General features: G+C 41.2%; 3 protein-coding genes and 2 long non-coding RNA genes across 12 annotated transcripts; 1 reads left to right on the top strand and 4 right to left on the bottom strand.

Annotated features, from left to right (window-relative positions):
• Positions 1-16,777: 16,777 nt before the first annotated feature.
• ccn6 (cellular communication network factor 6) lies at positions 16,778-67,188 on the bottom strand. The gene is made up of 5 exons (XM_057858634.1): positions 67,097-67,188; positions 55,931-56,213; positions 42,795-43,031; positions 17,754-17,947; positions 16,778-17,664 (listed from the first exon to the last, which is right to left on the bottom strand). Exons 1-5 carry the CDS (start codon positions 67,142-67,144, stop codon positions 17,383-17,385), a joined length of 1,044 nt encoding a protein of 347 aa, XP_057714617.1. The 5' UTR covers positions 67,145-67,188; the 3' UTR covers positions 16,778-17,382.
• A 7,035-nt stretch (positions 67,189-74,223) lies between these two features.
• On the bottom strand, positions 74,224-75,878 carry LOC130931198 (uncharacterized). Of its 3 annotated transcripts, none has more exons than XR_009067175.1 (3): positions 74,713-75,878; positions 74,448-74,516; positions 74,224-74,333 (listed from the first exon to the last, which is right to left on the bottom strand). It is a non-coding gene; the product is annotated as an uncharacterized LOC130931198 (long non-coding RNA). The 3 variants fall into 3 exon arrangements; XR_009067173.1 differs by having other exon boundaries at positions 74,717-75,878; XR_009067174.1 differs by having other exon boundaries at positions 74,225-74,327; positions 74,717-75,878.
• Positions 75,879-91,275: 15,397 nt separating this feature from the next.
• Positions 91,276-279,937, top strand: setd3 (SET domain containing 3, actin histidine methyltransferase). Of its 4 annotated transcripts, XM_057859667.1 has the most exons (15): positions 91,276-91,447; positions 117,979-118,105; positions 141,241-141,333; positions 151,367-151,515; positions 171,058-171,130; positions 181,610-181,866; positions 188,622-188,680; positions 204,098-204,212; positions 222,890-222,964; positions 252,033-252,199; positions 257,995-258,141; positions 259,248-259,325; positions 268,000-268,085; positions 270,253-270,410; positions 279,238-279,937. In XM_057859667.1, exons 1-15 carry the CDS (start codon positions 91,361-91,363, stop codon positions 279,454-279,456), a joined length of 1,890 nt encoding a protein of 629 aa, XP_057715650.1. In that variant the 5' UTR covers positions 91,276-91,360; the 3' UTR covers positions 279,457-279,937. The 4 variants fall into 4 exon arrangements, with proteins under 4 accessions (XP_057715650.1, XP_057715651.1, XP_057715653.1 ...); XM_057859668.1 differs by lacking the exon at positions 257,995-258,141 and having other exon boundaries at positions 279,238-279,936; XM_057859670.1 differs by lacking the exons at positions 257,995-258,141; positions 259,248-259,325 and having other exon boundaries at positions 270,256-270,410; positions 279,238-279,936.
• LOC130931140 (serine/threonine-protein kinase rio2-like) lies at positions 235,902-241,920 on the bottom strand. Of its 3 annotated transcripts, none has more exons than XM_057859671.1 (8): positions 241,826-241,920; positions 241,665-241,717; positions 239,516-241,555; positions 239,069-239,362; positions 238,160-238,204; positions 237,821-237,871; positions 237,650-237,685; positions 235,902-236,222 (listed from the first exon to the last, which is right to left on the bottom strand). In XM_057859671.1, exons 3-8 carry the CDS (start codon positions 240,081-240,083, stop codon positions 236,008-236,010), a joined length of 1,209 nt encoding a protein of 402 aa, XP_057715654.1. In that variant the 5' UTR covers positions 240,084-241,555; positions 241,665-241,717; positions 241,826-241,920; the 3' UTR covers positions 235,902-236,007. The 3 variants fall into 3 exon arrangements, with proteins under 3 accessions (XP_057715654.1, XP_057715655.1, XP_057715658.1); XM_057859675.1 differs by having other exon boundaries at positions 235,978-236,222; positions 237,650-237,680; XM_057859672.1 differs by lacking the exons at positions 241,665-241,717; positions 241,826-241,920 and having other exon boundaries at positions 239,516-241,639.
• LOC130931141 (uncharacterized) lies at positions 245,398-247,409 on the bottom strand. The gene is made up of 3 exons (XR_009067164.1): positions 247,361-247,409; positions 246,397-246,516; positions 245,398-245,544 (listed from the first exon to the last, which is right to left on the bottom strand). It is a non-coding gene; the product is annotated as an uncharacterized LOC130931141 (long non-coding RNA).
• Positions 279,938-288,358: the final 8,421 nt, after the last annotated feature.

Genomic DNA, 288,358 nt, shown 5'->3' with positions numbered 1-288,358 from the left:
TTTGAGGCAGATGGGCTACAGCAGCAGAAGACCATGACAGGTGCCACTCCTTTCAGCTAAGAACAGGAAAAACGCTACAATTTGCACAAGCTCATCGAAATTGGACAATTGAAGATTGGAAAAACGTTGCCTGGTCCGATGAGTCTCGATTTCTGCTGAGACATTCGGATGGTAGGGTCAGAATTTGGCGTCAACAACATGAAAGCATGGATCCATCCTGCCTCGTATCAAAGGTTCAGGCTGGTGGTGGTGGTGTAATGGTGTGGGGAATATTTTCTTGGCACTCTTTGGGCCCCTTGGTACCAATTGAGCATCGCTGGAGCGCCACAGCCTACCTGAGTATTGTTGCTGACCATGTCCATCCCTTTATGACCACAACGTATCCAACTTCTGATGGCTACTTTCAGTAGGATAATGCGCCATGTCATAAAGCTGGAATCATCTCAGAATGGTTTCTTGAACATGACAATGAGTTCACTGTACTCAAATGGCCTCCACAGTCACCAGATCTCAATCCTATAGAGCATCTTTGGGATGTGGTGGAAGGGGAGATTCGCATCATGGATGTGCAGCCGACAAATCTGCACCAACTTTGTGATGCCATCATGTCAATATGGACCAAACTCTCTGAGGAATGCTTCCAGCACCTTGTTGAATCTATGCCACAAAGAATTGAGGCAGTTCTGAAGGCAAAAGGGGGGTCCAACCCGTTACTAGCATGATGTACCTAATAAAGTGGCCGGTGAGTATATATATATGTATATATATATATATATATATATATATATATATATATATATATATATATATATATATATATATATATATATATATATATATATATATATATATATATACATACAGTATATGCACAAATGCACATATGCGCATGTATATTTTACGTGTGTCCCCCCAAATAAAATCGGGAAACAAAAATCTGTTGTTTGTGCTGCCCAGGAGCCAACCAGCGTGTGCGGGAGGAAAAGGAAGCATTGAAAAGGCATGAGCGCGTGCGCGCCCAAGCGCGGGTACGTGAGTAGAGAGATGAAGAAGTGCGAGCACGGGCGCACACAAGCGCATGATATCAATCCATAAATGGAATACTACGTCCGGGAAGAGGGACCGCTGCCCTTTACTCAGTTGGTTCAAGTGTCCCCAAGCCAAACCGGTGAAATCGGGGTTTTATAATTTTTCGTGTCACGGGCACTTATTTTGGGACGAAAGCGTCCTTTACTCAGTTGTTTCAAGTCCCCCCCAGCTAAACCGGTGAAATCGGGTTTTTTTTTTGGTTTTTTTTCGTGTCACGGCCACTTATTTTGGGACGAACCAGCTGTTTTTGGAAATAGGTGCATAACAGGACTGTCCTGGGATTATGGCTACGCCCACTAAATCTGGGATTTGGCAAATAACCAGAAACGGGTTAAATTTAAGGAAAGGAATTGGGGTGCGCATCGCGTGTGTGCGGGTAGGGATAGGAAGAAGTGCGAGGGGGGAACAAGCGCGAGCGCGCGAGTGAAGGACCCCTTAGGAGCAACTCACAACCTCAACTGTTAGTCCCTCGCAATTTAATAAAGTTCCAAGGACACCGCTTCCTAATCTAAACTTGTCCTTTTATCATTATTTTCTTTTTTTTTTTTTCTTTTTTTTTTTTAAACCTGTCCTGTTCAGCTGTTTGACACAGAGAATGGAAGTCTAAGTGCCCGGATTCTGAACAGTTTTAATGTTTCACATTGAGAGTCTGACATACTCCCATTGTGATGATTCAAAATACCTTTTTATTATGACAAAGCAGCGAACAGGAAGGGATTATGGGGGGACAGAAGAAAAGAAATACAAGAGAAGAAAGAAAAGAAACACATACACAAACAACAACAAGAAATACATTGAACATCTAAACTAGTTACTAATATGCTGGTGCTATCGTCAGCGAGATGTATTTCCGGTTTACACCATGTGGGGGCCTATTGGCCAGTGAAAGAGGAGAATGGGGGTGGGGGTGTCTATAAGACTATAAGTGATTGAAAGGGGTAGAGTGTACACAAATCAGTTCTGTGATCTAGAACCCAGTAATCGTGTGAATCTCTTATGAGTGAAAGCCCGTTGGCGACCAACCCTACGCCGCCGCATCGCCAATCCCGGCACCGGAACCCCCAACCCGAGCACGCCCTACCACATCCAGCAGCACGCAAGCCCCACCGGGCGCGCGACAGCCACGCAGACGGGCGGAGAGACCGCGCGGGCACCAACCCAGGGCCACGGCCCACACCCAGCCAGCCCGGGGAGGGAGGGCGGGCGGGGGGGCGGGGGGATCCACGCGCAGCCCATCCCTCCTCCAACCGCCCAGCAAAGGAGCCACCGTCACCCCCCCCCGGGACCCAGGGTGGTCCCCGGGCCACCCGCGCGCCCATCAACCGGCCTTCAGGGATGGCAGGAGGGGACGCATCACCAACCCCAAGCCTACACCCACCCCCGCCCGCCCACCCGGACCACGAGCCACAGCCACAGCCCCCCAACCGGCACGGCACGCCACGGGACCCCCAGCGGCCCACCAAGCCCCAGGCAAGGCAGGGTCCCCCGCCGGTGCAGGCGACACCCAGCTGATACACCGGCGCCCAGCCAGCGACCCGCGACGGAGCGCAGGGCGGACGCCCAGCCAGAGAAGAGAGGGGAAGGCGGAGGCAGGAGAACGCCCAGGGACTGCCATGGGGCGACGCAAGATCGGAGACCCGACCCCCCAACCCACTCCCGCGGCCGGCAGCCGAGGCAGAGGGGAGGCCACACCCCGGGAGCCACGCCATATAGAAAAAGTGTGGGACCCACCTACCACCCTATTACTGTGGCTGCCAGGTTCCCGACTGGCAGCCATCACCCAGCACCGTGATGGGGGTGTGAGGGGAGGGTAGTGCAATGTATGCATTAAAATAGGAGAGCTTGGCTTGGGGCAGTGGGACCGCAGCATGGAGTTTCTGTCCAGCCGCCCGTCCCACCGCCCTTTGCCAGAGCTCTCCTGTGGAGTATGATGTGTGTGGTGCATTTAAAAAAAGGTGCAGGGATGGCGGGGCCTGTGGTGAGGAGGCAGCCGTGAGGCCCCCCCCCCCCAGCAGGTCCCAACCATCCCACAACCTTGGTGTGTGGTGCATTAAAAACAGGGGGGAGTCGGGCTGGGACTGTAAAGCCCCGTCCCAACTCTCCCCGGAGAAATGTATGAGCATGTAAGTGCCAGGGTGAAAAATATTTACAGTGCCGAAGTGAGAAGTGCGTGAGTTAAGAGGCAGGCTCCCGCGGGCGTGGCCCCGTCCACCAGAACCACCGGCCCCAGGGCGGAAGAAGCGTCAGGGCCCCGATCAATCCCCGCCCCAGAACACCCACGGCGCCTCCGCGACCGCCCACCCCCCTCCCACCCACCGAGCACCCACCCCGCACCCCGAGCAGGCGCCACACCAAGCGCCGGCGACCAGGGGGCGTCCACCCCACCGGCAAGGGACAACAAGCCTCACCCTAGGCCCCGCGGGCCCCAAGAGGCCCCGCTAACGACCCCGCCGGCCGGGGGGCAGCCGCGGCCGCCGCGGCCCAGGGAGGCGGACAGGGCCGGAAACAGACCAAGGGGAGAGAAGCGCACCCCCCACAACCCACCCCCGGGCCAAGAGGGGCGCGCGGTATGGCACCAGAGGGCACCTCCCCGGCACCCGGTACAGGGAGACGCGGCTCCGGCCGGGCGGACCTGGGAGGGAACCATGGCTGCCGCATACACCCCCCGGCCCCCACCCCAACCCCAACCCCACCCCGGCCGGCCGGGGAAGGGCCGCGGCCCCGGACCGGCACCCGCACTATCATTATTTTCTTTACCTATTCCCTTCAGCTGATACACATTTTTGGGCCAGTGACGCTATTTGATAATATTAATAATTTAAAAAAGTTTCTCGGCCATGGCACGCAGCCTATTCGTTGCTCCAATTTTTGTTCGTACAATGAAATATCTCAGATCTCCGCTCACCCCGCACTCCGGACAATGAGACGGAAATGAAAGAGAGGGAGGTGCAGAGACGTGGCTGAAAAGCCTACAGGTTGATGCAACAAAATTTGGAAGATTAAGTTTAATTAAGTAATTAATATTTAATTAAGTTTATTCACACAAAACCCTGTACAGCCTCAACTTCTCCCCCGGCACCAACTCCTCTTGCGACTCCCGATCTGGTTTTTTGAGTTTGGACAGCGGGCTCGCGTTAACAGAGGCAACGCTGGCAACCTGAGCACCCATGAGTCCCCCCTTTCTCACCTCCCTACTCTTTCCACATTGCCCTTTTCGCTAAGCAAAGGCGAGAAGCCCGAAGATATACAGTATATATATATATTTTTTAAAGCCTGAATAGTCATTGAATATCACGCCATTTAATACAATGTACCTCATAGTTTTTTTTTTTTTTTTTAACTTTATCTTATAAATATGGAGTATAAGACATGTTTTTGGCCAGTTATTTTTAGTTTTAGGGGGTATTTTAGGGTACTAAAAAGGGAAAATCTCAACCAATCCTTGATGTCTGCGATTTCTGCAACGCGACCCTTGTTACCCATAAAATCCGGCTGTGGCCATTCACAGCTGTGTCTTGACACTCGGTGATACATGTTACATTGAGTTTTTGGATCGAAAAGAGGTAAGTACGCCATAATATGTCGTTAAAATCATGGTGTCTTTAATTATGCTCTTGCATGCTCTCACCTCCAGTTTGGGTTTTGCTGTTTATTTATTTATTTATTTATTTATTTATTTATTTGTTTGTTTTTTAAAATGTCCTCCTGTTAAAAAAAATTCTTCCCCCAGAAAATTGAGATTTTAAGCTTTCCAATGATGTATCAAACATGCATATTGGACAATTTTGAAATTTGGCCAAATTGGAGGTCTCAGAGCAGAACTTCAAGTCACCTGAGTGTTTTCTGCTAGATACAAACATACATACAAAGATATGAATCAATATTCAAAGAAAAATCAGAAAATTCATCAACTGTTCAGTTTTATTAAAGACTGCAAAATGGAAAAAAATCAAGCAATAAAATTGACTGCACTGTAAACAGAAGCATAACAAGCTCAAGAACTCAGAAACCTCACTTCATGGCGGACTGCAATCAACTATTAGGTGCATACCACCACCTACTGTATAAGAATGTGATGGTTTTTTATTGGTCAATATTTTGTTCACCTGTCTAATCTTGCTTATACTCGTGTTGCTGCCTCTAGTGCTCAATTACGGCATAGTTGCACGGGGCTTATCGACTGCGCCAGAGGCACGAAAACAGACAAATTTAACGAGTAACAAATTCGACATTTAGAAAAGTAGTTGAGTAAAAAGTACAGATACGTGCTGTAAAATGCAGTGAAGTAAAAGTAAAAAGTACCACTTCATATTTGTACTCAAGTAAATGCAGATACACAAAACAGATAAACTGTAATTAAGAACAGTAATGAACCACTGCATCCCAAAGCATCAACAAATCAGATTGAGAAGAGGAAATGTATCTTATTATTGGTCAAGTTCAACAGCCATTACAGCAAGAGTTTACACTGTTAAATAAAATACTGGTGACCAAGGGCGTAGGTTTGCATAGGGACGGTAGGGACATTACACGACCAAGTTTTTAGGACGCTCAAATTGTCCCCACCAACTTTTAAGCAACCTTATTTGCATTGTGTAATGAATTCATTTATATACTGTATGTTGGTCATTTAGATTGCCTTCCCATTTGTAAGGATAGAATTGACCCTACCATTATTAAGTGAATTAGTCTTTTCATTATGTTCAAACTTACGTTTTCCCATTTTCACTTGCTGAATGTGCCGGTCCATTTTTTTCCCCTCAAACAGACGTTTGAGTGGCTGATGACTTGACACCACACACACAGCCACGACAGATTCATATCGACAACATGCCGCTTCCTGCACCCCTTTCGCAGGGGAGGGATATTAGAAAACATTTTTTGGCCTGCACCAGCACTAGCAGCAGCAGCAGCCACTTTAAGTCATGTAAAAAGACGTCAATGTTGTGGAGGTGGGAAACACCACCATTTTTGCGACTGAAAGTCTGACCTGCATCAGAGTTAGTATAAAATTAAACTGTGTGAGCTTGCTAACCTGCAAAACTACTGCGGTCAGGCCAGCCTCCACAAGGAAAAATAAAGCCAAGGTCCATTTGGATCATTGTTTGCATTATAAGCATTATAGTAATGCAACGCGGTGGCTTCAGAGTATAATTCCCTTTATTAAAAAAAAAAAAAGAAAAACAGGGAACTAGCTAAGAATGGGTCTACTTCAGGGGGACACTGACACTAACAGGAACTGACATGAGAAAAAAAATCTGTGAAATGAAATCACCCTTCAGAATTTAATGAGAGTACTTTAGTTTGAGTCTTGGGGTACTCGAGTACAGTGTTTTTCAAACGCTGTGCCGCGACAGTCAGGTGTACCACGAGAAATTATCCAATATTGTTTTTATTTTTAAAAATTTTTTTTTAAATAATGTAATCAGGTGAACTGCACCATAATAAATAGTAAAAGCTGCCTGCACACAAAACAGCGCTAAGAATCGCGCTAATCCCATGAGAACTGGCAGTGTTCGTAGTTTTTGAAAACCAAGGTTTGAATTGAACGGTGTATCACGTGAACCACTACACATGAAAGTTAATACAGATTTATTTTGCATTGATCATTTAGCCCATCAATTTATTCGGTTCATATTCGTGAGAAATAAAGCCCTGACCCCCATTCAATAATCTGTTTGGTTTTATTAATGTCCTGTCCCCAGCAAAAAGTGTACATGCAGGCAGGGGTGAAAGTGGTTAAAATTTCCTGCCACACCGATAGGCCTGTATGAGTACAACAGACTTCTTCAAGGCCTGTGCAACAGCCCTGCATCCTTTATGCAGATGATGATCAGCATCTTTAGTGACTTGAACTTCTCCAGCCTCGTCTGTTACCTAGATGATTTACTCATCTTTGCTCCATCTGAAGAGGAAGCCCTGAAGCGCCTTGAAACTGTCTTCTTGCATCTCAGACCCAGTAACCTGAAGTTGGCGCAGAAGAAGTGCTATTTGTTGCGCAAGTCTGTCAGGTTTCTTGGTCATGTGGTGGACAGTAGTGGTGTCTCAGTCGATCAGGAAAAGGTGAAGGTCATCTCAGCTTTCAGGAAGGAAGATCTCATGAAAGACGACGGCTGCACCCCATCCCAGCAGAAGGTCAAGTCTGTCGTAGGAATGGTCTTCATTCCTGGCTGTTCGTCCATCACAAAGCCACTATACAACTTGACTGCCCGGCAGAGGAGGAATGCCAAGGGTTCTTTTGTGCGAAGAAGAGCTGGCACTTTCAGGGAGTTGACCCCTCAGGATTGGACTCCTGCCTGTGAGAAATCATTCGAGGGTCTTAAACACACCCTCCTCAATAGTGTGGCGCTGGCACACCCGGACTTCAATAGACCTTTAATGCTCTGCACAGATGCGTCTCTTGATGGTCTAGGTGCAGTTCTATCCCAAATACCTGCTGGCGAGGATAAAGAAAGACCGATTGTTATCGCAAGTAAAACTTTCAGTCGAAGTCAAGCCAACTATCCTGCCTACATACTGGAATGTTTAGCTCTGAAATGGGCAGTTTGTGAAAAATTCAGCCACTGGCTCATGGATCACCAGTTTACTGTCTGGCCGGACAACAACCCGCTTTCTCACACCTTGACCAATCCCCAACTTGATGCCTGCGAGCAGTGGTGGGTCTCCAAGTTGACTCCACATTCTTTTGACATCAAACATGCCATTTGATTGAGTTGATGGCCCTAGACAACATGTTGAGATCTTTGCCTCTTCCTTCCAAACAGAATTGGCCTCAAATGATCCAGACGTTTGTATACATTCGCACTGTACATGAAACCACTGGGTTTGCACCCTTTTATTTGAAGTTTGGGAGAACCCCTAGGCTGCTGGTTGAGCTCTTCTTTAGGTGTGTGCTACGTGATGTTGCAATTTGTGACCATGATGCCAATGTAAAGTCCCTACTACAGGACCTGCAATCTGCCATCGCACTGACTTAGAAGAACTGCTCGGCTGAGCAGAAGCATCAGCGCTCCCAGTACAACAACAAGGTCAAAGGTTAGCCTCTCTCGCTTGGTGACCAGGTGCTGCAGGCAAACAAAGGTCTCAAAGGGAAATGGAAGCTTCCTGACAAGTGGCTGCCTGTAGTATACACCGTAGTCGCTTCAAAACCTGTTCTTCACATCTACAGGATCAGGGATTCGGAAGGGAGTAAGCGCGTTGTTCACCGTAACCTCCTGCTCCAAGTCAACTTCCTGGCGATCGTGGATGTTTTGGAGGAAGAAAATGTCACGCCTGCGTCCAATAGGAGCCAAGCCCCTCCTTCATCTATCAGCTGTGAATCTCAGTCTTGTGAGCTGGATACGGCTGCTGCAACAGTTGGGCCATCCCCTTGCTGACTGGGATGATGACTGCATCACCTCCTGGGTCCGAGAGCAGTCTTCTGCTGATGAAACTCTTGGTCCTCATACCTTGATACCTGCTATTGTAGTTTCCTCTTTGAACAATAGCCCTGCAGTCACCGTAAATCCTCCTGTAGTTGTCCCAGGTCCTATACCACTCATTGAGTGGTGACATATTTCACGTTTTAGTAGAGTCATTAGACCAATTTGCCGTTTCATTGAGTCGATGGCTCAAGTTGAAGTTAGACCAAGTTCTCATGCAGTTATTGTCATTTGAAACATACAGTTTTTGCCAATGTGCCTGACCATATGCTTTCTGTTCCTACTCCCCTCTTAATTTATGTGCTGTTGCTGGGTTCGATTTATTTCATCGTCCCAGTTGTTTGGCCTATTAATGTAAAGTGTACAAGACACCTTGACTTGTGTATGGAGTGTTGAGGTTCTTTGTTAGGCGCCAAGCAAGTCTCTCATCCTGTTATCCTTTAGTTAGGACACTTTTTATTTTATTTCCCTTTTTGTTTATATGCTGTTTGTTTCCCCTATGTCAGTTAATAACGCGACACCTTCTCCTTTAAGTTGGGTGTACTTTATTAGTTCTCCCCTTTTCTGTTTGGATGTCGACGGGGAGGCAAGTGCCATTTGGCTGCGGAGAGTTTTGTTTTAAAATGTAATTTCCAGGCCTGTATTCATGTATAAAAATCTTACTGCATCTCTTTTTCAATTTTATTTTGAATCAGGGCACATTTTTAATGCCATGTTTAATGGGAGGATTGTCTTTTTGGGACTTTTATCAGAAATAAAAGCACATCCCACCGCAGTTTTGACTTTCATCGTCATTTCAAACCATATAATGCAGTCGAAAACCACCTGTCACTCATGGAAGTGGGCCCAAATGCAGGGAAAAATGGGGAGGCAAGGCAGGGTGTCGGTGAACTCTAAATTGTTTTAAATGATCGGAACAAAAACACAAAGTTTGAACAAAAAGTGTAGGGATAAAAAAAAAAACGACCAGGAATCACAACTTATTCAGGGAAGATGAAACAGCCAGGGCAAAGGACACAGACCATGACAAGAACAGAATGACACAACATGAACAGACAGCACATGGGGATCCTGAATACAGACATAGGGTAACAAGACAATGAGGCACAGGTGGGTGACACGAGGCCGCGGATTGGTGAAGACACAAGTAAAAGGCCACAACAAGTGAAATCAATTGGTAATCACATGGACAAGACAAACTAGCCTTATAAAAAAGGGTGCCTCCAAGCTTTCCTCAGTAGGATTGGGGTTGCCAGAGACGAACAGCTCTTCCCAACGAAGACTCGATGCAGTTTCTTGTAGTACATTGCAACAAAGCCGGACTAGTTCGGAATAAAGTTCTGGGTCGCATGTAACCTGGTAATTTGTTTTGTAACATCATTCCCTATTTTGGGAAAAACCCCAGTCGTCCCTCGGGGGCGAGACTGGCAGAGGATGTTGTGATGAAGCTGATGGAGCCAATTCTGGATAAAGGGAGAACAGTTAACGACATAATTTCTTCACATCCCTGGCACTCGCCTAACTCCTCCTCCTACGGTAAACCACCCTCCTTGGCACAATAACTAGAATTCGCTGGGATCTCTCCGAATCGGACAAGCAGACTTTGAACCATCAGCAACGTCAGCTAAGGTGTTTTCTACCTACCTGCAACACAAACAGCCCATGCCCCAAAGCGTAGGAAAGTTGCATACATCCTCAGTAGCATGCATGGCATTGTGGAGACTGACAAGATTGTCAAGCAGCCAGATACGGCGCTTGACTACAACAAAATGAAATGCGGAGTTGATGTGATCGAAGGTTATACTGTGTGCACATGAACATGGTGCTTGCCTGTCGCTGTGTTTTCCAACATGCCGGTGATTGCAGCGCTGAATGCCCACATTGTTAGGTTTTGTGTTGGGTTTCTTCTAGTGTGACTTGTCCCTGTGATTGCCCATTGATTTCACCTGTTGTTCCTGCTCCTAGTGTATCCTCCAATCTGAATCCTCCTGTGCTCACCTGTTCCTTGTTGTGTCGTTACCCCTTGTCTGTGTGTGTATATAAAAGCCCCCGGTTTCTTTTCACTCCTTGTTGCGTCATTGTCAACGTCCATGTGCATATCCAAGTCTCTTCTCCTCAAGTTTTCTCCAAGTCCTTGTGCTCCCCTCAGTAAGTTTTTGATAGTAACCTGTGTTTTGTTCTTCTGTGTTTTTTTTTTTTTTTTGGGGATCTCCACAGTATTTGTTGATACTTTGTTTTTTTGTTTGCAGTAACTAAATCATTTTTGGACTGCCGATCTACGTCACCTCTTTTCCTGCAATTGGGTCCACACCACATGACTGCCCGCATACCCTGAGACACATCTTCCACCAGGCATGCACTGGCGTGAATGAGAGACAGGTTGACTTCCTGGTGGAGCGTGCAGCTGGGTTTGCACACTCCTATGTGGGAGCCTAGTGTGGAGAAGACCCTCTCTCGGCAACAACACCAGAACCTGGGAAGCGTGTGAAGTGCCAGGTGAAAAGCCATTGCAACAACAATAATGCCACTATGCGCTGTGCTGACTGTCTCCGATACACTTTGTGGCATGTGCAGGAAGGAGTTGGTTTGCAGGTGCAATGACTGTGCAATATAAAAGACAGAGGGTGTATTTAAAGTTACATTTGTGTGTGTTTTCTATAGTATTTCATAGTTTTGATAGTTTTAATTTGCTGTGATAACTCTTGTTTGAATCTTGTGCATCAATAAATACCAGGAAGAAAAGTTTTACATTTGATACTGATAGTGTTCTATTTTCTGCAGGCATCACAAACATATTGTTATAACAAATATTGCTAGCATATACTGCCCCACAAATGCACTGTCAGAAATATTTTTTTCCAGTAAAACAACATACACTAATAAAATGTGCAAAACCACATAAATGTTGCTTGATTTGAACTGACACAAACTATCACTTGAATAGTTCAAACATGGTGTGTTCCCTTAAGTTTGGGCCGCAAACCAACACCAACACAACGTATGTCTAGTGGTTGCATTTCCATATGAACGGCTCTCATCTGTCAGACAACGACTTGCCAATTCAAAAGCACTTGGGTCATTTTGGCCACCTCTGGGTTTGAGTGGGGGAGAGGCCGTATCGGCCTTGATTGTGACTATTAGAAGTACCAAAATTCTTTGGGATTTCCAGCGTTAAACAAGGCTTCAACTAGCTGGACATGCTCCTCCCAGGAATAGACGACCTTGTCATCTAAATACACGGTACACCCTTGCAACTCAGAGACCACATGGTTCATCAGGCTCTGGAAGGTGGTAGCATTCCTGAGTCCAAAAGGCATTACTCTATAAGAAAAGAAACCAAAGGGTGTTATGAAGGCAGCAATCTCACATGCTTTTTTAGTGAGAGAAATTTGGCAATACCCCTTTAAAAGATCAAATTTACTCCCGTACTTGGTCAACCCCACCTGATCAATAAAGTCCTCCATCCGCGGAAGGGGATAAAGGTCTGCCTTGGTCACACTATTAATTTTGTGATAATCGGTGCCGGGGCGAAAAGTAGAATCTGCCTTTCTTACCAAAAGACAAGGTGATGCCCGATCAGAAATAATTGGTTTGGCAATACCATGGTTGACCATGTACTGCACCTCGACCTCCAACTGCTCATTCTTCTCCTCAGAAACCCTGTAAAATTTCTGTATAATAGGCTTAGCATCTCCAATGTCTATGTCACGTTCAATTAAGCGGGTTCGCGTAGGTATCAGAAAAGAGAACAGAATATTTCCTAATTAAATTCACTAACTGGACACGTTCTTCCACACATAAGTGGTCCACTAAGGTACCCAGATTTTCTTAAGTCTGCAAATTCTTCAGACGACCCCACAAAATCTTGTCTTAAGCCACAAGTGGCAGTTCTCTGTCCCCCTCAAATTGAGGACCACCAGCAGCAGCAACAGGCACAGCACCCAACGTGGATCTAACCGCCTGACCGTCCACCCTGCAAAAATCACGAGAACGACAGGCCTTTAGTAGGTTGACATGAAACAATTTTGAAGACTCCCTACAACCAGGTGTTTAAGTCAGGTAGTTTAAATCAGAGACTTTGCGTAGGACCACAAAAGGACAAGAATACTTTTCCTGTAACTGAGAACTAACCAGTGGCAACAGAGCCAGCACCTGGTCGCCAGGACTAAATTCGCAGGCATCCGATCATACATTTGTTTCATCTTGCTCTGAGAAGACGCCAATTTATGTCTAGCAATCTCACCCAGCCTGTACAGCTTGAACCTGCACCCATTCACAAAATGAATAAGTTTCTGGGGTGGCTGCTCACCCAAAGTCCTCTCCTGTAAAACAGCCAATGGCCCCCTAACCGTATGCTCAACATCAATTCAATTGGGCTAAAACCCATACTCTCACACACAACTTCCCAAGCAGACAATAAAAGGTAACTCCTCCTCCCAATCAGCGAACAATTCAGTACAGTATGCCCTTGCCCAGTGCCTGTGACAGCATTAAAAAGATCTTCAGTACCATTATTATGTCAATTAGAATCATATTTTGAGACGATTCAACTACATACAACAATTTGGCAAAGCGCAGATGACGGGATATTAGTCTTTTAACCTGCCGTTTAGAACCGCCTGTCATTGTAGCACTCTAGCGGCCCGAGCTGGATGATGATGTCAGCAGGGTCACGATTTCATCTGATTTAAAAATCATCCCATTGTGGGGGAAGATTCAGAACGAGGAAAATACGACAGAGAGCAGCAAAATGTCATATTGTTTCAATCACTCTACTCCAATATTTTTACAGGATATTCTTTCTGAGTATTTATCGCCAAATGCGAAATAAATGGCATGGTCATGACAAATTACAGTCTTGTGCTAAATGGAATATGAAATATTAAAAATGCATTTACTCAGTACGACAGGGCAAAATTACTGCATAATGGTCAAAACTGCCGACTTCTTCCTCTCTTAAACGGAATTTTATGCCAATGGAGTTAGTCCGGCTTTTATCATTTCCCTGCCCCGGCTTCGGAGACGGAGGAAAGAGTGTAAACAAACAGGAGGCGTGACAACTAGCCGACATGCTAACCCGAACTGAGCAGCTTCTCCAAGTCTTATACTCACCTTTCGAAAACGAGCAAGTTACGGCTCGTCATTCTGCTGCGGCCACGGCAGGATGGCAGTGCTCGTTGTTGGGAATGAACGCCGAACATAGCCCATTCTCGGTGGACAAACCCGCCTACGTCAGAGCGGGGGGGCTGCTCGTGGCCAAGCCAAAGAAAGCACATTCTCGGCGGGCACGCAAATAGGACCGAGCGGGTGGAAGTGACCATGGTGGGTGACAAGCCGCCGGTCGTCGGCCGAGTGGCCTTCTTGGTGGATAAGGAGCATTGTCAACCACGAAATGCAAGCCACCTCATTAAAACGTGTCCCATGATCCCAGTATTTGACATAATACAAAACACGTAGCTTACTCGCTTCCTCGTCGGTTCAATGGTCCCACAGTTGTCGGACTTGTTTTTGCCATTATCCGCTGTGAACAGGAACTTTTTGAAACCCAAAAAGGGTCACACGCCTCCCCCGGTGTAGCAACAAAAGCCTGCAGTACATTGGGCTGGCGTGATGCGAAACATATACGAAATAATCCGTAAGATTAGCTGAATCCACAGTCGTTATGCATACTGTGTATTGGCTGTATTAGTTGGGCTGGATTAGCCCGTTTACGTCACATTCACATTCTTCGTCAATCCAGGAAGTCACTGATTTTCATGGCACGATTCAAAAAATTGAAATATATAGCGATCGCTTCCACACACATCCAAGCGGTCCATTTCATTCAGGAGCATAAAATACCACATGAAATATGAAACAAACATGCTTTTTGCTGTCGAAGACACTTTCACCTTTAACTGTTTTAACACCTGAGCAAAAATTTTGGAAGTGAAATTGGAACCCTGATCAGACTGAATGACTTTGGGAGTACCGAAGGTAGAAATAAACTGAGTCAATGCAGTAATTGTATGCAAGGGGAACGCACTAGGATACCTTGTCGCCTTACACATAACTGTAAGCAAGTAACTATGACCTGACTTAGAACGTGGCAAAGGCCCAACGCAATCAATGAGCAAATGCTCACACGGTTGACCCATTGCTGGTATTGCATACAGGGTACAAGGATCTGGCTTTACCACCTGATTTGCCTCACTGGTAAGCTGGCATGTGTGACAGGTTTTCACAAAATTTGATACATCTAGTCTTAGACATGGCCAAAAAAAATGATGCAAGATTCTATCGTAGGTCTTACGAATACCTGAATGACCCGCCACCTCGCCATGTGATGTTTCAAGAACCTTAGGCCATGTCCACACCTAGCAGTTTTTTTTTTTTTTTAAACCGAGGATCCTGTCGGTAAAAAAATAATTGCGTCCACACCTGCACGTTTGTAAAAAAAAAAAAACGCGTCCACAGCCAACCAACCGCCTTTATTTGTTTTAAGTACATTCATAACAATGTCAGGCCTCAAGGTGGCAGCAGTTCCCCAAATCCCATCCATTCAGAGTAAGCTTCCCTTCTAGCGACGTCACTTCTTCAAATTGGAAAACATGGCGCAAGTGTCATACTTGTGGACCGACAAATAATTGTCAGTAATCTCGTCCACCGCTTGTGTTCCTCAATATGGAGCAATTCAAGAGTTTGTAAATAAATGGATGCCAACACCACCTGTCAAATATTTAGATCTAAACACACAGCGATGGTATCCATGTTGACTCCAAATATAAACATCGGTCTCAGCCAGTGACGTTTCCACAGTTAAATCTTCGGTTATCAGTGTCCACATGATGGAGCCACAAACGCAGAATTCGCACTTATTCCCTTTCCTCGTCGTTCTTAAGAACTCCGGTTTAGGGGTGCGTGTGGATGATCGCTCAAACCGTAGAAAAATTTCTTCTTTTTGCCATACCCCGCTACGTGTGAACATGGCCTTAGTCCGCAGGTATGTTGGCACAACAGTTTGAAAAGCTACATGACTACCGGAACCCAATTTCTAACCTAAACGTCATTAAGAAAAAAGTAACACTGAGCACTATCCCTCAGTACCACCTTATCAAAAAGTCCTGCCGAAGACTCGTCACCCTTCTGTTCAGCTATTAGTGCCTCCCTAGAATCTGTCAAATGCTCTAACTCAGGGGTGGGCAATTAATTCCACAAAGGGCCGCAGTGGGTGCAGGTTTTTGTTCATACCCATCATGAGGACAGCGTTTCACCAATCTGGCTTCTTACAAGTGCAATCAGTTGATTGCAGTCAGGTGCTCCTTGTTTCCACTGAAACCTCATTGGTTATACTGTGTGTGCTGAATCAGTTGGAACAAAGACCAGGACCCACTTCGGCCCTCAAGGACCGGTTTGCCCACCCCTGCTCTAACTTATGGCCAGTTGGCAATTCAGGATTTTCAGGCTGGCACTCTTTAAGCCGAGATGCTGCGCGAGTAACCACACAATTCGGAATGCATTTTGGAGATACCGCACCCTCTGGGACTGAGTGTTCTGGACTTTTAAAGTGTGGCTTCTCCGCTCACCAGTGACATCGTTACCTAAAATTAGGTGACTCCCCTCCACTGGCAATCTCGGCCTAATGCCAACCTCAAAATCACCCTCCAGCAAACCGCATTTCAGCCGAATTTTATGTAAAGGGAATGAAAATGGTACCAAACCCATACCACGCACTAAAACACATTTACCCGTATCCAACCGTCCCGAAAATAGCAACGCAGACTAAAAAAAAAAAAGAATCTAGAGCCCTTGTATCCTTCAAGAACTTAATGGAAGACTTTTGCCCCCATCTATTAGGGATACCAACCTAACTTAGATGAAGGCTGAAAAATTACCCTCAGTACATTAGTGAAATTCATCAAATTCGACAGACACTGTAACGAGGGCAGTGACAATACAAATTAGAGAACATATACACAAATTACAATTTAAAAACATGTTTAAAATGTTTTTATTATATTATTATATTATTTCAAATTTCCTTTTCATTATATCTGGGGACAGGCATGATAACATAGAATATATTCTGGACCTCCCCATCACATCAGAGCAAATAATATAAGCCTCTTTCCTTCCTCCTGAAGAGCTGATTAATTTTCCGATGCCGCACCTCTTTTTTAATTGCATTAATTCAACAAGCGTCTTCTTTTTTCTTTTTGCTGTCCCAGAAACGTGCATTTGAGCCCATCAGAGCTAACTATCCATGCTGATCAAATGTCAGTATGTCAGCGAACTGAACGTACAACTGGAGTCCAGGAAGGGTGGTTCGCTGCGCACATTGACGCGACTCGTCAGACTGAAAGAGCTCCGTGGAGCAAATAATGAATATTGTTGGAAACGGATTATGCTAAACAACCACTTCATTAGGCATGTTGTTAAACTTGTGTATGTAAATCTGACATAAGTAGATTGTTTTCTTCTTAGAGATGCGTGCGTGGCAGCCTGGCAGTTTTTTTTTTTTTCAAGATGGAGATTTGATAGTTTCCGTCATTTTTTCGAGATCAAATCACCGTTCCGCCCCCAAATTTTAGTCCACTTTCACTCCTACATTCAGGTTGTTCTGTTATCTTGTCCCTACCAATGTAGAGACCAAACCTACGCCCTTGCTGGTGAAAGTGCTTTACATCATTTGAATATATTGACGCATAACATGTGCTTGTCTCATTGTAAAGCAGCAACACTTTTAAAAGATGTATTCACACTTTTGGATCTTTTAATACTGACTGGTACACATCCGACATGATACAGGCCCATCAATCTTAACTGTAAATCTGCCTGGGTTATGTTAAAAAAAAAACAGATAAGTAAAAATCTGACCTGAAGGTTGTCTTGATTAGATTAAATGCAAGTCTGAAAACATGTCCGCTGAATCATTGCATTCCTTCTGACAAACACAAGATATGATCCACTGCATCTTCCATTTTATTTTCGAGCCTCCTGGACAGTTGAAGTTGACAGTGATCATAACGGACTTTTTAGGGGAACAGCAGCGCTTGTCGGCACAGATGCCACAGTATGTGGGTTTCAAACTCTTGGTACTTGTACAGCCTGACAGCCCAAGTTTTTCACCCCTTCTTGCCTGAAATTGTACTTGGCATGTCTTTCTTTTCGGCACCTATGGGTGACAATTCAAGGTCAAAGTATTGATCATCATTTAAATGACATGAACATTTTCTATCCTTTTAAAATATTTGTGTAACCTACCTGAATGTTGTTGATTACATTCTTCTTACATGGGCGGAGGAGACATAGACGTGTGTCCTTCCTCATCTCACATTTGTGGTTGTCATTGTTGACACGCTCAGAGATGCCCAGGCCACAAGACTTGGAACAGGGGCTCCACAATGTCGTTTGGATCAAACAGTTTTTTTTCCAGGCCAAAGGACGATCCCTGTAAGCTTCAGTAATAGTTAAGTTTACCTCAATTGTTTAACACATTTTTTGAAAACATGCCTTCATTCTCAGAATCTTAAACACAGATCAAAACACGCATTTGGCAAAAACTCACACTTCTACAAAATAAAACGTAAAACAAGGTCATATCTTCTAGAAAAGGAATTTTGTTTTCTAATAACACAATACAGATACACACAAGCTGTCAGACAAAAAAAAATAAAAAAATCATAAAAATAAAAAAATAGACCAAAAAAAACAGTTTAACACTGACAATAGGATGAATGGAATAACATCTGTTCATCAGAATGTCTTTTGCTTTGTGTCCCCCCCCCACCCCCACCCCAAGACAATAATGTTCTAAAATATTTTAGAATAATGTTACACTTGTTACACACATTTCACTGGGGCACATGCCCCAGTATTAATTTCACAGGTTTGAAGTTTTAAGTCTTCATAGCAGAATCTACAAGTTGCACCTAATTAATGTGGTCATATTACTCAATTCACTCCATAAACACAATCTGCACATGACTCCTTAATATGGTAATTTATGCACATAACTTTGGATGTGATAGGCATGAGTTGATACTTTCGCAAAGTACCTTCGGGAGATATGCTGCTTTCATCTGAGTTCCAAAGTTGGAAAATCGTTCTGATGTGTTGTAATGTCGTAATGTGGGATAAAAACATGGTTGTTACAAATAAAAGTGGGCTATTTTAATGCTGCAACGATACATCACAATTTGAGCGACTGTTTGGCGCTTTTTATAGACACCATGTAAAAGACAATTATCGTTTGAATTACTTCAACAAGACATGAAGGCAGCATCAATTTGACGGAGCATGTGCTAATCATACAGTCGACAGTGCAAATGACATCTTCCCACCTGCTTTACAGGTTAGTGCCAAACAAACTGCCCATCCTTGTTGTTTGTTTTTACCTCTGTCTTGATGTTCGTTTGGTAGCCTATTGTGAGTTTAAATGGTTCAACTTTCCTCTCTGCGTATCAGGCAAGTAAACTGCGGTAAAATTCTCTGGATCACTCAGTAAACGCACTTCCTGCGAGTCCTCAGGAAGAACAAGCTGGACAGGAAGCTGCTGCTGGCCTTCTACCACTCATCCATTGAGATCCTGCTAACATACTGCATTTCCACCTGGTACGGGTGCTGCATTGCCGCAGACAGGGAGAGGGTTTAGAGGACAGTCAAGGCAGTGCAAAGGATCATTGGCTGTTGGCTGTCCCAGATGGACCCAGGGAACCAGTGCCTCTGCAGAGCTGCAAACATCCTCAAGGATAGCTCACATCCTGGTTTCCAGCTGAATTGCTCCCCTCTGGAAGATGCTTTAAGTGTTTATAAGCAAGAACAAACAGACTGAGGAACAGTTTTTTTGCTAAAGCCATCCCCAACCTGAACTGCCATATGTAATACCTTATCAACCAATGTCCAATATTCACTTACATGCAATATTCTATGCGCAATACTACTTACGTGCAATATTAACGTACAATATTCAATGAGGATTGATCAACTGCTGCTACTTCACTTCCATTCAAATATATTATATGTGCAATACTATTTGTGTGCAATATTAACGTGCAATATTCCAATGCCTTCACTGTCAACTGCTGCTACTTCACTTCGATTATTTGCGCTGCCTGAAAATAGGACAACCTCTTACACATTTTATATTTAGATTTTATACTCTTATACTTGCAAGTCACGTTTGAGTTTTTTTTACTGGTCCTGCACTGTAAAGGGAGATGCTCCAGAATTTCATTACAACTGTATAATGACAATAAAGTGCTATTCTATTCTGTTCTATTCTATTCTATTCTATTCTATTCTATTCTATTCTATTCTATTCTATTCTATTCTATTCTATTCTATTCTATTCTAAACACCATTGCATATTCTCCCATGCAAGATTTAAAAAAAACCCCCAAAAAACATCACAATATTTACAAAACAGGCAAGCCTAAAGCTTCATGTATCAGCTTGCCTTCAGGCTGCTGCAGAGTCATTCCGGGGTCCTACTGCCAGTCAAACTAATGCCTGATCAAAATCCTTTTTTATCCTTTCCTTTTTTTTGTCCTACCCATAATATGGCCCAAACACAAAAAGGATTGCTTCAAACCTTTTTGTGTTTAACCTTTTCAGTTAAAAATTAAGTGTTCAAATGCAAATTTTTCAATCTCAAATATTTTTTCCCATTCAAAAATTTTTTCTATGACTGAAATTTTTATGTTTTTTATTGAGGTGATTTTTCTTTTTGAAAAGATATTTTTTAAGCAACTTATTTTTTGATTGAATAATAAAGACAAAAACGTCCAAGCCAAAATGTGGCCCAAACACAAATCAATATTATTTCAATCAAAAAAGTTGCTTCGATCAACAAAAAAAAAAAAAAAACTTGACACCAATCCCCCCCAAAAATTCAAAGAAAAATAACTTTCACATGCATTTTTTCGAGTTTCAAAATGTTTTTGCATCCAAACACATTTTTTTTTTTTTTTTTTTTTTTTTTTTTTTTTATTAAAGCGACTTTATTGATTGAAAATATATATTTTGATTCAAGAAACTTTTTTATTTATTTATTGAAGCAACATTTTTGAGATTTAATAATAAAGACACAAATCTATCTCCATATGGCTCCGCCTAGGGGATACAATTTTTGACTGGGTTAACTACATTGGCACGACACCTGCGGGCGTACCATATTCAATGGATGACGATCTTGGCGAAAAATATTGCCTAAGCAGCCTGATTAAGAATTTCCCTCAAGAATGATGGGAAACAAAAAACGCTCATTGTCAACTTATTATTATGAATATTCTTGTAAGTTAATTTTATTGCTGACACTGCGTTTCGGGGTCATCAACATGCTGTGCCCCCCCTCCCCCAAAAATCGAACTCCGCCTATGAACGGGAGGGAGGGTGAGAGGTTGTGGCGCTGTTGAACATGAAGCATAAAAACAAATATTTTTCATTAAAAACCCAATCCAACTGATTCTGATTGTCCCATCTTAGCATGCCAATAAAAACGACAACATATGCACGCATTAGAATCAAGTTTTCAGGATGTTTTTAAAACTTTAAATTGCATGTCAAGAATTATATAATGAACAGCAACATTTATAATCCAGCAGCTCTGCAGGGAACAAGCTGCAGAGTGAAGGTGTTTTTATGTTGTAGCCAGCAACAAGTAACCACAGTTTATGACTGATTTGAAAAGAAACGGTTTACCATCAAAATTAAGAATTGTTTCATTGTTTTCATTTCAGGGCAACAAATTTGACAACTAGCAATATACACGTTAGTTTTGACAATAGTTACCAAAAAATAATAGTGATGAGAATAAAAACAAAAATACAACGCATCGTGAGGGAAATAAGATGTGTTGCTCGTTCCATATTTAGAAATTCAAGTTTCTGTGTCCTTTTATTTGAGTTTTGCCGCAGCAAGCGTGTCATGTAGGCTGGTAGTAGCATATGTGCTCAAGGTCATGGAAAATGTTGAACTGTGTCCTACATCAAAATGCAAGCACGAGCCATGACTTTGATCCAATAGAAATATGACTGATGCCAAAACTGGGCCAGGCAGGCGCCCATGTCCTAGTATCGTCCACTTTCACCATTACCAAACTAAAATGTTGGTGACAAGAGAAGCGCAGAAACTTGGGACTGTGGAGTACCGGGGTCACAAGCTTCGTTTTTACGAGGATTACAGTGCAGACGTGCCGAAAAAGCGGGTTGAGTACCGGGATTTCATGACTCAACTCTACGAGAAGGGAGATCGTCTATCTCTACTTTTCCCGGCTAGACTGCTCATCATATTTCCAAGCAGTGTGAAGCGGTGGCTCTCCTTGGTCTCTGAGGCTAATGACTTAGTTCAGTCCTGCAAAGGAAGGCGGCGACGTGAAGATGGCGTTGGACTGTTTTGAAGTCATGCTTATTTTTCATTGATATAACAGGGCGAAGAAGCTGCTTGTTATTGGCTGTTTAATGTTGAGTTTGTTGTTATTATTTTTACTGTTATTATTTTTTTCTTTTTCTGAAAGTTTCCTGGGCAAATTTGATGTGTGAAGCTACAGGTTTGACTGGAGTTTACACTCACACAGTGCGGGAACAAGCCTTAGCTAGGAAGTTACATTTTTTAACGACTTATGGCACTTAAGTGTTTGTTTTTTATTGCAACCTGCTTTATATTTACATGTTTATGGGTGTGTATTTGTTTTGTTTTTTTCAGAAAGCTGTGCTGATGATGGTATGTTTGTTTTTTTGTTTTTGTTTTTTTTGTCCCTTCCTTCCTCTATGGCTACTCATGAATAAAAGTATTTATTTTAGTGTACGGTACTTGATATTGGTGGATGAACAGAACTTTTTCTTCCTACAAGAAATTCATCTGAAAAATCAGGATCATTGGCAGTTGAGGAAATGTTGGTCGGGGCAGTGTTTTCACTCCAATTTTGGGGCAAAAGCCAGAGGAGTGCCTTTTTTAATTCATCGAAATATAACTTTTATCCCCTCACATAATAATGGTCGATTGATTTTAGTATCATGCAAACTTGGTGATAGGTTGGTGTCATTGACTAATTTATATGCACTGAATTCTGAACTTTTTTCAGAAGTTATCTCCCAGCATCCAGACCTGAATTCCAATTTGGGAGTAGATTTTATTGTTTCATGGATGCATCCTGGACTTTTCCTCTTCTAAAGCAGCCTCCCCAAACAAATCTGCTACTTACAGTATATTAAATCACTTCTGCAAAATTTTATTATGACAGGTACAAGGCGATTTTTGTACTCGAATGCCAGGGCCTATTCTTTTTTTCTCTCAGGTACACCATACTTACACCCGTAAACCCGGATTGACTATTACTTTATTGACAACCTTTTACTCCCAAATCTCAAATCCTGCAGTTAGGAGAGTATTACAATTTCGGATCATTCACCTCATGTTCTTGAAATGGCTGTATTGGAGTGTCATTATGAGGGAAAGCACAGGGAAATTGACTCACTATTGCTTGCTGATGAGAAATTTGTTGAAAATTCCTCCAAAATAAAAACTTTTTTGAACAAGAATTGTACCCTGGGCATGTGCTCATAAAACAATTTGGGAGGTCATGAAGGCCTTCTTGTGGTGAAATAATTTCATTGGCAGCATTTAAGAGAAAATCGGCAATGCAGAAACAAAAAGAACTTTCTGATCATATATTGGCCATAGATAGACAATATGCACCGTCAATATCTCCCTCGTTATATCAGGAATGTTTAAGACTGCAGACTGAATTCAATACACCCTTCACCCGTTAGGTTCAGGCAGTTTAAGTAGGAACAAGACTGAATTTTATGAGCATAGTTAGAGAGTGGGCAAAATCTTGTCCAATCAATTACACAAAATTAGAGCTAAGCAATTTATACCAGGTGTTAAAACTGAAACTAGGGACATTTCATCGGACCCTAAAATAATTAATGATCACTTTGAATTTTTTAAAATTAAGTTTATACACGCCGTAATCTACTGCATCACCAAATTATATAGATTTTTTTCCATTTGTGATCATGATTTCGACTTGAGGGAAATTTTGGAATCGCCAATTTCCCAGGTAGAAATTAAGGCAGCTATGCAGTGAGGGAAAATCGCCGGGGCCGGATGGCTTTCGGTCGGGTTTGCATTCAGTTTTTGTTGATTCTTTGGGTCTGACATTTTTCCTTCTGTTAAAAAAGGACAGGGATCAGACTAACTCGTCTCCTACAGACCTACATTATTTCAATATATGTCAATCTTTATGTCAATCTTTTCGGCATGAAATTAATAGACCTACATTATATCACCATATGTAAATATTTTCGGCATGAAATTAATAAACAGACATTTGGGAATAGAATGTTATTGTCTGTACTGTAGATAGGGAAATATCTTAAATCACTTTTAGCACTATAAGTAATAAAGCACCAGATACTACAACTAAAATACTTGTGTCTGTCCAAATGTACTGTATTATACTGGTACATGCACATCCTAGAGCAGAACCGGGCTTCTTCTGAAATAGCCCAAACCATCGACTTAACACACTAGCGACCTAGGGGTTATATAAAAAGTGGCGAGCTATTCAGAAAGTCTTGGTAAAGTATAATACATTTTGGGTTATCCAGTCTCAATAATAAACATGCAAACATGGAGTTTTTGGAGTCCTTCGGTGTCAAAATACCTAATGCAGGTTAGTGGTGCTCCTAATTAAGATGTTAATGAAGTACAGGATTTTCTTCTGCAGTTTGGTGCTATTGAATGGACTCTTCCAATAGAATCACCAAATCTGAATATCACAACTGGTTGATCATAGACTTTAAAACTGGGTCACCTTTTGAATTACTGGGTCCTGTTTTGACATACGTATTAAGTCCTGAGGTAATGAATATTGTGTTCAAAGCCTGTCCTAAATCGATGAGGCTAATATTGTTAGCTTAAAGACTAAGGCTTACATAGCTGACTTAAAACAAGTAGCACAACGGTCCAGTAAAAATTTGCAGAAGTTCTGCAAAGAACAGATGACTCAAACAGACCTGGTAAAACTGAGAAGGAAGGAAAATCCACTTCACTGATCGACAAAATTGCCATAATTCCCACTCCAGCACCGAGCAAAATATCTACTGCTTCTCCTGCTCCACTACGTTACAATATGGCTGCTTCTTCTACCCCAGCTACAACACATCCTCTCATTGGTAATCAGATGTCAATTCAGTGAACATGTCTGCTGCAGATTTCAATCCGCCTAAAGTGCAGAGGTACTGTATGTTGTGGAACATATTGTGATAAGTGATGACATTAATATGCCTTCATCTCACAGACTATGCATATTTCTGGGAGATTTCCTCACGAAGTGGATTATGACACAGGGCGCTCTGGTGTGGACCTCATCCTAAAGGACCCTGCTATTTCTGAACTACAAAGATCCAGACACATCCTTGATAGCCTTCTTCTACTTGCAGCTGGCATCATCAAGCACCTCATCTCACCTTTTGAAACATACATCCAGCACTTAAATGACCGTACAAGAGGGAGAGGATCTTTATAAGTTCATGGATATACTGCATGATGCTGGTGAGAAGCATTCTGCCTATTTACAGCGTCTGCAAGTAGCCCTGAGTTGGCTGTCAACCGGGGTGGGTTGAAGTCCAGTGAAGTGACTAGACACCTGCGTAATCACTTCTGCAGGGGATGCTGGGACAACAAGCTTATATCTGAGCTCCAGCTATCGCAAAGAAAAACAAATCCCACCTTCATTTGCTAACTGCTGCTTCTTTTAAGAACTGAGATAGATTGTGAGGCAGAAAAACTGTTGATGAGTCAAAATCTTGGAACTTCAAAACAGAGTTGCTGCCCATGCCCAGTTTGCAGTAAAATAGGATAAAGGTGTCAGTGGTACTCTTGTCACGCTTACAAAGCAGTTGACTGAAATGCAGAAGCAGTTACAGTACCTGCCCTAACTTCCTACCAGTCAGCCCATGCTCCAGCCCCACAGCTACCTCGAAATCAGGAACAACTCCACCTTTCAAGTCAAAACCTGGTTTATTTTAAAACGGACACATCACACCACAGTGCATTAATGATCTAACATAGGCGGAAACAGTTCAGTGAAACAGTTCACTGAAAAGAAGCCAAAGTGGCAGGAACGCAGCTAAGCTTTGAATGAAAATTTGATTTGGATTCAGTTCCTGTAAGGGGACATACAGGAACTGCACACTGTCCCGCAAGAAGAAAATAGTTCACTGTGCAGACCAACAGCCCCGTCCGAGGCCACCCATAGCAAAGCAAAATTGACAGTGAGATCTCGTTCATGTCTCATTTACATCTCCGAGAATTGAATCAGTATCATTCGAGCAACGATTGAGACCAGAGTGGTTTTCTGAGTTTTCTCAAATTTGTCTCGTGAGAAATAAGTCTCACAGTGAGCATTGCGTGAGAAGGTTTTGAGAGATAATTCCAGTGGCACGATTTCTCAATAATTTCTTACAGCTGTCTCCTTTCAAGATCTCACCAAGAGACAACCATGAGATCTTGTGTTGATCTCAAACGCATCTCAATTTGATCTCCCTTACTTGTACTCAGTATCTCAGTCATCTCTCAGTGAAAGATATGAATGAGCAAAGTATTATATTTCTTAAACTTGTCTCAAAGCTGCCACATTTCCTGATCATAACAAGCAGCCCTTAATAGACATATGCCAGTTACAAATATTCCTCAGTTTGAACTCCTTCCAGTCTGTAAATGCTGATTTCAAGTTCTTGAGATTCTTTCATTGTAGAAGCTTAGTATCTGCTCTAACATGTGCAATCACACCTGAATTCATCTCGTGCAAAATTCTGAGAAAATAATATCCCATAGCAAAGCAAAATTGAAGATGAGATCTTGTTCATGTCTCATTTACATCTCTGGGAAATGAATCAGCAATAATCGAGACAGAGTGGTTTTCTCAGTTTTCCAACTTTGTCTCATGAGAAATAAGTCTCATAGTGAGCATTATATGAGAGGGTCTTGAGAATAGTTCTACTGGCACGATTTTTCAATGAAGTCTCACAGTTGTCTCCTTTCAAGATCTCACCAAGAGACAACTATGAGTAGCTGTGTTGATCTCAAATGCGTCTCAATTTTATCCCTTACTTGGAGTCACGATCTCAGTAATGTCTCAGTAAAAGATACGAATGAGCAAAGTATTATATTTCTTCAACTTAGCTCAAAGCTGCCTCTTTTACTGATCTCGCGGATCAACCTTATATTGTGCCAGTCACAAATATTTCTTAATTTGATCTTTTAGTCTGCAATTGCTCATTTTGGGTTTTCAAGATTCTTTCATTGTAAGAAACAGTAGTGCTTGCTCTGACATGTCCAATCACATCTTAATTCATCTCATGCCAAAATCTGAGAAAATATTATAATTGGTCAAATAATTAAATAACATCTGGTTCATTTGGTTCATCTTGTTCAATGTAAAAATTAGAGATGTGACCAAAAATTCAGCGCCGAAAATTATCAGCCGCTACAAATGCATTATCGGTTTTTGATTTCCAAGACTGAAAGTTTACCACAAAATAGTGTGAAGAACCTTATCCTCTTTTTGATGACATCATCAAAACAGGCAACACGCTGGCTGACAAAGTCTCGCTAAAACTACTGGTTCACAGGCAACATGTCTGCGATTTGGAAGGGTTTTTTTGGAATATGAAAGAAATATAAACTATTAAATGAACAAAAATATAATACATTTTCTTCATCGCTGCTTCACGCTGTTTCTAAAGTTGCTTTGCATTTATGTGCCACGTCACATCGAGCACAGTGCATCTGAGCCCGTGTGTGGCTCAGTGGTAGAGAAGTCGTTCCCCAACCCAGAGGTTTTGAGTTCAACTCTCTGTCCTGATGAATTCATCTAAGTATCCTTGAGCAAGACACTGAACCCCACGTTGTTGCATCACCAGCAGGTAGATGAGGATTATAGTGTCAAAGTGCTTTGAGTGCCCGAACGGTGCTGTACAAGTCTGACTCCATTTTTACTTAAGAGAATTTCTCTTCTCAAATATTGCTCAAACCTGGCTTTCTCAAATCAACCTCCTTTGTCTCAATGATGTCTTTGCTCAATTTGACTCATCACTTGCTCCCATGGGTACCCTTAGGAGCACAAACTCAGAAACAAATAAGCAGAGAATGAGATTAATTTGAGATGATCAAATTCGTCTCACGAGACGAGATTAAGCAACAGATGAGTAGCAAATTTTTGCTATGGGCAACCACTAAATTGCCTCGTGGGCTTAAAGGTTCAAGATGCACAGTTGCAGTAGATATTGCCGGTCATACTCACCAGTGTCTCTCAACAGGATCACAAGTATTCCTGTGTCATTCTGCAATAGACATCTTCATGAACAACAGATTTAGCCACTTCATGATTTATTGCAAGCTGAAGGTGCTGCTGGTCAAACTGTCTCCTATCTTCGCGACGTGGAACAATATGTCAAATTTCCCAGATAATTTGTTGGTGAAGATTATGAAATATCTAAACCTGCTTTAGTTGTTCCAGATGCACACTTTGATGTTCCAGCCACCATATGAGCAGTATTTGGAAGAATATCATAACATTCCAGCCCAATGCCCATGGGTACAAAGCTATGTTGAAAACTTGGGACTATGCGACAAGGGAGTTGTGAGGCTTTTAAGCAAGGCTCCACTGCGTTTTCTGGCAGGTCACACAATAGTCATTTAGGGCTCTGCTAACGTTGCCTCTCCATCATATGGCCAGTGTCTTCCACCAACATAATGACTCCACCTGTTGGCCTGTGTGTCAGCAGTTGTCTCATCACCCTGTCGGCTAAGTCTCCTGTACATGCGGTCATTACCAACAAGTCTGGGCAAGACACCATCATACCACCCCATAAGGTCATTGTAGATCTTGAGACTTACTATTGCATCTTGGCTGAAAACCATGCGACTCGTCTTCCAGCTGTAAAACCTCTGTCAGCTTGAACTTTGACTTCGATGAGTCTTAACTGTCTCCTGAGTGGATGAAGAGAATCACAGAAAAGTTCAACAAAATCTCTTGAGGTGTTTTCGGAACACAATATGGATTTCAGATGCACATCGGCTATTAAACACCACATCCCATTCTACGAGAGCACGCCGTTCAAGCAACGTAGCTCGGCCAATCCATCCTCAGGACTATGAAGAAGTCTGCCCTCACTTGCGGGAGCTTCAGGAAGCCGACGTCATAAGAGAATCATTATCACCCTTTGCATGTCTTCTGGTGGTGGTCTGGAAGAAGAACGGTGAAGTTTGATTGTGCATCCATTACTGCAAATTTAACCTCCAACCAATAAAAGGTGCATTCCCGTTGCCCAATTTGGAGGAGTCATTCTCAGCCCCCGCCCCCCAGGTCCTAAATGGTTCTCGGTGCTCCACCTGAAGTCTGGGTATTATCAGTTTCGATGTGCTAAGAATAGGGATGGGAATCGAGAACCGGTTCCCATAGCGAACCGGTTCCGTGTGTTTCGCTTCCATGGAATAGTTTGGCAGTTTATCTTACGATTCTCTTATTGATCCCAACCAGCACGAACTACATCACGTAATTTAAGCATGTTACACACAGCCAAATCAGCAATATGATTATATGATTACTCAAAGAGTGACCACTCACCAAGTATACTCTGAAAAGTCGTCGCCGAGTGATTTTGTATTGATTTACACAGGCCAGCTCATTATTCATGAGACTACTTAAAGAAATTGTGATTTTTTTTCAAAAAAGTCTATTAATGGGTCTGTCGTATCCGTAGTCAAATACTCTATAAGAAAAACATAACATATATGCATCTAAAATAATCCTAAACGATTTTATTAGCAATTTCAATACTCCTGTTAGCAAGGTTCCTTGGGTATGTGTTCGTTCCCATAGCAACCAGTCAGTTAGATCGTGTTATTTTCCTACGTCATACGCGCTGTGTATTCTGGTACCGAGGATAGGCGTAAGGTGCGCATTTCAAGCAGAGTGCAGCGACCTGTTAATCTGTGTGCGACCATGAACGAATGTAAGTATTTCCTCTTTCCAAAAAACAGTGCATACCATGCACTGTTTTTTGGGCTGTGGCAGAATCTAGAGAAAACCCACGCAGGAACGGGAAGAACATGCAAACTTAACTCCACGATCCCAGAACTCTGAGACGGACGTGCTAACCACTGTCCCACTGTGTTGCCTTTATAATGTTATTTTTAAACAAGAATAACTGAAAAAATGCTTTATTAAATGCTTCATTGAGTGAGTCCACTCAAATTCACTCATGCTTTGATGCTCATGCTGCCCAGAACAGCCTCTCACTTACACAATGAATGAGTACCCAAACTGTTCAGATTGAGCTGCCGCTAGTGTGTAAAAGGTTTAACGATGATTAAGACATTTTTGCCTTTGATCGTAGAGCTACCGAGTCTTCTTTGGCCAGATCAAAGCTACAAACCTTCCAATTAATGTTAGCTTTAAGTACCGAACACCAGCTGTACTGGTGACCAAGAAAAATAGTTTGGTCGCACTGCTTAGCATGAGAGAGAGTGAGAGGCTGTGCAAGCCCCCGCCCGACGCGGCACACCCCCACAGCCCACAAGGCCTGGGGCAGGGGAGGACCCCCACATGGAGGAGGTGACACCAAATCAATGATCCGCGTAGGGACCCAAGGAGAACACCCAAGTAGAAAGATGAGAGGAAGGCAGAAGCGAGAGAACGATGAGAGGCCGCCGTGGGGCGGAGCAGGACCAGAGCCCCAGCCAATAGCTCACGAAACTGCTAAAATATATACACTTGCTTGCCGCATACCACCAATCCATTAGCAGAGCCTTCTTACGAGCAAACTCAACAAAAGTCTGGTTATGCATTTTCCTAAACTCCCCAAACCCTTTTAAATGTTGTTTTTACAGTATCATGGTCCAAGCTGTCCTCTTTAGAGAGACAAGCATTTACTTCCTGTGCCTTACCGACTAATTTGCACTGAAGCAAAATGCGAGATTTAAGGCGATAGGCTTAAAAGTTAAAATACGGAGCCATCTCACTGACAAAACGAAGGAACGAGGGCAATGTTCTCGCTTGCATCAAACTGGTCGAGCGGCTGCAGTTCAGGGTTTTGTGTAGGTGGAGGTAACTGGCGCCTCTCCATTTTTCTTATAGACTCCATAGCCCTGGTTTTCATTTGGAGCTCCACCTAACGAACGCATATTTAGCAGTGTTGGTTTTCACCGCTGAACCGGTGCCACTAATACAGTGGGGCAAATAAATATTTAGTCAACCACTAATTGTGCAAGTTCTCCCACTTGAAAATATTAGAGAGGCCCGTAATTGTCAACATGGGTAAACCTCAACCATGAGAGACAGAATGTGGAAAGAAAAAAAAAACAGAAAATCACATTGTTTGATTTTTAAAGAATTTATTTGCAAATCATGATGGAAAATAAGTATTTGGTCAATAACAAAAGTTCATCTAAATACTTTGTTATGTACCCGTTGTTGGCAATAACAGACGCCAAACGTTTTCATTAACTCTTCACAAGCTTTTCACACACTGTTGCTGGTATTTTGGACCATTCCTTCATGCACATCTCTAGAGCAGTGATGTTTTGGGGCTGTCGTTGGGCAACACGGACTTTCAACTCCCTCCACAGATTTTCTGTGGGGTTGAGATCTGGAGACTGGCTAGGCCACTCCAGGACGTTGAAATGCTTCTTACGAAGCCACTCCTTTGTTGCCCTGCCTGTGTGTTTGGGATCATTGTCATGCTGAAAGACCCAGCCACGTCTCATCTTCAATGCCCTTGCTGATGGATAACATTTTCACTCACAATCTCTCGATACATGGCCCCATTCATTCTTTCCTTTACACAGATCAGTCGTCCTGGTCCCTTTGCAGAAAAACAGCCCCAAAGCATAATGTTTCTACCCCCATGCTTCACAGTGGGTATGGTGTTCTTCGGATGCAATTGAGTATTCTTTCTCCTCCAAACACGAGAACCTGTGTTTCTCCCAAAAAGTTCTAATTTGATTTCATCTGACCATAACACATTCTGCCAGTCCTCTTCTGGATCATCCAAATGCTCTCTAGCGAACCGCAGACGGGCCTGGACGTGTACTGGCTTCAGCAGCGGGACACGTCTGGCGGCGCATTGTGTTACTGATAGTAGCCTTTGTTACTGTGGTCCCAGCTCTCTGTAGGTCATACCCTAGGTGTCCCCGTGTGGTTCTGGGATTTTTGCTCACCTTCTCATTTTGACGCCAGATGAGGGGTGAGATCTCGCATGGAGCCCCAGATCGAGGGAGATTATCAGTGGTCTTGTATGTCTTCCATTTTCTAATAATTGTTCCCACAGTTGATTTCTTTACACCAAGCGTTTTACCTATTGCAGATTCAGTCTTTCCAGCCTGGTGCAGGTCTACAATTTTGTCTCTGGTGTCCTTCGACAGCTCTTTGGTCTTGGCCATAGTGGAGTTTGGAGTGTGACTGACTGAGGTTGTGGACAGGTGTCTTTTATACCAATAATGAGTTAAAACAGGTGCCATTGTTACAGGTAACGAGTGGAGCCTCGTTGGACCTCGTTAGAAGAAGTTAGACCTTTTTGACAGCCAGAAATCTTGCTTGTTTGTAGGTGACCAAATACTTATTTTCCACTCTAATTTGGAAATAAATTCTTTAAAAATCAAACAATGTGATTTTCAGGGTTTTTTTCCCCCACATTCTGTCTCTCATGGTTGAGGTTTACCCATGTTGACAATTACAGGCCTCTCTAATCTTTGCAAGTAGGAGAACTTGCACAATTGGTGGTAGACTAAATACTAGGCCTGTCAACAATAACGCGTTAACGACCATGATTAATGTGGAAATATTAACGCATTAAAAATAAATAACGCAATTTACCACTCACACTAAGTATGGCCACAACTGCCTCCCGTAGTCCCACACGCTGATGTTTACATTCTCCGCGCAGCAATGCAGGACAAAATGCAGCCACCCACGATGAGTGAGGATGATGACCCAGGACTGCTTCATGGCAAATTCCGTTTTAAAAAGCTGCCTAATGGAAATCTGGATAAAACCAAAGTTGTGTGCACATACTGCTGTAATGAACTGTCCTTCGATCGAAGCTCAACAGTGACGTGCGGTCAGGGGAGGCAGGTGAGGCAGAGCCTCACCTGTCATCATGACAAAAAAATAATTATAGCATCAAATTTATATTAATATTTGTCCATTGCTCTTTATGTATGACTCATTTCAAACATTTTTATAGTTAAAATCGCTGAATTTGCCTATTTCCTGTTCAAATAAAGAAATGAAACGAGAGGTGCGGCAGCAACGAGTAAAGCCTCACCTCTGATTACGCAATCCATAACAAACTGGGTTGATACATGGAATTGGAGCGTGCTGGTTGCTGTACATCTGCATGTCGCCATTATAATGTTTCCAGATACGTTTATTTGACCTGATTTTCCACAGTCTGGCTAATGTCTTTATCCCTTAAAGTTTAATGTTTGTTAGCGACATATTTAGTTTTGCTGATGGGAAATAAAACCGCATTGAAAAGGTTGCGGCAGATAGTACTCTGGCGCACTGCAAGGGGGCGTACGTGAAACTAGACTTTCCGTTAAAAGGACACGGTTAACACAACACCGGAGCTAAAAGGTTTGCTTCAAACCACGGGACAGAAGATAACTCGCGCTTTTCAAGCGGACTGGTACACCGGAAAAGACTGGCTATGTGGCTGTCCTTCGAAAAATCGCCTTTGCTGCTTTCCCTGCCTTTTCTTCTCAACTTGTGCCAATGTCTGGACTAACACGAGATATTGTGACATTAAAAAACTACCACAAAGCCTCAGCAAACATGAGAGCTCGACCACTCACATTCAAAGCCTGATTGCTTTAAAAACTTTTGGAAGCTCAAGGATCGATTTGGCTTTGAAGAACAGCAGAAGCTCAATGGTAGCATCCTCAAGCTAAGGTAAAAGAAAACCGAAAGAGTTTGAAAGACCTCATTAATGCAACCTGCATCCTAGCTAAACAGGAGTTAACATTTCGTCGTAACGATGAGCGTGTAAGCTCTTCTAAACGTGGCATATATGTAGAACGATTACATGGTTTTGCTGAGAAAGATGAAAGGTTAGCTAGACATTTGGACACGTCCACTGTGTTTTCTGGCTTGTCAAATAGAACACAGAACAATCTAATTGAAGCAATCCTCTCCATTGAGGCGGAGAGATTTTTTTTTAAAGTAAAGGAAAATAAGGAGGACTTTTACAAAAAGGGCGTAGGTTTGCATAGGGACGGTAGGGACATAACACTACTAACTTTTCAGGATGCTAAAATTGTCCCCACCAACTTTTAATTAACCTTACCTTTTTTGCATGATATAATGTTCAGTTATAGTGCCTTGCAAAAGTATTCGGCCCCCTTGAATCTTGCAACCTTTCGCCACATTTCAGGCTTCAAACATAAAGATATGAAATTTAATTTTTTTGTCAAGAATCAACAACAAGTGGGACCCAATCGTGAAGTGGAACAACATTTATTGGATAATTTAAACTTTTTTAACAAATAAAAAACTGAAAAGTGGGGCGTGCAATATTATTCGGCCCCTTTACTTTCAGTGCAGCAAACTCACTCCAGAAGTTCAGTGAGGATCTCTGAATGATCCAATGTTGTCCTAAATGACCGATGATGATAAATAGAATCCACCTGTGTGTAATCAAGTCTCCGTATAAATGCACCTGCTCTGTGATAGTCTCAGGGTTCTGTTTAAAGTGCATAGAGCATTATGAAAACCAAGGAAGACACCAGGTAGGTCCGAGATACTGTTGTGGAGAAGTTTAAAGCCGGATTTGGATACAAAAAGATTTCCCAAGCTTTAAACATCTCAAGGAGCACTGTGCAAGCCATCATATTGAAATGGAAGGAGCATCAGACCACTGCAAATCTACCAAGACCTGGCTGTCCTTCCAAACTTTCTTCTCAAACAAGGAGAAAACTGATCAGAGATGCAGCCAAGAGGCCCATGATCACTCTGGATGAACTGCAGAGATCTACAGCTGAGGTGGGAGAGTCTGTCCATAGGACAACAATCAGTCGTACACTCCACAAATCTGGCCTTTATGGAAGAGTGGCAAGAAGAAAACCATTTCTCAAAGATATCCATAAAAAGTCTCGTTCAAAGTTTTCCACAAGCCACCTGGGAGACACACCAAACATGTGGAAGAAGGTGCTCTGGTCAGATGAAACCAAAATCGAACTTTTTGGCCACAATGCAAAACGATATGTTTGGCGTAAAAGCAACACAGCTCATCACCCTGAACACACCATCCCCACTGTCAAACATGGTGGTGGCAGCATCATGGTTTGGGCCTGCTTTTCTTCAGCAGGGACAGGGAAGATGGTTAAAATTGACGGGAAGATGGATGCAGCCAAATACAGGAACATTCTGGAAGAAAACCTGTTGGTATCTGCACAAGACCTGAGACTGGGACGGAGATTTATCTTCCAACAGGACAATGATCCAAAACATAAAGCCAAATCTACAATGGAATGGTTAAAAAATAAACGTATCCAGGTGTTAGAATGGCCAAGTCAAAGTCCAGACCTGAATCCAATCGAGAATCTGTGAAAGAGCTGAAGACTGCTGTTCACAAACACTCTCCATCCAACCTCACTGAGCTCGAGCTGTTTTGCAAGGAAGAATGGCAAGAATGTCAGTCTCTCGATGTGCAAAACTGATAGAAACATACCCCAAGCGACTTGCAGCTGTAATTGGAGCAAAAGGCGGCGCTACAAAGTATTAACGCAAGGGGGCCGAATACTTTTGCAAGGCACTGTATATAGAGAATTTAGATCTTTCAATAGTTCCATATGTTGTAAGGATAGAATTGACCCTACCATTATTAAGTGAATCATTTTCATTAAGTTTATGTTTGCTAATAAAAACCAAAAATTTATTCAGGAAGTTTTCAAAATGTTTCTTTAGTATTTTTTGAAAACAAAGGTTTGAATCAAACAGTGTATCATCTGAACCAATGCACGTAAAAGTTATTATCAGAAGAAAAGGATTTATTTTGCATTGATCATTTTGCCTATTAATTAATTAGGTTCATATACATGAGAAATGTGGCCCTTTGCCCCCTTCGTCCAATCTGTTTGGTCTAATTAATGTCCCGTCCCCAGCAAAAAGTGTACCTACATGCAGGTTATGCTGTTATATCGTCCCTACGAATGTTGAGACCAAACCTATGCCCTCCAAAGTAACGCCGGTTTTTGTGGTGAAGGACAGGCGCAAGACCACAAATAGTTTTCATTTCAATCGTATTTAAAAAAAAAAAAAAAAAAAAAAAGCTTAGACCAAGAAAAATACAACGGAATATTTAAAAACTAAATTTTGGCCTTACATAAAATATTCTTTGTTTTTTTTCCCCACACTTTTTGTTTAGCAATCAGTAATAAATTGATTAAAGTATCAGAATTCAAAGTTTTAAAAACAACTGAATATTTCACGGCGGCACGGTGGCTGAGTGGTTAGCACGTCCGCCTCACAGTTCTGAGATCAAGGGTTCAATCCCGGGCTTTGGCCTTCCTGTGTGGAGTTTGCATGTTCTCCCCGTGCCTCCCACATCCCAAAACATGCATGGTAGGCTGATTGAACACTCTAAATTGTCCGTAGGTGTGAGTGTGTGCGTGGATGGTTGTGTGTCTCCTTGTGCCCTGCGATTGGCTGGCAACCAATTCAGGGTGTCCCCTGCCTACTGCCCGAAGTTAGCTGGGATAGGCTCCAGCACCTCCGCAACCCTCGTGAGGAATAAGCGGCATGGAGAATGAATGAATGAATATTTCACTAAAGGTCAGAATTGAATTCTGTGGTTTTGTACACCACTCTTTACTCTCATTTATGTTGCATGAATTATAGAATTGCGACGACCAACACATTGAGGGTGTAGAGCAAATGCATGTTATTTTTTTACTTTTACGTATCGATAATACGTACCGTGTGTGCGTGTTTTGTGAAGAATGCTGATGAGATATGAAATAACCAGTAGCCAATTGAATAAGCTACTGTTTTTGCTTTATATATTTGGAAATCGGACACTAAAGGAGTCAGTGCCTCACCAACCATGAACCTCACCACACGTCACTGAAGCTCAACCAGCCTAAAGTACCACCTTCGGGCAAAGCATATCTTCGCTAGTGTTAGCAATGACGCTAACACTGCGGGAACAAGCCGCAGTCATCAAGCTACACTGGCAACGTGCGGACTCGGACTTGTCAACAAAAAGACAACAAGTTGGTTGATTACTGCTATCGCTACTTGGGTAGCCAGAGACTGTAGAGTGTAGACCCATTATCATAGTCAAAGACAAGGGCCTTGAAAATCAAATGACAACAAACAACAACAACAACCAATATAAAAACACTAGACAGGTACAAGGCAGTGCCAGCATCGACTTATGTCCACTACAGTGGTGATCTGCGCACAGTGGTGCCCACAGTAAGCTGGCCCACCTTGCAAAAAAAGTATCTGGTCACACCTGCCACAACCGTTCCTTGCGAGAGAGTGTTTTCTTTGACAGGGCACATTGTTCAAAAGAAAAGGTCTGCTCTGTTATCTGAAAATGTCAACAAGCTAGTTTGCCTGAGCAGTTGGTTAGAAAATATAGAGTATGACTGACTAACTTAAGCAGTGTTTCTAAACACCTTGACACAGTTTAGTGTAATATTTTCCAGTCAAGTGTGTGAAAATTTACAGTTTATTTTTTTATATCTCACACAGCTTTCAGGCCATTTAGTGTATAACTGCAAATGCTGCATTTATTTGTGTGAAATGTTCAATTGAACCGACAAGTTGTTTACGCATTTTTTGAAACACTAGCTATTGTTACTGTATTGTGTTTGTCTGCTCTTTAAATTGTTAGTTAATTTTGGGTAATATGCCAAACGGTACTTGAGCCACATTGTGAGGCACTTTAATCTGTTAAAGCTCTTTGCTGTATAATACAGACAATTTATTTTATATTTTATTTTATATAAGCTGAGTTGTTAAATAAAATTTTAAAACTCTATTTGGTCAATTATTAATTCATTCACACATCATACATTTTGTCTTAAAACAAATTTTAAGTCAATTACAGTATTTTCCTAAAAAGCTTTTTCCTGAAGAGCAACTTTATTCATCCCGAGGGAAATGTGATTAATCATGATTAATCACACAGTTGACATATGATTAACTAGATTAAATTTTTTTAATCGTTTGACAGCACTACTAAATACTTATTTGCCCCACTGTAACTGCTGTTTTTCTGGTTGAATTCCCCAAGATTTGGATCTTATTTCCCTCAGTATTGTTACGTAGCCATTGAGGTATGTTTTTGTAAGCAAATATGTCTCAACTGATTTATTTCATAGCATTATTGTACGCTCTTTCATGATTGTATCTTCTGATTGTGTGTTCATAGATTGACAGTGAAAAATAAATAAATGTTATTTGTAAGAAGAACCATGGTGTGATTGATGTTAAGGGAGGGAAGAAATATATCAATCTAGGTTATTTTCTACTTTAATTCATTAATATAACATATAATACATGTTTTTGAATAGTTATTTCGATATGAAGGGTACTCAAAGGGTTAATTCCGACTTGTGCGGAAATTTAGGTTACGTCGCCAGCGTAGCTTTCGTAAACTCAAATAATCAGGATCCTTATCAGGCTCCTGCAGAGCTTGCTGATGAGCTGATAATTTGATTCAGGTGTGTTAAAGGAAAGAGACGTGGAAAACAAGCTAGATAGGGGCTCTTGAGGACCGGAGTTGGATACCCCTGGTTTAAAGACAAGGATCCATTTTCCAGTGAAGGGCAAAACTGTAAAGTTTCCACCTATGGCTCAACAAAACACATTCAAATGAAATCACTAATGGCCATAAGTCATCACAGAGTCACAAGCAAGCAGAGCAATTCTAAAATAGGGTTCTGGATTTAAGCTTGCTAGTTGGCACAAGAAGATATGTACTCCTCCATAACGTCAGTGTTCAGAACAGATTATTATACTGCAAAATACAACAGACCAACGCCTCTGCTGTGAGTGTATTCACAGGATGGTCAGCGTGAGCGCACAGTAAAGCACGCACAGCCCCCAGTAAACATCCAATCAATATTAGTATGTAAATGAGCCTAGACGTCACCTGTGGTTTCAGCGCGGCCACAGAGTGGGAAGACTTTGAAGAAGCAGTTGCGTTTTGTCAGTCACTACAAGCACTGAAGTCCACATCCACTTCACGTGACGGACTGAAGACAAATGACCGGTGTTTGACAGACCCCTATGTAAAGCCTCACCCCAAACTGTAGTTCTACACTGCTGTGTTTCGTTAAATCACAATGGTTTTTACAAAACCATCTTATTTTTCACTCCAGCTTTCTGCAGCTCACAAAGAGAAGTGCAATGCTGTGCAATGCATTTGTTTTTCAGAGCTTTTAAAAAGTGTAGTGCTGCTAATACCTTTGCTAACAGTAGTGGCAATTATGCTTCTGTTAGTACATCAGAGACAGCAGATAACATAACATTTTTTATTTAGCGCTGCTAATACCTGTGCTAACAGTAGTGGCAATTATGCTTCTGATAGTTCATCAGAGACAGCAGATAACATGATTTTTTAAAAATTATTATTCAAAAGACTTATTTTCTAATGTTACAATTTATTTGAGAATTAGGTCGTCCAGTTAAGCTATGTTATGTTCTTTATAAAATCTGGATGAAGGATATTTTATTTATTTTATTGTTCAGTTTCCCCCCTTGAAGGATTTCCACCTAATTAGGTCAGGGGGTTTGCGTGCCTCAGTGACCTTAAGAGCTATACCAGGTCTAAAGGTAGAATTCTGACTAAGTGAAATCCACTTCTCTAGGTCGGGGTTGGACACAGCTAACAACCCAATTCAATTAAGAAAACGCTGTTACGCTAAGCATTGGGGGGTTCTGGAGCATGATGTGTATATATGATGCCCCATATATACTGTATTTCTGACTGCCCCCTTATACATGCCTGCCTACAACCGGCCCTGCAACAGACCCTTCACAGACCACCCTGAACTGCTTGACCTGCAAAGAGCAAATGGGGTTAAACATTGACATTGACTCCAATGTGACTTGTGCAGATATTGTGCAGTTCATTTTAAAAGAAATGAAACCTGCCCTAATCAAAAGCATGAGGTCTGTAAGATCAGTTTACTATTGGCACTTCTCACTGACGAAGACAGTGCCATAAGTAAAGAGTCATGCCTGATGGTACACTTACTCCGGAAACCCACTCGGACCGTGCACGTTAGTCATTTTAAAATATATTATATTGTTTGGAGATACACAAGCACTGTACCTCTGTGACGGCCCTGGCCATTTAATTGTTATTTTTTTAAGACTTTCAGTCAGCTGATCTCGCCTCTGCCAGCTGGCTGCTTCCCCTCCCACTGTGACGCAAGATGATTGGCGCCCGACGGACAGATGACATCGCCGCCGCTGATTGGCCACGAAGAAAGGGCGCCAAGCTTCAAAAACCTGCCTCTGTCAACACTCTGGGAGGTCGCCTTTGACACCATTCGTACCACGGTCCTCCTCGCTAGCTGTTTGCTCGCCATTCACTCTCATGTGCGTTTGATCGCTAGTTTGATACACTCCCACTTTTTCGGTGAGGTCTGTTGTGTTTTGCCATTATTGGATCGTTTTTGTTCACCACTGTAAATAAGAGCACTGAAGCAGTAGGGGTAAGTCACCATTTCTGTTCAACCCGTTTTCTCCTGTTTTGTTTAGTGTAAGAAGTTAGGTTAGTGGCTGTCTTTTACTTGTTCTTTTTCACGATCAGGGTTTAGTCAGCGGGTGGGGTTTAAGTGTATTTCCTTTTGTTTGTTTTTTTGGCCTGGGCTTACCCTGAAGCCACGCTTCTTCCGCATTCTATATATATTCATTGCGAGTTTGATTATTTTGTAAATAAATTTGTGTCCATTTGTAAACTTGTGTGGCTTGTTTTATGTTACGCCCTTCACGAGCCATCTTTGGGACGTAACAACCTCCCATGCAAATGGCCTTTATACATTTTGTTTTGTGTAAACTTCAATAAGATATAGTTAAAATTAAATGCATAATATTTATAAACATTATTTACTTTGAAAGACCGGATAATGCTGCCGTTCTATTTCCTGTTTGGTGCGTGCTAAACAGCAGGGCTTGATCCGGCTGCAGGTTGACAGTCCAGAAAATAGACTTTGTCCGTATTATAATTTTGACGGACCGGAGAGGCCGGACTTTGGCCGATCCGGATCAAAGCTGGGTGGATCACGTGAACCACTTCGTATTGACTACAATACAAACCAATTTATTGCATTGTTCGGAACGTAGCGCGGTGGACCCTGTGGGATTTGGGTGTTAAGGTGTTTTCACATCAGACCAAGAGGACCGGCGTCCGTTTGGAAAGCTACCTCGCAACACCACTTGCAAATGACTTGTTGAAAAGTTTCAGCATTCACATGCACCAACTACACATTCCGAGTAGCATCACATGGACGAAAGACACGCTCATTGATTGGTCGAATAGAAGAGGAAGTACCTCCCTCCTGGGAGGGGAGGGAGTGTGGAGCGTCACAGTGTGGTGCTGTCATTCTGCACGTAATGTCGCATAAATTAAGTCGACGCTCGGCTAGCTGCGGGGTCGCTCCCACCCAAATTGCTGCCGAGCTGTTCTCAATTTGGAACCCACCACATTCTGCTTAGAAGACTGCTTTTCCTTAGGCCCCTTGTAACCTTGTTTTTTCTGTCTGCGGTGTTAATGATGGCTTTATTTTATAATGTATGTAAATCCTAACCCTTTCCACTCACCGAAAGAATATTGCAAGGCGCTCCCCAGCAGAGATGGCAAGCCTGTAGTTGCCGTCTTGCCGGGATATATGGTGACCAACACGAGACAATAGGTCGTCATATTGGGCCACGGTTAGTCTGGTGTACCGCTGAAAGCGGCTTTCATCCAGGTACAATTCATTGAAGAGCCGGTGGTATTCACCGAGCTGGCGGTGCTGTCGAATTGTGCTGTGAACCTATATCCTGCACCGGCGTTGCCTTCTCCTTCGGCGAAGTTTTAACAGCCAATAGAGAACAGCAAGTCTCACGATAATCAACATCTCTATGCTTTTTCACCTATGCGTCTGAATGGTTTCACCGGACACACAACAAGGGCTGAACCGGAAGTTGTTCAGTTTCGCGCGCTTTGACTTCTCGCGACGTCGGTGTTAACACAAAACTGCTTTTGGCGGCGGCATCGTGCGTGTCACGCGTTGTCGCACGATATTTTGCGGCCTATGTGAACGTAGCTTAACAATAACTCTGAAGTAAAGTCACTTGAACAACACTAGTTATGACACACAGGGCCCTATTTTCTTACGCTGACTAAGAGGCCGTTTACAAGGTGACGCTCCGAGAACACGACAGATTTCATGTTTGCATTTATATGGTTCCGTCTCATTCGAAAGATGTCTCAATTCCGCGTGAAAACGATTTAGTATTCATGCCAGGCCCAAGGGGGTGGTGCAGATTTATAAGGCGACAGCCAGTTATGCACTTCCTTGACACTATCAACCTCCTCAGCCCAGAAGACAACATACCCGCCCACTCCAAGCAATGCCATTTTTCTTTTTCTCCAAAAGGCACAAAAATCCAAACATTAAACATTTTATATTTTTAATTTAAATAACAGGAAATTAAAGCCGACATTCCGCCATGTTTGCTGTTTTTAATGTTTAGTTGCAGCGCTCACACACGCAAAGTGACGTGTGCGAGTGCTGAATTCATCGGGCGTGAGAGCTTTCCATTTATATGGTTGCGGGGCAAGCCCCGCAATCGCAACCTTCGACTTTGGAGCCCGAAATCAAAGGTTTGCGTCTTCGCCTTCCGTTTTCGCTGTCACCCTGTAAAGGCGAGGCCATTCCGGAACACAATTGTTGCGTCTTGGTGTCGCAGCATCTTTATTCTATTTCTCTCAATTGCTAGCCCTCTATGTGATAGGATAAACTAGTTTGCTCAGTGGAAGGTTGACTCGCACGGGGTATGAAGTACAACAGACCTATGGCCAACGTGGACTCAGGTTTTAACATGTTTAAAAACATGCTTTGAAAAGGTGAAGAATTTTTAACATGGATTACCATAGGTCATGTATTAGCTTGCTAGCTTAGATATAGCAGTTTTGAATTTGAAAAAGTGTTTGGTGAATGCACATGATAAATCCTTGCTTTAGAAAAGTTATGAACCACTGCGTCACAGGATTTCCCAATACACACCTGACATGTAAGTCGAATCTTGTGTATGTTTCTTTGGAATCTTGCTGCTACGAAGAGTTGCTGGCAGCTTTCCTATCAATGGGGTCGAACCCAGAAGACCTGCAGGCTTCTGCAGGAATGTTGGAGTACAGCCAATGGCGCCTGCAATGCATGTGCATTTGTAAAGGGGGCTTGGTTGGAAAGCTTCGCCGTTCTCGTAGTGGGCTCCATTAAGGTCACATCCAACTGCCATTAAGTCTAAAAACACAAACATACAAAAAAAAAAACATTTTAAGGCTGGAGTACTGACTGATTGCTTCGTTAGCTATGACTGGTTGTCCTGAACACTTTCATTGGTTGCCATCAAAATACTACTCTAAATTACTCATACGCTCTATGCATTCATTAAATTACATCACAAACACTTCTATTGGGCATGTGTGTTATTATGTCCTTAACAGAATATGATTTTTGTGTTGTCATAGAAACCAAAATTACATATTTTTCCCCCATGGAATAAATCAGTCTGTCTTTCTACAGAGGTAGGTCCACAATGCCCAATTTGTTAAGGCTTTTGTTTGTTGCTGTCATTTCACTTAATAGTGAAATTAGTGGCCAATGATCTGTAATAATTCTAAAATTTCTTCCATATAAATACTTGTGGAACTTCTTTATTCCAAAAATAACTCCCAGGCCTTCCTTATCCTCCTACGAGTAATTCTGCTGTGTTTAATAGAGCAATATGTCTATATTCTGCCATAGCAGTTTCACGGCGCATTAAGCCCCCGATTTGTCCGTTTTACCCTGGAAACCCATTCACAGACATCGCGCAACCGCTTTTGTTTCAACCAGCCATTAAAAAAAAAGGGAAAATTATATTTATTATTTGAAATGTCTGTCATTTTTAGCTTAGAATCATTAATTGATGTCTAATATTTTGTTTAAAAAAAAAAAAAAAAAAACTTCAAAAAATTATTCACTCGCATATTTTAGTAGGAATGCTAGCGTAGTTAGCCCCCCAGCAAGCCCCATGCAACCGGGGGAGATTAAGGATGGATTTGTGACTGTACGGGGGAAGCGTAGTGGTAAACTCACAACCTTAGTGCACCAGTAGCTTCACGTCAGCAATAGGTTCGATCCCCTTAGCGACACACCGGCTGAACAAGACACTCTCGTAATTGGAAGCTCCATAGTTAGAGACTTGAAGCACCCGCCGCTGTCTGTCAGGTGTTACCCAGGGGCCAGAGTCGGTGAAATTGAAGGAAACCTTAGGCTCTTAAAGCAGAGTAGGAAGTGGTTCCGCCGTATTGTGATTCAAGAGGGCGGTAACGACGCCCGGCGGAGACAATCTGAGGTGCTTAAATTAAACGTAGCATCGGTATGTAAGCTTGCTAAGTCGATGGCTGACACCGTAGCATTCTCTGGGCCCCTGCCTAATTTGGTCAATGATGAGATGTACTCTAGGTTCTCATCATTTGACCGCTGGTTGTTTAGATGGTGCCCAGAAAACGACATAGTCTTTATTGATAATTGGCGTGCATTCTGGGGGAAGCCTGGGCTCATACGCAGAGACGGCATTCATCCAACTTGGGAAGGTGCTGCTCTCTTAACTCGAAATGTGGCCGTTAAACTTAGTCTCCCAAAGTGACACTTCAGAGTGGGGGCCCGGGCGCAAAGTTGTTGTGTAAAACACTTATCTGTTATTAATGATCATTCGCCTCTTTCCGAGCTGTCACAAATCCAACATTCAGGAGAGAAGATAGAGACTGTGTCCCTGCCTCGTTTAGTGAAGTGTAGAAAACATAATAATATAGGAATGAGACCAAAGAATTTAATACATATAGCTCCTGATAGGAGTAAAAATGAGAGAACTCCTAATAAACATATAAAATGCGGGTTATTAAAAATTAGGTCAATCTAGCCCAAATCACTGTTAGTAAATGATTTAATTGAGGATTATGATATTCATATTTTGGCCCTGACTGAAACTTGGCTTCAACAGGATGACTTTGTAAGATTTAATGAATCCACACCCCCAAGTCTATCACTATCACACAACTAGAAGCACGGGCCGCGGAGGTGGAGTGGCAGTAATATCACACTCTTGTTTATGTATGAGCCCAAAAAGTAAAGCAAATTACATTTATAACTTCTTTGAAAGTCTAATACTATTAATTATTGATGCCAACTGGAAGAACCAAAAACCAGTTCTTTTCATAGTGTTCTATCGCCTCCCTTGCCCCTACTCACAGTTTTTGTTAGAATTCTCTGACTTTTAACTAGTGTTTTGCTTAGCTGGGATAGAATTATAATTGTAGGGGATTTTAATATACATGTTGATGATGACGGTGACTCTCTTGGTAAGGCTTTTAATGACCTACTAGATGGGACTGGCTTCATTCAAAATGTAAATAAACAAACTCACAGTCACAAGCACACCCTGGACCTGATCTTAACCTACGGTACTGAGATCAGTGACCTTATAGTCCATCCCCACAATCGCGTGCTGTCAGATCATTCTTTACATTTCAGTTTGTACTTCAAGATAATCCAACACTAGTGAATAAAACCCAGATGAAATGAACATTATGTGATCGCCCTGTTTCAGAGTATAAACATATAATTCAGCCAATATTCGCCTTCATGTCGTCAGATTATGAAGGAAAAATGTCTGGCCCTGCTGTTAATGACGAGTTTGTTGAAAGTGTCATGCTCATACTTCGAACTGCTCTTGATGTAGTTGCTCCCCCCAAATTAAAGTCTGTCAAGCCGAGACGAGCTTCTCCTTGGTATAGTGCTGAAACACGTTCTCTTAAACAATTAGCACGTAAATTAGAAAGACTTTGGCGCCGCTCCAGCACAGAGCACACGCTCTTTGCCTGGAAAAACAGTTTAGTGACCTATAAACAGGCCTTGCGTTCGACTAAAACCAGATATTACTCATCCATAATAGAAGAAAATAAGAATAATCCCAGGTTTCTGTTCAGCACTGTAACAAGGCTGACAAACAGTCACAGCTCAGTAGAACCCTCTATTCCTCCGACTCTCAGCTGTGATGACTTCCTAAAATTCTTTAAAGGGTATGACAGCACCTGGGGAAATGCTAATATTCCATCATTTATCCATAAACGCATGCCTTTTGGATTCATATCATGGCACTTCGTGTAATTACACACATCGCAACACCAAGAAATTGATAGAAATTTGGATCGATTGTCAAGCTATAAGGACCCGCCCCTGAGATCCCAGAAATCTAGCATATTGTGTGCGTGACGTCACGACAAGGAAACAACCGGCTCAGTGCTTAATACTGAATGGCGGCGATGATGGCGGACAATTTTGTTTCTAGTTGCAGCGACGAATCCGACGTAACGAACAGTCTTCTAATGGTGACAAGGAAAATTATCAACCTTTCTTTGGTGTTTTGGGTTCTCAATTTGAGCCCAAACGAAAGCCATTGCAGCCTAATGAAAGGATCATTGAGGGGAGCAATCACACTGATGAAACACCGGCAACATATCTTGTGGGAAACACTGAATGGTTTGTTTTGCATTTCTTTTTGTGAAACTGATACACCGTGACCGCAAAATAATGTAATGTTTAGAATAATTATCATTTATTGTGCTATCACAGGTTTTCGCTCTGCCAACAGACACAAATATGAATGGGAATAGAGGATTTGTTCTATATATTTTACGAGCGATAATTTATACATGTGTCCAGTTCTATATCCAATGCGTGATATGTTTTTATTATAAAAGAGTACTCACTCTGGCCATTTCGAGCTTGGCTGTTCCGCTCCTTTGATTAGCCTGGTGTGGTCTCATCAGAACCAGTCATCGTCCTCTTTCTTGATATCTCGGGACATTTAGGTGACTGTGCGTGTATGGTGGGCACCGCATCTGCTTTCATCAGCAATTTCTTAGCAAAACCTGATTTCATTTGTCCATAGTTCGAATAGCTTTCAGGTGTAAAATGCGCTCCACACAAAACCGTACCGGAGGCCGGGTCTGCAAAATTAACCCTCAGCACGGACGAACTTTATTCATTGTCTGCGTAGTCCAGCTCTTTTTCTCGCGTTCGGGAACTCATGGGTACTACATTGCGACAAATGGCAATTTGTAGCCCACATAGCATGACAGGTTTGAACCATTTTAGCGATTTTTTGATAAAACACGAACGCAACTCTCTCATCGATAAACAACGATGGCACCGGCCTCGACCTTTTGTTTCCTTGTTATGACGTCTCCGCCCCATTCGGCTGTTTCCGGAATACTTTCGGAAATGTTCGTAATTTTCGATCTATTTTCTTTAATTGCTCATGAATGTGATTTATTTTTTTGTTAACTTTATTAATATTTGTTATCTTGCCACATAACGGTTCTATTGATATCTCACAGCCCCTTAGTGTTTTAATACCCTTTAACAATAAAATCTCAACTATTAGAAACAAAATAAATGAATTACTTCCAACTATTAGGCCTGATAAAGCACAGACTGAAAATTCAGAATCTTCTATAAACCCCTCTATAATATTACATCACTTCACCACTGTAGACCAAATCGATGTACTGTATCTTCAATCATTATGTCCTCCAAATTATCAACGTGCCTCCTAGACCCAATCCCAACCAAACTTTTCAAAGAGACCCTGCCTCTTACTATTGATATTATCCTAAATATAATAAATACCTCATTAGTTACTGGTCACGTGCCCCAGTCCTTTAATAATGCAGTTATTAAACCGCTTGAAAAAACCTACTCTTGATCCTGATATTTTGGCCAATTACTGTATAGACCTATCTCTAATCTACCCTTCCTCTCCAAAGTCCTTGAAAGAGTGGTAGTTAAGCAACTCCGTCAGCACCTACAGGACAATAGTTTATTTGAACATTTCCAGTCTTGCTTTCGAGCTCATCATAGCACCGAAACTGCATTAGTCAAAGTAACTAACGACTTGTTACTAGCCGCTGACGATGGGTTAGTCTTGGACCTGATTGCAGCCTTTGACACAATCGACCATAATATCTTATTGCAGAGACTAGAATGGGACGTAGGCATTCGAGGAGCAGCCCTCTGCTGGTTTAAATCCTATCTATCTAATAAGTACCAGTTTGTCAATGTAAACCAGCAATCATCACCGTATTCCAGAGTCAGTTATGGTGTGCCACAAGGGTCGGTCCTCGGGCCCATCTTGTTTACACTGTATATGCTTCATTTAGGCAATATCATCAGAAAACATATCGTTAACTTTAATTGTTATGCTGACGACACACAACTGTATTTATCAATTAAACCTGAGCAGATCAGGCAAGTGGATAAACTAAGCACCTGCGTCCGAGATATAAATACCTGGATGAGCACTAATTATCTTCTACTTAACCCTGAAAAGACAGAAGTCCTTATAATAGGCCCAAAAAGTGTGAGAGACTCATTAACTGCCCAGATAGTCACTCTGGACAATGTAAGTGTAGCCTCCAGCACCACAGTTAAAAACCTAGGAGTTGTATTTGACCCAGACTTATCATTTAAAGCTCATATTAAACAAACCTGCAGAACAGCCTTTTTTCACCTGCGCAGCATAGCCAAAATTAGAAATATTTTGTCTAAAAACGATGCAGAAAAATTCACGCGTTCGTTACATCTCGATTGGATAACTGTAACTCCCTACTTGCAGCTTGTCCTAAAAGTTGTCTAAAATGTCTTCAGCTAGTCAAGAACCCAGCAGCAAGACTTTTAACAGGAACTAATAGAGAGCACATCACCCCTGTGCTCCAGGCCCTTCACTGGCTTCCAGTTGAGTTTAGAATTAAATTTAAAATCCTCCTCCTTACATTTTAAGACCATTACTGGTTTATCTCACTGATGCTCTGGTTGCATACCGCTCCAACAGAACATTCCGTTCTCAGAATGTCTACTGGTCTACTGTTAGTTCCCAGGGTTTCTAAAAGTACAGTCGGCGCTAGAGCCTTCAGCTACCAAGCTCCTGTCTTATGGAATCAGCTTCCAGCTAGTATTAAAGAAACCGAGACAGTCTGTGCATTTAAGATTAGACTAAAAACGTTCCTATTCGACAAAGCTTATGGTCAGGCCAGTTGAAATCAGACTAGACTCACAGTTCAGTCTAAGCTGCACTAGAAGCTATAATGCTGGGGGAAGTACAGCCACTGAGTCCTGTCTCCTTTTTCTCTTTTCCCATTTTAATATCTAATTACTAGTTTCTTCATCACTAGTCACCCGGTGTCCCCTTTCCCCCCTCCCCTCAGGGGAGAGGCTATTTTTCAGCCGCAGCCTCCTGACTATCTGGACCCCTGGCTGGATGGACGTCCTCGGTACCCCCCCCCCCCCCCACACACACACACACACAATTTTGAAATTTGGCCAAATTGGGAGTCACAGAGCAGAAATTCAAGTCACCTGTGTGTATTCCGCCATATGCTTTCAACTCACTGATGTTTAGTGGATTTCCAGCTTTGGCGAGGGCTTCCACCTTTTCTCTTAGTGGCTGTAACCCCTATGCTGTGATTCTATGGTCTAAGAAATTTGCTTCTTTTCAGTCTTAATCCACTCCAGGGTTTCCCCTGCATATTACATATTGTGGCGCATCGCCACACCAAAAATAAAAGCTGCCACGCCGTGCAAAAGAGATGTTTTATTTTTATTTTATTATTTTTTTAAGACCGTTTCAAATTAGCACCAGCCAAGTGTAAAGTGTTCAGTGGCAACCTATTCATTGTGTATTGTAATGTCCATAACTATGCGAGGCCACGTTAAGAGACGATCCGACGGGGAGCTGTGACGTAGAAGGAAGCGAGAAGGAGATAGTGGTCACATGTTGCGGTTATTTTGTTATTCTTTTTCTTTATTATTGTTGCCACAATAAAGTGGCTAAGCCAATACAGAATCCTCTCCTTCTTCCCCCCATCCGGGGCATTACTGTATTTTGGATCGGACTTTTCCGGCGAAAGTGAGCGGTGGACGGCCGTCTTGGACGGAAAGGCAAGTTTGAATGAATTTGCACGGAGCGGTGGGTCAGAATGCCGCCGCGCTAATGTGTCAACAAGGCATTCAATAGCAGAGGGGCAGGGCTGTTACAGCGGATGGATATACGCAAACACAGCTGAAGAAACCTTGATGAATGCGCTTTTTTAAATCCAAATTTCGCAAGCTCTGGGACTTCTCCTTGCTGAGCTAATTGGTACCTCGATGTGCATTTGTGTGGAAATGTAGTTCACGAACAACAACAAAAAAACTATTCACCTTCCCACCGAAACTAGTAAAACTCTTTACACGGCAATTAGATTTTCCCCCTGCAGCTTGAAATGGGTCCATTACAAGGGTCTCGATATTGGTGGGGATGATATAACAGCATAACCTGCATGTACAACTTTTGCTGGGGACAGGACATTAATAAAACCAAACTGATTAGGTGAACGGGGGTCAGGGCTACATTTCTCACCAATATGTACCTAGTTAATTGATAGGCTAAATGATCAATGTAAAAATAAATCTATTGACATGTACTAACTTTCACACTGCAAATTTATAATGTTTTAATGTGGTGATTTTTCTTAAATCGATTCGAATAATTTTTTCCATCTTGTTTTGAGTGTTAAAGACTAACAGATTAATGGGTCAGATTATTCAATTTACTTTAGGTAAATATTACCATTTGAATTTATTAAGCCCATACATCTAAAGGTTGGTCATTTTTCACCAAAATCAAGGGGGAAAATGATTTCAAATAATGTTTTGAACAATATCACTTCTTGAATTCAGAACATTTTTGACGAAAAAAACTTTTTTTTTAAAAATAAGATTAAATATACTGACTTTTTGAGTGTTAAGACTATTTTCAGATAGCCATTTTTCTTATTTCAAGAAGTCTGAGTAAAATTTACTTGGAGCACTGGCAGAAAATTTCACTTAATTCTATTAGATTTACACTGAAAACAAGGGAATTTAACTAGTTATCAGCCAACCAAACATGTGTTTGAGGGGGAAAAATTGTGTCATTGTAAATCTGAACATAATGAAAGTAATTCACTTCATAATGGTAGGGTCAATTCTATCCTTACAAATATGTGTAGACAATCTAAATGACCTCTATAATAGAACTCATTATATAATGCAAACAAGGTTGCCTAAAAGTTGGTGGGGACAATTTGAGCATCCTGAAAAGTTCTTAGTGTTATGGCCCTAACATCCCTAAGCAAACCTACGCCATTGGTCCATTAACAGAAGGACTAGTATTGTTGTGTTAATGTAGTACATATTAGGGCCAAATAAAAGGAAAAAGGACTACGAGATGTAAGTAGTACTAAGGCTACAAGAAAAAACAAAAGTCGTATTATTACATAGGGTAATGTAGCTGCAATCAGCTACGGATTTTACGCACTTGTACTGTAGCTGAGAGCTACGACATTAGCCTGGCTGATGTAATATGTCAAATAGATCTTTGTTATGGTTCTTCTTAGGAAACAAAATGTGAAAAAAAAACATTAATTTGTCATGACCAGATGAAAAAGATGAGAATTTCATGCATGGACTGTACGAGCTGGCTGAAACTTGTGAGTTTGGGGCAAGAAAAAGTGAACATACAAGAGACAGACTGGTGGTGGGATCGTGTGATAAGGGTTTATCAAAAACACTTCAACTGACAAAAGATTTGAAGCTGGATACAGCAGTTCAAATCAGAAAAGCTGAAGAAGTGGAGCAGCAAATTCACCAGCAAGGGGAGCAATCGCACAGCCTTCAAGAGGTCACCCGCAGCAGGAGTGTATTGCAAAGGAGTGTTACAAGTCAAAGAAAACAGACAAAACCTGAAAAAGTAATGTCGTCCTCAAACTAAGAGGAGGACGCAAGACTGAGTCGAATGAGTCAAGATGCACAGAATGTGGTAAAAATGAACACGTAGGAATGTCTGCGTGCCCAGCTCATGATTCTATATGCAGAAGATGCAATAGAAAGGGACACTGGGAGCGCATGTGCAGATAAAAAGCTGTAAATGAGGTCAGAGAAGAGCAACATGGAGAAGACTCATTTTACCTCGGGTCATTTGAAACAGAGTGACAGTGACATATGGACTGTCATGTTAGAGATTGGCCAAATTACTGCCAAATTTAAAATTGACATTGGCGCAGACACCACAGTGATAAATCACTCCACATTTACAGCTCTAAAACAACCACAAATATTAAACGAACTAGATGTCCATCTCCTTAGCCCGGGTGGACATTTAAAGTGTTTGGGTTTATATGAAACTAAATTTAACTACAAGGGCAAGCACTGTGAAACAAAGGTGGATGTAGTGAAGGGCCAGACTGTCAAGAACTCATTGGGGAGGATGGCAGCAGTCGCACTTGGCATGGTGAAGGTGGTAGAGGAAGTGAGTGGGGCATTTGGCGAGCATGGCACACTGAAGCCAGTGAAGATCCATCTGAAAGAGAATGCCGAGCCACATGCACTGAGTACAGCTTGCAGAGTGCCACTTCCTCTGCTACCCAAAGTTAAAGAGGAACTTCAAAGAATGGAGGCTTTGGGAGTTATTGAAAAGGTCACAAGGCTGGCTGACTGGTGCAGCCCAATGGTGCCTGTTGTGAATGCAAAGGAGAAACTGCGCATTTGTGTCGACATGAAGAGAGTCAACGGAGAGAGCTTTTCAACATTCTTCCCACAACAGAAAAGCTCTTAACAAGGCTGTCAGGGTCGAAAGTCTTCTCTAGCCTCGACACATCACTGGGTTTCTGGCAGATTCCTTTGCACAGCGAAAGCAGCCTGATGACGATGCTCATCACACTCTTTGGCAGGTACTGTTTGAAACGCATGCCATTTGGATCAGCATAACACCAGAAATCTCCCAGAGAAAAATGCATGAACTATTGTCAGGTCTAGAGGGCGTCGATGTGTATATGGACGACGTAATAGTCCATTGCTCCAGCATGCAGCAACATGAAGAGCGGTTAAAGAAGGCACTTCAAAAGATAGAAAAGGCAGGATTAAAGCTGAATAAAGACAAATGTAATCTCAGGCAAAAACACCTGAATTTCCTGGGACAAGCAGTAAGTGAAAAAGGCGTGCAACCGGACCCAGGGAAGGTCAAATCAACGCTGACCTACCAGATCCAACCAATCTAAAAGACCCAAAAGAGTCCTAGACATGATAAATTATGTAGAGAGATACATACCACATTTGTCAACCATTGCAGTGCCACTCAATGATCTGCTCAAGGCCGACAGGGCATTGACATGGGATGAGCCACAAAAACGGGCCTTGTTGACAGTGAAACAAGCGCTGATGAGTACTCCGGTGCTAGCCTTTTATGACCCAAACAGGAAAAAAGCGGTGTCTGTAGATGCTAGCAGCTTTGGGCTTGGCGGAGTGCTACTGCAGTGTCATGAAGAAGGGTCGAAGCCTATTGCCTACTGCTCAAGATCCCAAGCAAGTGCTGAGACTCGATATGAACAGAGAGAAAAGGAGTGCTGAGCAGGAGTGTGGGTGTGCAAGCGGTTTCGGCAATTTCTGAGTGGCATGGAACAATTCAAACTAATAACTGACCATAAACCACTTGTGCCCTTAATCAACACGAAAGACTTGAACAGGAAGTTCTAATCAGGTCCTAAAGACTGCTCCTCAGGCTGATGAGGTACAATGTCAAAGCCGAATATGCCCCTGGGAAAACACTGGTGGAAGATACACTGTCAAAGGGTCCACCAAACAGCAGCAAAAGGAGCGACACTGAGGTAGATGTCGGCTGCTACGTGAACACCATTATCAGCACCTTGCCAGTTTCTGGAGTAAATCTAGGAGAGATAAAGAGAGCCACATTAGCTGATGACGAGCGTCAAGCAGTAAGAAGGTTCATAAAAACTGGCTGGCCAAGACTCCAAAAGCAAATTCAACCTTCTGTGGCAGAATACTTCATGCACAGAGGAAATCTTTCAGTAAGTGAAGGTCTGGTCATTAAGGGGAGCCGAATCGTCATTCCTCGAGCGATGAGAAATGAGGTTTTGAACAAACTTCATGAAGGGCATCAAGGAACAAGCACAAGCCTCGGTGTGGTGGACTGGATTGTCAGAGGACTTAAAGACTGGAAAAATGTAAGTTCTGCTGTGGAAACAGAAGAGCACTGAGGAAAGAACAGCTAAACCCAACTCTACGTTACAGGCCTTGGCAGTGAGTTGAAATGGATCTCTGTTCTCACATAGGCAAGACTTATCTGATTGTTTTTGATTACTTTTCCCGGTACCTTGAAATACTACATCTGTCTGTAACAACAGCTGACCATGTGGTAGCAAAGCTGAAAGCTACCTTTCATTAGGTTTGGGATATCTGATGTTGTTTGTACAGATAATGGGCCTCAATTTGAATGTGGGACCTTTAAGAGGTTCAGTCTAGAGGATGACTTTGAACATGTTATGTCCAGTCCGCACCATCCTTCTGGTAATGGACATGCTGAAAGAGCAGTGCAGACAGCAAAAAGGATTTTGCAGCAAAAAGACCCCTTGTTGGCCCTCAGGAGTTACAAAGCCACCCCATCGTCATCTACGGGGGTAAGTCCGGCAGAGCTCGATGGGCCGAAAAATTCGTACAACATTACCTCCCCCTGATGACAACTTGAAACCAAGATGGCCAGACCTCGGACTGATGCTGAGAAGAGGAAGCAAGCATTCTACTTCAACCAAAGACACGGAGCGTTTGGGTGAAACTGGACTCTGATAATCAATGGACTGATCCTGCAGTGCTGCAACAAAAGTGTGAGTCGGAACGTTCTTATCTTTTTCACACTCCAGGCCGTGATGAAAAACGGGGAAATCGGCGTCACCTACGGGCCGTCCCTACGCACAGCGTTGCTGGCGAATTGGCGGTACAAGATGCTCAGCCTATTCCAGAAATGGCTGGTGATCAAAAGGGGGGACTACCTCAAAACAGGTACCAACTGTTGTATTGCCTTAACAGCAACACAGCCATCACCAAGAATTATTTTTATTATTAGAATAAAAAGGAGGGGAATGTTGGGATAATTATTAGGGTCCTTATACATTTGCTCAAGTTAATCGCCGCTGCAGTTCCTATATAGTTTGGTTGCTGAATTAATGATGCTTTAGGTCACAATGATCAACTTCTCTATAAAACTGGTACCAACTGGTTTTATCCTGTTTGCTCAAGAAGAAAGAAGAAGCTGCAGATGTTTGATAAATGACTTGCATGAATGTGTTGCTAAGATGAGTGATCTGTTTATACACACATGTACACACATGTACTACTGTATTGGCCCGACTGGGCTTTAATTTTGAGATCTGTCAGGAAAACATCATATGATTCGCCAGGTTGTTACAAGCGGGAACGAAATATGTATCTCTCATACGTTTCATTCTTCTTTGACACGCAGTGCTCATCAAACTTTTTTATGACATCAAACTTATCTTTGTCCTCGGGTTTGTTATATACAAACAAAAGTTAATCAGACCACACGTGGTACACATGATTACCAACCATGGGACAGCACAGACACAAGATTTTGCGCATTTGAGGATTCAATTACCTAAAAACATAGGTGAAAATGGATGATTTTCTACGGCAGCCTTTGAAAAACACTGCTTTAAATAATGTTACCATGTTGTTTAGTGCATTGTGGAATCCAGGGAATGTGCATATTAAAGGCATAGTGACAGTGACAGTACCAACCAGGCAGCGGCACCAACAGCGCCCTAAGGTTTATATAGTGATAGGGCGGAACAGAAAGCAGAACATGACGACACTTGATTCAATTTTAGATTCACCTAAAAATACTAGCAAAAATCCAGACATCAACAAGTTTCTGGCTATAAATCAGAGATTCAACACTTAATTGTTCTCATCTTGTGCCCATGTTTTCAGCACTTCAAATAATAATTAGCAATTAAGAAAATGACTGGACAGTCTCTTTAAGGTCACCATATTATGGCACATTAAATTTCTCTTACTCTCCATTTTAAAATGTTTTGGAAGATAGAGCAAGTATGCAGCATTTTTTTCCTTTTGGTTGGTCCTAATTGTCATCAGTACAGCCTGTTCTGTTTGAGCCTAAAATCTTCTTTCTAACACCACGCATGTCTTCCCGAACCATATCCTCATCTTCAAGTGTACTACACATTCGTCAAGAAAATAATACTCACAGGCACATACTCCAATTTGAAATCTCGGTCGGTCGGCTGAGAAGTCACAATACATGCCCTTGTGCAGATCACAGATGTCTCTCTCGTTGCACGGATCTCCAATTTGCTGAGCACAACTCTTGCAGCAACCACAGCCATCCAGCACAGAACTCACTCCTGGTGTACACTGAGGCCGTGGCCCACATTTACAGGGCCACTGACAGAACTGCTGCCTCGTTGCAATGTGCTCAATTCCGTGGTGATGAACAAGACGCTCGCCATTGACAATAACCCTGGGACAACACTAAAAGACAAAAAAATGATACCATTACATTTCTGGATGCCATTATATTTAGTTATTTACGTCTATAAAGGCTGTAAAATGTTAATGGATATATCAACTGTAGTGTGAGTTTCACGTTGTACTTTCTGCCTTGCTATTGCGTCACTCATCGAGTCTTGAATTTGATTTCTCCTTTAGGGGTCGTTAAAATGTTGACTCTCCAAGAATACGAAAAATTGGAAATTTGCATTTATATGGTTCCGTCTCCATTCGAACAATGTGAAAACGATGTGGTATTCATTCCAGGCCCTAGGGGGCAGCCCAGAGGAAAAGAAAATCTGAAAAGAGATCTCCAAAATATCTCATTTATTTCTCCTAGACGACTGTGAGATCTGTGTGATGCCAAACTGAGACTAAGGTTTATTTCTCCTGTGTCTCAGTTTTTTCTCTGGAGCAATAAAATGCACTAAATCTCAATTTAGTCTCCTTTTAAGTTTCAGAAGAGATCTCAACGAGCTCTCATATAATTCTCAGAGTTTCTAAACTTTTGTGTCTATTTGTGATCTCAGGCAGAGAAATCAGAGAGATCTCTCGATGAACTCAGTCTACTCTTATCACAGCTTCCGTTCATGCATCTCATACTGAACTCAGACAGAGCAAATGAAGAGCTCTCCACAAGCACTCGTTGAATTCTCAGGCAATGCAAATTTATTTGTATAGCATAATTTAACACAAAGCAATTCAAAGTGCTTTACATCACATGAATAACCACGATCAGAGATAAAATGATTTTTAAACAATTAAAAACATGAGTTCAAAAGAAAGTTATAAAAAAGACAATGAAAAGTCAATGATAAAAAAACTGTTGAATATTCTATTAGCAGCCTCTAAGAAATCTATTTCTAGGAAAATCACCAACTGTTGAGGAATGGATAGATATTGTACATGAAATTTACATCATGCAGAAGCTGTCATTTTAACTTAAATTAGAGATTGATACATTTTATTTGATATGGTCCAAATGGACAAACGTGAAACCAATTAGAACGGATTTCAATAGATGCTCAACAGAGAAAGTACCTCCTTACTTTTTGGGGGTAAGAAAACAATATCAGATGGGCTCCCAAATGTTTTAAGTTGCTGTATGTTGTTTATTTATGTACTTATTTATTTATTTATTATTTGTTTAATTTCTTTTTTGTTGTTGTTTCTCTTAAAAAAGTAATGTATCGAGAAATGGACTATTGTCATTCACTGTTGTAAGTACAATGTACAGTATATTATTGGTGAGAATCTAAATGAAATTAAAAAAGAAAAAAAGAATTAAAACAGGCAATAAAATTATACTTAAAATGAATAAAAAGCAAATTGCTTGAAGGTTAAAATATATAGACCGTTATGGATATGCTGTGATAAACAAAAGTGTTTTTAGTCCTGATTTAAAAGGAGCTAACAGTTTGAGCACACTTCAGACCTTCAGGTAACTTGTTTCAGAGGTGAGGAGCATAATACTAAATGCTACCTCACCCTGCTTGGTTCTTGTTCTTGGAACATACAACAGATCGGTTCCAGATGACCTTAGGGGTCTCTATGATTCTTTTGGTCCAAGGCCATGAAAGTGTTTTATAGACGAGCAGTATCAATTTCTAGCCTATCCTTTGACTCACTGGAAGCCAGTGTAATGATTTCCAAAACTGGTGTAATGTGGTCCAGTTTCCTTGTACTGTATTTGTAAGGACTCTGGCAGCAGCATTCTGTACTAGCTGCGGCATCCTGACTGATTAAAATTTTTTAAAAATCAAGACCTGTAAATATACTGCTGCAATAGTCCAATCTTCTGAAAATGAACCGCACAATCAAACTTATCTGTATCCTCTATAGAGGAGCAATATTCATGCTTTACTGGTGTCAGAAATGGAGCTGCAGGGTCAATGAAGTTGGGGATGACGGGATAAAAAGGCATTGATAGTTCATAAATATGATTTTACATATAGAAGTGCACAAAATATGGTATGCAATTTATTCAGAATGAAAAGGGTTATAGTAATTGAATAATTATAAAGTATATTATATATGAAGAGATAGTTATTATATATAAAGAGAAATTGATTAACATATAGTTAGAAAAAAATCAATAATCATAATGAAAACGATCACGGTGGTACATTTACAAACCGGTAGGTACAAAATGCACAAAGGAAAACTCTTACTGACGTGTAATAATGTTACCCTTCTAAAATTGCTATTATGATGGTATTATAAGGTAATTAAATTTCATAAAAACGAAATAATATGATATTGAATTAATGAAGATGTAAACATTTCAGTTAGCTTAAATTAAAATGAAAACAAGGCTTTAAAAACTCCAAGAACTGAAAATGTATTTTACATTAATAAAGCCAAATAAACTCAACTTATAAAGTTTTTTAAAAATTTTATTAGCCTAATGTAGTCATGCGTATATAAAAAACATTTTTGTAAATTCATTCTTACTTAAAATGCAGCTGAAACCACTCAGCGTTGACCGGCGCTGCAGCGCTGTTTTCTTCGTGCACTGTCAAGCTGTATTTGGCGCGAATTTACACTGTGAACTTTCAACCCTGAAGATAATGCAGACCTAACGTCTACATTGGAAGAAAGCGCCATCAGTCACAAATGCTGCTTCGTCATTGGTTAACTCATAGGGGGGAGGCTGACCTAACGACGTCAAGTCGTACTTAACTTATGAAGTTGGTGTCAGGAGGAATGGAGGAAGAAACCGTTTCAGGACAAAAAAGAGGGTAAGTAACATCTTTGTCGAATGGAATTTGGGTATAATTTATATGGCTTGTGTTTATGCTAGTTCTGATAGTTTTTTTGGGGGGAAAACTGGTCGGCAATAAGTGGCAAATAGTGAAGCTAGCTAGCTAGCTTGGGAGGCCATGAATTTACTGAAGTAAACATATTCATGTAAAAATATTAACTTTGGAATTATTTCTACAAACAGTGGCCCTAGACAGTCTTGGAGTTACATAATTTGTATACAATTCTCATTGCAGTGAGACCCATTTTCTCTAGCTTCATGCAACGAGTTTACATTGGGGTGACCAAAGGTGGGTGGAGTAGGAAAAATGTCACTCATGTAAGAGTAGCATTACTTCAAAATAATATATATATATATATATATATATATGTATATATAAAATGATCCTGTAAAATAACCCATTGCATAACCACATTAAGCCAAAGGGGGAAAAAAATTGAATTCCAATGAGAAAAAAAAAATCTATAAATGAGGCATTATTCGTCTAAAGAGCATGAGTGCCCTCTGGTGGAGAAAATAGTTCCTAGTTTTAATAGTGAAGAGTTCCTTCATAATTACTCATTTGAAATTAAAAGGATCATATCTCCGGTTTTTCATGGTCAATTATCTGCTCAATGCCCCCTCCTGCTCTCCCTCAATCTCTCGACCCCTGCGCTCGCTGGTTTGTTTTCTCTGAGCTCTATGTTTGACACACACGTTACAGTTGTGCCATGAAGCCAGACAGCTGGCGGAAGTACACCGATCGGCTGAATTGGACGGGAGAAGGATGACTTCTTTGGAAACAGCCAAGGGAGATTATTTTTGGCAAAATAAATGTTGCATGTTGAAAAACTTCTGGGAAGCCCATCTGAATTTGTGTCTCTGGATATGGAGGTTATTTTGTTGTATCACGGAATATTCTACCCATACAGAGAAGGCATACTTTAAAACTGTAGTTATAAGGCATCTTTGAGTAAATTCTGCGTATCATTTAAGTACCCCGAGGCAGAGCAGCATGTCCTATTTTTTGGGAAATCAAAATATGGCCACCCTATTAACATTATAAACTTGAGACATAGGGAATTGAGAAGGTGCATCTTTTCACGATATACAGTATTAGCAATAAAAAGGGTTTTTTTTTTAGGAGCAGTGTACAGGAAAGAAGAGCCCTTGTCCAAGAAAAGTGCAATTCTTACAGAAATCTTAACATCATGGATCATCATGGATTTTTACTTTAATGTCTCTTTGTTTTACGATGACTGGTATGGGGGATTTTAAATAATATTTTTCAGTCCTTCGGTGGTCTAATATGGTTAAATGAACACAATCTGTGTATCTAAAGATATTAAAAAGTTGCTGTACCAAATTATGAGATGTGATGACAGTGTAAAACCAAAAAAGACATTGAACCACTTTTTAAAATTATTAAAAATGTATTATACAGTATTTCACAGATTGAATGGCCAAGCAGGAAATAATAAAAAAGAGATGCCCAAAAGAGCGCGATACCCACCGAAGAAGATGAGCTTTTATGACCCAGACCCTGACTCACCCAGAGATGACCAAGGTGGTAACTGAGTAATCTTACTACACGGCTTATCTAATTTTTAAAGTGATTGTTATTTTTAACTTGCATTGGACACTATTATAACCATTTTGTTTATTAGTGTCTGATCACTGGGATTATTATCAATATTGGCAGTTTAGGGCACAAATATTGATTTACAGGATTTTTTAAAAAGAAATGTCTAGAAAAGGGAGTGTAACATCACTTGAAACTGTATATTTTGGTGACAGAATTTTGCAACTCCATTCGTACAATTATCTCTACATTGTGGGGCGGGGGTGGGGTGATTGATTTAAAGATGTTCTTTTAAAATCAAAATTATCTCATGGAGGATAAGCGACTCAGAAAATGAAAAAAAAAAAAAAAAAATCCATTTTAGGCATCAATTTTCAAAAAGCTTTTTAATTGTTGCGACCTGCAGAAACTCTACTACTACTTGATTGCAATTTTAGAATTTATTCTTTAAAATGTTTTGACAATTTTCTGAACTGTTTTAGCTGCCCATTATTTGAAATGAGAAAAAGTAAAAAATACAATGAAATGCATTTGATATATATTTGATTTGCAAATGAATTTTTCAACCGGCCTCGAAAAATTTTCCGTTCACATGTGAACGCTGATTTTTCACAAAAAAAAAAAAAAAGTCATCATTGGGGCATCAAAAATTCTGGGATGATGAGTGGCATAAAAGTTATATACAGAATTTGTGGGGAAAAAAATTACGGTTCCTCGGAAATTTGCCAAAAACTTTCCATTCATTTTTAATGGGATGCCACGTCCTAATCTCTTAATTCACTTGTAATTAGGGCTGTCAAACAATAAAAATTTTTAATCGAGTTAATTACAGCTTAAAAATTAATTAATTGTAATTAATTGCAATTCAAACCATCTATAAAATATGCCATATTTTTCTGTAGATTATATATACTGTAAAAGAAATTGTTGGAATGGAAAGATAAGACACAAGATGGATATATACTAGGGCTGTCAAACGATTAAAATTTTTAATCGAGTTAATTACAGCTTAAAAATTAGTTAATCGTAATTAATCGCAATTCAAACCATCTATAAAATATGCCATATTTTTCTGTAAATTATATATATATTCTGTAAAATAAATTGTTGGAATGGAAAGATAAGACACAAGATGGATATATACATTAAACATATGGTACATAAGGACTGTAGTGGGCCTTTCACTCTACTGTCATTTAAATCTGTCTATGCTGTCCTCACTCCGAAGCGTCTACTTTTTCCAAAGCTAGACCGCTAGTGAACGACGCCCTAATAATCAGACTTCTTCCTTTTTCATCTGATTTATTAATAAAATAGCCTTAAACCATTGTCCTCTTTAGATCGTCGTAAAACTACAAAAAAAAAAAAAGTACACAAGCATTGCATTAGCAATAACGTTAGCTTAGCACGCTATACAGGTTCACTAAACATAAACAAAAAGCAGAACCCTAAGGCAGAATACTGTCTGAGCGGGACACGTGCGTTAATTGCGTCAAATATTTTAACATGATTAATGAAAAAAATTAATTACCGCGCGTTAACGCGATAATTTTGACAGCCCTAGTTGTAATGTAATTTACATCGCATTGATCCCGTTGACGGCCATGTATGTCGAATCTATTGATTCCAATGTACCTGGATTCCACTGACGGCCATGGGCGTTCAAATTTCCCATTCATTTCCATTGTCATTCACATTGCATTGACACACAAGTACACAATTGCCAATGAGGGCTATGTATGTCCATGCCATTGACAGCCATGTATGTAGATTCTATTGACGTCAATGTACTTGGACTTCATTGACGCATATGTAAGTCGAAGCCATTGACAGTCATGGACGTCCAAATTTCCCATTCATTTCCAACCCCGAAATGTCCCCAAACCAAATCTGGGCAGGGCTAAGATCTGTATCTCCACACAGCAAAGCCCCATAGTAATTTCTCCAGAAATTACAGTTTCTGGTTCAATTTGTAATTTGTGCTTTCTTTTATACTGGCAGCTTACACCATGCGCTGCAGTACGCTGGATGATTGGACACCAGTCGAAAAAAGCCTTGATCAACAAATGTCGCATGAGGGGTACAACATAAATTCTAGATGTACTTAAAGACATTTGTTGCAGTGTTCAAAGCCCTAATACTGCTGGGCTTAGAGACTTAATTTTTGTTTGCTGTCTAAAAACTGTTAAATTTGTTGTTAATATTATGTCTGTTGACGTTATTATAGCTATTTGAAATGTTGTAAATTGTTTGCACTTTGTTTTTTGTTGGTGTTAATTTAAAAAATGTTTGCCCGCCTGTCTGCCTTTGCTCCATTTGCCTACATTTGGGTCCGCGCCACTTGCCCGCCCACATTCTTTGACGAAAATTCTCAGCAGTACTCAATTTTCAAGTACAATGACTGTGTTGGATTTCACTAAAGCAGTACTTCTCAAATAGTGGGGCGCGCCCCCCTGGGGGGGCGCAGAGCGATGCCATGGGGGGCGCATGTGTCCTCGGGGAACATGCTTTTTTCTTTTTTTTTTTTTTTGCCGGACTGGAATAAAGTGTACTTGCACATCCACTCAGTGGGTGGCAGTGGCGCTCTCATTTTCAGAGTGCGTGCAGTATTTTTGAACTAAGGAAGAGCACTCAGCACACAGAAAACAGACATGAAGAGCAGTGCGCCGCCGCCGTTTTCGAAAGCCGTTTTCGACCGGACTCACTCACACAGCGACCCACTGTCTTGTCCGGTTCTCACGTCGCCGCCCGAGAAGTGCCATTTTCGGCTTGGGATCGTCACGACGACCGCCCTCACCTACGGTTCTACCTCGGCCGCCGAGAATGCGCTTTTTTCGGGCCGTTTGCCTTTTAGCTTTGACTTTTAATACAGTGGGGTGATGAGGAAAGACTACTGTTTACTGTGTCTGAAAATAATTATAGCGGACTGCCAGAAGCCAAATCAATTAAGACGCCACTTAAAGACATTCGACCCCAATCTCATAGATAAGCCGCTTGATTGTTTTTCAGCGAAAACGTGCTGAATATTGCCAACAATAGTCCTGCTTTGTCAGTGTTATATCAGTAAACCAGTGAGCATTGTTAGCATGCTCATTGCATAATGACTCCACACCATTGCAAAGGAGGTAATACTGAGTGTGAGCAGCAAAAATAAAAACTATCCTTCTGTCCAAGGACACTCTTTTTTTCCTTTATTCATTTTTGTTTTTTCGGTCAAATTTTTTGGCATATTGTCCTCATGAGTAAATGTTTCTAATCAATTTGAATTTGTTATTATTTACGGATTTTATTACATTTTATTTTTCTGTATCAAATGGTCAAAAATACCTTGAGTGTATTTTTACAGTTTGAGACTTTTTTTTTTTTAATTCAGGCAAATTGATGCACGTCAAGTCTTCTCTGTTACAAACAAAACAATGTTAATAAAGTTATACTTTATTATAAGTTGATCTGTTACTTTTTTTCTTTATTAGAAAAAAAGGACACAATGTTAGGCAGATGCGTATTTATAATAGTAATTTTATAGACGAATAATACTATTTACAGTGGTGGCGGAGAGTTTGGGGGGGCGCGAAACATTTATGTCTTGCTTGGGGGGGGCGTAACAGAAAATAATTGAGAAGCACTGCACTAAAGCCATTTGTTCTAGAATGATAAAGCCTGATGCCTTTGGGTGTATCTTCTGTATCCCTCTGTCCTGCAGTGACGAGAGAGTAGTGTCCACCATTGTTTCTTTGGTCCATCAAGATGTTATGAAGTGGATGATCTGTGTTTAGAATGGTGAATCCAGTCAGGTGGGAGGAGAGGGTCACATGATTTAAGTGTCTCGTGACCCCAAAAACCTCCTCAGAGCAGAAGACAACATACCCACCCCCTCCAAGCAATGGCATTTTACTTTTGCTCCTAAAGGCACAAAAATGGAAACATTATATATTTAAATAAAAAATATTATAAAAACAGCAAATTAAAGCCGATGTTCCGCCATATTTGCCGTTTTTAATGTTTAGTAGCACCAATGCGCACGCCCAATGTGACGTGTGTGAGTGCTGACGTAATCGCCGAGGGAGCTTTCCATTGATATGGATGCGGAACAAGCCCCACCAGGCTCCCGCAATCGAATCCTTCCACTTTGGAGCCCGGATTAAAAATGGTTTGCGTCTTCGCATTCCGTCTTCGTCACCATACGAGGGCAAGGCCATTCCGCAACCTGCCCCTTAATCTAGATTTTTTTTTTTTTTAATGAAGATTTTTAAATCATTTTTGAGTTTTTCAAAGTGATTTTTATACTTTTATACTCAAAACTTTTAGCCTAAACTGTATATGTGTGTGTGTAGGGGGGTATGTATGCTATTCATAATCATCTTCTTGACTTTATCCACTCTCTAATCATTACTCTCCTACTCACCTTTTAAGTAGAGGTCTTTCACCTGTCTCCTTCCTTGCTCCTCTGGTCTGACTGCTACAGGTCAATAAAGGGGGTGGAGTGATTATTACTATTAGTGTTTTATTATGACTATCTACTGATAATAATCAAACGTGAATGAGCTCAGCTCCTGTACTCATCTGCGAAAAGTGAGAAACACAGCTGATGCTCCAGAAGTAAGTCACCCCGTAGCAGCGTTATTTTAGGGCTGGGATGTAACTTTTGACTGCAAAACAACAAAGGTGAAAGATGTGCGCAGAGACTGCTTGTGGAAAAAATAAAAAGGTAGGCTGCTGGCTAGGTTACAGGGAAAATGCAGACTGGATTTTCAGAGATGTGGGCGTTCGCTATAAGAAAAAATGGAATGGATTGGATGGCGACGCACTGAAGGGGCTCTTTACCTATGAAGTGAGGCGAAACTGACAGATTTATCACCATATTTAAGTTAATAATGAAAGGTTACATGATTATTGATCTAAACTAATGTTCTGGCAGAATATGTCAGCATTTTTTTTTAAACAACACTAAATTATTTAGGGCGGCTTACGAATATTTTAGGGGGGCTGAAGCCCCCCTAAAACACCGACACACGACACGATGCCACTGCTGAGCGGCATACGGGTATGCTGATCCAACAAAACACCGGTCCGAGAAAAAAAGGCGCTTACCACACCAGTCCGTGGTGCATAAAAGGTTGGGGACCACTGGGCTAAAGTACAGTATAATAACAACAGTTCATATGGATGAAGTTGTGCTGAGAAAAAAAAAAAACCATTATTAAAAAAAAAAAATCAAACATTTTAATAAGCAGTTAAGTAATGAGTAACATTAACTTGTACTTGAGTTCATTTTTGGATGACTAAAAATTTACTTGTGTAATATTATTTAGAAGTAACACTACCCTTGAGTAACATTTTTACCTACTCTACCAACCTATGGTAAGTAGCTAGAACTTTTTTTGAGATGTGTGGATTTTCATTAACTCGTGAAGTCAGTATGCATCTCGCCTAAAGCAACATTCCGATATGCTTGCTAAAAGTAAACAAACATGACCATGAATGGAGTTGTTCTTCACAGAAACTGTTGATAGTTAGTTTCGCATCAGATAATCATGAACTTTTATGACCACGGAATATCCCAGACACAGCCTGTCTAGTTTCTATATGTGCCAATGAATAACTGCCCGCGCAGCAAGGTTCATGACCTGTTTTGCAAGAATTGCTAGAGAAGAGCTAACCACCAAATTTTCCACACACACCTCCAAACCTGTATATAAGGAAGACTGACTCCTCTGTCACTAAATGCACCCACAGATTTCTGAAATTAAAGCTGCGTAGTATTGATCTCTTGTCTCCAGTCTTCATTTAATAGTTTAGTCTAGCCGTCTTACCTGAATTGAAAACGAACACGCAGAGGACCTGAAAGACTGCGTCCAACACTCGCTATAACGGGAATGTCTGCTCACACGTTATTGTTACTTGCTGACCATTGCAATACATACTCCAGCTGAGGTAGCTCGAGCATCTGGTTCGGACGCCTCCCTGGAGAGGTTTCCGGGCATGTCCCACCGGCGAGAGGACCCGGCGACGACTCAAGACACACCGTCTCTCGGGTGGCTTGGGAAAGCCTTGGGATCCTGCTAGAGGAGCTGGTTGAAGTGGCTGGGCAGAGGGAAGTCTGGGCTTCCCTGCTAAAGCTGCTGCCTCCGATGGATGGATGGTTGGATGGATGGATACAATGCGCTTTCAAAAGTATTGCTGGACTTTGCTCCCGTTTTGCTTATGTTTTTTTTTTCCTTTGTTGTGGCTGACATTGCATTACATTGGGACTAAAGATTGCTGAGCACATCTTATATTTGATGTTCCAGAACATTGGTCAAAAAATATTGCCATGTCCTTTTATAAACAAAGCAATAGCTACAATGTAAAAAGATAAAAACATGTCAAATGCAGTACATTGATACACAAATGCAACATATATTAAAGGTGTGCCTTATGTTTGAAACTAAACAGATTCATTGATTGTGTGCCAAATAATCCTATGCGCCTTACAGACACACACAAAAAATAAACAGGAACATTTTTTACATTGTTAATAGAACTAAATAAATGTCTTACTTGTTGCATAAGGATGAGCAGTAGCACCCAGCCGTGAAGAGACAGCATTGCTTTGGTTCAAGTTTATTCAGGAGTGAACTGAAGGAAACAACTTAACCCAGAATGAAGCTGTAAAGAAGCAGGACGAAGCATTTGTGGGTCGAGTCAGGAACGGTGTGCAAACATTTGAGGTGGGAAGAAGTGGGACAAAGCCTCCCTCTGTATACATTCGGAGCACATTTTTCTGCCTTCTCTGACATGAGGGGAAATATTCATGTTTGAAAATGCTGGAATGTTCAGCGCCCTGCCTACTTGTTTACTCTACAAATCTCACTTGAGCAGGTACCATGGCTCCGTTGTTTTGTTTCAGAAAGTAAATTCAGAGACATCCAATCGCAGCTAGTCAATACCACTGCCCAATAAAAAAAGTTTGTCTTTAAAGGTACGTGTGGTACGTGCTACGACTATAGCAAAAAGTCAGATGGTATCCCCAAACCCAAAAAAGTTTTATGGCGAGCGACTTCGGGAATATTGACAAGAGATTAGCTTTGAGTGAACACTTGCTGCTCTTCAATTCAATTCAATTCAATTTTATTTGTATAGCCCTCAATCACAACAGAAGTCTCAAAGGGCTTTACAGAGGCAATATGATACACAATTAGAAATGAAGCAACAAAGATGAATAGATGCAGTTCAAGTCCTGGGTATCCCCTATCCTTAAGACCCTCCATGCCGGCAAGGAAAAACTCCAGAGTCAATTGGGAGAAAAATGAGAAACCTTGGGGAGTACCACAGTCAGGAGAGATCCACTCCCAGGACGGATAGACAGGAACCCCAGAACGGCTAATGGGAATTAGCAAGCGAAATTATAGTCCGTAAAAATACAGTGGAGTGAAGGTGCAAGAAGAAGTCCCTCTAGTCAGATGAGACGGGGGTAGCAGCGAGGACGTCTATCCAGCCAGGGGTCCGGACAGTCAGGAGGCTGCAGCTGAAAAATAGCCCCTCCCCAGAGGGGAGGGCGGAAAGGGGACACCGGGTGACTAGTGATGAAGAGACTAGACAACTAGATATTAACATTGGAAAATAGAAATAAAGTAAGACAAGTGGTAGGTAGAGTAATAAAAGGAGATAGAACTCAGCGGCTGTACTGCCCCCAGCATTATAGCTTCTAGTGCAGCTTAGACTAAACTGTGAGTCTACTCCGACTTCAACTAGCCTAACCATAAGCTTTGTCGAATAGGAACGTTTTTAATCTAATCTTAAATGTGCAGACTGTCTCGGCTTCTTTAATACTAGCTGGAAGCTGATTCCATAAAACAGGGGCTTGGTGGCTAAAGGCTCTAGCTCCGACAGTACTTTTATGAACCCTGGGAACTACCAGTAGACCTGCATTCTGAGATCGGAGTGTTCTGTTGGGGCGGTATGGAACCAGAGCATCGGTAAGATAAGGTGGCCCCAACCCATTAATGGTCTTAAATGTAAGAAGAAGTATTTTAAATTTAATTCTAAACTCGACTGGAAGCCAGTGAAGTGCCTGGAGCACAGGGGTGATGTGCTCTCTTCTATTGGTTCCTGTTAAAAGTCTTGCTGCTGCGTTTTGGACTAGCTGAAGACCTTTTAGAGAGCTTTTAGGACAAGCTGCAAGTAGGGAGTTACAGTAATCCAATCTCGATGTAACGAACGCGTGAATTAATTTTTCTGCATCGCTTTTAGATAAAATATTTCTAATTTTGGCGATGTTGCGCAGGTGAAAGAAAGCCGTTCTACAGGTTTGTTTAATGTGTGCTTTAAACGATAAGTCAGGGTCAAATAAAACTCCTAGGTTTTTAACTGTGGTGCTGGAGGCTACACTTACATTGTCCAGAGTGACTATCTGGGCAGCTAAAGAGTCTCTAACACTTTTCGGGCCTATTATAAGGACTTCTGTCTTTTCAGCTCTTGTGCCCTCTTAGCCATAGCATACTAACTTAACTACATTAAGAATAAGCAATTACAAAACTGATAATATATGTATCTCTATACATATATAACCCAGAAGACAGCAAGAAACAATTAGTTGACACAAAAAGGAAACAAACCTACAGGAATATGTGCAGAGCAGGACAAACACAATAATTCAGCATTAACAGCTCATAACACCACTAATTCTCCCCTCACTAGCAGGAATTATATTGATGCAGGCAGGCACTGCCCCCTAGTGGCCGGTGGCACTCTCTTCATCCACCCCCAGCCCGGAAACCTAGCACAACACCTAGGTAAATGGGCTCAGGCCTACATCCACCGGCCAGACTTAGGTTCATACCCCCCTGGGAGGCCTCCTCACACGTTCAGGGAAGGAAGGCGGGGGAGCAGCAAGCAGTGGCTGCAACGCAGGAGGAGATGAGTCCAGGGAGGGGCCTGAGGGAGCAGGGTCAAGGTGAGCCACAGGCCCAGAGGGCACCGCATCAACAACCACCGGCGGGGCGGGGTACGACGAAGTGCCGTACGGACCTGCCGCCGACCACTGGACACTCCCGAACGGCAGCACCGGATCCACGGGAACAGGCAGGGGCCATGGGAGATGGCAAAAACAAAGAGGGGCACACCTCGCGGAAGGGGGCGGCAGGTGTGTATCCGCGGAGGAAGCGCCAGTTGCGTAGAGTCAAGCGACCCAATCCGTCAACCCTGATCAAGGCCGAGCGATTCCACCACCACCCCAGAACTGTCTCACTTGTGGGGGCTCGGGCCCAGCTGGTTCTGGATGAACACTCTCTCGTCAATTGCCAGTGGGCGGAGGGGCCTCGAGTGGGACCACAAAAACTCAGTTGTACGGGATAGCCGGTTGGGAAGGAGATCCTCCTTAGCGGCCTACGTCTGGCACCAAAGAAGCCGGACGTGCTGGTTGGAGAACTTTTCAAGTCTGTTGACGATGGATACGAGTCACGAAGAGGATGGCTGAAGATAACCTGTGCAGGTGAGAGGTTGCAGTAGGGGTCAGGAATGGATCGAACCGCAGAACGGTGATAGATCCGCCAGGGCAGGGTCATCCACCACACCCCCATGCTCGATAAGGCGCAGAAGGCGACCCATGCAAACATGAACCAGTTTCCTGCGCGAGAAGGCACCAGGAGATAGCTTCAAGCTCCTGTGTGTCATCACGGATGGACGACATGAGGGCCGAGTCCACGGCGTCAGGGAGGGACACTTGGCATGCCTAGCCAGAGGCAACACACTTAGCCTGAAGGGCTGCGGTACCTCGAAGCAGCATTGCCCTTGCCAGACAGGTGAACAATCTCAAAGCGCTACAGCAGGGTCCGTTGCTTAAGCCTGAAAAGGCGCAAATTCAAAATCTCATCTAGTGTCCGATCACCGAAAAGTTTTACAAGGAGCTTATGAGGGGTCGCAGCCCATCTGTAAGACAAGGCCCCAAAACCTTATATAAAGGAATGTTGTTTTTAACCTCATCAACTGACATCAAGCTGCAAGGTAATTGTTTTCAACCTTACCAAGCTGACTCCCAAAACATCGGCAACCTTCCCAAAACATCGGCAACCTTATCAAGCTGACTCCCAAAACATCGGAATATGAACATAACATGTTTTTCTCGTCAACCGTGTGAAACATCTAACCGCACTCGAGCCGTGTGAAACATCTAATACGGGAGGGGAAGTTACGGGGCGCGGTACTTGCTATAAAGAAGCGACGGAGACAAGTACAATCAGAGTCAGCTGCGGGTCTTCGCGCCGACGCCCAGCCTTGGTGTTTCTTTGCTCGCTTTACCGAGGACGCCCGGCTCTCCGTCCTTCCAGCACACGGTAATGAGATTTATGTTATTGCATGTAATCTATGAGCTGAAATACAATTGTTGCTTGTTTGCTTGTACACTTTATACTGTGGGTTAAATAAAATGTGCCGCTTGTTTAACGCAGTGAAGTGTTATTGTTTGCTGTCCATGTAAGTCGCCGACGATCCGCGATCCTGAAGTTAATAATAAGTCATAGCAATTGATTATGAGTTGTGACTATTATATTATTTGATACTGTAATTGATTATAAGCAGTGTCTACTCGAAGAATACTTGTCTGATTGGATATAACAGACAAATTAACCCATTGTAGCCTGGTGATTGGGTATCAGCCTCGCTACTATTCATTTTCATTGATACTGTGATTGATCATAAGCAGTATCAGAATTGTTTCAAAACACCATCCCTGCTCCAGCAGCCCAGCAAAGGAGCAATCGTTACCCCCCAGGGATCCAGGGTGGTCCCCCAGGTCAGCCGTGCTCCAATCAATTATTCATAATGAGGAAAATGTGACAAAGAGAGCAGCAAAATGACATTCTTTCAATCTCTCTACTCCAATATTTTTACAGGATATTCTTTTACTCCATAATGGTCAAAACTGTCGACTTCACCCTTACTGTCGCACCTCCTTAACGATATTCAATGCCACTGGAATTAGTCAGGCTTTTGTTATTTCCCTGCCCCAGCTTAAACAAACCGATTGTCTTCACTGATCGGCAACCCGCCCGGAGGCGAGCAAGTTACAGTTCGTCCCCTGCTGCAGGCAGGAGAGCATGTTTGCAAGGGAAGCAGCTGGAGAGTTACCCTCGGACAAACCAGCCGACTTCGGAGGACCACGTAGCTGCCACATGGTTAGCACGAATATGGCCTAAATTAATGCTTAACTACACGGCGAAGACAAAGAGAGCAGCGTGAAGTTTTGTGCAACCAACATGGCAGGATGTGTCTTGAGGAAATCTATTCTACATGTCCGTCCATGATCAAACGTAAGTAAATAGTCCTTTTTTTTAAAGAAAGTTTGTAGTGTTTACTTTGTAACCGCTGTATGCGCGGCCAATTTTAACACAAAGTTAAACTCACATTTAAAACACATTTGACAGAACACCGGGCACACGAAGAGGGTAATAAGCCGAGTATAGCCCTCTCCCAGCGGGGGAATGTGCGACAAGCTGCCGGTTGTCGGCCGAGTGGCATTTTCAATGGACAATCAGCCACAAAATGCAAGCCACCTCCATATTAAAACGTGTGCCATGGTCCCAGTATTTGACATAATACAAAACACGATGTTTACTCACTTCCTCGTAAGTCCAACGGTCCCACACTTGTCGCACACTTGTTTTGGCCAATCTCAGGGTGAAAGGGAACTTTCTGAAACTCAGAAAGGCTCACACGCCTCTGCCTGGTGCAGCTCAAAGCCTGCAGCCGTTTGGCTGGCGTGATGCCAAAAATAAACGAATTAATCTGCAAAATCAGCTAAATCCGCAGTCTATCTGAATGCTATTGTGGCGAGTTAGGAAGAGAGTCGGAGGCGGAGTATCGAACCACGGAGCTAATCCGCGTTGTTTATTTGACATGTGTGCTGCAACAACTCGTAGCAGTATATATCTCACATGCAAGCCGCGGGAGATAACTAACTTCCGGCTGATCCCTTAACAAAATAATTCCCCCTGGGAACTACGCAACGTGCCAACATAAGTTCCGCCGGTGAATTCTGTTAACACTCGCTACATACGCCGCCCCCCCCCCCCCCCCAAGAATTCACCCAAAGACAAAATCCAACCGACGGGGAGGAACAATAATCCGACCCCTACGTGTACAGGAAAAAGGGGCGGAGGAAGGTAAGGAACCCGAGTCTGAACAGTCCTTAAAAACGTCAAAAGAGGCCAAGAGAGTCTGGCTGCAGCCCGCCTCTCTCAGTACCCTGCGCCGCTCGTCTCAGTACCCATCCCGCAGACAGGAAGTGACGCAATATCGCAGCTCTCAGACCGGAAATGACAACATGAAGCAGCGCTCGAGCTCCGAGCTTCCGGTTTTATCGTAATAGTTAGCGTCCATTCGAACGTAAATACTAGTTTACTTTTCTTTTCGCACGTCTTTTATTTTCGGTTTCAGCATCACTCATTATTATTTAAATAATAATTTATTTCCATGCTCCTTAAATTGATTTGGTGAAATTGAGAGATTAACTCTTTAAGCGCGGTCAGTTTGTTAAAGCCTGCTGATTTTACCAAAAAGAAAAACACGGTTACAGTACATCAAAATTAAAATACACACTACTGCAATAAAGGTTTAATTAGTGACTGAAGGATCGCCTGTGACCTATCACACTGTGTACTTTAGTTTGTCAATTGTAAAATATACACCAATTGAGAATTATTAGAAATTGCTGTCATCCTTACATTTTTATGAACGGACACATTAATACAGCTTCATTACAATTTAATGTATCAAAAACGTAATATTCTCTCAATGTTGCAACCAAAACAATTTTGTCTTTCATTTTGCTACTTAAATTCATTCATGTGGGTGAAAATCGTAATTAACTAATTCAGAAACTATATTAAACTTTCTGCTCCAGGAAAGGCACCTTTATTTCAAACAGAAATGACAAAATAGTTGTGATGTGTTAGTTGTTTTTTTCTTTTATCCCAGACAATAGTTGTAGGTTGTTTTAATTACCTGACATTTTTCGGCAAGCACTCCCGCCTTCATCACAGGTAATTAAAACGACCTACAACTAACATCTGGGATAAAAGAAAAAAAAACAACTAATTTATAAATGTAGGAAAATAAACTCAATACAACCAGTTCTAATGTGGTAAAACTTTATTTTTTTACTTTTATTATTTTTTATTATTATTGAGAGAATACCAGATATTTTCTTTAGTCAACAATCTCCTCAAAAAAGGTAAATCCATCTTCCAGATGGTTGAAACAGAACTTGAATGGCTCCAAGACATTGTAGTTCGTGCTCATCCTCTTCCATCTGCAGGATGCTTGGGAACTCCTACTGCATTGATCCCCCCCTCCCCCCTGTTCGAGGCTTTTGTGCTGTCTTGCACAATCCTTTTACCAAAACTGTTCATTGGAAAAGAGAAAGAAAAGAGCTATTTGAATATTACATAAGTAAAATAAAAATGATGCTTTGTTAATTTTATACTTGATTTTTCTTTTCAGGCATTGCATTAAACTAGGTATATAAACAATCTTACCATTTTTTCCCGCCATATCTTTTTGGAGTGGAACAACCACTAACTTGAAGGAGCTGTGGTTGCACCTCTTCCTAAAAATAAATCAGTGAATAAAGGGGGGCATGTTCAAAAGTGCGTCAGAGTAATGGACACTAAAAAGTCTTTAAAAGCTGACCTCAGCAATTATATTCAACTTTCACTTCTGTAACTGATAGACTGGTGGCACTTCACCCTGCAGTAATGCTTTTGCCTCATCTGTCCAATGGGCAAACTTTTTCCTGTGGCTCACATAAGTTGAAAAAATACAAAAATAAGTATTCCACATTTTCCAACAAAGAATTAAGGTGCTGTGCACCTACTTTCTTATGAATGCCATATCAACAGTTTCAAAGACTTACCATGCACCCAAGTTTGAAATTGTCCGCTAGCAATATACACCACCACTTCCTCAGAGTTGGCATATCAGTCTAACAAAAATTAAAAACAAGTGTAAATGAATAATAACGACAAGGATATTTTGTAGCCCAATTTGAATGATTCTGTGAACTTCATTTTACAATGGTTAAACTCAAAGAGAGCATCCAGAACAGTGCAAAGAGCATACTACAAATGGATAAATGAATACAAATATCACAGCGGACAAAATTGGACAGTTAAACTCACCTACCATCAACATGAAGATGCCACAGTCCTTCCCCTATGGCTGTCCCGGAAAACCCTAACGTAAGAATTTAACCGAGTCACTTCCTTCAAGTTTTGAATCAATGAATATACACACTTTTACAAATACCTCTATTTCACTTCCAATCCTCTCTTTCCATGTCCCCCTGTTGATTGACTGTCAACGTTTTCTGCAATTGAAAATATAGGTTTATATTAAATACAGTAGTTAAACAATTACAAACGTGTTTCCATGCATAAGAACACCAACCAGTCAGGTTTAAATGATTCATGCAAACAAAACAAGGGCGTAGGTTTGCATAGGGACGGTAGGGACATAACACGACCAACTTTTCAGGATGCTAAAGTTGTCCCCACCAACTTTTGAGCAACCTTATTTGCATTATATTCGTCCCTACCAATGTTGAGACCGGGCCAACGCCCTTGAAACAAAACATTCGCAATTTTAGAGTGGCATTTTAGAATTTTGCTTCAAATGATTGGATGAATCATCTGGAGTGCAATTCTGCTTTAATTGAAGGGGCAACATAAAAGGATCGACTGGAACATACCTTCAAAACCAAACAAGGCTATTCTGGATCATCATGGAAACGCCATGTGTGACGGCCCCTGGCCGTTTAATGGTTAATTTTCTGAGATTCTTCCAGTCAGCTGATCGTCGCCTCCACCAGCTGGCTGCTTCCCCTCCCACTGTGACGGAAGCTGATCGACGCAGGACGGACTGACGACGTCGCCGCTGCTGATTGGCCAAGAAAAAGGCGCCAAGCTTCATAAACCTGCCGCTGTCAACGTTCTATGAGGTCGCAATTTGGCAGTATTCTGTCGCGTTCCTCCTCGCTAGCTGTTTGCTCGCCATTCACGCTCGTTTGCACTTTGATCGCTAGTTTGATACACTCCCGCTTTTTCGGTGAGATCTTTTGTGTTTATTCGTTATTGGATCGTTTTTGTTCACCACTGTAAATAAGAGCACTGAAGCAAGTAAGGGTAAGTCGCCATTTCTGTTCAACCCGTTTTCTCCTGTTTTGTATAGAGTAGGAAGTTAGGTTAGACGCTGTCTTTTCTTTGTTCCTTTTACATGATCAGGGTTTAGTTAGCGGGTGGGGTTTAAGTGTAGTTCCTTCTGTTTGTTGTTTTGGCCTGGGCTTACCCTGAAGTCACGCTTTCTCGGCATTTTGTACATATTAATTGCGAGTTTGATTATTGTGTAAATAAATTTGTGTCCACTTGTACAGTTGTGTGGATTGTTTTATGTTACGCCTTTTGCGAGCCATCTTTGGCACGTAACACCATGCCAATATGAATGGATACTGAATTTCATTTGAGATAACAATAGTTCTCTGATCTCATGATTGGATCTGTTTTTCTTCCCACAAATAATTGGAATTTGGATCATTTAATTTGTTATGATTTGACTGTTCTTTGAAAATGAAGCAATGCTCCAAGTTGTAGTTGTTACTAATCAGCCTTACAGGCAAATGCATGTGTGGGTCACATCCTGTAGGCTTCCACCATGTTGCAACACAAATATGGTCCTTCCCTAAAAAATACATAATCTATACACACGGACATATGTTATATAAATACAAACGTACGCAGACACCTACATGAGGCCATACAAGCATTCTGTAGGCTACATAGTTAAAATACCTTACACATGCCAAAAAATACTTTTTTATACCTTTGAATGAGCTACTTGTTAGACAAGTTATAAATATGCATTTCATATCTGCAAAAAAACAAACACAAAAAGTTACATTTTACTTAATTGTACAAGTGACATTATGTTCTTTAGAGAAACTAAATCCTCAAAATTCACAGTTGATTCCATTTCATTGTTCAGGCCAACGTTCCAAAAGTCAGCACGTGTCAATCAAACTTTCTTTTTTTAGACAATCAACACAATTTCTGGCCTCTTTATATTCAAGATTTGCATAAGCTAATGAGAATGTTGATTGGTTAAATAAACAAAGAGTAAATAATCAATTATGTCCAATTGTTAACTAATATAAGGAATAATAAGCCTATCCAGATTTCCACTGAGCACAACATTTGTCTCAGACATAAAAAACATACCAGCCGTTCCTGGGCAGGATGAGTTTGAACCGTCCATGAAGCTCGGCATGGTCTTATATTGTCACCATTGGTCCTGTCTGCACAGTGAGTTTTACAGTGTTCGATGTCTATTAAAAAAAAAAAGTGTTCAGCACAGTCCAAAATCTAAAGTACATTACTACTTATGCTACTTACTTCCATTTGGATCTCTGTGACATCCCTGTATCTGCATGGGAAGACTACCATTTGGGGGTCGTGATTTAGTTTCTTCCCAATGGGGTGGTGATCTTGGAGCTAGTAAAAAAAAAACAAAATAATGAAAAAATATATAGCTAAGCAGAGTAACAATATCAAGAAAAAATTACAACCTTGTCCTATTTGGATCATGTGACAACATTCAAACTACAAAGGACCAGACAAAACAAATGAAGGCAAAACAACAATACCATACAACAACAAAAACAGCGAGCTGCGAATTGCAGGCATGTACATAATGAAAAATAAGAGTGCAATATAATGAAAACTACACAAAGAAGACTGTTCATTGAGGGGAAAAAAATGTAAAAAGCATTAGCAGCATTAGCCAATTCGCGGCTGAATTCATCAGTACGTACGTATTAAACAATGTAAGTAGAGCAAAGTCACATGCAGTTAGTAAAGAAAGACATTATTTAAATTACATTAAAAATACTAGATATAAGTACGGTCTTTTCAACTCAGAATAAACACTTCATATTTTCACCGCAAGTGTTGTTTAACTATTTAACATTTTTAAACATGCATACGCTTTTAAAAACTTTTTTTCAGTGCGGCCACTTACCGTGTTTTCTTCGCGAGAGGTGAAATAACGTAACTTGTTTTCGTCGCAAGGGTTGACGACATTTCCGGTCTGAGGGGACTGAGAGCTGCGGTATTGCGTCATTTCCTGTCTGCGGGATGGGTACTGAGAAGAGCGGCGCAGGGTACTGAGAGAGGCGGGCTGCAGCCAGACTCCTCTCAAAGAGGCCTCAGCAGGGTGGGACCTTGGGTGACGGCCACGGCGAGGGGCCCGGTCCAACTCCACCGGACCGTCCACGTCTATGTGCGCAGGCTTAACTCTGGCCACGGACACAGACTCCGGTCTGCCGCCCATGTCCACGACCAACATCTTGTCATCATATTGTAGCACCCGAAACGGCCCGTCGTAAGGAGGGCGCAAGGGTCCACCGATGGGCGTCATGGCTAACGAACACGAACTTTGCCGAGCGCAGATTGGAAGGCACGTGAGAAACAGGAAAACCGTGCTAGGACGTGGGAATGGGGGCCAACAACCTTGCAGCGTCCTGCAACAAAGACCGCAGCCTGGCAGGTGACCTTAGGCATTAGGCTCCGGGATGAACTCCCCGGCACCTTTAGCACCTGACCGTGGACGAGCTCAGCAGAAGAGCATTGCAGATCCTCCTTGGGTGCCGTCCTAAGTCCCAGCATGACCCAGGGAAGCTTGTCGACCCAATTACAGTCAGTCAAAGCCATGCGCAAAGCGGCCTTCATCGAGCGACGAAACCTCCCGCAGAACCTGTTAGCTTGTGGGTGGTACACCGTTGTGCGGTGTAGTTTGACCCCAAGGCCAGTGGCAACAGAGCTCCGGGGTGAACTGCGTACCCCTGTCAGATGAGAGGTCTGCTGGGAGCCCAAAACGAGCAACCCACGAGCTAATGAACGCCCAGGCCACCTCGGACGATGACGTGGAAACCAGGGGGACTGCTTCAGGCCAGCGAGTCGTTCTATCCACCATCGTCAGGAGATAGCTGAAGCCCTGCGACGGGGGAAGAGGACCCACCAGGTTGATGTTCACCTGGTCGAATTTCCTCTGCGGGACGATGAAAGGCGCCAAAGGGGACTTGGTGTGGTGGTGCACCTTAGCGCGTTGACAGGCCACACAAAAGTCGACCCAAACACGCACGTCCTTCTTCAACCCCCTCCACATGAACGTCTGAGCCACCAATGGCACAGAAGCCTTCCTGCCGGGGTGTGAGAGGCCTTGGACAGCATCAAAAACGACCCAGCGCCAGCCAACAGGGACCAAAGGTCTCGGCCAGGCCATAGAGGTGTCACACCACAGTCGGGCACCAGAGTCGCCGACCGCAACCTCCTCCAGATGCAGGCCGTTGTCAGAGCCTCTGAGGAGGTGAGTGTCACGGTCGGAGGCCTGATCCGTACCCATGCAAGCGGAACACAGTCCCAGCTGCACAGTGTTAATGGAAGCCCTGGAGAGACAGTCAGCAACCACGTTTGATTGACCTGCGATGTGGCGAATGTCCGTAGTGAACTCTGAGATGAATGACAGCTGGCGTTGCTGGCAGGCGGACCAGGGTTCGGGGACCTTAGACAAGGAGAACGTGAGCGGCTTGTGGTCGACGAAAACTGTGAAGGCAACCTCTTCCAGGAGGAACCGAAAGTGGCGGACAGCCAACCAAACATCCAACAGCTCCCTGTCGAACGTGCTGTACTTGCCTTCCCTGGGGATGAGCTGCCGGCTGAAAAAGGCGAGAGGTTCCACTCACCGCCGAACTGCTGCTCCAAAACGGCGCCAATGGCAAAGTCGGATGCGTCGGTAGTGAGAGCGACTGGAGCACCAGGGAATGGATGAACCTGCATGGCCGCCTGGCACAGAGCTGCCTTTGTGTCCTCAAAGGCTGCGATTCTCTCAGACGACCAGTCGACCGTGTGGTCGGGGGCCACATTTTTGAGTGACGCATACAAAGGGTGCATCATATGGGCAGCGCGGTGGATGAATCTGTGGTAGAAGGTCACCATCCCGAGGAACTCTCTGAGACCCCGGGTGGTGCGAGGTCGAGGGAATGCGGAAACAGCCTCCACCTTCGACAAAATGGGGGCGGCGCTGTCCTTGGTGATGAGGTGACCAAGGAACTGGATTGAAGGCACACCAAAACACATTTAGCCGGGTTAATGATCAGGCCGCGATGGCTGAGGCGCGTGAAGAGCTCGCGCAGGTGCAACAGGTGCGCCGCCTCCGAGAAGCTGGCGACGAGGACGTCGTCCAAATACACAAAGACGAAAGCCAAGTTTCTCAGCACCGAGTCCATCAGCCGTTGGAACGAGTGGGCAGCATTTTTCAGGTCGAACGGCATCCTGAGGAACTCGAACAGTCCGAAAGGAGTTATCACGGCAGTCTTAGGAACATCCGCAGGTAGCACAGGGACTTGATGTTAGCCCCGTACTAGGTCCACTTTAGAAAAAAACACTTTTCCAGCCAAGTGAGCGGGAAAGTCCTGAATGTGTGGGACTGTGTAGCGGTCAGGCGTGGTTGGATCATTGAGGCGCCTATAGTCCCCGCACGGACGCCTTCCACCGTCAGGTTTCGGGACCATGTGGAGTGGCGAGCCCAAGGGCTGTCCGAACGGCGAATGATGCCGGGACTTTGCATGTTATCAAATTCAGATTTGGCGGCTGCCAATCTATCTGGGTTGAGATGTCGGGTTCTCGCGTGGATGGGGGGCCCCTTAGTCTCGATGTGGTGCTTGACACCGTGCTTGGTCGTGGAGGCCGAAAAGGTGGGTTTCGTCAGGCCGGGGAACTCACGGAGGAGCTGCAGATAAACGTCCTCAGAAAAGCGAGCTGCTGAGGCCCTTATATGTCCCCACGGAACACATGCGAATGAGGAGAAATTCAAAGCGTCCACCAGGCGGCCATTTTTAACGTTGACAAGTAATCCATGAGCACACAGGAAATCAGCACCGAGAAGGGGAAAGGAGATGTTAGCAGTCACAAAGTCCCACGAGAATCGCTGACCCCCAAAACATAACTCCACAGACTGTACGTCCGGATGGGGGCGCCGGCAGATGACAAGAGTGGGCCGTACACCCTGCCGGCGGCGTCGACTACAGAGGCTGGCAAAACACTCCTCTGGGCGCCGCTGTCACAAAGGAATTTGCGTCCCGAGAGGGTGTCTTGGATGGACAGCAGCCTACTCCTCGCGCCTGCACTTCAGGGCCCCAACTGAGCACAGGCACTGGGGTTTTCCGACGCGTAAGTGCAAGGGGAGTGGCACTTTTTAGCTTTACGACCAAAACGTGCCTTGACCGGCCGTCAGCGGCAGCACGCACACTATTAGATGGAGGTAAGGTGAAAGAGCGAAATGGTGGGTGGCCAGGAAGAACCGGTCAGCTTCCTCCGCCAGGGCCCGAGGCTCAGTAATAGTTGTATTAGCGAGCGCTGTTTGGACGTGCGGCGGCATGTGACAATAACAGTTCAACGAAAAGGAAGTTTGGTTCTTCTGAACCAAGCAGGTTTAAAATCCTTTCCATGAGTTCGGACGTCCCCAAGGCCCGGAATAGCGAGGAGGCGCCGTGCTCATTCGGACCGTGACAGTTACAAAATCTTGAGCAGGTATGTCTTAGGCCAGCATATTTATCCAGTTCTGGCGGGGAAGTGATAAAACGCACAGCTCTGGCAGCAGTAGAACTACCAAGTGCAGACACAACGTGGTAATAACGCGTGGCGTCGTCAGTAATTCCGCGGAGGGTGAACTGAGCCTCTGCTCGAGCGAACCACGTGGCTTTGGCCGACTCCCAAAACTCCGGTAGCTTCAGAACGGAAGCGTTCGCCATGTCGTTTAAGTCAAAGAAATGTTCAGCCTCGGAAAGTTCGGCAAGACGATCTCCGGGGTCACCACGGTGGCGAGTTAGGAAAGGAGTCGGTGGCAGAGTATCGAACCATGGAGCTAATCCGCGTTGTTTATTTCACATGTGTGCTGCAACAACTCATAGCAGTATAGTATAGTATAAGCACGGCAACAGTAACTCCCTCTCTCCCTCCTCCTCCCACTCCATTCAATCAAGCCATCAACTACCATCACAAAGGTAAATAAAACGACTTTATTATACAGTACAGTTTATATCTTTAAATACAATACAATAGCACATTTATTATACATAAAATAAGGTATATTTTTGTGTAGTTTTAAGGCTTATTTAGTAGAAAATTATGTTCTATGTGGACCTGGGAACGGATTATTCTCATTTTAATGGTTTCTTATGTGAAATAAATGTTCGGAAGACGAACTTTTCGCCTTACACACACTTTCTGGGAACCAATTATGTTCGTGAGCTGAGGTATCACTGTAGCTCGTTTTCATGGCGCGGGATTCAAAAATTGAATATATAAAACGATTGCTTCCACCCACATCCAAGCGGTCCATTTCATTCAAGAGCATAAAACACCACATGAAATACACATGCTTTTTGGTGTCATAGGCACTTTAAGGTGACAATTCTTATCGTGGTAACATCGCCAAAGAAATCGCCAACGTCCGATTTCTAATAATTTATTCCATCAACTCGCCTAGTGTCCGCTGCTGTTGACGCCAGGATCGAAACAGAAAGTAAAATAGCGCTCTCTTGCTCACCGTCACGCCAGCCCCGCGGTGCGTTCAGGTACAGCAAAAACAGTCCGCCACATTAGAACCTGATTTGTTACAATATTACAGGTAATATTATTATTATTTTTACTGATATTATTATGTTACTGTTCTTCTGATTTTTATTCATATTTTGTTTTGCTCTTTGTAATTGCTATTGGCAATAGTAACTGCAGTATTAAGGATTTAGTGTAGGCTTTTGGGCTGTGGAACAAATTAATAGTACTGTAATGTATTCTTTAGAGAAATCCTGCTCGACATACGACCATTTCGACTTATAAACAAGGTCCTGGAACGAATTAACTTCGTATGTAGATGTAGCACTGTACTCTGATTTTAACTCACATATTCTATCTAGCGGCCATAATGTGAAACTACCGCCTAATGATATCAATCTATCTGATCTCATTATTATCAAAATGCAAAGTCGAATGAACATTCCTCAAACTTTAAAGCTCATAAAACTGGAAATGTATATGCTATATTTAGTATATTTCAATAAAACGTACGTCACATGTCTCTGGTTTTTGCATTGTTATATGATTAAAATAATATTATGTTTGTTGCTTGTAACTCTTCCGACTGTACAATCCGGTTCTGAAATAAAAGTGTAGAAAGAAACGGCCTATAATAGGTATAAACCGTTCCCATGATAAAATTTGCCACTTCTGGTCCGCCATGTTTGTTGGAAGAACGCTCGCTGTCATTACCCGATCGTGACACTCGCTACTACGGGCATTAACAACTGCAACGAAACTTAGGACTTATAAATTACTTACTTCAGGAATGGCAACGTGACCTGATGCACGTACCTGATGCACATGACCTAAACACAAACGCGTTTAGGCTCAAGGCGTCCTCCTCTTAACCCTTGTGTGCTGATTTGTTTTTGCGACACATAGGAAAAAAACATCCCATTTTGGGACGTTGCTTTGAAGTGTAATATCAAAGTCATTTCTGAATATTATTTTGCTTGCGACCACTCAAAATTTTCAGTGGCATCAGACCTTTCCATACATATATAGTTTTTATTTATTTTATTTATTGTTGATGCCCTCTATGGACAATAAAAGCAATATTGTGCTAAGAGCAAAATTGACTGTAATCTGCACATTATATATATATATATACATATAAAAAAACATTTAAATTGGAATATTCAATATGGACAAGTTAGAGTCTTCAATATGTCATTAAATCATAACATAAAATTTACATAAGACATAAATCATGACGTTTCTTTCAAATACTTTCACTACTGACCACCATATGTGACCAAGATATTATAATTTCAAAACCGTTTTTGGCAGCCCACATCTGATGTTATTGTTTACATTTTTTGTTTACATTTGTTGTTACCTCTCAACCAGGAGGCTGTATGTTATTGATTAGGATTTGATTTGAATAACTGAAGAGGTCTGTTAATAATCAGATAATTAGTGTGCATGTAAATGAACTCATTTCACCAGTTATTTGCATTTGTGATTTCATTTGCAGAAAACTGTAATGTGCAAAAAGTATATTCTGTAATTAATATTTAATGTACATTCATTGCATTTTCATCAGCATTATCAACAGCAAAGATTCCAGCTCTGCCCGTAATGTCATGTTCTCTGATAAAAGTCTCTGGACTTCACTGTCTACTTGGACTTGAGTCACTTGGACGATGGAGCTGGTGGATGCTTCAGCGCCATCAGTATCGGCTAGACCTTCAGGAGACGCTGGTTGTACAATGTCCACGGGGGTGTGCTGGCAGCTGTCCTGGAGGTGAAGAAGAGCACTGGCTGCATCGTTCCTCATCTTTGTTTCCTGCCTTTTTGCTGTTTTCTATGAAATATGTTTAGACACAAAACTACATAGGCTGTTCATGTTAATGACACCAATGTTAAACATCAAATCTTCATAGCTGAGGAAAAACAAGTGACATTAATACTGTTAGATGAAAACTGACAGTGATGTGTCTATTCTTGTCCTTGATAATGACAATTATTAGTACTAGAGGGCCCAAGGAGCCATTATATATGGAACCATTATGTTGCCATGCAAGATTACTGACAAAAAACTTGAACATCATTGGCAGAAAGTCATGTGGGCTTTACAGGCTACAGTCAGACACCGAAAAAATTAATGATCTGGGGGTTTGAGAATTACACATACCTGTTTTGCTTTCTCTCAAGCTCAGCATGCTTTTTCAGAGATTCGGTAGGAGTCATCTCCTCGAGTTTCAATGTTGGCGCCCAGTCAGGATTTGTTTGGTCGTACATGTTAGCAGAGCGACCTGAACATCGTTTAGAGAGACACGAATAACATCAGCTTAGTATTTCACTTATCCCCAACATCACTAATTAAGAGAAGGTTGCTGTGTGATAACGGCTTTAAAAACCAGCGACACACGGGGAGAGAATCGGCAGGAGCAAAACTTTTTGTCAAGGAATGTGCTCGTGGGGTCTCTAAGATAATTGTAAATATCAGCGTAGCAGATGTCAGGCAGACAGGGCGAAGACAGTGGGTCGAAAAACATAGATTTGGACATCAAATATGGATCTGGCGACTGTATAGAACGAAGCTTTTCCACATAACGCCTTTTATGCAACACATCCAGTGAGTTTACGGCATCAGAAAGCACCGGGTCTTCCATGAAATGCATTTTAAATTCCTCGATCAATTGAAAACAATGCTAATACAGAGACAAAATGACGGACAAGTGGGCGGAACCACACAGCGAGCACGTGGTTTTGTGACGTCGGTGGGTAGGGTATATAGTTTGCTCCTTGTTGCCAACAACAATGGCGGCGACTTCCGGGTAAGATGGCCGCCTGAGCACTCTCATTTTGCCTAAGCCTGCGTGGGAAAATTCCTCAAAGTTACGTTTTCATTTAAGTTACCCCTGCTATAAAGTGTAATGTGGGCTCGGAATATGACAGGCGACAAAAAGAAACAAAGTGTGGTCCAGAAGGAGATCGTCAAAAGTAAAGAAAAGCTGCCGTTACAGGGGCACGAAGATATGGAGTGCGACAAGTCGACAAATGGCGGTGATGGGAAACGCTCCTTTGACGAGCGTGGATCTCAACCTGCTACTCCCACGAAGGTTCAGCCTAAAAAACAGTCCAAGACGGAACCGTTGTCGATGGAGATTTTGGATGCTGTTCAAGCGCTTCATGGAAGATTTGATAATCAAGAGGAACGTATGAAAAAGATTGCTGAGAAGATGGCGGTGTTTGACGAGAAACTGAATGCTACTTCGGCGCTGTTGGCTAATCTCACTGCTTCGATTGAGTTCAACGCGGCAGGGGTGAAGGAGAACAGTGAAAAACTTATGACCATGGAATCGGAGCTGTCTACTCTGAAGAAAGAAGTACAGGAATTTAACGAAAGAGCAAAGGAACAAGATCGATACAAACGACGCTGGAATTTACGGATAAAGGCCTTGAAAGAGGCTAAAGAGGAGGACATTCGACAAGTGGTAATTCGGCTGCTGGAGAAAGTAGCTCCGGAGTGGGCTGAGAAGATGGACGACTACGTGGACACGGTGCATCGACTGGGACGTTGGACGCGAACAAGACTCGGCAAGTGATTGTGCAGTTCGTCAAGCGTCAGCATAGAGATGGCATTTGGAGGATGACGAAGAATTCGCCGGTCTGTGAGGCTGCGGGGATCCGCTTCGCCGAAGATTTGACGAAGGAGGACAGAATGGAGAGAGGGAAGCTCTGGCCACAGATACAACATGCGAGGAAGATGGGAGATACTGCCTTTTTCCGTGGCCCGTTTGGGTTTGTTAACGGTCGCCGAATTTTTGTTAAGGAATGACATTATAGGTATGTGGTATGGACAATTAATTCGGTGTGAATAGCAGGGGTATGTTAATAAGTTAAGAGGGAATTCCCATGTTATACTGTTTAAAGTAGTAAGTTTCAAAACCAGTTGTTGTTGCTGTGTGTGTGGATGTGAGAGTGTGTGTTTGTGTGTGGATATGACAATGAGTAAAAGTAAACTTTCGTTTGGATCCTTGAATGTTAGGGGCTTAAAAGACATTGTTAAGAGAAAAGCACTGTTTTTGTTTTGTAAGGGGAAAAGATTTGACTGTGTTTTTTTACAAGAGACTCATTCATCCAGTACTGACAATTTGTTTTGGTCTAATCAATGGGGAGACAAAATTTTCTTTAGTCATGGCTCTAATCGGTCTGGGGGGGTGGCGATATGCTTTAATAATTTTCCTGGTGAAATAGTAATGCACAGATGTGATGAGGAAGGACATTGGTTATCTGTAGTGGCAAATGTTGATAGATTATTTATAATCTTAATTAATGTATACGGTTACAATAATGAGAGTCGAAACAAAAGTCCGTTGGAAAGTGTGGCCAAGGAAATTTCGGATCTCAAGATTTTATATCCAACAAAATTTATTTTGGTTGGTGGAGATTGGAATGCAACGTTGGATGAGTGGGAGGACAGACTACCCCAGAGATGTGGGAAAATGAGATGTAATGCAATGATGAGTGATTTCTTGAATGACAACAAACTTGTTGATATATGGAGGTGTTTGAACATGGGAATAAATGATGGTTCAAACCTAACGGAGACAGCAGGTCAAGAATTGATTATTGGCTGGGCAGTGAGGATATTTTGAGATGCACGTCGAAAGCTGTGATTTCAGCAGCACCACTGACTGATCACTGTTGTGTTGAAGTAATATTAGAACCTTTGAAAAAGGAATTCAATTTAAAGGGGTACTGGAAATTTAATAGCAATTTATTGCTTAATGAGGACTATTGTGATAGAATACGGGAAATTATTAGAATGTATGCTAATAATACGACATTTGAAAGTGTGGTGAATAGGTGGGAATTTTTGAATTTTAAAATTAGAGAATTTACTATATCATTTGCTAAGAAAATCAATAGAGAAAAAAGGGACTTTGAAAGAAAATTGTTTCAAGATATCTATCAATGTTGCAGTAAGGTTGATCCATCCGCACAGGATAAAAATGAATTAATGAGATTACAGACCAAATTAGATAATCATTATCTTGATCGGGCACAGGGTGCTTTTATAAGGTCGCATGCCAAATGGATAGAAGAGGTGGAAAAGAATTCTTTATATTTTTATGGTCTAGAGAAAGAAAGACAGAAAAGGAATGCTATCACAAGTCTTCTATTAAACAATATGGAAATTGATGATGCTCAGGTTATTAAGTAAGAGGTCTTTTGCATCGCCCTGTGGCAGTCCCTGGGCGTTCTCCTGCCTCCGCCTTCCCCTCTCTTCTCTGGCTGGGCATCCGCCCTGCGCTCCGTCGCGGGTCGCTGGCTGGGCGCCGGTGTATCAGCGGGGTGTCGCCTGCACCGGCGGGGGACCCTGCCTTGCCTGGGGCTTGGTGGGCCGCTGGGGGTCCCGTGGCGTGCCGTGCCGGTTGGGGGGCTGTGGCTGTGGCTCGTGGCCCGGGTGGGCGGGCGGGGGTGGGTGTAGGCGTGGGGTTGGTGATGCGTCCCCTCCTGCCATCCCTGAAGGCCGGTTGATGGGCGCGCGGGTGGCCCGGGGGACCACCCTGGGTCCCGGGGGGGGGACGGTGGCTCATTTGCTGGGCGGCGGGAGGAGGGATGGGCTGCGCATGGCCCCCCCACCCCCCCAAACCGCCCTCCCTCCCCGGGCTGGCTGGGTGGGGGCCGTGGCCCTGGGTTGGCGCCCGCGCGGTCTCTCCGCCCGTCTGCGTGGCTGTCGCGCGCCCGGTGGGGCTTGCGTGCTGCTGGATGTGGTAGGGCATGCTCGGGTTGGGGGTTCCGGTGCCGGGATTGGCGATGCGGCGGCGTAGGGTTGGTCGCCAACGGGCTTACACTCATAAGAGATTCACACGATTACTGGGTTCTAGATCACAGAACTGATTTGTGTACACTCTACCCCTTTCAATCACTTAGCTTATAGTCTTATAGACACCCCCACCCCCATTCTCGTCTTTCACTGGCCAATTGGCCCCCACATGGTGTAAACTGGAAATACATCTCGCTGACGATAGCATCAGCATATTAGTAACTAGTTTAGATGTTCAATGTATTTCTTGTTGTTGTTTGTGTATGTGTTTCTTTTCTTTCTTCTCTTGTATTTCTTTTCTTCTGTCCACCCCATAATCCCTTCCTGTTCGCTGCTTTGTCATAATAAAAAGGTATTTTGAATGATCACAATGGGAGTATGTCAGACTCTCCATGTGAAACATTAAAACTGTTCAGAATCCGGGCACTTAGACTTCCATTCTCTGTGTCAAACAGCTGAACAGGACAGGTTTAAAAAAAAAAAAAAAAAAAAAAAAGAAAGAGGTCTTTTCTTTCTATTCCACTTTATATTCCTCCAGCTTCTCTTCAACAGATGCTGACAGGTTGTTTGTGAAAATTAAAGATAAGATTCCTTGCATTGCTGAATCCTTCAAAGGGGATTGTGAGGAAGATTTGAAAATTGAGGAAATGGATGAAATTTGTGGTAAAATGGCGCTAAATAAAGCCCCGGGAACTGATGGGCTGACGAGTAATTTCTACCGCTTTTTTTGGGGTGACCTGAGAGAGCTTCTTTTTGAGGCATTGAAGGAATGTATAACAAATAAGGAATTGATGCAGACAATGAAGCAGGGATTGATCACTTTGATCCCTAAAGTGGGTAAAGACAAGAGAATTCTTGAAAACCTGAGACCGATAACGTTACTTAACACAGATTATAAGATACTTTCAGGAAACATTGCTGCGAGATTGAAGAGAGGACTGGGAAATATTATAAGTGAGACTCAATCTGGCTTTTTGAAAGGGCGTTCTATTCACAATAATATTAGACTTGTAATGGATGTGATAGATTATAGTCGTTTATTTGACAAGAAGGGATTGATTTTATTTCTAGACTTTCATAAGGCATTCGATTCTGTTGAGCACCCCTTTATTTTGAGGACATTAAGACACTTTGGTTTTGGAGAGAAATTTATTGACCTTATTGGGATGCTATACAAGGATAATAATAGTTCTGTTTCGCTGGGTAAAGGCACCTCAGCTAGATTTGAAGTCAAAAGAGGGATACGACAAGGTTGCAGTTGCTCACCTCTTTTATTTATAATGGCAGCTGAGATGTTGGCTATATTAATCAAATCTAGTCTGATTAAAGGATTGGAAGTCGGGGATAAACAAATAGTGATCAGTCAGTTGGCGGATGATACAACATTGTTTTTGAACAATGAAAGCCAAATTCCATTAGCGTTGCAGATTATTAAATTGTTCTCGATGGCGTCAGGGTTACAATTGAATATGAACAAATGTGAACTACTGACTTTACATGATTGCCCTTTGCTAAAGATTAATGACATTGCCGTCAAAACTGAGGTTAAATATTTGGGTCTTGTTGTCACGAAGGATAAAAAGATAATGGAAAGCCAAAATATTGTTAAAAACGTTGATAAATGCAAACTTATGTTTAATAGATGGCTTCAGAGAGACGTTTCGATTTTTGGGCGTGTGCTTTTGTCAAAAACCGAAGGGCTGTCTAGGCTGATATATCCGGCTTTTTCCTTGTCCATTTCACCCAAATTGATTAAGCAAATTAATAGTGTTAATTTCAAATTCATATGGCGCAATAGGTGCCAGTATATTCGGAAAGCGGACATGGTGAAAACTGTTGAGGAAGGTGGAGTGAATGCAATTGATTTTGAGATAATGAATGGGGTGTTGAAATTGAAATGGTTAATCAATTTTGTCAAATATGGACATTCTTTTTGGTATATGATTCCTAATGCGATTTTTCAGAAGTTGGGAGGAATAGAATTTTTGTTGCGCGGCGACTTTAATGACCGCTCTTTGCCAATAGAATTGTCAGATTTTCATCAACAAGTGCTCCTCTATTGGAAGATGATTTTCAAACATAATTTTTCTCCTCATAACACACCTATTTGGAATAACCGATATATTCAGTGGAAGAGGAAATCAATTTATTTAGAAGAGTGGAAATCAAAAGGTGTGTGGGCAATTGCTCATTTTATGGACAAAGATGGGAGTATACTACAGTATGAGGAGTTTTGCACAAAATTTATGATTGAATGTTCGATTAGTCAATTTAATAGGATGATAAAAGCCATTCCTGCACCTGTGATTTCAATGGTCAGAGAAAGTATTTTGCACTCTAATGTCTCCCCTCGGTTAAGACAGCTCCGCATACAAGGTGCTGATTTAAGTGATATTAAATGTAATAAATTTATAAGGTTGTTTTTGAGTCAGGAATTGTTTCCTGGTTCGACAAAGAGACAATATTTTCTGAGGGACTTTAACAAGGCGGAAATTAAGGACTTCAGGACAAAATACCTTTCACTTCCGATTCCGCCCAAATGTAAGGAAGTACAATTTAAGGTTCTAAATGCAATTTATCCCACTAACGAATTTTTGAGACTAAAATTTAATTTTCAGACTAATTGTTGTGTGTTTTGTGAAAAGGACATTGAGGATATTGACCATCTGTTTTTTCATTGTGACCTAGTTCAATTGTTTTGGAAGGATATGCGGAGCTGGCTTCAGTCCAAACAAATTGATCTATCAACGTGGACAGTGGAGTCTATTAAATTTGGTCTGTCTGGCAAAAATAAAGATTTGGTATCTGTTATTAATGTGATTGTAGTTCTTGGTAATTTTTTTATTCACAAATGCAGGTACTTTAAAACAAAACCTTGTTTTAAACATTGGATGAATGAGTTTCTTTTATGGTATAGATCTCTTAAGTTGATCAATCAGCAAAAAGCTGTCAATTTAATATCTTTGTTTGAGGAAGTTAATATTTTTTTTGTAAAGCCCTGAGATTAAATGTGTGTGTGTGTGTGGTGTGCGTGTGTGTGTGTGTGTGTATGAATACAGACATGGTTTAGGAAGTGGTGTATCATTATGGAGAGTGTTGTTTATGGTTCTTTGTTGGAATGTTGCACATATGTGAGCCCGTTTTTGTTTGTAAATTTGTATAATTGTGTTAATGAAAAAAAAAAAAAAAAAATGGCGGCGCAGGGGCGGATATGACGTCAAACGGGAACGGTGTATAGCGAATGGCTCTGACGCAAAATGGCCGACAAGACAACCGCCCTCCTCACTGTTTACATCAAGGAGCACCGAACATCTAGCTATACATATACTGTAGACGAAGAAGAAATAGAAGAAGACGATGAAGAAGTCATCGAAGAAGAAGACGACGACGGCGAAGAAGTCATCGAAGAAGAAGTGGACAATAATAGTTACTGTCACGTCAAAGGTATGTTCTAAAAATTATGAATTACCCACATCGAAATTGGTGTTGCCGCGACTCCTCTTAAAACTCATGATTGGGGGGTAGCTAATGTGTCTTTTGAGCTTATCTACCAAAATGAAATTTCTCAATAAAATTATACGCCAACAGTCTCTCTTACCTTTAACGGACTCCTCCTTACTGTAGTTATAGTTCCCATAAGCCATAAACGACTTGAACCGTAGTTTGCCATTATTCTTATAGATAGGCGCATGGACAAAAATTTGAAGTCATTTCCCCCCCCAAATTTTTGCTTGAATTCTACATGGCTCTCAGACACAATGATGTGCCTTGTGTTTAATTCAAATATTACAAATAGAAAGACAATTGTTGGGGGGATGTGCACTAATAATTGGCCCATTGACACAATGATAAAGCCCGTTACTTTTTCTTATCTGTCAACCCGAAGCTGTTGGCAATCTTACAAATAGTGACGTGTGCCCTTACAAAATGGTGACTAATTTTACAACGTTTTAAATAGCATGCAATATGAAACAAAAATAAAACTCAATTATTAAAATAATATGATCATTTTATGGGTAATATTGTCACATATAACCATATTTTCTGCAGAAAAAATTAAAAACTATTCAGAGAAATCCAAGAAACTATATCTATGCGATTTTCATACGCTTTCATAAGCTTGAGTAAAATTACAGTACATAAAAATAATTTGGTAAAGGAAATTAAAAAGGTCAATTGATAAAATTAACTTACCGATACAGTATTTGTGTCAAGGAACATTTCTTCTGCAAATTCTGAGAGGTGATCAGCAATAGTTGTAGGCAAATCGTGTTCGGCAACAAATTAGCAGGGTAAAATCTCCGCTTTCGTCACAGCAATCAATAAGTCCTTGGTTTTGTTTTGCGGTAAAAATTGTTCATTGATAAGGTTGTAGCTTTTCATTCTGCAGACTGCATCTTTATGACCTTTTGTCTCAAAGTGCTTTTTGAGATCCTAGAATCCTGATGCCGAAACTTTAATGTTCAATCCACACGGCACACAAAATGAATACTGTGGTCTAGGGCTGCAGCTATCGAATATTTTAATAATTGAGTAATCGACTGAAAATTTTATCGATTAATCGATTATTCGGATAAAACATATATTTTTTTTAGGTAAAGAGCAATTATACATATACATGAGAAAACAAGACATTTCGTCTAGTATTGAACCATTTTAAGTCGATCACTGTCTTGATTTTAGATGTACATTGTTGAAAAACAGCCAACAATTGCATCTCAGATGTGACTAGAAAAGAATTAAAAAAAAAAAAACATTAATTCACTGCTTTCACTCAAAAAACTTTTAGATCGTATAAAAACATATATATATTTCTTACCTAAAAATGCCATTACGCCTGATAACACACATCACTTAAAAGTTAGGTGTTTTTGCCCACGTGTTTCAATTGAATTTCCATTTGTGTCAAGCTATTTTTAAGTTCTAGTTAAGTTTTAAGTTAATCTAAACTGTCAGTCCTGATGGGATTTTGAGTTTTTGCAGTGTTCAAAATAAATGTATTGTAACATATCAGGTTATGGCGGGGATATTTGCATGCATTCCCGAATGCACCGTGCGACGTGAGGAGGTGAGGGAAGTTCGGGAGCGCGAGAAACATGCCTTCCTGTTGTTGTCGTCGCTCTGGCTGATGAGCGTGCGTTGGCTGAGGTAGACAGCAGTCATGTGTTGGTTGTTCCACTAGTTCCCAAAAAATAAATAATTGCAACCTAACGAAGCGGGTGACTATTTGTCAACGTTACAGTATGATACATGCTGTATTGGAGCACATTAGGGACCAGTGCTACTTGGTGTTGACTACCGAGCTAAAATTGACAGTTAGCATTATTAAGTTTTTATTTTACACCCTCATCACTCTACAGCGCTATGTTTTCACAGATTAAATAAAGCCTGTACGTAAGACACGTTAGCCACGCATCGACAGTGGTCAAAATTAATAGAAACCTAGCCCTCCGCAGGGCTAACGTTACGTGAGCGAGTGACAGTCATGTTAATCATATTAATTAGCACTGAGAGGTCTACTGCTTTAAGATGGTGGCTGTTTACTAACGCCGATGACTGTCATTTTGTATCTAGTTCAAAATACACGTGGAATCTATGAGACGATTCAGACGCTACCTGCTACCACCATAGCATGCTCTACGTGGCATCATGCGGGCTATTTTTTAGCAACTTCGGCGTAGTTTATAGCGGCTGTCGGCTGCAGTAGGATATTTTTTTTTATTGCTTCTTCCTCTACGCACGTGACATCAGCGCGTTGACCTGCATTAAAAAGTAGTCCGGGCAAAACGTGATGCTTAGAGCAAAATTAAATGATTCCTCGAGGTGAATAAAATTACTCGGATTAGTTTTCAAACTGAGTATTCGTTTAGCTCTACTAGAGATGTCCCAATCCGATATTTGGATCGGATCGAACGCCGATATGGGCAAAAAAAAAATACGCATCGGTATCGGATCGGCCGACACGGAAAAATTCAGATCCAAACTTCTGATCCATTTTTTAAAAAAATCCGGTCTGGGTTTTCCAGCGCACCGATTTACGTAATCAATTCCAGTTTTTGGTTCGTTTCCCTAAAATCCGGTCCGCATTTTACGGCACACCTTCAACACACTACATTACCGTCTCCCAATTTACCGAGAGACTTTATCGGTTAAAATGTCAGCTGTGTGGGATCATTTCACCTTAAAGCTGTAATGTGAAGTAAGGTTGGCCAACCATGTTTTTGAATAACATCAATGGCTAAACAGTTATAAGCATATTTTCATTATTTTTTTTAACGCAACCCTTCCAGATTCTTTGTTTAACCCATAGCAACGCCCTTGACAACGAAAATGCTTTTCTTCCGCAATCTTCGGAAATTACGTCACACAGGGAAGTGCGAGGGAAGTCCGCCATACAACAGTATTGTTTGTTGCATTGCTTCTCGGTAAGATGCCACGGCGGTGTGTGGCGATGTTTTGTTCTCACTCAAATGAAAAGTTGTATGAGTGGCCAAAGGATAGCAGTGCACGTAAATGGACATCTTTCGTTCGCACGAAGCGAATGAATTTCACGCCATCATCGATTAGTGTTCTCTGCTGCAAACACTTCGAAGATGCCTGCTTCCTCAACCGGTCTGGTTATGATCAAGGATTTGCCAAAAACTAAGTGGGATTTTTGGATAGATGACTGATGACTTTGTCAAAGCAGAGCTGCCAACTGTTGTGGAATGAACAGTATAAGCTAGCGACGTTAGCTGAAAGTTAACTCCTGGCAATCCCCGATCATAGTTGTTGTTGAGTTCGCTAGGTTAAGCGTGTTTAAATTGTGCGTCATCTACGATCTTGTCCGAAAGGGTTAATCCACTGTCAATCGGGAAAGGGGTGTGGATGTGCACATAAGCGGGTTGGCGTCGCGGTAATTCACGGTCACGTTGCAGTAGGAGACACACACCGCCGGTGAGTTTGTGCACATATATTTGTATTATGTATTTCCACTTTCATGCTTCAAGCATTGCATTGCATTTGTACGGTTTGGCGTTTCTTTCACGGTGATCGCTTGATAGCCTTCTAGTTTGTTTCGCGAGAGCCGCTGACAGGTGACAATTTAGCGTGTTGGCATTGAGTCAATCTCGCAGCGAATCAGCGAGCGCGCAGGTCACGCAGTGAATTATGGGAAATGTAGTCTCGGGACAACACTGAAGTGGTGCTTTGTAATCTGTTCGCTGGTATGAAAAAACTACATTTCCTCATTAGACGCCACTTCCTGCCGAGCTGTGTTCTTACTTTTCCATAAGAACTGCTCCATGTGTTAATAAAGAGACAAGGTTGTCAGCACGTCGTGTGTTCGATACATTTGTAAACAAAAAGCTCATAACAAGACACTATGCATGATCCGTTTAAGAGACGCTGGGACTGGAGAGCTGTGAGTAGTAGGAGGCGAGGGGGAAATTGTCGTGTTCTGCTGCTTATCAGAATTTGTTTTTGTTGCAGAGCCGGCTGTGGGGGCGTGCCAACATCGCACCTGCAGCTAATTCCTGCTCGTCAGCTATAGTATATAAACGCAGGCTATCCGGGAGAAGAACGCCGAGATATTTCTCTTGCTGGTCGCCATTAACACGTACTGCTTTCGAGTCGCGTTGTATTTGCCTTCTAGTTCGTCGGACGTCTTAGTTTTGTGATCCTCTACCTTGTGGAGGTATTGAGTGTGTTTTTGTTTGTCTTTTTGGCTCTCTGCCCTCCGCTCGGTTTTCGCGTGTTTGATCCCCGTCGACCTATTTGTCACGGACCCCTTTTGTTATTCCCTTTTTACCGCGTTCGCGTGTTTTGTTTTATTTGTGATTAATAAATCCCCGAACGCTTCCCTCTGTTGTCTGTTTTTGGGTTCAATCTTGTTCTCCGCATCTGCGGATCACAACAGAAATGAGCGAGAAGCAAAACTTCGTGGTCGAATGTGGTGGCAGTCCGCTATTATTTTGTTTTCTTATTGTAAAATAAAGTGAAGAAAGCCATCAACTACTCATCTCCTTCTTTCCCCCCAACGTTTTTATATAATTATTTTATATGCACGAGAGCTGCCGGATCTGCCAAAATGAACATGAAGTCTGATTATAATTTTTTTAACAATGTCATCAGATAGACAAAAATATAAAATTGTGTGCAAATGCCTGCATCTTCAAATCATGAAAATAATAACAGCCTATATCTTACCAATGTTGTAATCTCGATGGGTCTTGTATCCATTCCATGTCAGGTAGTCTAGGCACATTGTTTGCATCCTGATTAGCGTCTGGCTAATACATGTTAGGTCCAACATAAATTCCAAGCTCCTCTTCTTCCTCCAACTCTTCAAAAACTTGGATCTCCTCCCTTGCGCTCGATCTATCGCTTATATCACTGTTTGAATCATTGGTTGAAGGGCTTTGTATGGCGGCCGTTTGTATGGAGCTGCCATTGCGGTTCCCGGTGTGACGTATCACTTCCGGGTTCGTCCCCTTTCAGGCTCGAACTTCGGAAACGCGATTATTTTGTCAAATATACAACATATAAATTATTTTTTCATGCTATATTTGTTGAACAGTGTTTAATTACTTTACTTGTGACCCTATTTGGCATGTGAAGAAATTACTTCACATTACTGCTTTAATGCAGTACAAAGACGAAGAGGCAGAGTGCAACATATGCCACAATAAAGTCAAGCGTGGTGGTAAAGCTGTAAGAAGTTTTAATACAACTAACCTAATAAAGCATTTAGCGAAATACCACCACAAAGCATATGAGGAGTATGTTAAGAAAACCGAAGACAAAAAGGAAGGTCCTACGCAACTAACACTGGCAGAAACTTTTGCTATGCGTGACAAACTGGCACTCGACAGTCCCAATGCCCAGGGAATAACAAGAGTCATTGCCGAAGAATTCATTCTGGATGACGAGCCATTATTTCTCGTGAGTAAAGACGCACCATCCAACAATTAGAACCACGGTACAACATGCCCAGCCGTCATTAGATCCTTGAGCGATTCGGCCTTGGAATATTCGAGAACGATTCACAAACCTCCAAATTCCGATTATTGAAATATGTCAAGTAAAGCGGAACTAATGGTAAATGGTGTTATACTTATATAGCGCTTTTCCACCTTTCAAGGCGCTCAAAGCGCTTTACACTATCTCACTATTCACCTACTGGTGACGCAGCACCAGGAGCAACATGGGGTTCAGTATCTTGCTCAAGGATACTTAGGCAAGTTCATCAGGGCGAAGAATCGAACCCACAACCTCTGGGTTGGGGGACAACTACTCTACCACTGAGCCACGCCACCCCCAACTAATACACAGTGCGGTCTTCGGGAGCGCAATGAGAAACGGACCGCATTGCGTCCCGAGAGTAAACATCATGCTTGTCATAGACCCGGTTAATGCCAATGCTCAACTCACGGCTTTAGCTCAACTCATGCCGCTAGATAAAAAACACAACAATACCTGACTGCTGCTGACAGCCGCTACAAACTACGTCAACATCGTTTTACTGTAGATAATAGATATCATATGTATATAGAACTAGATGCAAGATGACAGACTCGACGGCGTTAGCAACATTGAAGTATTGAAAACTAGATGCGTTAGTAAACAGCCACCGTTTTAAAGCAGCAGACTTCCCTAGTAGGCTGTCGTAGTGAACCTTCCAAGCGAACCTAATTAACTTTTTATCCAAAATACTCCTAAATTGGCAAAATCTTGACTTGAATCTATCTTCAAAACAGTTTTAAAACTTTCACATGTCGAAAGTAGACAGAAGGGAAATTAAGGAATAACGGGAGTAATTTTAACAGCTTTAACAGTTGATTTGCAAAATTAAATTAATTGAATGTAGTCTAAAGCTGCTGATACAAAATGGGGACTTGAGTATTTTATTTACTGTTTTAAAATGTCAACTTCATACTGAAAGAGTCGTTTATTTAAACCTGAGAGGCTTTTTATACATTTTTGTAACTAATGCACAAAACATTAAAAGCATCTAATAGCATGGGGGGTTTGTGGGATTTTCCACTGAGGTTGTTTGTGTGTTTTGTTTTTTTAAGACCGTTTACAATATTATTTGCACGTTTTACTGACTGATTATGCCATTTCTGTTTGTTATTTATGATGTTTTGTGTTTGTCACTGAATAAACAGGTGAGTTTCTTGTTACCAACAGTTGTGTGTTATTCAAACTCACCTAATTCAGCTGGCTAGTTGTTATCAAGAGTACTAAAACCCTTTTCAACATGAGTGTGACAACTAAGTAAGGAAGCTAAATAACTTTAAACTTTAATACATGCTCAGATAGGCCGGTATCAGTATCAGCCCGTATCGGTATCGGATCGGAAGTGCAAAACAATATCGGTATCGGATCGGAAGTGCAAAAACCTGGCTCGGGACATCCCTAAGCTCTACTGTGGTCCTTTCGAAGACGCTTTTACCCATCCAGCGTATTCATTCGTTAGTGTCTCCCATTCTGGTAGATGGCATCTGTAGGCAACAGTTTTTCTTTTCTTACGAGCTGGCTCATCTATATTTTTATCACGTTTGTATCAACTTTGTCAACTGCGAGTCACGAAATGGTGGCGCACATGCAAGTGCAGTCACGTGATCGGAAGAAGCAGACGCTAAGCTCATTGCGCAATTGTCGCGAGCAAACGGCTACAGACTAATTTGGTGCATTGTCTCGTTGCCGAAACAATGACAAAATCAGAACAGAGAAAAATAACGTAATGCACGAAAAACGTGCAGATTTTGAATGTATGCCGTACACATTTAAAAATCAGTGCTCACTTGTACACATTATGCTGAAACTGTACAACTTGACAGGTATGCTTCTTGTGATCCAAATATGTATGATTTTTAGTGGATACTGAATGTTTTAAGTCAAGATACACGATAATATCAGTTACCGATAATTATCGGCCGATAATGGCAATTATGACGTCACACAGATAATCCGGATTAAAAGAAAAAAAAAAAATCAGTCCATATTTCAATCCAATAATTATATACTTGATTTAGCCTCTAAATGTACGCATTCCACACAGTTTTGTCCAATTCTGCACCGTCGCCTCAACCCCTCCTCGCTCTTAAGCCCCTGTCGCATGAGTACTTTTTGAAAACGATGAGGCTGCAACGAAAGAAACCCAATGAGCACGCCATAATGGTGGCTATGAGTGGCAGGGACATTCCTGTTTTCTGCTTAATAATACCCATATTTTAAGTTAAAACAAATCTAAATAACATTTAAATATAGGAGATACATATGGTAAGACCATTTCAGTGCATTTTATACTGTCTAAATGAACTATAGCAGTCAGGAAAACAGAATGTATTTCAGAAGCCGATCTACAGGTTAGCCTGGCGCAATATGCAATAAGTCAATTTATCGCACGGTAGGTAAAAATGACGGGCGGTAATTTTTCCAGTTGCGATATATCGCTGAATGTGTGTAGACATTGTGCGTGCATGTGCTGTGTGTATTCGGCATGCGTGCATGTTGATTGCATATGAGACTCCAGTTCCTTTCACAGATGTTAGTTGGTCATCAACATGCCGTAGAATTAAAGTTCAGACATACAAAATAAGGAAAAACAATCTATGTTAAACATTGTAAAATGTTAGCATTGCTAAATTGAGGCTAATAGAAAAAAGACAATGTACTAACTAGAGCTGTCCCGACTAGTCGACGTAAATGCGTCGACGGGCAAAACATGCCGTCGACGGGTAATGACAGGTTAAAAAAAAATTACATGCGGATAAAGTTTAGAATGGCGGGCGCTTGCGATGCAAGCGGTTGTTAGTAACACCCCCAAGGGGGCCGCTGTTATTTCAATGTGACCGACATTGTCAGATTGAGCAAAGAGGAAGAAAGTGGGTGAGCGAGAGGGAGCGAGAGAGAGAGAGTGAGATCGGTGAGTTGGGAAAGTGCGCGGGTAGCGCGGAGTTCAGTGGCTGCAGCCCCTACGTTTTTGTTTTGGTCAATAAAAGTATCCATAAAGAGCCATCCGACGCCTCTCGGTGTTTTTATGCACGCCGCCGCCTTCCTGAGGAGGAAGTGGGCCGAACCGAGGACAACGAGCCAAGTTAATCGCCGGTTCACTCCTCACTATGGCGAGGAGTTGAAAACACCGCCAATTACAAAAAAGGGCAGATTTGGTGACACATAAAAGTGGCATAAAGCCAAAAAAGCGGACCAGAATAGCCAGAGCCTGGAATAATTTCAAGGAAAATATGGAGGGTGCCACTGTGTGTACTCTTTGCTAAGATGAGCTCGCATACCACGGTAGCACATCGGCTATAAACGAACACTTGAAGCGCCGTCACCCAAGTATAATTTTCGAAGACAACAAGAAACAACAAGCTAGCGGATTGTAAGTCCATACAACTTTCTAACGATTTTGAAAATGGAAGTTGCCTTTATGTGCGTCGTATCAACCCGCATTTTTATTTAATAAAATAATTAATATGTATATACTATAATTCTATAATATTTAAAAAAAATTATTATAGAGCTGTCCCGACTAGTCGACGTTGTCGACGTCATCGATGACGTCGACGTTGTCGACGTCATCGATGACGTAAATGCGTCAATGGGCAAAACATACCGTCGACGGGTAATGACGGGTTAAGAAAAAAAATACATGCGGATAAAGTTTAGAATGGCGGGCGCTCGCGATACAAGCGGTTGTTACTGGCATCCCCAAGGGGGCCGCTGGTATTTCAATGTGACCGGAGTTGTCAGATTGAGCAAAGAGGAAGAAAGTGGGCGAGCGAGCGAGAGAGAGGGAGCGATATCGGCGAGTTGGAAAAGTGCGCGGGTAGTGCCGAGTTGGGTGGCTTCATCCCCCGCGTTTTTGTTTTGGTCAATAAAAGTATCCTTAAAGAGCCATCTGACACATCTTGGTGTTTTTATGCACGCCGCCACATTCCCGAGGAGGAAATCGGACGAACCCAGACGAACTGACGACAACGAGCCAAGTGAATCGCCGGTGAGGAGTTGAAAACACCGCCAATTTCCAAAAAGGGCAGAGATGGTAACACGTGAAAGCGGCATAAAGCCGAAAAAGCGGACCAGAATAGCCAGAGCCCGGAATTATTTCAAGGAAAATTGGGAGGGTGCCACTGTGTGTACTCTTTGCTAAGCTGAGCTCGCATACCACGGTAGCACATCGGCTATAAACGAACACTTGAAGCGCCGTCACCCAAGTATAATTTTCGAAGACAACAAGAAACAACAAGCTAACGGATTGTAAGTCCATACAACTGTCTAACGATTTTTTAAATGGAAGTTGCCTTTATGTGCGTCGTATCAACTCGCATTTTTATTTAATAAAATAATTAATATAATTATATATATATATTTTTAAAATTATTGTTAAATTTATTCGGATCATGGAAGCTCCCACTTAGGGAAAATTATATACATATATCCTGTATATACATAATATAATAGAAAATATATACGGAAACACCACTGGTCTGCTTACTGTAATCCATGACTGCACTAATGTTAGTTATTTAATATTATAAAGTTTTACATATAGTAGTATACTATCAAATTAATACTATATACTTAATTTTTGTTACTGTGGGTATGTGTGCCTTTCATGCAAAATAATTGTGGTAATATTTCAGTGTGCCCTCTGTGTTATCTTCAGGTTAAAACAAACAAAAGTTGAACAGTTTTTCCCCTCCCCAAAAAATGCGGAATGCACATCGGAAAGAGCATCTGAACTCACACAAAGTATTGTGAAAATGATTGTCCGGGACATTGCAATTCATTTTAACATTTAGAACAATATAGACAATGACATATCGCAAAAAGAGTAAGAATTGTTTTGACTTCTGTTAAAAAGGTGAAGTCACAGTGTTTCCGTTTACATTTTTTTGCACCAGTTAATGCCAACAGCATTTGACCTCATTGTTTGTGATTTATTATTGATATTTATATTATTTATTTACACGTTAATAAAGAATTCAGGTGTTCCAAAATGTTTTTTGTGAATTAATAATCTTTAACAAAAATTTCATTATCAAGTTTGTAAAAAAAAATATATATATATATATTAGATTAGTCGACTAATCGTAAAAATAGTCGGCTGATTAATCAGGAGGAAATTAGTCCTTTGGGACAGCCCTAAATTATTATAAAATTTATTAGGATCATGGAAGCTCCCACTTGGGGAAAATATATACATGCATCCTGTATATACATAATGTAATAAAAATATATATGGAAACAGCACTGGCCTGCTTACTGTAATCCATGACTGCACTAATGTTAGTTACTTTATATTATACAGTATCATTGTGTATATACATATAGTAGTAGGGTTGTTCCGATCATGTTTTTTTGCTCCTGATCCGATCCCGATCGTTTTAGTTTGAGTATCTGCCGATCCCGATATTTCCCGATCCGATCGCTTTTATTATTTGCTCCCGATTCAATTCCAATCATTCCCGATAATTTTTCCCGATCATATACATTTTGGCAATGCATTCAGAAAAAATGAATAAAACTTGGACGAATATATACATTCAACATACAGTACATAAGTACTGTATTTGTTTATTATGACAATAAATCCTCAAGATGGCATTTACATTATTAACATTCTTTCTGTGAGAGGGATCCACGGATAGAAAGACTTGTAATTCTTAAAGGATAAATGTGACTTTGTATATTGTGACTAAATATTGCCATCTAGTGTATTTGTTGAGCTTTCAGTAAATGATACTGCAGCCATTTAACTTCTGGCCAAATGCATGATGGGAAGTGCAACCATTACTGTGCGTAGGGACACCAATTGATATATCTTCTCTGCGTTGGGAAAGAACATAGTGTGTTAAGATAATGATCAACCACTACCTTTCTTCCCCACATTGCATCCCACGTTATTTTTAATTGCTGAGAGAGGTTTTGTAAGGCTTTAGCCACATAAAAAATGGCTCCAAAGGCTGTCAAAATTCTCTCTACTCATTATACGCTCCCTTTTAGCGCTATTTATAGGTAAAACGGCGTCTTTATAGATTGAACGCGACAATGCGTGAGTGGGTCGTGCAGCGCATGCGTTAATTATTTAATGTGATTAATTTAAAAAAAAAAAATGAATTACCGCCGTTAAAGCAATAAATTTGATAGCCCTACTTTAAGCCAAAACATTAAATACAATTAGAAAACGATTTAAATTAAAAAAAATTAAAAAAGGCATGTCCGATATTTTTTTGCCGATTCCGATACTTTGAAAATGACGTGACCGATGCCGATCGATCGGGACATCTTTATATAGTAGTATACTATAAAATTAATACTATATATTTAATTTTTGTTTCTGTGAGTATGTGTGCCTCTCATTCAAAATAGTTGTGTTAATATTTCAGTATGCCCTCTACTTTATCTATTTTCAGGTTAAAACAAATAAAAGTTGAACAGTTTTTCCCCTCCCCCAAAAATGCGGAATGCACACCAGAAAAAGCATCTGAACTCACACAAAGTATTCTGAAAATGGTTGTCCGGGACATTGCAATTCATTTTAACATTTAGAACAAGGTGACGTCTCAGTGTTTCTGTTTACATTTTTTTTGCACTAGTTAATGCCAGCATCATTTGACCTCTTTGTTTGTGATTTGTTATTGATTTATTATTATTTTTATTATTATTTATATTGATTTATGTTATTTATTTATATGTTAATAAAGAATTTAAGTGTTCCAAAATGTTTTTTTGTGAATTAATAGGCTTCAACAAAAGTTTCATATTAAAGTAGTAAAAAAAAAAATATATATTAGATTAGTCGACTAATCGTAAAAATAGTCGGCTGACTAATCGGGAGGAAATTACTCGTTTGGGACAGCCCTTGTACTAACCACTTTAGCCTGCTATAAAACATTGGCAGTCTTCTCCAAAATGCAAAATAGAGGTTAAAAGGTGACACTTCAAGCAAAAAAATCTCTGGCTTACAGCACATGCAGTTGATAAGAAAAAAATCTATTACTGACACCACATGCATGACGAAAAAAGAAATGCAATTTTTTTTTTTTTTTTTTTTTTTTTTACGGGGTGCAAACCTTACAGGTCGCGAATGTACTCCCGGTGAAAATGTCAAACTAAAAGCATGCCATGTTCAACATTTAAACTAAGATTTCTGGAGTTACTCATATACTTAAGTTTCTACTCTAAGAATAGCTTTAAAATGACAATGATTATGAAAAATCTGATTGGCAATGAATAATTTGGCTTCAGATTTGCTAGCGTGCACTTTGCAGGACAAGATGACAGTCATTTTTATCAAATAAACACTTTTGATGGGATCTAAGGCTACGTTCATACTACAGGTCTTAATGCATGAATCCGATTTTTTCGTGTTTTTCCGACTCGAGTGAGGCATTAACTTGACGGTCTGAACGTGACAAGTCGCATAGAACTGGACCATTTCAAATCCGATCTGGGTCACTTTCGTATGTGGTTCAAATCCGATCTGGGCCATATTTTTCCAGACTGTTGTGGCGGTCTGTACTGTCCACTCTCCCAAATCGGATTTCATGCAGCAATCAAATAGCGAGAGAGACGCTTACCGTAGCGGTGCCGCTGTGCGTTATTAGCGCCTAGCTTGCAGTGAAGACTGCTTTTGGGGAAGGGCTGGGCTTGACAACAGTCATAAAAAATAAAAATGGGTTGAGGATAAACCTGAGAATGCTCAGTTTTCTCTTTGCTCCAAGTGAGCAATATTTCAACATTGCCTACACGGCCGAGAGTCGGGGCAAACTGCGTATATGTGTGTGTGACATGCAGGGACAGTGCGTGCATGCTATCGATCCATATAAACTTTTAATATAAGCCTAAACGGGGATTATTTATGTCTGTTATTTGTGTCCTCCTTTTGAAAAGCAAAATATGATATCCCTGGAATGACAGATGACGTGTGTCATTTGTTTTGATGCTTCTGCGCATGTGGGTCTTCATGCTCAGCGCGTGTCAGACTCCGAATTAGTGCGCATGCGTAATACTTGAACGGTCTCAATGCACAAAGTCAGTCTGAACGGGCACGCCAAAAAACCGGATATGACAAAAAATCGGATTCGTGCATTAAGACCTGTAGTATGAACGTAGCCTAATTAGCAGAGAACGAAAATGGCATTGGGTTTCTCACCTATTTCATGATTTGCACTTGGCTAGTTTTCAAATGACTCGTTATACTTGGGGTGTGTGTGTGTTTTTTTGTTGTTGTAATATTTATTGTTTTTAATTTAGTTTGTGTTAAGAATAACAATTTATTGCATTTCAGTGGGTGAATTATTAGGATGTATTGTCACTACATTAGTTGCGCCTACTAAAATTTGTCATCGTGACAAGCCTGTTTACAGGCATATGCCTAGCCAAGATGGCTAGGAGTTGCACTATATGGCAACATCATAGTAACTTCATATTTCATATACAGTGGTACTTCTACATATTATCGCTTCGATTCGACATCCGGCGTAAAATTTGACTCGCCGTTTGTTTCTACATCCGACGACAGGGGAGGATTGATGGTCGTCACATATGGTTAAAATGGAAAGGACACTTTTGTGTATATTGACTCTATACGAGTCTAATCAAATGATGTGCAGTAGACGTGCTGTGGTCCACATCAACGCGGACAGCAAGGTTGCTGAAGGCTACAAAATCCGAGCAGTTATTGAACGCGACACGAGCAATACTAAACTCACCTGGACACGACTGCAACTTTTTATCTAATCCTTTCTTACTACTGCAACTCGGCCCGTCGAATTAAAAAAAAACAAAAACAATATTGGATAATTTCTTGCGGCACACCTGACGATCTCTCACGGCACACTAGTGTGCTGTGGCACATTGGTTGAAAAACACTGGTATATGTCATTCATCACTGTAGCACAAAAAAGTTAGCCTAAACTCTGACAAAATTTACTGTATTGTCTGATAAATATACGTGTGGTTTAACTAGAGTACCATTCTATACTAGGCCGTTGTGTACTGATCTTTTCATAAATATGAATGGAATTTTGTGCGTTCTTGTGTGTGTGTTCATTCTCTATGAACTCTGAAACGGCTGGGTGGATTTTGATAGAATTTTACATAGCTGTACAGGTAGTCCCCGGGTTATGAATGAGTTCCGTTCCTATGCTGGTGACTTAACCTGAATTTTTGCAAAAGTCTGAATTAACGCTTTAAAAAAATAACTATCCAAAAAGTCCAAAAGTATTTTGTTGAATGATGAAGGATACACTGCCCTCTGGTGGCAGCGTTGGGTGTGGCTTGACTGTCACCTTGGCTTCTATGACTGAGTAGGAGACTCGTGTGACATTGATATAGGACAGTTGCCCTCTCATTTGGCCAACATAAGGCTGTAAGTTTTTTCAGCTAATATATGTTTGGGTTAGAGCTGGGCGATATGGCCTTAAGTACGTATCACGATAAATTGAGCAGATTTACCTCGATAACGATAAATTCGCCAAAGCGGACTGTTATATAGTTTGAAAATTTGAATCAATGCATGGAATACAAATTAACAGTTTCTCGTTAAATTTATTTAACCAGGTTTCAATTTAACAATTGCACATGCAGTCTAAACATTAAGTATTTAAACAAATCTGGTAAACAACAAGAATTCTAGTGTGAACATTTATAACAGCTTATATGACGACTGTGCAAACATGTGATTCTAACACAAATGACTTGCAGCTTTAACAGTACACTCCAGACAACTTATTGGTAGTGGCTGCTGTGACATAATTATTCAACACAAGTGTTTACGTCAAGGTTTTAGGTTTTTTTTTTTCCCGAAACAGTTTTTAATACATGCACCCCCCACACAGACACAACCAGATTAAAGCTGTATTGCTCTGATGCCAATGAAACATTTAAGGTTTTATGATGGCAGAATAAAGCAAACACATACAGAAAAATAGCTGTGGCCATTAAACTGTCATATTATATATAGGCTTCACTGTTGGATTATACTTTATGCTGAGTGCTTTACCATCATGAAAGCTTTCAGAGAAATCACACAGAGATGCCAAATAACGCAACATAATGATTGCTACATGAAGTCCGTGCACAGTCCACTCATTAATTTCAGCCGTTTCGACAAGGTTAGAGCCGCTATCCGACTCCATCACGTTCATTTGTAGCCGCTGTTAGCCGCTAGCGTTAGCCTGTGGTTTGGCTACCAGAAGAAAGCATCCTCTCCTGAAATCGTGAGAACCAGGGAGGACAGCGGGTGAAAGCCCGTCTGGAACCTGCCAAGAGTTTACTTAATATCGGGTGAAAGTTTGGCGAAGCTAACTTAAGCCCGACTCCATCCCGTTTACTTGTAGTGTTAGCCGCTAGCGTTAGCCTACCGGGCTTCTGTTTGTTTGGCTTCCTGAAAACCAGGTGACTCCATACGTAAGCACACTGTCTGCTTTCTTAAAGGGGAATGAACATAGCTGAACAACACAGAGTCAAAGCGGGATGAAAAGGCTATACTTTCTTGTTTTATTAAATTACCAAATTTACCGACATGGTCAAAATTACGTCGGTCATCGTGAAGAATTTTGGTGACGGTAAATTTTCGGTTTACCGCCCTGCTCTAGTTTGTGGAGTTATGTGTGAGCACTTTGCTATGAAAATTGTAAATACTTAAGCATTCATAGCATTTAAGCTAGCAAACTTTTGCTAGGCGAATTAGGCTAATTAATTCTACAGAATATACATATTGATCAGACGTGATGGACATTTGAACATCAATTGTTTTGTGCCAGGTATTTTATTGTTAAAATGTGTGTCGTTTTGAACATAAGTGTACATATGTGTGCTACAGCTTTACAGATTGCCAAAAGTGAAGGAAGTAAAAGGCTTAAAAAACCACAATTGCCTCGGTTGCTGTCTGTCAAGCTGAACAGCTTCACGTTTAGTGAAGTTAATAAAGTTAGAAATAAGGTACTTTGTGATTCAATAAGGTAATGTTTACGCAGTTTTAAAAAAAAACAACAAAAAAACGACGAGAGACTATGGCGGACTTGACGCTGGTGTTGTAAAGTTGAAATCGCGTAAGTCGAGTCTGCGGTAACCTGGGGACTATCGGGACTTTGTTTCTGGGAGTTTTCTTAGATGGTTTTGATCTCTGTAAGCCTCCATTTAGTGCCGAAAATCAATTTAAAACTCCAAAAATTAGCAAAGAAAACCCATTATTGTGGAGGCAACAGCGCCGTCTTTTGAGTAAAAGACGCGTCTCTTGCAATGTTGCATTTGGCTAACCCTGGGCGATATAACGATAACTATAGTCATATAATTTATTTTAACATATAATTGTCAACATAAATAATAAAAACATTCAATAAAAGTCCAGAGATTTAAACTGTGATTTCACCACCTAAACACCTGGGGAGCTGATGCGCCATGAACGCTAGCTCTGAGAGGGTATTGAGTCCTGGCCTGTAACCTTTAAAGCAATGGCTGTCTTGCTTGTGTATTTGTAACATTTTTGAAACTTTTTTCTAATCAAATTACTTGAGTTAATGGATTAATCGGTGCAGCACTAAATACAACAGTTTATTGTCATTCTGTCATAAAACATATTAAATAGGCTATCATAAAAAATTGTTTCACCACAATAGAGCTGCAGCTATCTCAGTATTTTAGTAATCGAGTATTCGGAAAATTACATCGATTAATCGAGTAATCGTATAAAACATTTTTTTTAAGGTAAGGAGAAATTATAAATATACCAGAGAAAACAAGACATTTCACCTAAAATTGCACCATTTTAGACAATCAGTGTCTTTATTTTAAATGTTAATTCTCGAAAACAGCCAACAATTGCATCTCTGATGTGACTAGAAAAATAAAACAACAAATTCACTGCTTTCACTCCCAAAACTTCAGATCTATTAAAAAAAAAAAAAAAAAAAAATCTTTTGTTTCTCCCACGTTTCAATTGAATTGACAAGCTATTTTTAGGTTCTAGTTAGGTTTAAAGTTTAAATTGTAAGTCCCGATAGGATTTTGAGTTTTTGCAATGTTCAAAATAAATTTATGATACCTGCTGTATTGGAGAACATTCGGCACCGGCGCTACTTGGTGTTTTATCCATCAATGCGAGCTAAAATTGACAGTTGGCTTTATTATGTTATTATTTTACACCCTTATCACTCTACAGCGCTGTGTTTTTACAGATTAAATAAAGCCTGTATGAAAGACACGTTAGCCACGCATCGACAGTCGTCATAATTAGTAGAAACCTAGCCCTCCGCAGGGCCAACTTACGTTAGCAAGTAAGCCTGAACGATATATCGTTTAAACTAGTGATGCACGATAATGCATTTTTCAGCCGATACCGATAACCGATAATTTCCTCCTCGTTCCAACCGATAACCGATAATGTCAAGCCGATAATTCTATTAAAAGATTTATGTAAAATATTAAAGTATACACAAAAGAAAATATTACTGTGCAAAAAATATAATTTATTGCTCTTTTTTTCAACATAAAATATGAACAAGTATTCAATTCTAACATCTAAATAATGACAGATTGTCTGACATTGTGTAATGGTAAACTTTTGGCAACAATTACTTACAGAGTAAATACCTAAATTGCACAAAAATTCCTTTAAAAGTAAGCCATTCCTTACATATATAGCATTAATACACTGCAAAACACACCTCCTTAAAACTAGTCAGTTTTAAGTGTAAATCTATTGGAAATAAGTGAAATTATCTGCCAGCGCTTCAAGTGTATTTCTCTCAGATTTCTTAGAAGAAAAATAGCTAGCTGAAAATAATCTTAACAGCCTTATTTTAAGCAATACATTATTATACTTAATCCTAAAAAAAAAAAAAAAAAAAAAAAAACTTGGAAGAAGCAAAGATTTTGAGTAATATTTGTGGCTACAGAATATTATTGTTATTTCATTACAACAGGAATGTGCATATTTAAATTGATAAGTGTTAATAAGTGCCAATAAGTTTTGATTATCTACTGTGACTGTAATTGAGCAGACAAATAAGTTAAATTAATTTGGAAAGTGATTGCCAATGTTATATGCTTTGTTGCACACTGTGAAAATGATTAACTCAAAAGAGCGAGATGTCATGTACCCATTCTGCAGCGCTTTGTTTACTTTTGCGGCACTCACGACATTTGCTTTACAGCAGCTAAACTGATACACGGCAGTACGATTTGGATGGAGTTGGAGCTCGCATCTCCGTGCGCGTTGTTTTGTGCCTGAGTTTTGTTAAGCCGAAAATAAAGGTAGCGTTACAAAGTCATCTGACCGCTCGTCATTTTACATACTGAATGCATTATTGACTGGCTGACTTCGTTTTCTCCATGTTTAAATTATCATTTAACCACTGCCGTCATGATAAGCTTGCTTCTTGGACATCACTTTTCCAATTGTCTGTGGTGAAAATGTGTTTGGCATGTTGGCATGAATGGTGGTCGTATAAACGGCATTATTTTTTTATCCAGGGCTTTGGCTCTCGGGTCATTTCGGTAAAAAAAAAAAAAATCGTGTCTCGTCTGGGCGGCGGCTACGTTCGTACCAGATAATCCGCCCGCACTGGCCAGTTCGCCGCGGCATATTCGGGGCCTGGCTCTGCTCGCACGCCGTGGGGAACGCTCGAGAAACCGGGGTGTTCGCCGGAGGTCCTGAAGCCGGGGAACCGGGCTCTGCCCGCCGCGCCTTTGGAGCTCCGTCGGAAGACGGCTACTTGCAGACTATCGGTCTCCAGTCGTGCCGGTGTTTAGCCTTAGATTTGAGTTTACCACCCGCCTTGGGCTGCTTTCCCAAAAAACCCGACTCTGTAATATCACGAGCCCCGTAGTTTAGCTTCTGTTTACAATAGCTTTAGCATTCCCGCTAGCAACAGCCTCGTATTCGTTCCAAAAATCTTTGTGATGCAGTTTTAAATGAATGCTGGGTTAGTAGTTTTGAATGAGGACGCTTTCTTTCGGCTTCTTGTAACTTCTGCGGTACATGTTTCGCAGATGGCGAGAGCGTCGTTTTTTTTAGTAACAGCCGCCATAATATTCAACTATTTCTTGTCGTGTAACTCCGCCTTCTCAACCCCTCCTCCCTCAGGGGCTTCAGAGAGGGGAGGGGTTGAGGAGGCGGCGTGCTGAATTCTTCGGTTGTGCCCATTTGGAGGCTAAATCAAGTGTATAATAATTGGATTGCATTATCGGTTGAATTTTTTTATTATCTGGATTATCTGTGTGACGTCATAATTGCCATTATCGGCCGATAATTATCGGAGACGGATATTATCGTGTATCTTTAGTTTAAACATCGCCATCGCGATGTGCGCATGCGCGATAGTGCCATCGCAAGGACGCGCGATAGTTGTTGTTTTTTTTTTTCCCCAATCCGCAAACCTTTGATCTGCTTCATTCACTCGCAAAGCCTCTCTCACCCCCTTTCCCAGCGCTCAGTCACTGCGGCACTTGCTTATTAAAGTTAACGATGGCTTTGATCTGGTCAAAGAAGCCGGGCAGCAATCTGTCAATCATCGTTTAACTTGTTAAACAGTTTCTGCAAAGAAGCGCGGGCTGAAATGAATGTGTGTCTTTGTGGGGGAAAATTGGGGAGACGTTCGAGACATATAAAATAAACGCCAGAAGTGATTATGAGGAGTTTGTAATTTCTACATGTCACTCCAAAAGTCACAGCCATGTTAGGTAAACAGAAGCATTTAATAAAGCCAAGCATTTTTCGACTACAGTACTTTATTCTTGTTTAAAAATGATTCAGTGGGACAGTTATGTTTAAAACTGATCATAATTATTACATTTGAAGTGCTTAAAAAGCGTTTATTAATATATATATATATATTTATATATATATTATTAGGGGTGTAACTGTACACAAAAATCTCGGTTCGGTACGTACCTCGGTTTTGAGGTCACGGTTTGGTTCATTTTCGGTACAGTAAGAAAACAGAATGCAAAATATAAATGTGCTAGTTGTTTATTACACACATTTGTGCTTTCAACAATAGGAACATTAGCCTATACCAGTGCTTCTCAATTATTTTCTGTCACGCCCCCCCAAGGAAGACGTAAATGTTTCGCGCCCCCCCAAACTCTCTGCCGCCACTGTAAATAGTATCATTTGTCTATAAAATTACTATTATAAATACGCATCTGCCTAACATTGTGTCCTTTTTTTCTAATAAAGAAAAAAAGTAACATAGATCAACTTATAATAAAGTATAACTTTATTATAAACATTGTTTTGTTTGTAACAGAGAAGACTTGATGTGCATCAATTTGCCTGCATAAAAAAAAAAAAATTCACATCCAAACTAAAAAATACACTCAAGGTACATTTTTGACCATTTGATACAGAAAAAAAAAATGTAATAAAATCAGTAAATAATACCAAATTAAAATTGATGAGAAACATTCACTCATGAGGACAATGTGCCAAAAATTTTGACCGAAAAAACAAATCTGAATAAAAGGGGGGGGGGGAGTGTCCTTGGACAGGACAGTTTTTATTTTTGCTGCTCACAGTATTTACCTCCTTTGCAATGATGTGGAGTTATTTTTCAATTAGCATGCTAACAATGCTCACTGGCTTACTGATATAACACTGACAAAGCAGGACGATTGTTGGCAATATACGGCACGTTTTTACTGAAAAAATCAAGCGGCTTAACAATGATTGATTTGGCTTCTTGCTGTCTGCTATAATAATTTTTAGACACAGTAAACAGTGGTCTTTCATCATCACCCACTTTATTAAAAGTCAAAGCTAAAAGGCAAACGGCACGAAAAAAGCGCATTCACGGCGGCCGAGGTAGAACCGTAGGTGAGGGCAGTCGTCGTGACGATCCCAAGCCGAAAATGGCACTTCTCGGGCGGCAACGTGAGAACCGGACAAGACAGTGGGTCGCTGCGTGAGTGAGTCCGGTCGGAAAACGGCTTTCGAAAACGGCGGTGGCACACTGCTCTTCATATCTGTTGTCTGTGTGTGCTGAGTGCTCTTCCTTAGTTCAAAAATACTGCGCGCACTCTGAAAATGAGAGCGCCACTGCCACCTACTGAGTGGATGTGCAAGTACACTTTATTCCAGTACGGCAAAAAAAAAAAAAAAAAAACACCCACATAAAACATGTTCCCCGAGGTCACATGCGCCCCCCCTGGCATTGCTCTGCGCCCCCCCAGGGGGGCGCGCCCCACTATTTGAGAAGTACTGGCCTATACAAAGCTAGAATTCTGCTCAAAAAATAGAAAATACAATATTCTAAAATGTAGATCGTTTTAAAAACAAAATAAAAATAACTTTGGCTAAGACTTTTTCTTGAAAATAAATATCTGATGTGCAAAATTGAACAGTTGCAACACTGAAGTGAAGAGTTGTTCCATGTATATTCTTTTTTAATTTGAATTCCCCACCCAGAGGGCCAACCATCTTCCATGTTAACATTTAACCGTTACCCATGCTGCTCACTGCACTTCTCAGTGGTGCTATGGCCCTGGCCGTTTAATTGTTATCTTTTTTGAGACTGTCAGTCATCTGATCGCCGCGTCCGCCAGCTGGCTGCCTCCCCTCCCAACGTGGCATACTCTGATTGATGCCGGACGGGCTGACGACGTCACCGCCGCTGACGGACCACCCGAACTAGCCGCTGTCTGACATGTATCCATTATGCAGCGCTTTGTTTACATTTGCGGCAATAACAACACTTGCTTTACGGCAGCTACTCCGATACTCGGTAATACGGCTCTGGGTAATACTATTAGGCCGTTGTTTGAGCTTGCATACCCGCATGTGTGTTGTATTGTGCCTGAGTCTTGTTAACCAAATAAAGGCAGCGTTAACAAAAGTCATCTGACCGCTCGTCATTTTACAGTCAACACTCAGAGTTCGCAACTTCGCATTTGACAGCATATTTGCCGCGTACCTCCTTGCCAGCTGTTTGCTCGCTATTCATTCACCTGTGCATTTGATCGCTATTTTGTTAGACTCCCGCTTTTTCGGTGAGGTATTTTGTGTTCATTCGTTATTGGATCGTTTTTGTTCACCACTGTAAATAAGAGCACCCCAGCAGTAGAGGTAAACTGCCGTTTTCGTTCAACCCCTTTTGTTCAGTGTAGAAGCCAGGTTAGTGGCTGTATTGTTTTTTCTTTTTTACGATCAGGGTTTACTTCGCAGGTGGGGTTCAAGTGTAGTTTCATTTTGTTTGTTGTTTTGGACTGGGCTTACGCTGAAGCCAGCTTCTTCCGCATTTTGTATATTTTGTTCATTGCGAGTTCGAATTGTGTGAATAAATTTGTGTCCACTTGCAACTTGTGGGCGTGTCTCGTTTTATGTTACGCCCTTAGCGGCTGTCCGTGGGACGTAACAGTGGGATTATGGGAAGCATGAGCGGGCATTCCGCGCTTGCGTTAAATGCATCAAATATTTTAACGTGATTAATTCAAAAAAATTAATTACCGCCAGTTAACGCGCTAAATTCTACAGCACTTTACATTTCGTCAGAAACTCGTTCGGTACGTCCCCGTACCGAACCGAGGACCCCGAACCGAAACGGTTCAATACAAATACATGTACTGTTACACCCTTAATATATATATATATATATATATGAATATACACACACACTCACCGGCCACTTTATTAGGTACACCTGTCCAACTGCTCGTTAACACTTAATTTCTAATCAGCCAATCACATGGCGGCAACTCAGTGCATTTAGGCATGTAGACATGGTTTAAGACAATCTCCTGCAGTTCAAACCGAGCATCAGTATGGGGAAGAAGGGTGATTTGAGTGACTTTGAATGTGGCATGGTTGTTGTTGCCAGAAGGGCTGGTCTGAGTATTTCAGAAACTGCTGATCTACTGGGATTTTCACGCACAACCATCTCTAGGGTTTACAGAGAATGGCCCGAAAAAGAAAAAATATCCAGTGAGCGGCAGTTCTGTGGGCGGAAATGCCTTGTTGATGCCAGAGGAGAATGGCCAGACTGGTTCGAGCTGATAGAAAGGCAACAGTGACTTAAATAACCACCCGTTACAACCAAGGTAGGCAGAACAGCATCTCTGAACGCACAGTACGTCGAACTATGAGGCAGATGGGCTACAGCAGCGGAAGACCACGCCGGGTGCCACTCCTTTCAGCTAAGAACAGGAAACTGAGGCTACAATTTGCTCAAGCTCATCGAAATTGGACAATAGAAGATTGGAAAAACGTTGCCTGGTCTGATGAGTCTCGATTTCTGCTGCGACATTCAAATGATAGGGTCAGAATTTGGGGTCAACAACATGAAAACATGGATCCATCCTGCCTCGTACCAACGGTTCAGACTGGTGGTGGTTGTGTAATGGTGTGGGGAATATTTTCTTGGCACTCTTTGGGCCTCTTATTACCAATTGAGCATCGTTGGAACGCCACAGCCTACCTGAGTATTGTTGCTGACCATGTCCATCCCTTTATGACCACAATGTACCCAACTTCTGATGGCTACTTTCAGCAGGATAATGCGCCATGTCATAAAGCTGGAATCATCTCGGACTGGTTTCCTGAACATGACAATGAGTTCACTGTACTCAAATGGCCTCCACAGTCACCAGATCTCAATCCAATAGAGCATCTTTGGGATGTGGTGGAACGGGAGAGTCGCATCATGGATGTGCAGCCGACAAATCTGCACCAACTGTGTGATGCCATCATGTCAATATGAACCACTCTCTGAGGAATGCTTCCAGTACCTTGTTGAATCTATGCCACAAAGAATTGAGGCAGTTCTGAAGGCAAAGGGGGTCCAACCCGTTACTAGCATGGTGTACCTAATAAAGTGGCCGGTGAGTGTATATATATATATATATATATATATGTAAATATATACAGATTTTTAAAAATCATACTTGTCGTACATGTCTTATATGTCATACATGTCTTATATGTATCTCTTTCCAGTGTTAGATCTGAATAAATACATTGAGCACACACCCACACACACACACAAAATGGGGGGGGCGCTACTTCGTGTTTTTTCACTTATCGCGGTGGGTTCTGGTCCCTATTAACCGCGGAAAACGATGGAATACTGTACACAGTGGTCATGAGGAGTCATCCAAAGTCTTTCCGAACAGCTATTCAAGTCATCTAGTAAAAATTTCTTTAAAAAAAAATATATATACATGGGTATATATATATATATATATATATATATATATATATATATATGATGAATATATACAGTGGGGAGAACAAGTATTTGATACACTGCCAATGGAAAAACCCATTGACAGCATATCAAATACTTGTTCTCCCCACTGTATATATAAATTTTAATATCGCAGTATAATATCGCAATATATCGCAAACCCCCCAAAAAATCGCAACAATATTTTTTTCCAATATCGTTCAGGCCTATTAGCAAGGTACATTAACGTTAATCTTATTTATTAGCGCTACGTTAACTTAATTTTACCTTGTCCTGAGTATCAATCCTCTGCTCTCGGAGTAAACGCCGTTGGTGGAATGCTGGCTAGGCGGGCGGGTGGCGCCGGCCTGGGTTTCAGGGGCAGTCATCGGTCGCGGGGTCCAGCCGAGGGTGCCGAAGCTTCGGCGGGGCCATGTGTAGCCGGGGCCGGGTGGGGAAAGTGTTATGCGCTGTATGAGGGCCGAGTTATCAGACCTGCGCCGTCAAGGAAGACCCGAATTACGACCCTCCGCCATAGCCTCTCTGGCTCCTCCTTTTTTTTTCAGACTTTGCGTCGCGTCAACACGTGTGACGTGGTGGAAATGGACTATGATAGGTCCGCTCCGACTGTTGTTTCCGGTTTAGCGCGAAATCACCGCCATTGACAAACATTATTTTTCTACACGCAAAAATGGACCAAGCCGACGAGAGTATCAACGAAGAGCAAGTACGACAACTTCTACAATGTCTCGTCAAGACATTATGAAGATTGCCAAATGGCAAGCTATTCGTGGGAGGAGATTGCTGAAAATACGGGGCTGGAGATCAGCCAGCAATTGAATTTTAAAAAAAAAAAGGAAGAACCACCGAGACAAGTACAGTATGTGTGTGTTGGGAATCGAATGGCCACACGAAGCGGTGAACCACTCGGCCAAAAACTGCCAGCTTTTTATCTATTTGTCATATTTTTGGTTGGTGCACTTCATTTATTGTGTACATATGTTTGCTGTGAGTCTGTGACTTATTTACGTGTCACACTTCAAGTATATGAAGAAAAAAGCGCAGGTTTGGTGTCAAAAGAGTTGTTGTTTAATTTTCAACAACGGACAGTTCACACTCGATTCATCATCACTGATTGAGAGTGCAATCAAATATATCCGCCGCTGCTGTTTTCTTCCGGTACGTACGTGACGTCAGCGCGTTGTGGCGCATTAAAAGTAGTCCAGGCAAAATGTGATGCATAGAGCTGGCAAAATTAAAAGATTCCTCGAGGCGAATAAAATTCCTTGATCAATTTTTTAACTCGAGTTATACGAGTTATTCGAGTACTCGTTTCAGGTCTACACCACACCATGTCTGTAAATTACTGATTGCCCTCTGTGTGTGAGGGTGTGCGGGCACGCGTGTGTCTTAGGAGTACAAACGATAGTATTTTTTTAAATTCTTGAATGCTAAATGACCGTGATGCATATTATTTTACTTTATTGTTTAGTACTTGAAGGCTACATTGATTAACAATGTAAACATTTTTCAACAATGTCATCTTGCTAATATACCATGTTGTTTAACTTAATGGTTTTCATTTCAATGTTTGAAATGATTCAGCAAGAAATTGGTCAAAAACTTCAAAATTGCTTTGTATTTTTTCTTGATTTTAGACCACCACTGTAACTTGATTCTATTAAATGTGTACATATCAAATTGATCGAAGGCCCTTGAACTGACAACGAAACAACATAAAAATGCGATCGCGGTTCTGGTGAGCATGGTAAATCATCAGATATCAACACTGACATTCAGACTTTTTTTTTTAAGTGCTGCTGTCCATCCAACCCTATGGGGAAAAAAAGCCGCTCGAAGACTCAGAAGTCAGGGGGGCCAGGAATGAGTGCAACGGCTTCCTCCAAAGAGATGGCGAACCTAATCGCTGAACTGCTGCAAAGTAGGTTTATGTATGCCTCTTTCCATCATTTGCAGAACTAGCTTTGCATGTCTCTCTATATAGCGGGAAAGCTCGCAAGCACTCGTGGCTAAACATGGTCTACGCTGCTCTTCCTAAAGTCACCAGTTGTGAGGAATGTGGTTTTCACAAAAAAAGCTTGAGGAGTAGAAGTACAGTGATCCCTCGCTACTTCGGGCTTCAAACTTCGCGCCTGCAGTCCATCGCAGATTAAAAAGAAAAAAAAAAAATCATAATAATAAAAAAATACAGATAAGCTGTCCCGAGCCGATCGCTTAGTCGAGTTATCGCTCCCTCATTCTCACTGCTCTTTTTTTCCCCAGGCTGGCAATGCATGTGCACTGAAGTTACTTATTAAAGTTAAAGATGTTCATTGATCATTGAGAGTCACGGGCTTCTAAAGCACCGTGTGAGTCAATCATCGTTTAACTTCTTAAACAGTTGCTATGGCAACTCATTGTGTGTAAGTGAGAGGATTTCAATACAGGACTGCCTTGGAACAGACAGGCTTTGTGTCGGCATTGCGCGGGTGGGTGGATAAGGAAGTGTGTGCTGGAATGAATATGTGTGTGGCGACGTTCGAGGCAGACGTGTTGTGTTGGCGGCAATAAATGGTAAGGTAGGAGGTAACACAAGCATTTAATAATGCTAAGCATTTTTCTACTACAGTACAGTACCTTATTCTTGTTTAAAAATAATTCGGTGGGATAGAACATGTTTAGAACTATCATTATTATTACATTTGAAGTGCTTAAAAACCATTTATTAATATATACAGTGGGGAGAACAAGTATTTGATACACAGTCAATGGGAAAACCCATTGGCAATGTATCAAATACTTGTTCACCCCACTGTATGTATCATATGTTAATATACACTCACCGGCCACTTTATTAGGTATACCATGTTAGTCACGGGTTGGACCCCCTTTTGCCTTCAGAAATGCCTCAATTCTTCGTGGCATAGATTCAACAAGGTGCTGGAAGCGTTCCTCAGAGAGTTTGGTCCATATTGACATGATGGCATCACACAGTTGGTGCAGATTTGTCGGCTGCACATCCATGATGCGATCCCCCGTTCCACCACATCCCAAAGATGCTCTATTGGATTGAGATCTGGTGACTGTGGAGGCCATTTGAGTACAGTGAATTCATTGTCATGTTCAAGAAACCAGTCTGAGATGATTCCAGCTGTATGACATGGCGCATTATCCTGCTGAAAGTAGCCATCAGAAGTTGGGTACTTTGTGGTCATAAAGGGATGGACATGTTCAGCAACAATACTTAGGTAGGCTGTGGCGTTCCAACGATCCTCAATTGGTACCAAGGGGCCCAAAGAGTGCCAAGAAAATATTCCCCACACCATTACACCACCACCACCAGCCTGAACCATTAATACAAGGCAGGATGGATCCATGGTTTCATGTTGTTGACGCCAAATTCTGACCCTACCATCCGAATGTCGCAGCAGAAATCGAGACTCATCAGACCAGGCAACGTTTTCCCAATCTTCTATTGTCCAATTTCGATGAGCTTGTGCAAATTGTAACCTCAGTTTCCTGTTCTTAGCTGAAAGGAGTGGCACCCGGCGTGGTCTTCTGCTGCTGTAGCCCATCTGCCTCAAAGTTCGACGTACTGCGCGTTCAGAGATGCTGTTCTGCCTACCTTGGTTGTCACGGTTGGTTATTTGAGTCACTGTTGCCTTTCTATCAGCTTGAACCAGTCTTGCCATTCTCCTCTGGCATCAACAAGGCATTTCCGCCCACAGAATTGCCGCTCACTGGATATTTTTTCTTTCTCGGACCATTCTCTGTAAACCGTAGAGATGGTTGTGCGTGAAAATCCCAGTAGATCAGCAGTTTCTGAAATACTCAGACCAGCCCCTCTGGCACCAACAACCATGCCACGTTCAAAGCCACTCAAATCACCTTTCTTCCCCATACTGATGCTCGGTTTGAACTGCAGGAGATTGTCTTAAACCATGTCTACATGCCTTAAAGCACTGAGTTGCCGCCATGTGATTGGCTGATTAGAAATTAAGTGTTAAAGGAGCAGTTTGACAGGTGTACCTAATAAAGTGGCCGGTGAGTGTATATGTACACTACCGTTCAAAAGATTGGGGTCACCCAGATCATTTTATGTTTTCCTTCAAAATTCACACTTTACTTTTGCAAATGAGTTGCAAAATGAATAGAAAATATTGTCAAGACATTGACAAGTTTAGAAATAAGGATTTTTATTTGAAATAATATTTTTTTCCTTCAAACTTTGCTTTTATAAAAGAATGCTCCCTTTGCAACAATTACAGCTTTCCAGACCAATGACACACTAGCTGTTAATTTGTTGAAGTAATCGGGAGAAACTTCACTCCACGCTTCCAGAAGCACCTCCTACAAGTTGGATTGGCTTGATGGGCACTTCTTGCCTACCATACTTGACCGTATCCCACAACAGCTTAGTGGCCACACCATTACATATAGAATACCAGCTACCTGCTTCTTTCCTAAACACCGTAATTTCCCGAATGTAACACACTTTTTTTCCCCCAAATCAACTTGTAAAATCATGTTGCGCATTATACGCGGGTACATGGATGGAGACAGAAATATGTATACTGTATATTACATATATATAAAAAACGATTTTTTTTTGTATTGACACGGCCATGTTTTGTTGAAGAAACGTATGCGGCGAGCCGTTGCCGACCATTACGGTACGTGACGTCACCATTTTGTTTCGGTAATACTTCACTCTGATCGGCCGAATGATTTCGTCTTTGTTAAATTCTGCTTTTTTCACTCTTCACAAAGCACAGAATTTAGTTTCTTGAACTAATTTTAGTCAACGTTTATTGCAGCTCGGCAACTCAGACCATAACAAACGTAACAACACAGATTTCCTGTGTCCGTCAACTATATCTGTCCCTTGGGAAACTCAAACCCAAATAACAATAGTTCCTATTGTTACTGTCGTGTCGACAGCGATGAGCTCTCTCAGATTTACGTTCTCACTTTCATTATACTGTATCAATCCATGGAGGAAACGTTTATTCATTATGATGAACCGAGCAAGTTATACAGCAGCCTTTAAAAGAAAAGTCACATCTGTTTTGTTTTCTCCTGGATTCTGGTAAGTTCAAAAAGTTATCAGATCATATTATTACCGTACATATGGTCAGTTTACTGTAATGTTTTGAACTACCAATGTGCTATGCTTGTGCTGTGTTTCACCAGTCAGTAAAATGACATTTTTGTATCTGTACACGAGCTCTGTTTTCTTGTATTCTTCTATTTAGTGGTGCTAAAATTAGGGTGCGCGTTATACACGGGTACAATAATTTCCCCTAGATTTTACAGGTAAATTTGGGGTGCCCGTTATACACGGGTGCGCCTTATATTCGGAAAATTACGGTAGTTCTTGCATAATTTGAAGGTATTCTTTGGGTCATTGTCATGTTGTAGAATGAAATTGGCTCCAATCAAGCGTTGTCCACAGTGTATGGAATGGCGTTGCAAAATGGAGTGAGTCCTTATTTAACTCATTTGCTCCCAAAAACTTATACATACAGTACGTTCTAATTTTAATTGTTTCAATGTCCCAAAGACGTATTTAGTAGCAGTGCAACGGTTTGCGGTTCAAAGCCAAACCGTACGGTTCGCCCTGCGCCCTATACGGTTCAATACACCTTTATGAACCGCGCCTTTTCGGTTTTGCAATTAATGTATTCCGAATGCTTGTGGAACGAATTGATCGAGCTCTGTGTGCCTGTGTGTGACGTGAAGCACCGCTGTGGAGAAATTCCCGCCCCGCAAGTAAATGTCCGATCGCTGTCAAGCACCTGTGTAATAGAAGCCGAGTAATGCCCTCTCTCGCTTACGAGAGAAGTGAAAGTGGAACAAGAAAGAAAACAAATAGCTATGGCGAGCGGAGGAGTGGAGAGACCGAATTTTGAGGAAGCGCCGGCTTCTTTCAAGTCTGCGGTGTGGCAACATTTCGGTTTCCCCGTGGACTACAATGAATGAATGAATGAATGAAATTTTATCGTCATTGTCATCATCATCGGTATCATTGACAGTTACAGAATGTGGGATAGTTTGGCCAGGAAAAATCATTGACAGTCACAGAATATGGAATAATTTGCCCGAAAAGACGATGACAGACAAAGGAGGCCGGGAAAAAGCATATGCTTATCAATACCCGTCCCCCAGCAGCCCGGGACGCACAGACGAGCATGTTAGTGTTGCATAATCCATTTTTTTACTTATATATCTTCCCAAAAGTCATTGATTGCCATGGCATTACGCAATATTGTCAATTTGAGTAGGTTCATTGGATAGCTTGATTTTCAAGTTGGTGTAGGGAGGGATGGCCGGGTGTGTCATGGAGGCCCACGTCTGCTGTATCCGCTCCGGAAGATTAGTCATCATCCGCCCTTGCATGGTTCCCGCGAGCGAGCCTTTCATGATCCCGGATCTCCGTGATGATTTTCGTGACCATTTGAGCGGTGGCATCACTTAACGCTGCTTGGTCCTTCCTCACCTAGGACAATTCGTCACCGTTGTTATGAGCAATCTCCACTGCCTCGTTGAGTTGACACTTCATTCTCATCGAGAATCGGTGTACCCAGAGGGCACCAAGAAGCAGCGGGCGGGCGAGCGCCATCAGTGAGCCGAAGATAAAGAGGTCCTCGACGTCTTCAAGCTGGAGAGACGTTAAATATGGGCCTCCATTTTCCCCAGGCATCCTCCGCATATCCAGACGTTAAGGTGTTGGCCGGACATGGCCGTTGGATGAGAGATAAGACAAAAGACAGACATAAACATTCAACATACTGTACATAAGTACTGTATTTGTTTATTATAACAATAAATACACAAGATGGCATTAACATTATTAACATTCTTTCTGTTAAAGGGATCCACGGATAGAAAGACTTGTAGTTCTTAAAAGATACATTTGAGTACAAGTTATAGTAATTTTATATTAAAACCCCTCTTGATGTTTTCATTTTAATAAAGTTGGTATAATTTGTGAATGTAAACTAATAGCTCGCCATGGTTTCCGTCGCCGAGCGGGACGTCACATGGGCTCCCTGCCGTTTTCCAAATTAAAAAACAATTGCAAATCACATAACAAAAAACAAATCAAAAAACAAAACGCCAAATCACATAACAAAATAGCAAATTGAAAAACACAACGCCAAATTAAAAAAAAAAACCTGCAAATCACATAACAACAAAAACGAATTAAAAAACAACTGCAAATCACAAAACAAAACAACAAATTAAAAAATACAACGACAAATCACATAACAAAATAAAAAATACAACGACAAATCCAAAATGAAATTACATTAAGGCAACCAGAAAAGGTAGGTACCGCTCAAAATGTCAACTCATCGCTGATTGGACGAATCCACCGGAAAGCGTGTGTACTTATGAACAAGGAAGTTTGTCCGCTTCTGGCGTGGAATTTCAAATTGAGTCTTACCAAAGATGTGAACATGGCTGGCGCCATAAAAGAATATTTTTATTCGGAGAATACGTATGATGTCATATTGGACATGCTCGCAGAAGGTTTGCAGTGTTTCCCACTGGATTTTAGGAGACTGTGGTAGGAGGGTCTCTGACCCTCGGGGTAGGGTGTGTGTGTGTGTACATTTTCAAGCCTAGTGTATCTCTTTAGGGCATTTTGAGACCACTGAATGTAATATAAATTGCTGTATGCGGTGTCGCCGGATCGCGCCAAATGCAGCAGAATGCAGCAGACAGTAGTCCCGTAGCCTGGTACACCAGACTCAGCGGCAATATGTTCCAATCCGCGGTAAATTCGGTTTTACATGACCAAAAACACATCGAGTCGCTAAAACCAAGTCTGTCTCGCGCTAGCCATGTTGAATATGTTGAAATGTCTCTCGCTAGTTTCTTGTCGCTTTACCGACGTCGCGTCAGCCCGTCGCTGATTGGTCCGCTCCGCTGTCTATTTGCTGTGGCTGGCTCCGCCCTGGAAATTTTTTTCTGCTGAATGGTGGCCAAACTCATACTCTCATAGCCAGGCATGAAAATGGGTCAGGGGTTAAAAAGGTGAGAAGGGTGTGGAGGAAATATGTTCCAGTACACTGTACACCCCAACAAAATATTGAGCTCTGTCGACCCACACTGTGTTTCAGCAGGGCCGTGCAGAGACCGGTGGAGGGGCGGGTGCTCGTAGATCAAAAGGGTTTCATGAATAAGTATTTAATACACCTTAAAACAACAAAACATCAATTTTAACCAGTTTTAGATAATAATTGGCTGTGACTCTGACATACTTTAATTGGGAGGGGGCAACAGTGAATAGAAATCAAAACTGTCATCAACACTTTCTGGCTGTGACTCAGTCAGTCTGCCTCTTTTCTTCCTTCAACCTCTGCATCAAAACTTATTTCCTCAATTTGTTCATCTGAGAACAAACCACATCTGATGGTCACTGAGCCACCAACAGCACAGTTTTCTCAAAACTATTATTTCATTATTATCCATACTTAACAACTCTAGCACCTAATGATTAATAAAGCAATGACATAAAATCTTATATAAAAATAACATTGTAATTGTGTTTATAATTGTCAGCTATTCACCCAGCTGATGAGGTATCCACTGCCTTTAGCAGCCTCATCCAACTCCTTTTTTTATCCCTCAATCTCCTTTCCCTACGAGGCATGTCTATGTAATGAAATATATAAATATTAAAAAAAAAAAGAAAAAAAAAAGAAAAAAAAAAAAATACAGACTCCCCGGTGGCTTTTAGTTTTAAAGCTTTCTTAATTTCTTTCTCAATAACGATGGAGATAGATTTGTGTTTTTATTATTCAATCAAAAAACAAAGTTACTTCCATCAAAAACAAAGTTGCTTCAATCAAAATACAGTATATACTTTTAATCCCCAAAAAGTCACTTCAATAAAAAAAATTGTTTTTGATTGCAAAAATAAATTTGAGACAAAAAAAGCATTTGAAAACTATTTTTCTTGATTGAAACAAATGTTTCCATTGAAGTAATGTTGTTTTGCCTTTGGGCTACATTTTGGCTAGGACATTTGTGTCTTTGTTATTCAATCAAATAAGTTGCTTCAAACAAAAAAATATATATAAAAAGAAAAACTTTGCAAATGTGTCAATCACCGTTTAACAAAGCCTGAGAGGGTTTGAGTAGACTCACTATGAAGCATTTAATAAAGCCAAGCATTTTCTTACTACTTTATTCTTGTTTAAAAATAATTCGGTGGGGCAGTAACATGTTTAAAACTTATCATAATTCTTACATTTTGAAGTGCTAGAAAACCATTTATAAATGATACTTTGGTGAAAAAAGGGAAAAAACATGTCTTATATATACAGTGCCTTGCAAAAGTATTCGGCCCCCTTGAACCTTGCAACCTTTCGCCACATTTCAGGCTTCAAACATAAAGATAAAATTTTAATTTTTTGTCAAGAATCAACAAGTGGGATGCAATCGTGAAGTGGAACAAAATTTATTGGATAATTTAAACTTTTTTTAACAAATAAAAAACTGAAAAGTGGGGCGTGCAATATTATTCGGCCCCCTTGCGTTAATACTTTGTAGCGCCACCTTTTGCTCCAATTACAGCTGCAAGTCGCTTGGGGTATGTTACTATCAGTTTTGCACATCGAGAGACTGACATTCTTGCCCATTCTTCCTTGCAAAACAGCTCGAGCTCATTGAGGTTGGATGGAGAGTGTTTGTGAACAGCAGTCTTCAGCTCTTTCCACAGATTCTCGATTGGATTCAGGTCTGGACTTTGACTTGGCCATTCTAACACCTGGATACGTTTATTTTTTAACCATTCCATTGTAGATTTGGCTTTATGTTTTGGATCATTGTCCTGTTGGAAGATAAATCTCTGTCCCAGTCTCAGGTCTTGTGCAGATACCAACAGGTTTTCTTCCAGAATGTTCCTGTATTTGGCTGCATCCATCTTCCTGTCAATTTTAACCATCTTCCCTGTCCCTGCTGAAGAAAAGCAGGCCCAAACCATGATGCTGCCACCATGTTTGACAGTGGGGATGGTGTGTTCAGGGTGATGAGCTGTGTTGCTTTTACGCCAAACATATCGTTTTGCATTGTGGCCAAAAAGTTCAATTTTGGTTTCATCTGACCAGAGCACCTTCTTCCACATGTTTGGTGTGTCTCCCAGGTGGCTCGTGGCAAACTTTAAACGAGACTTTTTATGGATATCTTTGAGAAATGGCTTTGTTCTCGCCACTGTTCCATAAAGGCCAGATTTGATGCAGTGTACGACTGATTGTTGTCCTATGGACAGACTCTCCCACCTCAGCTGTAGATCTCTGCAGTTCATCCAGAGTGATCATGGGCCTCTTGGCTGCATCTCTGATCAGTTTTCTCCTTGTTTGAGAAGAAAGTTTAGAAGGACGGCCGGGTCTTGGTAGATTTGCAGTGGTCTGATGCTCCTTCCATTTCAATATGATGGCTTGCACAGTGCTCCTTGAGATGTTTAAAGCTTGGGAAATCTTTTTGTATCCAAATCCGGTTTTAAACTTCTCCACAACAGTATCTCGGACCTGCCTGGTGTGTTCCTTGGTTTTCATAATGCTCTCTGCACTTTAAACAGAACCCTGAGACTATCACAGAGCAGGTGCATTTATACGGAGACTTGATTACACACAGGTGGATTCTATTTATCATCATCGGTCATTTAGGACAGCATTGGATCATTCAGAGATCCTCACTGAACTTCTGGAGTGAGTTTGCTGCACTGAAAGTAAAGGGGCCGAATAATATTGCACTCCCCACTTTTCAGTTTTTTATTTGTTAAAAAAGTTTAAATTATCCAATAAATGTTGTTCCACTTCACGATTGTGTCCCACTTGTTGTTGATTCTTGACAAAAAAAAAAAAAAATTCATATCTTTATGTTTGAAGCCTGAAATGTGGCGAAAGGTTGCAAGATTCAAGGGGGCCGAATACTTTTGCAAGGCACTGTATGTATCTTTTTTCCAATGTAAAATCTGAATAAATACATTGAACACGCACAAAAAAATGGGGAGGGGGGGCTACTTCGCGGTTTTCACTTATTGCGGCGGGTTCTGGTCCCCATTAACCGCGAAAAACGAGGGATCCCTGTATTTCTGAAACGCTTTAAGAAGCAAGAGTCATTCCCACCAGTCGTCGGGCCGGTGTTGTGCCGACACTGGCTGTCAGCTCAAGTCCCAGCCGAAAATAACGCGTCTCAGGCGGACGACGGGAGCGATACGAGGCGCCCCCCTCCATCCGAGAGCATGCCGCTTAATTTGACTCAACAGTGTGTTTCTTCGTTTATATTACCGCAAAATACACAAGCTTGACGCCAATTTAACGGGAGCTATTTTTTTTCATGGGAGATTTGTCTAGCTCTGGCAGTGTTCAACGCAAGCTGCAACGAATGGCAGTAACTTTTTTATATCGCAAAATGTGAAAACGATTGAAACCATTACTCACCAAGTTCAATCTGCTGGCAAATACAGGCAAGTGTGTATGCTGCGCTCTGGTCTGCCCCGGTGTGGATAAGGCCTGATTTTTGTTTTCGCAGCTTTGCAATGCAACCAAAGGCTCTCCGAGCACTCCATGTACACCGTAAGGAGTGCGCGCGTTTGGAATAATGGAACGCAGCCTGGGCCGATGATTGGTTCTCGTCAGCGAAGCATCTAGAAGGATTTGCTGACTGTCCAAGAGTCACTTTTTTAAAGAACCAATTTCATAAGTGCTCAGTTTACGTACTAAGTTAATCACATGATGATGATAATAATAATAATAATTAAATAAAACCTCCCCTCCTCCCAAAAAGAATTTCTCCTCGGATCTACGCAATTCACGTAGGTCGCCCTTTTTGACTTCAAAACGGCGAATTTTGCCGAAAGGTGAGAGATTTTCATGCCTGCATAGCACAGCTATGAGTCTGGTGTACCAGGCTAGTAGTCCCGTCTATGAGCGCGACCTGTTGGCGAGAGTGTCTGTGTGTGCACGCACGCGCGCGCTCTCGCTCGCGCGGGTGGTAGAGTGGAGTGGGCTACAGCTGTGTAATCGGCTGACTGACGCATCTGATTATCTTTTTTTTTTTTCGGCGGGGGGGTGCAAACGAGACTATGGCGGGCCGACACAGTCTCGTTCATTGGTGGGAAACACTGGTTTGTGAGACGCACGTAACACTACATGGGGCCAAATTACATCTGGCACGTGGATGGCTACGATAAACTTAAACCCTTTGGCCTGGCTCTCGATGTATGGATTCTGGAGAAGAATAATGTGGTATAATGTGGCTGGCTTGTGGAGCAACAAACAACAATCAGTCTGTAATCGCGTACAACTCTATTAATTGCGTCACGGGTCTTTGTGCCATCCCAATGAGACTGCGAACAGACCTCGGCATGGAAAATGGGACAATGGCAGCAATACAGTGTGCCCTCCGTCAACGCCATAGACTTATGCAGGCTCATCCAGCCACCGTTATGGATCATCAATCGGCAATCAGCGGATTGAATCCTGGTGGTAGTTGTTCAGAAGAAGGTGAGTGTGTATATGAGAAGAACACAGCATTTTAAACAAAATTGAATACCAAAAGCGAGTCATTCAAATTATTATTTTTTAAATTCACCTCATATAAGGGTTAATTATTGCCACATAAAATCTTATGTATCCCAAGGTTTCAGTTTTGGATAGACTTGTTTGGAGACCTGGGAGGCTATGGAAGTTTCAGTGGAATCCACGAACTGCCTGCTAGGATTTTGCTTCAGTGGTGCTGTACAAAAGGACCTGGATGAATGCAAGGACCACTGGAACAAGCACAGGATTCGTCCAAGCGGTCTTGCATCTTGTCCTGGAGAGATATCATATGAACCATCTCTTGCCCCATAGGTAATTGTTTCATGTTGAATTGTATCACATTTTACATCATAAAATATACACATTATTAGTCTTATCAAAATGTGTGGATTGTATACATGGTTAAAGCAACTTAAGATTAAGTGCTCCCTATCAGTTTACTATTCCATCACCTGATAAGCAATTATTTGGGACTCTGAAATATATCAAAGTACAGTTAAATGATTCCATCAGAACTGTTTTTCCAAACAAAATGGGGGAAATGCTGTCAATTTAAACTCATTTAGTAGTGATGTCTGAGATCGACGTCTAATTTGATCTGTGTAATAAATCCTTAATTGTATTTTCTCATTTTGCATATTTGGTTCCAGAGACTGGATTTCCTGTTGTGGAGAGAAGAGAACTGGATGTGTTTCCTGAGGCAAGGCAAACTGCAGACTTGTGCAACGATCCAAATATTGAATAATACCTACAGCACACTGATCAGCAACATGGACTACAGCAACCACAGGACTGGAAGTCACCCACAGAATTGTATTTTACTCTGAAGGAAATAGCTGGGTTGTAGTGTTTTTGAAACACGCTCATAGTATGTGACTTTTCTTCCCTCACAATAAACGTGCTATGGTAACATTTTACCTGGTACTTATTATGAAACCCAAAAAGTTAAGCACAAAGAATTCAAAATTTTTGGCCACTTCCGTGTAAATGTATTCACCTTGGTCTTTAAATTATTGTCCTCATGGCACTGTATTGTGGTCAGTGCATTTCGTAGTCAATTTCTGTATGTATTGGCTGACTTGAAAACGTACAGTTAATGAATACCATTTCCAGTACATGCATAGCAACATGGAAGGTTTAAAAACATATATACTATAAAAATGAGTTAAAAATTAAGTCTGGCACTTTCAATGAAAACTTTATTAAAGATTTAACATTTACCTGAAAAACTATGAGAAAATAAAGCTAGGTGCTTCTCAGAACTTCTGCCAAAATTTCCTACATCGGCAAAACGTTCTATATGAGTCGAATTTGACACCCAAAGTACTACCTTGCGCTCTCAACTTTTGTTTGGATGCAAACAGGCTGAAGGTACTAAAAAAATGCCTTAAGAAAACTTAAATGTAGTAATAAGGACAGTTTAAATACGCTACATGACTAATGTGGTCAACTGCTTCAAAGCTAACACAGAAAAACACAGTGCAAGGTACTAAAAAACTGAATAAAAACAAAAATAGTACTCACTACTTCTAACCGATGTGCGCATGCGTGCCAGAGCTTGCGCAAGCGCGCTGAGCATTGTGGAGGACGTTTCGCCGCATAGTAAGGAATGGCCAAACCCGGTGTTCGGCCATCAGCACGCATGCGCACATCGGTTAGAAGCGGCGAGTACTCACTATTTTTGTTTTTATTTATTTATTTAGAACCTTTTCACTGCCTCAAAGATACTTTTTGCATGTATTACCCTCTCATACTTTTAACCATTGTGTTTTTTTGTGTTAGCTTTGAAGCAGTTGACCACATTAGTCACGTAGTGTATTTTAACCGTCCTTATTTGATATAACTACATTTAAGTATTTTCTGCAGGCATTTTTTTAGTACGTTATTCCTGTATGCATCTAAACAAAAGTTTAGCGCACACGTTAGTACTTTGGGTGTCAATTTCGACTAATGTAAACGTTTCGCCGATGTAGCAGATTTTGGCAGAACACCGGTCAACAGTACCTGGTGAGAACTGGCTTATTAATAAATACAATATCAAACATGAAACAGAGAAGGCCACATTTGAGTCCACAACCTCAGAACTCTTAAGGTGCATGGAGTTACTACTTGGCTAACATGCAGTAGTGCAAAAAGACTAAGACAAATCCTAAACTCTGAGTGCCATTGACAATGACAGACGTATAACCACGTGGCTCTTTTCATACCTCTGCTGTGAATTTAGATCTATCACCTGTAGACATTTAATCCATTTAAAATAGGTGTCGTGACAGAATGAACCTTCATTCCTTTGCTAACCCTCCCATTTCAATGGATTTGACATCCAGCGTCGTCAATGGCAGTGAGTTAATTGTTACTTTAAAAATTTCATAGAATGTTTCTCAAAACGTTATACAAAAACATTGTAAATACAGTACATTTAAAAACACCCAAATCCGGGTGAATTCTGGATTCCAAAGTCGATGTTTTGCTTAAAAAGGCCATATGTGTCAAAAATAAAGCTTACAATGTATTGGCACAAGTGTAGTCGAGTGGGAACGGTGAGTGTCATGGACTCGATGCGTGGAAGGGGCTGGTGGAAATGCTGCTAACCCTGTAGTGAAAATCAAAACTTCTTCCAGGGAAACGGCTGCAACTTTCTCTGAAATAGGAATAGCAACATTGCAGTAGATCATTTGATTGGCATGCATTACGCAATGCCTTTATTCCCAAAAGGAAAGCGCATAATTAGGACATGTCAAGGAAATCTTTTTAAGGCCTGGTAACCGAATGAATAATGTTAGCTTTCTCCGGTAAACGTATGTATCGTTTTACAGAGGTAAAGAAAGTCATACTGCACTGTTTTACTTACTCGAAGGACATTTTGCGTCATCGACATTAGAAACTTTTCGAAACCTCTTGCCACAGCCGCTGCAAAAATTAGGTGAAGATTTCCACAGGTCTGACAATGCATTATACTTCAAGAATTCAGTTGTGTTTTGCGTATTTTTGGCCAACTGTTGAACTTAACCAAAAGCGCGCAGTAACAATCTCTGCTGGTAGGCGCCTTCTTGCAATCGAGTCTTCCTTCTTGTCCAGTCAACGATGAGAGTACTGTTTCACGTGGATTCGTCCAATCAGCGATGAGTTAACATTTTGAGCGGTACCTACATTTTCCGGTTGCCTTAATGTAATTTCATTTTGGATTTGTCGTTTTGTTATTTTGTTATGTGATTTGGCGTTTTTTTTTTTTTTTAATTTGTTGTGATTTGCAATTGTGTTTTTTAATTTGACGTGTTTTTAATTACTTTTTTTGTTATGTGATTTGCAGTTGTGTTTTTTTATTTGGGGTTGTGTTTTTTAATTTGTTTTTTTGTTATGTGATTTGCAATTGTGTTTTTTAATTTGGCGTTGTGTTTTTTAATTTGTTTTTTTGTTATGTGATTTGCAGTTGTGTTTTATAATTTGGTTTTTAATTTGCCGTTGTGTTTTGCACAGCAGGGCCACCGTACTTCTGTGGCGTTTGCTAACTTTTTTAATGCGCGCACACACTAGATATCATGACATAGCAAACTGATGTGCTACGTCCCATGCCATTGGCTACGTGAGCCCAGAGTGATTATGGGACACGAAGTCCATATACTACATCGATGAATTATAAACCACCATGACTGAATGGGAGTTAAGCAGGCCAAATCAATCCATACCAGTGACTATAGATAATGCTGCAAATATTGTTAATTCCAGTGTTTCCCACCAATGAACGAGACTGTGGCGGCCCTCTCGTTTGGGCCCTCCACAGTCTCATTTGCCCCCCCCGCCGAAAAAAAAAGATAATAATCAGATGCGTCAGTCAGCCGATTACACAGCTGTAGCCCACTCCACTCTCGCTCGCGCGCGCGTGCATGCGTGCACATACACAGACACACGCGCCAACAGGTCGCGCTCATAGACGGGACTACTAGCCTGGTACACCAGACTCATAGCTGTGCTATGCAGGCATGAAAATCTCTCACCTTTCGGCGAAATTTGCCGTTTTGAAGTAAAAAAGGGCGACCTGCGTGAATTGCGTAGATCCGAGGACAATTCTTTTTGGGCGGAGGGGGGGGGGTCAGGAGGTTTTATTTAATTATTATTATTATTATCATCATGTGATTAACTTAGTACGTAAACTGAGCGCTTAAGAAATCGGTTCTTTAAAAAAGTGACACTTGGACAGTCAGCAAATCCTTCTAGATGCTTCGCTGACGAGAACCAATCATCGGCCCAAGCTGCGTTCCATTATTCCAAACACGCGCACTCCTTACGTGTACATGGAGTGCTCGGAGAGCCTTTGGTTGTATTGCAAAGCTGTGAAAACAAAAACCAGGCCTTATCCACACCGGGGCAGACCAGAGCGCAGCATACACACTTGCCTGTATTTGCCAGCAGATTGAATCTGGTGAGTAATGGTTTCAATCGTTTTCACATTTTGCGATATAAAAAAGTTACTGCCATTCTTTGCAGCTTGCGTTGAACACTACCAGAGCTAGCCAAATCTCCCATAAAAAAAAAAAAAAAGCTCCCGTTAAATTGGCGTCAAGCTTGTGTATCTAGCGGTAATATAAACGAAGAAACACACTGTTGAGTCAAATTAAGCGGCATGCTCTCGGATGGAGGGGGCGCCTCGCATCGCTCCCGTCGTCCGCCTGAGACGCTTTATTTTCGGCTGGGACTTGAGCTGACGGCCGGTGTCGGCACAACACCGGCCCGATGAGTGGTGGGAATGACTCCTGCTTCTTAAAGCTTTTCAGAAATACAGGGATCGCTCGTTTTCGCGGTTAATGGGGACCAGAACCCGCCGCAATAAGTGAAAACCGCGAAGTAGCGCCCCCCCGCCCCATTTTTTGTCCGTGTTCAATGCATTTATTCAGATTTTACATTGGAAAAAAGATACATATATACAAGACATGTTTTTTCACTTTTTTCACCAAAGTATCATTTATAAATGGTTTTCAAGCACTTCAAAATGTAAGAATTATGATAAGTTTTAAACATGTTACTGCCCCACCGAATTATTTTTAAACAAGAATAAAGTAGTAAGAAAATGCTTGGCTTTATTAAATGCTTCATAGTGAGTCTACTCAAACCCTCTCAGGCTTTGGTAAACTGTGATTGACACATGTGCAAAGTTTTTCTTTTTATATATATTTTTTTGTTTGAAGCAACTTATTTGATTGAATAATAAAGACAAAAATGTCCTAGCCAAAATGTAGCCCAAAGGCAAAACAACATTACTTCAATTGAAACATTTGTTTCAATCAAGAAAAATAGTTTTCAAATGCTTTTTTTTGTCTCAAATGTATTTCTGCAATCAAAAACAATTTTTTTAATTGAAGTGACTTTTTGGGGATTAAAAGTATATACTGTATTTTGATTGAAGCAACTTTGTTTTTGATTTAAGTAACTGTTTTTTGAATGAATAATAAAAACACAAATCGACCTCCATCGTTATTGAGAGAGAAAGAAATTAAGAAAGCTTTAAAACTAAAAGCCACCGAGGGAGTCTGTTTTTTTTGTTTTTTTTTAATATTTATATTTCATTACATAGACATGCCTCGTAGGCAAGGGAGATTGAGGGATATAAAAAGGAGTTAGATGAGGCTGCTAAAGGCAGTGGATACCTCATCAGCTTGGTGAATAGCAGACCTGGTAAGAACAAGTTTGCAAGGATAGTCGGGTATTAAATACAATTATAAACACAATTACAATGTTATTTTTCTATAAGATTCTATGTCATTGCTTTATTAATCATTAGGTGCTAGAGTTGTTAAGTATGGATAATAATGAAATAATAGTTTTAAGAAAACTCTGCTGTTGGTGACTCAGTGACCATCTGATGTGGTTTGTTCTCAGATGAACAAGTTGAGGAAGGAAGTTTTGATGCAGAGGTTGAAGGAAGAAAAGAGGCAGACTGACTGAGTCACAGCCAGAAAGTGTTGATGACAGTTTTGATTTCTATTCACTGCGCCCCCTCCCAATTAAAGTATGTCACAGTCGCAGCCAATTATTATCTAAAGCTGGTTAAAATTGAAGTTATGTTGTTTTAAGGTGTATTAAATACTTGTTCATGAAACCCTTTTGATCTACGAGCACCCGCCCCTCCACCGGTCTCTGCACGGCCCTGCTGAAACACAGTGTGGGTCGACAGAGCTCAATATTTTGTTGGGTTGTACAGTGTACTGGAACATATTTCCTTCTCACCCTTCTCACCTTTTTAACCCCTGACCCATTTTCATGCCTGGCTATGAGAGTATGAGTCTGGCCACCATTCAGCAGAAAAAAATTTCCAGGGAGGAGCCAGCCACAGCAAATAGACAGCGGAGCAGACCAATCAGCGACGGGCTGACGCGACGTCGGTAAAGCGACAAGAAACTAGCGAGAGACATTTCAACATATTCAACATTGCTAGCGCGAGACTGTTGGTTTCAGCGACTCGATGTGTTTTTGGTCATGTTAAACCGAATTTACGGCGGAGTCTGGTGTACCAGGCTACGGGACTACTGTCTGCTGCATTCTGCTGCATTTGGCACGATCCGGCAACACCGCATACAGCAATTTATATTACATTCAGTAGTCTCAAAATGCCCTAAAGAGATACACCAGGCTTGAAAATGTACACACACACCCTACCCCGAGGGTCAGAGACCCTCCCACCACAGTCTCCTAAAATCCTGTGGGAAACACTGTAATTCAGTACGTGACACTGATGGATTTGGACCACAAATAGGATGTTTTGCTCATGTAGTAACCTAGCTGCTAAGAGAGCTGTAGCAATCAACAGTGTGCCCCGCCTCACTTTACAAACAGTAAAGATTGTTCTCAGCCCTTTTATACAAAATTTCAGTAAGAAGTAAGCACATAAATATTATGCACAAAAATGCATGTTTATATGATGGCAATTTAATTTTTGCTCGTTTTTTGCCATTGTTTACATAGGCAGTAATACAAAATCTTATTCAGCAGTGAGGGTCACTTTGTTCAAGATAGGTCTGGAGGGTTCTCACTTTCCCTTCATTTTAAGGCATTTACAGGCCACTTACTGTTGAGTTTGAGTCAGTGCCTATACATTCCAGGGTCACTTCCTCTTCTGTAACCCCAAATCAACAGGAAGGGACCCATAGAATAACCCAAAATCAACAGGTAATTATCTCAAATCTCCCAAGATGACCTTTTTGCCTGGCATTGGCTGCCACTGACGTCCATGGAAGTGGGAGGGGCCTATTTGAATGGGAAGGGGTTCATTCGCTGCTACCCTCCCAGTTCAAAATGATTGGACGTCTACTAGTGATAAACTTACAGCAGAAAGATGAAAATAGCTAGGTTTTCCGTTTTTTAGTTGTTTTGTACAATATCTTGGTCAGGAATGATTTCCTGACCAATGTAGCGGCAATCGTGCCATCGCCATATTGTGAGATCATCGTTATCGTAAGCTTTTTATTGCAAATCGTATCATGAGGTACCAAAAGGTTTCCACCCCTAATAAATACCACAAGAATGTCAACAGATACATGTCTGTGGCCGCGTGGAATGACAGGACATTAAGGGTTAAATAGCATTTGGAAAATGGCAGCGGCAACTGTCTTTGATGTTGAATCCGAAAGTAATGAACACCTCTGGCCTCTTATACAACACGTAGCATAGCCAGGACCTTACGAAAGAGTAGCTTCATAATGCGATTTCTTATGTGTTACCCATATAAGCCGAAATCGTGACAGACTTGAATTTGTTAAAGTGATCCTCTAACATAAATACATGTAGGCTCTAATAAACCACAATTGTTCTCTTGTACTAAAATATGTTGTTAGAAACACATAAAATGTTAAATCAATGGCAATATTTAGTCCATATTTTGATCGATAGTTGGCGCCATGGTTTGCGGGCTCGCAGTGATGACGTAATTGGTATCTTTCCAAAAGTGTAGCGTGTTCAACAATTGCTCATTGCTGACTAAACTCGCGAAGTAAAATGCCACGATGTGCTGCTTTTGGATGCAATTTCCAGTCAAATGGAAACAAGGGGAGTGGAGTGAGTGGTCAAGGTGGAATTATTATTTTTAGTGAATAAATGTGCATAAGTGGAAGTTTCTCCCCCTTTTTGGTCCCTGTATGCACGTATCCTACCCACCACGCGTTACAACTGGCGCCCAAACATTTTTTCTGGATCCACAGTCAAGTAAGGGATCCGTCTATTTTCTGGATCCGACGGTCCCACTGCGTCTGCAATATTGGTTTTGGATCTGTCCATTTATTTGATTCGTCGGTCCCACAGCGGCTTTTCGGATCAGTCTATTTTGTGGAATCGACGGCCTGATGCGGCTGCGACATTGCCATGGGGTCGGTCTAATTCCTGGATCTTCGAGTGGGTAAAAAACGCGGATTTGGATTACTATTGCTATCTTATTTGTCGACTATTCTTCGTAGGAGTTTTCCCCAAATCATACTAAACAATTAAAGCACTATGGCACGCTACAGTGACGACAGTGACTCTGACGTGGACCTCACAACAATGTTGGAGTTCGTCAGGGAACGCGTGTTTGCGTACTGCTGAGCTCCCGAGTGAAGAGTGGTCAAGGTGGAAATATTTTTTGTGAATAAATGTGCATAGTGGAAGCTTCTCCCCTTTTTGGTACTTTTATACACATATCCTAGCTACCACGCGTTACAATGTACAAGACATGGATTACACAAGGTGTGCTCTTTGGCCTGTACTGTATGTAAAGCACACGACAGCTCTGGATGCTAACAATCTACATAATTATATTGGGATAAGTTTGAAAACGCAATATGCTTACCTTGAATATCTGCTAATAAAACCGGAGTTCCAAACAGCATACACTCTCGCTCCCAACCGGAGTTCCAAACAGCATACACTCTCGCATCACCAGTTTTGGCCAACTTTTGTCTTATCAGGTATTTGCTGCACGCATTTTTCCCTGAAGCTTGTCTTGTGAACGACCGGCAGTGCTGTCCTGCTCTTCACTTTTCAGATCTGGTTCAAATAGGAAGGGTACAACTGACGACAACTTGGGAAAGCTAACGAGTGACACGCTGGAATTTTGGCAACGGGACCAGTGACGTCACGCACTGCGACGGAAAGAACGGCGACCTATCACTTAAAATAATTTTACAAACTTAATTAAAACAAAAACATTAAGAGGGGTTTTAATATCAATTATAACTCATACTAACATTTATCTTTTAAGAGTTACTTGTCTTAAAGGGTATGACAACACCTGGGGAAATGCTAATATTCCATCATTTATCCATCAACGCATGCCTTTTGAATTCATATCATTCCACTTCGTGTAATTACACACATCGCAACACCAAGAAAATGATAGAAATTAGGTCGTTTGTCAAGTTAAAAGGACCCGCTCCCGAGATGCCGGAAATCTAGCATATTGTGTGCGTGACGTCACTATAGGGAAACAACCGGCTCAGTGCTTAGTACTGAATGGCGGCGATGATGGCGGACAATTTTGTTTCTATTTGCAGCAACGAATCTGACGTAACGAACATTCTTCTAATGGTGACGAGGAGAGTTATGAAACTTTCTTTGGTGTTTTGGGTTATCAATTTGAGCCCAAACGAAAGCCAATGCAGCCTAATGAAAGGATCATTGAGGGGAGCAATCACACTGATGAAACACCGGCGGCAACAGAATCACCGAATGGTTTGTTTTGCATTTCTTTTTGTGAAGCTGATACACCGTGACCGCAAAATAAAGCAATGTATAGAATAATTATCATTTAATATGCTATCATCGGTTTCGCTCCGCCAACCGACACAAACATGAATGGGATTAGAGGGTTTGTTCTATATATTTTACGAGCGATAATTTATACATGTGTCCAGTCCTATATCCAATGCGTGATATGTTTTCTATTATAAAAGAGTACTCACTCTGGCCATTTCCCTCCTTTGCTTTGCCTGGGGTGGTGAGGTGGTCTCATCAGAGCCAGTCATCGTCCTCTTTCACCGGGCACCGCATCTGCTTTCAGCAGCAATTTCTTAGCAAAACCTGATTTCATTTGCCCATAGTTCGTATAGCTTTCAGGTGTAAAATGTGCACCACACAAAACCGTACCGGAGGTCGGGTCTGCAAAATTAGCCCTCAGCACGGACGAACTTTATTCATTGTCTGCGTAGTCCAGCTCTTTTTCTCGCGTTCTGGAACTCATGGGTACTACATTGCGACAAATGGCACATAGCATGACAGGTTTGAACCATTTTAGCGATTTTTTGATAAAACACGAACGCAACTCTCTCATCAATAAACAACGATGGCACCTGCCTCGACCTTTTGTTTCCTTGTTATGACGTCTCTGCCCCATTCGGCTGTTTCTGGAACACTTTCGGAAATGTTCGTCATCTTTTATCTATTTTCAATAATTGCTCATTAATGTGATTGATTTTTTTGTTAACTTTATCAATATTTGTTATCTTGGCACATAACGGTTCTATTGATGTCTCACACCCCCTTTGCGTTTTCATACCCTTTAAAAATAGAGGATCCCTTTAATGTTTTGATCCGTTTATTATTTCGATTCCAGAATTTCCACATAATTTTGAATTCTTCTGTCCAACAACATTATTTTATAATACTTGAGTATTGTTTTTAATATTTGTTTTACTTGTACTTGAGTAGTTCTTTTGAATGACTACTTTTACTTGCACATGAGTAATATTATTTTGAAGTAACGTGACTCTTACCTGAGTAAAAGTTGTGGGTACTTTACCCGCCTCTGGTTAGGAGAGGGATGGATAACAAATTTCTGTCAGAGCATAAAAGGCGGGGCCAAAATTGGCGACATTTTTTGTGGTCAACATACAAGATTTTGTCGACTCGTTCTCCCATTTCATAGTTATTATTCGATCCGATCATGTGTCTTTGGCCGGTCCCGCGGCCTCCACCCAGAGAGATGTGCCCGGAACACCTCACCAGGGAGGCGTCCCATCCTGGTCAGATGCCCAAGTCACCGCATCTGGCTCCTCTCAATGCGGAGGAGCAGCGGATCTACTCTGAGCCCCTCCCGGATGACCCTACGGAGGAAACTCATTTCGGCCGCTTGTATCCGGGATCTTGTTCTTTGTTCACGACCCACAGCTCGTGACCATAGGTGATGGTAGAAACATAGATCGATCAATAAACAAAGAGCCACCACTCCTCCTTCACCGCTATGGACAGGTGCAGAGTCCGCATCACTGCAGACACGATACTGATCCGCCTGTCGAGGTCCCACTCCCTCCTACCCTCACTCGTGAAAGGGAACCCAAGATACTCGAACTCCTGCACTTGGGGGAGGAGCTCATCCCCGACCCGGAGTGGGCCCTTTTCCGGCTGAGGACCATGGTTTCAGATTTGGAGGTGCTGATCTTCATCCCAACCACTTCACTTCACACTCGGCTGCAAACCGCTCCAGTGAGAGTTGGAGGTCACAGCTTGATGAAGCCAACAGCACCACATCATCTTCAGAAAGCAGAGATACAATGCTGAGGCCACCAAGCCGGACACCCTCAACGCTTTGACTGTGCATACAATTCTGTCCATAAAAATAATGAACAGAATTGGTGACAAAGGGCAGCCTTGGCGGAGTCCAACCCTCACTGGGAATGAATTCGACTTACTGCCTGCATTGCGGACCAAACTCTGACACTGGTCTTTCAGGGACCAAACAGCCCTTATGAAGGGGCTCGGTACCTTGTACTCCTGAAGCGGCCCCCATAGGACTCCTCGAGGCACATGGTCAAACGTCTTCTCCAAAACCACAAAACACTGGTTGAGCCAATTCCCATGCACCCTCAAGGATCCTGCATAGGGTGTAGAGCGTGTCCACTGTTCCACGGCCGGGACAAAAACAACACTGCTCCTCCTGAATCCGAGATTTGACTTCCTGACGAACTCTCCTCTCCAGCACTCCTGAATAGACTTTGCTGCGGAGGCTGAGGAGTGTGATCCCTCTATAATTGGATCACATCCTCCGGTCCCCTTCTTAAAAAGGGGGACCACCACTCCGGTCCGCCTTGTTCTTCCTTGCTTCTAAAGTCACATCCTTGGAGAAGTTGGCACCAAAACAGTTGAAGAGGGACCCATTGATGTGCAGCAAAATGGTGTTGGCCAGTCTGTGCCCCTCCTGGCACCTGCCCCCCTGCAAGGTCGGTATGAGGCCGCCAGGAACTCCAGCAGTTGTCTGAAGCCGTTCCTCGGGTTGAACATAAATGTTGAAGCGTAGACGACACAGAAGACGTTTGCGAAAGTTTAAAAACGGCGGTGCTGTTGTGCTGAACCGGAAACTACGTTCTGAGTGGACTAATTACAGTCCTTCGACGTTCACGCCACGTGAGTTGACGTGACGCGTTGTCAGGATTTTTTGCACGTCAGGCTACACAGTAGAGTCTGAGTTAATGGCCTAGGTCCGCTGTCACTTCAGCACAGAAGCATAAATCAGCCTAAATGTGGCGTGCTTGTATTAATACTTTTTCTTTATTTTTTTTTTCAGAGTGCAGCATTGAAGCCCCGTCAGCGAGTGAAGAGTGGCAGGAATACGTCGAAATACGAAGCTTGGTGGAGAAGATCCGAAAGAAACAGAAGGGTAATTCGTTGTTTCTTGGTCCTCTTTGAACTCTTTGGCTGGGCGATATGGCCTTAAGTACTTATATAGGTAAATCTGCTCAATTTACCGTGATAAGGATAACTGACGATAAATTCGCCCAAGCGGACTGTTATATAATTTGAAAATCTGAATCAATGCAAGAAATACAAATCAAACATTTCTCGTTGCTTTATTTACCAGCTTTCAATTTAACATATCTAACAATTGTACATGCGGTGTAAACATATATGAAAATATCTTGTAAACAATAAGCATTCAATTATGAACAGTTATAACAGGTTGTATGACTTAAACAATGAACAATATTATAAATATCAAAATGGCCACTGAGCAAAAATGCCATTGTAACACATGACTTACAGCAAAAAGTGCTTGAACAGTACACTACAAACAGAGGATGTATCAGACAACCGAATTTTAATGGCTGCTGTGACATGATTACTCAAACAAGTGTTTACGTCTAGGTTTCAGGTGTTTTTTTTCCCCCCTTAAGCATTTTCTGAAATACATGCACGCACACAAACACACATTAGGCTATACTGCTTTTATTTCAATTGGCCATTTAAAGGGATCCACGGATAGAAAGACAAGTAATTCGGCAGCTATTTTTCCCAGTCGGTGGTCAGGGCATCAAAACTTAAAATTGTTAATTTGATCCAAAATGACTGTCATATTGTCCTGCAAAGTGTACATGCAGCAAATTTGAAGCCAAATTATTATCATTTATTACATCATATTGTCATTGCCAATCTGATTTTTCAAAATGGGTGTCATTTTAAGTTTATTCTTAGTGTAGAATCAGAAGTATGTGAGATTGCCTCCAGAAGTCTGAACATGACGTGCTTTTATTTTGAAATGCTCATCGGAAGTAAGTTTACTAAGCCACTAACCGCAAGCTTTACACTTAGTACAAAAAAACAAAGTGCACATCGCTTTTTGTCAAGCATGCGGTGTCAATAATTCTTTTGTTCACATCGCTTGCGAATGCTTTAATCCAGCGAATTTTCATGTTAGAAGTGTCACCTTTAAACCACGCACAAATGTACGCACGCATGCAAGGATTAATCACAGCCTGGAAAATTACCGCCCTCCTTTTTATATACCGTCCGATAATTTGACTTGTATCGCGATTAGCTTAGGCACGACCACTTTCTCATTTCGTCACATTTTTTCCGTGACTTCCGCACCCCGTTTGCCAGTCGCCTTTAATCTGGTTGGGAGCGACGTTGCTCAGCTTCTTTGCCGCTAGAACTTGGCCCACTCGCCTGGCTCTCAATCAATGCCTCTTGTTGCACAGTTTAAGGACTAGTAAAGATTGTAATAGCCTTCTAAAAAGCTTTCCTAGGACGAACAAAAGTCCTATAGACCCCAATCACCAACGTCACACAATCACGTGATCGCTGTATTGTGCCGCCATATTGTGTATGTATTTTCATTGATGGTAGTTTCTAAACTTGCAAATTATGGAAGCCCAGGTGCTTTCAGACGCTGTGAACTCATTGGATGAGTTGCATAAAAGCCGTTATTTGGAAAAGCTTCGGTCGATTCAGTCGCCAGATCCATATTTGATGCCCAAACCGATGTTACCTCCCGTCCGGTCCCGTCCCGTGCGTCAGAGCTCGTCCTGAGACCACAAAATGTGTTTGGGGTCTATTTTGCCCAGAATGTACACTTTTTACATCCTGTCATGGGTGTCGCGTTTTTTTATTTTTTTTATTTTTTTTATACATTTATGAAAATGTCTTTATTTGACTGACAATTTGCACTGAATACTACTGTACTGTCGGGTCTATGACGTGTTCCCAAAGAGCCTGCTCAGTTGTTAAGACTTTTGTTCAATACGTTTCTAATCAAATTCTTATGTACCTAAAACTCTAATGAAGTCGAAAATACGTGTTTTCTACTTTGGATACAATTTTGCGTATGCGTGCCCAGTCACAGACTTTCTTTGTCATGGCATCAACTGTCAGTTCTCATTCACTAAGAAACCTTCGTGAGTCGTGAATACACGAGCTCACAGGCTATCGGTATATACACTTGCTAAATCCTGTTTGGTGTCGCATCATTACGCTGCCGATGATTGCATTGGACCCGCGCATTGAATTTAGTTTTCCATTATTAAAGGTATTAAAAATATTGAATTAGCTGTTGTAAGTCTGGATTTTTTTCACCGTGGTCTTAATTTTCAAGTACATCTCAGTGCAACCTAAATTATATCCGTGACGAAGTTTTTTTTTTTTTTTTAATCCTTAACGAAAATGATGCACTGCACTACAAATCGAAATGCAACTGGTGCGTGCCAAACCACCACAACCGGCAAAACGGAGAATCCATTCCACCTCTGCATCGGGAATGCGTCCGTTTGTCGGTGGAACAAAAACCCTGCAGGCAGAAGTATTGTGGATCCTGAACACCAAAACAGACCACCATTCATATACTTCAAATGAGTCCATTGGTGATCTGTTTCGGATATTACGTCATTTTTGGTCGGCATCGGCTGTCACAATGTTGGTCATATTGCGTTTTTTTCCAGAGGGAGCGTTCCCGATGTCGTAACTGTTTTTTGTAACGAATTTTTAGTTGGCAGAAAAAAAAACGCACATTTTCTTAATGTTTAAATAGTCTACATATTTTTATGATCATTATAAATGCATTTACACGATGAAATTACGCTGGAAAAGTTTGTTATACATAATGTTGGTCAAATCGTGTTTTTTTTTCCGGAGGGAGCATTCCCAACTTCGTAACTGCAGCCAATTTAAGCTCATCAAGACTTTAAGGTAGAGGTAAAATCGGGCCTAAAAAGTCCAGCCCGAGCCGAACTGGTCCGCGGGTATTAAAGCCCGAACGCGTTTTGCGTGGCATTTGTGATGATGTCTGCATAAAAGCTTGTCTTTTATAACAAATTCTCAGTTGGCAGAAAAAAAGGCACATTTTCTTAATGTTTAAATAGACTACATATTTTCACGATCATTATAAATTTATTTACACAACAAAATAACGCTGGAAAAGTTTCTTAAATATAAATAAACAGATGCGGTTTTGCGCAGAGGGGAAGATTAAAAAGGGCGTATAGGCACGCTCTGGTTATGCAATGACCATACAGCGCCTGAACCCTGGCCAGGCCCGACGTAATAATTGACGTTTTAATTTTGGTCATGTTTTCAGTTTTATTTAGCTGTTTCCAGCTTGCTATTTTTATAATTGCGATGTTTGTTTACCGCTTTTCCTCTTACTGTGAAGAGGGAGGAAGTTACATCGGCCGCCGCTATGATATTTAAGTCGTCAGCCATCTGCTGTGACCCGGGAATTTAACGCCTGCTTTCACGCACACTGCTTCCCATGTCAGTCGACACGGGAAATTGTTTTCACACACAACTGCTGCACGGTTAAGTCCCGCTATATTCCCATTGTTTTGAAGTATGTGATAGGAGCTCAAGTTACATCCAGATACTTTAGGTTGCAGTTTATGGGTCATGCGAAGGCAGTGGACCTGCTTAAACATTTCGGTTTGCCTTTCGAATTAATGTGAATTTCGCCGTTTTAATTCGAGAGTTAGCCATGTTCACTGGGGTCTTGGCAGGTGCACTAGCGACTAGCCTGTTACAGAAGATGGCTGGTCTGAGTCCTGTCCTCCTCCTCTTTTTGTTCATAATTATTGTGTGCGTGTGTGTGTTTAAAAAAATTCTGACACTTTATAATGTTACTTTAAATGTGTTTTAATTGTATCTTCAATATATGTGCATTCTTTTGTCAAACACACTTAGTAATTGAGGTTAAATTTGATGTTCAGTGCTTTATTTATTTAATATGATTCAATATGATCAAAATAATGGGTGCGAGAAAAGTATTAATTTTCAGTTGAAATGGCATTAAAAAAGGTCTTAAAAGTCTTGAATTTTCAGTGGGGAGAACAAGTATTTGATACACTGCAGATTTTGCTGGTTTTCCCACTTGCAAGCCATGTAGAGGTCTGTAATTTGTATCATAAGTTCTTTTCAACTGTGAGGGACGGAATCTAATATGAAAATCCAGAAAATCACATTGTATAATTTCTAAATAATCAATTTGTATTTAAATGCATGAAATAAGTATTTGATACATTACCAACTAGTAAATATTTCTGCTCTTAGTTCTTTTTTTTAAGAACCCCTCCTGTTCTCCACTCATTACCGGAAGTAACTGCACCTGTTTGAACTTGTTACCTGTATAAAAGACACCTGTTCACATGCTCAAACAAACAAACTCCAACCTCTCCACAATGGCCAAGACCAAAGAGCTGTGTAAGGACATCAGGGATAAACTAATAGACCTGCACAAGGCTGGGATGGGCTACAGGAAAATAAGCAAGCGGCTTGGTGAGAAGGTAACAACTGTTGGAGCGATTATTAGAAAATGGAAGAAGTTCAAGTTGACGGTCAGTCTGCCTTGTTCTGGGGCTCCATGCAAGATCTCACCTCGTGGGGCATCACTGATCATGATGAAAGTGAGGGATCAGCCCAGAACTACACGGCAGGACTTGTTCAATGACCTGAAGAGAGCTGGAACCACAGTCTCGAAGAAAACCATCGGAAACACATTACGCCGTCATGGATTAAAACTCTACAGCGCACGCAAGGTCCCGCTGCTGAAGCCAGTGTATGTCCAGACTCGTCTGAAGTTTGCCACTGACCATCTGGATGATCCAGGGGAGCAATGGAAGAAGGTCATGTGGTCGGATGAGACCAAAATTGAACTTTTTGGTCTAAACTCGGCTCGTCCTGTTTGTAGGAAAAAGAAGGATGAGTACAACCCCAAGAACACCATCCCAACCGTAAAACATGGATGAGGAAACATCATTTTTTGGGGCTGGTTCTCTGCCAAGGGTATAGGACGACTGCACCGTATTGAGGGGAGTATGGATGGGGCTATGTATCGCCAGATCTTGCTGACAACCTCCTTCCTTCAGTGAGAGCCCTGAAGATGGGTCCTGGCTGGGTCTTCCAGCATGACAACGACCCAAAGCACACTGCCAAGGCAACTAAAGAGTGGCTCCGTAAGAAACCTCTTAAGGTCCTGGAGTGGCCTAGCCAGTCACCAGATCTGAACCCGATAGAAAATCTATGGAGGGAGCTGAAAGTCCGTGTTGCCCGGCAGCAGCCCCGAAACCTGAAGGCTCTGGACAAGATCTGCATGGAGGAGTGGGCCAAAATCCCTGCTGCAGTGTGTGCAAACCTACAAGACTACAGGAAACGTTTGGTATCTGCAATAGCAAACAAAGGTTTCTGTACAAAATATTAAGTTTGATTTTTGTGATGTATCAAATACTTATTTTTAGGGCTGTCAAACGATTAAAATTTTTAAGAGAGTTAATTACAGCTTAAAAATTAATTAATCGTAATTAATCGCAATTCAAACCATCGCTAAAATATGCCATATTTTTCTGTAAATTATTGTTGGAATGGAAAGATGAGACACACGACGGATATATACATACAACATACTGTACATAAGTACTGTATTTGTTTAGTGTAACAATAAATCCACAAACGCCATTATTAACATTCTTTCTGTTAAAGTGATCCACGGATAGAAAGACTTGTAGTTCCTAAAAGATAATTGTTACAGTTACAAGTTATAGTAATTTTATATTAAAACCCCTCTTCATGTTTTTGTTATAATAAAATTTGTAAAATTTTCAATCAAAGGTAGAGTTAATAAAACAATAATAATAATAAGAATAAAAATAACAATAACAAAAATAGAGTGACCAAAGTCTAAGTTTTACCTGTATTTTGCATAGCTATTTTGATATGGAATGCCAGTTCATTTTGCATTGTTGTTTAACTGTGTGTCAGCATAGGGCCTCATTACTATTGACTGAAGTGCTTTTCTTTTTGTGAACATTATTTTTTTTTGGAAAGATAGGAATATTATTTTTGTTGTGCTTTCACTAAACGATACTTATGTTTGTTGTGAAGGAGAAGCTTATGCCAATAAACGGCGCGGTCCAAAGAACGCCTGTGTCCACTCGCCTTTACTGTATAACATATATCTGTACATATCTTACCCAAAATACCATAAGAGACACATAAATGCCACTAAAAGAAAGAAAACTTACCGAAATATGTGTGGAGCACAAATAGCAATTTGCATTCCATTGTGAATACAGCATAAACGTCTCACAACTACTAATTCTCCCACGTTTAAAAGAAATAACATGAGTATGGAACGGCGCTGCCCGCAAGCGGCCGGTGGCATTCTCTTCACTCTTAATGTCCATAAACGGCCTCATTGTAATCTGTTTGAGGCAATGTGCGAGCGGGTCATTTAGTGCATGCGTTAATTGCGTCAAATATTTTAACGTGAGGTGGAAAAGCGCTATATAACACCATTTACCATTAATTAAAAAAATTAATTAACGCCCGTTAATGCGATAATTTTGACAGCCCTACTTATTTTATGCAATTAAATGCAAATTTATTATTTAAAAATCATACAACGTAATTTTCTGGATTTTTGTATTAGATTCCGTCCCTCACAGTTGAAGAGAACTTATGATACGAATTACAGACCTCTACATGCTTTGCAAGTGGGAAAACCAGCAAAATCGGCAGTGTATCAAATACTTGTTCTCCCTGCTGTAGATTTATCAATCCTGGGGGGACCCTGGATTGTAAACTTTTATAGCAATGTTTGATTTTTACCTCGGCTACTGGTGCTAGCTGTCAGTAAGGTAAGCCGCACTAGGCATAATGGTATATTAAGTTTTGAAATGCTGCGTTTGGAAACGTGCTGGTTTAATTTTTCGTCTGTTTATTTCGGTTATTTGGTTGGGTGCAATTTGGAATATTGAATGAGAATAATAATTGAGTGGGAATAAAAATTTGTCAACAACAACTGTCGTGATAGTTTTGAAGCCACGGTTTAATTTACATTATTGTACTGGAATGAGAAATGAGCTTTTTGTTCAAGCTAAATTCTACAGAAGAGGTATTATTTAGAAAATTGTTTCAGATGATTTATACGTACAGTAAGAATTGAAAATACAGCTATTATTTTGTTCAAGGATTCAATTATTCGCCAATACAGAAGAGGCATTTTTAAAATCACTATTTAAGCCAGTGTTTTTTGCGTTATTATTTTAGGAATAACAAAGCCTATGAGGTAACCTACAGTGGGGAGAACAAGTATTTGATACACTGCCAATGGGAAAACCCATTGGCAGTGTATCAAATACTTGTTCTCCCCACTGTATGTGAATTTGAATTTGTGTCTTTGGTTACATGGCTACTTTTTTATATATATATATATATATATATATATATATATGTGTATATAAAACTAATTTTTTCTATCCAGACAGAGGAGGCACACTTTAAATATATTAAAGTGATGAGGCATCGTCCAGGCCAAGTGTCCTGTTTTTTGGAAATCAAAATATGGTCCCCCTAGCTTTACTAGTTTCGGCGAGAACGGAATATTTTGTTGTTGTAATCTACAGTTCTACACAAACGTACATCAAGATCTCATTCATGAGGTGTGAGACTAAACGTGCCGATTACCGGTTTCAGAACCACAAAAATTTTCCGTCATGCCATCCCTAAGGTGTTAGCTATTTTTTATGTCCCAAAAATGCATGGAGAAATCCTTCACTTGCAGCTGTCAGGCTCAACCCTCCCCCACCGGTTTTTGCACAGTGTCAGTGAGTCAGGTATGCTACACGATGGCTGGAGGAGGTGAAACTCCTAACCTTTTTCCCCTCATAGAAGAAAACTAAATCGCTGGTATGGAAATACTTCGGCTACAGAAAAGTTACAGACGGCCGCGGCTTAGAGGAGGAGGAGGGCCAGCCGACATGTAAGACGTTTGCAAAGAGTGGCTGCCGAGGAGGCAATACTTCCCATATGATTTTGCATTTATACAAATTTAAAGGTTAAAATGCTGTCATGAATGTTTTCCACCAGCTACGAGCGTTAACTCCAGCGTGTTTACTGTGTCTAGTGGTGGTAAAACGTGGTGTTTCTCTCTGGCAACTGTCTGTTGAGAAAGCGAGTGTGTGTATAATGTAAACATGATACGAGTCATACACACATGCTTTTTATGGAAAATGATTAAATTATTTTTGTTCTGATGGTCATAATGTTGAGATGTGGCTGTGGGGTTTGGCTCACCTAAAGGATTGCATTTATTTCAATTTTTTTTTTAGATTTTTTTAATTTTTTATTTATATTAACTTAAAATTGCACTTATGTTCCAAATTGCTAACATGTTTTGAAAAATTAAAATCCTGTTCTATAGGATTTTTTTTTTTTAATCCCAGATATCTCAAAGTAACGCTTTCGAACTGGAATTGCAATACCGTGAAACCATGATATTTTGGCTTAAGGTTATCATACTGTCAGAATATCATACCGGCACATGCGTATGACCCATTTTTAGAGTGTCCCAAAATTCCAAGAAAGCGTATTTATCAAGGTTTCATCAGCTGTGACCTATGTATCTACATCCACCAAACAGAATGCTATGACAACGCCAGCGCTCACTGCTGCTGGGAACGCACAGTCTCTTTATTAGGAAAATAATGAAATTAGGGCTGTCAAACGATTAAAATTTTTTAATCGAATTAATCAGAGCTTAAAAATTGTAATTAATTACAATTCAAACCATCTCTAAAATATGCCATATTTTTCTGTAAATTATTGTTGAAATAGAAAAGACACCAGACGGCTATATACTTTCAACATACTGTACATAAGTACTGTATTTGTTTATTATAACAATAAATCCACAAGTTGGCATCGACATGATTAACATGCTTTCTGTTAAAGGGATCCACGGATAGAAAGACTTGTAGTTCTTAAAAGATAAATGTTAGTACAAGTTATAGTAATTTTATATCAAACCCCTCTTAATATTTTCGTTTTAATAAAAATTGTAAAATTTTCAATCAAAAAAATGAACTAGTAGCTCGCCATTGTTGACGTCGCCGAGCGGTGACGTCACATGGGCTCCCTGCCGTTCTTCCACAGTGTCTTCAACTATGTAAGGTAGTGATTGAAATACACACTAAGGAGTCAAAGGCGAGTTTTAGATTAATTAGAAATCAAGCCAATGAGTGTGTTTTGTCCCTCGACTAACGCCGTAGCTCCCTGTTTACTAGTCCATCCATTGTACTTCACGGTCATTTGAGTGCTGGCTTCACAACATACGAGACCTCTGATAGTTTGTATATTGTAACTAAATATTGCCATCCAGTGTAGTTGTTGAGCTAAACGAAATGTTTGAATAGAGTTTCACCAAAGTCTGAGTAAGTTTTATGTATATTTTGCGTAGCTATTTTGATTGGGAATGCCAGTTCTCTTTGCATTGTTGTGTAACTGTGTGAGAATAGGGCCCCATTAATACAAATTGAAGCGCTTTTGTTTTTGTGAATATTTTTTTATTTTGAGCGATAGGAATAATATTTTTGTTGTGCTTTCACTAATTGATACTTATGTTTGTTGTGAAGGAGTTGCCGAAGTTTATGCCAATAAACGGCGCGGTCTAATGAACGCCTGTGTCCACTTGCCTTTCCTGCCTCTTAGCTCTCAATGTGCAAAAAACGGCGTCATTGTAATCTGTTTGAGGCAATGCATGAGCGGGTCATTCCGCGCATGCGTAAAATGCGTCAAATAATTTTTTAGCCCTTCATTAACCGTCGACAGGATGTTGTGCTCGTCGACGGATTTACGTCATCGATGACGTCGACCATGTCGACAAGTCGGGACAGCTCTACGTCAAATATTTTAACGTGATTAATTTAAAAAAATTATTACCGCCGTTAACGTAATAAATTTGACAGCACTAAATGAAATGAATTAAAAAAATAATAATAATTAGGTGCATTTGCATTTTTTGGATTAATAGTTTTTGGCCAATTGTTCCCAATATTCGGTTTCGGCCAAGAATTTTGCTTTCGATACAGCTCTAATAATTAAAGCCTATATTTTAAATTCCTTTTTTTTTTTTTTTTGGTTGTTGTTGTTCTTAGGTATGTCGGTAGTATTTGAGGGTTGCAGACACAGCCATTTCCAGGATTTGGTATCCTGGGCAAAAACGAGTGGGGCTTCCTGTGATGGTTTCCGAATTGCCAACTTTGGAAAAGAGGGCTACGGTCTTCAAGCTACAAGAGACATAAAGGTGAGAATTATGCTGTTGATTTGACAAAACATATATAAGCAGGGGTGCACATAATTTTTTTGCCCAGGTTCTCAGAGGAGGACCTGGAGATGTGACTTGGTCCTCATTGAACTTGAGAGCCTGATGCGATAAATTTATGACAAGCTTTACTTAGAGCCAATTAACTTTAATTAATTATATTAACAATTAATGCTTGATTAACATCAACTGGCACAACAAAATTGTCATTACTTTGAAGTGAAATGTAAAGAAATAAAAAGACCCAATTCAAAATAAAGGGCATTATGCGGCTCCCACATTAACTCCAAGCTTTTTTAAAAGTGGGCTGTCCTCCTCATAAGACCTCATTGAACGTGCATATTTAGCTTTGTAAAATGCGAGCAAAAACACGTTTGTCAGTGCATGTCGCTGTTCATTACCTTTATTCCGCCCTATTCCACCGCCACTTGTCCATAGGGCGAGTGGGGTCCTGTTTGACATCGATAGTTTGCTTAATTGCCACATGCTCTCTGTTTTTTTCGTGCTTTTCAAAGTTTGGATGGCTGAAATTCTTTGACCCTACATAAAATGCGCTGCTCTTATCGGCGACATTGGGATTCTCACGGCACATTTTGTACCGCATTTCCGTGCAAGCATCATTTGCTCCTAGCCATGGTACCTCCTGTAGCCACTTTTCAGCAAAAGTCCTTTTTTCGGTAGCTCCGGTGACGTCTCTGTCGTCTGTCTGTCTTTTGACGGGGGTGGGGGAACACGGAAGTAATTACTCAGTGTGGCCTGCCTCTTCGACATTTTGAGAAGTTATTTTCTCGTGTCCGCCTCAAATACAGTGGTCAGCCATCGGTACGCAAAAGTGTATGGAAGCCGTTGAGGGCCAGCGCGTTTGTCTATGTCCAGTAAGCATGCGCGCATGCGGACCACTTATGTGCACCCCTGTATATAAGATGAAAGACTCCTTCTGAAGCTAAGGTTTTATTTTATTTTACATATATGGAAACGTTACATATGCTTATCACTTAAATTTTTTGAAACTGATTTCCATCTACGTATATTTGTTGCCAATGAAATTGTTAACCTGTGTTGCCTTGAGATATGAGTGAATTGACCTAGGAGAGTTTGAAGATTGGAGCTGCCATTCAGCCTAGGTCTTGCGATAAACGTTGTATAAACATTTGTGGTCAAATGTTTACATACACTTGTAAAGAACATACTATCATGGCTTTGTCTAGTTTCCAGTTATTTCTACAACTCAGATTTTTCTCAGCTAGAGTAATTTGAACAGATACTTCTTTGTCACAATACATACAATGAGAAGCAGAAGTAATTGCACCCCTTTTGATTTTGCAAGTTCACCCACTTAGAAAATGGGTAGAGATCTGAAATTTAAATCATAGATGCATTTTCATCTATAGAGACATAATTAAAAAAAATAAAAAATAAAATCAGTGCTAATATTTAGTGCAGAAGCCTTTGTTTGCAATTACAGAGGCCAGATGCTTTCTGTAGTTCTTCACCAGGTTTTCACATATGGAAACAGAGATTTTAGCCCATTCCTCCACACAAATCTTCTCTGGATATGTCAGGTTTTAGGGCTGTCGTTGAGAAACAAGAAGTTTCAGCTCAATCCAAAGATTTTCTATTGGATTGAGGTCTAGAGACTGGCTAGGCCACTCCAGAACCTTGATATGCTTTTTACGCAGCCACTCCTTGGTCAGCTTGGCTGTGTGCTTCGGATCATTATCAAGTTGGAAGATCCAACCATGACTCATCTTCAAGTCTCTGACTGAGGGAAGGAAGTTGTGGCTCAGAATCTGAAGATACATTTCACCATTCATCCTCTGCTTTATACAGTACAGTCGTCCAGTCCTGTTTGCCGAATAGCAGCGCCAAAGCATGAGGTTTGCACCACCATACTTCACAATGGGGATGGTGTTCTTGGGATTGTACTCTTCCTTCTTTTTCTTCCACGCATGACGAGTAAAGTTTGCACCAAAAAGTTCCACTTTGGTCTCATCCGACCACATGATTTTCTCCCATGACCCAGGTCCATCATTCAGAGTTTCCCTGGCAAACTTCAGATGGGCTTTCACATGCACTGGCTTCAACAGGGGAACCTTCTGAGCAATGCTTGGTTTTAAACCGTTGCACCGTAATGTTCTACTGACAGTAGCCTTTGAAACTGCATCCAGCTCTCTTCAGGTCATTGACCAGCTCCTGCCGTGTAGTTCTAGGCCGAGCCCTCACTTTTTTCATCATGAGTGAATTTATATGGAGCCCCAGTCCGAAGTAGATTATCAGTCATGTTAAACTTTTTTCCATTTTTCTAACAATTGCTACAACTGTTATATTCTCACGAAGCTGCTTTCCAATTCTCCCCATAGCCTCTTCCAGCTTTGTGGAGCTCGACATTTTTTTCTTTGGCGTCTTTCGAAAGCGCTATGGTTTTGACAATGGTAACGGTTGGATTATGACAGACTGTGGGGTGCAATATTGAGCTCAAACGGGTGGTGGGCATGTGGTTATTCATGGGGTAAAGGTGGACTTTTGTTTAAGGTAGACTGCCTCTTTGAGTGTCATAATTATTGCTGATTCTCAGGGGTACAAATACTTAGGAACCCAGTAAATTGCAAATAAATGCTTTTTTTTTTTTTTTTTTTTTTTTTTTTTTTAAATCATACAATGTAATTTCCGGATTTCCTTTTTTAGATTATGTCACTATGAGTGGAAATGCATATATGATTGAAATTTCAGACCTCTACCTATTTTCTAAGTGGGTGAATTTGCAAAATCACAAGGGGTTAAAATACTTCTGCTCCTCACTGATATATACCTGTATTCCAGTTCCTGGTTTGGAAGTTGAAATGGTCGTATGTCGAGCGGGATTATCTTATAAGAATACATTATAGATCAAGACTTTCGGCAGACAAGCGAGCGGCAGCATAAGACAGCAGCTCCCAGTGGATCTGTTCCCCTCTGAGAAATAAATGCTCTGAAAGTTGATGGAAACAAAGATATTGCTAAAAGGGGAGTAATGAAAAAAAGCAGAGGAAAACCTCAAGTGAATGCTGAGGAGGATGTTTTATCCTTGGCTACTTTATTAATTAGTAATGTATGATGCATCGATAATTATGATCATCGTCAATACCGTGATCATCGTTCAATAATCAAGTCATAGCACCCTGAATCGTAATCGAATCGAATCGTGGGGTGCCTCCCGCAGATCACTGAAACACAGTGTGGGTCGATAGAGCTCAATATTTTGTTAGGTTGTACAGTATACCGGAACATATTTCCTTTTTAACCCTGACCCATTTTCATGCCTGATTAAAGGTTAAGAAGTCGTCAGTTTTGACCATTATGAAGTAATTTAGCCCTGTCGTACTGAATAAATGCATTTTTAATATTTCATATTCCATTTAGCGCAAGACTTATTTGTCATGACTAGGGATGGGAATCGAAATCCGATTCCAATTCCGAACCGGTTCCTAGAGTTTTGAGGCCTTGACATCACAATGAAAAAGCCTTAACGGTCCCTTTAACGATTCCTAAAGACGCGTATTGCGTCGTGACGTGACATGTCTTGTTGTCGAGACGCATCAAACTAGCATGGCGCCAAGAACCACTCGCTTCAAAGTTTGGCTACACTTCACCAGGAAAGAGGGTGAAAATGAAAGGTTACGATGGTTTAGCAGCCGTAAACATAACAATGACAGCACATAGGTTCAAACGCTCGAAAGTGTGTCTTCACTTTACAAGGAAAAATTACAACAAAGCGACTTGCAGTCATTGCAAGGTGGAGGGAATACGACTGCACTGTCCTCACCGAGATGCTAAGGCTACGTCCAGGCTATACAGCTAGCTAAACTCCCAAATGACGATGCAGTAGATGTTGGTATAATTTGCTGACTTTATTCAACCATCACTTGAAGAGTGAAACTAAAAATAGAAATGAAACAAATCAGTTTCATCCCCAATAACAAACAGGTTTGCATCAACGTAAATAGCGATGATTAGCTGCTAATACAGTAAATAACACAAACGGTTAGCATGCATTCGCTAGCATTAGCACATCGTTCAAACCACTACACAACTGGATTTAAATGTCCGATCGCGAGTGGAAACCCACAACAACAACACAAAAGATGATACATACAGGCGTTGCCTCTGTAGATATTTTACAAACATTAACAAAGAACGTAGGCTCGTAGCAGTGTTTCCCTTTCTCACTAACTCGCTCACTCGCTTGGATGCGGCACTTCTTCTTCGCGTGGAAGCGCGCTCTTCTTCATGTGAGTGCGTTCTTCTTCGCGTGAGGAAGCGCAAGGGCATCCCCACTTGAGCGTGAAAGCACCATAAAAACTAAAAGGCATGCATTTCACTACAATGGTAAATAATACACTTTTACACAGGTGTCCCCAAACTACGGCCTGCCTCCACATTTGGTCCGGCCCCCTGAACAATACCAGAGAGCATTTTGATTTTTTTTTTTTTTTTTTTCTCAGTAGTGTTATTTATTTCCTGGCCTTTTTCTGTGAAGAACTCAGAGAGGGTTATTTGGTCATTATCTATTTAATTAATAGTGTTATTATTATTTGTTATTATTTTTATTTTAATCACTTTTGTTTCGTGAAGAATCCAGAAAGGGTTATTTGAATGTGGCTTTCTGAAAAACAAATTTTTACTTTTAGGCACTCCTGCAATCTTTCACACTTTCTCTGTTACAAACTGACCTCCTCATCAGAGAAGGGAAAAGTTATGTGGCCCTCACAGGAAAAAGTTTCGGGACCCCTGCTTTAACACATATTGCCAAAGGCAGAACAACGACCTATATGCCAATATATACCAATATTTTTTATTTCTATTAGAAAAATGTTTCAGTAAAACGTTACACATTCTTGTGTATTTGCCACTTATTGCCACAGTTAACATTGAGGCTTTGGGCCTCTTTTGACCTCGAGTGAGTTTGTAAGGTTGTGACTTCTGATTAAACAAACTCGATGCCAATCGAAACATTTTGTTCCTTTTCCTCAAATTAGAATCGATAAAGAATCGAATCGTTAAGCAATATCGATAATGGAATCGGAATCGTAAAAATCGTATCAATTCCCATCCCTAGTCATGACCATACAATTTATTTAGCAATTGGGGAAAATACTTTAAAAAATATCCTATAAAAATATTGGAGAGCTAAAAACAACGTTGACATTTTGCTGCTCTCTGTCTCATTGTCCTCATTCAGAATCTTCCCCATTGGGCTGCATTTTAAATCAGCTGAAATTGTTACTCTGCCAACGTCGTCACCCAGAGCGCTATAATTACAGGCAGAAACGGCTAATTAAAAGACTCATTTCTCGTCATCTGCGCTTTGCCAAATTGTTGTATATAATCAAATCGTCTCAAAATATATTTACTCACATAATAATGCTGTTTAAGATTTATTTTTTATTTTTTATCATGTAACAGGCACTTTAAGGCCAAAAAAACTGCCAGCTTCGTCAGGTTATCAATCATTTATTTCAGAACTTGTGCAACACAACATGACTACTAGAGCTGGGAATCTTTGGGCACCTAACGATTCGAAAACGATTCAGAGGCTCCGATTCGATTATAAAACGATTATTGATGCACCCCCCTCCTTTGTTTTTTGTTTTTGTTTTGTTTTTTTAATGTTTTGTGCATTAGTTCCAAAATTGTTCAAAAATCCTCTCAGGCTAAACCAAACTACTATTTCAGTATCAAGTTAACATATAACAGTAAACAAATATACAAAAATAACAGTAAATAAAAAAACTCCAGTCCCCATTCTGTATCAGCAGCTTTAAACTACATTCAATTAATTTAATTGTTGTGAATCAACTGTTACAGTTGTTAAAATCGCTCCAGTTATTCCATAATTTCCCTTCTGTCGACTTTTGTCAAAGTTTTAATACGATTTCCTCATTTAAAGATAGATTCTGCCGATTTAGGAGTATTTTAGATAAAAAGTTAATTAGGTTTGCTACAACAGAGCCTTCTAGAGAGGTCTACTGCTTTAAGATGGCAGCTGTTTACTTACGCCGGAAAGCCTGTCATTTCGCATCTCTGTTCAATAATACATGTTCTAACACCGACGTTGTCTGTCATTTTGCATCTAGTTCTACATATATATGATATCTACTGTAGCCGTATGTTTGTAGCAACTGGGCATTGTTTGTAGTTGACAGTTAGGTATGATTGTTTTTTAATCTAGCAGCATGAGTTGAACATGATATTTACTCTCGGTCCGTTCCTCATTGCGTCCCAAAGACCGCGCTGACTGTGTTTTACTTCCGCTTTACTTGGTATAATTCAATAATTGGAATTTGGATATTTGTGAATCGTTCTCGAATCTTCCAAGGCCGAATCGCGAATAATCTAAGAATCGGAAATTTTGCACGCCTCTAATGCCTACTGTCCACCGCTGCTGAACAAAGTGAAAGTAAAAAGTCCATCTCTCACTCTGTCAAGTCAGCCACACAGTGTGCTCAGGTACACCACGCAAAACACATCCGCCACATTAGAACCCGATTCGTTACATTATTACAGGTATTAATATTATTATTATCATTATTATTCTGATTTTCATTCATAATTTATTTGTTTTGCTCTGTGTAATTGCTATTTGCAAAAGTACCAGCGGCATTTATTTAGGATTTAGTGTAGTTTTTCGGGCTGTAGAACGAATTCATGGAATTATAATTTATTTTTATAGGAAAATCCTGCTCTACATTAGGGGTGTGCCATCAAAGGTACTCCACGATTCGATTCGATTACGATTCAGGGTGCTACGATTTGATTGTTGAACGATTATCTTCGCGGTATTGACGATGATCACGATTTTCGATGCATCTTTCCCCCCTTACCTTTCAGGATTTCTTTTTTCTTACTTTGTGGCCACTTCATACTTTTAAGCAAGGTATATATGCCTGTATTCATTAATTAAAGCAGCAAAACAAATTAATGGCCGTTACGTTTTATTTCAAATCACCTAATGATCCAGCAGGAACGATGGAAACATGCCTATAGAGCCTACCCACGTACCACGTGCTTGCTGTATGGTTCCGCCCACTTGTCCGTCAAAACATAGTGTTAACCTGTTACGGCTACGTACATTTCTCCTATTTACGGCGTGTTTTTCTGCTCCTTAACATTAATAATCAAAATGGTGAAGGCGTGTGTGGCTGTTGGTTGCACTAACAGAGAAGATGGAAGGAGAGACTTGAAGTTTTACCGTATTCTGAGGGATCCAAAGAGGAGAGCGAAATGGACGGCTGCAATTCGACGTGAAAACTGGACACCAAAAAATCACCACAGACTATGTAGTAGTCATTTTATATCCAGTAAGATGCATTTAATATATATTTAGAGGGTTTTGGCCTGACAACCACAATTAAGATCATTGCTAGGCTAATCGCCGACAACATACGACGTAGTACGACATAGTTTCAAATTCAAGATATTTGTGACTTCCCTTTCTTCCACCATCGTTATTTTTTGAATAATATTTAGCTGGTACCAAGTGAAAGAAACTGGCCTCGTCTACGGGGCTGACAAATAACCACAATTCAGATCATTGCGAGGCTAATCGCCGACAACATACGACGTAGTACGACATAGTTTCAAATTCAAGATGTTTGTGACTTCCCTTTCTTCCACCATCGTTACTTTTTGAATAATATTTAGCTGGTACCAAGTGAAAGAAACTGGCCTTGTCTACGGGGCTGACAAATAACCACAATTAAGATCATTGCTAGGCTAATCGCCGACAACATACACGTAGGTATGTAGTGAGAGTGCTATCGCTAAACCATATAAACATTAAAAGCCTTAACTCCATTGACAAACGACATGGAATACATTAGACTTGACAGTGGATGTTAGCAATAACAAAAGATTTTGAATTGAAAATTTCGTAACTCACCTTTCCAAGCACAAGATAGATTCCTGCCAAATTTTCGTGGACGAGGACCTGTTTCACCCAACCAGCAACGAAGTATTTATAAGCCTCCAAGCTCTTGAAGTTTTTCATATTTTCGTGAGAATAGGCTGATTTAGTGTGGACAAGATAATTGTAAATATCTGCGTAGCAGATGTCAGGCAGACAGGGCGAAGACAGTGGGTCGAAAAACATCGATTTGGGCATCAAATATGGATCTGGCGACTGTATAGAACGAAGCTTTTCCTCATAACGCCTTTTATGCAACAGATCCAGTGAGTTTGCGGCATCAGAAAGCACCGGGTCTTCCATGAAATGCATTTTAAATTCCGCCATCAATTGAAACCAATGCTAATACAGAGTCAAAATGACGGACAAGTGGGCGGAACCATACAGCGAGCACGTGGTACGTGGGTAGGCTCTATACAACCCAAAGCTGATCTTAAGCTGCTCTTTTTCACAAGAAGGTGCAAAAACATGAGCTGTTTCAAAGGCAGTACTTACAGTATTTCTCTCAAAAATACGATAAAATTTACACTGGTGGAATGAAGTCCACATTTTTTGAACAAACATAAAGTGAGTTTAGAAATGAGACTTCTTTTAACCATTATATTTTGTTTTCACAGATCTATTTTGCATGTTGTAGTGTTACCGCTGTACTTAATCCTAGTTTTACACGTTCTGCATATGGACTAACTTTTGTAAACCACTAAACAATGCACAAATGGACATAAAAAATACATGTTAGCGAATTTGCTAAATAGCATAGCGCTCAGTAGGCCTGAACGATATTGAAAAAAAACTATTGCTGCGATTTTTTGGGGGTTTGCGATATTAAAATATATATATATACATAAAATTTTTTAAAGAAATTTTCACTAGATGACTTGAATAGCTGTTTGGAAAGACCTTGGATGATTCACCGTGACTACAGTGTACAGTGATCCCTTGTTTTTCGTGATTAATGGGGACCAGAACCCGCCGCGATAAGTGAAAAACCACAATGTAGCGCCCCCCCCCCCCCCCCAAAAAAAAATGTTTTTTCTTTATTTTTTTTATGTGTGTTCAATGTATTTATTCAGATTTAGCATTGGCAAAAGATACATAAAAGATGTGTTTTTTTCCCTTTTTTCCCCCCCAAAGTATGATTTAAAAAAAATGTGTATACAGTGGGGAGAACAAGTATTTGATACACTGCCAATGGGTTTTCCATATATTTTAAAAAAGGGTTTTTAACCACTTCAAATGTAATAATTATGATCAGTTTTAAACATAACTGTACCACCAAATCCTTTCAAAAAAAAGAATAAAGAACTGTAGTAGAAAAGTGCTTGGCTTTATTAAATGCTTCTGTTTACCTACCTTGGGTGTGACTCCTGGAGTGACATGTAGAAATTACAAACTCCTCCAGATCCCTTCTGGCGTTTAGACACAACATGTCAGGCTGCCACACACACACACACACACACACACACACACACACACACACACACACACACACACACACACACACACACACACACACACACACACACACACACACACACACACACACACACACACACACACACACACACACACACACACACACACACACACACACACACACACTCCAGCGCGTGCTTCCTTGCGTAGTAACTATCTAACAAGTTAAACGTTGATTAACAAGTTAAACGCTGATTGACGTATGGCGGCACATGTGAAGTCCGCTTCTCTGGCAAGCTCAAACAACCATCTGTCAACATTGTTAACTTTAATAAGCAAGTCCCACAGTGACTAATGAACAAAGAGCTGGGAGAAGGAGGGCGGGAGGCTGTGCGGAGCGAATGAAGCAGCACAAGTTTGTGGATTTAAAAAAAAATCCATCTCACTATGGCACATCCATGCGATGGGACTATTGCGCACGCACATCACGATATATCGTTCAGGCTTAGCGCTCAGGGCTTATTAGTAACATCTAGAAAACGACAACAATAAAGGTTAAACAGTACATGAGGGTTTGTGTTCTCACCTCTTGTCCACGCACACGTGACTTAGCAACACACTACGGACATTTTCCAATTAACACTTGAACCTACTGATGGACAACTGAAAGGCAAGGAGCAGCGAACGATCTCTCTTCCCCTCTTGCTCTAAAAAATAACTTAGCACAGAAGATGACCCAAAGCACGACCACCCAGAGCTTGCCTGTCTCATACACAAATTTAATTTGGAGTCTTTTGTACAGGAGTAAATCTCTCACTCAGTAACTTCCACTGCTGCCATCCTCACCTTGTGCATCCCTTAAGGTGTCCGGGCAGCAGACGTGTCTTGAATTTTATTCCACTAGCAGAGGATGTCATTAAGTTATTAGGGAAAATCAGTGTTTTTGAACATTTATGAATCATAATCGAATTGTCTTGTGTCGAATCTCAATGAATCTAATAATTGATGTATTGGCACACCGCTACTCGACATACAACCATTTCGACTTACAAACAAGGTCCTGGAACGAATTCATTTCGTATGTAGAGGTACCACAGTATATAAGTCAGAATATTCTTTTGTAAAAAAGAAAAAGTGTGCACCATCTTGACTTGAGCTTTTTAGGTGCTGAATGGTTTTGTTACACGCCTGTTACAGCAGCTTTTTGACGTCTTATCAACTTGTGTAACTGAGTTATCAGGCTAACCCAAGCTGCTGCTTGTCTATGGTATCTCAATTTTCAGACAATAAAGAGAAAGTTGACCGACATTTCTTCCTTTTTTAAGAAGAAAATTAGCACAGGAGGAGAGAAAGAGATGACTCTGAAGCAACAGTGGCTTAGTGAGGAGGAGGAGGATGGAGGAGAGGAACAGACACTAGGATGCACAGCCATCAGTGAGAGAACACAGTGATGAGGAAGACTAACATCAGACAGCAGCAGAACAGTCAGTCAGCAACAACACTGGTCACAGAAGTGAGGCAGGATTCCGCAAAAGCAGGTGTTCGACGTGTTCCTTGACCAACAGGTGAAGTTAGGACTATGTGATCCTAATAATGAAACTGATGGCTAGCCTAGATGATAATGTCATACAGAGATTTTTTCTTCGTGTGTGTGTTTTCATTGAATTACAAATTATGAGATGCATTCTGGGGCAAATGAGGCAGTTTAAAATTTTGTGTGTACATTTTTATTTCTGAGTGTTAAGACAGCATGCTGTCAGAGATTGGAGTTGTCATTTGTGTATGTTCACCCTATAGTACGTACGTGTATGCTTGCGTGTGTGCGTGGTGAGTATCCAATCAACAGTTGAGCTCACACTGATGCGGAAGTCGGGCATGAACCCACAACAAAATCAAAGCAAGAGCATTCAGTCAGTCTTCAGCGATGATAAAATCAAATATCTTGATCACAGACAGTATGATACTCACAAAAAAACAAAAAAAGGAGGCCAAACGTTCTATGGAAACATTCCTTTGATTCCAACGCAGATAAGGTAACCTTTGCTGAAATAATCACTGTTCATCACACTCAGTCATACAGATCAGAAGACTGGAGAAGACTAGAAGCGATTACCAGTTATGTCAGATAATGCCAAAATAGCATGTTGAGATATAATAGTAATATCCATAGTTACAGATATGCTTGCCAGGGCTGAATATAGTGTTAGATCGTAACCATAATTTGTTAGATTAAAAAAAAAAAAAAAAAAAAAATTACTGCCTTGCCATTTGTTGCTGTGAGGGAGTCAATTTAAAAGACTTGCAATGATGGGCAAAGCTTTTACAATATAATGTATAAATTGTTGTTTTATACTAGCAATTGATGAACATGTTTATAATGTGTGGAAATTAGGGCTGCAGCTATCGAATATTTTAGTAATCGAGTAATCGACTGAAAATTCTGTCGATTAATCGAGTAATCGGATAAAATATACATGAGAAAAAGACATTTCATCTAATATTGAACCATGTTCAGTCAATGTGTTTATTTTTTATGTACATTGTTGAAAACAGCCAGCAATTGCATCTCAGATGTGACACTGCTTTCACTCAAAAAACTAGATCTTACTTAAAAAAAAAAAAAAAAAAAAAAAAGAAAGAAAAAAAAAAAACTTTTCTTATCTAAAAATGTAATTGCGCTTGATAATACACAGCACTTAAAAGCTTGGTGTTTTTCCCACATGTTTCAATTGAATTTCCATTTGTGTCAAGCTATTTTTAACTTCTATTTAAGTTTTGAGTTAGTCTAAACTGTAAGTCCTGATAGGATTTTGAGTTTTTGCAGTGTTCAAAATAAATGTATGATACCTGCTGTATTCGAGCACATTAGGGACCAGTGCTACTTGGTGTTTTATCCAGCAATGACTACTGAGCTAAAATTCAGTTTGCATTTTTATTTTACACCCCCATCACTCTACAGCGCTATGTTTTCACAGATTAAATAAAGCCAGTATGTAAGACACGTTAGCCACGCATCGACAGTGGTCATAATTAATAGGAACGTAGCCTTCCTAAGGGCTAACGTTACGTGATGGAGTGACAGTTACGTTACATTTATTAGTGCTGAGAAATCTACTGCTTTAAGATGACGGCTCTTTACTAACGCCACCCAGACTCGGCCGAGTCTGTCATTTCGCATCTAGTTCTATGTACATGCGATATCTATGAGATGCATCAGACGCTACCTGCTACCATCGTAGTATCATACATGCGGGCTTAGTTTTTAGCAACGTCGGCGTAGGTTGCAGCGGCTGTCCGCTGCAGTAAGTTTTTAAAAAAAATTTTATTGCTTCTTTTTCTACGCACGTGACGTCAGCGCGCTGTCCCGCATTAAAAGTAGTCTGGGCAAAACGTGATGCTTAGAGCTGGCAAAGTTAAAGTGCCTGTGACACGAAAAAGCATGTTTATTTCATAATACACGCGGTATTTTATGCCCCTGAATGATATGGACCGCTTGGATGTGTGTGGAAGCGATCGCTATATTTATTTAGTTTTTTTAATCCTGCGCCATGAAAATGAGTGACTTCCGGCTTCGGTCTCTCATTGAGGAGGAGGGCGCTGTGACGTGTACGGTAGAAGACGTTCTCTTCACTATACAGTGTACTGTTGTGTATGAGGACGAAGGATTCAGCTGATTTTGCGGATTAATACTTTTATTTTTTGCATCACGCCAGCCAAACGGCTGCAGAAAAATCATTCTGTATGCGGGAGAGGCGTATGCGCCTTTTTGGAGTTTCAAAAGGTTCCCATTCACCGTGGATATTTACTGTGGGACCATTGGACTTACAAGGAAGTGAGTAAACATCTTGTTTTGTATTATGTCAAATACGAATAAAGTGATTACAAAGTAAACACTATAAAATTCCTTTAAATAAAGGACTACTTACGTTTGATCATTGATAGGCATGTAAAAAGCTATCCTCATGCTCATTAGGAGTTAGCTGTTAGCACGTTAGCTCCACAACAACTCCAGCCACCCTCCTCCAGGGAACGAACTGTAAATTGCTCTCCGCCGGGCGGTTTGCCGATCCGCAAAGAAACTCGACAACCGGGTCGTCATGTCAAATAATCCAGGCTAGTTATGTGTGATTTTCCACTTCGAAGACTTTGAAACGTCCCTCGGTTCGGGTTAGCATGTCGGCTAGCTGTCACTCCTTCTGGTCTGTTTACATTCTCCGAAGCCGGGGAAGGGAAATTACATATGTCCGATTTAGGTGTCATAAAATATCGTTCGGGAGGTGTGACAGTAAAGGTGAAGTCGACTGTTTTGACCATTATAGAGTAATTTTGCCATGTCGTCTTGAATAAATGGATTTTTATTATTTTATATTCCATTTAGCACAAGATTGTTATTTGTCATGACCATGCCATTTATTTAGCAATTGGGGAAAGTACTTGGGTAAAAAGAATATCCTGTAAAAATATTGAGGTAAAGAGACAGAAACAATGACATTTTGCCGCTCTCTTCGTCGCGTTTTCCTCATTGTGAATAGTTCCCCCTCGACGGGCTGACTGGTCCTTCTCAAGCCATTTATATAGCTATTGGGGAAAAATACTTGGATAAAAAGAATATCTTGTAAAAATATTGGGAGTAGAGAGACTGAAACAATGACATTTTGCGGCTCTCTTCGTCGCGTTTTCCTCGTTCTGAACAATTCCCCCTCAATGGGCTGAATAGTAAAACCGATGAGCCCAGTCTACCGCTGACGTCATCCACCTGTTGGGGACGCTAAAGCCCTATAATGGTAGGCATGGCTAACCGGCAGATTAAAAGACTAATTTCTCGTCATCTGCGCTTTGCTCAATTGTTGTATATAGTCGAATCGTCTCAAAATATGATTCTAATTCACATAATAATGCCATTTAAGACTTTTTTTCTGGTGTCATATGCTCTTTAAATGATTCCTCGAGGTGAATAAAATTACTCAGATCAGTTTTTAAACAAGATTTACTCGAGTTGCTCGAGTATTCGTTTCAGCTCTAGTGGAAATAAAAACAATGACGAGCGAAAATGGCCAAAAATTCGGTGACCAGACGTCCACTCCAGTGTAGTCGAGGCACCGAGTCTCTATTCAAGAGAGAGCCTAAATAATATAAGACATTGGATGCCTACAGCTATGTGATAGACAACCATGTTCAGGACATACTGTTTAATGATTACAAAGTTGAAAAGTTAGTTGGTCTGAAGACTGAAGTGCTTCATAGTCAAAGACAAAGGAAGAGGACTGAGATGTATCGAGTCTGGGTCATTGTCAACGAGAAAAACAACGCCATCCTGACCGCAAACTGTACATGAATAGTTGAGTATGTCATGAAGTAATATAACAAAATTCAGTCAGAACTTTCCAAGTCATCAGAAACCTCTTCTGCACAAATTGTGTACAATGATCCCTTCTTTTTCGTGTTTAATAAGGACTAGAAACCCCGCTAAAAGTGAAAAACCACGAAGTAGGGTTTGAAGTAGGGTGTGATTACCGTATATGTGGGATGCATGGGGGACCTACACACACCTCTTGAATGTCCTGTAGGTCCACTCACAAGCAAAGAGAGCATGTAGCGGGGATATGATGCTTTATTTGTGTGTAAAAGAGAAGTTAAATTTCCTCCAGAGATGTTGGGGGTATGTAGCAGGCTTTAGCTGCTCTCAAAGCGGGTAAAAATTAAAGATGCACCGATACCGATACTAGTATCGGCAGGGGGCGCCGATTTGGCCCGAAACGGTTGTATTGGCGAGTACCAACAAAGACTGCGCCGATACCATTTACCGGTCCATTATTATAACATTTGACCGCAGCCTTTTTTTTTTTCTCCTGGCGCTCACTACACTCTGTCTCTGTGTTGTGTGATGACACGTGAACACCAAGCAGCTATCGCTATTGGCCTTCTCCAGACCAATGAGAACGGGCCAATAGCCACTCCTGACCAATGACAAGGCCCCTTGGCGGTGCCGACATGGCGGCGGTCGGGAAATATTTCAAAATACAAATCCCGTCAATTAAAATCAATGGCTGTATGCAAGATTTGCGGCCTGAAAGTTTCGAGATGTGGAGTTAAATCAGCCAGTTTCAATACCTCGAACCTGATAAAACATTTGAAGACGAAACGTGAACGAACACAACGAGTCTGAGCCTGCAAGAGCAGGACTGCTATCCAGAGGAAGGGCGCTGGACCGGTGCAACAATCCCTGGTCTGTTCACTATGTCAACTTTACTTTGTCTTTTACTTAAAGAAATGCTGCAGTAATTTGGGGACTGTTTCCAAAGTAGGGTTGCCACCTTTCAGAAATAGAAATAAGGGACTGCCCCCCCCCTCCCGAAAAAAGGAGGCTAATTGAGAGACGGGATGCTGTGGTCAATTATTATTACTTATAATTGTTAGCGTCCGCAAATGCGGAAACAAGGTTGGACCTCAAAGTGGACAACAAGCGGGGGATACGTACAAGGGTTTAATGATTGCAAACAAAAAAATAACACGCGATCGCGGGATAGTAGAAATAACAAAATGAGTCCGTGACAGCAGGTCGACGAAGCTCAATACTACAAACTCGAAGGTTACTAAGACAATAGGCAGCGAGCCAAAAAGCCAAAATAAAAACACTCAAATACCTGCACAGGGAAGAGGTTACAAATGAGTGCAGCACACTAACAGAAAAAACCCAATGCAGGGGCGTAACAAGCAAATGTAGCGAGACTATAGTGTGAGATGTCAAATGGCGATCAGCAAAGCAAATATCTTGGCAGCCTTCTCTGAGCTCACCCGTGCTTAAATGCTGTGTTGATGAGCCTGCATTGGATTCAGGTGCGACGTCAGGAACTAACAGCCCAGCAACAAAACAAAATCTAACCAGCAGCAGAATGTGACAATAATTTCATGAAAGTTGCACTGTTTGGCCTTTGAGAGGTTTAAATAAGTTTACTCAGTTTATTCAGAGTTTATTATTATGAACTTATTTTTACTTTCATACTGTTGGGCTAGTATTATACTTTGTACTAGTCTTTTTCCTATTTTGCAAAGGTAAGCAACAGCCTGACAAAGCCTTGATAGCAATGATTTCACATCCAATTATGTAGCTCTTTGGGGAAAAAAAACAAAAGAAAAACAGAAACAAATTATATATATACTGTATATATATATATATATATATATATATATATATATATATATATATATATACATAAACGGGGTGGTATCGGTATCGGTATCGAGACCAAAAAATGGTATCGGTGCAACACTAGAAAAAATGGTGAAAAGTACCACTGAAAATGACCTCGGAGCTCCAGGAAGTGTTTGGAGGGGATAGAGTGCGCCATTTGAAGGTAAAAGTTGTTGAAACTTCTTGTGAGGTATTCGAGGTTTGTAGTGAGCTTTGGGTATTCTCAAAGCAGGCAAAATGATAAAATGTAATGATGTACAGTGCCTTGCAAAAGTATTCGGCCCCCTTGAATCTTGCAACCTTTCGCCACATTTCAGGCTTCAAACATAAAGATATGAAATTTAATTTTTTTGTCAAGAATCAACAACAAGTGGGACCCAATCGTGAAGTGGAACGACATTTATTGGATAATTTAAACTTTTTTTACAAATAAAAAACTGAAAAGTGGGGCGTGCAATATTATTCGGCCCCTTTCAGTGCAGCAAACTCACTCCAGAAGTTCAGTGAGGATCTCTGAATGATCCAATGTTGTCCTAAATGACCGATGATGATAAATAGAATCCACCTGTGTGTAATCAAGTCTCCGTATAAATGCACCTGCTCTGTGATAGTCTCAGGGTTCTGTTTAAAGTGTAGAGAGCATTATGAAAACCAAGGAACACACCAGGCAGGTCCGAGATACTGTTGTGGAGAAGTTTAAAGCCGGATTTGGATACAAAAAGATTTCCCAAGCTTTAAACATCTCAAGGAGCACTGTGCAAGCCATCATATTGAAATGGAAGGAGCATCAGACCACTGCAAATCTACCAAGACCCGGCCGTCCTTCCAAACAAGGAGAAAACTGATCAGAGATGCAGCCAAGAGGCCAATGATCACTCTGGATGAACTGCAGAGATCTACAGCTGAGGTGGGAGAGTCTGTCCATAGGACAACAATCAGTCGTACACTGCACAAATCTGGCCTTTATGGAAGAGTGGCAAGAAGAAAGCCATTTCTCAAAGATATCCATAAAAAGTCTCGTTTAAAGATTGCCACAAGCCACCTAGGAGACACACCAAACATGTGGAAGAAGGTGCTCTGGTCAGATGAAACCAAAATTGAACTTTTTAGCCACAATGCAAAACGATATGTTTGGCGTATAAGCAACACAGCTCATCACCCTGAACACACCATCCCCACTGTCAAACATGGTGGTGGCAGCATCATGGTTTGGGCCTGCTTTTCTTCAGCAGGGACAGGGAAGATGGTTAAAATTGACGGGAAGATGGATGCAGCCAAATACAGGAACATTCTGGAAGAAAACCTGTTGGTATCTGCACAAGACCTGAGACTGGGATGGAGATTTATCTTCCAACAGGACAATGATCCAAAACATAAAGCCAAATCTACAATGGAATGGTCAAAAATAAACGTATCCAGGTGTTAGTATGGCCAAGTCAAAGTCCAGACCTGAATCCAATCGAGAATCTGTGGAAAGAGCTGAAGACTGCTTTTCACAAACACTCTCCATCCAACCTCACTGAGCTCGAGCTGTTTTGCAAGGAAGAATGGGCAAGAATGTCAGTCTCTCGATGTGCAAAACTGATAGAAACATACCCCAAGCGACTTGCAGCTGTAATTGGAGCAAAAGCTGGCGCTACAAAGTATTAACGCAAGGGGGCCGAATAATATTGCACGCCCCACTTTTCAGTTTATTTGTTGAAAAAGTTTAAATTATCCAATAAATGTTGTTCCACTTCACATTTGTGTCCCACTTGTTGTTGATTCTTGACAAAAAATTAAAATTTTATATCTTTATGTTTGAAGCCTGAAATGTGGTGAAAGGTTGCAAGGTTCAACGGGGCCGAATACTTTTGCAAGGCACTGTATATCCCCTTAATAAACTAAATAAACGTGTAGAGAAAAGCAACGTTATCTATTTAGCTAAAGCTTACCTGAATTTGACAGGAGTCAGGGAACAAACGGACCCAAGAATGCAGAGCGCAGTGCAGGTTTTATTGACAATATTCCCAAGAGGGAGAATTCTTGGCTTTTGGCGAGGCCCGGAGCGTTGTTTGACGGTGGGGGGGGACAAGCAAGGCGAAGGTCCAGGCAGGATACATTCTAGATCCGGTCCTGTTGGATGTCACACAAAAAGGCACAGACGAGGAGGCGGCTAGATGCAAAAATCCACAAGGTCAAAAGGTGTAGAAGACTGGAAGACAAGGTAACTAGAAAATGCTCGTATATTGCAGTGAGGGCTAACAAACTCGCAATGAAGCTGTGGGTGTATATGAAGGGAGGCTGTGATAATGACCAGAACAGGTGAGTGGAATGAGTACTAATGACTGGGAGGGAAAAAAAAGGAAAAAGCATACAGGCCTGCTGTTGGGCTTTAACAGAAATAAAAAAAAAAATGCTCGCTGCAGATTCTTACATTCTTGATCATTTGTTCGTTCCGGCCGATTGGTTTTATTGCTCCCAATCACAAACATCTTCCATTAGCGCTGAAAACGGTCCGAGTCAATGCTATGGTGTGAAACGTTTTGTGTTTTGTTGTCGTAACGATTAATGCATCCCACCGCAGCACACATTTTAATGGCTTTCTGCGTTTCAAGTCACTTTATGTTGCATCTCTGCCTCTTGCTCAGTTGTCATTTTCTGCACCTTTGCAATTCTTCTGTTATAAAGTAAGGATTTAGGTGGCTAAATGACTCTTTTGTCCTGAATGCAATTTTTATTATGGACACTTGTTAGTTTAGCTCTGACTACCAGAGTAAAATTCCTCCAATATACATGGCCGATAAATTTTATTTTCAAATTTTAGGTTTTATTTCATCATTTACTATAATATTGTACCAAGGTAACACTGAAATCTTGTTCATTAAGAGGCTTTCCAACAGTGCCATAACTGTTGCCAAAAGCATTGTTTCAGTAAAAAAAAAAAAAAAAAGTCAAGTTCCTTACTTTTTGTGGTGGCTTATTCTCCATATAGGCAGAAGAATTGTTCTTGTGCATTCCAAGGAAGATGCTGATGACCACAGAATCGGCACAGAAATCCATCCTGGGTAAGTCATTTCCGATTTTTACTTATCAGAACTATCATGCAAACTCATTTTTAATATCTTTGTTATATACAACATACTGTACAAGGGTAGTTGGAAAAGGTTGGCATGCCCTCTCTGGGTCGGGGATGAGATCCTGCCCCAAGTGGAGAAGGTTTAAGTATCTTGGGGTCATGTTCACCAGTGAGAGTAGGAGGGAGTGGGAGAGCGCAGGCGGATCGGTGCACCATCTGCAGTGATGGGGAATATGCACTGGTCCATAGTGGTGAAGGAGGAGCTGAGCCAAAAGGCGAAGCTCTCGATTTACAAGTCGATCTACGTTCCTAGCCTCACCGTGACCAAAAAAAACAAGATGGCGGGTACGAGTGGCCGAAATGAGTTTCCTCCGCAGGGCTCTCTCTTAGAGATATGGTGAGAAGCTCGGTTATCTGGGAGGGACTCTGTCGAACCGCTACTCCTCCACTGAGAGGAGCCAGTTGAGGTGGCTCGGGCATCTGGTTCAGATGCCTCCTGGACGCCTCCCTGGAGAGGGGTTCCGGGAATGTCACTCCGGCCGGAGGCCCCGTGGACGACTCAGGACACGCTGGGGAGACTATGTCTCTCGGCTGGCCTGGGAACGCCTTGGGATCCCGCCGGAGGAGGTGGTTGAAGTGGCTGGGGAGAGTGAAGTCTGGGCTTCCCTGCTAAAGCTGCTGCCCCTGCGAACTGACCCAGGATTAAGCGGTAGATGATGGATGGATGGTTTTTAAGCAAAAAAGAGTGAGCCCATTTCATGACAAATTGCTTCAATGCTTCTAATTGGCTTCCACGGGGGGTTGATACAGCAGTCTTGTTGAAAGGGGGCCCAAGACATTCCTCCTTTTGCTTTGTCAGTATGATTCCCAAAATGTGAGGTGTGTGGGCGTGCGTATTAGTGTATTATGCATGAATGAAAACAATATGTCTATATGCTGCCATAGCAGTTTCATGGTGCATTATACCCGCGGACTACTTTTAATTTGTCAGTTTTACCCCGGAGACCCTGTTTACAGACACTGCCCAACCGCTTTTGTTTCAACCCAGCAATCAAAAATTATTCATGCTCATATTTCAAACTTTTAACAAATTACGTCACAATGAAAAAAAATAAGTGTCTGTAAATAGGTCATGGATATCTACCTCATAACTATCGCTGTATTTTTTTTTTTTTGTTACTGTCACATTTTCCTAGATGTTTTAGATCAATGGTCCCCAACCTTTTTGGCACCACAGACCGGTCTAATGTGGGCCTTTTTTTCAGGGACACGCAATGTGTGTCAGAAAATATAATACAACGGGGTTAAAAAATGAATACTCAGTGCAGGGACAATGTCACTCACCATATGCTGAATCAACATTTTTTTAACAGTGGCCTCTCCTAAAACTTGACGGCAATTATCCGTGGTCTCAAGCATAATGAGGTTTCTTGGCTTTAGCAATATGGTTCGCCATGAGGTATGATGCGTTCAGTGCGCTTTTGTTACCTCATTTTCTAGCTTTTAGCAACATATTATGCAGAATTGACTTGGTTGGAGGCTCCTCTTCTGGCTCAGCAGGTGGCCTTCCCATAAAAAAGTTGTCCAAAGATGTCGCTAAAGTTACTGTTTACATTGACTGGCACAGGGCTGCTATAAGTGTGCATACACACCAGTAATTGCGGCCGATATTGATGCGTCAAAGCCACAGTCACTGGCCAGATTGCAGTCATTAACAAGTGATTTATTATTTCTCTGCAGCCCGGTAGCAAATGTGCCAAGGACCGGTCCGTGGCCTGGTGGTTGGGGATCACTGTTTTAGATGATAAATAATCAATCCAAACAAAGAAAAATTGGAAAAAAAAAAAAAAAAAAAAAAACGTTTAAAAGGGTAAATATTTGAAAAAGAAAATCTCAACCACTGTTTTTTGCCCGTGACTTCCGTCATTACTGTGTTTCACCCGTAAAATCTCCACAAAGTCCCGCTGTGGCCATTCACAGCTGTGTCTTGACACTCTGTGATAAATGCTACACAGTTTTTGGAAGTATTTCACAATATCTCTTTAAAATCTTTTTTTTTAAATCAGTCCTTAAAATGATGCTAGCTCATGCTCGCACCTCGAATTACCAGAAAGCCACAAAAAGACTTAAAAAGATGTTACAGTCGAACGCTAGTACGAAAAATATGGACAGTACAGGCTAACTGACTAGCGTGCTATCCATGATCTTTTCGCTTGGATTGCTTATAATGGGATGATATCGATGTATTAGATACATTAAATACTTAAATCATAAAACCTAGGTGCTAGGCTTCAAGGCTAAATACAATAAATAGCTTGTGTTATGTACTTACGTTTATATGTTCCCTTTATGCACATGGAGCCTTTTATTCTCAGTTAAAGCAGTAATGCCTTCACATTCTTTGAATTGAAAAAACATTTTAAAGGCCCACTGCAAAAATTAAAATATGGGATTGGAATTTAACTCTTAAAATTCCCCTGGAAATGTTTTTGCTTTGCACAGATTAAAATCAATCCAAATAAAACAATGTATGCAATAAAGTTATCATTCACTATACAGCTAACTCCCCGTTTAGACAGAGCTAAATTAAAGCTACACGTACTCACACATCAATTGTCTTTATTATTGTACATCCCTCCCCTTGTATTAGTGCATACATATTGATTATGAAAGACTCAAGTAGACAAAGGGTGATCATCTTGTTGTGTTCATTATTTATTGTGTACCAGGATGGGTGTCCAAAACCTTCTTTTAAATTAGAAACTTAAAGAAAATTTCAAAGGTCTGAAAAATGTCTATTTTTCACTCATCGGATTTGACCTACTTTTAAGGTGTAAACAAATGCCCTCCTGTTCAAAATATTTCTTGCCCCAGAAAATACAGATTTTAAGCTTTCCAATGATGTGTCACACATGCATATAAAACAATTTTGAAATTTGGCCAAATTGGGGGTCTCAGAGCAGAACTTCAAATCACCTGAGAGTTTTCCGCCATGTATATATATGTGTGTACATCAGGGCTGCAACTAACGATTTTTTCATAATCCATTAATTGGACGATTAAATAAACGATTAATCAGATTTATCGGATGTCTTTTTTTTTTTTTTTTTTGCAGTTACCTTCACAATTTAACTTGAAGTTGTTTTAGGCATGTTGTAAACAACAACGAAGACCAAATGGATGACTATTTCCTTCCAAATATTTTATTACATCTTCCTGACTTAACTCTACAACTGTACTGTTCATAAAAGTTCATAAAATTTTAGTTTAGTTTAGTTTTGATTAAAGGTTCTGAGTATTAAACATAAAAATTTCTCTGTACACAAATCAGAAATAAATCTTGTTCATTCATATAAAAAGTATTGCTGATTTAAATTGTGTCAATGACTCATTTATTTTCTTTAAACAAACTAAACAACAAAATTGAATGAGGAGGCAGATTGTAATGTATTTTATTTATTCAATAGTTGTTCATGAATGCAATTCGAATCCAATAACAAAGATCCCTCTCTGGTATGACAATTTACACTCACCGGCCACTTTATTAGGTACACCTGTCCAACTGCTCGTTAACAACTTAATTTCTAATCAGGCAATCACATGCGGCAACTCAGTGCATTTAGGCATGTAGACATGGTTTAAGACAATCTCCTGCAGTTCAAACCGAGGATCAGTATGGGGAAGAAGGGTGATTTGAGTGACTTTGAACGTGGCATGGTTGTTGTTGCCAGAAGGGCTGGTCTGAGTATTTCAGAAACTGCTGATCTACTGGGATTTTCACGCACAACCATCTCTAGGGTTTACAGAGAATGGCCCGAAAAAGAAATAATATCCAGTGAGCAGCAGTTCTGTGGGCGGAAATGCTTTATTGATGCCAGAGGAGAATGGCCAGACTGGTTCGAGCTGATAGAAAGGCAACAGCGACTCAAATAACCACCCGTTACAACCGAGGTAGGCAGAACAGCATCTCTGAACGCACAGTATGTCGAACTTTGAGGCAGATGGGCTACAGCAGCAGAAGACCACGCCGGGTGCCACTCAGTTCAGCTAAGAACAGGAAACTGAGGCTACAATTTGCACAAGCTCATCGAAATTGGACAATAGAAGATTGGAAAAACGTTGCCTGGTCTGATGAGTCTCGATTTCCGCTGCAACATTCGGATGGTAGGGTCAGAATTTGGCGTCCAAAAAATGAAAGCATGGATCCATCCTGCCTTGTATCAACGGTTCAGGCTGGTGGTGGTGGTGAAATGGTGTGGGGAAAATATTTTCTTGGCACTCTTTGGGCCCCTTGGTACCAATTGAGCATTGTTGGAACGCCACAGCCTACCTAAGTATTGTTGCTGACCATGTCCATCCCTTTATGACCACAATGTACCCAACTTCTGATGGCTGCTTTCAGCAGGATAATGCGCCATGTCATAAAGCTGGAATCGTCTCAGACTGGTTTCTTGAACATGACAATGAGTTCACTGTACTCAAATGGCCTCCACAGTCACCAGATCTCAATCCAATAGAGCATCTTTGGGATGTGGTGGAACGGGAGAGTCGCATCATGGATGTGCAGCCGACAAATCTGCACCAACTGTGTGATGCCATCATGTCAATATGGACCAAACTCTCTAAGGAATGCTTCCAGCACCTTGTTGAATCTATGCCACGAACAATTGAGGCAGTTTTGAAGGCAAAAGGGGGTCCAACCCGTTACTAGCATGGTGTACCTAATAAAGTGGCCGGTGAGTGTACAGTTTGAATGGCAGTTTGTGTTGAAAAGAAACTGTTATTTTAATGAGTTTTTGTGTGTTGTTTCTTTATAAAAAGAAAAACAGTAAGACAACTTTGCTATCTAACAATAACTGAAGCACTAATATGCTTCACCAAAATGCAATACAAACGGACACTCAAGATACTGATTAGCATAATCGCTACCTAGCCTAGCTTTGCTCGATGCTAAATAGTAACGCCTCATCAAAAGTCGCAATGCAGAAATCGCAGACATCAATGAGTGGTCGAGATTTTCTTTTTCAGATATTTACCCTTTTAAACTTTTTTTTTTTCCTTTTTCGTTTTTCTTTGTTTGGATCGATTATTCATCATCTAAAATATTCAGGAAAATGTGACAGTAACAACAAAAAATACAATGAAGCGATTTAGATTAGATTTCATTATGACGTAATTTGTTTAAAGATTTTAAAATATACGAGTACATAATTTTATAAAGTCGTTTTTTTAAACTAAAAATGATAGCCATTTCGAATAATAAATATAATTAATTACCTTCTTTTTATGGCTGGAGTTGAAACAAAAGCGGTTGCGCTGTGTCTGTAAACTGGGGTCTCCAGGGTAAAATGGACAAATTGAAAATAGTTTGGGGGATTAATGCGCAATGAAACTGCTATAGCAGCATATATAAATATTGTTCTATCAGAAACAGCAATTATTATAGGTTAAAATGCAGCGCATGGCGCTTGGAACTATTTTTAATTTGTCCGTTTTACCCTGAATACCCCCGTTTACAGATGTCGTGCAACCGCTTTTGTTTCAACCCAGCTGAAAAACGAAGGTAATTAATTGTTTAATATTCAAAATGTCGTTTTTAGCTTAGAATCATGAATTGATGTCTCATATTTTGTTAAAAAAAACAAAAAAAACCCTTTACTTACTTAAAAAAATTATTCACTCACATATTTTAAACTTTTAAACAAATTATGTCACAATGAAAAAAATGGCGTCTTTAAAAAAGTCACTGATATTTACCTCATAACTATCGCTTAATTGTAGTTTCTTTGTTACTGCCGCATTTTCTCCGATATGTTAAATGATAAATAATCAATCCAAACCAGGGGTCGCGTTAACCGAATATTTTCCATCGTTGACCGGTTTTTTAAAACGGTGACGGAAAAAAATGAAGTCCATCCGTCATTTTGACGGGTTGCAATTCACACCACAGACCACAGGGTGGCGAGTGAGCATATTAATTAGCTATTGTCTCTCTTGATGCATGACGTCGTTGGCCTTACTCGGAAAAATGTTAAGGCAACTGAGTGTTTGCCTGGCACGGCCACACTGTTCTCCCTTTATTTTTCAAACACTAAGAGAAAAGTCTGGGACACAGCCTCTGGAGTAGGTACAAAATCAATCGACAAATCAGATTTGTTTATTTGCGTGACGTGTTCTTCACGAGCAACGTCACTCTTGCGCACCGAAAGTCGTCTCTACATCAACACGGATGGCGACGGGAGAGCCGAGAATATGTTCCAATCCGCGGTAAATTCCGTTTTAAATGAGCTAAAACACATCGATAAGAGTCATTGACAACAGTCTGTCTCGCACTAGCCATGTTGAATAAACTCCATTCTCCTCGTATGTTTACTTCCGCGCGCAAGTCCCTCGTCCTGCCCTCATCGCTTTGCTAACGACACTCTGCCCATCGCTGATTGGTGCACTCCGCTGTCTGTTTGCCTCTTGTTAAGCTTGTTCGGACAGAATATTAATTAAAAATGAATGAAAACTAAATACTATTGAATATGTCATTATTATCATTTTAAAAATGTAAGTGATGGGTAAAAATAGATTATGACCGGATTTTTATGACACTGTCAGTCAAAATGACAGACAACGAAAAAGTTTAGCGTAACCTCTGATCCAAACAAAGAAAAATTGAAAAAAAAAAGTTTAAAAGGGTAAATATATGAAAAAGAAAATCTCGACCACACGTTGATGTCTGCGATTTCTGCATCGTGACCCTTGTTATATGACCATGTTTCACCCATAAAATCCCCCCAAAATCCAGCTGTGGCCATTCACAACCGTGTCTTGACACTCACTGATACATGCTACATGGAGTTTTTGGATCGAAACAAGGTAAGTGCGCGATAATATCTCGTTAAAGTCATGGCGTCTGTAATTCTGCTCTCGCGTGCTCTCACCTCCAGATAGGGTTTTTCTTTTTAAAAAACATTATTATTATTTTTTTAAATGCCCTCCTGTTCAAAAATTTTCGTCACCCAGAAATTTGAGAATTTAAGCTTTGCAGTGGTCAGGGTACCCGCGGGTTATTAAAAGTATTAAAAAACCATTGAATTTAGTTTTCCATTATTAAAGGTATTAAAAGTATTAAAGTATTAAATTAGCTGTTGTAAGTCTGGAATTTTTTCACCATGGTCTTAATTTTCAAGAACATCTCAGTGCAACCTAAATTATATCCGTGACAATTTTTTTTAAAATTTTTAATTCATAACGAAGATGCATAGAATTTTTACGATGCACTGTCCTACAAATCGAAATGCAACTCGTGCGTGCCAAACCACCACAACCGGCAAAACGGAGAATCCATCCACCTCTGCATCGGGAATGCATCCGTTCCACCTCTGCATCGGGAATGCGTCCGTTTGTCGGTGGAACGAAAACCCTGCAGGCAGAAGTATTGTGGATTCTGAACACCAAAACAGACCACCATTCATATACTTCAAATGAGTCCATTGCTGATCTGTTTCGGATATTATGTCATTTTTGGTCGGCATCGGCTGTCACAATGTTGGTCATATTGCGTTTTGTTCCAGAGGGAGCGTTCCCGATGTCTTAACTGTCTTTTGTAACGAATTTTCAGTTGGCAGAAAAAAACGCACGTTTTCTTAATGTTTAAATAGTCTACATATTTTTATGACCATTATAAATGCATTTACACAATGAAATAATGCTGGAAAAGTTTGTTAAACATAATGTTGCTCAAATCGTGTTTTTTTTCCGGAGGGAGCATTCCCGACTTCGTAACTGCAACCAATTTAAGCTCATCAAGACTTTTAAGATAGAGGTAAAATCGGGCCTAAAAAGTCCAGCCCGACCCGAACTGGTCCGCGGGTATTAAAGCCCGACCCGCGTTTTGTGTGATAACATTTGTCACGATGTCTGCATAAAAGCCTGTCTTTTATAACGAATTCTCAGTTGGCAGAAAAAAAACACACATTTTCTTAATGTTTAAATAAACTACATATTTTTATGAACATTATACATTTATTTATACAACGAAATAACACTTGAAAAGTTAGTTAAATATAAATAAACAAATGCGGGTTTTGCGGACTCGCAGATGGGAAGATTAAAAAGGGCGTATAGGCACGCTCTGGCTCTGCAATGACCATACAGTGCCTTCTTTTTTTTATCGAAATTATTTATCTTATAATAAGTATTCCTTAGTTTATCATTCATACATCGTTAATATATAGTTATTTCAAAAAGTTAGCGAGAAAGAACCCTGGCCCGGCCCGACGTAATAATTGACATTTTAATTTTGGTCATGTTTTCAGTTTAATTTAGCTGTTTCCAGCTTGCTATGTTTTTAATTGCGATGTTTGTTTACCGCTTTTCCTCTTACTGCAAAGAGGGAGGAAGTTACATCGGCCGCCGCTATGATGTTTAAGTCATCAGCCATCTGCTGTGACCCGGGAATTTAACGCCTGCTTTCACGAACACTGCTTCCCATGTCAGTCGACACGGGAAATTGTTTTCACACACAACTGCTGCACGGTTAAGTCCCGCGATATTCCCGTTGTTTTGGAGAATGTGATAGGGGCACAAGTTACATCTAGATACTTTAGGTTGCAGTTTATGGGTCATGCGAAGGCAGTGGACCTGCTTAAACATTTCGGTTTGCCTTTCAAATGAATGTGAATTTCGCCGTTTTAACTCGAGAGTTAGCCATGTTCACTGGGGTCTTGGCAGGTGCACTAGCGGCTAGCCTGTTACAGAAGATGGCTGGTCTGAGTCCTGTCCTCCTCTTTTTGTCCATAATTATTGTGTGCGTGTGTGTGTTTAAAAAAATTCTGACACTTTATAATGTTATTTTAAATGTGTTTTAGTTGTATCTTCAATATATGTGCATTCTTTTGTCAAACACACTTAGTAATTGAGGTTAAATTTGATCTTCAGTGCTTTATTTATTTAATATGATTCAATATGATCTAAATAATGGGTGCGAGAAAAGTATTAATTTTCAGTTGAAATGGCATCAAAAAAGGTCTTAAAAGTCTTGAATTTAGATTCATCAATCCTGGTGGGACCCTGAATGGTGTATCACACATGCATATCTGACAATTTTGAAAGTTGGCCAAATTGGGGGGTCTCGGAGCGGAACTTCGTCACCTGAGTGTTTTCTGCCATATATGTGCAGTACATATATCTCTCTCTCTATATCTCTCTCTCTATATATATGTATATATACAGGGGTGCACATAAGTGGTCTGCATGCGCACATGCGTACCGGACGTAGACAAACGCGCTGGCCCTCAACGACTTCCATACGCTTTTGCGTACCGATGGCAGACCACTGTATTTGCGGCGGACACGAGAAAATAACTTCTCAAAATGTCAAAGAGGCAGGCCACACTGAGTAATTACTTCCGTGTTCCCCCACCCCCGTCAAAAGACAGACAGACGACAGAGACGTCACTGGAGCTACCGAAAAAAAGGACTTTTGCTGAAAAGTAGGAGGTACCATGGCTAGAAGCAAATGATGCTCGCACGGAAATGCGGTACAAAATGTGCTGTGAGAATCCCAATGTCGCCGATAAGAGCAGCGCATTTTATGTAGGGTCAAAGAATTTCAGCCATCCAAACTTTGAAAAGCACGAAAAAAACAGTGAGCATGTGGCAATTAAGCAAATTATCGATGTCAAACAGGACCCCGCTCGCCCTATGGACAAGTGGCGGAATAAAGGTAATGAACAGCGACATGCACTGACAAATGTGTTTTTGCTCGCATTTTACAAAGCTAAACATGCACGTTCAATAAGGTCTTATGAGGAGGACGTCCCACTTTTAAAAAGGGTTGGAGTTAATGTGGGAGCCGCATAATGCCCTTTATTTTGAATTGGTGCTTTTTATTTCTTTACATTTCACTTCAAAGTAATGGCAATTTTGTTGTGCCAGTTGATGTTAATCAAGCATTAATTGTTAATATAATTAATTAAAGTTAATTGGCTCTAAGTAAAGCTTGTCATAAATTTATCGCATCAGGCTGGTCGGCTCTCAAGCTCAATGAGGACCAAGTCACATCTCCAGGTCCTCCTCTGAGAACCTGGGCGAAAAAATTATGTGCACCCCTGTATATATATATATATATATATAATGTATAGGTTCTGTGAAGTAAAAAGTGAAAAAACATCAGGCAAATTGGTAAATTATAAGATTCTGAAATGTCAATCAACAGATGTATTTTGCAGTAAAACCCTTTTGCTCATCAGCGACCTCTCTACATGTCACGTCAATGTAAAATGCCTGAATACAATACAAATCCAAAACTTAAACTAAATTTAAGTTCAAATGGTAAATTTTAGTGGTTTAAACTTATATTTATGAATGGTGTTTCATGCATTACACCGGCAAGACCATCTCGTCTTTGCTTACTGCTGTGTGCGACATGATGGAATTAGACAAAGAGTTCAAATATAATCAAACCTTTTTTTCTCAGGACCTCTGCTTCGCCAAGACCGGATTCTTAAAGCAATGGGCAATGTGTCTCTTGCCCTTCACCTGCTTTGTGAGAGGGCCAATCCTACATCCATGTGGGTTCCATATATCCGCAGTCTTCCTCATGAATATACCACTCCACTGTATTACGAGCTGGAAGAGGTGCAGCTGCTTCTGGGCACACAAGCTGTTCAGGATGTTTTTAACCAGTTTAAAAACACAGCACGCCAGTATGCCTATTTCTACAAACTTTTGCAGGTAGGGGACATCACCTTTTGCATTTAATATACCCTGATCTGTCACAACACGCCAGAGAGAATTTAGAAAATCTCATTGTTCATCCCCAATTTCAATGAAGTTGGGACATTGTGTTCAACAAATAATAACATAATGCAATGATTTGCAAATCATTTTCATTTTTTAACTTTATACCGATATTTTAGATGGTAAATAATCTATCCAAACAAAGGAAAAAAAAAAAAAAAAAAAAAAAAACGTTTAAAAGGGTAAATACATGAAAAAGAAAATCTCGACCACTCCTTTTGTCCGTGACTTCCGTGTCGCGACCCTTGTTAAACTACCGTGTTTCACCCATAAAATACCCACAAAGTACAGCTGTGGCCATTCACAGCTGTGTCTTGAAACTCAGTTATACTGTACATGCTACATGGAATTTTTGGATCGAAAAGAGGTAAGTACGCGATAATTTCTCAATAAATTGTGGCGTCTTTAATTATGTTCTCTCATGCTGTCACCTCCAGTTAGGGTTTTGCTGTAAAAAAAAATTTTTTTTTTAATTATTTTTTTTAAAATGCCCTCCTGTTCAAAATTTTTCATCCCCCGGAAAATTGAGATTTTAAACTTTGCACTGATGTATCACACATGCAAATAGGACAATTTGGAAATTTGGCCAAATTGGGGGTCTCGGAGCGTAACTTTAAGTCACCTGAGTAGGCATGTGCCGGTTACCGGTTTCACGGTTTACCGCGGTGTGAAAACATTGCTGTTTCAAAACCACTAAAATTTTCTGTCAGACCGTAGTACATTATTCGCAATTTTTCGTGTGTCAAAAATGCATCCAGAAGTGGCTTGGCGTGGCAGCGCTCACCCCCTCCCGTTTGTTGCTGTGTGTGAAAGTGACGGTATCGGCTAGACAGCCAGCGAACCCAAAAACAAATACTCCAAACATAAGGCGTACTTTTCTTCAATTTATTGAACTCTCAAATCGTGGTAAGTGGAATATACAAAATGAATACAATTAAAACAAATACGAATACAAAAAAATTTTTTTATTCAGAACTGTTTTTACTTTTTTATAGAAATTATTTTGTTCTTGCTCTAATCTTGAGCAACTTGAGCTGTGGCTGTGGGTATAGTCTATGTGGGTATAGTCTATAAGTTATGTTTTTTTTTCATTGATTATTTATTTATTTTAACAATATATTCATGTTCCAATTTGCAACCATGTTCTGAAAAATAAAAAATCCTGTTAAATGGAAAAAAGTTATTTTGAGATGTATGGGTTAAAAAAAACAAAAAACATTTTGGAGCTATAATTGCAATACCGTGATACCGTGAAACCGCGGTATTTTTGCTCACGGTTACCGTCAAAATCTCATAACGGCACATGCCTACACCTGAGTGTTTTCCACCATATATAGATACAGTAGTACCTCTACATACGAAGTTAATTCGTTCCAGGACCTTGTTAGTAAGATTTTCCACTTAAGAATACATTATAATTCCATTAATCCGTTCCACAGCCTGAAAACCTACAATAAATCCTTCAGAAATACTGCTGGTACTATTACAAATGGCAATTACACACAGCAAAACAAATAAATTATAATTAAAAATTGGAATAATGATATAATAATAGTAATAATGTAACGAATCAGGTTCTAGTGAGGTGGATGTGTTTTGTGTGCTGTACCTGATCGCACTGCATGGCTGACATGACAGAGAGAGAAAGGTGCGGTGGAGATTTTACTTTCACTGTTTTGTTGCTGGCAGACAGTAGCTGTTTCGCGTTGCACAAGTTCCCAAATAAATTATTAAAAACCTGACGACGCTTGCGATTTCTTTGGCGATATTACCACAGTAATAATTGTCACCTTAAACTTATAAAGCCTGGCGAACGAAGGTTGGAGGAGGACTGTCGAAATCGTAGACATTCTACGGCCGTATTGTGGAGCCAGTTCACGGATGCGCACACCACGCTCATATTTTTCCATCATTTCCATCTTCCTTTCAATGGTAAATGTCACCTTTTTCCTTTTTTTACAACCTGCATTAACCTTCTTTAGAACCCGTGTTGATTTCTCTCACAAGAAAATCCGCCGTGCGTCCGTCTTGCGGCAAAACAAAGAAACTGCGGCGCTGTCAGAAATTGTTGTATTTTGAGCATGTTGTTGGATGTAGAAACAAATGGCGAGTGAATTTTTTCATCGGATGTTGAAAAGATCGGGTGTTGAAACGATCGTATGTTGAGCTACCTCTGTGTACTGTTCAAAAGTTTGGGGTCACCCAGGCAATTTTGTGTTTTCCTTCAAAAGTCACACTTTTATTTTTAAAATTGTGTTTCAAAATGAAAGGAATATATAGTCACGACAAGATTGACAAGATTGGAAATGTCTTCTCTTCTACTCTGGTTAGATCTTGTTTGTGCTGCTCTCTGAGGGGAGAGATACACAGCGTTTTAGGAAATCTTCCATTTCTTGGCAATTTCTCTTATGGAATAGCCTTATAGAGTTTAATCAAACCCACAAAGGTGATGCTCCAGATACCCAACTAGCTCAAAGGAACATCAGTTTTATAGCTTCTCTAACCACCTAAACTGTTTTGAGCTGTGCCAGCATAATTGCACAAGGTTGTCTAATTATCCTTCTAAGGCAATTAGCAAGCACAATGTACCATTAGAACACTGGAGTGATGCTTGCTGTAAATGGCCTCTTTACAAAACTACATAGATTTTGCGTTTAAACTGGACGTTTCCAGCTAAAGTCATTTACCACTTTATTAATGTATAGAGTGTTTTTCTGATTAGTTTAATGTTATTTCCATTGAAAAAAACTGACTTTCTTTCAAAAAGGAGGACATTTCTAAGTGACCTTAAACTTTTGAACGTTAGTGTATACAGTGGGGAAAATAAGTATTTATTCAACCACTAATTGTGCAAGTTCTCCCACTTGAAAATATTAGAGAGGCCTCTAATTGTCAACTTGGTTAAACCTCAACCATGAGAGACAGAATGTGGGAAAAAAAACAGAATCTCATTGTTTGATTTTTAATGAATTTATTGGCAAATCATGGTGGAAAATAAGTATTTGGTCAATACCAAAAGTTCATCTCAATACTTTGTTATGTACCCTTTGTTGGCAATAACGGAGGCCAAACATTTTCTGTAACTCTTCACAAGCTTTTCACACACTGTTGCTGGTATTTTGGCCCATTCCTCCATGCAGAGCTCCTCTACAGCAGTGATGTTTTGGGGCTGTCGTTGGGCAACACGGACTTTCAACTCCCTCCGCAGATTTTCTATGGGTTTGAGACTTGGAGACTGGCTAGGCCACTCCAGGACCTTGAAATGCTTCTAACAAAGCCACTCCTTTGTTGCCCTGGCTGTTTGTTTGGGATCATTGTCATGCTGAAAGACCCAGCCACGTCTCATCTTCAATGCCCTTGCTGATGGAAGATTTTCTCTCAAAATCTCTTGATACATGGCCCCATTTATTCTTTCCTTTACACAGATCAGTCGTCCTGGTCCCTTTGCAGAAAAAGAGCCCCAAAGCATGATGTTTCCACCCCCATGCTTCACAGTGTGTATGGTGCAATTCAGTATTTTTTTCCCTCCAAACAAGAGAACCTGTGTTTCTACCAAAAAGTTCTATTTTGGTTTCATCTGACCATAACACATTCTCCCGGTCCTCTTCGGGATCATCTAAATGCTCTCTAGCGAACCGCAGACGGGCCTGGACGTGTACTTTCTTCAGCAGGGGTACACGTCTGGCAGTGCAGGATTTGAGTCCCTGGCGGCGCATTGTGTTACTGATAGTAGCCTTTGTTACTGTGGTCCTAGCTCTCTGTAGGTCATTCAATAGGTCCTCCCGTGTGGTTCTGGGATTTTTGCTCACCATTCTTGTTTATCATTTTGACGCCACGGGGTGATGGGAGAGTTGAAAGTCCGTGTTGCCCAACGACAGCCCCAAAACATCACTGCTCTAGAGGAGATCTGCATGGAGGAATGGGCCAAAATACCAGCAACAGTGTGTGAAAAGCTTGTGAAGAGTTACAGAAAACATTTGGCCTCCGTTATTGCCAACAAAGGTTAGATAACAAAGTATTGAGATGAACTTTTGGTATAGACCAAATACTTATTTTCCACCATAATTTGCAAATAAATTCTTTAAAAATTAAACAATGTGATTTTCTGTTTTTTTTTCCACATTCTGTCTCTCATGGTTGAGGTTTACCCATGTTGACAATTACAGGCCTCTCTAATATTTTCAAGCGGGAGATCTTGCACAATTAGTGGTTGACTAAATACTTATTTGCCCCACTGTATATATTAGGTATATTGATATAATAGTATATGTAGATACAGACCTACATAAAGCAGGTTTTCAAACCAGTCTAAACCGCTCCTGTTTAAGGGTAATCAGAATTACCAAAGTTATTTAATGTAGTTAAATGCCACAATAATTAGAGAGGCTTTCTTGCAGAATATTTTATTATTTTCTACGAGGTCAAAAGTTTACATACATTTATACATTAGTATTGTAGCATTTCGTTTGAACTGCATGAATTGATGGGAGCTTTTCGGGTAACCTTCCACAAGCTTCTACAGTACTCTGTTGGGATACGAGCCCATTCCTCCTGACAAGAAACTGAGTCGAGTACCTTTTCAGATCCGCCCACAAATATTCGATGGGATTCAAATCAGGGCTTTGTGATGGCCACTCCATGACAATGACTTTGTTATCCTCAAGCCACTTTTAAACTATTTTTACTGTATCGTTGCGGTCATTGGCCATTTGGAAGACCCATTTCCGTCCATGTTTTAGCTTCCTAATGTTTTTCCTTACAAATGTCTTAAGATGTTGCCATATGTCCATGGATGTTCTTTCTTTGGTATTTCTGAATGTCCAAAAATACAGTGCCTTGCAAAAGTATTCGGCCCCCTTGAATCTTGCAACCTTTCGCTACATTTCAGGCTTCAAACATAAAGATATGAAATTTAATTTTTTTGTCAAGAATCAACAACAAGTGGGACACAATCGTGAAGTGGAACAACATTTATTGGATAATTTAAACTTTTTTAACAAATAAAAAAATGAAAAGTGGGGCGTGCAATATTATTCGGCCCCTTTACTTTTAGTGCAGCAAACTCACTCCATAAGTTCAGTGAGGATCTCTGAATGATCCAATGTTGTCCTAAATGACCGATGATGATAAATAGAATCCCATGTGTGTAATCAAGTCCCCGTATAAATGCACCTGCTCTGTGATAGTCTCAGGTTCTGTTTAAAGTGCAGAGAGCATTATGAAAACCAAGGAACACACCAGGCAGGTCCGAGATACCGTTGTGGAAAAGTTTAAAGCCGGATTTGGATACAAAAAGATTTCCCAAGCTTTAAACATCTCAAGGAGCACTGTGCAAGCCATCATATTGAAATGGGAGGAGCATCAGACCACTGCAAATCTATCAAGACCAGGCCGTCCTTCCAAACTTTCTTCTCAGACAAGGAGAAAACTGATCAGAGATGCAGCCAAGAGGCCCATGATCACTCTGGATGAACTGCAGAGATCTACAGCTGAGGTGGGAGAGTCTGTCCATAGGACAACAATCAGTCGTACACTGCACAAATCTGGCCTTTATGGAGAGTGGCAAGAAGAAAGCCATTTCTCAAAGATATCCATAAAAAGTCTCGTTTAAAGTTTGCCACAAGCCACCTGGGAGACACACCAAACATGTGGAAGAAGGTGCTCTGGTCAGATGAAACCAAAATTGAACTTTTTGGCCACAATGCAAAACGATATATTTGGCGTAAAAGCAACACAGCTCATCACCCTGAACACACCATCCCCACTGTCAAACATGGTGGTGGCAGCATAATGGTTTGGGCCTGCTTTTCTTCAGCAGGGACAGGGAAGATGATTAAAATTGACGGGAAGATGGATGCAGCCAAATACAGGAGCATTCTGGAAGAAAACCTGTTGGTATCTGCACAAGACCTGAGACTGGGACGGAGATTTATCTTCCAACAGGACAATGATCCAAAAAATAAAGCCAACTCTACAATGGAATGGTTCAAAAATAAACTTATCCAGGTGTTAGAATGGCCAAGTCAAAGTCCAGACCTGAATCCAATCGAGAATCTGTGGAAAGAGCTGAAGACTGCTGTTCACAAACACTCTCCATCCAACCTCACTGAGCTCGAGCTGTTTTGCAAGGAAGAATGGGCAAGAATGTCAGTCTCTCGATGTGCAAAACTGATAGAAACATACCCCAGGCGACTTGCAGCTGTAATTGGAGCAAAAGCTGGCGCTACAAAGTATTAACGCAAGGGGGCCGAATAATATTGCACGCCCCACTTTTCAGTTTTTTGTTAAAAAAGTTTAAATTATCCAATAAATTTTGTTCCACTTCACGATTGTGTCCCACTTGTTGTTGATTCTTGACAAAAAATTAAAATTTTATATCTTTATGTTTGAAGCCTGAAATGTGGCGAAAGGTTGCAAGGTTCAAGGGGGCCAAATACTTTTGCAAGGCACTGTAGGAGAGATTTAGTCTGTTTTGACTTCAGACAGTCAGACGAAAAAATAAGGAAAAAAAAAAATTTGCAGTGTATTTTAGCTTATTATTTTAGCATACACACACACTTGCGCATCCCCCCCCCAATCCATGTACATACATCATTGCGTTGCTTCTGACCTTGCATGCATTATATATACAAAGAGTACAATTTTCCTCTTCCTTCTTTTCGCTAATCATCTTTTTCTCCAATTTGCAGAGTCATCCTACCGCTGGTGTTCTACCCCTAAAAGAGTGCTTCACATTTGATGACTATAGGTTAGTGTGTAACAAAAATCAATTTTCCGAGAACACTGCCTACACCTGACTGACCTCCCTCTAATGTAGTGATGTCGTAACTGCGGCCTGCTGTCCAGTTTTTATTGACCCAGAAAAATGATGAAAATATAATTGAAGAAGAAACTTGAGCTATGTTGCACATTTCAGTTTCAACACTAGATAGAGCTAGTCACTTAAACTGTGCCTATCTTTTTCACTGCAACATAAGAGTGATCTATTCTCTTGTCTTTTCTATTTGTTTCACTGAGAGTGGGAAGGATGGAAAGCGTCTGTCTTCCACATGCTCTCGCCTTGCGTGGCATAACTCAAACCAAAGTCAACAGCAAGAATAATTTGACTTCAAATCGATGAAGCAAGGGTTATGAAGACAGTGAACGGTAACACTCGCTGCCTTAAAAGTGTTTTGGTCGACAAAAATTTATCCAAATGGATCATTTCACCTAAAGAAAGTGTTTACAAACAGTTATGAGAGAATATGATATGATATAAATGGCAAGCTCATAACTTCATAAAATATTGAAATCAAGGTAGGAAACTGTTGATCTTGTACTAAATATATTATTTGAAGCACATAAAACATAGCCAATGATTTAAAAATCTTGAGTACATATTTTGACTTACGAAGAGTGCCAGGTTTTATGGACGCAGGGGGTGATGATGCAGCTCTGTTGCTCTTGGTAGAATAGCTGTGCTCGATATTTGCATGATTTGTTGGTTTCCATATGAGGACTTGACTTACGGATTGCAGCTAATAGAAATATGGAATAACAATACACATACTATTGATGTAGACATAATAACATGTTCCTCCTATATATCTCCATCTGTGTGCAAAATATTCATTATTATTCATTATAATCTGTTGGGCAGAAAATGATACACGCAATCAGCAACCCAACTAAGTTTAAACCAATCATTCATTCGCTTTCCGTGTCGCTTATCCGTTACCGGGTCGCGGGACACCCTCATACATTAAATGTGTACAGGAATGCTGGACTGGCCAAGTGTTTCATGCATCTTATCATAACTATGGCAGGGGTGTTATTATTTTAATTGATAAGGAAATACCATTCCAAATGACTAAAACAATACAAGATCAAGGTGGTAGGTATGTAATTGTTCAATATGGAACACCAAAAGGGTCCAAATTAGATAGATAAAAACAACATGAATACCATTTTGGTAAATAACAGACAAATTGTGTAATACGGCCTTCTTCTTTTCCTTTCGGCTTTTCCCTTCAGAGGTTGCCGCAGCAAATTAGTTGACTCCTTCAAACTGCATCATCTGCCCTCACACCAACTACCTTCATGTCCTCCTTAACTACATCCATAAACCTCCTCTTTGGCCGTCCTCTAGACCGCCTGCCAATCTTCCTCATACAAAACCAAAGTTCCTCTCTAACCCTATAGCTTGTAAAATCTTTTTCATAATACTATTACCTTATTTTACAATTTAAGGGCATATATTACACAATGTGTCTGTTATTTATTGAAATGGTATTTCAAAATGTTTTTATTTCATTTTGACCCTTTTGCTGTTACATAGTGAAAGGCAATATACTTTCACTTAAAGTAAATTTAATTAGCCTATATGGACCCAACGATGACAATCCCAAATTATTTGAAGATTTTTTGGGGGACATTTTTACATTAGATCAAAGTTGCATCAATGGGGGAGAGTTTGACTGAACTCTGTATTCAAAATTGATCGTTCTACGGGTACTGAAACCACCCAGACACAGATCAGAAAATTAACAAGTCAAAATAGAAAATAGAAAAATTAAACCTGTCTCCAGACCTCTAAATCAAAATCCTGATAAGAAAGAATTTTCCTGTCATTCGGCTGCATTTAGGTTTCGGTCACACAACGATCACTAATCCCAAGAACTAATGTCTAATATTGAAGATTGTTGGTATAAGAGCATAGCGATTCGTGACCATGCTGCTATTTCACTAAATTTGCATGAAAATAATTTTGTCTGTGATCTGCCAAGTTGTCACTTGCAGGTGTACTGGCTACAGAATTCCAAATTTCTCAAACATATTGGTAGTAAAATTGATGCCTATTTTTATTTGAATACAAATGATACTACAGCGAGTGTACGCTGGAAGGCATTTAAAGTATACATTAGGGTAGAAATAATCAGCTATACAAGCTATATGTCGATACAGAGAAGAATAGGGATGGAAATATCTGAAAAACGAATTAGAGCTCTATGAATGAAAATTAATGTAAATATGATCCTTTTCTAATATAGGCTTGAGAACTAGGTACAACAAGCTCTCAGCTGATACAATTCAATTTTATTTGTATAGCCCTATATCACAACAAGATTGTCTCAAAGGGCTTTGCAGATTCAGTATGACACACAGTCAGAAACAGTAGATGAATTAGATAAAGTTCATGTCCTGGGCATCCCCCATTCTTAGACCCTCCTCCGCAAGGAAAAACTCCAAAAACCCTTTGGGAAAAATGAGAAACCTTGGGGAGAACCACAGTCAGAAGAGATCCACTCCCAGGACGGACAGGCTATAGATGCACCAGGACTGATGGCGGATATTAGCAGGAGGAGGTCCAGTTTGTAGAGATGCGATGGAATGAAGAAACAAGAGCAGGTCCTTCTACCCAGATGAGAAGGGTTTGGGGGGGGGGGGGGGGGGGGGCAAGGAGGACGTCCATCCAGCCAGGGGCCAGGATAGTCAGGAGGCTGTGGTAGTCTCTTATGGTTGAAACATACGTATTATGACTAAGTAGAGAAGGTGTGAAAATTATTGTCCTGGCATGTAAAAAATCTATAATCTGAGAGAACTAATTTAAATGTATAAAAATTTCATCTTGCCATTTCACTAGGTTCCCTCGGAAATAAATGACAGTTTCAGAGTATATTACCAATACTACCAATTGATATACAGTATATGTATATAGTGAGGAGCAGAAGTATTTGCACTCAGTGTGATTTTGCAAGTTCACCCACTTAGAAAATAGAGGTCTGAAATTTCAATCATAGATGCATTTCCACTTATAGAGACATAATCTAAAAAAAATTCAGAAATCACATTGTATGTTTTTTTAAATAATTTATTTGTAATTTAGTGGGCTTCATAAGTATTTGTACCCCTGGTAAAATCAGTTAGGCTTTATTGGCTGAGCGAGATCGTGTTGGTTCGTTCCACTCCTATGGATCTACATGAACTCTGCTTTATAATATACTGTATATATAAACTTGTGAAGAACATAATTTCATGGCTCTCTTGAGTTTCCAGTTATTTCTACAACTCTGATTTTTCTCCGATCGAGTGATTGGAACAGATACTTCTTTGTCACAAAAAACATTCATGAAGTTTGGTTCTTTTATGACTTTATTATGGGTTAACAGAAAAAGTGATCAAATCTGCTGGGTAAAAAATATACATACATGGATCTGAAAAAGCGAATCATTGACTTGAACAAGTCAGGAAAGTCACTTGGAGCCATTTCAAAGCAGCTGCAGGTCCCAAGAGCAACAGTGCAAACAATTGTTTGTAAGTATAAAGTGCATGACACTGTTTTGTCACTGCCACAATCAGGAAGAAAACGCAAGCTATCACCTGCTGCTGAGAGAAAATTGGTCAGGAGGGTAAAGATTCAACCGAGAATCACCAAAAAGCAAATCTGCCAAGAATTAGAAGCTGCTGGAACACAGGTGTCAGTGTCCACAGTCAAGCGTGTTTTGCATCTCCATGGACTGAGAGGCTGCCGTGCAAGAAGGAAGCCCTTGCTCCAAAAGCGGCACCTTAAGGCTCGACTGAAGTTTGCTGCTGATCACATGGACAAAGATAAGACCTTCTGGAGGAAAGTTCTGTGGTCAGACGAAACAAAAATCGAGCTGTTTGGCCACAATGCCCAGCAATATGTTTGGAGGAGAAAAGGTGAGGCCTTTAACTCCAAGTACACCATGCCTACCGTCAAGCACGGTGGTGGTAGTATTATGCTGTGGGGCTGTTATGCTGCCAATGGAACTGGTGCTTTACAGAGAGTAAATGGGATAATGAAGAAGGAGGATTGCCTTCAAATTCTTCAAGATAACCTAACGTCATCAGCCCGAAGATTGGGTCTTGGGCGCAGTTGGGTGTTCCAGCAGGACAATGACCCCAAACACACATCAAAAGTGGTAATGGAATGTCTAAATCAGGCTAGAATTAAGGTTTTCGAATGGCCTTCCCAAAGTCCTGACTTAAACCCCTTTGAGAACTTGTGGACAATGCTGAAGAAACAAGTCCATGTCAGAAAGCCATCAAATTTAACTGAACTGCACCAATTCTGTCAAGAGGAGTGGTCAAAGATTCAACCAGAAGCTTGCCAGAAGCTTGTGGATGGCTACCAAAAGCGCCTAATTGAAGTGAAAATGGCCAAGGGACATGTTACCAAATATTAGCGCTGCTGTATGTATATTTTTGACACAGCAGATTTGATCACTTTTTTCTGTTCACCCATAATAAAGTCATAAAAGAACCAAACTTCATGAATGTTTTTTGTGACAAAGAAGTATCTGTTCCAATCACTCTATCAGAGAAAAATCAGAGTTGTAGAAATAACTGGAAACTCAAGAGAGCCATGACATTATGTTCTTCACAAGTGTATGTAAACTTTTGACCACAACTGTACGTTGATAATTAGTACCCCAAAAAAGTTTCTACTCACGGTTTCCAGGCATTTCTTAATAGTTAGCATTTTTGTGTTGATCTTTTTTTTTTTTTTTTTTACTGTGGCGCAGTGATATTGATACGGCGGAGTAGCATAGTAAGTGTGTGAAGCTTTTTTAGGTCACTTGCACCAATAGAAGATGAGGATTGTTGCCATGGTTTCAAAAACACACAACATGGCGGAGACCTCGTCCAGCTCCGAAATGAGCGAATATGAACAAAAGATAAGGAAACCGCATTCCAAATTTAGTCAAAAGGCATCGAAACGATGCTATAAGCCTCTCTTCTCTTTTTAAGGCAAAGACGTGCTGGAATTTTCGCAAAAACGGTGGGAAACTTACAGAGCCTGTGTCAGACGATGGCTTTTTCTACAGGGTCCGTGCAAGAAGTGGATTTTGACAATGCCCCCGAGGAAGCTGGTTTCCATATAACATGCTAGTTTTGGTTTATTTGCAAAAGGTGTTTGAGTTCTTTCTGTATGGCCTCGTCAGCCTTGCCGGAAATATCCATTCCCCGAACAACTGATGCTCTGTACAAGCATTGCAGGAGAGCAAACGACTAAGCAGAAATTATGAAACATTGACAGGTAAAATGTGTGCCCCCTTCGCCCATTGGGAATGGGTGGCACACTGAGGATGGGCAGTTGGCAGTGACATGGATGACTAAAAATCCTGCCCCCTACTTTTGCAAGTAGTCCAATATAATTGCAAGGCAACCAAATGTGAAACGGGAATATTTTCTTGTATGTCTGCAAAACTGTCTTGTACTGATTTATGTCGGTGCCAAGCATGCGAGAATGTTTCTAAAACAGAGGACAGACTTGTATGGGATGATGACTTTGATGAAAGTGATATTGAGCAGTAATGTCATCATGTCCATTTTTCTTATTTTTTTGTCTTTATACAGTATTATTTCAATTTTTAATAATGTGTATGTTCATATTCAGACACACTACCATATTTAAATAAATTTTATACACCATACTTGTGAATGATTCCAACTTTTTGTGTTTATATTTTTTGTCTAATTCCATTTTTGCCATGATTCAGATTTAGGAGGGCGTGGTAGCAATTCGGGGGATTTTCAGCCATTTATGATCATTGTAAGGTCTTTTTTATTTTATATCTTTCATTGCATAGTAGGTTGTGATATTTTTAATATATGACACATACGCTAAATTTATTATATATTTCATTGGACTCGGTGCAAATCACTTATGTTGAAGCGTTTCCTTCAAGAAATTAGCTACATTTGTCATTGTGAATTCACCCATGTGTACACTAAGGGGCAGTTTACATGGTGACTCTCCGAGAAGACGAAAAATTTAGAATTTGCATTTTTATGGTTCCGTCTCCATTCGAACAATGTCGCAATTCCGCATGAAAACGATGTAGTATTCATGCCAGACCCTAGGGGGCAGTGCAGATTTACAAGGTGACAGCGAATTATGCACTTTGACCTCCTCAGCCCGGAAGACAACATGCCCGCCCTCTCAAAGCAATTGAATTGTCTTTTGTTCAAAAAGGCACAAAAATGGAAACATCCAACATATTTAAATTTTAAGATATTATTAAAACAGTAAATTAAAGCCGACGTTCTGCCATTAGCTGTTTAAATGTTTAATCGCACCGCTGCGCACGCCCAATGTGACGTGTATGAGTGCCAACGTTATTGGCGCGGGTCCCGCGCGGCAGGAGCTTTTGATATTCATGTGGCGCCAGCCCCCCTCAAGCCCCAGCAATCGAATTCTTCCACTTTGGAGGCAGGATTCAAAATTTTTCGTCTTCGCCGACACCGTATCAAATCATCTGCATCACATCTGACCAAAGCACACGGTCCCAACTGGGACCGTGTGCTTTGGTCAGATGAGACCAAGATTGAGCTTTTTGGAACCAACCACTCTCAGTGGGTCTGGCGTGCCACAAAAGATGCGCATGCTGAAAAGCACCTCATACCCACTGTGAAGTATGGGGGTGGGTCAGTGATGCTGTGGGGCTGTTTCGCTTCCAAAGGCCCTGGGAACCTTGTTAGGGTGCATGGCATCATGAATGCTTTGAAATACCAGGACATTTTAAATCAAAATCTGTTGCCCTCTGCCCGAAAGCTGAAGATGGGTCGTCACTGGGTCTTTCAGCAAGACAATGACCCTAAACATATGGCCAACTCTACACAGAAATGGTTCACCAGACACAAAATCAAGCTCCTCCCATGGCCATCTCAGTCCCCAGACCTTGTTTTGTTGGCAAAAGGGGGTTGTACAAAGTATTAATACTAGGGGTGCTAATAATTGTGACACACATTATTTGATGTCAAATAATTATTTATTTAAGTGGGATTTTTCCCCACTGAATAAATGCACTTGTATTGGTTGGATTTTTCTCTTTTTTTCCATTAAGGTCCCATATTATTTGAATAAAAAAAATTATTAGAAGCTAAAAAACATCTTAACCAGGGGTGCCAATAATTATGGAGGGCACTGTATAATCTCCAATATGCAAAGAAAAAAAAAAAAAAATATATATATATATATATGTATATATATATATATATATATATTAGGCCTGAACGATATTGGAAAAAAACTATTGCTGCGATTTTTTGGGGGGTTTGCGATATATTGCGATATTAAAAAAAAATGTATATATATTTTTTTCAAGAAATTTTCATAAGATGACTTAAATAGCTGTTTGGAAAGACTTTAGATGACTCACCATCACCACAGTGTACAGTCATCCCTTGTTTTACGTGGTTAATGGGGACCAGAACCCTTTTTTTGTGTGTGTGTGTGTGTGTGTGTGTGTGTGTGTGTGTGTGTGTGTGTGTGTGTGTGTGTTTTTAGTGCCCAATGTATTTATTCAGATTTAGCATTGGAAAGAGATACACATAAGACATGTTTTTTTCTCACTTTTCCCCCCAAAGTGATTTAAAAAATGTATGTAAATAAATGTTTTTTAAGCACTTCAAATGTCATAATTATGATAAGTTTTAAACATAACTGTCCAACCAAATCATTTTTGAACAAAAATTAAGTACTGTAGCAGATAAATGCTTGGCTTTATTAAATGCTTCTGTTTAGCTGTGACCGTTGAAGTGACATGTAGAAATTTCAAACTCCTCATGATCACTTCTGGCATTTAAATGTCTCCAACGTCCCTACAGTACACACATTCATTCCAGTGGGGCTTCCTTACAACTGTTTAACAAGTTAAACGATGATTGACAGATGCCCGTGTGAAGTCTGCATCTTTGGCCAGATCAAAGCCATCGTTGTGCCGCAGTGACTGAGAGGATCAAAAGGCTGGGAGAGGGAGGGTAGGAGGCTGTGTGCAGACCAGACAGTGAGGCGTATGTGGAACAAAGAAAAGAAAAACTATCGCACGTGCTTGCGATGGGACTATCGCGCACACGCACATCGCGATGGCGATGTTTAAACGATATATCGTTCAGGCTTATATATACACATTTACACAACTCAAGATAAAACAATATAAAATGCATCAGTGGGGAGTCAATGATAGTGATACTCTAGATAAGGTGACATTTGATAGCAGCAAGCCCCCAACCCCCATAATTACTCACAACAAAAGGCGTGTGTGTGGCTACTTGTAGTCGATGTTGTTAAAAAGCCACGTGGATGCAATGTTTAAAATTTTCCGAAACGTCGTTGGACGGACCCTGCAGAGAAAGCCATTGTCTGACACAGGCTCTGTAAGCTTCCCACCGTTAAAGTCTAAATTCCTTTACATCTTCGCCCTGGACAGATAAGAGTTGCATATAGCGTTTCGATGCCTTTTGACTAAATTTGGAATGCGATTTCCTTCTTTTGTTCATATTTGCTCGTGTCAGAGCTGGATGCGGTCAACGCCATGTTGTGTGTTTTTGAAACCATGGCAACAATCCTCGTCTCCTATTGGTGCACGTGATCTAAAACAGCTTCACATACTGACTATGCTATTCCGCCGTATCAATATCACTTCGCCACAGTAAAAAAAAAAAAAAAAACTACACAATAACGCTAACTATTAAAAAATGACTGGAAACCATGAGTAGAACTTTTTGGGGATACTAATTAGTAACGTATATACATTATAAATCAGAGTTCACGTAGATCCACATGAGTGGAACGCAATCCATTTTCTAAGCACTTTTCCCATGGTCCTAATACAGCCTAAGCGTTAATATTTAGTGGAGAAGCCTTTGTTTGCAATTAAAGAGAGTTCAGACGCTTTCTGTAGTACTTCACCAGGTTTTCACATTTTGGCCCATTCTCCACACAAATCCTCTGTATATCTGTCAGGTTTCGGGGCTGTCTTTGAGAAGCGCCAAGTTTCAGCTCCATCCAAAGAGATGCTGGCTAAGCCACTCCAGAACCTTGATATGCTTTTTACGTAGCCACTCCTTGGTCAGCTTGGCTGTGCGCTTCGAGTCATTGTCTTGTGTTAAGATCCAGCCACGATTCATCTTCAAGTCTCTGACTGAGGCAAGGAAGTTGTGGCTCAAAATCTGACAATATATTTCGCCATTCATCTTCTGCTTTATACAGTACGATACCTCACAGTGGGGATGGTGTTCTTGAGAATGTACTCACCTTTCTTTTCCCTCCACACATGAAGAGTAAAGTTTGCACCAAATGTTCCCATGACCCCTCTGCATCATTCAGATCGTCCCTGGCAAACTTCAGACCGGCCTTCACATCTACTGGCTTCAACAGGGAAACCTTCTGAACAATGCATGATTTTAAACCATTGCATCGTAGTGTTATACTGAAAGAGCCTATGAAACTTTTCATCCAGCTCTCTTCAGGTCATTGACCAGCTCCTGCCGTTGTAGTTCCAGGCTGAGCCCTCACTTTTCTCATCATGAGTGATGCCCTCGAGGAGAGATTTTACATGGAGCCCCAGTTTGTGGTAAATTATTAGTCATGTTTAGCCTTTTCCATTTTCTAACAATTGCTGCAACTGTTGATTTATTTTCACTAAGCTGCTTTCCAATTGTCCCATTGCCTTTTTCAGCTTTGTGGAACTCAACATTTTTTCTCTGGTGTCTTTCAAAAGCTCTCGGGTCTTGTCCATGGTAGCAATTGGATTATGACTGACTTTGGTGGACAGGTGACAGTGATGAGCTCACATGGGTATTGGGCGGGTAAAGGTGGACTTTTTTAAGGTAGACTGACAACTCTTTGAGTTTCATAATTTTTGCTCATTCGGAGGGGTACAAATAGTTTTGAACCCCGGTAAATTACAAATAAATTATTTTAAAAATCATTGAATGTGAGTTCCGGATTTTTTATTTTATTTTATTTTTTAAGATGGCGTCTCTATAAGTGGAAATGCATCTATGATTGAAAGTTCAGACCTTAACCAATTTTCTCAGTGGGCGAACTTGCAAAATCACAACGGGTGCAAATGCTTCTGCCCCTCTTTGTTAATTTAGAAATATCAAAAATTTTGGATGTACACAATGAGTTTCTGGCACAATATCAGTTTCAAGCATTTGGAGAAGGCTTTAAGACAGAATTGAAGAGTAATTTATTGGGGAAATCTTGAAAGCCATCATTATTATCACTTATTTAAAAATTTATAATTAACTAATAATTGGGAAAATGTGTAGACATCAGGGCCTACTTATTGAATTTTATAAATTGTGTAAGGAAAAGTTGGTGATCCCATTGCTAAATATGTTTCATGAATCATTTCAAAATGGAGTGCTCCCAACATCGTTACGATCAATGTTCCCTCTAATTTTTCATGTGTCTGAGCAGACACCAAAGGCGTAGGTTTGGTCTCAATGTTGGTAGGGACAATATAACAGCATAACCTGCATTTACACATTTTGCTGGGGTGGGGACGTTAATAAGATTAAACAGACTGGGTGAACGGCCAGAAAACTAATTCATTAATAGGCTACAGGAATACAGAATACAGCCAATCAAACGTGCGTTTGAAGAAAAAACATGGACTGGCTCATTCACCAAGTGAAAAAGGGGTAAATATAAGTCTGAACATAATGAAAATAATTCACTTATTAATGGTAGGGTCAATTCTATCGTTACAACATATGGGAAGACAATCAAAATGACCTATATAACTGAACACATTATTTAATGCAAATAAGGTTGCTTAAACATTTAACAACAACATTTACCATTAAACAATTGGGACAATTTGATTATCCTGAAAAGTTGGTAGTGTTTTGTCCTCATGCAAAGCTACCTACCCCCTTGGCAGACACACAAGCTCCCTGAGCACACTGCGGACCACGGTGAGCAACATCAGATGTGTACCCTTGGGTACACACGCCTGTTCAAAACCCTGGATCATAGCAAGTCACATGGCTTATTAAAAGAATGAAACTACAGCAGCAATTTTCATGAGTTTACTTTTAATATAATTGATTTGGGCCACATAAAAAGAAAAAGACAAAAATCTCGTTGTTCATGAGATGTGTACTACGTTATATGTGAGAGTCCTGATTTAACCATAGGAAGAATCCTGCTTTGACCTGGGTAAGGTCCAGTTGTGGCATAGATGACTTAATAAATAAGACCTAATGAACAACCACAATGGGAGTACAGTATAACAAACTCACAGTTTTAATGTGTGAGTTTGTACTCCCATTGTACTCACACATTAGAACTGCTCCTCCGTGACCTTATCGTGGTGGACGAGTTTGCGTGTCCTAATGACCCTAGGAGCTATGCTGTCGGGGGGGTTTTACCCTTGGTAGTGTTTCACATGACAGATTGGTCCTAGGCGAAGGGTCAGACAAAGAACGGTTCAAAAGACGCTAATGGACGATAAAAACAGGAGTAAGTGTACCTGGCCCGGAGGAGTACCGGGGCTCCGCCCTGGAGCCAGGCCTGGGGTTGGGGCCCGTGTGCGAGCGCCTGGTGGTCGGGCCTTCACCCATGGGGCCCGGCCGGGCACAGCCCGAACCGGATTCATGGGCTCATCGTCCCGTGGACCCACCACCCACAGGTTGAATCTGCAGGGTCCGGTGCTATGTGGATTGGGTAGCAGACCAAGGCAGGGACCTTGGCGGTCTGATCCCCGGTTGTGGAAACTGGCATTTGGAACATGGAAGTATTGGAAGGGTACTGGAAAGTGCCCCGAGAGGGGACTCCATTGTCCTACTAGGGGACTTCAATGCCCACGTGGGCAATGACAGTGTGACCTGGAGAGGAGTGGTTGGGAGGAACGGCCTGCCTGATCCGAACCCGAGTGGTGTTCAGTTATTGGACTTCTGTGCTACCTACAGTTTGGCCATAATAAACATCATGTTCGAACATAAGGATGTTCATCGGCGTACATGGCACCAGGACACCTTAGGCCGCCGGTCGATGATCAATTTTGTAGTCGTATCATCAGACCTGCGGTCTTATGTTCTGGACACTCGGGTTAAGAGAGGAGCAGAGCTGTCAACTGACCACCACCTGGTTGTGAGTTGGATTGGATGGGTGGGGAAGAAGCCACGCAGACCTGGTAGGCCTAAACGAATAGTGAGGGTCTGCTGGGAATGCTTGGCGGAGGAACCTGTCAGACTGATTTTCAACTCGCACCTCCGGCAGAGCTTCGACCGCGTTTCAGGGGCAGTGGGGGACATTGAGTCTGAATGGGCTTTGTTTCGCTCTGCCATTGTCGAGGCCGCTGCTGAGAGCTGTGGCTGCAAGGTAGCTGGGACCAGTCGTGGTGGTAAGCCTCGAACCAGATGGTGGTCACCAGAGGTGAGGGGGGCCATCAAGCTGAAGAAGGAGGCCTACAGAGCCTGTTTGGCCTGTGTGTCTCCTGAGACAGCTGACTGGTACCGGCGGGCCAAGCGGAGTGCAGCTTTGGCAGTCGCCGAGGCAAAAACTCGGACGTGGGAGGAGTTCGATGAGGCGATGGACGAAGACTATCAGTGGGCTCCAAAAAGGTTCTGGCAAACCGTCCGGCGCCTCAGGGGGTGAAGGCGGCATCTTGCCCATACTGTTTACAGTGGGGGCGAGGAGCTACTAACTTCAACTGAGGACATAGTCGGGCGGTGGAAGGAATACTTTGAGGACCTCCTTAATCCACTAACACGCATTCCATGGAGGAAACAGAGCCGAGGGACCTGGGGTTGGTAGGGTCAATTACTGGGGCAGAAGTCGCCCAGGTAGTGAAATTTTTTCCACGGCGGCGGAGCTCCAGGGATTGATGAAGTCCGCCCTGGGTATCTCAAGGCTTTGGATGTTGCAGGGCTGTCTTGGCTGACGCTCCTGTGCAACATTGCTTGGTCATCGGGGGCAGTGCCTTTGGGATGGCAAACCGTGGTGGTGGTCCCTATCTTTAAGAAAGGCGACCAGAGGGTGTGTTCCAACTACCGGGGATCACACTCCTCAGCCTCCCCGGGAAAGTCTACGCCAGGGTACTGGAAAGGATGGTCCGGTTGGTAGTTGAACCTCAGATCGAGGAGGAACAATGTTGTTTTCGTCCTGGCCGTGGAACCATGGACCAGCTCTTTACCCTCGCGAGGGTACTTGAGGGGGCATGGGAGTTCGCCGTTTTGTGGATTTGGAGAAGGCTTATGACCGTGTCCCCAAGGGCACCCTGTGGGGGGTACTCCGGGAGTATGGGGTGGATGGCCCTCTGCTAGGGGCCATCCAGTCCCTCTACCACAGGAGTATGAGTCTGGTCCGTGTGGCCGGCAATAACTCGGACCTGTTCCCGGTGAGGGTTGGACTCCGCATGGACTGGCCTTTGTCACCGCATGGACTGGCCTTTGTCACCGGTTCTGTTTGTGACTTTCATGGACAGAATGACTAGGCTCAGCCGGGTGGTGGAGAGGGTCGAGTTCGGTGGTGGGAGGATCTCATCTCTACTTTTTGCGGGTTATGTGGTCCTCCTGGCTCCATCACACAGCGACCTTCAGCTCTCGCTGGAACAGTTCGCAGCCGAGTGTGAAACGGCTGGGATGAGAATCAGCACCTCCAAGTCTGAGGCCATGGTTCTCAGATGGAAAAGGGTCGGGGGGGAGTTCCTGCCCCAGGTGGAGGAGTTTAAGTATCTTGGGATCTTGTTCACGAGTGAGGGTAGGTCGGAACGTGAGTTTGACAGGCGAATTGGGGCGGCGTCAGCAGTGTTGTGGGCGCTTAACCAGTCTGTCGTGGTGAAGAGGGAGCTGAGCCGGAAGGCGAAGCTCTCGATTTACTGGTCAATCGACGCTCCTACCCTCACCTTTGGCCATGAACTTTGGGTAATGACCGAAAAAACAAGATCGCGGATACAAACGGCTGAAATGAGTTTCCTTCGCAGAGTGGCTCAGCCTTCGAGATAGGTTGAGGAGCTAGATCATCCAGGAGGGACTCGGAGTAGAGCCGCTGCTCCTCCATGTCGAGAGGAGCCAGTTGAGGTGGTTTGGACATCTGGTTAGGATGCCCCCTGGACGCTTCCCTCGGGAGGTGTTTCAGGCATGTCCAACTGGGATTAACAGATTAGTGTGTCAGATTATTTCACTTACTTCGTAAATGTTACTATTTGATGTTATCAAGCCCATACACCTAAATCAATGAAAATTTGCTTTCAAATGATGTTTTGAACAATATAAAACCATTTCTGAGAAACAAGCTTTTTTTTATACTAACTTTTTGCTCAAAATAAGCTTGTTTAGAAAAATACCTTGCTGAAAATAAGCATATTTCAAGAAATTCTGAGTAAAATTTACTTAAGCACTGGCAGATAATTTCACTTATTTCTAGTAGATTTACACTAAAACAAAGGAATTCAGGTAGTTGTGTTTTTGCAGTATACAGAACATTCTTCCTGTAGACCAAGAAGTTTGATGTGCTGTGACACTAAAATACTTTGTAAATTATTAGCCTAAAGGTTAGAACAATGCATTCCTTCTTTAGTTCATAATGATCAAAATGGTTCCATGCAAAACCCCAAGGATTTCATAAGACGAGTCTTGAACATAATTCTACAAGGCTAATGCTTAGAACATGGCTGTTACTGGAAGCCAGACAAGCTTTTGATAGGATTGAATTGCCGAATTTATGTTTTGCCTAAATATGGTTTCTTCAGTGGGTTAGGAAACTGTACATTATTCCATTGTCCAATATCTCGACAAACAGTATTGGCTCGAAACCAATAACTCTTGAGCGATCAACTCGCCAAGGACCCAGACCCCCACAGTGACCACCATCCAGCCTTTGGCAATAAGACGAAAACACGCAACCACCACCATGCACTCATCCAAACCCACAACCGCCGAGTCGAGACAATGAGGAGGCCCCGACCCAGGGGCCACACCCCTGTAGGAAAGTAGTACCAACATAAAAGGGTAGTGCAGTGTATGCTTTAAAATTGGAGCTCCCAGCCAGGGAGCAGTGGGATGTCAATGGGGATCTGCCAAAAATAATGGCTGATTTTGATTGTTTATTTTTCAATACATGTTTGTTTTCTGTTAGTTTCCTAATTTCAAGTTTTTCCAGAAACATTTGGTGTTTTTTTTTTTTTTTTTTTCTTCTTCAACAGAAGGGTTTGAACAATTTTGTCCACCTGGACATGCACAATTTCCTTTGTTCATTAAATATAATCATTCATATGATAATACTTATTTAAATTATGTGTCTGTATAGGCCTTTGGGATCTGTTTGATCATTTAGAGCCTATTTAACTTGAACCAAAGCTATTACGAGTTTCAATAAATATTGAAAAATCCTCTGAGATGAGTGATTTTGCTTGTTCTACAGGTGGGCTGTGTCTTCAGTCATGACCCGGCAGAACCAGATTCCTACTGAGGACGGTAGTCAAGTCACTCAGGCCCTCATACCTCTTTGGGACATGTGCAACCACACAAATGGAATGGTATGGGCAGAATTTCCTACTCACACTTGCAATGAACATATATTGCTTAAATTACTCCGTCTTGGTGTCAGAACTCGGCTGTGCATATATAGATACAGTGGGGAAAATAGGAAAACAGTAATCAAGGACTGTGAGAGACTGATTTTTTAAAACAATTTATCTGTATTATATTGATGCAAATGGGTATTTGAACACCATGTTAATATTTGGTACAGTAGCCTTTGATTACAATTACAGAGGTCAAACGTTTCCTGTAACTTTTCACCAGGTTTGCACTGGCTGCAGCTGGGGTTTTGCACCATTGCTCCACACAGATCCTCTCTAGATCAATCAAGTTTCTGGGCTGTCACTGAGAAACACGAACGTCGAGCTTCCCCCAAAGATTTTCTGTTAGATTTAGGTCTGTAGACTGGCTAGGCCCCTCCAGAACCTTGATATGCTTTTTAGGAAGCCACTCCGTGGTTATTCTGGCTGTCTGCTTCAGGCCGTTGTCATGTTGGAAGACTCAGTCACAACCCATTTTCAATGCTCTAACTGAGGGAAGGAAGTTAAACCCCAAAATCTCACCATATATGGCCCTGGTCATCCTCTCCTTAATACAGTGCGGTCGTCTAGTCCCATATGCAGAAAAACACCCCAAAGCATGATGTTACCACCCCATGCTTCACAGTAGGGATGTTGTTCTTGAGATGGTACTCATTCTTCTTCCTCCAAATACTATGAGTGGAATTAAGACCAAAAAGTTGCATTTTGATCTCATATGACCACATGATTTTTCCTTTGAGCCGTCAGGATCATCCAAATGGTTATTGGCAAACCTAAAAAGGGCCTGGACAAATGCTGGTTTTAGCAGGGGAACCTCCTGTGCCATGCATGATTTTAAACCATGACATCTTAGTGTATTACCAACATCAACCTTGGAAATGGTGGTCTCGGTTCCTTTCAGGTCATTGACCAGCTCCTCCTGTGTAGTTCTTGGCTGATTCCTTACCATTCTTAGGAACATTGAGACTCTACGATATAGATCTTGCATGGAGCACCAGTCCGATGGAGACTGACAGTCATGTTTAGCGTCTTCCATTTTCTAATAATTGTTCCAACAGTGGATTTTATATCACCAAGCTGCTTGCCAATTGTCAAGTAACCTTGTCAGCCTGGTAGATGTCTACAATTCTGTCTCTGGTGTTTTTGGACAGATCTTTGGTCTTGACCATGTTAGGAATTGAGGTCTTCCTGATTTTATGGGGTGGACAGGTGTTTATATGCAGCTAACCTTATCAAACAGGTCAAAAAGTCAGCTTAAGAAGTCCACCTCCACTCCACTTATTCGTTGGACTTTTTAAAGGCAACTAAAAGGTCTTTGAGGCTTACAATTCTAGGTAGTAAACTGGTTTTCAAATACTTATTTGCAGCTAGGGATGGGAATTGATAGGATTTTTACGATTCCGATTCCATTATCGATATTGCTTAACGATTCGATTCTTTATCGATTCTCTTATCGATTCTAATTTGGGGAAAAAGAACAAACGTTTTGATTGGCATCGAGTTTGTTTAATCAGAAGTCACAACATTACAAACTCACAACGAGATCAAAAGAGGCCCAAAGCCTCAATGTTAACTGTGGCAATAAGTGGCAAATACACAAGAATGTGTAACATTTTACTGAAACATTTATCTAATAGAAATAAAAAATATTGGTATATATTGGCAGATAGTTTTTTGTTCTGCCTTTGGCAATATGTGTTAAAGCAGGGGTCCCCAAACTTTTTCCTGTGAGGGCCACAAAACTTTTCGCTTCTCTGATGAGGGGCCGGGGTCAGTTTGTTACAGAAAAAGTGTGACGATTGCAGAAGTGCATAAATGTAAAAAATTATTGTTTTTCAGAAAGCCACAATCAAATAACCCTTTCTGGATTCTTTATAATAATAATTAATAATAAAAACACTATTAATTAAATTAGGGCTGCAGCTATCGAATATTTTAGTAGTCGATTAATCGATGGACTAGTAAGTTCGAATAATCGAGTAATCTGATAAGGAACATGAAAAATTAAAGTACCTGAGCTGAGCCTCAAACGGTATATATATATATATATATTTTTTTTTTTAATGAGGATCTATGTACAACAAAAGAACAATTGGCTGACTTACACAGAAAAAGTCTGCTAGCTTAAATGCTATAAAATGCTAAAGTTTTTTCACAATGCTCTTAACAAATGTTTCAGACACATATTCCTACAAAATACGGCTAAATATACCAATAAATTATGAATGCATTAAAAAACATCAGCTCAAATAAAAACTTAGCTTACAATGGTCTTAACAGGGAGCAGTTGGATTCAGCCATGTGAAAAGAGGCAGACCAGAGGGCAGTGTATCCACCCTAATCAATTCATTTAAATGTGCAACGCCACTTTTATTAAACGAATACTCGAAGCAACAAAATTTAATTCGAATATTTTTTTCTAATCGAATACTCGAGTTAATCGATTAATCGTTGCAGCACTAAATTAAATAGATAATTACCAAATAACCCTCTCTGAATTCTTCAAGGAAAAGGCTAGAAAATAAATAACACGATTGAGAGAAAAAAAAAAAAAAATTCAAAATGGCCGGACCAAATGTGGAGGCGGGCCGTATTTGGGCCACGGGCCGCAGTTTGAGGACTTCTGGAGCGCACTTACACCCAAACAAGAAATGCCGCATCCAAGTGAGTGAGAGAGGGAAACACTTCTACGAGCCTACGTTCTTTGTTAATGTTAATATCTACAGAGGCAACGCCTCAATGTATCATCTTTTGTGTTGTTGTTGTTGTGTTTCCACTCGCGATCGGACACTTAAATCCAGTTGTGTAGTGGTTTGAACGATGTGCTAATGCTAGTGAACGAGTGCTAACCATACTGGTATTAGCAGCTAATCATCGCTGATTTACGTTGATGCAAACCTGTTTGTTATTGGGGACGAAATTGATTTGTTTCATTTCTATTCTTAGTTTCACTCTTCAGGTGATGGTTGAATAAAGTCAGCAAATTATACCAACATCTTCTGCATCGTCATTTGGGAGTTTAGCTAGCTGTATAGCCGGGACTTTTTTTTTTTTTTTTTTTAATAGCCAGGACTGAGCCTTAGCCTCTCTGTGAGGACAGCGCAATCGTATTCCCTCCCGATGCAGTTATCTCCACCTTGCAATGACTGCAAGTCGCTTTGTTGTAATTTTTCCTCGTGAAGTGAAGACACACTTTCGAGCGTTTCAACCTACGTGCTGTCATTGTTATGTTTATGGCTTCAATGCTCGTGCTTACCCGTCGTAACCTTTCATTTTCACACTCTTTCCTGGTGAAGTGTAGTCAAACTTTGGAGCGAGTGGTTCTTGGCGCCATGCTAGTTTGATGCGTCTGGACAACAACACGTCACGACGCAATACGCGTCTTTAGGAATCGTTAAAGGGACCGTTAAGGCTTTTTCATTGTGATGTCGAGGCCTCGAAACACTCGGAACCGGTTCCGAATTGGAATCGGATTTCGATTCCCATCCCTATTTGCAGCAGTATAATAGAAATAAATTGTTAAAATATCATACACTGTGATTTCATTTTTTTTTTCTCAGATTGTCTCTCACAGTGGACAAGTACCTACCATAAAGATTTCAAAGCCGCCATCATTTCTAAGTGGGTGAACTCGCAGGATGTTCAAATTCGTATTTACCTCATTGTGTATGAGTGCTGTCACGCGATTAAAATTTGTAATCGCAGTTAATCGCATTTTTGCATAGTTAACACATAGAGTGGGGAGAACAAGTATTTGATACACTGCCAATCATTGGCAGTGTATCAAATACTTGTTCTCCCCACTGTAGTTAACTCACTCAAAAAGAAAAATCCTTGATTTCTGTCCCATTATTGATCAAATTTTAATTGTAGTGTCTTCAACAGATTAAAAGATCAATCGCATGCAGTCCATAATTAACTCATGATTAATCACATTTTGTTTTCATTGTTGAGCCGGCCAGTTTCCCAAAATAGTTAAAAAAAAAACTAATATAGTCTTTTCAGCCGGCTTTGACTATGTGTTGTTTGGCTATGCTCATTCCCCTTTCAGTACAGCCAGTGTCCTTACGTATGACGTCACGTGACTATCAGGAAATCAAACAAACAAACCCGTTGCTATCAACTGGTACGCTAATGCTACAAGTGAACGTGATGGAGTCGATTTATTTTTAATTATTTTTATTTTTAGTTTTGGCAGCTTTGGTCCTCCATTCAAGAGTGCACATGGCGCCGAGACGTTTGTCGCTGTATTTTCATCCAAACATGCTAGAAAACGACCATGGCGAGTTTATTCTATTCATGGTGCCTCAACATGCCCCATATTGGTCATTAAAATCTAAAATGATAAAGTTTCGTCCAAAAAGCAGTATTTGACTTGTGTTTAAGTCCAAACTATGAAGGAACGGGTACGGGGAGTCTATTTAACCAGTGTTTCCCACCAATGAACAAGACTGTGGCGGGTCTCGTCTCCCCCCCCACCCCTCCCCCCCGAGAAAAAAAAAAAAAAGATAATAATCAGATGCGTCAGTCAGCTGATTACACAGCTGTAGCCCACTCTACTACCCGCGCGAGCGTGCGTGCACACACATAGACACACGCGCCAACAGGTCGCGCTCATAGACGGGACTACTAGCCTGGTACACCAGACTCATAGCTGTGCTATGCAGGCATGAAAATCTCTCACCTTTCGGCGAAATTCGCCGTTTTGAAGTAAAAAAGGGCGACCTACGTGAATTGCGTAGATCCGAGGAGAAATTATTTTGGGGGGGGCGGGAGGTTTTATTTAAATATCATTATTATTGTCATCATGTGATTAACTTAGGCTACATTCATACTACAGGTCTTAATGCACGAATCCGATTTTTTGTCATATCTGTTTTTTTGCCGTGCCCGTTCAGACTGCCTTTGTCCATTGAGACCGTTCAAGTATTACGCATGCGCACTAATTCGCAGTCCGACAAGCGCTGAGCAAGACGACCCGCATGCGCAGAAGCATCAAAACAAATGACCACACATGCTGGCTGTCATCCGTCATTCCAGGGATATCATATTTTGCTTTTTAAAAAGAGGACACAAATAACAGACATAAATAATCCCCCGTTTAGGCTTATATTCAAAGTTTATATGGATCGATAAGCATGCACGCACTGTCCGTGCACGTCACACACACGTACGGGCAGTTTGCCCCGACTCTCGGCCGTGTAGGCAATGTTGAAATATTGCTCACTTGGAGCAGAGAGAAAACTGAGCATTCTCAGGCTTATCCTCAACCCATTTTTATTTTTTATGACTGTTGTCTAGTCCGAGTCTTCCTAAAAAGCTGTGCTCACTGCAAGCTAGGCGCTAATAACGCACAGCTGCATCGCTACGGTAACGTCTCTCTCGCTATTTGATGACGTAATTGCTGCATGAAATCCGATTTGGGAGAGTGGACAGTACAGACCGCCGCGACAGTCTGGAAAAATGTGGCCCAGATCGGATTTGAACCACATACGAAAGTGACCCAGATCGGATTTGAAATGGTCCAGTTCTATGCGACTTGTCACGTTCAGACCGTCAAGTTAATGCCTCACTCGAGTCGGAAAAAAACAAAAAAATTGGATTCTTGTATTAAGACCTGTAGTATGAACGTAGCCTTAGTACGTAAACTGAGCGCTTAAGAAATCGGTTCTTTAAAAAAGTGACACTTGGACAGTCAGCAAATCCCTCTAGATGCTTCGCTGACGAGAACCAATCATCGGCCCAAGCTGCGTTCCATTATTCCAAACGCGCGCACTCCTTACGTATATACAAGGAGTGCTCGGAGAGCCTTTGGTTGCATCGCAAAGCTGCGAAAACAAAAAGCAGGCCTTATCCACACCGGGGCAGACCAGAGCGCAGCATACACACTTGCCTGTATTTGCCAGCAGATTGAATTTGGTGAGTAATGGTTTCAGTCGTTTTCACATTTTGCGATATAAAAAAGTTAAAGACAGTGGATACCTCATCAGCTGGGTGAATAGCAGACCTGGTAAGAACAAGTTTGCAAGGATAGTCTGGTATTAAATACAATTATAAACACAATTACAATGTTATTTTTCTATACGATTTTATGTCATTGCTTTATTAATCATTAGGTGCTAGAGTTGTTAAGTATGGATAGTAATGAAATAAGTTTTGAGAAAATTGTGCTGTTGGTAGCTCAGTGACCATCTGATGTGGTTTGTTCTCAGATGAACAAGTTGAGGAAGGAAGTTTTGATGCAGAGGTTGAAGGAAGAAAAGAGGCAGACTGACTGAGTCACAGCCAGAAAGTGCTGATGACAGTTTTGATTTCTATTCACTGTTGCCCCCTCCCAATTAAAGTATGTCACAGTCGCAGCCAATTATTATCTAAAGCTGGTTAAAATTGAAGTTATGTTGTTTTAAGGTGTATTAAATACTTGTTCATGTGCCCCTTTTGATGTACGAGCACCCGCCCCTCCACCGGTCTCTGCACGGCCCTGCTGAAACACAGTGTGGGTCGACGGAGCTCAATATTTTGTTGGGGTGTACAGTGTACTGAAACATATTTCCTCCACACCCTTCTCACCTTTTTAACCCCTGACCCATTTTCATGCCTGGCTATGAGAGTATGAGTCTGGCCACCATTCAGCAGAAAAAAAAATCCAGGGCGGAGCCAGCCACAGCAAATAGACAGCGGAGCGGACCAATCAGCGATGGGCTGACGCGACGTCAGTAAAGCGACAAGAAACTAGCGAGAGACATTTCAACATATTCAACATGGCTAGCGCGAGACAGACTGTTGGTTTTAGCGACTCGATGTGTTTTTGGTCATGTAAAACCGAAGTTACCGCGGATTGGAACATATTGCCGCTGAGTCTGGTGTACCAGGCTACGGGACTACTGTCTGCTGCATTCTGCTGCATTTGGCGCGATCCGGCGACACCGCATACAGCAATTTATATTACATTCAGTGGTCTCAAAATGCCCTAAAGAGATACACCAGGCTTGAAAATGTACACACATACCCTACCCCGAGGGTCAGAGACCCTCCCACCACAGTCTCCTAAAATCCTGTGGGAAACACTGTTAACTGTGCGTGAAAAACATTGACGGCGTCAAAGATGGCTCGGGTTAACTCAGTTATAACTGCATTAACTGACATCACTAATATACAGTATAAAAAGTGTAAACTGTATTTGTAATCGTCCCTGATCCAGTGGCGCGGGAAGTGGTGTTGAGTAGATTTTTTTGTGTGTTAAAAATAAATGAAATATTAAATAAATAAAACATAAAAACAATGGGGGATTTAACTTTGGGGATTATATATGTTGAAAAAGTTTTTTGTTTGTTTGACACCTTGCTTGCTACCAGGTCACGTTGGATAAAGCGCTATTGGAACGGAGGCGTTAACTGTTAACAAAGAAGGCGTTAACATCGCATAAAAATGAATAAGCGATTAAATTCTTTCCAAAACAGAGAAATTTTCTAAGTAAAATTTGGTCAAAAATGAAAATTATTCTGATAGATTATAATAGTGCCAAGTGAGGAAAGGTTTGCTGCAGATTTAGACCTTGGAGAACTTCAAATAGTTTGCATTCTAGCGATATTATTGTTTGTTATTCCTGTTGCGCAGAGCGCTGTTGGATATTTGTGTGTAATTTATTTGAGTGTTGTGAAAAGTGGGTGTGAAACCAAGGCTTATTAGACCTATTAGTTTTGAAATGTGTTTGTATGTCATTGCGCCGTCTGGCTGCATGGATTGTCATATTACACGGGGGCTTTTATTTCCAATACAAAAACTCTTAACACACACTCTGTAGGTAAAATACAACTCTGTCTTTGTTGTAGCCTAGTAGTAGTACGTAAACTATCCAGCATGTGTGTGTACTGCCCGTGTGCAAGCCTTGTATGAAGAAAAAGAGCGAGCATGACAAATTTGAACTGAAACAGCTGTTTTTGGATGGGAAAATCAAAATAAGAAGCTCAGCCCCCCCCTCGCTGTGATTGATTTCCAGTTCTCCTGCCCGTACTGCCATGGTACAGGCATCACGGTTCGGTGCATGCCGGCAAACTGCAAATCAATCCGTCCGTCCGTCCATCCATCCAATCCGGGGTCGGGTCCTCCTGCAGGATCCCAAGGCATTCCCTGACCAGCCAAGAGACGTTGTCTCTCCAACGTGTCCTGGGCCGTCGCCGGAGCCTCCTGCCGGTGGGACATGCTCGGAATACCTCTTTAGGGAGGCATCCAGGAGGCTCCTATCAACGCGGAGGAGTAGCGGCTCGACACCGAGTCCCTCCTGGATGACCGAGCTTCTCACCCTATCTCTAAAAGATAACCCGGACACCCTCCGGATGAAACTCATTTCGGCCGCTTGTATCCGGGATCTCGGCCTTTCGATCACGACCCACAACTTGTGACCATATGTGAGAGTAGAACGTAGATCGACTGGTAAATCGAGAGCTTCACCTTCCAACTCAGTTCCTTCTTCACCACTACGGACAAGTCCAGAGTCCGCATCACTTTAGACGCTGCACCGCTCTGCCTGTCAATCTCCTGCTCCCTCCTACCCTTGCTTGTAGACAAGACCACAAGATACTTGAACTCCTCTACTTGGGGCAGGCTCTCATCCCCAACCCAGAGAGGGTGTGCCACCCTTTTCCGACTGAGGACCAATGACTCGCATTTGGAGTTGCTGATCTTCATCCTGACCGCTTCACACTCAGCTGCGAACCGCTCCAGTGAGAGTTTGAGTTTCATGGCTTGATGAAGCCAACAGCACGACATCATCTGCAAAAAGCAGGAATGTAATGCTGAGGCCACCAAACCGGACCCCAAAACGCTTCGGCTGCACCTAGAAATTCTGTCCATGAAAGTTATGACCATAATTGGTGACAAAGGGCAGCCATGGCGGAGTCCAACCCTCAATGGGAACAAATTTGACTTACTGCCGGCAATGCGGACCAAACTCTGACACCGGTCGTATTGGGACCGAACAGCTCTTACCGGGCGCAGTACCCTGTACTCTCAGAGAAGCTTTCACAGGACTCCCCGAGGCACACGGTTGAACGCCTTCTCCAAATCCACAAAACACATGTAGACTGGTTGGTAACTCCAATGCACCGTCGAGGACCCTGCCGAGGGTGTAGAGCTGGTCCACTGTTCCACGGCCGGGACGAAAACCACACTGCTCCTCCTGAATCAGAAATTCGACTTCCCGACGGACCTTACTCTCCACTACCCCTGAATAGACTTTACTGGGGAGGCTGAGGAGTGTGATCCCTCTATAATTGACCACCATGCAGTCACCTTCAAAATCCCTCTCCCTGCCCCTCTCACCAAACCAGATCATATTGTATACTTCAGGAACATCAAGAACATCGACTTCACATCCCTCAGTCAGCACGTGCAGCTCCTTTCTCCTCCTTCAAATACATCAGTCACTGGACTCATTGATTACTACAACCACAATCTCCGGTCTATCCTTGACACTCATGCGCCACAAAAAAAAACGGACAGTCACCTTCATCCGTTCAGCTCCCTGGTTCACAGAGGAGCTGAGATCACGAAAAAGGACTGGGCGAGTCCTGGAGTGGGTCTATGTTACATCAGGGCTGTTGGTGCATAAGCTGGCCTACCGGGAACATCAACGGAAATATGCCAAAGAACTCTCCAAGGCCACGTTAGCGCACTACTCCAACATTATTAACAATAACTCAGGTAACTCCAAACAACTCTTCACCACCGTCAAACACCTCCTCAAACCTCAAACTATAGCACACCACAACCAGACAGCCTCACAGTGCAACAAATTCATGGACTTCTTCACTTCCAAAATACACAATATTCGCGCGTATTCTCCCACACTTACAGTTCTGTCACATTATGTGACATTACACCTGTCACTCACGACCTGTCTCACTTTTCCCCCACAGTGCAGCAGGAGGTCAAGAAGGTCATCAGTAAATCCAAACCATCCACTTGCTCCCGAGACCCATTCCTTTCCCCTCTGCTTAAAACACACTGTCACTCCATCAGTCACTTAATAACAACAATTATCAGTCTTTCTCTTCAAACTGAGCATGTTCCGGCCACCCTCAAAACAGCTATCATCAAGCCCCTCCTCAAAAAACCCACTCTTGATCCTGATCCTCTGTCAAATTATAGACCCATCTCCAATCTCCCCTTCATTTCCAAAATTCTTGAAAAAATTATACCCATCCAATTTCACATCCACCTGAAATCAAACCGTTGATATGAAAAATTCCAACCTGGTTTTCGTCCATCCCACAGCACCGAGACAGCTTTCATCAGAGTCACCAATGACCTTCTGATGACCTCTGACTCCGGTTCTACTTCCCTCCTTATCCTTCTCGACCTCTCTGCTGCATTTGATACTGTTGATCATCACATCCTCCTTCAGCGCCTCCAACACAATATAGGTATCTCTGGTACTGCCCTTCAGTGGTTTAACTCATACCTCACGGGAAGGACCAAGTTTGTAGCCCTGGGGGATGCTAAATCCCGCCCTAACACTGTTGTCTGCGGAGTCCCCCAGGGCTCTGTGCTCTGTGGAACCCTCTTCACCATTTACATGCTACCCCTCGGTCATGTCGCCAGCAGGCATGGAATACAATTCCATTGTTATGCTGACGAAACACAACTATATTTCAAGGTCACTCCATCCTCCACCCCCTCCTCCTCTGTTTCTCAACTTGACTCCTGCCTGGAGGAGATGGATGAGTGAAAACTTCCTGCAGCTGAACAGCTCCAAAACAGAAGCTATTCACATTGGTACTCCTCACCAGCTCCGTCCCGCCACCATTTCCTCAGTCTCCTTTTTCGGCCACAAATTTTCCTTATCCCCTTCTGTGACTAATTTGCTAATCTTAGCTTTAACAATCACATCAATTATATTTGCAAAACCTCCTTCTTTCACCTCCGCAATATTGCCAAACTCCGGCCATCTCTCTCCCGTCCTGCTGCAGAGATACTCGTCCATGCCTTTATCTCCTCCAGCTTGGACTATTGTAATGCACTCCTCATCGGGATCCTTGGCAAGACCCTACAAAGGCTTCAGTATGTCCAAAACAGCGCTGCCAGGGTCCTGATGAGGGTGCGTAAACATGAGCACATCACCCCCATCCTTCACAGCGTACACTGGCTCCCTGTTCACCTCCGTATTAAATTCAAAATCCTCCTTCACACCCATCACTGTCTACACGGTGTAGCCCCCAACTACCTCACCGAACTCCTCACATCACATACTTCAGCCAGAACCCGGTCAGGCCAACAGCACCGTCTACTCCCGCCCAGGACTCTGCTCAAGACTATGGGCGACAGGACCTTTGCAGCTGCTGCTCCCCGTCTGTGGAACGCCCTCCTAGACCACCTCAGAGCCCCGCAGACGGTGGATGCATTTAAAAATGGACTAAAAACTCACCTTTTTAAAAAAGCTTACTATAGCAAATTTTATTTGACTGTCTTATTCTTATCTGATATGTATCTGATTTTTTGTGTGCTTCCGTCTGTTTTTGCTCTTTTATTCTTAGTGTTTTATTTATTTGTTTTGGTAATGTGCACTTTGAGATTTGTTTTCCAAATGTAAAGTGTGTTATAAATAAAATTCATTATTATTATAACACACCCTCCGATCCCCATTCCTAAAAAGGGGGACCACCACCCCGGTGTGCCAATCCAGAGCCACTGTCCCCGATGTCCATGCGATGTTGTAGAGGCGTGTCAGCCATGACAGCCCCACAACATCCAGAGCCTTTAGGAACTCCGGGCGGATCTCATCGACCCCTGTGGCCTTGCCAACCAAGGGCTTTCCAAGCACCTCAGTGACTTCGACCCCAGAGATATGAGAGCCCAGCTCTGTGTCCCCAGACTCTGCTTCCTCAAAGGAAGGCGTGTCGGTGGAATTGAGGAGGTCTTCGAAGTATTCTCTCCATGACTCACGACGTCCCGAGTCGAGGTCAGCAGTACCCAATCTCCACTATACACATTGTTAATGGTGCACTGCTGGCCAGCCAGTACCTGTCAGCTGCCTCCGGAGTCCCAGAGGCCAAAAAGGCCCGGTAAGCCTCCTTCTTCAGCTTGTGGTGGTGTCCACCAGCGGAATCGGGAATTGCCACCATGACTGGCACCAACCATATTACGGCCACAACTCCGATCGGCAGCCTCAACAATGGAGGTGCGGAATATGGCCCACTCGGACTCAATGTCCCCCACCTCCACCGGGACCAGTGTTGGGAATAACGCTGTTATAAATAACGCCGTTACATAATGGCATTATTTTTGCCGTAACGGGGTAATCTAATTAATTACTTTTCTCATCTTGGCAACGCCAATACCGTTACTGAGGCGGGAAAGGCGTGCGTTACTACGCGTTGCGATGTTGGTTGACTGACGCGAGAAAAGTCTGGAAAAAGACAGACTCACGGAGATGAGAGAGCAGAGCAGGAGTGGGGAGGAGGCAAGGGAGTGTGACGCCGTTGCAAACGCGATGCTACTATGCTAAGTGGCTCCAATAATACCTGACTGTAGCCGATAGCCTACAAACTACGCCCACATGATGCTTCGGTAGATATCACATATATACAGAACTAGATGCAAATGAAAGACACGGCGGCATTAGCAACATATATAATAAAGAATTAGATACATTAGTAAACAGCCACCATCTTAAAGCAGTAGACTTCTAATGAAGGCTCTGTTGTAGAGAACATTCCTAGCAAACCGAAGTCACTTTTTATCTAAAATGCTCCTAAATCGGAAAAATTTAACTTAAATCAATCTTTAAATGATGAAACAGCTTTACAACTTACACATGTCGAAAACAGACTGAAGGGAACTAATGCAATACGGGAGCAATTTTAACAACTTTAACGGTTGATTCACAACATTAAATGACTTCCATACATCGCAAAAGTTATTATGTCGTTATCGCGATATCCGCAATACCCCTGTGTCTAGTTAAGTTTAGGGTAAAGAATTGGGCTAAGGCCAATTGTCCCAAAAACCCTTTAAACTTCAGATTGTGTGACCTGTTTTTTTTTTTTTTAAATAAATAAAAAAATATAGAAAATTATCACCAGTTACTTTGTCAAGTAATTAATTACTCTTACATTCAGGTAACTGAATTACTAACGCAATTACTTTTTGGGAGAAGTAATTTGTAACTAATTAACTAATTACTTTTTAGAGTAAGATTCCCAACACTGCCTGGGACAAGGGAGAGGTTCTGCCAGAGGTGCGTGTTGAAGCTATTTCGGACAGGGGATTCTGCCAGACATTCCCAGCAGACCCTCACAATACGTTTGGGCCTGCCATGTCTGGCCAGCATCTTCCCCCGCCATCGGAGACAACACACCACCAGGTGGTGATCAGTTGACAGCTCTGCCCCTCTCTTCTCCCGAGTGTACAAAACATGCGGTTGAAGTATGATGACACGACTACAAAGTTGTTCATTGAACTGCGGCCTAGGGCGTCCTGGTGCCAAGTGCACATATGGGCACCCTGTTTGAACATGGTGTTCGTCATGGACAATCCGTGATGAGCACAGAAGTACAATAAGAGAACACAGCTCATGTTCTGATCAGGGGGGCCGTTCTTCCCAATCACACCCCTCCATGTCTTACTGTCATTACTCACGCGAGCTTTGAAGTCTCCCAGCAGGATGTGGGAGTCCCCAGAGGGAGCGCTATCCAGCACACCCTCCAAGGACTCTAAAATTGGTGGGTACTCTGACCTGCTGTTTCTAGGGTAAGCACAAACAACAGTCAGGACCCGTCCCCCCACCCGAGGGGGGAGGGAGGCTACCCTCTCATCTACTGGGGTAAACCCCAACGTACAGGTGCCAAGCTGGGGGGCAATAAGTATGCCCACACCTGCTCGGTGCATCTCACTGTGGGCAACTCCAGAGTGGAAAAGGGTCCAACACCTCTCGAGTAGGATTGATACCAGAACCCAAAATGTGTGTGGAGGAGAGGCCGACTATATCTAGTCGGAACTTCTCTGCCTCACACACCAGCCAGGGCTCCTTCCCTGCCAGAGAGCTGACATTCCACATCCCAAGAGTTAGTTTCTGTAGCTCGGGGTCGGACCGCCAAGGCCCCTGCTTTGCCCTACGCACCCAACTCCTTTGGCCCCTCCCACACGTGGTGAGCACATGGAAAGGGGGACCCACGTTTCCTTTTCGGGCTGTGCCCGGCCGGGCCCCATGGGAACAGGCACGGCCACCAGACGCTTGCCTTCGAGCCCCATCTCGAGACCTGGCTCTAGAGGGTGGCCCCGGTAACCCGCGTCCGGGCAAGTGAAAACTGACTCCATGTGTGTTTATAAGCATAAGGGGTCTTTGGAGTCATGCTGTTTCTGGTCCCTCACCTAATAATTATTAATATACAGTGGGGAGAACAAGTATTTGATACACTGCCGATTTTGCTGGTTTTCCCACTTGCAAGCCATGTAGAGGTCTGTCATTTGCATCATAAGTTCTCTTCAACTGTGAGCTATGTAATCTAATACAAAAATCCAGAAAATCACATTGTATAATTTTTAAATAATAAACTTGTATTTAACTGCATGAAATAAGTATTTGATACATTACCAACTAGTAAATATTTCGGCTCTTAGTTATTTTTTAACAACCTCTCCTGTTCTCCACTCATTACCGGAAGTAACTGCACCTGTTTGAACTTGTTACCTGTATAAAAGACACCTGTTCACATGCTCAAACAAACAAACTCCAACCTCTCCACAATGGCCAAGACCAAAGAGCTGTGTAAGGAAATCGGGGATAAAATAATAGACCTGCACAAGGCTTGGATGGGCTACAGGATAATAAGCAAGCAGCTTGGTGAGAAGGTAACAACTGTTGGAGCGATTATTAGAAAATGGAAGAAGTTCAAGGTGACGGTCAATCTGCCTCGTTCTGGGGCTCCATGCAAGATCTCACCTCGTGGGGCATCACTGATCATGAGGAAGGTGAGGGATCAGCCCAGAACTACACAGCAGGACCTGGTCAATGACCTGAAGAGAGCTGGAACCACAGTCTCGAAGAAAACCATCGGAAACACATTACGCCGTCATGGATTCAAATCCTACAGCGCACGTAAGGTCCCGCTGCTGAAGCCAGTGCATGTCCAGACAGGTCTGAAGTTTGCCACTGACCATCTGGATGATTAAGAGGAGCAATGGGAGAAGGTCATGTGGTCGGATGAGACCAAAATTGAACTTTTTGGTCTAAACTCGGCTCGTCGTGTTTGGAGGAAAAAGAAAGATGAGTACAACCCCAAGAACACCATCCCAACCAATGAAACATGGAGGAGGAAACATCATTTTTTGGGGCTGCTTCTCTGCCAAGGGTACAGGACGACTGCAGCGTATTGAGGGGAGGATGGCTGGGGCTATGTATCGCCAGATCTTGGCTTACAACCTCCTTCCTTCAGTGAGAGCCCTGAAGATGGGTCGTGGCTGGGTCTTCCAGCATGACAACGACCCAAAGCACACAGCCAAGGCAACTAAAGAGTGGCTCTGTAAGAAGCATCTTAAGGTCCTGGAGTGGCCTAGCCAGTCACCAGATCTGAACCCGTTAGAAAATCTATGGAGGGAGCTGAAAGTCCGTGTTGCCCGGCAGCAGCCCCGAAACCTGAAGGCTCTGGAGAAGATCTGCATGGAGCAGTGGGCCAAAATCCCTGCTGCAGTGTGTGCAAACCTTGTCAAGGACTACAGGAAACGTTTGGTATCTGTAATAGCAAACAAAGGTTTCTGTACCAAATATTAAGTTTGATTTTTGTGATGTATCAAATACTTATTTCATGCAATTAAATTTAAATTTATTAATTAAAAATCATACGTGATTTTCTGTGTTTTTGTATTAGAGTCCGCCCCTCACAGTTGAAGAGAACTTATTATACAAATTACAGACCTCTACATGCTTTGCAAGTGGGAAAACCAGCAAAATCGGCAGTGTATCAAATACTTGTTCTCCCCACTGTAATTATTTCATATTTTCAGATCAGGAAATTTTTATTTTGATCTCGCGCTACTCTGAAGTCTTTGAAACACCGAGCATGTTTGCACTATTTTAAGATATGCTTTTTCAGTTTTGGAACTATTTGCACATTTTATTTTATTCTATTTTATTTATTTTATTTTAGTCAATATTAAAATATGTCTTATGTAGGAGTGTATGTTCACTGGTAATGGTTTACAGTTAACTGTGTGTAATCCCACACGGAAAATGGTAGCATTTTATTTTGCTAAAAAAAAAGTTTGCCTGCTTGTCGCGCTCAGTCAGCTGCATGACGCGCACTTTGGGTCTCCCAGTCAGCATGGTTCACAGTTCAGCTTCTGTAGTCAGCAGGTATCCTCCTGTAGTTGTAATCTTCCTTAACGGCCTGTTGTCTTGGCTGCAAATTCCAATCACTCCAACTCCAACCACTCATACTTCAAATACCATATTGGCCCGAATATAAGACGGCCCTGATGATAAGACGACCCCCTCTTTTTCAAGACTCAAATTTGAAAAAAGACTTTTTGAACACCAAATTAATTTTTATATGGAAAATAATTACAGTACATCTGAAACAAATGATTATAACATATTTGAGAGAAAAATCATGTTATTTTGCCTCATTCAAATCTTAATATCTGAACATTTAAATATGTAAACTAAAGTGCTATCACATTCGAAAATGAATGGCTTCTGGTTTTTTAAATGTAAACCAATCTATTGTGATAAAACAACAAAATTGCAATAACTGCATTAACCATCAAAGTGAAGTAACTTTAACTTGAAACAACTTAGTCTTGAAACAAATCTGAATAAGGAATAACATTGCAATAAAATAATGCAAACTGGTTAAACTTGAGCGTAGCTGAGATCTGTCATGACAGAACATCGCTTCAATGATATCTGGCGCCATCTAGCGTCGTGAATGTCTAGACCGCGGATATAAGATGACCCCCACTTTTTCAGTAAATAAAATCCTCAAGTCCTCATTCTGTATCAACAGAATGAATTGTAGCATTTTGCAGAGATATATTATTTTTATCCAACCAAAATGTACAAGCAGGTATAAATGAAAGACAATGTGTACTACTACTTCAATACAAATGGCTCAAAAAATTGCTTTTCCGCTTTTTAAGTTGTGTAAACATGTACACGTAAACATTAAGGTGCAAATAATTAAATTTAAAAAAAACTCAAGTCATTTTGCATCCAAACTTCAACAATATGCAGGACAGGTCAAGTATGTTCTTGTAAAAGAACACGAGTTGATTGATGTACTCAGATGAAAGTGCTCTGCTGTGCATTGACTCCTGCAGTCGAAAAAACAAGGTTCTGCGTGTGGGTGTACCATGTGAGATGGCTAAAGTTACCCAGCTGGGCAGCGACAACCATATTAGTTGCGTTGTCTGTAACAAAAAAAAATTCTTTTTTTGCGATGTTCCATTCATTTACAGCACTGCTTAGCAGCTCAGCTATTTTAGCACCCGTGTGGTTTTCATGCATTGCACGTAACAGCGGGTCGATCTACGTTCAACAGCGATGGCATGATTTCTGCTTTTGTCTTCTTGTAGGGAGCTGGTGTGCCGTGTCGGTGAAACTGCGTCGAGATGGGATGACATACCTTGGCTCTTTTGCTTTCAACATTCTTCGAAATCCCCTATTTTCTAGAAGAGGATTTTCTAGTCGAATCCAAAATAATTCTACACATCTGCTTTTAAATTTTTGGGAGCGGGTCTGATCTCACGGAGAAGTTGGTTGTTTAGGTCAGCCAAGCTTGTTGCTGTTTTTTATCTAGGAAGCGTGAGTTGTGAATGTTTACTCTTGGTTCGTTCCCCATAGCGTCTGGAAGACCGCGCTGACTGTGTTTTAGTTCCGCTTTACGTGGCATATTTCAATAATCAGAATTATGGATATTTGTGAATCATTCTCGACTCTTCCATGGCCGAATCGCAAATAATCTAAGAATTGGAAATTTCACACACCTTTAGTAGTGTATATGGGACTTTAAGGAGAAGAGGAGGTTGTAATAGCTGTGTATAGAGCTTTACCAGTGTCTTTGAGAACGTGAAAAGTTTTTTTTGTTCTTTGGGAACTATAGTTCTCCACGAACGTGCATCGAGAGATCATTTATCTTAGCAAGGAGAGATGTGAAAGCCATTTTCTGAGTGTGCCAAAGCTTGGCAAACATCAAGAAAGAATATTTATTAAGGTTGCATCTGACATGACTGGTCCGCTCATTTGACCACAGGAACACGAACGTCTACTAGCTTGATCACGCTTTGCTTCTGCCCTATGAAATATTTTGAGAACATTAGACTGTCTTCTAGCATTAGCCAAGGGAAGAGTTTGAGCCAATCTGACAGGAATGTGTAAATCTTTCTAGCAGTGTTGCTGCTAACACTGACTGTCGGCTAAGGGCGTAGGTTTGCATAGGGAGGTTGGGACATAACACTACCAACTTTTCAGGATGCTTAAATTGTCCCCACCAACGTTTAAGCAACCTTATTTGCATTATCTAATGATTTCAGTTATATGTATTTTCTTATTAGCCCTAATGCACAATATTTGGAAAGCATCAAGTTGGGGAAAAAAAAACCTTGAGTCTTGAATGTATTGATCTTTCTATTTGCAGATCACGACTGGCTACAACTTGGAGGATGACCGCTGTGAATGTGTGGCACTGAGAAATTACAAGGAGAATGAACAGGTGCAGTGGGGGTATAATTATAAGTTACTTTTTCAAAAAGGCCCCTATTATATATATTGTATTGTTTTTTGCACTCAACATCAGCATAGTCTACATTTTCTTCTAATGTGTCAATGACTTAAAGAATTTAAATCAGGGTGGAAAAGTCTTGCCATATCAGGAGCAAATTGATTTGATTCCTATGGAGGGATCAAGTTGTGTTGAGTTACGTCTGAAAGCTGTCAATTAAGGTCATAGGGATTATTCCAGTCAAAGGATTATTCCAGTAGAGAGAGGATATAAAATGTCAAAGATGCAAGATAGCGGCCACTAATGCAAGCTTCGCCTGTATTTTTCCAGTCGCCTCGGGAAAACAGTTTTAGTTATGATATGACAGTGCTGCCATCTGCTGTTGAATGAAAGTGCTCCTATTCGTCTATATACTGGTCAAAAATGACGTCTTTATGTCGACTACAACAGAAGGTTAGCATCATCATCACGGCCCCTGTGTTGGGTTTCCCGTCCCATTGTGTAGAGCTGACCAGGTGAGCTAGGCCCCTGTAGTACCGGCGGTTTTGTGCCAGCATAATCAAGGATTCCAGGATTAATTGTCTCATCAGTTCACATTTACATGTTAATGGTGGGAAAATAGAACTCTTAATGCCCGTCCACATGTGCCACGGGTCGTTGGCCTGGATTTTTTGGGCGTATGTGGCTTTGGCCCTCTTAATGCCTGCAGTCAGATTTTTCCTCGCCTCTCTGAGTGCTGATGTCTCGCCTGCCTTAAACGCAGCATTCCTAGCTTTAAGCAGAGCTCTCACCTCAGCATTAAGCCAGGGTTTCTGGTTCGGGTAGCCGGTCACTGTCCTAGTGGTGGTGACCACACTTCACACTTGGAGATGAAGCCGAGGACAGAGGAAGTGTATTCCTCAAGATCCAACTCTCCCCCATTTGTAGCTGCCTCTTTGAATACTTGCCAGTCTGTGCTCTGACAACAGTCCTGGAGCACAGAGGCTGCATGCCTGGGCCATACAGTGACTATTTTCTTAGTTGCTCTCATCCGTCTCAGCAGGAGGCATTACGCTGGCACCAGCAGGACGGAGATGTGGTCGGGAAGGCCAAGATGGGGGCGAGGAAGAGCTCTGTACACACAGCGTATGTTGGTGTATACACAGTCTAAAGTGTTGTCTCCCCGTGTGGGGATGGAGGCATGCTGGTGAAATCTGGGCAGGGTGTCCGTCAGTTTTACGTGGTTAAAGTCACCAGCAACCGCGTGAAACGCCTCTGGGTGCGTAGTTTGCGGCGAGTTAATGATGTCGTGTAGCTCCTTCAATGCTACATTAGTATTACCACCCGGCGGGATGTAAACAATGGTGACGAACACCACTGTAAATTCCCGAGGCAGATAGTGAAGCCGAGTCCTTACGGTCATCAGTTCTATCGCTCAGAGCAGTAAGTTTTAACCAGCCCACAGTTTGTGCACCAACCTTCATTGACGTACACACAGAGTCCTCCTCCCTGCGTCCCGAGCGGTGGTCACGGTCTGCTCTGAACAGCTGTAGTCCGTCCATCTGGAAAGCGGAGTCTGGCATCTTGTTGTTAAGCCAGATTTCCGTGAGACAAAGAACCACAGTTTCTCATCTTAGAAGAAGCACTCGTAGCGAGTCCACACAGTCGTTTGCAGTCTTTGGGTCAGACTTCAGGATGGCTCTTGTCGGGTGGTCAGGAGCAAGATGGAGAACATGGCCAAGCCAGTGGATGTGGCACTGTGCAGCCAGGCCGGAGGCTCTGGGCTAATTTCTCCGCACTAGCAGAGTTTTGTTGGAGATTTGCTGGGGCCACCTGATGTTCTCGATGGTTGTGAGAGCTCTGCTGTCAATGCCTTCTATTTTTGCGGCCAGTGTCTTGTTTAACGGTCATGTTTCAGAGCCATAGAGGAGAATAGATAGTACGGCGGTGTTGTAAATTCGGAGCTTCGTCTTCAGTTAGATGGCTTGGTGCACCAGAGTGGTTTTCCAGAGAGACTGCAGGGCAGAGGCTGCCAGGGCTCTCCGGCGAAGAACCTTTGATTAAAGATCCCCGTTATTGGTTATCGTGGACCCCAGATAAACAAAGCTCTTCACAGGCTGTACGGCAAAGGCCCTCTCTTTTGATGAGTGCTTCTGGCTCTCCGCCAGCTCGTAATTTTAAATGTGGAACCGGCCCGACTATTTGACATGAACGATCTGTGATGAGCTGATGGTCCATTCACACGTTTTACTTGGACCTTCAAACATACTGTACATCGCAATAATATGCTTCAATTCAGTGCCCATTGGTGGTCCTCCCGTTGCGGATTGCACGGAGATGGGCATTAGTACAGAGCTGGTCTTGCGCCTAAGTCTCTACTCAGCCAGCAGCGGGGTTGGCCCCGCCCAACTCAATGCTGAGCGCTCTGGAGTATATAAAAATACGTAGGGGAAAATTAAACCACGAAGTGAACTGCGTGGTACCTCGTCATAGAGGTGCACAATCAGTTTGACTTCAATGACTTTTTCGCCTGTCTAAATTATTGTTGCCACTTCCAGGAGAGCGAGACTCACGAAATAGCTGCTCCGAGAGGCTCCACCTGTTTCGGCCAATGTTATTTACAAGTTCCATGGTTGCGATTTCAGCTTCTAGGAAATATGTGCAGTGCCACACCATTATTCTATTTGTTATTTTCCAAGTGGTGAGTGCGCAACGATTGTAACATACCAAGTAACGATGTCAAGATTTATATCAATCACAACTCGGCGACTGCTCGTAAAACAGAGCGTGCCCTCACTCTTGCTCCCGCATGATACGTTCAAATGTGCTCATGAAAAAAAAACTGTGATCACAAATGTAGCAACAGAAAATGTATACCGTAATTTTCGGACTATAAGCCGCTACTTTTTTCCTTCATTTTGAATCGTGCGGCTTATAGTCCAGTGCAGCTTATTTGTTGATTTATTTGGGTTAATAGATAACACTTTAATTGACAGCGGCGTGATAAGACCGTCATAATTATGACATGGCACTATCAAAGGCTTTACAGAATGCTTATGAAACTGTCATCCGGCAAATTATGTCACGAACTCCATTTATGTCCAGCTCGGATCTTTTACATCCATTCAAAAGTGATATAAATGCTGGACAATACTAAATGACATTTGTTATAAGCATTCATTAATGCTCATGACAGTGTCATGTCATAATTATGAGTGTCTAATGACAGGCTTATGAAGCTACTGTCAAATAAAGTGTTAGCAAATACCATAACTAGCAATTAATGACACAACTGGAACAGTAACCGAAGAAATAATTTGCACAGAACATGTATTTTGATTGTTATTTACATCTGTAGCGCTGCCATGCATGCTAGGAGGCATGTTGAACAACAACAGTCTTGACAGCAGGTGGCAGAAGATGTTGACTGTCTCCCACTAGGGAGCAGTGATGATCAAATGAAGCTTCTTGAAACAATGAAGCTTTGCAGTCAATTGGTTCAAAGCTTCATGGTGGTTCATTTGGTCTTATGATGAAATAAAGTGTTACCGGTTAATATCTTTTGGTGTAAATATCCCACAATGCAGTGAGGACAGCTGCAGCTTATAGTCAGGTGCGCCTTATAGTGTGAAAATTATGGTATATATATTAGGGCTGTCAAACGATTAAATTTTTTTAATCGAGTTAATTACAGCTTAAAAATTAATTAATCGCAATTCAAACCATCTATAACATATGCCATATTTTTCTGTAAATTATTGTTGGAATGGAAAGATAAGACACAAGACGGATATATACATTCAACATAAGCATAGGCAGAGTTTGACTTTTGGGGCAGGGGGGGCACAACATGTTGATAACCCCGAAACGTAGTGTCAACAATAAAACTAACGTACAAAAATATTAATAATAATAAGTTGAAAATTAGCGTTTTTTGTTTCCCATCATTCCTGAGAGGAATTCTAAATCAGGCTGCTTAGGACAGTTATATTTTTCGCCAAGATCGTCTTCCATTGAATTTAGTACTCCTGGCGGTGTCGTGCCAATGTATTTACCCTCGTCAAAAATTGTACCCCCTGGGCAGAGCCACCGCACTGCACGGATTTGCTTGATTTCCATGTTTTGGTGATGTAGTTATCTACGAAGTTTTAAAACATGGGCAATCCATCAAAAAAAAAAAAAAAAACTTTTTTCTTCTTCTGTGGTATAACGTAACATACGTACTGAACATAAAAAAAGGCAAGGTTTTACCGTTTTACTCGTAAGATGAGCTATAACTGTTATTACTGTAATTCAAGTCCTGTATGGAGTTTCTCCAGTTTAATAAACGTCAATGTCCAAAATATACACTGTAACTACGGTTCTTTTCTGGCTTCAATTAATAGTTTAAGTCGACATAACTCATAACGAATGTGTGTGTGTGCGCGCTCTCGCGGCCATGGCATACAATTTTTGACGGTGGTAACTACATTGCCAAGACACCGGTGGTGGCTCTGTTGTACAATTAGCATCTTAAGTGGGGCAAATTATAACTCCGTTCACCATTTTGGCAGTGCTCTCTGGCGGTTCGTGGTCCCCATTTTCAATCCTGGATCTTGCTCAGTAGTTGTTGTCGCTTTTGAAAGTTTAGGTTTGAAAAAAATATGTATTAAAAATATGTATATTAGGGCTGTCAAATGATTAAAATTTTTAATCGAGTTAATCACAGCTTAAAAATTAATTAATCGTAATTAATCGCAATTCAAACCATCTCCAAAATATGCCATATTTTTGCATAAATTATTGTTGAAATTGAAAGATAAGACACAAGACTGATATATACATACAACATACTGTACATAAGTACTGTATTTGTTTATTATAACAATAAATCCACAAATGGCATTATTAACATTATTTCTGTTAAAGTGATCCACGGATAGAAAGACTTGTAGTTCTTAAAAGATAAATGTTATAGTTACAAGGTATAGCCATTTTATTTTAATACCCCTCTTCATGTTTTTGTTTTAATAAAATTTGTAAAATTTTCAATTAAAAGTGGAGTTAATATAATAATAACAAGAATAAAAATAACAATAATAAGAATAGAGTGACCAAAGTCTGAGTAAATTGCCAGTTCATGCCAGTTCACTTTGCATTGTTGTTTAACTGTGTGAGAATAGGGCCTCATTACTAGAGACTGAAGTGCTTTTCTTTTTGTGAATATTATTATTTTATTTATTTTTTTTGAGATAGGAATATTATTTTTGTTGTGCTTTCACTAAATGATATATATGTTTGTTGTGAAGGAGCTTATGCCACTAAACAGCGCGGTCCAAAGAACGCCTGTGTCCACTCACCTTTATAACATATATATCTCTGTACATATCTTACCCAAAATACAACAAGAGACACATAATTGCCACTAAAAGAAAGAAAACTTACAGAAATATGTGTGGAGCACAAATAGCACAATGTAACAGCATAAACGTCTCACAACTACTAATTCTCCCACTAGTAGAAGGAAGTTAATTAGTATGGAACGGCGCTGCCCCCAAGCGGCCAGTGGCATTCTCTTCACTCTTAATGTCCATAAACGGCATCATTGTAATCTGTTTGAAGCAATGCATGAGCGGGTCATTCAGTGCATGTGTTAATTGCGTCAAATATTTTAACGTGATTAATTTTAAAAATTAATTAATGACCATTAACGCAATACTTTTGACAGCCCTAATGTATATCCATCTTGCCTCTTCGGTCCTTGTGTGGTTTTGGCTAAGAAAATAAAAATGACCGTCTAAGGTGCTAGTCACATTGTCATTTCGAAAAATAATTTCGTGAGGATGTGCGCCCAGTGCAGTTGAAGAAGCGATGCATACACAGCGAGTCCATTTCTCTTAACCAATAGTTTATTTTGGCGGCGTCATGTAAACTCAAATTCTCTTTATCCAAATAAAAGTAACAAACTAAAAGACTCAAAAACGTATTCACAACGGAACAAACAAAATGTGTACATTCATTTCGAGCACAATGCACAAAGCCACAGTCAAAAACTGTTTTGCCCTCCTAACTACCAACTCCTGTGTCATGATTAGCCATTTTAAGTGTACAGGGGCTGACTCCAGGTCAGTGGAAAGAAACGTTTGACAGCCCCTAGTGGCAAGGAGTAAAATTACAATAATAACACAAATCGGGAATATGGCTCATACAAATTTTGACCCATTACATAAAATATCTTTTTTTGTTCATTTCATTCATTTTTGTTGTTTGTTTTATTGCTTTAAAGCTTTTATATACAATTTTTTTACTGGAAAACTTGATTTTAAAATCAGATATACTATAGGAAAGTCAGTTACATGCAATGACAGCTTTCGGCCACCAGAGGGGCCTGCCCCCATAAACTCGCTTATGTACATAAGTACTGTATTAGTTTATTAAAACAATAAATCAACAAGATAGCATGAACATTATTAACATTCTGTTAAAGCGATCCATGGATAGAAAGACTTGTAGTTCTTAAAAGATAAATGTTAGTACAAGTTATAGAAATTTTATATTAAAACCCCTCTTAATGTTTTCGTTTTATTAAAATTTGTAAAATTTTCAATCAAAAATTAAACTAATAGCTCGCCATTGTTGATGTCAATAATTACACCATGCTCACTCATGGTGCTGTAAAGCCATAAAATCAGTTTGACCCAAGCGCCAGCAGAGGGCGCCAAACACCAAAAAACAAGTAACAAGTGGACATTACACTCAGCTGTCATTTTAATCTGTTTGAGCGGGGCATGTGCGTTAATTGCGTCAAATATTTTAACGTGATTAATTAAGAAAATTAATTACCGCCCGTTAACGCGATAATTTTGACAGTCCAAATATATATATATATATATATATATATGTGTACGGTACTATGCAAAAGTTTTAGGCAGGACACCTGCCTAAAACTTTTGCACAGTACTATATATATATATATATATATATATATTATATTCATGCAGTATATGGACACACACAGACTGTATGGCTCTCGTGGAATCATATTTTTAAATAAGTTGGGTGTTTTGGCTTTCTTGGTCAAAAAGGTTCCCGAACCCTGCTCTACGGTGTCATCACCATGCAGGATGGGGGTGGATAAGGTCCATCACCAACATGCATTAATTTGGTCTTGGTCCAGCTCACGTGAAGACCAAGCTTTTCTTCCTCTTCGCTGTATACACTTAGAGCATCCCTTAACTGGTTGTAGGAGGTGCTGAGCAAGATGGTGTCATCAGCGTACTCCAGGTCGGTCAGTTGGTAGTTGCCAAGGAACACTCCGGGTACTCGCTCACAGACCCTGCACATCAAGTGGTCGATTACACAATTAAACAGGTTTGGAGCAGCCACACAGCCTTGGGGGACACCACTGAAGATGGGAAACTACTCAGAGTCATTGCCGTTGACGCGGAAACAACTCTGTGTATTGCTGTAAAGCAGCCTGAGGAGGGTTGTGAATGGGGTGGGTGCGCCAAGGGCTTGTAGGATACTCCACAGTGATGAGTGGTGGACTGTATCAAATGCGGCCTTGAGGTTTAGGAATCCAGTGTAAAGATGCTGGTCTTTCCGGAATTCATAGACTTTTTCAACGAGCAGATGGACGGCGGAGATGTGATCTGATGTGGAGCGTTTAGGCATGAAGCCAGCCTACTGGGGGCGGCAGCCACTTCTAAGAGAATGGAGAAGGGAGAGCACGGGTCAGCAAGATCTTTGTGAAGAGCTTTCCAAGAATGGAGAGCAGAGTGATGCCTCTCTGGTTTCCGCAGACGAGCCTTTCGCCTTTGCACTTCCAGAAGGTCAGGATGACTCCTTTGGTCCAGTCGCTGGGGAGCTGCTCTGTTTCCCACACCTTGTAAAAGATGTGCATCACCCACTCGACAATGCTATCCCCGCCTGACTTTATCATCTCAACGGTTATGGAGCAAATGCCAGGGGCTTTCCTGTTCATCAGTTTTTGTAGAGCAGCTCTGACCTCGTTTGTTGTTATGAGGTCTGTGTTATAGGCATGGTTGGGGGTTGTGTCTGCAACAGCTGGGATGATGGGAACCAGGGTGGTGTTGTGCTGCAGTAAGAGGCGGAAGTGCTCTTTCCAGCGTTGAAGGCAGTATGTCTCTGTTTTTATGAGGTTGCCGTCAGTCTCTATATCCAGGGCTGACTTGATGTAGGGGCCATTGCAAGCTTGGCGGAGGAGATTGTAAATGCGGCTCATGTTGTCATTGTTGGCTGCGGACTCATGCATCCTTCTCGTCCTCATCCGCCACATCCGTGGATAGGCGACGATGATTGTCATCTTGCCTATGGTGGTGGGCAGATAGCAACATGGGTGTCCAGCTGACGAGGGATTTGCAGAGGGCATTTGGGATGGCAAGGGCCACGCCATAGAGGCTCATTAGTTTCTATGGGCCGCTGTAGATGTAACAGTGGTCTCCACCCCTCCCAGTGTGATGTTATAACTGCAGAGCTCTCGGGATAGTAGGGTAGTGGCTTCTTTTTCTGGTCAGTTTCGTAACAAAAAGGAGGGTTCTCCTGGGTAGGTTGTTAGCCCTCCGCAGGATAGTCTGTTGGTAGGGCTGCCACCTCACAGTGTAACGACACGCTGGGGTCTTGTTTGTATGGAACCTACCTGGAGACCGTCCCGCCAAGGGAGAACCTACCAGGAGCGAGCTCCAGACCGTATCACTCTCCAGGGTCACTGGAACGCGCAAGCCCCCTCGCCACATCAAGGCCAAGGCCGAGAGGGGGACAGACGTTATGGCCGAGAGAAATCAATGGGATGCCGGCGTCCCCGATTGTTCAGAGGTTAGGATTTTTTTAGGATTTATCATCAATTTGCACGTTTTTTTGACACCATCATAATTACGTAGTGTGCATATTTAAAAAAAAAAATCTTACTTTTTAACCAAGTGTTCGCCAAAATGTTCAGTGACAATCAAAAACTTACCATTTGCATTTTGATGCATTCTCTTCTTGTGATGAATGAAAAGGTCTAAAACGGTTTTTAACGCAACAAACCAAAAAGTACATGTCTGCTCTGTTTTTGTCTGTTCTTTTGCATCGTTAAAAAAAAGTCCTCTCACCCCAACTGGCACAATATCTGTGTCATCCCTTAAGCCTGGGTCCTCTACCAGAGGCCTGGTAGTTTAAGGGTTCGGTGCAAATTTTAGCTGTTCCTAGGACTGCACTCTTCGAGACTGAGGCTTCAGATGTTGTTCCTGGGATCTGCTGGAGCCATTCTCCCAGTCTAGGGGGTTACTGCCCTGAGTGCCCTGAGTGCTCCCACTACCATGGGTTCCCACACAGTTTTCACCTTCCACATCCGTTCCAACTGCTCTTTCAGTCCTCTGTATTTTTCCACCTTCTTGTGTTCCATCTCCCTGATGATAACATCAGCTGATATTGTCACTCTCTTTTGTTCTTGGTTCACAACCACAACGTGTGGTTGGTTAGCCTGGAACTGTTTGTCATTCTGGAAGCTGAAGCCCTACAAAAACTCAGTGTCATGATTAGCTATCAAGCAGCATATTCACAGTAATACTGGGTTCTACACCTCACATGGCTGATTTGTGTACACTCCACCCATCCTCTTTCTCCTTGGTCATCAGGCCCCCAACGAGGTGTCAACTGGAAATACAACTCACTAACGATAGCACCAACATATTCATTCAATGTATTTCTTGTTGTTTGTGACTCTTCTCTCGCTGTTCTCTTTTCTTCTGTCCCCTCCATAACCCATTCCTGTTCGCTGCTTTCTCCTAATAAATGAGGTGCGTTTAAAAAAAAAAAAAAAAAATATATATATATATATATATATATATATGTTTATACAGTATATACACACACACACACACATACAGGTTTGGGTGGTTTATCAGGGCATTTTTCTCAAACCGGTCCAGTGGTGGTTTTTGGGGACCTACCTTTCCCTTTGTCCTAGAGAGGTCCAACAAAGATAAAACTGGTCCAAAAAAATTGAGAAAAATTCCCGTCTATTTAGAATTCAAATATTGTGAAAGAATCTGTAGATATGGCCACCTGACATTTTCCAGCATTACGAGGACGGGGCGGGAGGGGGCGTTTCCTAGTACAATGGTGGCTTAGGGGGGCACACCTGGTTTTAAGGGTCATATGACACACATTCAGGACAAAACCCTTGTTTGTAAGGACCACATTGATTTAACAAGACATTCTCCATACACACACATATTATATGTTTTCCCCCCCCTCAAACTTCACTTTAAGGCTCCTTTTGCATTAACTGGAACATTGTAGACCTTTGTCATTCTAGCTGTAAATATGTCAATTTAATCTTGAGAAATTTGACCCCACGCTTCCAGAAGTCCCTTCCATAAATTGGATTGGCTTGATGGGCACTTTTTCGCGTACCATTTGGTGAAGCTACTCCCACATTAATTCATTGGGTTTGAGCTCTGGTAACTGTGCTTGCCACTCCACTGAAGATAGAATACTAGCACCTGTTCCCTAGATAGTTAATGCATAGTTTGGAGGTGTACTTTGCGTCATCGTCCTACTGTAGGATGAAATGGGCTTCGTTCATGCATTGTCTGCAGGGAATGGCATGACAATGCAAAATGGAGCGATAGCCTTCCCTTTTCAAAAACCCTTTTACCTTAAAGAGAATCCCATAGAGTGCTTGAAGCCCTCTGTCAAGCATGGTGGGAGTAATGTAATGGTGAATTGGGATATTTGTACAGGGTATAAAAGATAGGGTATAAAAGCCCATTTCATGCCACAACAGAAAAAATGACCCAAAGAACACCCTCACATTTTAAAAACTATTTTGGGAAGAAGCAGAATGCTGGTATTCGATCTGTAATAGTGACTCGCACAGTCACCTGATCTCAATCCATTGAGCTGCTGTTGAAGCTTGGCTGCATGGTACACATGACGTGCCCATCAAGCTCATCCATTTAATGGGAGCGTCTTCTTGAAGGATGAGTGATTTTTTTTTTTTTTTTACATGACCGACAAATGAACAGCTAGAATGCCAAAGGTCAATCCTGTAATTGTTGCAAGTGAAGCATTCTTTATCGAAAGCAGTTTCAAGGAGAATTTTCAAATAAAAATTATTTTTAACCCTGTCAATAGTTTTGAATATATTTCCTATTTATTTTGTAAGTCGTTTGATTAAACAGTTTTCATGGAAAACACGAAATTGTCTCGGTGACTGTAAACTTCAAGGGTAGGGACACACAATCCAGACAAAACCCTTGTTTATGAGGACCATACTGATTTGACAGGACATTACCCACACATATACAGAAAACATACACACAACCCAAACAAAACCCTTGTTTGTGAGGACCACACTGGCTTGAGAGGACATTATCCACACATACATACACAAAATCCAGACAAAAGCCTCGTTTGTGAGGACAATACTGGTTTGACAGGACATTACCCACACATATACAGTATACATACACACAACCCAAACAAAACCCTTGTTTGTGAGGACCACACTGGTTTGACAGGACATTACCCAGACATGAACTATGCACTCACACAATCGGAATAAAACATTTGATGATCCTGCTGGTCCTATACTACTGTCGACCCTAGTTTTATATGGCAAATCAAATTTATCACTAAAGAGTGAACACACCATTAGTACCACTGGTGCAATCTGAAATCCTAAAGAGAAAGTTTATCTGGATGATTCTCTTAACAGCGTGCTTGCAATGTCAGAACAGTAGCTTGAGCGACACTGCTGTCATAATTGATCAACCTGGGCGTCGGGTAATTGAAGGCTGCTGATACTGAAAACCTCAACCATAATTTTTTTTCCAAATGCCCAATGGTCATTAACTTAACATCTTGCTTCACTGCATGGTGTAGAAAATGTTCTTCAGCAGATAAATCAGCAAATAATTTCAATGACTACCTCGCACCAGTATTCTGAAGAACCTCACTCACCTTGCCCATAGAATGTTTACAGCCCTCCCCTCAAGCAGGATGCACAGCAGAGCCAAAACAGCTAGACTTCAAACAGCTACACAAAGTGTTCCGGATTAAAAAGACCTTGAAAAAGATGTGACAATCACTGATTTTGATGACTGTGAAACTGATTACAGTAAGGAATGCTCACAGAAATAATTGTACAACAACGCTACAGTACAACCTTATTAGAAAGTGCTTTATTGTTCAACAAACATTAACAACTTTTGAAAAAACTGATCAAATAACCCCTTAACTCCTGTCTATAAAAATGCCCACTTGGCCATGAATAAATTTTAATACTTTTATCATAACTTAAAACAATGTGCAAGAAAAAATATAAGGACAACAACCTGAACTTGCCTTTCACAAAAAAAGTCATTTTTCTGCAAAAAATCTTCAAATAAAATGTAAACCAAATATTGCACTAATAAAAGTTAACATAAATACTTAATTAGAACCTATTTAACCTAACAACGCTACAGTACAACCTTATTAGAAAGTGCTTTATTGTTCAAAAAACATTAACAACTTTTGAAAAAACTGTTCAAATAACCCCTTAACTCCTGTCCATAAAAATGCCCACTTGGCCATGAATAAATTCTAATACTTTTATCATAACTTAAAACAATGTGCAAGAAAAAAAATAAGGACAACAACCTGAACTTGCCTTTCACAAAAAAAGTCATTTTTCTGCAAAAAATCTTTAAATAAAATGTAAACCAAATATTGCACTAATGAAAGTTAACAAATACTTAATTAGAACCTATTTAATCTAACAACGCTACAGTACAACCTTATTAGAAAGTGCTTAATTGTTCAACAAACATTAACAACTTTTGAAAAAACTGTTCAAGTAACCCCTTAACTCCTGTCTATTAAAATGCCCACTTGGCCATGAATCAATTCTAATACTTTTATCATGACTTAAAACAATGTGCAAGAAAAAAAAAAATAAGGACAACCTGAACTTGCCTTTCACACACAAAAAAAAAAAAAAAAAAGTCATTTTTCTGCAAAAAATCAAATAAAATGTAAACCAAATATTGCACTAATAAAAGTTAACATAAATACTTAATTAGAACCTATTTTTTTAACTTAAGGCCACGGTTCCTCACAAAATCCCTAATATTTTGAAGGGTTCTATTCTTCAAAATCGGGTCCTCAGCTAGTTTGCATTGTTCACACTCAATCTTACTTGCCAATTTCCCTTTTTCGATGTGGGTTTTGAAGAATTTCATGACAGCGCTGATTTCGGCGTTGCTCCATGGCCTCTTCACATATTTTCTGCGTTTGATCTCTGTCAATGAAAATGCCATATGTTAAGATTCAAGACAATAGATGCTTAGTGTAAATTTTATTGAAAATAACATTTGAGCTAGTGAAATATTATTTAATTATGTTCTACTTATAATTATTGTTAAATTAAAAATTTAGAGGGAAATTATCATGATTACGGTGAGAACACCATAGCAGTTGCCCATTTGGTGTCCGAGTCCCATATGACTCAACCAGGTAATTTCTGTCCTTCACAAGCACAATGAAGGTTTCTTTCAAAGTGATGTGCTTTTTAGTACCAATAGCATATTTAAAAATCTGGAGAAATAAATGTTAATTTGTTTGGAAAGCCAGTGACTGTTAGGGGAAAGATATCATATACAGTGTACAGTGGGGAGAACAAGTATTTGATACACTGCCGATTTTGCTGGTTTTCCAACTTGCAAAGCATGTAGAGGTATGCAATTTGTATCATAAGTTCTCTTCAACTGTGAGGGGCGGAGTCGAATACAAAAAAAAACTGAAAATCATGTTGTATGATTTTTAAATAATAAATTTGTATTTAATTGCAAGAAATAAGTATTTGATACATCACAAAAATCAAACTTAATATTTGGTACAGAAACCTTTGTTTGCCATTACAGATACCAAACGTTTCCTGTAGTCCTTGACAAGGTTTGCACACACTGCAGCAGGGATTTTGGCCCACTCCTCCATGCAGATCTTCTCCAGAGTCTTCAGGTTTCGGGGCTGCTGCCGGGAAACACGGACTTTCAGCTCCCTCCATAGATTTTTCTATCGGGTTCAGATCTGGTGACTGGCTAGGCCACTCCAGGACCTTAAGATGCGTCTTACGGAGCCACTCTTTAGTTGCCTTGGCGGTGTGCTTTGGGTCGTTGTCATGCTGGAAGACCCAGCCACGACCCATCTTCAGGGCTCTCACTGAAGGAAGGAGGTTGTCAGCCAAGATCTGGCGATACATAGCCCCATCCATCCTCCCCTCAATACGGTGCAGTCGTCCTATACCCATGGCAGAGCAGCAGCCCCAAAAAAAGATGTTTCCTCCGGTAATGAGTGGAGAACAGGAGGGGTTCTTAAAAAAGAACTAAGAGCCGAAATATTTACGAGTTGGTAATGTATCAAATACTTATTTCATGCAGTTAAATACAAATGTATTATTTTAAATTATACAATGTGATTTTCTGGATTTTTGTATTAGATTCCGTCCCTCGCAGTTGAAGAGAACTTACGATACAAATTACAGACCTCTACATGGCTTGCAAGTAGGAAAACCAGCAAAATCGGCAGTGTATCAAATACTTGTTCTCCCCACTGTACACTGTAGCGAATACCTAGCGTATTCTATGAACAAATGTACTTTAAAAAATTTGTTATTTAGCTTTTAATTGTTAATTATGGATGAATTACTGGAATAAATGGATTAGATACCTCTGGAACTGCTGACGACACACTTTTTCTTCTGTCCTGGAGAAGCAACAAATTCTGTTACTATAGACAGTATAAAATTCAATCCATTCAAGGAGACTTTTTTTCCCTAAACAAAACTAATCACTGAAACATAGCTGTAACATCACTGCAATTATAAAGAAATGACTGTACCTTTGGAAGTCTTGACCAAATCCTCAGTCAATATAGTTGTTTTTCGTTTTCCTAAAACAAAAATATAAAATTTCTGAAATTACATTAAATATCCTAACTGCAAACTAAAAAAAATTCCACAGCCACTGAAATCTTGCAAACTGTTACTGCAGTATGAATCACTATAAACAGTACATGCAATTTTACCTAATGCCACCTATCAGGCTCCTGGAAGAGGGTTGCAAAGCTAATCTCCAGTATCAGACTAACCGCTAATTGATTAAAAGTTTATATTGGCTTGTGTTCTTATTGGCAACAAAGACAGATATTACTGACTGCAACAGCTTTATTTTGTATTACCAGAGGAACTGTTTTGCTCTTCGTCGATCTCCATTCTTTCGTTTTCTGGTCAAAAGAGAACAAAACATCTATCAGCACTACTTTGGTCATTGCAGATACTTGCACATAGACAAATACAGGCATAAACTAAAGTATTGCAACCTCTGGAATGTTTCCTGAAAATTCATAATTTCTCCTTATGAGAAATGCTTTTACTATTTTAGCTTCTTAAATCCTTATACAATTTTTCCCTTCATGACAAGCATACAACAGCAAGGTCAAATTTTAAACATTCTAGGTCAGGGGTGCCCAAGTCCAGTCCTCGAGAGCCCCTATCTAGCTTGTTTTCCATTTCTCCCTCCTTCAACACACCTGACTCAAATAATCAGGATCATTATCAGGCTCTTGCAGAGCTTGCTGATGAGCTGATCATTTGATTCAGGTGTGTTAAAGGAGGGAGACATGGAAAACAAGCTGTATAGGGGCTCTCGAGGACCGGACTTGGGCAGCCCTATTCTAGGTGGCTTCACCACCCCCCACTCTTTTTTACAAGGAGCCAATAATATTCCCTGGGCCATTTTTTTTTTTTTTATGTTTTGTTTAAAAACGTATCAATTTGTGCTTTTTTTCTTCGTCATTTTGTGTCTTTATAATGGAATATAGCAATTAATAAACGTGCATACCAACATTTCAAATTTCAACAAATTGTGGTAGAAATGGATTTTTGGGAAACATTTCAGGATTGCCAATATTTTTGTCCATGCCTTTAACTCCTAAACCACACCAATGATGGTACCCTGATAGTATCGTTCTTCATCATCCTTATTAGATCTGTTTATTATAGGGTTTATTAAATCAATACCACAATGCCAAAAAATATGGTTTTTGAGCGACATAATGCCGCAAATGCACAAGACATTTAATACATACCCATTAGTCCAAGGGGACAACCTCTGCCTCCGTCTTCGTCTCCACCATTTTCTTCGTCTCTCCCTGTGCCCCCGTCTTCGGCTCCACCATTTTCTTCGTCTCTCCCTGTGCCTCCGTCTTCGTCTCCACCATTTTCTTCGTCTCTCCCTGTGCCTCCGTCTTCGTCTCCACCATTTTCTTCGTCTCTCCCTCTTTCACCTTCGTTGTGTTCATCGTCACTGCTGCTTTCATCATCCTCATCCACTTTGTCGTCTCCATCATCCAACTCACCATACATTTCTGGATCCAATTTATCTTGGGGGAAAAAGGCAAAAATATAAATCTTCTGCTTGTACTTTTTGCATTCCAAATATTTGTTTATATTCCCAATTTAGGAAAATAATGAATATAACTATTATTTCTTGCAAATTTGAGCTTTGTCAATTAGTGTGCCTTACCACTACATACCTTCAATCTCAATCTCATCAAGAGACTTCCCCTTGAACTGTGCCAACGTTCCTTTCTCCATAGGAAGCAGAATCTTCGTGATTTTTGCCACTTCAATCGTGGCTTCTGGCAGACGGTAAAAGTCTCTGTGAACTCTAATATCATGGCCCAAAAAGTTAGCCAGTTGATCCAGTTCGTTGTTCTTAAGGTTCAAGATTTGGGATTGGGTCGCAATGTGCTTTCGAAGTTGTGTAGACCTCAGATACTGTGGATTCTTTGCGCCACACAAGCGTGCAAATGTTCTAACACAATCCTGTCCTCTGTAGTGGCTTGTGAAGGGGCATTCTGGCCTTCCAAATAGGAAAGGGTTGTCCTTGTGCACATTGCACATCTGTCTTTTCTCTACGAGAAGTGTTGTCGCACAAACAACCTCAGGGTTCAACAAAACTGCCACTTTCCTGCCTCTTTTACCCATAATTTCCACTCTGCTAAAGTGCCTTGCTAGCTTCTGTTCAAAAAGTGACAGACTGGCAGCTACATCACCATGAAGCTCAGTTTGGTCTCTTTTCTTGAAGGATTCCAGAGACATTTTTGAAACTTCACCTGCACGGCGTCTATTAAAGAGTATTATTTGTGAAAGTGTCAACCTTGCAAGTTCTCCATATGCCTGAGGAGACTCATGTTTTTTTTAAGTTGTGTATGGCAATAGCCGAGTTCTCCTCCAGGTATTTATGTAACTTTTGCACATCCTCTGTGAATGGTATGATGGATGGTTGATTGAACCTTGACTTTCTCAAAGTAGCCAGTGCAGTGTGAGAGACATATCCGGCCCATTCTTTTGAGCAGAGTCTGATGAATCGTTCAGTTGCTTTTATCAAATGTTCATCCTCTGCTGCTATAGCTCTGCAAAGAATAATGTCCCCAATTTTTTTCAACGAGTGCCCCAACTTCAGGGCAAGACTTGGTGTGGAATACGAGTTTTTCTCTTCATCATATCCTGAAACTTTTCACAGCATTAACAATTTTGTAGAAGTTGTTTGGTTTTACACCATCTTCAAAGCTTTGAATAGAATACATCACTCTTAGAGTCAATAAAAGTCTACCCATTTCCCGAACCTTTGTCCTAATGTACTCAAATTTTGTGGGATCATTCCCATGCTTGTTGTACAGCGACTGGGCCAGTTGCAATATGATGAAATCATTGCGCACTACAGATCCTATGTCGTCTTGCCTCATCTTTCCGAGCACCTTCCACACGCCAGTGGAAATGGTGTGACAGCTGGTTGACTCCGCCATATCAGCCAGAGATAAGACTTTGCTCCTTTGATGGTCCTCAGTTTTTTTCTTTAATGGACACCTTTTTGTGTGGCGCCACAGCTCTTTGCGAAGAAACATACCTTTGCAATATGTACAATGGACATACCTTTTGGAGTTCTCAGAGACTTTTGATGATCCAGCTCTTCTTCTGACTTTCAGTGATCCACTATGGCTATTTATTACCTCCTGATTATGCTCATAATTTCCTTTGTTCCGCAACTTATCCAATAACATTTTTCTCTCTTTTGAGTTCTTGGGTAATGACAATGCTCGGGCAATGTCCAAATCTTCTTTCTCATGCTTTTTAAAGTGCCGAGAAATTTTGGATTGGGCTTTTTTGCAAACATAGCAGTAATTCTTTAAAGTGCAAGAAGAGATTTGTTGAGTTGATATGCTAGGAAGAGGCTCAGCCGGGGTGGGAGGCTGCTCGGCCGGGGTGGGAGGCTGCTCGGCCGTATTTGTTGAAATAATCCAGTTATCACGATGAGTCACTCCATTATCAGAACAGGGTTGGTCATTGATGCAGTCAGATTTGTCAGATTTCTTTGTTTTTCCTTCAGAAGGAAGTGGTTTAACTTGTCCAAGATATGGCAAGATTACTGATTGTGCATCCTCATTATGTTCAGTGTCAGTAGGAAAATCAGAGCTGGATCCATCAGAGCTTCTTGATGGAAGGTAGACATCGTCTGAACCTGAATCACTGATTTCAGAGTCAGAAACATGATCCCAAGACTTAGTAGCATCCTAAACAGCAAAAAAAAAAAAAAAAAAATGTTGACATAAGTCATATGTCACAGTTCAAATATCAAACAGTTTGGAGCAAAAGTTCAAATGCTTATGAAGACAAACATACCAGTGATGAATTCTTCTTCAAAAAACAGGATTTATGCCATGATCTTGAACATACTAAAAGCACATTTAAGAGAACCATTAAAGTGAACAATTTTGCTTTTGTTCAACAAATATTTTCAGTAACTTAATAAAATATCTGTTTAAGTAATGAAAAATACAAACATTTGCATGTCACACCAAGCCATTTTAAACTGGAGACAGGCCCAGTGCAGTCTTCACAATTTTCCAAAGCACTGAGAACTGCACCAAACATTCTATGGTGGCACTAAAAAAAGAAAAAAAAAAGTATGACAATCAAGAGGGTTCAACACGACAGGAATATGTCTATGATCTGGAAGGTTCTCAAGCAGATGGAAGCCATCAAAATGGTCAAAGCATCCAAGGGGGCAACTATTCTCTATAAACGTCAGAGCGTTATGTCGGAAGAGATTAAACGCCTTTTGCTGATATGGATTAAGGATAAAGAGACTAGAGCTGTCCCGACTAGTCGACGTCGTCAATGACAAATGCGTCGAGCACAACATTCCGTCGACGGTTAATAAAGGGTTAAAATAAATAAATATATATATATATATTTATAATGTAGAAAGTTGAGGATGGCGGAGCGCAAGCGGGTAAAGCGACACAAAGCCAAAAAAAGCACACCATTGTAGCCAAAGCATGGACTTATTTCAACGAAACAAAGGAGGGTATACGGTCGTGTGCAGTCTGCAACGCCAAGCTTGTCGGCCACGAATGAACATCTGAAGAGTCGTCAGCCAGTTGTAATTTTAGAAGATGACAGAAGACAACAAGCTGGCAGATCAGAAGTCCACATAACCAGTGTTGTTAATAACAGCGTCATTTTTGTCAGTTGTGAGTAATCTAATTACTTTTCTCATCGTTTTTGGGCTTTGAAACGAATTAACCCAATTATAGTATTAAGTATTCTTTTGGGAAATCCCGCTCAACATATGACCATTTTATCTTAAAGTCCTTGGACAAATTCATATCTAGAGGTACAACTTTATTGAAACATTTAAACACAGGAAAAAGAAGTGCCTGCAAAAATCAAGTACATCACATGAACACTTGACACACTAGCTTGTTGTCAGATCTAGTAAGTACAGTGGGGCAAATAAGTATTTAGTCAACCACTAATTGTGCAAGTTCTCCCACTTGAAAATATTAGACAGGCCTGTAATTGTCAACATGGCTAAACCTCAACCATGAGACAGAATGTGGAAAAAAAATAAAAACAGAAAATCACATTGTTTGACTTTTAAAGAATTTATTTGCAAATCATGGTGGAAAATAAGTATTTGGTCTATACCAAAAGTTCATCTCAATACTTTGTTATGTACCCTTTGTTGGCAATAACGGAGGCCAAACGTTTTCTGTAACTCTTCACAAGCTTTTCACACACTGTCAAGAGGAATCACCATAGTTATAAGTTATTTCTTCTCCTGGAAAGATGTCTTTGATAGCGAACAGACACAAGTGTGGTCTCCCTCGAACCATGATTCTTTTGACTTTGCAGTTTGGATGAACATGATCATCATTCACTAGTCGTCCCAGTGTTTGGTCTTCTTTTGAAGCATTTATGCTGTGGGGAAAAGGCGGTGACTTTAAACTTGGCTTGTGGTTCCATTATTTGTAGGGTATTACGGAAAATCACAATTAAAAACAGTTAAATTAAAAACAAGCTATTTTGTTTTTCCAATAAATGGTGCATAATGTATCCCTTACTCATATATTGTATTCTAAAGTCCTGATACCTGATAATATAAAGGAGTTACAATACTGGTAAATTAATTAAAACTAGAAAGGGACTGTAGACGACTATATGAAAACTGTTCTAATACAATAATTCCCTAAGACAGGGTCAGGACCCAAAGTTGATTCATGAGAGATTCTATTTGTACTTGAAATAAATTAACCTGAAACTATTTAATACACAAGTTTTAGCCTTCTAATATGAATAGTAAAATCCATTTTTTGGACAATATGCTACTTTAGATACTTATTTATAGTCAAATTTATATGCCTTATATTGATTTTCCTTCCACTGCATATTTAATTCTATCAGGAGAGTAACTTTGAACTACTAATGACGACAGCAAATAAAGGGTTAAATAACTCAAGTTCTTCTTCCAAACCACAATGGGTGCCCCAAACAGCTGTATTAAATCCGAGATCAGTTGATGAAATGAGTTCAAGGTTTCTTGCACCATTTTGAAGGTAGAACTTAATGCTTTTAAAGACATAATTACGACTTTAAAAATAAATAGAATTTAAGACCAAGACATGTCACAACAATTTTTTTAAGGAAAAAACATTTTATTTTACTGTAAACGCAACTGTTGCCACAAATGGTATTTTTCCAACTATCGTGTGGGAATCGATGGCTTTAACCCCTATTGTCCTAACGAAAAAGTTGCTGAGTTTGCATTTGGGGTGGAAATCTCTGGATACCTCACGATAATCATAATCATAACAATGATCTCAGGATATGGCGATAAAACAATTATCGATATATGTGTCAGGAAATCATTGCATGAAACAAGCAATAAGCAAAGAAAAAAGGTCTTTATATCTTTCTGCTGTGAACAGGAATGAGTTTATCAATAATGTTCATTCGCTGCCACACTCCCACTTCAAACAGATTGGACATCCATGGCCATCAGTTGTAGCTAATAGCAGAGAACCAGTTCATTTTGTGGCATTTGACGTCATTTTCTGCTGATTTTCGGTCAATTCCTTTTGCTGTTGAGGCATTTATTGGTCACTTCCTGCTGATTTGGGGGCATTTAAAAGTCCCTTGTAGTCTATCTTGGGTTACTGAAAAGGAAGTGACTCAAAACCAACAGGAAGTAGCCTGTAAATGACCTAACATGAACATGAAGTGACCTTTAAATGCCCACAAAAGACTGGCTGTGGATGCTCTAGTTTCAGTAACTGGATTGTACGTCTAGTGCCGTCAATGGTAACCAGAGAGCTAAAGCAGACACTACTCTAATGGAAGATTTTGGTCGCAACCTGTTGGTTCCTTTTTTTTCCCCCCCAAACAGTGACACCTTTTAAAAATGATATACTGATTCTTGGTGGAAGCATATTGATAACCTTTGGCCCACAAAGTACCATGATATTCCACCTTTCCAATATATTGTCACATCCCTACTTTGTACCGGGCACTGTTGTTATTTTGACCAGGGGCCAACCACCGCTTACATAAAAGATCTTCGGTCCCTTATTTATTAAATTCCAACTTCCCCATCTCGGCATATTCCCACTCACCTCTACAACCGCGAACAACCAGGAAATGCCGTCATGTCAAGTCGCGTATGCTGAGGTAGTGGACAACGTACCGTATAACATATTAATCCAAAACTCTTGTATATCGTGCAAGGCCATTGATAAAACAAATGCACACCATTAGAAGTTTTACGGAAGACGGTCATTTCCCTGGCATTACATGCATCGTCTGGAAATGTAATACCTACTGCAATTTTCCATTAAATTGAAGGCAATTTAAGACCTTAATGATCCGGATTTTAAATGTAAGACATTTTAAGACTTTTTAAGGATCTGCGGGAACCCTGCAGTTATTCATGTTGCAGACTTGTTAGACCAGAACCCTTATTTTAACAGAACAAGATTACTTTCGCATTTTCGAATATGCTACTGCATTTTATCTCATAAATATATATATTAATTTTTATGGACAAGTAACAAGGAAATAATTGGGTAAGATACTTACCAATATTGCTTTCCATTCCATATGAAATCAAATGCATATTTGTTGCTTTTGTCATCTGCACCTTTACTCAGAGACAGAACTCCTCGGTACTCCACCACAAAACTTTTGGGTTCAATGTACTCTCTTGCAAATACACCTCTCCCTGAAAAAAAAAAAAAAAAAAACTTTTGTAACCAACCTTATTTGTGGTCATCTTTTCAAGGGGATACGAGTGGAATAAGTCAATTATTAACTCTTTACCTGCTGAGAAAATAAACTTTCTGGAGTACCAAAGGAAAAAAAGTTTCCAAACAGCAGAGTTGCATGGCAACAAGTTGTATTTAGTAATAAAACGGCCCCAAAGGTCTCCTGAAGCCACCCTATCAATTAATCATGGACACTGTGCTTTTAAATTTAACTGCAATGTTTGACCACGGAAGCATTTAAAACTACAAAAGAATTATCAAGTGTTTGTTGGCTTCAATAGTCTTGCACGAACTTGCACAAGCTTCTTTGTAGCCACAACTGGTTGCTTAAAATCAATACTGTGAGGAAATAATTTTAGTGTGTTAATGATGAGTAGGGGGGTGGCTTTGGTCACACTGGGAAAGTAATCAGGATGAGGTTTGAGCATCCACCATCCAGAGGTTCTGCAGCAGGGGTGTCCAAGTCCGTTCCTCAAAGATACATATCTAGCCTGTTTTCCATGTTTTCCTCCTCTGACACATCTGGATCAAATGATCACATCATCAACCGTCCTGATTATTTGATTCAGGTGTGTTAGAGAAGGAATATTGGTAAACAAACCGGATAGGTGACCTCGGGGACTGTACTTGTTTACAGCTTGTTTCCATGTCTAGTATGCATGTATATTTCAATTTAACATTGTTTCTTAATTAGGCCAGCAACTCAGTTTAACAACCAGATTTTTCTTGATTTAACCACATTAAGAACTATTTTTATATTCCAAGTCTAGTACGCAAGGAGACAAAGTTTAATAAATTATGAAATTTACCTTTATAGTGGTTGATAAATCTTTCCTCAATGAATGTTTTATCTTTTTCCTCAATTATATGTTCCACAGCATCTTGTTCTGGACTCTTTCTCCTCCTGCTTCTCTTCTCAGCCATCTTTGCTGTAATCCACAGACAATAATATTACAATATAATATTTCAGACAAACTAATAGATGTCATGAATAAAGAAGGCTATTAATTGTTAGAATGTGTAATTCAGCAATATTTAAATTTAAATATGACGGCAGTTAAAATATCATAATGTTACTGCTCATATAGCACCATATAAAATACAATCTACACATAAACGCCACATATTATAAGGAACGTTAGATCAGTCTACCAAAACCAGGAAGGCTGGCAGGGCTCTAGATAGAAGTTTTGCATTACAACTCATGAATGATGAATAAAACAAGGTGCATTTAAAGAGTTTTTATGTTGTCGTTTTTGTTTTTTTTTTAAATGGAACGATTGAGGCACCGAATGAGCAGAAATAGGCTGATGGATAAAACGGCGTTTTAGAAACGTACTCATGTTAAATCCGTAACTCTACAGTGTTTATATAGATGAAGATCGACGTCGCTTTTACCCGCTGACAATTTTGAAAAGCTTCAGTTGTGGACTGTGAATGTGGCTTGACGAAAAAGTATCGAAATAAATACGTTTAAACAGCTGGATGACTCCGTGCAACAGAATTAAACGGGAGAGCAAACGACTATGGCACAAACACATTAATATACTTAGACTGTAGTGTTTAATGTCCTATAGACGAACATCGACGTCCCTTTAACCTGTTGATTATTTTGCCTAGTTGCAGAGTTGACGAAAAAGTATCTAAACTCCGTTAAAACAGCCAGACAACTCGGCGAAATAGAGTCAGTAGGGAGAGTAAACGACTATAGCACGAACACATTAATACACTTCGACTGTACTTTAAATAGCTTTTATCAAACATTTGCCTTACCTCCTCCATTGAAGGGACATTACATGTGCTCAAAAAGTGTCCACTCACCAGCCAATCACTGACAGCGCTCCTCTCTGGAGCTTCCGGGTTGACGCCAAAGGCATTCCTCCAATCACTGCGGAGAACCTCGTTGATTGACGTTTGACTGACGTTGAGAACAGCCAATCGGTGACCAATACGTCAAGGAAGTACTCCGCCAATGAAGTCCGCTAAATTTGTGTGTTCTTTTCCCGCGTTTGTGTCTGAAAGCCCAATGGCCGGAAATTTTTTCTGCGTGTATGACTTCGTGTGTGAGACACAAATATGTCGGGTTTTCGTACTTATGAGGACATGACGAGAAAAAGCGGGAGGATGTCATTTCCATTGTTCTGAATGCATTTACAGTGCTTGAATTATCGGGACACCGAAAGTGTCCCGATAAACCGTTTGGTCCTGGTAATGCTGGTACGTAAACCGATAAAATGTCCCGCTAATGTAGCGAAACCAACGCACACACACACACACACACACACACAATTTAACCGAGTAAAACGCTCATTAATTGAAGTTTTCACCTGCCCTTTACATAATGTCATTTGTAATCATTGGTTTGATAATATTAATGAAATAAATTACAAAAACATCACCCCGATTGTCTGTGTTGCTTAGCCGGAAAATGGTGCACTTTGTGCGGCCACGAGAGAAGTACAAAGCGCCTGCAGCCTCCTTAATGTAGGTTCATGTATTTTCATTCAAATATGCTCGAAAAGTAGCTAGATGGGTAAGTGCAACTGAAAGGTAAAGGGTAGAAGAGCAGCGAAGTGGTCAAGGAGGAGTGTTAGTGCCTAGGAGGTCAGATACTTAGGGTGGGGCAAGGCCGTGAAAAGCTTTGAATGTGATGACGGGATCTTGTTCATCTCCCTCCATCTCGCCGGTGTTAGGTTTTGTGTTTGTTTCCTCCTAGTGTGACTTGTCCCAGTGATTGCCCTTTGATTTCACCTGTTGGGCCTGCTCCTTGTGTATTCGCTCACCTGCTTCCTTCAGTGTCACCCACCTGTTCCTTGTTGTCTCGTTACCCCTTGTCTGTGTGTATATATAAGCTCCCGGTTTTTGTTAAGTCTGTCGCGATATTTTCCATGTTCACGTCAATGGTGATTCTTGTCTGTTCCTGCATCCAAGCCCACGTGTTCCTATATAAGTTTTTGATACCCAGGGTTAGTTTTGTTCGCTTTGGTGTTTTTTTTTTTTAAATGTTTTTTTTTTTTTTTTTTTTTTTTTTTTTTAATCACCAGTCTTTGGTTTGTTTGTATTCTGTTTTTTGTTGGCTTTGATTAAATCATTCTTGTCACCTTTTCTGCCTCGCCTCCCTTTCCCTGCATTTGGACACAACACTGCCCGTGTGCCTGACAGCCGGTGAAATCCCGGGAGGAGTGTGGACTGCGGTGTGCTAGTTTAACTAGAGGGTCGGTTAGTAAGGGCACTTTCACACCTTTTGAAAGGGACCAGAATTATTTTTCTCAGATATTCCGCTTCCCTCTTGTAAATGTGAATGCGCACCTGAACTCGAGTTCAGACCAAACATACGAACTCTGGTCCGCCCAAAAATCGTGGATCTCGATCCGCTATGAGCCCACCATGCTTCGCTTGTGAATGCAAGCGGAGCAGGTCACGCTTATGCTACATTATGTGCAGCTGCTGTGACTCTCTATGCTCCCCCACCACCCAGGAGGGAGTTATTTCCTCTTCTAAATTTGTCCAATCAATGAGTGCATCTTTCATCCGCGTGATGCCACTCGAAAAGTTTGGTTGGTGCAGTGTGAGTACTGAACCTTTTCAACAAGTCATTTGCAATTGTTGTTGCAAGGTAGCTCATCAACTCTGCCTGGGTCCTCTTGTTCTAATTTGAGAGTGCCCTAAAGCTCAAATACCTTGTTCTAGATCATTCCATATGTTGATGTGAGATCTCGTAGCCAAATGCCGTGCGTTCATGTTTTTGTAACCATTATCCGAATCGAATATTGATAGCTGAGAGGAAAGTGCAACAAAGAATCCAAACCAAGTTGACAATTGATTCCAAGTATAGGATAATCTAAAATAGCAAGGCAATATGGCAAAAACGAATGACAAACAGAAGAAGGCCAAGCCAAGGTTCATACTCAGCATCCAATGAGCATTCCCAAGGAGTGACGACATCTGATGGAAATGTTTAAAGTGTCGGGAGGCGGTGAGGTGGATTGGAAAGGCTGTTGGGGCATTGTCCAGAGGTGTTGCTAATCTTGGATTGGGCAGGAAAGTTCGTATGGTACTGTTGTCAGGGGACAAGAGTTATCATACCAATGTAATGCACCACCATCCTCAAATGGGGGTATCGGTTTTCAGGACGTCTGCTGGTGGGGTTTACTCCTCTTTTATCATCAAATAAATGAATGGATGTGCTAAAATTTTCTTCATCTAAATTTGTGGAAAAAGTAAAAGGTCAAACATCAACACTTACCTTAGCACAATGTTGAATACAGCTACAAACCAAGACAGAAATCTTGGTGTAATTATTTACTCAAATCGCAGCTTCAACAGCAATCTAAAGTTTGTGACTAAATCTGCCTATTACCACCTAAAAAATATAGCCAGAGTTAAGGGGTCCAAACAAGACATGGAAAAACCTATCCATGCATTCATTTGTAGTAGACTGTACTATTGTAATTAGGGCTGTCCCAAACGACTAATTTTCTGCCGATTAGTCAGCCGACTAATCTAATAATTAATTTTTTTTTGTTTTTGTTTTTACTAGTTTAGCAATGAAATTTTTGTTGACGCTTATCAATTCACAAAAACATATTGGAACACTTAAATTATTTATTAAAGTACAAATAAACACGTAAATAACAATAATAAATCACAAATAAACAATGAGTTCAAATGCTGATAGAATTAACTAGTGCAAAAGTATGGAATGTAAAGAGATTCAGAACACTGACTTCACCTTTCCAACATGGTTCAAAACAATTCTTAAACACCTAGCATTTATATTAAAGTATAGTACTATATATAATAGTATTATAATAATAATACTTTATTGCCAATCAGATTTTTTCATAAAGGGTGTCATTTTAAAGGTATTCTTGGTGTAGAATCTGAATTCTGAAGTATGTGGGATTAACTCCAGAAATCGCTATTTATATGACAAACATGACATGCTTTTATTTTGAAATGTTCACCGGAAGTACGTTCGCTAAACCGCTAACTTCAGCTTTTCACGCCGCAAAAAAAACACTTTTTGTCATTGCATGTAGTTTGTCAGTAATAGATTTTTTTGGTCATTTTTTTCGTTTGCAAATGCTGTTAACCAGCGATTTTTCATGTTTGAAGTGTCACCTTTTAACCGCAAGTTTGCTTTCACGAGATGACTGCCAATGTTTTATAGCAGGCTAAAGTAAGTTGCCTTTTTCCCCCATTCACCTCAGTGTAGCAGTGCTAACGTTACAGTGTTTAATATAGATGTGTTATCTTAATTTGAATGTCTAAACTTTAATTCTACAGCGTGTTAATAAGAGAAAGAAACTGGAGTCTCATATGCCATCAGCACGCACGCACGCACGCAGCGATAAAAGGCAGCCATGAAAATTACCGCCCTCATTTTTATTTGCCGTGCGATAAATGGACTCGTTTCGCGACAGGCTGAGCAACTTCAATAAAACATGTCGTTTGTTAGTTAGATGGAGTTACAAACTGGGTGACGACGCTTTAGGTGTTTATTCATGGCCGACGTGCAGCCAAGCTTGGCATTGAAGAGACAGGACAAGAGTGTACCCTCTTTTGTTTCTTTTAAATAAGTCAATGTTTTGGACACTCTTGTGCGCTTTTTTGGCTTTGTGCCGCTTTCCCCGCTTGCATACAGAGCGTCCAACATTGTGAACTTTCCACGCATATTTTTTTTTAACCCTTCATTAACCGTCGACGGGATGTTTTGCTCGTCGACGGATTTACGTCATCGATGACGTCCACTATGTCGACTAGTCGGGACAGCTCTAATTGTAATGGTATATTTACAGGTCTTAACAAAAAAAAAAAAAACAACCAGGAAGCTACATCTCATACAGAACTCTGCTGCCAGAGTCCCTGCAGCTATAAGTAAACTGGACCATATTGCACCATTTCTGAAATCTTTACACTGGCTTCCTGTGAGTCAAAGAATAAATACACTATAAAATACTGCTATCGGTCTTCAAAACACTTAATGGCCTTGGATCAAAACAAATGCTTGATTTGTTAGGCCCAAAGCATCTAGACCCCTAATTTTGTCTGGAACCGGCATGCTGTGTGTTCCAAGAACAAGAAACAAGCAGGTTAAGGAAGTATTCAGTCACCCCAGTTACTTGAAGCTCTGAAGTGTGCTCAAACCGCCATAGCGCCATTATATCAAGGCTAAATACGCTGCCGTTTTCCGCAGCGTATTCATAACTGCCCATATAGTTCTGAGTTTAAGTTATCTGACCATTGCTTTTCATTCAATTGTGGGGGTTTTTACTTCTGTTTCTTGTTTTGTTTTTGCTTTATTTAATGTGGTTTTTATTTATCATTTTATTTGTGTTTTGGGGTTTTTATGTGATTTAAAGCACTTTGAATAACCTTGTGTTTAATTGTGCTATACAAAGAAATTTGATAAACTCTGATTTTGTTCTTATTATGTCAATAGATTTACATTTTCTATGGCACAAGATCCAATGCTGACTTTTTCGTCCATAATGGATTCTTCTTCCAAGACAACCTCCATGATCGAGTGAAGATCAAGCTGGGCATCAGTAAAAGTGAGAGACTTTACGCCATGAAAGCAGAGGTTCTGGCCCGTGCTGGTATCCCAGTGTATGTATGACATTCATTTTTTATGCTTTATTCTCAGGGAAGCAAATCATTGCCACCATCATTTGTGGTGGGACCTAAACGGATTTGACTTGTAATTCAGTTATATGCTTGAGTTTTACACAGATCAAAATTATTTTTGAAAAATAAGTGTAGAATATATACTGTTATACTATACTATAGAGTTCAAGGTCAAAATTCAAATATATGGGCATACATTGCTGTGAAATGTGCAATTTGAAAGTTGGATTAAATACATGGACCTTTTACCTTACCCACTTATTCATTAATGACAATACTTGTTGATTAGAATCTCTATGTTAATTTAAATTGATACTTTCAGTTACGGTTTTCAATGAGGTTGGGTACAGGTACTCCAGTTTTGCACTCGACTGTTAATGTAAAGACTGGGAACACCTTGAGAAATATATGTAATTCGTTCAACCTTTATATGTTCTCTTGCTGAATACCATCCATCCATCCATCTTCCGCTTGTTCTGGGGTCGGGTCGCGGGGGCAGCAGCTTTAACAGGGAAGCCCAGACTTCCCTCTCCCCAGCCACTTCAACCAGCTCCTCCGGCAGGATCCTCAGGCGTTCCCAGGCCAGCCGAAAGACATTGTCTCTCCAGCGTGTCCTCGGTCGTCCCAGGGGCCTCCGGCCGGTGGGACATACTCGGAACACCTCTCCAGGGAGGTTTCCAGGAGGCATCCGAACCAGATGCCCGAGCCACCTCAGCTGGCTCCTCTCTACGCGGAGGAGTAGCGGCTAGATGCCGAGTCCCTCCCGGATGACCGAGCTTCTCACCCTATCTCTAAGCGAGAGCCGGGACACCCTGCGGAGGAAACTCATTTCGGCCGCTTGTATCCGGGATCTTTCTCTTTTGGTCACGACCCACAGCTCGTGACCATAGGTGAGGGTAGGAACGTAGATGGACTGGTAAATCGAGAGCTTTGCCTTTCGGCTCAGCTCCTTCTTCACCACTACGGACCGGTGCAGAGTCCGCATTACTGCAGATGCTGCACCGATCCGCCTGTCGATCTCCCGCTCCCTCCTACCGTCACTCATGAACAAGACACTAAGACACTTGAACTACTCCACTTGGGGCAGGTTCTCATCCCCGACCCGGAGAGGGCACTCCACCCTTTTTCGACTGAGGACCATGGTCTCGGATTTGGAGGTGCTGATCTTCATCCCAACCGCTTCACACTCAGCTGCGAACCGCTCCAGTGAGAGTTGGAGGTCACGGCTTGATGAAGCCAACAGCACTACATCATCTGCAAAAAGCAGAGATTCAATGCTGAGGTCACCAAACCTGACCCCCTCACCGCTTCAGCTGCCCCTAAAAATTATGTCCATAAAAATTATGAACAGAATCGGTGACAAAGGGCAGCCTTGGCAGAGTCCAACCCTCACTGGGAACGAATTCGACTTACTGCCGGCAATGGGGACCAAACTCTGACAGCGGTCGTACAGGGACCAAACAGTCCTTACCAAGGGGCTCGGTACCCCGTACTCTCGGACAACCCCCCACAGGACTCCCCGAGGCACACGGTCGAACGCCTTCTCTAGATCCACAAAACACATGTAGACTGGTTGGGCGAACTCCCACGCACCCTCAGTTCATTTGATAGAATACCAGGAGTGAAAGTGGGCCGGTTCGGGCCGGAACGCCATTTCGGCTTAAGATTCGGAGCCGGCACGCCGTTCCGGTATACGGTGCTTTGACCCCGAAAATATGACAGCAACTGTCAAAACCGTATGTTTAAAAAAACTGCTAGGCTGCCACACACACATCTCATCTTTACGGAGAAAACAATCTACCAACATCAGGTTTACATACACAAGTGTTAACAACAAGCATAATAAAGTGCTTGTGTAGCGTAATCCGTTTCCATCGATATTTATTATTTTTTTATTCCACGGACGGCACGGAGGTTTTCCCAGCAGCTGCATGACGGGTCACATCAATGTGGGCATGCACTCAGTAAAGCAAACTCGCAAACTGACTGGCTGCATTGAAACATTTTTCATTCATTCATTTTCCATGCCGCTTTTCCCCACGAGGGTCACTGGGGTGCTGAAGCCTATCCCAGGTAACTCAGTGCAGTCGGCAGGGAACACCCTGAATTGGTCACCAGCCAATCGCAGGGCACAATGAGACATACAACCATTCACTCACACACTCATACCTACGAAAAATTTAGAGTGTTCAATAAGCATGCCATGCACGTTTTTTGGGGTACGTGGCAGGAACCTGGAGAAAACCTACGCAGGCATGGGAAGGACATGCAAACTCCACACAGGAAGGCAGCAGCAAAAATTGCATCCACAATCCCAGAACTGTGAGGTGGACGTGCTAACCACTGTCCCACCGTCCCGCCTTTATAATGTGAATTATTTTTAAACAACAATAATGTAGAAGAATGCTTTGTCAATCATTGTTAACATTAAGTACCAAACGCCAGCTGCACTGGTGACCAAGAAAAAATGTTTGGTCGCACTGCTTAGCAGGAGGGTGGGTTAGAGGCTGTGGCGCTGCACGAGCATGAAGCAGAAAAACATTCATATATATTTTTTACCTTTGTCTTGTGTTGAGGTCGGTACCGACCCGTTTGCAGTTTTAAATAATTATGATCACTTCATATTTTTTGTATCACATTGACACTCAATGACTTTATCAGGAACATCAATTTTTTTTTTCAAGTTTTGGAATTCAATTTTTTTTCCTTTTTAAAATGTTCTGGTGAAAATTATGACTTTTAGTGTTAGGGTCAGTTTTACCTGGTTAAAATGTAAGACTAAAAAAACCATAATATGTGCCACTCTTGAGCCAACAATCCACAAGCAGCTCATCAGCAAGCTCTGCAGCTGCCTGATAACGATCCTGATTAGTTGATTCAGGTGTGTTAGAGGAGGGAGACATGGAAAACAAGCTGGATAGGGGCTCTCGAGGACCGGGATTGGAAGCATTTCAGATTACATAGTGCGACAATGAGGCGAACTTTCACTGCAAGCAAAGCTTAATATCACATCTTTGCTGCTGATGATGAGGCTGGGGATTACAGTAGTGGGATACAGAAGACCAGAGTTCTGAGAAGGTGGACATTGTGGAGTATCCATTGGAAGACACAGACACATCAGAGGAAGTCACTCATGAGGAGCTGCACCTGCTTAAACATATAAATCCAGAAGTGGCAATATCTGTCTGTTTTATATATATTATATAATATATATATATATATATATATATATATATATATATATATATATAATGTGTGTGTGTGTGTGTATATAATTTCTCTGTTCCTTCTGACTGTCTAGGATGTCTGGTTGAGATGGGTAAAAGTCCTTTCTGATGTTCAACCCAGGCCAGAGGTGAAGGTGGAAAAATATTTTGTCCCTTTCCAAAGAAGATGCCAATTATGGCAATACATGCCCAGTAAGACAGGAAAATATGGCATAAAAATATGGGCAGCCTGTGACGCATAAACAAGCTACGCCTGGAATCTTCAGATTTACACTGTCAAATCTGCTAGTGGCATCCTCCATTAAAAAAAAAAAAAAAAATGTTCATTCGCTGCCACCCTCCCAGTTCAAATGGATTGGACGTCTACTAGTGATGAACTCATTCCAATTCACAGCATTAGCTTTTTTTCCTGTTTATGATTGAATGAAGAATTATTTCGTGACCAATATATCGATAATCGTTGTATCGCCATATCGTCAGATCATCGTTATAGTGAGCTTTGTATCGCAAATCGTATCTTATCATGAGGTACCAAGAGGTTCCCACTCCTATAAAACACCCACAGAGAAATTACAAGATCCCCCTTCCCCTTTTATTTCTATATACAGGTCAAAATTGACCCCAACATCATATACTGTGTGTTCCTATAGTTAATAAAATATTAGAATTAAAATATATACAACTCTGAACATTTGACCGATGTCTTCTATTATCCCTCAGGAATAATCTGGTAGCATGACAACCTTTATTTATTTAATTGTCTTGGGATTTTTGGAGGGCATTTTTTATATTGAAAACGAGTATGCTGTCAAAAGAAAAGCCCTCAATGGGTACAAGAAAATATTTTAACCATTTTTTCATAGATGAAGAATCCTAACAAGTAACCAAGAGAGAACAAACACATGGGATCATAAATATTTGTTTTTTTTTATGGTATTCTATGGCAGATTTAAAAGACGGGTCAAAAACGACCCGGACACCGGGGAAAGTAACAGAAAGCTAATACAAGATGATGGTTAAAATAAAAACGATCCTTTTCACACGATTCCAAACTCTGTGACAAATGACGCAATCGGCCCAATTTCCGATCACCTGATTGGATTGGGGACATTCCTAATTTATAAAATACCGTTTAATTTACTTTTTTTTACACTTGCTGCTTTTATGAAGTAACACAAATTTGTTTTTAAAAAACAATTGCACGTCCTGCGATGTGACTATTGCGCATGCGCACATTGCGATGATGATATTCAAAGGATATATTGTGAAGGGATACCCACAGCTAATTATGTAGGCTTCTGCCTTCATTCGACCCAAAGCCTTTTCTCTTGTAACGCACATGTGCAATGCCCACTTTGGCTGACGCGCATATGTTATCCTGCAAGTCGATGACACTGGCCAATATTAAGACGAGGCAGTAATAAGAAAGATGGCTTATTCAGGTGAGCCTGAAATTGAAAACCCTCTGCACGTACAGTGGGGAGAACAAGTATTTGATACACTGCCAAGTATCAAATACTTGTTCTCCCCACTGTATATTCCTTTTTAGACACTTTGGTATACTTCTCAGATCAGAATTGAAATCCTCAAATCTACTCATTCAATCTCTGACATTTTTCAACTTGTGCATACGAAGAAAGCAGTTTCTTGTTTCTTTGAACAGGTTGCAAATACATTGGTCCATCTATGCAAATGATTCTGTACAATTCTCTGATGTTTTCAACATTATCTATTGCTTATGTCACATTGCTCGAGATCCCCAACAATTTTCCCTCCATGAAGTTGGCCCTCCATCAGATGCAAATTTTGGCCCTCCATCTGACGCAAATTTATTTAAGAAATTTTGTTTGTGCTACGTTTGTGCTGTAAAAAGTTTTGTTTGTGCTGCTATCGTTTTTTAGATATTCACAATTCTTTTATAGGTCAATCTGAGGTCAACTAGCCCCCCATTTTTATGATAGTGTCTAAAAATTGTGTCAATCGTTTATGCTTCGTTTATAAGTTTATGCTTCGTTTGTGCTGCTGTCGTTTATGAGATATTTAGATATAAATTTTGAGTGATGACGTCACTCGCAGACCCTCCATCGCGGCTGACGCAGCGTAGCAACTCCCTCAATAATAGAGGGCTGCAAATCACGTAATCACTCAAAATTAATATCTCGAGCCCCCTATTTACTGCAAAATGGACCCGAAGGGGTGTCATTCGTTTGTGCTACGTTTGCGCTAGTTGTCCGGACACCCCACTGTTATTGAGGGCATTGGTATGCTCCGTCAGCTGCGGGAGTTGGATACGGAAAAGCTGTGAGTGACATAGTCACTCGAAATTCATATCTCAATATTTATAAAACGATAGCACAAATGAATGGCACCTTATGGCATATGTATACAGTAAGCCTAAACGATATATCGTTTAAACATCGCCATCGTGATGTGCACATGCGGCAAAGTCCCATCGCAAGGACGTGCGACTTTTTTAATTTTTAAAAATGTTTTTATACACACTTTTGTTTTGCTTCATGCGCTCCGCACAGTCTCTCTCCTTCCCTTTAGCTCAGCAGTCATCACCCCCAGAACCTCTCCTCCCCCTGCTACAGTGGAATGGAGGGAGGAGGGGCCAAACAGCAGAGTGGAGAGAGGAGGGGCCATTCTCAAACTGAAAACAAGCAACACTGTTTTACGAAATTTTCAAGGTTCGCAGTGAGTACGCAACAGGCACACTTTTGCTTAATAGACAATGTTTATTGATTAGAAATTGCAAATAAATGAATAAATGGAGTTTAATTGATTACAATCCCACAAAAGCAAGCAAAATCAGCAAAAACAAAATCAAGCATCACTCAGAATAACAAACATAGCTCAGAATAACTACAACGCTAAGTCTGAATTGTCAAAAACCCCTACGAAGCAGTTAAAAACACATCAGCACAGCTCAGAATAACTACAACACTAGGTCTGAATTGTCAAAAACCCCTACGAAGCAGTTAAAAACACATCAACACACATAACTTTGGCGCTAGATAATTAGTTGTCGAAGCTAAAAATAGCCCCGCACCAAAGCGCAACGAGTTCCTCTATGATAATGAAATCAAGCTCTTACCTGTCGACAATGAACGGAGGGCCACACAACGTTCCTGGTTTGAGCGATCAAGGAACTCCGGCCAAGCGACTATGCGTGAATCCTACGACCGACCCTAGGTGTGGCCCGGAAAAAGTCCGCTCTTATAGGCATATGCCACGTAAGAACAGAGGGGGCCAACCCCTGCCCTCAGGAGACATATTGCCTGCCCAAACATGGTAAATTTGACATGTTTTGGCCAACCTCTTAAGGAGATTAGTCTCGTGTCCAAATATAATTGGTTCACTCGTTGCACTTCCGAGCAGCATCGTATATCTTGGTTACCATAGCAATGAGCTAAAACTCCCGTCAGAGAGGCGAGCATAACCTGATAAGAAGTTGCATTATCAGTCCAAAAGAATGTGTGCACCTAGAGCACACATTTAGTTACTTTTCTCAAAGGCAGTTATGGCGCAGTTAAAAAGCAATGTCTATATGTGTATAGTTATACATATATGGAACAATTCGGGTCACAAAAAAGGTTACAAGGTCATAAAAAGGTCATAAAAATGTTACAGGTGTTTTTTCCAATACGTTCCACCCTTTGACCCGGATTGGGTCCATCATTAACCCCTTAATTAATTAATCCTTCAATATATTGTTCCCAATTGTCAAATATCCATGTTTGACGGCTTCTTCCAAAACTACACGCCATCCTGATAAAGAACTGTCTGTGGTCAATTTACAGATCGAGGACTTTAGAAGCCCATTCATCCTTTCAATCAATCCGGCAGCTTGCGGGTGATAAGGAACATGGTAAATCCAGGTGACGTTATGTTCCTTAGCCCATTGCTTTATTTTCCCACCAGTAAAATGGGTGCCATTGTCAGTTTGTATTTGTAGTGGCACGCCATAGTACCTCTCAATCAAAGCCAAACAACGGAGAGTGGACACTTGATTCGCTGTTTTACACGGATGAACCACCAAGACTCCAGACTGAGTGTCCACAGCCGTGCACACATACTGACAGCCCTGTGATGCTGGAAGTGGTCCAATAAAATCCATTTGCCAAACCTGTGCTGGTTGTTTACCTCTTTGAATTTGTCCTTGTACGTGCTGGGGCACGCCTCTCCTTTGATGTTCACATCGCTCACAAGTTTCTACAGCAGTTTTCACGTCATCAATTTTCAAGTCAATACCCTGATCTTGGGCCCATTGGACTGTGGAGTCCACGCCCCAATGTCCAGATTTTCCGTGAGCCCAGCGGGCCAATCCCACACTTGATTGTCGTTCAACTACCATGGTTTTGACTACCTGATCGATCTGTTGATTGAACAAAGCCTCTGATGTTTGCTTATTAGTGTGGGCGTCTACATGCGTGATGTAGACTGGTAGGTTCTGAACCTTCTCCCAAATTTCCCCCCAAAGGTCTTTTCCCCAAACTTCCTTGTTTTGAATTTTCCATTGATGTGACTTCCAAGTGGGCATCCAAGTAGTGAGCCCATTGCACACCGACCATGAGTCCGAGAAAATATGCACTGGAGACACACCAGCTGCCTGATGTATCACCATATGCACTGCTTTCAGTTCAGCCCATTGGCTGCTCTTTCCTTCCCCTAGTTCCTCAAATATTTGCCCGTTAGCCGGATTTAAAGCTCCAGCTTTCCACCGTCTTTTGCCAGCCTTCCACTGAGCTGAGCCATCAGTGAACCAAGCCCTATTGCGTTCCTCTGGGGTGAGGTCATCGTACGATTTTCCCCACTTGACTGGGGACTCGGACAATTCCTCCACCTCAAAGAACTTTTCTCCTTCTTCCGGCGCATCAGCTACTTGTTCGTGCAGCGCCGACACGCCCTTCAAACCTGGCTTGGCCCTTTCAGATACATACCATTTCCATTTAATGATACTGCTTTCTTGGGCAGTCCCAATCCTGTATGTTGTAGGATTGGACAACACCCATCCCAAAATCGGAATGACAGGTCTCATAAGGAATTCATGTCCAGTAGTCATTCCCTCAGTTTCCACTAGGCTCCAATAACAAGCCAAAAGTTGTTTCTCAAACGGTGTATATCGTTCCCCAGCAGGGGGCAATCGTCTAGACCAGAAACCCATAGGCTTCCGGACCCTGCCTTGTTTCTGCCACAAGCTCCAATTAGCATAATCATTATGCACTGAAACCTGTAACTCAACTGGACCTGTTTGTAACTTTCCTAACGATAAAGCCTGTTGTATGGCCTCTTTGGCCATGTCAAAAGCAGTTTGTTGTCTCTGTGTCCATTCAAAATCGTTCTTTTTCCGAGTCACTTGATACAATGGCTGCAAGATCTGACTCAAATGTGGAATATGATTTCTCCAGTAGCCAAAAAGACTTATGAATTTCTGCACGTCTCTTTTTGTGTTGGGCACTCCAAAATTCTGAATCTTGTTTTTGGCCTTCTCCGTGATTTCTCTCTCACCTCGATTCCAATTTATTCCCAGGAATTTCACAGTCTGGGAGGGTCCTTGTACCTTCGCGGGATTGATCTCCCACCCTTTGAACTTCATATGCGTGATCAATCGTTGCAAGTACTCTTTGACCAACTCCTCAGTAGGAGCCTGCGCCATTATGTCATCAATGTAATGAGAGATCATTACCTCAGGAGGCATTTGAACCACATCCAGATGTTCTGCCACAATCCGATGACATATGGTGGGGCTATGCAAATACCCTTGGGGAAGACGAGTAAACGTATACTGTCTTCCCTCCCAAGTAAATGCAAATTGCTCCATTCGATTCTCTGGAATTGGAATAGTGAAGAAGGCATTTGCCAAATCAATCACACCATACCACGTTCCAGGATGGTGCTGCACTCGTTCAATAATTGTGATGGTGTCTGGGACAGCAGCAGTAAGGGGAGGAGTATGTTTATTCAACTCCCTATAATCTACTGTCATCCGCCATGACCCATCAGACTTTCTCACTGGCCATATTGGATTGTTCCATGACGTGCTGCAAGTCTTCAATACACCCGCATCCACATAGTCTTTAATGGTGGCAGTGATTTCAGCATGCCCCCCTGGGATGCGGTACTGCTTTAGACAAACCACCTTATCAGATTGAGGAATTTCAAACGGTGGCATATGAACTTTGCCCACTGTCACCGCTCTCACTCCAAACTGAAACCTTCCTTGCTCCAAATGCAATGTCATTCCCCGAAGCACATCCACTCCAATGATCCATTCCCTAACAGGAGTAATGATCACTGAGTAAATGGCTTTTGGCAATTGTCCAATTGAAAGAGGAAGTTGAACTTGTACTCCCTTCACCACGTGTCCGCCCAATCCAGTTATGGACACAACAGGCCCTTTAAATTTATCTGGGTTCCCATAAATTAGAGTGGCCTCCGCCCCCGTGTCTACCAGAGCTTGCACTTCCTGCTCCGAATTTTTCCAATGAATTTTCATTTTCACATGCGGTTGGGAATCCATTCCTGACCAATCGGAACAGTGTGCCCTGATAGATATAGGTGAGACTTGGCCTTCATCCTATTCTAAATCTATGAGGCTAGGATAGAGAGAGGAAGAAGTCTTCTCTCTCCTCTTTTCCTTCTTCTCTTTACAACATCGTTTGTCCTTGAGGCGCCTGTTTGTTTTCACTGCCCGCACTCGTGCTGACTCCCCCTTCTCCTCGGAGGCAGAGGAAAAAGAATCCTCTAATTCCAGAGGTGGAGCTGTTGGAGCCGCTCGCCCCTCCTCTCTCAAAACCGCCCGCAAGACCCCCTCCATTTCCCTCAGCGACGCTCCGAAAGATGTTGCTAGGCAACTCACCTTTAGCCCCTTTTTCTAACAACGCTCTCTCTATTCCGAAGTTGGAAGGCCATCTATCTCACTAGGCGGCACTCCCGCCTTCAGCAAGGCATTCCATAGGTCCATTCTTGATGACCCTTCAGCCGCGGGAGGGGCTCGGTTGCCCCGGTTAGAGGGAGGAGGAGGCCTTGCTGGCTGGCGAGAAGTCTCCTTTTGAATACTTTCCCAGCTACCTAAACTCCCCAGTTCCGACATCATGTTAGACACTTCAGTGAGCGTCTGATTCGGATTTCCTACCATCAGAGTCAAAACCAATGATTTGTAAGCCGGAGGCGCGGTTTTAATCATAGTGTCACGCACTGCCTTCAGGACCGGGAGAGAATGGACATCTTCCACCTCCCCAAGCACCAAAGCCTGGCGGATACACAGGCGCAACATGCGCTGCTTCCCTTCCCTTATAGTCTGCCACTCTCTATCCAGAGAAGGCCAATCAGACAGGGAAGGATAGCGCAACAAAACAGCTTGAGCATACATTTCCCCCACGGAGTAAACTCCGTCAGCCATCAAACGAATATTCGCTCGAAAATCGGTATTCACCACAGGATCACGTGAAAGACCAGAAAATCGATGCCCATCTTGCACATCAATGTCAGTCTGCCACGCGCCTTCTTCCATTAATCTCAAAACCCACAAGTCCAAAGGTTCGTCAGACTTCTGACGAAATTTAGCATTCAAATGTATAATTTCCTCAGCAGTATAATCCTCCAGCGTCTTAGACATTTCAGGGGCAGGCTGCTCACGCGGTCTTTCCCGGTAAACAGGCTCCCCATCCCTGTCCAACACTGGATCGCCATCTTCATCCACAATTGCTTCGCGAATAGGTGGCAAAATGCGTTCAACTTGTCGTCGGCGAGATACGGGACGTTCCTGAAAATTCCCAGCACTCTGCGCATTCCAAATATCCCCGTCCCATGTTTCGGGGTTCCACGAATTTGCATTCTCTAACGATGACGCAACAAATGCCCGCACTTTGACGGGATCAGCGCGCCTTCGAGAGTGCGCGCTCTCGTGTTGGCAAACGTCCCACACACTAACCGCTTGTTCACACAATCGATGCAATCGATCCCGTTGGCATTCCAGTAATTTAATTTTTGACTCCAAAATGCCTTTCTCACGTTGACAATTATCCAATTGTACTTTTAATTGTAACGCTCTTTTCTCAGCGTCCTCCAATTTCTCTGTTTGAATCCTCCAAGCAGCAGCACAGGCCCACATGCGTCGTTGGACCCCACCCAACGGCGCCTTAGCCCTGACCACCACAGATGACAACTCTTTTTTAACATCGTGCGTTGTACAGTCTCCTAATGAATCTTTCCACGACTCAGGACGACCACCACATTCACGTAAACACGACGCAATCCCATTCCAGGGCTCTTTTTCCCAACCAGGAGTTACGATCACCCCATCGATCGACTCCTCAGCTTCTTTCACATTACACTTCCGCAATTTCTTAAACATAGCTATTCTGTTACGTCTCACTCAGTATTACTTTAAGCAACACAACCCAAATTTACTCAAATTATCAAATCAATTGACCAAATAAAATCCCCAGTATTACTCAATCACAATGTCCAATTCCAATCAAATCAATTTATCAAGTAATACGATTGATCCTGCCGACAAGGCCAAAATGTTTTACGAAATTTTCAAGGTTCGCAGTGAGTAAGCAACAGGCACACTTTTGCTTAATAGACAATGTTTATTGATTAGAAATTGCAAATAAATGAATAAATGGAGTTTAATTGATTACAATCCCACAAAAGCAAGCAAAATCAGCAAAAACAAAATCAAGCATCACTCAGAATAACAAACATAGCTCAGAATAACTACAACGCTAGGTCTGAATTGTCAAAAACCCCTACGAAGCAGTTAAAAACACATCAGCACAGCTCAGAATAACTACAACGCTAGGTCTGAATTGTCAAAAACCCCTACGAAGCAGTTAAAAACACATCAACACACATAACTTTGGCGCTAGATAATTAGTTGTCGAAGCTAAAAATATCCCCGCACCAAAGCGCAACGAGTTCCTCTATGATAATGAAATCAAGCTCTTACCTGTCGACAATGAACGGAGGGCCACACAACGTTCCTGGTTTGAGCGATCAAGGAACTCCGGCTGAGCGACTACGCGTGAATCCTACGACCGACCCTAGGTGTGGCCCGGAAAAAGTCCGCTCTTATAGGCATATGCCACGTAAGAACAGAGGGGGCCAACCCCTGCCCTCAGGATACATATTGCCTGCCCAAACATGGTAAATTTGACATGTTTTGGCCAACCTCTTAAGGAGATTAGTCTCGTGTCCAAATATAATTGGTTCACTCGTTGCACTTCCAAGCAGCATCATATATCTTGGGTACCATAGCAATGAGCTAAAACTCCCGTCAGAGAGGCGAGCATAACCTGATAAGAAGTTGCATTATCAGTCCAAAAGAATGTGTGCACCTAGAGCACACATTTAGTTACTTTTCTCAAAGGCAATTATGGCGCAGTTAAAAAGCAATGTCTATATGTGTATAGTTATACATATATGGAACAATTCGGGTCACAAAAAAGGTTATAAGGTCATAAAAATGTTACAGGTGTTTTTTCCAATACAAACACGTTAACGGAAGTGATGGAAGACTTTGTCCCCAAAAGAAAATCAACATCTGAATTTGGAAGTATTTTGGCTATCGCCAAGATGATACGGAACAAAAAAACAGCCCTCTGTCGACAGTGCCTCGCCGTGGTTGCCTCAACACAAGGTAATACGTTGATCATGTTTGACCATTTAAAATGCAAGTATACCTGCAAGTATCGCTGAATTCCTGCTACGACTCCCCATCAGAGCGGCTATTTAGTGCAAGTGGGAACATTGTCACGTGTCAATGTTCTTGTCTCAAGTCCACAATGGTGGCTAAACCAGTATTCTTGGCCAAAAACTATGAGACCCAGTTGAGAACTGCTGAGCAAGGAAGGTGGCCGATATGCATACAAATAAACAACACAGCTGCAGGAATTTCTTTTCTTCTTTTTATTCCTGTGACAGCTATCAGAAAGGCAGGAAATTTAGGAGTTAAAACAGTTCTGTTATCACAGTTATTCAGTTTAGTTATTTGCAAGTTCAGTTGCATTTTTCGGTTTCTTTTATACATTTATTGTCAATTGGATTTTTTCAAATAACTCAGAGGTATAGTACAGCTGAACATTTATTTTTCATATTTAATATTTTTAAAGATTTTTACAACTACAGCTGTTTTGCAGTTTTATATGTATTGTTATATTTTTGTGAAAACATCGGGGGACTAATGCACTCACACTTTGGCCGATTTAATATTTAAGTTCAAATATGTTTACAACTTTGTTGTTGTTTTACTGAGGTTTTTATTTATTGTTACAGTTTATGAACAAGACTATTGTACCTGCTCTTGTATTTGGCATATTTGATATTATTGTTCAAATATGTGTGCATCTTTGTTCTTTTTTAAGTTTAAGTTTTTATTTATTGTTAGATTTTGTGAACAACCCTGTGGACTAATGCACCTGCTCTTTTATTTGTCATTTGCTATATTTGCTGCTGTTGAAGTGTAAAATACCGTGTTCAATAAATCTTTTAAATCTAAAGCTTTTGTGCAGTGACATGGCTTCCTTGATCCCTTCATACAAAGATCTTAATTATTCACAGATTAAACAATATTATATGAATACACTGTGGTCATGGTTAGTCAACCAAAGTCTTTGCAAACAGCTATTTAAGTATCTTGTGAAAATATGGTTTTAACATCGCAATATAATATGGCAAAATATCGCAAACCGCCCAAAAATTGCAACAATATATTTTTTTTCAATATCCTTCAGGCCTTATATACAGAAATATATATACACGCACATACTGTTGAAGCTGGAAGTTTACTAAACAAATTTTATTTTTTTGTCTCAGATTAGGGTTTTGTAAAGGCCACTCCAAGACATTGATTGTGTTAAACTCAAACCAATTTCTAAAGATGTTGACAGTAAGTCTAGGGTCATTTTCCATTTGTAAGTTCCATTTGTGCCCAAATTTTAGCACCCAGGCTTATGTCTTGATATGTCGCCTTAATGTGTATCAAAATATTAGAGCCATTTAATGAATAACTGAAGTACAAATGTTAACGAAATGCCCTTTTAAACCACAGGTGTCAAACCGATTCCATAAAGGGCTGCTATGGGTGCTGGATTTCATTCCAACTGAAAACACCCAGATTTGACCGATGAGGTTTTTGCTAAAACAAGCCGCACCTGATGGCAATCAACTGATTGCAGAGGACAGATTGGTGGAAAGGTTTTAAGGTCTTAAGTGGCTGAAAGGAAAACCTGCACCCATTAGCACAGTGCTTCTCAATTATTTTCTGTCACGCCCCCCCCAAGGAAGACGTAAATGTCTCACGCCTCTGTCTCAAACCCTCTGCCGCCACTGTAAATAGTATCATTTGTCTATAATATTACTATTACAGGCACGCCTCTGCCTAACATTGTGTCCTTTTTTTCTATTACAGAAAAAAACTTTACTTTTACTTTTTTTTTTCTATTAAAGAAAAAAAGTAACATAAATAACTTTATTAACATTGTTTTATTTGTAACAGAAAAGACGTAACGCGCATCAATTTGCCTGAATTGAAAAAAGTCACATCCAAAATGTAAAAATACACTCAAGGTACATTTTTGACCATTTGATACCGGAAAAATAAAATGTAATAAAATCAGTAAATAACAACAAATTGATTAGAAAAATTAACTCATGAGGACAATATGCCAAAAAATTTGACCGAAAAAACAAAACTGAATAGAAGGAAAAAAAGTGTCTTTGGACAGAAGGAAAGTTTTTATTTTCGCTGCTCACAGTATCACCTCTTTTGCAATGGTGTGGGGTTATTTTGCACTTAGCATGCTAACAGTGCTCACTGGTTTACTGATATAACACTGACAAAGCGGGACGATTAAAGCGATATTTGGCACGTTTTCGCTGAAAAACAATCAAGCGGCTTATCAATGAGATTGGGGTCTAATATCTTTAAGTGGCGTCTTAATTGATTTGGCTTCCGGCTGTCAGCTATAATCATTTTTAGACACAGTAAACAGTGTTTTTTCCTCATCTCCCACTGCATTAAAAGTCAAAGCCAAAAGGCAAACGGCCCGGAAACAGCACATTCTCGGCGGCCGAGGGAGAACCGTAGGTGGGGGCGGTCGTCGTGACGATCCCAAGCCGAAAATGGCACTTCTCGGGCGGACACGTGAGAACCGGAGAAGACCGTGGGTCGCTGCGTGAGTCCTGCTGGAAAATGGCTTTCGAAAACGGCGCACAGCTCTTTATATATCTTTTCTGTGTGCACTTGCTTAGTTCAAAAATACTGCGCGCACTCTGAAAATGAGAGCGCAACTGCCACCCACTGAGTGCATGTGCAAATACACATTATTCTAGTACGGCAAAAAAAAAAAAAAAAAAAAAAAGCATGTTCCCCAAGGTCACATGCGCCACCCCTGGGATCGCTCTGCGCCCCCCTAGGGAAGCGCCCACTGTTTGAGAAGTACTGCATTAGCACCTTTGTGGAATTGGCTTGACATCTGTGCTTGAATCAGTAGTGCATTCATGACTTAATGATTTTTTAATTTTTTATTCTTTTGTGATTTGTAGGTCGTGTGTCTTTGCTCTGCACTTGAATGAATTTCCAGTTTCAGCACAGCTCCTAGCTTTTTTGAGAGTCTTCTGCATGACAGAGGGTAAGACATGTTATTCACTGAACAACACCCACTCACATGGAACATTCTGATGTGGTGTGATTTATCTCTAAACAGAAGTATTTATGCATGCAGTAGTCTGACTTAAGGCAAACTGCAATGCTCACTGATGAAAGCTCTTTTTTTACGAGTAGGGAGCGTCTGTCAAGTAAGGGAAAGGGCCCTTTCTGGAAGGAAGTTTTTCACGCTCCACCTAGGGAGGGAATATTTTCAATCTCAAAGCCCCGTAGGTCAGGGGACCTCTCTAGTAACAAGCATGTTTCTTGCAATTCTTCAAACGCATATAATATTTATCTTGACTGTTAATCTGTCATTTCTTTGTCAAAAGTATCATCATCATAAATGATCACACCTTTTCACACCTGCAAAAAAGTTAGTGGTGCGCACCTTTTAGGCTGGTGTGATTACAAACCAGCAAACTCTTGTGCGGACCAAAAAGCCGGTCCGAGACCTTGTCTTAGATGTGATCTCGGTTCGCTTCCAAACAGATTGTGGTGCGGTTCGCTATAAGTGTGAAAGCGACTGTACAGTGGCAGTCATCTGCTGTGGGTGAGATGGGGTGAAACCATGCGCAGGCTTTTTCTCGCTTGACTTTCTCCTGGTATGGGAGATTGCATCCACATGCTACGATTCCTCGGCTGACCGGATAACTGCCTGTTGCTTTTCACCTCTTTGTGCCGCCTCACTTGTGCTATGGCCATCTTTAAATCCAACTTTTCATTTAGCTTCATTTTTGTCAGACAATTTAGCATCTCGTATCCCCACGATAATCCTGTCTCTGATCAGTTCCTCGCGCAGGACACCGAAAATACAGTGTTCAGAAGGCTTATGCACTTCTGCCGTTATGCACTTATGCCGACTGCTAGGCATCTTGTTTTAAATTGGCTCGTTCATAAATTACAACAAAGTGCTCATTAAAAGCCTTTTTTACTTTAGCATTATTTTCCTTTTTAGCTGCCTCTAACTGAAAAGAGTTCAAAATGCAGTTGGTCTTCTCGCCCATTGTGTAAATAAGAGAGTTCACATGGTAAGTGCTGTCCTCATAAGTCAGTCCTGAAGCGAGTCTGAAGTGCTTAAATGTTGAATCCAGGCAGGCCACGACTTCAGCACGAAGTCAAAAGCTCCTGGCTAAGTGATGGTAAAGAAGTGGTCCATGTTGTTGGTGTTGTTGTCAAAATAAAAACGTGATTTTTTTTGTTTTGTTTTTTTTAATATACAGTATGAATGAGCTTCAATGTGCATGTCAGGCAGAAAAACACAGCGGGCTGGATTGGACCCGCTGCCACATTTGACACCCCTGCACGATATTACCCAAAGTATTTGTTCACCTGCTTTGACGCACATACAAGTGCCACCTCGTTCCTGGGTTTAATATGATATCGGTCCACCTTTTCCTGCTAAGTGGGGAGAACAAGTATTTGATACACTGCCAATGGGTCCCCACTGTAAAAGAATTCGCCAGGTCCCCCACAACCGTACAAAGGCAAATCCACACCCCTCTAGTGGCTTGGCGGAGACTTACAGAGCGTTTCCTTGACGCAGAACTTCGAATGCACAATGACTACATAGGGTCTTCGCCATCGCTCCACCGTCAGCGGAACACAGAAGCATAAATCAGGCCTAAAATGAAAATTATAAGGGCTGCCAAAAACAAACACCGACTGAAAGTTGGCTGTGGAATATTTAATATTTCCACACTGGAATCCACTGAGCCATTCTTTCAAAATGTTTGTAGCCTTGGACCAGGCCAAGTGATTAGGATACCCGATTCTCATTGGGTGAGCAAATGCTTTTGGTAATATAGTGTATTTATACTGTATTTGTGATATACAAATTGTATGGTTTATACTGCTTGTACTGTTCATCATGGAAATAGGGCCCACATCAGGCTGTGAGTTTTTTGTATGAGCGCTAAAATGGTGCTCAAGGCTGTAGACTGTTTGCGTCACGGTTAGGCAAGAGCTGAGATTGAAACCCCAGACTTATACAAGAAGTACCAGATTTTTTTGATTTTTTTTAAATCGATAACTCACACACAGAAAACAGTTTTTAGAACATTCTTGCTGCAAAATCAGGAGTACTAAACCATGCATTACATTTCTTCATGAGTAGGAATTTTTCTCTCAGATGTTTTCATGTTTTCTCACAGAAGAACTGAAAGACTCCCTTGTGGAAGACTCCATCAATAAGATCTTAAACCTGAGTAAACGTGAGTTCCCAGTTAGCTGGGAGAATGAAATCAAATTGTGGACTTTCCTGGAGACCAGAGTTGCCCTGCTGCTCAAGAACTACAGGACTACTTCTGAGGTCAGAATTGTATTATTCAATGCACAATATAAGTAGTCCACCCTGGAAACAGTGGCCAAAAAGCATTTATTCCACATACAGACAACAATATTGATTCTATGGAGAGCAATTATTGATTCCGCAGCCCGAAATGTTTTTTTTTTTTTTTCTGACAGGCATGAAATAAAAACAAACCAAAATGAACAGTTATAAGGCAACATTCGTGCCATAATGATGTAAGAAAGAATCATCTGCAAAACATTAGCCACGTTTACATGGAGCCAAATATTCCAATTACAATCGGTTTAGATGTTCAAACCGAATAAATGTGTTCCATATAAACACCTCATTCGGAATGAACAGGCCCAAACCGAATGGAATTTCATTCCGTTTCACGGGGTGGAATATTCCTTTTCCCAAACCGATTAGAAGTAAAATTATATCATGTAAACAGGGAAGCGGAATGGTGTCTGGTTGCGTTCTTTCTGCACATGCTCCGTACTGACGTGGTGACGTCACTTGGTGACGTAAGTAATGTCACTTGCAACATGGCTTCCAAGCACAGCGCACCTAATTGGAGTCCGGCGGAAAGTTTGTATTTAATTCAAACTTTAAAAGAATTGAATATAATTGCTTGCTTAGACGGGCGTAAAATGAGGAACAGTGAACTATTTAAAAAAGTTCACGAGAGGTTACACGAAGCCGGAATAGACCGGAGCGTTGACCAGATTAGAAACCGGTGGAAAACGCTGAAAACTGGCTACTACAAAGCAAAAGAGCAAAACAGCAGCACTCTGACGATCGATCTCCATGTTTTGCAACGTGACGCTTTGTTTTGATTAATCTGCGCATGTCAGACGGCAGTTGTCAAACGTCCTTTCGGAATAAAGGCAGACACATGTAAACGCTGGATCGGAATAGATGAAGTGACATGTAAACAGCTGATCTGAAATTTCCATTCGGAATGATTTGAATCGGTATGAATAAAAGTCTGCATGTAAACGTGGCTAATGTGCCTATAAGATCAAACCAATATTGTCTGTTTCACTTTTAGCACTAGAATTACCATGGGTGTCCCATTTTGGGACAACCTAGGATCATCCCCAAGGGTGTCCCATTTTGGGACAGCCTTATAAGGAGATCCTCCGACAAGCCCATCTCATTTCTACCCCTTGGCCCACCTCCTGGCCCACCCCTTGGCCCACCCCTTGGCCCACCCCTCGGCCCACCCCTTGGCCCTTCAAACGAAGCGATAAGGATTATTTGTGTCACAATTCTGAGGCCTCCGCTGGCTGCTTTGTCTTTGCTCGTAAATTGAGCCATTAGCAGAGGAGGAGGTTGGGGGAAAACTTTCTTGAGTAGGCTGTTTTCTCTTTACTTGCTGATGTTTCAAGCCCTACCCCTTACACCAAGCAACAGTGGTAACAAGAAAAGCACCTCACATGAAATGGCTGGAAAAAAATATGCAATACTAGTAAATACCACTCTTGGTTCAGAAACAAGCTGTCATTCAGGTTTCATACAATGGTGTAAATATTACATTGAATTTGAAACCAAACTAAACTAAACTTCTTGTTACCACTGTTGCTTGGTGTGCTTAGTTGTAGTATTTCTGAATATCTATGTATATCCACAGCAAATTGTTAACTGATCTTTTCAAAAATGTTTTTTAACATGTAGAGGGTATTCAAACAAATACATCCGAATGAATTAGAATTATTATACTACTGTTAAAAAACTCCTCAGAAGTTTAGCAGTTTATTGTCAAGTAAGAAGTAACAGTGTCTGAAAGTAGCATGACGCCCATCCCCCATTCACTGATAATGGCTGAAAATTCCCCCCCAACAACCTTCCACAACGAACAGCGGAATTGCAAGTAAAGAAAAAGCAGCCTGACTTGCAAAGGTTTCGCCCTTACTTTTGCATTCAAACACATTTTGCTTTGCTTTCAAGTGACTTTTTTTTTTCTCGATTGAAAATATATATTTTGATTGAAGGAACTTTTTGTTTTGGCTTGACCAAGAAATAAACAAATCTAGTTACAAACTTATCAACCTCAAAGTTGTGAGTGATTCTAATAAAATATAAAAACATATCAAAAGCAAAATAAAGATACCAACACAAGAATTTTATAATTTCTTTATCTTTTCATTACAGTCATCATGCAAAATACATGGTGTCTCAGCGGTGGTGCTGACGTATTCTGTCTGGGCTGTCATAACAGGGTTGGCACTCCAATGCCGGCTCCTTCTTGCATTTGCCACAGGTGTACCTGTAGCAGTGAACACAATTGCCGTTTGCAGAGTTCTGTGAGCATTCAACTCTAACTTGACACTTGGCTCTTTTACTGGGACTGGGTGTGAGGGGCTGCTGACGAAGCTTGTTCTCTTTGCGTGACAAAAGTCACTTGAATGAAAGCAAAATGTTTGAATGCAAAAGTAGCCTCAAAATAAAGACAGCCAAAGAAATTGTTGTATTTGTTTTGCTTTTGATATGTTTTTATATTTTATTGAAATCAATCACAGCTTTGAAAGCCTACTGTTGGTTGATAAATTTGTTGGTAGATTTGTTTATTTCTTAGTCAGTTCCAAAGAAAAAGTTCCTTCAATCAAAGTATATATTTTCAATCAGAAACAAAAGTCACTTGAGCGAAAGCAAAATGTGTTTGAATGCAAAAGTAAGGGCGAAACCTTCCAGAGTGAGGCTGCTTTGTATGGAGTTTTATTTGTGTCACAATTCTGAGGCCTCCGCTGGCTGCTTTGTCTTTGCTCGTAAATTGAGCCATTAGCAGAGGAGGGGGTTGGGGGGAAACTTTCTTGAGTAGGCTGCTTTCTCTTTACTTGCAAAAGAGGTGTCCTAATTCTTAGGGCTGATGTTTCAATCAAAAACAAAAGTCACTTAAGCGAAAGCAAAATGTGTTTGAATGCAAAAGTAAGGGCGAAACCTTCCAGAGTGAGGCTGCTTTGTATGGAGTTTTATTTGTGTCACAATTCTGAGGCCTCCGCTGGCTGCTTTGTCTTTGCTCGTAAATTGAGCCATTAGCAGAGGAGGGGGTTGGGGGGGAAACTTTCTTGAGTAGGCTGCTTTCTCTTTACTTGCAAAAGAGGTGTCCCAATTCTTAGGGCTGATGTTTCAATCAAAAACAAAAGTCACTTGAGCGAAAGCAAAATGTGTTTGAATGCAAAAATAAGGGCGAAACCTTCCAGAGTGAGGCTGCTTTGTATGGCGTTTTATTTGTGTCACAATTCTGAGGCCTCCGCTGGCTGCTTTGTCTTTGCTCGTAAATTGAGCCATTAGCAGAGGAGGAGGTTGGGGGAAAACTTTCTTGAGTAGGCTGTTTTCTCTTTACTTGCTGATGTTTCAAGCCCTTCCCCTTACCCCTACTCCTTATCGCTTCGTTTGAAGGGCCAAGGGGTGGGCCGAGGGGTGGGCAGAGGGGTGGGCCTAGTGGTGGGTGGGCCGAGGGGTGGGCCAAGGGGTGGGCGCGGAGGTGGGCCAAGGGGTAGAGATGGGCTCGGCTTGGGGGCGGATCCCAGGGTGTCCCAAAATGGGACACCCTTGGTAATTTTAGGAGGTATCAAAACCTCCTGGTAGTTCTAGTGTTAGGCAAGTTTATTAGCAACCCTAAGTGCAAAACATTTCATCATACAATGAGTATGAGTGGAATGTTCAAAATAAATGCACGCTATCCACTTGACCTGGATATTGTAAACATTAGTTGAGTGCATGTATCGCAGGGGGAGTAAAGTGCAGAACATTGCATTAAATGGAATAATTACAGTATACTAAACGGCAGTCTTTTGGTAAAAGCAATACAGTGATCCCTTATTTTTTGCGGTTAATGGGGATCAACACCCCCCCCCCCCCCCCCCCCCCGCGAAAAATGGAAAAACTGCGCGAAGTAGGGTTCAGTAACAATACATGCGTCATAGACTTCACTATCAGTTGACGAGACCGCACCTACAGACACTGCTTCCCTTAGGGGGCGGGCCAGGCAGAGCATCGTGACAGCTTTCACTGCGATAAACTCAAACACACGCTGCATTCTAATGCCGGATTTAGGTAGAAACTGAAACCGGACAAATGTTTTAGTGGATATAAGCAGGTAGGAGTGTCTCAAGTGATTTGGTCGAGGATTCAAGGTAATTACATTGCTGGCCAAACGTATCGCCACCACTGCAATATTGTCAGATAATGCTCAAAAGAAAAATTTGAGCAGAGACGAGAGACGAAAAGACAAGAGATTTCAACGAAAGATTGTGCGGATGATGGATAAAGAACCTTGACTAACATCCAAACAAGTTCAAGCTGTCCTGCAGTCCAAGGGTACATCAGTGTCAACCAGTACTATCCGTTGGCGTCTGAATGAAAAAGGACTCGATGGTAGGATTCCCAGGAAGACCCCACTTCTGACCAAGACACATAAGAAAGCCAGGCTGGAGTTTGCCATAACTTAACTGAAAAAGCTATAAACGTTTTGGAAGAATGTTCTCTGGTCAGATGAGACAAAAGTAGTGTTTTTGGGAAAAGGCATCAACATAGGGTTTACAGGGGAAAAAAGTGAGGCCTTGAAAAAAAAGAACACGGTCCTCACAGTCAAACATGGCGGAGGTTCCCTGATGTTTTGGGGTTGCTTTGCTGCCTCTGGCACTGGACTGCTTGACTGTGTGCATGGCATTATGAAGTCTGAAGACGACCAACAAATTTTGCAGCATAATGTTGGGCCCAGTGTTAGAAAGCTGGGTCTCCCTCAGAGGTCATGGGTCTTCCAGCAGGACAATGATCCAAAACACACTTCAAAAAGCACTAAAAAATAGGTTGAGAGAAAGCACTGGAGACTTCTAAAGTGTCCAGCAATGAGTCCAGACCTGAATCCCATAAAACACCTGTGGAGAGATCTGAAAATGGCAGAGCATTGCAAGAAACACATTGCTGGATACAGGAAGCGGTTGCTTGCAGGAATTTTGTCTAAAGGTTGTGCTACCAAGTATTAGGCTTAGGGTGCCAATACTTTTGTGTCCGGCCCATTTTTTGGAGTGTCGTGTGAAATGATAATGATTTAATTTTTTTTTTTCATTGTCGTTTGTGTTTTTTCATTGCAGGCAAAATAAATGAAGATATTACTACCAAAGCATTTGTCATTGCAATCATTTTCTGGGAGAAATTGAGCATTATCTGACAGAATTGCAGTGGTGCCAATACATTTGGCCAGCAGTGTAAATGGGGTTTTGCATTGCAAAGGCCCATATAGTAAAATTCCTTCTTTTTTGTTTCGGCGCACAGCGCAGCCGAGCCATTTGACCGATCGGCACCGTTCAAATATCGAAACAACCAGAATTTTCGCGCAATTCAGGACTTTTCAAATGACCCTGAAAAATTTTCCGTTCGCCCGTAAATACCGCTTTTTCGGGGGGGGGGGGGGGGGGGGGGGATCTAAATGTATGTAGTCCTACTATTTTTGACCAAATCATATAATTTGGACATCAAAAATTCCAAGAGGGTGAGGGGCATAAAATTTGTATACAGAATTTCGAAAAAAAATTATGCTTACCGAGAAATTTGCCAAAAACTGTCCCAATTATTCTTAATGATATGTCACTGACAGCCATGAACGTCCAAATTTCCCATTCATTTCCGATTGCATTTACATTGCATTGACCAGTGTTGTCACAGATTACTTGAAAAAGTAATTTAATTACTGATTACTGATTACGCCTCAAAAAAGTAATCTAGTTACTTTACTGATTACTTTACCACATTATCAAAGTAACTAAGTTACTTTAAAAGTAATCTATCAGTTACTTTTTACCATTTTTCTCCCTTTGCCGCCTCAACATAAGAATGACAACAGAAAAATGTCATCACATGTAATTGACTTTCCGATGATTGAATTTAAAGGGGAATATCAGAATTTTGTGCTAGCTTAGCCACTCCAGAGCTCTGAAACTAACAAATATCTGACAAACTGCTTGGAATTTGTTGAAATCAACTCCACCGACCAATTAAACCCCGCTAACTCTAAGATTAAGCCTAATGTCAAAACTTCTGAATTTTGGGTTATGGTTAACAGCATATCAGTGCCAATGTAAAATAATGCAAACTGACTGCACAAAATTGCAAAGGTGTTGGCGGGCGCGGATGCGCATGCACAACCCGAACGTATTCTTCTCAACGCACACGCGGTCAATTTGGCCACAAAACGTGGCGGCAACTAAGCACTTTACACTCAATCGGACTTACAACACATCCCTCAGATGCTAAACGAACACATCACCTCACGGCATAAATGTGCAACACGCATATGATGTAAACAAAAGCTTGCCAACTTGGAGCGATGACTGCCCGTCGTTGCTACGGCAAAGCTACGAAACAGCCGCACATGTAGGGGGTCCAACCTTTTGCTGATACCCTCCAGAATGAAGGAAAAATACTCATCTTCATTCATGGATATCCACAGATCAACTTTCCCTCGCAACGTCTTAACACTCGGCTCGAATGTCCACCCGCCTGGCCCACGCCTTCAGTCCCACAGCACATGTGACGCGAGACCAAAACAGGAAATAGCTAAGAGGTTGTCATGGAAACACGTACCAGAAACCTTTTATGTTAGCATTTTCTATTCAAAATGCTCTTCGTACATGACTACAATATTCTTCGTTCTACATACGTTATGAGGCAATGAAAAAATAGTAACGCAGAGACACTAAGGAAACTAACTTTAATCAGATAACGCATAGACACTAAGGAAACTAACTTTAATCAGATTACTGGTGTAGAAAAATGAACGCATTAGATTACTCGTTACTGAAAAAGGTAATCAGATTACACTGGCATTGACGACCATGTACACTGATGCCATTGAAGGCCATGTCAATTTTTTTTTTTAAACCAATGTACCTGGATTCCAATGACGCATATGTAAGTCCATGCCATTGAAGGCCGTGTATGTCCAAAATTTCCTTTTATTTCTAATGGCATTTACATTGACCTGATATCACCAGGACATGTCCCAGAAATGTCCCAAATAGACAGGAAGTGGCCAGACAGTATTGTCCCCCAAATCAACGGGAAGTCACCTGATATTGTCCCAGAACTGTCCCCAAATCAACAGGAATTGTCTTAAAATCAATAAGAAATGTCCCCAAATGACCAGAAAGTGACTCGATGTCAACTGAATGTGCCCCTGAAATGTCCCCAAATCAACAGGAAGTGGCCAGATTTCAACAGTATGTGTCCGCCAAATCAACAGGAAGTTGATATTGTCCCTGAAATGTCCCCAAATCAACCTGGGCGCAGCTAAGTTCTGTATCCCCCCACAGCAAAGCCCCATAGTAATTTTGCCAGAAATTGCAGTTTCTAGTTTTAATATAAAATTTCACCAAAAATGTGCATAACTTTATCTTGAAATATTTACGTAAAATGAATTGCTCCCCGTTTTTTTGCTTTTAACCAAGAATCCAGACTGTTTTACGATCATATCTATAGAAATTCCGGGATTTAAACATTTATTTAGACGAGTTTTCAACTTTAAGATCTTTGCTTAAAATCTGAGAATTGTATAGCTAATTTTATAGTAATTAATTTTTATAATTTTAAGTTTTTAAGTTTTGTTATAATTATATAGAAATAAGTAATCGGGATTTTTGTAGGGAACGACTTTGAATTTGTTTATGCCGCTGCTCATGGAGACTCAAATATGCCTAAGAGAGGTGCCTGTTTTGATTTTAGGTCACTAGCGGCTTTGGTTTTGAAAATATTTGAAAATATATTTAAATTTCCCGAGATATTTTGGAGGTATGCAGCAGCCTATAGGTGCTCTCAAAACGGGTAAAAATGGTAAAAAGTACCAATGAAAATGATGGCATTGGTCCAGGAGGTGTTTGGAGGGGATAGAGTGCTCCATTTGTGGCTAAAAGTTGTTAAAACTCCTCGTGAGGTGTTGGAGGTTTGTAGCGGGCTATGGGTATTCTCAAACCGTGTAAAAATGGTGAAGAAAAATGCAGAATATCCCCTCCGAGGTGTTTGGCGCGGAAATATTTCTCCACTTTTGGGTAAAAAAATTGTTAAACCTTTCCTGTTCAGCTGCTTGACACGGAGAATGGGAATCTGAGTGTCTTATTGGTCTGAACAGTTTTAATGTACTGTATTTAGAACACACAGTAACAAACAATACATTACACTCCTACACTAAACAATGAACATGTTGGTGCTAATTGTATTTCCAGTTGACACCATGTGGGGGGCCTGATGACCAAGGAGAGATAAAAAAAAAAGGGGGGGGGGGGGGCACTTTTGTTGCTGCACCCGTCCGTCGTGCATAGCCAATCAGCTCAAGGGATGAAGCCACTCTGTCTCATCGGTTGCAGAGGCTATAAGGGTGCTCACTTGGTGCTCTAATGTGTCACTCAAACAGCAGGAACACACAGTTTGTATGAGTATCTACAAAGCCCCTGAGTCATGTCTGCCTTGCTGCGAAACAATGTCTCCTGCGCTTCAAAGTGAAACAACACTTATTTTTTCATTTTTATTTTTTCATGAATACTTTTTAAAACCAGGCAATGCACTGAATCCGCAAAACGTGAACCGCGAGGTCCCGAGGGATCACTGTAATACCATTTATTTTATTATGAAGAGCAGGGCCAGTGGCATGCACTAATATACTACAGTTTGGATGGAAACTACAGTTAAAATGTAATATTCTGAACCATGCCCTGTATTCCAGACTGTTTTGATTTCCAGGTAATGCCTTGAAAATCTGTAATCATTTATTTCTGGAGGGACAGTATGAAGTCATGATCGTTAACATAAAAATGTCTGATTTACAATCATTCTTGTTTTATTATTTCAGGAGGACCGTGCCATGCTACAGCAACCAGATCTATCGCCTCATGCCCGTGCGGCAATCAACCTGCGTCTAGCTGAAAAGCAGATCCTGCTCAAATGTTTGGCCAGCGGACAAGCGCAGCATGCACATTTTGAAAAAAACATAGCAGAGAGCTTACCTTTGCCTTGTTGTGGCTTTGCTTCCCGTAAGGATACGAATTGCAATGGTTCTGATCATGCTTGAGCTGGAGAAGTACTGTATCTCTGAATAGAGACAACGGAAATGAAGGCTAATTGATACTCAGTGCAAGAAAAGACGTGTAGTTTAGCAATAACGATGATGCGACCCGGAATGATAAAGAACCTACGAATATCTCATTCAAACATGAAAAATTGTAAAGCCAACATTTGGTGAATAAACACTGCTAAGACTGCTACAGTCTGTAGTATTTATTATGATACAAATGAAGTTTCTTTTTATATTCTGACATCTTGGAATAAAATTAAAGCATAAACCACCCAACGCACGATGGAAGAATTGTGAAGCTACTGCCAAACAAGGGGTTCAATGTTAAAATGTAACCTTATATGCCAAGATTATTTTTTTGATGTATTTTTTTTTTTTTGTTAGAATTTCGCTGTAAACAGTGGGGTATTGCATAAACCCAGGATAAGGGATTACGTCCGTAAATATCGGTCATTCCGGACGATCTAAACGTACAGTGCCTTGCAAAAGTATTCGGCCCCCTTGAATCTTGCAACCTTTCGCCACATTTCAGGCTTCAAACATAAAGATATGAAATTTATATTTTTTGTCAAGAATCAACAACAAGTGGGACACAATCGTGAAGTGGAACAACATTTATTGGATAATATAAACTTTTTTAACAAATAAAAAACTGAAAAGTGGGACGTGCAATATTATTCGGCCCCTTTACTTTCAGTGCAGCAAACTCACTCCAGAAGTTCAGTGAGGATCTCTGAATGATCCAATGTTGTCCTAAATGACCGATGATGATAAATAGAATCCACCTGTTTGTAATCAAGTCTCCGTATAAATGCACCTGCTCTGTGATAGTCTCAGAGTTCTGTTTGAAGTGCAGAGAGCATTATGAAAACCAAGGAACACACCAGGCAGGTCCGAGATACTGTTGTGGAGAAGTTTAAAGCCGGATTTGGATACAAAAAGATTTCCCAAGCTTTAAACATCTCAAGGAGCACTGTGCAAGCCATCATATTGAAATGGAAGGAGCATCAGACCACTGCAAATCTACCAAGACCCGGCCGTCCTTCCAAACTTTCTTCTCAAACAAGGAGAAAACTGATCAGAGATGCAGCCAAGAGGCCCATGATCACTCTGGATGAACTGCAGAGATCTACAGCTTGAGGTGGGAGAGTCTGTCCATAGGACAACAATCAGTCGTACACTGCACAAATCTGGCCTTTATGGAAGAGTGGCAAGAAGAAAGCCATTTCTCAAAGATATCCATAAAAAGTCTCGTTTAAAGTTTGCCACAAGCCACCTGGGAGACACACCAAACATGTGGAAGAAGGTGCTCTGGTCAGATGAAACCAAAATTGAACTTTTTGGCCATGATGCAAAACGATATGTTTGGCGTAAAAGCAACACAGCTCATCACCCTGAACACACCATCCCCACTGTCAAACTTGGTGGTGGCAGCATCATGATTTGGGCCTGCTTTTCTTCAGCAGGGACAGGGAAGATGGTTAAAATTGACGGGAAGATGGATGCAGCCAAATACAGGAACATTTTGGAAGAAAACCTGTTGGTATCTGCACAAGACCTGAGACTGGGACGGAGATTTATCTTCCAACAGGACAATGATCCAAAACATAAAGCCAAATCTACAATGGAATGGTTAAAAAATAAACGTATCCAGGTGTTAGAATGGCCAAGTCAAAGTCCAGACCTGAATCCAATCGAGAATCTGTGGAAAGAGCTGAAGACTGCTGTTCAAAAACACTCTCCATCCAACCTCACTGAGCTCGAGCTGTTTTGCAAGGAAGAATGGGCAAGAATGTCAGTCTCTCGATGTGCAAAACTGATAGAAACATACCCCAAGCGACTTGCAGCTGTAATTGGAGCAAAAGGTGGCGCTACAAAGTATTAACGCAAGGGGGCCGAATAATATTGCACGCCCCACTTTTCAGTTTTTTATTTGTTAAAAAAGTTATCCAATAAATTTTGTTCCACTTCACGATTGTGTCCCACTTGTTGTTGATTCTTGGCAAAAAATTAAAATTTTATATCTTTATGTTTGAAGCCTGAAATGTGGCGGAAGGTTGCAAGGTTCAAGGGGGCCGAATACTTTTGCAAGGCACTGTACCTACCAGAAAAACTGTGTTTCCATACACATCTGATTCTGAACAAGTACAGTGGGGCAAATAAGTATTTAGTCAACCACTAATTGTGCAAGTTCTCCCACTTGAAAATATTAGAGAGGCCCGTAATTGTCAACATGGATAAACCTCAACCATGAGAGACAGACTGTGGAAAAAAAAAAAAAAATCACATAGTTTGATTTTTAAATAATTTATTTGCAAATCACGGTGGAAAATAAGTATTTGGTCAATACCAAAAGTTCATCTCAATACTTTGTTATGTACCCTTTGTTGGCAATAACAGAGGCCAAACGTTTTCTGTAACTCTTCACAAGCTTTTCACACACTGTTGCTGGTATTTTGGCCCATTCCTCCATGCAGAGCTCCTCTAGAGCAATGATGTTTTGGGGCTGTCGTTGGGCAACACGGACTTTCAACTCCCTCCGCAGATTTTCTATGGGGTTGAGACCTGGAGACTGGCTAGGCCACTCCAGGCCCTTGAAATGCTTCTTACGAAGCCACCCGTTTGTTTCCTTGGCTGTGTGTTTGGGATCATTGCCATGCTGAAAGACCCAGCCACGTCTCATCTTCAATGCCCTTGCTGATGGAAGGAGATTTTCACTAAAAATCTCTCGATACATGGCCCCATTCATTCTTTCCTTTACACTGATCAGTCGTCCTGGTCCCTTTGCAGAAAAACAGCCCCAAAGCATGATGTTTCCACTCCCATGCTTCACAGTGGGTATGGTGCAATTCAGTATTCTTTTTCCTCCAAACAAGGGAACCTTTGTTTCTACCAAAATGTTCTATCTTGGTTTCATCTGACCATAACACATTCTTCCAGTCCTCTTCTGGATCATCCAAATGCTCTGTAGCAAACCGCAGACGGGCCTGGACGTGTACTTTCTTCAGCAGGGGGACACGTCTGGCAGTGCAGGATTTGAGTCCCTGGCGGTGCATTGTGTTACTGATAGTAGCCTTTGTTACTGTGGTCCTAGCTCTCTGTAGGTCATTCACTAGGTCCCCCCATTTGGTTCTGAGATTTTTGCTCCCTGTTCTTGTTATCATTTTGACGCCACGGGGTGAGGAGGGAGTTGAAAGTCCGTGTTGCCCAACGACAGCCCCAAAACATCACTGCTCTCGAGGAGCTCTGCATGGAGGAATGGGCCAAAATACCAGCAACAGTGTGTGAAAAGCTTGTGAAGATTAGAGAAAACGTTTGGCCTCTGTTATTGCCAACAAAGGGTACATAAAAAAGGATTGAAATGAACTTTTGTGATTGACCAAATACTTATCAACCATGATTTGCAAATAAATTATTTAAAAATCAAACAATTTGATTTTCAGGTTTTTTTTCCCACATTCTGTCTCTCATGTTTGAGGTTTACCCATGTTGACAATGACAGGCCTCTCTAATATTTTCAAGTGGGAGAACTTGCACAATTAGTGGTTGACTAAATACTTATTTGCACCACTGTATCAGTGGCGACTGAGCGTAGCTAGCAACTAGCCCTACTGACCTCCCTGGTAAACTTTAGGGTTTAGGTACGCATTTATTCAAAAACATCCACACCTGGCTTGAATCAATTTCATCTTGGAAAAAGCAAACGTGCAACCTATTAATCCAAGAATAAGCCAATCAGGCCAAGTCAAGCCGCGGCTTCATGATTATCCTTTAATTCTTAATCCTACTTTTGTACAATATTCCCCAGGAAAAGACAGAAAATGACACAAATTGAGACAAAACCTTTTCCCAGAAAAGGAGAGAGAGAGATCCCTTAGCCTCTCATTGTGCTCTTTCGTTCTGCTCCTTTTATTGACACATTGTAATTTATTCTAATACCCTCGAAGGAATTGTTTTGTGGGTGCACTGATGAATAGGGATGGGAATTTATGATTTTTACGATTCCGATTCCATTATCGATATTGCTTAGTGATTCGATTCTTTATCGACTCTCTTATCGATTCTAATTTGGACTAATGGACTGTAAGAGGTTCTGGGTTCAATAAGTTTTATGGTTCATTCGCCTCGGGGTGTCAGAACACAAGGAGCAGAGAGAGGAGTTGGTTTTTGGCACTTTTAATTAGGGCTGTCAAACGATTAAAATTTTTAATCGAGTTAATTACAGCTTAAAAATTAATTAATCGTAATTAATCGCAATTAATCGCAATTCAAACCATCTATAAAATATGCCATATTTTTCTGTAAATTATTGTTGGAATGGAAAGATAAGATGGATATATACATTCAACATACGGTACATAAGGACTGTATTTGTTTATGATAACAATAAATCAACAAGATGGCATTGACATTATTAACATTCTGTTAAAGTGATCCATGGATAGAAAGACTTGTAGTTCTTAAAAGATGAATATTAGTACAAGTTATAGAAATGTTATATTAAAACGCCTCTTAATGTTTTCGTTTTAATAAAATTTGTAAAATTTTCAATCAAAAAATAAACTAGTAGCCCTATTCTGTCCTCAATGTGTGTGAGTACACAATTTGACAGATAGCGAACATAAGTTCCAAAAAGAAATCAGACGGTGTGGCAAAGTTGCATGGGCTTTACTGAAGTCATCTCTTTTTGACAGGAGCACGTTTCTTGTATTTTTGTAAAACTGAAAATAACAAGGCAATGTGTCAATAACTTGCATAAATCACAAAATAACATAACATGTACACACACGTGTCCATTTGAGCAGTAGCACTAGCCAATTAGCTCACAAGCATCTAACAATGTAACTGCATTTCACCATATATGTGAACAAATTCAAATACACATCATCAATAACTATCTAATGCTCATGAATATAAACAAAGGAGGAATATGACTCACAAGCGATGCATGTATTAGAACAAACAGTGTGATGGGGCTATGAGAACTGCCACTGAATACTGGATGCGGACGTTAGCTGGTCTGAATAGCACTGTCTATTAGTGTGAGTTCGCGTCGACATATAATCACGTCAGAAAAGCTCGCCGAAACCCAAATAATCAGCTGCACTGAATCGCCAGCAGAGGGCGACATTACGCCACATAACATATGCAAGTCACACCCAAGCGCCAGCAGAGGGCGAAAAAACTCCATACAACACAATTAACAAGTTGGCCTTTCACTGTACTGACATTTAAATCTGTCTGAGCGGGCCTAGTGTGTTAATTGCGTCAAATATTTTAACGTGATTAATTTAAAAAATTAATTAACGCCCGTTAACGCAATAATTTTGACAGCCCTACTTTTAATACAACTTGGCAACATGCACAACTATATACAGGCAATGGCACTTGATTCTCATGATATGAGAATGACTCAATGAGCAGGTGTGAGCATGCGTGGAAAGATGTTGATATATTTGTATGTGAGTGAAAGACTGGAATGTGTGGATATACTGGTATGTGTGGTTCTGAAAGGAAAGAAAATTAGTGCTGATGCAATAAACAATGCAAATTGACTGTAAAGCAGTTAATAACACACATACATGACTCGCAATGTAATGAACACAAAGTGTGTGTGGGGGGGCCGCGCACAAGCCGGGAGCACGCTGCGTGCACTTTCGGTCATCTTGGCCACAAAAGTGGCGAAAACTAAGCACTGTGCAGTCATATGGATGTAAAACATCATTTTAAGATGCTAAACTAACACATTCCCTCTTAACACAAATGTGCAACTCAAATATAATGGTGGGTGCGCGAGTGCGCGCGCATAACCCACAAGCACGCTGTGTGCACGTGCGGTCATCTTGGCCATAAAAGTGGCGAAAACTAAGCACTGTACACTCATATGGATGTACAACATAATCTTAAGATGCTAAGCTAACACATTACCTCTAATCACAAATGTGCAACACGAATATAATGGTGGGTGCGCGAGTGCGCGCGCATAACCCACAAGCACGCTGAGTGCACATGCGGTCATCTTGGCCATAAAAGTGGTGAAAACTCAGCACTGTAGACTTAAACAACGCTTTCCTCCACGCAGCGAGGTCGAGCGGAGCAACCAACCAACAGTAAAAACACAAAATGCTCGCGCTGATAACGGCTTTAATTTATCATAAGAACTTTATGGCATGAAGAGAAAATACTTACATTCATTCGTGGACGCACAAAAAATAATAATTCCACTCACAGGTGGCCGTCTGCTCGAAATGCCCACCTTACGCCTATTCTCCGTTCCAGAATATGCTGCGCGCATGACATAGGACAATAACAGGAAACTGACTGGCTGCTATTGGAACGAACGCATACCCATGAAATCTTTCTAACAGGAGTATTGAAATTGCTAATTAAATCCTTTAGGATTATTTTAGATGCATATATGTTATATTTTTCTTATAGTGTATTCGGCGACGAATACGATGGACCCATTAAAAGTTTTTGGGAAAAATCACCATTTCTTTAAGTAGTCTGATGAATAATGACTTGGCCTATGAATACCACTGCATTATTGCACGGCGTCACCTTCTGGTACAATAGGTAGGTGGTTACACTGTGAGCATTCATGTTGTGACGCTTGCTTGTTGGCGTGTATCATGCGTCAATTCCGTGAGGTTGAGTGTACTGTTAGGAATCTATAAGAGAATCGTTAAATAATCTGCCAAACGATTCCATGGAATTGATACACGCGGAACTGGTTCTTCTCGATTCCCATCCCTTCTGATGAATCAGAGTCAAATTCAACTTTATTGTTATTGCACATGTACAGGTGCAGCGCAACAAAATACAGTTTGCACCTACCCACAAGTGCTAAAAAAAGAGCAGCAAGTACAGCTACAACTGTGAATCAAAAAAATTAAATTGGATGGTAAAACAAAAGGGACCGAACCCAGCCCTACTGCTCACAGCCCCAGCTATATTATAAGAGGCATCCCCAACTACCATTTCAAAGTCGACAGGCTCATATCTATCAGAAACTCAAGGCCACTGCCAAGGAGAATGGCTGAAAATAATGACAGTATGAACGTACCATTGAAAATAGTACGCCCGGTTGTGGCTCTGTCGTACAATTTAGCGTCATAAGTGGGACGAACTGAAACTCTGCTCGCCATTTTGGCGGTGCTCTCCGGCATTTCGTGGTCAACATCCTTAATCCTTGGTTCTCGCTCAGTAGTTTTTGTCGCCTTTGAAAGCTTGTTTGAAAAAAATTACGTACATCCATCTTGTTTCTTTTGTCTTCAGGTGGTTTTGTCTAAGTAAAGCAAATGACCGTCTCTAAGGTGCTAGTCACATGACCTGTTCGAAAATTAATTTTGACCCATCATAAAAATATTTTTTTGGTTCATTTTATTCATTTTCATTGGTGGTTTTGTTAGTGGTTTTATTGCTTTACAACTTTTTTAGATAACATACCGGAAGTCTTAATTCTAAATTCATATACTGGGTTGGAACGTCAGTTACATGCAATGACATTTTCTGCCACCTTGGAGGGAATGTGTCCCCTGCCCCAAACCCCCATAAAATCTCTGCGTATGGTTCACCTGAATTTATAATGTAGCCTTTTATTCTCAGTAAAAGCAATGAATAGATCCAAAGGCAATCAATAGTGAATCGTGCCACGTTATACTAAATTACATTTGAAAATTTGAGTCTGGGACCTTTCGTTTTCGCACACTGCTGAAAATGAGTTTTGCCTTCCAAACAGCAGTGTGAAAGAAGCGCTGTTTGGCTGAGTAATTAAAATTTAATGATATCTCAAAAACCACTGCGCATAATCGATCCAAAGGCCATGAAATAGTGAATCATGCCACGTTATAGTATTTACATTTGGAAATTTGAGTCTGGGATGTTTCGTTTTAGCTCAATGCTCCAAATGAGTTTTGACTTCCAAACAGCACTTTTCAGCAGGAGAGAAACGCACATCGGATTTGTAATGTAAATTTGATGATATCTCCAAAACCGCTGCGAAGAATAGATCCAAGGGCCATCAAATAGTAAAATCCGCCATGTTATACTAAATACATTTGGAAATATAAGTCTGGGACCTTTCGTTTGCTTGCAATGCTCAGATCAATTTTGACATCCATCTAGCACTTTTCAGAAGAGGAGCACACTTCGGCTTTTAATGTCATTTTGATGATATCTCCAAAACCACTGCGCAGAATGGATCCAAGGGTCACCAAATAGTGAATCGTACCATGTTATACTTAATACATTTGGAAATTTGATTCTGGGACCTTTAGTTTGCTTGATATAATCACATGAGTTTTGACTTGCATTTAGCACTTGTCAGCCGGAGAAGAGCTCACTTCGGCTTTTTGATATAATTTCGATGATATCTCCAAAACCGCTGCACTGAATGGATTCTAGAGCCAACAAATAGTAAATCATGACACGTTATACTAAATACATTTGGAAATTTGAGGCTGGGACCTTTCGCTTGCTTGCAATAATCAAAATGAGTTTTGAAAGCAATACTGACCTCCGCAGTAAGAGATAAGAGCAATTTTGCTGAGTAATGTAATTTTGATGATATCTCAAAAACCGCTGCGCAGAATGGTACCGAAGCTCATCAAATGCTGTATTGGGCCAAGTTCTAGTAAAAACATTTGGAAATTTGGGTTTGGGACATTTGGTTTGTGCGCAATCCTCACAACGAGTTTTGAAAGCCATACCGACCACCCCAACGTGAGATAAGCTCACTTTTGCAAAGTATTTATTTATTTATTTAATTCTGATTATATCTCAAAAACCGCTGTGCAGAATTGAACCAAAGCTCACCAAATGCTGAAATGTGTCATATTCTAGAACTAATCCCATTTGGAATTTTGGGTCTGGGACATTTGGTTTGTGCGCAATCCTC

The sequence above is a fragment of the Corythoichthys intestinalis genome, chromosome 15, assembly GCF_030265065.1.
Source record: "Corythoichthys intestinalis isolate RoL2023-P3 chromosome 15, ASM3026506v1, whole genome shotgun sequence".
Classification (NCBI taxonomy): Eukaryota; Metazoa; Chordata; class Actinopteri; order Syngnathiformes; family Syngnathidae; genus Corythoichthys; species Corythoichthys intestinalis.
Note: the sequence above shows the minus strand (reverse complement) of the source record. Positions and strands in the feature narration are given on the sequence as shown.

Excerpts from the sequence above, each read along its gene's own strand:
- ccn6 (XM_057858634.1), bottom strand. The coding sequence starts at position 67,144 with ATGCTGTCTCTTCACGGCTGGGTGCTACTGCTCATCCTTATGCAACAA. Across the intron at positions 56,214-67,096 it reads TGCTCATCCTTATGCAACAA|TGTTGTCCCAGGGTTATTGT; the intron begins GTAAGACATTTA and ends TTTGTCTTTTAG. Across the intron at positions 17,665-17,753 it reads ATGTAATCAACAACATTCAG|GTGCCGAAAAGAAAGACATG; the intron begins GTAGGTTACACA and ends TGTCACCCATAG.
- setd3 (XM_057859667.1), top strand. The coding sequence starts at position 91,361 with ATGAAGAAGTCATCGAAGAAGAAGACGACGACGGCGAAGAAGTCATCG. Across the intron at positions 204,213-222,889 it reads GCAACCACACAAATGGAATG|ATCACGACTGGCTACAACTT; the intron begins GTATGGGCAGAA and ends TTCTATTTGCAG. Across the intron at positions 270,411-279,237 it reads ACTACAGGACTACTTCTGAG|GAGGACCGTGCCATGCTACA; the intron begins GTCAGAATTGTA and ends TTATTATTTCAG.
- LOC130931140 (XM_057859671.1), bottom strand. The coding sequence starts at position 240,083 with ATGTCTCTGGAATCCTTCAAGAAAAGAGACCAAACTGAGCTTCATGGT. Across the intron at positions 239,363-239,515 it reads TGATGAGATTGAGATTGAAG|ATAAATTGGATCCAGAAATG; the intron begins GTATGTAGTGGT and ends TTTTCCCCCAAG. Across the intron at positions 236,223-237,649 it reads TGTCGTCAGCAGTTCCAGAG|AGATCAAACGCAGAAAATAT; the intron begins GTATCTAATCCA and ends TTTCATTGACAG.